We start from the raw sequence: 288358 nt of genomic DNA, 5'->3' as shown, positions 1-288358 counted from the left end.
AACACTAGGAAACACCCAGAACCATAGTATAATATCTGTTCCAACACCTCGCTCCCTCCTCAGTCAGTGGAGGAGAAACCCCTCATGACTGAAACAACTATCATCCCTTCTATCATCCCCCTCCTATACCTATGCCCCCTCCAATGCCCCCCTCTGGGGAACAAAATATTCCCCACACTAGGAACCGATCCTGGGTCTGGCCATACCCACATGGGGAGACAAATAGATAGAAACATTAAAAAAAATCCCCTATTTTAAATACACCCCTCTTTCTAAACAAACACAATATAAGGAATACCCGAAAAGACTAAAACGAAAAATCACAATACTAAAATCCAAGAATCCAAAAAATGAATATCAAAATAGAATGAAAGCACCCCTACCCTTATTTCAGAAGAGCTAGTCCCCCCTCCCCACACATACACGTTAGTAACGACCTCGGACCACAGCCGCCTTCCTAAGCAAGCAAATAACCCCAAACTACTATAAAACAATATACACATTCCCAAACCAATAAAAGTAAACACACACACGCACACACACGCGCACGCACACACAAACACGCACACACACACACACACCCTACCCCACCCTAAAGGAAAAGAAAAAAACATTAGGAGAAAGAGATAGCGACTACAGCCAGGTTAACGGTCTCCCTCACAAGCCCAATAAAAGAGCAATAAAAATTGGGCATGCCAATGAATAATAAACACTTACAAGCCCCCACCCCTTGGAAAAATTTCAAATTAACTACGAAAATCGCCATTTTTACATCTCCAACACATTTCAAAACAATTTCTGACGAGGACGCATCACAGAACGTCTGAAACGCGCATAAAAACGATTTCAATGACTTAAAAGCATTATTACAATGATCCAAACATAATTCTCAATGAAAAACCAAGACACGGAATAATAAAATAATGTTAAAAAATACACATTGTTGGTGACTACTCCCTTATTTAAATATATATATATATATATATATATATATATATATATATATATATATATATATCATAAAGAAAGAGTGAAACGGAGAGATAAAGAGAGATAGAAAGATACATAAATAGATAGAGATACACAGAGAGAGACAGAGAGAGAGAGACAGAGAGAGAGAATCAATTAACCAATATTTAAAAAACATAATTGCGACTCTACGATTTCAAACACATTCTAATACCACAAAAAAAAATTCTGAAACTAATATTTAAATAAACTGAAAACTAACTTAACGAAACATTTTATTAGTCCGATTTGCTCTAATCTGTACGTGCATTAATTCCAAAACAGACGCCGTATTTGACTTAACCAGAAAAAAAAGCAACACATAATTGTCTCCCTTTTGTACCTCGGCAGTTAACACAAGAATTGTGAAAAATTAAGTGCTTATAAATGCCGATTCAACCGGCATACTCGGTAAATAGTCAGAGAGTATTCAACGACCAAAAGTCGGAATGTAACATGTGTGTGTGTGTGTGTGTGTGTGTGTGTGTGTGTGTGTGTGTGTGTGTGTGTGTGTGTGTGTGTGTCGTTTGGCTAATCAAGACTGTTTTCCTATGTTTAAATGTAAAGCGACATCTGCTATGTTGTGTATGTATCTGTTTGCTAAGCACCTGTCTCGATTTCGATCCGTTAACTTGACACTCTGTAATTCCGTTTGCATCTGGCTGTGTGTGTGTCTGCATGAAAGTGAGAGTGTGTGTTAGGAAAAATCGTTGGTTTGAAGAGAAGTATCTGTTCAGAAAACAATTAGAAAAAAAAATAGTTTGACAAAAAAGAAACGCCCAGCAAATATCATTATAAAAAATTAATCTATAACATAAATCTCACCTCTCTGTTTACATGTATGTATGTATGTATGTATGTATGTATGTATGTATGTATGTATGTGTGCCTAAAACTTTCAACAGAGGCGACGGGTTTTCACGAGATCGATATCGTTTATAAGCTCGACCCTTCGGACGACAAATATCGAAAAATTGGCTAAATACATTAATTTCTTTACCCTCAACTAAGCACTTTTCTACAGGGAGGGATCACTTTTTTCGCCGATATTTTCGAAAGTCATCCCGTCTTTTCGTTTGTCTAACCTTAATTTAAACCTAAGTCAATTCTGGTTTGGCGATGGGTGCAACAGCAAAGACGCCACGTCTCTTTCCACGTTCTTTTCCTCCTCCGCAGTACGGGTTCGAGTCTGCCTGCCTACTACCACTTTTTTTTTTTTTTTGCTCAACACACACCTCCAAACACCCGGGAAACGCCGAGCACCCAGGCTAGTATATATATAAAGGAAAAATCATTTTTTTTCCCTTGGAATCGAAACAGATTCAACTACTGGCAGCAGATCTTGCACACATAATGTGCACGATAACCTTTCAGGCAGAACTTTGCATATAACATTAAATAATTAAAAACTCCTTTCCATTATTTTCATTATAAAGGGCGCACATAGACAGTGCGAAAAAAGATTCACGGCCAGCTACTATAATATGACTCTGACATATAAAAAGTACAATTCTATCTAAATGTGTATTAGATAAAAAAGCAAAGCATTCTTACTAGCAAAAAATGAGAATCATAAAGGTAGCATCTGTTTGGAGCAAAAACAACTAAAACAGTCGATCTACTGAGGAAAATATAAATTAATATGCCCAAAACAAAAGTATAAATTACTCACAAAAGAAATGAATGCATAACGAAAAGTAAACATTTAAACAGATAATTCTTTTTCCATATGAAGCACAATCAAATTACAGAACATCAAACAAAAAACACATCGTCAGATATAAAAGTACAAAAAGGATTTGATAAGTGTGGCCAGATTTTGAAAATAAATAATTACAAAATTAAAAGAAACTGTTCTAATCAGAAACAGTGTACTACCACGCATAAACTTCGTATTTAACAAAAGTAAGAAATAGTTTGGGCTAGGAACAAAGTGCAGTATCTGTTCTAATGCTACACTTCGCCTTTTCTATCCTCGATCAGTGGAGGAGAAATCCTTCTAGACTTGTGAAATTTTTATTTTTGTTCATATCCAGAGTACCCCTCTCCGGGGAGCTGGATTTTCCCCACATTAAAAACCGGCCTTGTGCCTAACATTGCGCTCGTAGGGAGGCAAATAAATAAGAACAGTCATTCCTGCTTACCTTGCAAAATATAAAGAAAGAGACGTACCCTAATAAAAATACGTTATGATCGAAATAGTCTTTGTTTGTGATAACCAATAAAACATATAAAATATTATATATATATATATATATATATATATATATATAGCTACTTCATTTACTCACATAAAATTAATATACGAAAGTATAAATTCATGCGTAAACTTTAAAGCGCTCAATACGTAGGTAGAGCGGTTAGTAAGTTATAAAATATATATGGCGATTACGCTACACTAAATATTCCGCGTTTAATCCACTCTAGGACTCTTCAGGCTTAGAGTGGATGAAACGCGGAATATTCAGTGTAGCTTAATCGCCATATATATTTTATAACTTACTATATATATATATATATATATACATATATATATATATATATATATATATAAGAGCAAATAGGTAATAAAACATGTTAAAAAGCAGTTTGAAAAACAGTTAAAAACATATTTAATCTGAAAAGGAAACACTAGATAAGTGTATAGTCCTTAATCCGCAGAGTTTCGAAGAAATACTTTCCTTCTCATCAGAGGGTAGGAATTAGCAAAATGCGGGATCGGATTTTGCATACAAAAGTATTTGATGAAACTGCAAGTAAGTCAAAGATCTTACTTGATAACAAAAAGTGAATCAGAGGGAATATGGTGAAGAAAAAGGTGATTTCACGTGAATGGATAGTCTGGTAGAAGGTAAAGTATCCAATGACGGTAAAATCCAAAAATGTAAATCCAAGAAAGTTAATTAAATTTCCATTCGCACAAGTAAAATCCAAGGAAATCGCATGATTGGAAGATGGTCCAAAATAATCCAGAAGGCCGAAATCTGTGGAATAATTCACAAATATGTACAAGGAAAAGGGGGAAAATCCAATAATATTAATAAAAGAAAAATAAGATATGCGTTTAACATGGCTGCCGAGACCAAGTGTAATTAAGAAAAATCAGTGAAGAAGATGAAGAGGAAAAAGAGGGAAAAAAGATTAAATGGTGATAGAATTAAATATAAAATAGAAAAGCAAATGTCAAAATGATCCAGACAAGATGACGTTAAAGGAGCGAAAAATATAGGTCAAAAAAGAGGTCAACTGAAATGTACAGGTTATTACTTAAGAAAATGTCAGCAACAGTTATTAAAAGGCACTAAATGGAATAAATAAATTAATTAAAAATAAATAAAATAAATGAAAAATAACATATAAAATAAAAAATAAAAAATTTTAAGGGGAGAGGATGGCCGGTATCTGTATATTCCAGATAAAGAAAGTAAGTAAATGCATATAGTAAAATATAAGTAAATATACATACAGGATATGAATGTGTAGGTAGATTGATATATTTGATAGATAGGAATATTTAAAGACTAAAACGGAAACTGCAGATAAAAAAAATTAATTAAAAATATTTTTTTAAGTTATATATATATATATATATATATATATATATATATATATATATATATATATATATATATATAACACATGCAACCATATATATACGAAGGGCTTGCCATAAGTAATGCTCCTGGCCCACTTCCCATAGCAGTAGAGCAACGAACCTTGGCAGAGTTATTAGTCTTTCTCTACATAGGAACCACATAGAGTCATACATTTCTCCCATCGTTTGATGCAGCTCTGGAAACCGTTTTTGTAGAACACCCCAGGTTGGTCCTCCAACCACGACGTGACTTCAGAAATCAAGGCTGCATCATCTGGGAAACGCTTTCCTTTCAAAAACAACTTCATGGCTGGGAAGAGGTGAAAGTCAGAGGGTGAAAAGTCAGGAGAGTAGGGAGGATAGGGAAGGATTTCATAACCACACGGCCGTGCTTCTGATCTGGCGACATGCGAGTTGTAGACGGGAGCGTTGTCCTGCAGGAGAAGGGTACCTTTGCTGATCTTGCCCCGCCTCTTGATTTTGATAGCTTCCCTTAATTTCCTCAAAAGTGAAGTATAATAGGCTCCTGTAATTTGGTACCCTTTTCCAGGAAATCTGTCATCACTACTCCGTCCTGGTCCCAGAAGCATGACCTTGCCAGCGAAGGGCTGCACCCTGGCCTTCTTTTTAGGTGGTGAGTTCAAATGCTTTTACTGCATTGACTGGTCTCTAGTCTCTGGACCATAGTGATGGACCCAAATTTCATCCTGTGTAATCAGTCTTTTGAAAAACTTTGACATCTTCTTGGCACATCTCTAAATTAATCCTCAAGCACTCGACGCGTTCTCGCTTCTGGAATGGTGTGAGCAACCTGGAAATCAATCTGGCAGACACCTTATGCATATACAAATGGTCATGAATGATACTTTCCACAGACCCTGTACTAATCTTGACATTTTGGGCTATTTGGCGAATAGTAATGCGCCGATCTTCTAAAATATAATCTTATATATATATATATATATATATATATATATATATATATATATATATATATATATATAATCGTATATATATAAATATATATATGCATATATATATGCATCTATATGCACATATATACACATATATACACATATATATGCATATATATATATGTAAGAGAATGGATCGAGAGAGATAGAGATAGAGAGAGAGAGAAAGAGAGAGAGAGAGAGGAGATGTGTAAATTATTTTGAGACACGTTGACCAGAAGTCAAGATCAGCTGATCGGATTGCGTGTGTCACGTGATCAGGTTAGCTGAATCGTGGAAATTTGGTTTGGACGTAGAAGGCGACGGACAGCTTTAGGCGTCTCTTCCCCTTCACTTGGAGAGGGACACTGCCGTGTGTAGAAACGAGACCAAGAGAAACTACACAAGCCAGAGATTCACTTTCCATCCTCTGCGAGACATCTGGAAAGGGAAATAAAAACTATAAAGCAAATTCATCGTGTTGAAGTGAATGAACCTTCGTCCAAAACAGGTACCGTCTCCCCTCCAAGACACTAGATGTTTCCAGATGGACCAACATTCGAGACGCAGAAGGTATGTTGAAAAATACATGTAGCACACACACACACACACACACACAACGGCATATGCACCTATCATTTAATAGAAAGAACAGCTAGACGATCACACGATATTAACTCTAATTAGACGATCACACACACGATCCCCCTTATTAGAGATAACCACGCAATATATACACACACATACATATGTATATATATATAACACATGCAACCATATATATATATACATATATATAATCTTATATATAATCGTATATATACATATACATGCATATATACGCATATATACACATATATACGCATATGTACACATATATATATATACAACCATACATACATATATATACACACACATACACACACACACACACACACACACATATATATATATATATATATATATATATAAGATTTTATATGTTTTATTGATTATCTCAAAACAAAGACGTTGGTACATTTTAGTTCAAAGATAAAACATTCGATTATGCCAATACTGGATCTTTCATCTATCGACTCCTCTAAAACCATTGGGGTATTGAGATTTAGAAAAATCTTTTTATTCTGTTTTCAGTCAGAAATTAGGCTGTGAAGGGGTCAAAGTTCAACGATTTGACCTTTGAAAATTCTACCAAACTCCTCTGCCAATTTTGGGTCTAAACACTTAAAATTTTAGATATAGGTTACTTCGACAGAGTTCAAACTTTTTATTTTGATTTGAGCCCAAAGCAATGAATGTTAAAGGGTCAAAATTAGTGTCAAAGTTTTTAAAAATTTGATCTCTGCGGTATTTACCAAATTACTCAGCCAATTTTTGGTCTAAACAATTGAAATTTTACATAAAGTGTATTCAGACATAGGACAAGCTTTTTAATCGTTTTTTGGCCGCAAATTTGGCTGTCCAGGGGTCAAGGTTCAAACGATTTTATCTTTGCGATCTCTAGCAAACTATTCAGCCAATTTTGGGTCTAAACATTTGAAATTTTACGTTAAGGGTATTAAGACATGCAGTAAGTTTTTTAATCAGTTTTTGGGCGAAAATTTGGCTGCCAAGAAGCTAAAGTTGAAAGAGTTGACCTTTGTAGACTCTACTAAACTCCTCCACCACTTTTGGGTCCAAACACTTGAAATTTTAGATGTAGGTTACCTGGACATGAGTCAAACCTTTATATATATATATATATATATATATATATATATATATATATATATATATATATATATATATATGCACATAAAGTTATGAATAGTACATAGGGCCCGAGCAAAGCCAGACTGAACTGCTACTGTTATACTAAATGCAAGATAAGTTACTCTTCTATCTACATGGATAAGTTTTTAGTTTGTTTGTTTGTTTGTTTGTTTGTTTTTTCGTTCGTTCGTTTGGACATATTTTAACCGTTTAAAAAAAAAAGAAAAAGCATTTATCCACTCAGTTGATTTAAAAGGAAAATAAAATGCTAGTAGAACATTACATCATCATAATCGGTAACATTGAATATGCTTGTTTAATTTTCGATTTTTGAGCCATTATCAAGAGTCCTTGCTAATGCTTCCGGTAACCATATTGTTTCTTTTTCTTTGCTTGTTGTTTGTTTGTTTGTTTGTTTTTTTCTGACTGAACAGAATGGATACCAGATTTTTTTGAATAAAAAAAAAACGATTATTTATTTTACACCTTGTTCTTTTTTTAGTGGATTTGGTCGATTGTTAGAAATTAAAACGAAAACCTAAAATCAAAATATTGAATTACAATTAAAACTAATAGTATCTATTTAATTGTCATGTCGAAATTAGTACAACATCCAAAAATTACGAAAAATGATAAAGTAGAAAATTAATTAGTAACTAGCGGGGCCTGTGGAAATTCCACAGGGAACTCTTTCATATGTAATATATTGATGTTGGTATTCTGTAGATGTTCAGCGTAAATGGAAACGCTCTAATATTATTGTAGCTCTTTTTTTTTTTAACTGCAAAAGTATTTATCTAAGCTAGCACGGACGCCCAGCGTAGCCCGATCGTAACGCTTAAATAATATATTTTAATTCTTACAGATTTCGTATATATTATTACAGAGTTAATGTGCTATCGATTTTTATCTATTATAGAGTTGTGATCTCACAAATAAAAAAAATATTCATAAGACTTGGGGGCATCAGCTTGAATTGAAACCGAAACCAAAACTTATGAAGAATTCTTGATAAAATTATTTATTTAAAAAAATATATCTTACTGTGGTGCCATCAGCTATTATCGAAGCTGAAAACAAAACTTATGAAAAATTCTTGGTAAAACTATTTATTATAAGAAATGGAAGTCCATAACAATTAAACGACAGTCACTCGGATGTAAGCGTGACACACAAAATAAATAACGCACACGCTATCATATTAATGTATGGATGAAAATGGTTTTCCAAGAAATTGCAAGTTATACTTAAATAATATACAGATTCCAAAATAATAATTGCGGATCAATGGATCGTGAAAGTACATATTTTAGGCACTGCTGTTGAATAGCAGGGGTATATATTTAAAGATGACGGGAGTTCATATTAGGAAAAGACACATATGACGATAGTGATGAGGGAGACATTTATACAGACTGGGATGATTCTTGGAGGTTTCATATTAACACAGTCTGTGAGATGTATGCAACAACAGAGATACTTCACTTATGATGGAGGATGGGGACTCATAATACTTGGAAAGATTTACACAAGAGTTACAAGATGATAAAGCACACTTACGTTTTTGTTGGAAGGAATGACGAGACGATCAGTTACAAACATAAAGGGTGATTTCTTTATTTATCTGATCGGCCGGTCGATGACGTCAGGAATTAAAACTTGGATCTACATAGGCTAATCTTTTGACCTTCGCTTCTAGGGAGCTCTCCTCTTCAATTGACTATCTCTCATCAACTGTTGACTTTCAACTCTGTCTGATCAACTGACTGACAACTGACCCTAACTCCGAACCCTCAGATTCCTATATTGAGAAATCTTCTTTGTTTATGGCGTCAGAAGTGTGTTTTTCAAACGTGACTAATTTTCATGTGGCTTTACATATGTTTGTCCAACCACACTTTTGGCAAACAAAAGAATCCTCAATTCTAATTCTAACCTATTTTTAAACAATATATTTTTTAATTTGCATTGTCCATTCTTTAACTGGCATATTTAATATCTAGATTTCTAAAAGAATGGACAATCGACTCTTTTTCCGATATAAACACTATTTAACAATTTCTAATAGAATCAATAATAGACTGAATCTCTAACATTCCATTTTCCCATTATCTTTAACACTTGCCTACAGGGTTCGATTCTAACCTTATCCTAATATCATTTTCACTTATCTAGTATGTCTTACTTACATGATAAGGGGACAACCCTTTTATGTAACACTAATACAGCAATATATATCACTAAATGCGACATGACAATTAAGTAAATAACATTGGTTTTACTTTTTTTTTATTCCATTTTAACCCCAAACAAGGCACAGTGCCACTTTGATGTAGGGGACATAAGTTGCAGGGATACTATGTAGGGAGTTGTGCAGCGAGATATCTGTTTACATTACACTTGAACTTCTGAATGTCAGTACAGTTGGGAAAGCAGGAACTCAAAAGGGAGTTCCAAAGTCTAGTAGTTCTGAGGAAGAAACTCTTAGAGTAGAGGGCTTTCTTACATCCAGGGATCTCCACTGTGTAGGGGTGGGATTTTGCTGCTTGTCGGGTTTGTCGGGGTATTTTCGTCAAGGGGTTACAAGGGCTTGCAGCTCGTCGAAGCATTCACCATTAAAATACTTATAGAACAGGCAGAGAGATGCAACATTACGTCGATGGGACAGAGGCTGAAGCTTAGATGACAGTTCAGGACCTATCAGGTTGGCGACTCTCTTCTGAACCCTGTCCAAGAGCGAGAGATTAGTAGCAGATGCTGCACCAGCCCAAATGTGACAACAGTACTCCATTTGAAACTGACATAAAAAAAATTAAGTAGATAAGATTGGTTTTGAATGGAAATTCAATTTTACAGCTTTCGATTTTCGTTCTTATTCTGAACATGCACCTGGGGTTTTTTTTAAGAAAATAATGAGACTGATTGCGTTGCCTACTTAACCTGTGTAATAAGTTTGGGTTACTCGGTTGAGCGTGAATTTAAAAAGGCCGAATCTTTTTACACACGTTACAAATTATTAAAGTAAATTTTAAAAAATATAACATATATATATATATATATATATATATATATATATATATATATATATATATATATATATATATATATATATATATATATTAAGTATGGTTTCTTTTTGAACACACCTCGTCGATTGCTGCCCACCTTTACCACTATAAATCAGAAAATCTACGAATGTTTACTGCGATTGGGCTGGGATTGGGTATGTGTTAAATAAGTACGAACAGCTGGTTGTCTTTTTTCTCTCGTCTTATTCTTCTTCCATTGTTTGCCCTATTGTCCATCCATACAATAAATAATCTGCAAAAAAAAAAAAAAAAAAAAAAGCGATCTTTGGCGTTTGTTTTATTTGCGGACTCTCGGAGCTATTATTGTCAGGAAAAAAACGGAAAAGAAAAAAGGAAAGAGAACAGAGAAAGAAAATAAAAGAGGGTGAAAAACAAACAAAGAAAAGCAGAAAGAAAGAAAGAATAAAGAAAATAAAGAAATAAACAGAAATAAATGAAATGTCAGTTACGATATAGCAGCCAGCTTGACTCCATACAATTTTCTTTTCTTCTTTTTTTATTGTTACTTAACTTTCAACAGAACGGATAGACGAATTGACGTCACGGATAATAAACACGATACTGGATTCTGCGAAGGCTTCTTTTTTCCTTGCACAAAAAAAAAAGAAGTTTTATTTTACAAAGATAATCCCCCTCCATTTATTAGGATTTTTATTTTTATTTTAACCTATGTTATTTATTGATTGATTTGTTATCGTTTAATATACAATCCCCCTTTTTTTATTCTTTTTTTTTTGTTTGTTTTTTGTTTGTTTGTTTTTTGTTTTTTGTTTTGTTTTTTTTTTTCAACAGTTGCCGGATTATTGACACGCGAGCGTTTTCATTTATTCATAATTTTGTATATATAAAATAGAGAGAGCGTACGACGATACCTTCCGTCAACTACAATTACCGGTGATAACACTGTTTTCGGCTTTCGAGCCAAGATCATAGTGAAGTATCTGTTCTGGTGCTACACCTAACCTTTTCTGTCCTTGGTCAGTGGAGGAGAAATCCTTCATGACTGAGACAATTTTCATTTTTGTTCCTATTCAGAGTGCCCCTTTTTTGTGAGCTCGATTTTCCCCACATCAAAAAACCGACTCTCGTGGGGAGGCAAGTAAATAGGAACACTGTTTAGTGTTTCGGTAGGTAAAACGGTACTACCACCCCTTTCCGCCACCAGCAGCTTTTGCCACCGGACAGAGTATAAAAACTATATATCTCTAAATATATATATATATATATATATATATATATATATATATATATATATATATATATATATATATATAGAGAGAGAGAGAGAGAGAGAGAGAGAGAGAGAGAGAGAGAGAGAGAGAGATTGGATTTTATAATTTCCCTTATTTTCATGGGGGAGGTAAACAGCGTACTAGTAAGCTCAGTGATTACTGTATAAAGATCGGATATCGATTATCGGTTTGAGACAACCGATATATATATATATATATATATATATATATATATATATATATATATATATATATATATATATATATATATATATATACACACACACACACACGCACGCATGGTCTGTTATTGGGGGAAAGGCACTATATTTTCAATTGCAAAGATGCGCCTGCGTCAGAGGATCTTCAGCTTAATGTAAACGGACACTTACCTGGAGCTACTTTTTCTAAATTTTCCTCTTTGCTTTTTATTTTGTTTTTTGTTTTTCCTTTTTTCTTTTTTCTAAGTTCGCAAACAATCTCTCTCTCTCTCTCGCTCGCTCTCTCTCTCTCTCTCTCTCTCTCTCTCTCTCTCTCTCTCTCTCTCTCTCTCTCTCTCTCTCTCTCTCTCTCCAATCATGACATGATTGATTTTTTTTCACACATATAGATATTTAGGCTGAAAACATTTATTAATAATATTTTTATGATCCGGTGACCTTCATTTTTACGTTTTTAGAAGTGACTTTTTAAAAAAAGAAATAAAATCAAACCATGCGCCGAATTGAAAGAATGGAAGAAATAAAAAAGATAGAAGAAAAAAGCTCAAAGAAAACCTAATCTGTATTTCAGCTCGGATTAAAAAAAAAAAGTGTTTTAAATTTTTTTTACCTGGATGTCTTTACCAAGCAACTCGGATAGAAAGTGAAAAACGTGGTAATTACTTTTTTTTTATTTTTCTCTTTTCAATCTTTGCGTATGTTTTCCTTTTTGTTGTTGTTGTTGTTGTTGTTGTTGTTGTTGTTTGTTTAGTTTTGTTTTGTTTGTTCTTTTGCTGATTATCGGTATCGTGCTAATTTTGCTACTACTACTATTACTACTACTACACAAGTCTACACACCTGTATTAACTGATATTTTCTTTGACATGTATAAATATACGAGATCTCCCGTTTCAGGCTGACCCATGTCAGCGGTAAAAATATACGTCCCACGCTGTAGTTGGTATAAAAAAAAAGTTTCGTTAAATTGCCAAGTAGGAAAAATAATTTGCATTATTTTGATTATTCGGACCATCCTAATCTCTAAGGCCTGAACATATCAATACCTATTAATACATATTAATAAAAATTCTGAAATTTGAAATTATAGATTTTATTGGATCAAGAATCATAAACAAAAAAATGAATTCATTTAAAAACTTGAAAGTTATGAAATGTGCCATATCAGTTCCCTTGAGCTCTAATCTTCCTGATTAGGATCGTGTCATGTATGGCACGAGCGGCCCTAGAGGGTTAATATGTATCTTATCGAACTCAGGAATCTTTTAGCCAAGATCGGGAATCGCCATGGAATTTCGAATGAAACCCTTTTTTTAATTCACGGAGGTAGCTTGCTCTCGTTCCGTCAGCCATAATCGGATAAAAGTCTAAACCAATTCGCAATTGTATTCTTAGCGTCACCCCTGAAGATTGAATCTTCAACCTTCAGAAGACTGTCATTTAGAACTGAATGTACATCCTTGGCGTAATGGATAAAGTACTAAGGGAAATGAAGTTGTAAGCGACACTCTTCTGGGGGTTGAAGGTTCAATCCTCACAACGGGCGATACGAAAAATACAATTACTTAATACTTCGACCTGACGGAACGAAAACATGCTATTCCCGTGAATAGTGGATTCCGTGCGAAATTCTGTGCAAAGTTCGGCAGAATGATTCCCGAGTTCAACCAGATATAGTAGTCTGAATAATCCAAATAATGCAAATTATCGAACCTCATCGCAAACATGTTGAAACTTAATAGAAAAGGCGGATCTCGATAATTACTTATGTTTTTTTAATTTTTATTTATTTTTGTTATTACTTTTACCAAGCCAGCCATGTTGCTACTGAATCGTAATGGACTACCGTGATTGTGATAAGGGCCAGATTTATAAGTGATATGAACCTGGATGGGTGTGAAGCAGGAAGAGGTTTGTTCACATTACATGTTAATTTCCACATAGTCGTACAGTCGGTAAGCAATCCGAGAAAAGAACGTATACGAGTAAAAAATCTTCCGTCATCTAGGGGTCTCAACAGTGAAGAGGTGGGATTTTGCTGTAAGTCGTGTGGGTCGGATATTTTCGTTACAAATGCATCGGAACACATTCTGTGCATTCCGTATTGTTTGCGTATGAAGATATAGTTCAACCAAACTGAGAAATTAAATACATTAATTTTAAATCAAGTGAAATAGCTTCATCAGATTGATAAATAGATAAAAACGGTAAATTAAAAAAATATAATTTTTAGCGTAAAAATTTATAACAAAGCTCCGTCAGATTGATACATATAAGTTTGTGTAAAACAATAGAGCTCTATTGAATTTATAATGCCTGGACATCTGGGCTGGTGCTCCAACCACTAGTCTCTCCCTCTTAGTCATGATCTAAAAATGAGCCTCTATTCTAATAGTCCCCGCACTCCCTCAGTCCCAGTCCTTGTTGCATCACCGTAATGTTGCATCCCTACGCTTGTTTTACAAGCACTCCAATGGCATGTGCTCCGACGAACTTGCTGCACAACGTAAATATATCCGACCAACCCAACAATCAGCAAAATCTCACCTCTTCACTCTATAAGTTCCCAAATGCCAGAAAGCTTTCTAATCTAATCGTTTATTCCCCCTGATCAGCTTGCATTTGGAATTCACTTTCTATTCCCTCTTTTTCCAGAATATGCCAACATGGAGAAATTTAAATATAATATGAACAAATAAATCGCTGCGCAAATCCCCACTTAGGATAAGCCTATAAATTTGGCGCCTAATTCTCGGTAACCCCTCACATCTCAGTGGCAATCTGCCTTGTTTTGGAGTGAATAAAATTAAATAACAATAATATAGTTCTATCAGAACGATAATGTGAATAGAATAATACTTTTAAACGTATATAATTTCGTCAGAGAACTTAATATAAAGACAAAATATGTTTGCATAAAAAAATTTGAGCTCAATAGGAGTTCTATTAAACTGAATTAAAAAAAATAATAAAATAAAAAATAAAAACTTTACGGAAAACAAAGAGCCCATCGTAGAGATAGATGAGGTAAATTTTCAAAAAAAAAGTACTTTTCTTAAAAGACGTAACTCCACTAGATTTATAAATAAGCAAAATTAAAAATAATAATAATAAATATAAGATATGTTTCTGATTTTTTTAGATGATGATTGATAATTTGGATTATTTAGATAATTCGGACTATTGTTCTCATCTTGAGTGTTATTTTCATAACGTTTCTGGCGATATAACCGTTTCAGGTGTATTTTGTAGAAATCGGGAATCCTTTTGCGAGCTCGAGAATCTTTTTGTCGAACTCGGGAATCGGTACGGAATTTCGAACGAACCCCTTTTTATTTAAACACGAGTGTAGGATGCTCTCGTTTCGTCAGCCATAACTGGGTAGACATCTTTAGTAATTCGGAATTGTATACAATTCTCAGTGCAGACGATACTAAGGATACAATGTACGTAAGGACCTGGGTGTGACGGATAAAGTACTGAGTAATAATCCGTTTTAAGAAACACTCTTTTGGAAAGTATTTATATATATATATATATATATATATATATATATATATATGTGTGTGTGTGTGTGTGTGTGCGTGTGTGTGTGTGTGTGTGTGTAAATACACTTTTTGTATGTGTGTTCGTTTCTTATAGACTCCGAAACAGCTGGGCCGATATTTTCATTTTTTTTTTTTTTTGCAATTTTATACAAAAAGAACTTTATATATCTAGGGGTGTTCTTGGACAGCTTTTGTATCGAAATTTCTTCAATAAGCATTAAAAATCGATAATCGAAAAAATACGATTAAAGTCCGATTTAAATTGAAATCCATGGAATAATTCCCAAATAGGTACAAGGAAATGGGAAAGAATTCCAATATATTATTAAAAGAAAGATAAAATGTGCGTAAAAAAGAAATGGAACAAATATACAGCTCGATTGTCGAGGCAAGATTGAATTAAAGATATATATATATATATATATATATATATATATATATATATATATATATATATATATACTTAATTTACTCACATAAAATTAATATACGAAAGTATAGATTTATGCGTAAACTTTAAGTATTTACTTCAAAAGTGCTCAATACGTAGGTAGAGCTAGTTAGTAATTTATATATATATTTTATAAATTACTATATATATATATATATATATATATATATATATATATATATATATACTAGTACATTTGATTATAGTATATATATATATATATATATATATATATACACTACTGTATTCGATTATCGATTTTTGATGCTTATCGAAGGAGTTTCGATACATTTTCGATAGATACCATACGTATCGTTATTTTAGACATATAGTGTATCCCGTTTTTGTTCTTCTTTTTCGTTTTTTTTTTAATACACTCTATCGCTATCTTTTTTTAAACTTATCGTTTTCCATTTCACTTTTTTTAATTAAAAAAAAAGAAATTCCTCTATCCAACTTACGAAAAGTGAGGGCGAAACCGATCAGCTGGCCTCCTCCATTAATTTTTATTTTCATTTCTCACTTTAAATTATGAACATCGAAACAAGTCTTCCTGTCATGATTGCAATAATGAAATTTTGCACCTCGCATAAAATTATTATATATATATATATATATATATATATATATATATATATATATATATATATATATATATATATATATATAAAGCTGAATTTGTGTGGGTGTGTGGTCACGAATAGGCTCCTATATGGTTGACTATTTTAAAAAACTGATTTCATATAATGATAGAAGATGTATCGAGACACAGGAATGGGTATGTTTGATCTGGCAGAATGGTGGTTCATTAAAATTGTACGCGCCTGGTCCACAAAGTATGGAAATAAAAAAAATTTAAATTTTAAAAAACGTTTACAAGTGTTTTTGATATAGATGTACATAAGAATACTTGGATAAGTATGTTTTAACTTAAATAGGGATGGTATAATAAAATTGTGGGGTCTGCGTTCGCGCCTGGCCTCCATAGAATGGAAATGGGCACAAACTTTAATTAAGACTTTTCATATCTATCTGCGTAAGTAGACTTTGATAATTATGCTTCAGTTTGAAGAAATATGGTATAATAAAATTATGGGGTGTTCGTTCGCACCTGACCTCCATTGAATGGAAATATGTCACAAAGTTTAACAAGGTTTTTTAATATAGATCCACAAAATATTGTGATAAGTGTTTCAGTGTGAACAGATATGGTATAATAAATTATGGGTTTTATCTATTTTATTTTTACTTTCATCATATTTTGCTTCGGTTTTTATACCCGCAAATTCAACCCAAATTTACAACCCTTCCTTTCCATAATCTATTATACTTACATAAATCAGAGTCCATTTTCTGTAGGTTGTTTTTTAACCCAGTCAACGACGGGTACTTTCGCTAGTATATATATATAACTGGAAAATCAAAAGACTTACTTAAAATGCAAATGGACAAGTAGTTAACCAAACCTTTAAAAAAATCGGTGAAGTCAAATCTATAACATTCTGTATACTCAAAAATACTGCAGGAATTAAAGTAGCTCAATATAAGAACTATCGGGTCAAACAGGGCTATTGTAGAGTAAATATTTTCATGAGAACATTTTAAGAATGAATAATGTTGATGTTTTGTAAGACTTTTAGTTGTAATGTTATTGGATCAGTATTGATGAAGAGACATATTAGAATGAATAAAAAATGATTTCGTTTTAGAAATGATCGTATACCAGGTTATTTTGCAGATATTGAAGTTCTGCAAGTTATATAAATAATATGCTATAAATATACTTATTTACATTTATTCTCTCTCTCTCTCTCTCTCTCTCTCTCTCTATCTATCTATCTATCTATCTATCTATCTATCTATCTATCTATCTATTTATCTATCTATCCATATATATATATATATATATATATATATATATATATATATATATATATTCTCCACACTGACTCCTCAAAAGAATTAGAACACATTAACTTGAAAAAGAAAATTAAAAAATAGAGGCACGATCACATAAATCCGGAAAAAAAAAACGAAGAGTAGTTGTAATTATGTTTTATGATATTTACGCCATCTTTGATTTTTAAAAATCAAAGATGGCGTATATATCATTAAACACAATTGCAACTACTCTTTGAATTTTTTCGGATTTATCTAGTCATTGGTAATAAACGCTAATAACGGCATGTAACCGCTTGAAAAGAGCAGTAACTGACTCCAAAGCAGTGTCCACCTGTACCCGCCAGTGCTCGTCCGTCATAAAGTGACAGAACCATTGCCCGCCTCTGTTAAGAAGTGACAGTAACTATCTTTAAAAAACAATAATTACAGTTACCATCAATTATTGTCGTAACCGTCAGTGACCAACAGTGCCCGCCACTGTGTGACTGTGTCCGCAACTAGATGATAGTGCCCGTCACTGGAAGACAATACTCGACAATTAAAGACAGACGATTTCATTTCATAGCAGTCCAATAAGTAATGATCAACAGTGACCGAAAATGACCAATAGTTGCAGAAAAAGTCAGTGCTCGTTAATAAACGCAAGTAACTGCCTCAAACGCCAATGCCTATCAGTGTTCGCCATTGCAAACAAACAATTTCATTTTGAAGTAGTCTAATGGAGACTGATACTAGCCATGGTCATCAATGGCCGACAGTGAATGCCGGGAATCGATAGTGACCGTTGTAAAGCCAGTCAGTGCCCACCAGTAAACACAAGTAACCACCTCAGAACAGCCAGTAACCATCAGTGCCTACCACCGGCATCTAGTGACAACCAGTGGATGTTAGTTAATGCCAGTGTCTAACAATGCCCGAGAGTTGAATACAGACGAGTTCAGTTTGGAGCAATCAAATAGATGTCGACATTGGTCATGGCTGCTAGTGACTATAAGTGCCCACAGGTAAACACCGGTACTCGCAAGTAATCGCCTCAAACCAACACTAATCACAAATAACCACCACTACTGACAATAACTGCCAATGGCTTCCACTAGATGTGTCATATTTCCACCGGCCATCGTGGTACACGAGTCCTGCTAGTTATAAATATTTTATAAATAATGACTCTTAAGATTTTTTTTTTAATTTGAACTCAAATACCATTTTTTTTAAATACTATAGCATTTTTCAATAATCAAGTATGGCGGCAGAGGGAGATTTTTTTTAATTGAATTCGCTTTTCTATGTGGTAAGTGAACAATGCGATAAGTATTTTCTATTCTATGGTTATGCGAACTTTAATTATTTTCATTTCCTATTATCAATATATATATATTTTTTTTTTTTTTTTTTTTTTTTTCTTTTGCTAAATCATTTTCTTCCAACGAAAAAACAACTTTCCAACTGGTTTCTAAGGAATATACATATGGCTCTGATTAGTTGGTTAGTGGATTTCCGCTATTCAACGAAGTGCGTGTAAGACGTACTTCATAAAAATTAGAATAAAATAGTATGAGTTTGAATTAAATATGTGTTCTGGTTTTGGGATGTTGACTAACGATATATATATATATATATATATATATATATATATATATATATATATATATATATATATATATATATATATATATATATATATAAATGTAACTCTTGGTTCGTTCGCAATTAAAAGTCTAAAAAACCACTGGACGGATGGCTTCCAAGTTTTGGTATAACATGTTTATGTTTTATTTTGTTTAAACAAAAAATACCTTTACTAAAGTTATGGTTTTCAGTAGTAAATAAAAAACGCAAGCATTTATTTTTGCTTTTTTATATAAATAAAGCATCGTAATTTGTAAGAATAAAAAATAATTTTTACAGTAACATTACGAAAAAATCCCCTAAAGTCCATATTAATGAATTCGATATAACTCGAAGAAAAATGAATTCTCGCATACTATTCAGGAAATTAAAGATTCAATTAGATTCCTATTTCAGTCACCTAAATTATTTAAGGTGAAATGAGTTTAGGAATTTATAGCCAAACCTAAATTTTTTTTTGTTGTTGTTTTTTTGCTTAAAAAAAAGCATTAATACAGTAAGTTAGGTAAAATTTGGGTAAATATCCAGATCCGCTACTACAGAACACCGACCACTCTAATTTGTTTTTTATAGGTAATTGAGGTCGCTGACAACTATCTGATAGTCAAACTTGGGGCAAATTTACCGTTTGCATGGTATTTACCCCTGAACCCACGAACTACTTTCCCCCATTTTGCAGCTTCCGTTTACACTACGCGCATGCACGTTGTAGCATAAACGACGGCTTCACCAAGCAAACTACGTTGGGGGGGGGGTGATTTTTTTTTTCCAGGACATAGAATTTTCTAATTTTCAAAAATACATTATAGCACTTTTTGGGTGGAAAATTTAAAATTAGCTGAAAAAGAAATAAAACAAGAAAAGGAAAGCACTCCAAGTTGGAGTAGGGGGGGGGGTAATTTATCTGGGTTTTTTTTACCTGGAACATAGAATTTTCAAATTTTCAAAAAGTAACGCACCGACATTTACCAATTAGAACACCATTTAACATTTTCCGAAGATTTTACTGTTTACATTGGGGGCGCGAGCGAGGGGGGCGGATGTGATGTTGGGGCGCGTGATCTTCGGAAAATGTTAAATGGTGTTCTAATTGGTAAATGTCGGTGCGTTACTTACGGAAAAACGTTTAACTAAACTGCAAAAGCACCTATTAAGTCACATAAGTTCTATAATTGAATCCCCCTCCCGCAAAAAAAGAATGAAAAACATAAAGATGTTTGGTGCTTATGTTTTTGTAAACCACATTTAAAACTACGTGAGACAAAAAAAAAGTCCCCCAATTTGTTGTACTTTTCTTTAACTGTAAATCATTAAAAAAAATGTCAGTCCGTAATTTTTTGATTGGTACACCATGTGAGAAGGCAGTTTGCTAGGTGAAGCAAGCCGTCGTTCATGCTGCAGCGCACGCGCGTAGCGTAAACGGAAGCTGCAAAATGGTGGAAAGTTATTCGTGGGTTCGGGGGTTAATACCATGCAAACGGTAAATTTGACCCAAGTTTGATTATCAGATTCGTTGTCAGCGACCTCAATTACCTATAAAAAAAACAAATTAGAATGGTCGGTGTTCTGTAGTAGCGGATCTGGATATTTTGCATAGAATGCTCTGCTTTACGGTTGTAAAAATGGAACGGAAATTTGAATTTCGTTCCCTTTTAAATTCGGTACATTTTTACATTACGTCCAACTCATCGTTCACATTCGACACGTCAACTTTTATAGCTTTTCAGGTATTCTGGCAAGGTTAGGGGTGTCTATTCCGAAAGCCGTTCTTAACATGGGTAGATTAGTAGGTGTGTCAGAAATTTCATGAAAAATAGTGAATAAGTCCACCCCGTCCTTCCAAGCTTATAACTCCTCGAAAAATGTAACTCAAGCCCTAATTTTTTTCCAATTAAAAGGAGCAAGGACCAAGGTATCATTAAAAAAAAAAAAAAAAAAACGACATGTTTTTAAAAAAAAAAAGGTTTTAACTTCAGACTTTACAGGTAAATTTCTAAAAAACACTACTTTTTTGTTTTAAATTTGAATATATTATTTATTGACCTTTTCTCTTCAATTTGTGATATATAACACTTTGGTGAATAAATTATTTACTTCTTAATAGACATTTCAAAATGGGAGGCGTGAATTATTCTACCCCCTGTCTTTCCAAGCTTATAACTACTCGAAAAATGTAATTGAAGCCCTAATTTTTTTTTCAATTAAAGGAGCAAGGACCAAGGTTTCATAAAAAAAAACAAATAACGTGGTTTTAAAAAAAAAGGTTTTAAACTTCGAACTTTACAGGTAAATTTCTAAAAAAAAACACTACTTTTTTTGTTTTAAATTTGAATATATTACTTATTGACCTTTTCTCTTCAATTTGTGATATATAAAACTTTGGTGAGTAAATTAATTATTTACTTTTTAATAGACACTTGAAAATGGGGGGCGTGGATTTAAAAAAAAACGTTTGTCTAAAATATTATATTCGGTTTATTCGAAAGAGCATAAAATTTCACATTGACCCTGAAAATATCGTAAAAATAGAATCAATAGAAAAATTTTGATAGATATTTAAAGTTTAAAAATTGGAAAATATTGAGTTCGTAAAATTCATTACTGTTTTTTTTTTAAATAAAAAAAATATTTCTATTACTTTTAAAACAACTTTAATAGTTTATTTTGGAAGTATAATCCATAAAGAAAATAAACAACCCACTTTTAAAAGAAAATTACGAGATTTTTATATTTTATTCGTAGTTTCGTGATAGGGGTGTAAAAAATTCCTAGAAAAATTCTGATACATCTACTAGATTGGAGTGTTTATTCGTTGTAAACATACCCGACAACCTATAAATGTCGACATTTCCAATGTGAATGGTAAGCTGGACTTATGTAAAAAATAACAAAAAGATATACCAAACTGACTTTTTCGTTTAAAAATGGAATTATTTCCCTTTCGTTATTAACTTTTGTTTTTTAATTTTTTTCTTTTTTAATAAATATTTTGTGTTTTATATACACAAAGTACAATTGTTGAATGTTACTGTTTTGATTATATTCGTTTAGGGGGGCACAATTAAAAAATTAAGAAAGATTAAAACGAAGCGAAATTTATGTTTTCGTTCCATTTTTGCAACAACCGTAAAACAGCGCATACTCAGCAAGTTTTATCGTAATTTATAAGCATAATATTGAAACACTAAATAAACATTTTATTTATTTTTTTGCATAATTAATGATGGAAGTATTTTTCTGTTTATTTTCTTAACATCTGTTAAAAAAAAATAATTTGTACATTCTCTTCAAAAAAAGAATCAAACTTTTCTCTACTTTCACATGTGTTCCATTTTAACAAACTGAGCCACAGCAACGCGTGGCCGGGTACAGCTAGTATATATATATATATATATATATATATATATATATATATATATATATATATGTGTGTGTGTGTGTGTGTGTGTGTGTGTGTGTGTGTGTGTGTGTGTGTGTGTGTGTGTGTTATACGCGTAGATCATCATTTAATGGCTAGATAACTCTGACTGACATTAAAAACATTTAATGAAATAAATGTTTAAAAGTCAACAACATCTCTCCCGGTTAATGCTCGCTGAATGGATATGGTCCTTGCTAATGGAGTTTGAGATGGCTTCTATCGCTGGGTTCAAATCTATCGACTGGTGTTAATCGTGACATCCTGTACTGAAATTCCAGAAAGGATGAACCACTAGTGTTTGTAGGTATTTAATAATTATTATAGTAAATAATTATGTCAGCCCCATTAGGAAACTCGTTTCTTATCGTTGAGCACTTTCAGTGGAATTAAAAGTCGGTCAAATTAGCGCTTACGCGCAGATCGTCATATAATGACTAGATCACGCTGACTTACGCTAAAAGCATTTAATGAAATAAATGTTTAAAATTCAACAGCATCTCTTCCGGTTAATGGTAGCCGAATGGATATGGTCCTTGCTAATGGAGCCGGAGATGGCTCTGTCGTCGGGTTCAAATCTATTGAGTAGTGTTAATCGTGACATTCTGCACTGAAGATTGCCAAAAGGATGAAACACTAGTGTCTGTAGGTATTTAATAATTATTATAGTAAATAATTATATATATATATATATATATATATATATAGAGAGAGAGAGAGAGAGAGAGAGAGAGAGAGAGAGAGAGAGAGCGAGGGGATAAAAGATCGATAATTGTGAAATTATAAATCAGCTTCAAAAGGAGAAACAAAACAAAATCAGTGTAAGTTTCGGAAACGATATCCATTTATTTATGTAATATTAACAACTAAAATATTTTGGATACTGTTTCATCATCAGCACAAAAGAGGAAGGAGACAAAACATCAAAATTAAACTATTGGAGTGTGTATGGCGGGTGAACCACTATAGAAAAGCGGTCACAGTGTGGTTTCTTTATAGTCGGTAAGTAGATTTATATTCCATGTTAATTTTATCTTTGAGTACAAAAGTTCAAAGACATATAATTTACAAGGAATATTCCTTGTTGTTAACGACGATAAGCCTTTGAAATATATATATATATATATATATATATATATATATATATATATATATATATATATATATATATATATATATATACTAGCATGGGTGCCCGGCGTTGCTCGGGTGTTTGGAGGTATATGCTGAGCAAAAAAAAACGGTCAATTTTTTTTTAACTTATGACCCATTAAAATTATTTGTTTGGGGCTCAAATCAAGTTATTAAGTTAGATCCATGTCCAATGAATATATGTCTAAAATTTCAAGTGTTTAGACCCAAAATTGTCGGAGGGGTTTAGTAGAGTTCTCAAAAGTTAAATCGTTGAACTTTGACCCCTTAACAGCCAAATTTCCGGCCGAAAACCGATCACATAGATCTTCCCAAATTTCTGTACCCTGTATATCAAATTTCGAGTCTGTAGAGTAAAAATTGGCAGAGTTCTTTAGTAGGGAAATGTACACACAGACACACACACACACACATTCACTTTTACAGATATACGTTACGTTGCCCGGGTATTTAGAGGTGTATGTTGAGCAAAAAAAAAAAAAAAAATGAGCGGTCAATTTTTTAAAACTTTGACCCCTATTATGACCCCTTAAAATTTATTGTTTGGGCTCAACTCAAGTTATTAAGTTAGATCAATGTCCAAGGAACCTATATCTGAATTTTCAAGTGTGTAGACCCAAAATTGTCGGAGGAGTTTGATAGAGTTCTCAAAAGTCAAATCGTTGAACTTTGACCCCTTAATCGCCAAATTTCTGGCCAAAATCCGGTCACATCGATTTTCCCAAATCTCAGTACGCTGTATATCAAATTTCGAGTCTGTAGACTAAAAATTGACAGAGCTATTGCGTAGGAAAATATACACAGACACACACAATGCTCACACGCACTCACACACACAGACAGACACTTTCACTTTTATAGATATATAGATAGACTAGCATGGGTGCCCGGCGTTGCCCGGGTGTTTGGAGATATATGCTGAGCAAAAAAAAAAACGGTCAATTTTTTTTACTTTGACCCTATTATGACCCCTTCACATTTATTTTTTTGGGGGCTTAAATCAAGTTATTAAGTTAGATCCATGTCCAAGGAACCTTTAACTAAAACTTCAAGTTTGTAGACCCAAAATTGTCAGAGGAGTTTCGTAGAGTTCTCAAAGGTCGAATCGTTGAACTTTGACCCCTTAATCGCCAAATTTCTGGCCGAAATCCGGTCACATAGATTTTCCCAAATGTATATAAAATTTCGAGTCTGTAGACTGAAAATTGACAGAGTTATTGCGTAGGGAAATGTATACAGACACAGATACACGGATACACAGATACACTTTCAATTATATATATATATATATATATATATATATATATACTAGCATTTCAGCCCGGCATTCCCCCGGGTGTTTGAATGTGTATGTTGAGCAAAAAAAAACTGGTAGTAGGAAGGCAGGCTCGAACCCGTACCGCAAAGGAGGAAAAGAACGGGGTAAAACCTAACGTTTATGCTGTCATGACCACCGCCAAACCGGAATCGCCGTTTTTTAAAAGTAAGGCTAGGCAATCTAAAGGAGAGGATAACTTTAAAAAACATCGGCGAAAAAAGTGAACCCCCCCTTGTAGAAAAGTGCCCAGTTGAAGGGGAAGATCTTAATGTTTTTAGCCAAGTTTTCGATATTTGTCGTATGAAAGGTCGAATTTAAAACGATACTTATATTGGTAAAATCCGTCACCTCTATTGAAAGTTTAAGGCAGACATGCAAACAGACATACATACATACATACATTTATATATTGGTAACTAAATATTTTCGACCCAAACTGATGAAAAAGTTTGCCCTATCTCGGAATACCCTTTATGTAAAATTTCAAATATTTAGACCAGAAATTGTCTGAGTAATTTCAAAGAGACCGCAGAGATCAATTTTTTTTTAACTTTGACCTCTATTATGACCCTTAAAATTTATTGTTTTGGGCTGAAATCAAGTTAAGTTAGATCCATGTCCAAGGAACCTATATATAAAATATTCAAGTGCGTAGACCCAAAATTGTCGGAGGAGTTTGGTAGAGTTCTTAAAGGTTAAATCGTTGAACTTTGACCACTTAATCGCCAAATTTATTGCCAAAAACCGATCACATCGATTTTCCCAAATCTCAGTACCCTGTATATCAAATTTCGAGTCTTTAGACTAAAAATTGACAGAGTTATTGCGTAGAGAAATGTACACAGACACATAGACACACAGATACACAGATACGTTCACTTTTATAGATAGATAGATAGATAGATAGATAGATAGATAGATAGATAGATAGATAGATAGATAGATAGACAAAAATATATACGTATAGATAAATATATATATATGGAAGCAATTTTGTGTTTACTGCACACTTTTTACGCAAATATTATGCAAGTATAAATCATGTATAATATCTGCATGAATATAATTACATGTAATAGTTAACTAAAGATGACCATTCCATAAGAAAACCGAAAAAACTAATAGGGAATTAATTAAAATGAATGTTTAAAAGAATATGCAAATTAGCTAGATCTTTTGCTAGTGAATGCAATTCTACGACCAATATATAAGAACATTCTATTTTCTTTTTAAGTAAATAGAAAAGAGGGTTTTTAATATGAATATCAATACACACAAAAGAAAAACGAATATATAGGAGTAAAGCTAGAAGAATAGATAGATAGATATCACATAAATGAGTGCAGAGTTATCTTCTTATATATATGTAGGCAATTAATTAAGTCACGGATAATATTTACATATTACTGCGTGTCATATATCAAGCAAGACAGGATTATATATTTTTCAGTTACGTCTATTATTTAAATGCTATTTCACAGTTGATATGCTTCGTTTAACTACCACATAGTCTGCTCGGTGTATTATATTCGAGTTCTGTTTAATCTATTACCCCATTTCCACTGTAGTTGTTTGCAACCTCTGCGTGGTCTCTCTTGTGGGTATATGATTCTAAAAATAAAAATAAATAAATAAACGAATCGTGAAAATTGATGCCAACACCGAAATTGGCAAGGGAAAACAAAAGTGCAATGGAATGCTTATTTTATGAACATAATAATGTACAGAATTTGTATAGCGATGTGATACTGGTTAGATGATGTTATCTTTAGAATAATACGTTATCTATAGAATAATACGTTATCTATATAGTAATACGTTAAAGTAATATCAAGTGCGAACGTTATTCATTCCGTTTTTGTTTGTTTGTTTGTTTGTTTGTTTGTTTGTTTGTTTTTTGAAGACAGGGTGCTGAAAAATGCAACGCAAGAAATGTTTTAATTTCATCTGATGGTGCTGTTGAGTCGATTGTGAAACTCAAATTAAAATAAACTTTCTTAGTTTTCGGGCTAGGATCAAAGTTTAGTACTTGTTCTGTTCAAAAATAATGCACTAATATTGTAAGGTCTACGTTCGCGTCGATCGTTTATAGAATGGAAATGTGTGACAAACTCTTATAAAGATTTAAGGGACAGACCCCTATAATTATGTATATTCTTAAGCTACATCAACAGAATTACTTAGATAAGTATGTCTTGTTTGAATAAAGTTGGTGCAATAATATCGTGGGGTCTACATACGCGCCGGACATTTATAGATTGGAAATGTGTAATAAAATATTAGAAAGCTTATGGCGATAGACCCTCATAATCATATATATTCTAAAACTAGATTAATCAGAGTGCTTAGGTAATAATGTTTCAGTTACAATGATATCGTGGCGCCCTCGTTCGCGCCGGAATGGAAGCACGGCAGCAATATACAACAGACGAATGAAACAACTGTGGAATTTCCGCAGGTCTCGATAATTTATATACTATGCTAAGGCGTTTAAGTTTTGTGCACATTATCAAGATGATTAATGTGTAGTCAGCAGGGTGAAAAATTTCGACTTTACCCATTTTAAAATGAATTATTTAAAATTATGCCCGGTTGACTAACACAGTACAATTTTGAATAAATACATTTCAAAAAGTGACGTTTGTTTTATTGATTTGTGTATGTGTGTACATTTCCCCACGCAATAACTTTGTTAATTTTAAGTCTAAAAACTCGAAATTTGATATACAGGGTACTGAGATTTGGGAAAATCTTTGTGGTCGGTTTTCGGCCAGAAATTAGGCTGTTACTGGGTCAAAGTTCAACAATTTGACTTTTGAGAACTCTCCCAAACTCCTCCAACAATTTTGGGTCTAAACACTTGAAATTTTAGATATAGGTTCATTGGACATTTAAAAAATTTGATCTCTGCGGTCTCTACCAAATTACTCAGACAATTTCTGGTCTAAACATTTGAAATTTTGCATAAAGGTTATTCAGAGATAGGGCAAGCTTTTTAATCGGTTTGGGTCGAAAATTTGAGCTACCAATATATAAATGTATGTATGTATGTATGTATGTTTGCATGTCTGCCTAAAACTTTCGACAGAGGCGACGAATTTCACAAGATCAGTATTGTTTTGAAGCTCGACCATCCAGATGACAAATACCGAAAAATTGCCTAGAAACATTAATTTCTTCACCCTCAACTCTGCACTTTTCTACAGGGAGGGATCGCTTTTTTCGCCGATATTTTCGAAAATCATCCCCTCTTTTCGATTGTCTAGTCTTAATTTAAACCTACGCCAGTTCCAGTTTCACGATAGTCGTAAGAGCAAAGACGTCAGGTTTTTTTCCCCCGTCCTTTTCCTCCTTCGCGGTTCGGGTTCGAGCCTGCCTTTCTACTACCATTTTTTTTTCTCAACATACACCTCGCAACACCCGGGCAACGCCGGGCTGAAATGCTAGTATCTATAATAGTGAAAATGTCTGTCTATCTGTTTGTGTATATTCCCTAAAAAATAAACCTGTCAATTTTCGGTCTACAAACTCGAGATTTAACATTATATTGAGATTAGGGCAAATCTTTTTAATCAGTTTTCGGCCAGAAATTTGGCTGACAAGGGGTCAAAGTTTAACGATTTGACCTTTGAGAACTCTACCAAACTCCTCCGCCAATTTTGGGTCTAAATACTTGAAATTTTAGATATAAATTACTTGGGCATGGATCCAACTTTATAATTTGATTTGAGCCCAAAATGATAACTGTTAAGGGGTCATAATTAGGGTCAAAGTTTTAAAAAAATTGACTCCTGCCGTCTCTACCAAATTACTAAGCCAATTTTTTATCTAAACATTTGAAATTTTACATAAATTGTATTCAGACATAGGGAAGATTTTTAATCGGTTTTTGCTGAGAATTTGTCTTCCAAGGGGTCAAATTTTAAAAGATTTGACCTTTGCGGTCTCTAGCAAACTATTCAGCCAATTTTGAGTCTAAACATTTGAAATTTTACATAAAGGGTATTCAGACATGCAGCAAGCTTTTTGACTAGTTTTTGAACAAAAAATTGGCTGACAAGAGTTGAAAGAGTTGACCCTTGCACACTCTACCAAACTCCTCCGCCAATTTTGGGTCTAACACTTGAAATTTTAGATGTAGGTTACCTGGACATGAATCAAACTTTTTGATAAGTATATACATATACACATAAAGCTATGAACAGTACATAGGGCCCGAGCAAAGCCAGGTTGAACTTCTAGTATATATATATATATATATATATATATATATATATATATATATATATATATATATATATATAATACAAACATTATTGGTTACATATGTGCATACATGATTCGGTGAAATCTTAATTTAGAGAGATCCACTTCATCAGACCGAATAAAAAGAGCGACACTGAAACGAAAATCAAGGTTCATTCATTTTGTATATATGTTATGATGAGGTGGGTATCTCTAAATTGAGATTCCACCGAAACATGTATGCACATATGTAGCCAATAATGCTTGTATAATAAACATACTATATACCAGTTCTATCCTCCATTGAGCACTTTTTAATAATCACAGTGCAGTTGCAGTAAGTTTAACTTTGACCTCTTAACAGCAAAATTTCTTGGTGAAAACGGATTACAAATATTTTCCCAAATCTCAGTGCACTGTATATCAAATTGCGAGTCTGTAGACTGAAAATTGACAGAGTTATGAGAAATGTACACTCACAGACACATAGACAGACAGATAGACAGACAGACAGACATTTTTATTTTTATAAAAAAACACAAATTTAAGCTAATTTTCATTTTCATTTTTCAAAAATTTTCATTTTTATTTTTCAAAAATTTTCATTTTTTATTTTTCAAAAAATTTTTCATTTTTCATTTTTCATTTTTCAAAAATTTTCATTTTCATTTTTCAAAAATGTTCATTTTCATTTTTCAAAAACGACAAATTTAAGCTAAATTGAATGTTACTGTTTAAATGAACTATGCCTCATTTTGATTCGCCTTAAATTCCTCTATAATTTTACCTGTTTATATTTGACTTTTAATTGAAGTACCCTCGTGGTCACGTCAATTAAAAAAAAAAATTAGCTTCCGCAACAACAAATGAACTTCAAACCAGATTAAAATATCCACCTTTTAGCATTTCTAATCGTAAAATATCTACCCTTTAGCATCTATAATCATAATTGTTGTTGTTCCTAGGTTATACGTAACATTTAGTCCTTATACCTCGAGTCTCTCTTAGTGATCGTCAGGAGCTCATTAATCTTCACCTTTTTTGCTTATCCAATCGAGAAATCTGCCGCAGATTGAAATGTGATGAAAAAACAGTACGAATGACTGTGCAAAAACACCAAAACACCGGCAGTATTCGTGATGCCACTAAATCTGGTTGTTCTAGAGTTACTTCTAGAGACAATGCTATCAAGATCCGAAGCCTAAGAAACAGATTTGAAACGGCTTGTTAAAAAGTTTCTTTCTACAGTTAGGAACATACTGAAGGAATTTAATTTGTGAAGCTGTGTTCCAAGACGCAAGTCAATGATTTCTGTAAAGAACAGAAAACGCCGTCTGGACTTCGTCACATGCATTGAAAATCATGACTCTTCATATTGGTCGAAAGTGACTTTTAACAACAAAAGCAAATTCAATAGGCTAGGCAGTAATAGTAGACATTACGTCCGTTGAAGGAAGGACGAAAAATTTAATCCCAGGTGTTTCAACGCTGCAATATGGTAGAGGTTCAGTTTTGGTGTGGGGCGTTAATAGGGCCAATGGTTCAGGGCATATAGGTTGCTTGCAAGGTCGAATGGATTCGACCAAGTACGTTAATATATTGACTGAGCATTTTTGACCCTACTTTAGCCGGAATTTGGATGATGATCCCATCTTCATGCAGGATAATGCTCCAATTTACACAGCTGGCAATGTCAAGATGTTCCTTGAAGAGCATGATATTCCGTGTTTGGATTGGCCTGCATAATCTCCGGACCTCAATCTTAACGAAAACGTATGGCATTACATCAAACAATAATTACTCAACGCTAAAATTTCAAATCTGGAAGTACATTGGACAAAAATTAAAGAGAATTGGGATGACCTTTCACCGGAGTATTGCCGCAGACTAATTCAAGAGAATGCCCCAAAATGTGCAGGCTGTCAAATTGCAGAAGGGCCATGCTACTTAAATAATAAGTTCAGTGTGTTCCTGCTGTATTTTTGTTGCAATAATGTTCTGAAGTTACATTTAAATAACAATTTTCCATTGTTCGGACTTTCTTTTTTGCCTTCTCGATTTGGAGTTTGTTTTTTGTTTTTTTTAATTGACGTGAACGCTAGGATACTTTAATTAAAAGTCAAATATGAACAAGTAAAATTATAGAGGAATAAAAAGCGAATCATCTGAGGTAAATTTAAGCAGTTACATTCAATTTAGCTTAAATTTGTGTTTTTAGAAAAAAAAAATGATAAGTGCGGATTTTTTATTTTATTTTATTTTTTTTTTTGTTTTTATTTTATTTTTTCGCAGCACTGTATACATCATACCCCTTCACTGTGAACAGAAACTCATTTTTAAGCTTATTCAAAAAAAGCTCCAGATTATTTACTAGACAAGCCTACAATAGTTTCGACCCTAACTGATATTTCCATATACAGTTCTTTGTATATATGTTGTTTTTTTTTTATTATTATTAAATAAGTAGGGCATTCATCAACGCTAAAAATATACATAAAGCTAAACGAAAAAATGTCACATTGACCTAGAGAGAACTCTAATAGTGAGTTTAATTTGTAAGTTTTTTTTTTTTATTTACATGCTCATCATATGTTACGCGCCACCTATATAATACAAAATTATCGGTACAAATGGTTTATAAATTTTACAGTACAATTATATATAATAGCAATTATAAACAAGACAAAGCTATATATTAGTTTACATAGATTTATTTGTCGATGTAATAAGGAAAAACCAATAATTGTGTGGGGTGTTATATGCTTATAATGCCTCCTCCCAATCATTGGTTTTTACTTATTACATCGACAAATACATCTATGTGAACCAATATATAGCTTTGTCTTGTTTTATAATCGATATTATTATATTTAAGCTCCACCATACCTGTTGAACTTTACATATCTTGATAGGTCCACTTTTGAAGCAGCTTTCAATACTTCTTTAACCCTTTTCTATTATATATATATATATATATATATATATATATATATATATATATATATATAGGATGTCCCAAAAAGATGTATATACACTCCTAAACAGTCTTTGCACTTCAACGGCGTTTTCATGCATCCAGTAGCATTTTAGAATGAATAATTTACTTCAAAGGTTAGCCTGGCTGCCATCATAAGGATCGATGAGTTTAATCTGTGAAGAGAAAACATCTGGTTATAAATTATTTAAAGTGTGTATAGATCTTTTCGTGGCACCCTGTATATATATATATATATATATATATATATATATATATATATATATATATATATATAGTAATTTATAAAATATATATGGCGATTAAGCTACACTGAATATTCTGCGTTTCATCCAACTATAGGATTCGTCAGGCTTATGCGCGAATTCTGTCGTTGCTTCTTGTTTTTATATATGTTGAGGATTTCTAGTTGAGCAATCAGCTTTCTAGTCTCCACCGCGCCCCTTCCTATCAGCCAATGGGCATGCATTTTATCAAACAAAGGATCTGTTTTAGAACTAGGTTAGTGGTTTTAGGTGGCCGTTCTCCTTTTTATATATATATACATATAAATATACCTATGTGTACACAATAATGCACATATATATATACATATATACATATATATATATATATATATATATATACATATATGTGTGTGATCGTTTATGTATATTCATGTTATTTAATTTATTTATTTGTTTGTTTTCTATTGTTATTGTTAGTTTTAGAGCTATTTTGTATCGCTATCCTAGAGTAAGTTTTATTTTGTGAACACAGTTGTTTGCTATTTCCCGCATACAGTTTAATAGATTTTGAGGTTCTTTAAAGTACATGATAGAAAATTTTTCATGGGGGCATAATTTACATGGGTCGTCTAAATGTCTGCATGTGGTAGCTTGTCTTATTATTTTCCATTCGACTACCGGCGAATGTCCGCTTTCTTTGAGTTCCCAGTATTTATTCGCTAGTGTTGTTTTTATACGGTGTTTTTTTATTTTTGAATGTGCTTTTGTGGTCATAGTATCGGGTTTTGAAATCTAAGGAAGTCATGCCTATGTAATATTTCTTGTTATTCGGGTTTTCTTTTGCAAATATTGTTGCTTGACAAACTACGCTTTTTGTTAGGCATTTATTTTGGACTGGGCAAAGTGTGCGGTGTCTACAATTGCATTTATCTTGTTCATTATTAGTATTTTTATTTATGGTATGGTTGTTCTTGTCCGGGGTTGGTTTGTTATTATTATTATTATTATTATTATTATTATTATTATTATTATTATTATTATTATTTCTGCTAGTGTTGGTTTTATTTCTGTCATGGTGTCTACTTTTTTATTGTTTATTTTGTTGTTGTTTACATTGTTTTCATTTAGTATTTTGTTATTATGTGCCTTAATTATCATCTCTAAATTTTCGCAACAACTGTAAGATAACTTCAAGGTATTTTTATTGAAGATTTTGTGTAAGGGGTTGGTTGCGGGAAAGTGTTTTTCGATAAGATCTAGAAATTTCTTGCCAAGTTTTGTTTTTAACATTTGATTGAATGGGGCCGTATACCAAATTATAGTTCTTTTTCTTCTGTTTTTAATTTTATTATAGTTGTTGGTGTTTTGTTGCTTATATTTGATATCGATATTTTTGTATCCACTATTTTTAGGGCTGTTTCGTAAATATTGGATGACCTGTTAAATGCATTTTCATCGCTTGAGTTATTACTGAGTCTACTTACGATCGAGTTAGGAATATGTTTTATAATTGATGGTGGGTGGTTGGACTTAGGGTTTACGTAAATTGGAGTAGCGTTATCTTTTAAGTATGGTTCATATGTGTTTTTATCTAAGTTTAACGTGACGTCCAGGAAGTTTGTTATTTTTATGTTAGCTGATATGTCCGCTTTTAGGCCTAATTTTTTCATTTCTTTGTGTATGATTTCTTAAAATTTTCTCCCTTGACTTTGTTGGAGTTTTTTATTATAGCTAGTCCGTCATCTCTATATAGGCCGATATCCGTAGTATCGAATATGCTTGTGAGGGTATATAGAATGAATAATCCCACAAGATCTGATGCCTCTGCAGAGTCTCTGGCACCCATCGCCAAATCGAATGAATTTTTCATTTTAGTTTTTATCCATTGGTTATTGTTATTTATTAGAACTGATTTTCTACATTTTTTAATTATGTTGATTTCTTCTGAGGGTATATCAGTGTATACCTCGGCAAATTCTAGGGCAATGTTAAACAGTTCTTCGGATATCGAGGGATAAAAGTCTATGATGTCAAACTGTATGAACGTACATTTATCTTTGTTTTCTATATTTTTAAACCAGGTGATTGCTTCGGTAGTATTTGCCCACTGGTTTAGTTCTAAGTCCTGTTTGATTTGTTTGTTTACTCTAGAAAGTGTAGTTTTGCTAATTCTACCTATTTCTGGTTTAGTTGGGTTTATCAGGCGGGTGCTGGGATTATTATTAAAGTCCCATTTGTGGTCTTTAAGCAGAATGTATGACTCTCTAGGTTTCAATTTGCCAACTTTATCGCTAATTTTTAGTTTATCGGTAATTTGTTTACTTTCAGTATTTATTATATCTATGTAATCGCATTTGTTTGTGTCTAGTTTTTTGTAGTTTTTTGTAATGTTTTCTGTGATTAGTTTGTTATATTCTTGCTTATCTATTTTATAAAAGTTTCTTGTTTTATCTGCTTTTACAAAGATTTTATTAGAGTTGTTTATGTTTCTAACTATTTTGTGTAGTTTCCGTTGAAAATTGTTAGGTTGATTGTGGAATTCTAGGTTTTTAATTACGTTTAAAAGGTCATTTTCAAAGTTTATCAAAAGGTCTACTGTTTTCGCATTTTTAAGGGTTTTAAAACCATAGGATTCTTTTTTGTTTACATTTTCATTTTTAAGGAAGAAATTTGCTCGCCATCGCATTCGGCGAATTAGTTCATCTGTTTTTTTGATTAATTTAATAATATAGCTATGCTTGCTGGGTGTGGGGATGTTTTTTTAGCGATGTTTCGAAATTAACTCTTTCCATATCTATTTTTAATATGGTGAAATAAATTCTTTTGAAAGTGCTCGACTGTTTTAGGAGCTAAGTATAACTACATTTATTCACATAAATTTAATATACGAAAGTATAGATTTATGCGTAAACTTTAAGTATTTACTTCAAAAGTGCTCAATACGTAGGTAGAGCTAGTTAGTAATGTATAAAATACATATGGCGATAAAGCTACACTGAATATTCTGCGTTTCATCCAACTATAGGATTCGTCAGGCTTATGCGCGAATTCTGTCGTTGCTTCTTGTTTTTATATATGTTGAGGATTTCTAGTTGGCCAATCATCCACTCTAGGACGGTAGTCGAATGGAAAATAATGAGACAAGCTACCACATGCAGACATTTAGACGACCCATGTAAATTATGCCTCCATGAAAAATTTTCTATCCTGTACTTTAAAGAACCTCAAAATCTATTAAACTGTAGGCGGGAAATAGCAAACAATTGTGTTCACAAAATAAAACTTACTCTAGGATAGCGATACAAAATAGCTCTAAAACTAACAATAACAATAGAAAACAAACAAATAAATAAATTAAATTAACATGAATATACATAAACGATCACACACATATATGTATATATATATGTATATATGTATATATATGTGCATTATTGTGTACACATAGGTATATTTATATGTATAAAAAAAATGGAGAACGGCCACCTAAAACCACTAACCTAGTTCTAAAACAGATCCTTTGTTTGATAAAATGCATGCCCATTGGCTGATAGGAAGAGGCGCGGTGGAGACTAGAGTGGATGATTGGCCAACTAGAAATCCTCAACATATATAAAAACAAGAAGCAACGACAGAATTCGCGCATAAGCCTGACGAATCCTATAGTTGGATGACACGCAGAATATTCAGTGTAGCTTAACCGCCATATATATTTTATAAATTACTAACTAGCTCTACCTACGTATTGAGCACTTTTGAAGTAAATACTTAAAGTTTACGCATAAATCTATACTTTCGTATATTAAATTTGTGTGAATAAATGAAGTAGTTATATAAGTATATATATATATATATATATATATATATATATATAGTAATTTATAAAATATATATGGCGATTAAGCTACACTGAATATTCCGCGTTTCATCCACTCTAGGACTCTTCAGGCTTATGCGCATAAGCCTGAAGAGTCCTAGAGTGGATGAAACGCGGAATATTCAGTGTAGCTTAATCGCCATATATATTTTATAAATTACTATATATATATAGAATTTGTTTCAATTAAAATTCAATATACAACACATTGTTTTGTTTTGTTTTTTGTGAATATATTTTAATAAATTATAAAGGATCACGTGTCAATTCACTTGCACGTTTTTTTTTAATTTTTAAAAGAAACTGTAATCAAAAAATACTTTGAGTCTCCTCGCAATATGATTTTTTAATCTATATATAAAAATTCGTATTCCTGTCTGTTTGTTTATTTGTTTGTTTGTTCACAATTTGATTAACATATACAAAAGGTCCATTACTTTAATACTTCATTCATTCCTATATATAGTATTATTCTTGCAAAATATACGATTAAGAGATTACCTCATTTGCACATCACATTAAGGGAAATCGATTTATTAAATAGCGATGTGTTAGTTATTGTTTATAGTGAGAGGATTGTTTTAAGTGTTCTATTTAAGTTTATTATTTAAATTTGATTTATATTGAGAACATATTTAATTTAATTTATTTTTACCAACATCGACTTTTTTATAAACCGATTTTAGTTATTTGAGTTTGGAGTTATTTCCCTTGGACGCTAACTTTCTTCTTTTTGTTTTTGTTTTCTTCTTCGGCGGATAATCAAACTAAAAATAATTCACACAAACTTTCAAGCATTATTTTTGGAATCAGTTCAAATAAAATAATTTCCGTGATTTCGCAATCCAGTGGATATTTATTTTAAAATAAGCAAACAATCCAATTCAACTACGATTCTTTATTTAAAACAAAAACAAATCTTTCATTTACGTTTTTTTTTTACCAGTTTTTTCTTCACATTTTTTGACATCGTAACTGCTATTTTTTTTTCTTTTAATAACACATTATGTCAAAACTCATCATTTTATAGCATAAAAAACGTGTATTTCGGTTAACACAAATTCTATTTTGGTATTTTTGAAACTGAATTATATACAGTTTGTTTTCGTTGCAACAAACCGTAATAACAATTTTTTCTAGACTGAGGTAGCATAAAAGAATTTCGCTTAAACTGGAATATAGTCATAAAAAGGTGCTCAGTATGCGGAGAATAGCTTCTCTTCGTATCCCTTCTGCCGAAATATCTGGTGGAGAGTTTGTCACGTACTTCTTTTTTCGGGGGGGGGGGTACATTTTCGTATTTTCATTCGTTCTTTTATTTTTTTAATTTTTGTTGAGGTAACGATGGAGTTGACATATAATAATGAAAAACTGGTCAATATTCTTAGCATAGCAGGTGTGGCGAAACCGAACTTCATTTCGACCCTGGCAATGCTGGGTATCCATGCTAGTTATGAAATAAAATAATAAATAATAAATAATAATTTGAAATCGTAAACAGGTAGCCATGTTTTTTTCTTTTTGAAAATTTTTAGAAAGGAAATGGTTTTAAAGATTTTTAACTAATAAATGACTATAAATGGAGGTACTTCGTTTCTCATTTTTTTAATTTTTGTTGAGGTAACGATGGAGTTGACATATAATAATGAAAAACTGGTCAATATTCTTAGCATAGCAGGTGTGGCGAAACCGAACTTCATTTCGACCCTGGCAATGCTGGGTATCCATGCTAGTTATGAAATAAAATAATAAATAATAAATAATAATTTGAAATCGTAAACAGGTAGCCATGTTTTTTTCTTTTTGAAAATTTTTAGAAAGGAAATGGTTTTAAAGATTTTTAACTAATAAATGACTATAAATGGAGGTACTTCGTTTCTCATTAATTAATGTTTGTGATGATGATGTTTTTGTGACACTGGACGTACGGACAAGTAAAATAATATTTATATCATTAAATGAATAACCCAGTAATTAACAATTTTATTGTAGGAAGGTGTAGTTGCGTATATTGAGAATGGATCATAGTCATATTAGTTAATACTAGCAGGACCTGTGGAAATTCAACGGAATTAGAAATTTATTTAATTAACAAATGCTTGTATAAAATTGATATATTTTTCTGGATAGTGCAAAAATACTTTTGGGGGCATAAAAATAAAAAGCACGCAGCAAATATGAATTTATTAACATTTTTATGAAAATCATGTCCATCGTATTTTAAATATAGAACTAACCCAAAATGAGATAAATTAATGTGTTCTAATAAATGCCCAGAAAGTAATATTATGTTAGATAGTTCAATACAAATAATGAAACCACATTGTAAGAGACAATCTTTAATTTATTCCAGCACCTCTTGGCAGACAATGTTTTCCCCTGTTTCTTTCGAATGTCCCTTTTTACGTAACGTTTCGCTGACTTTTTTTCTATACGTCGAAATTACAATGAGTTTCTTTCTCGCGCTATTACAACAGTGATCATGTATTATCATCTCAATGATATTCGAAAACGAGGCTGTATCAAAGAGGTGTTACTCTCATACTCTAGTCCAGGGCCCTGTCGGTGGGGCATTAGAATACGCCGACTGACCCCCCCCCCCCCTTCAGAGGGTAAAAGTCCCTCAATGGGGGTCCTGAATATGACCTTAAACTATATCCAGTGGTGAGGACCCAGCTTGTGGGTTTTGGGGAGTGTGGAGCCACCCTTTAATTACCATTGCTCCCAGGTCCACTCTGACCCGGAGTGGTAGTACCTGTTACGGTCCCAACTATGGGTTGAATAGAAACCGACGTGAAAACAACAAATATATTCTATTAAAAAAAAATTCTTCAAAATCTTTGGATTCGGCATTAAATAACCCGAAAAGGGTTGATATGCCGTAAAACAAAAACAACCAACCAACCAACATACTCTTGTCCAAACTTGCCAGATTGGCCATTTTTAAAGCAGTTGGGCCTTCAAAAATTGTATTAGGTCTTTTGCAAAGTGTAACGTACGGACTAACCCAGAAAGGAGCAAACAGAATATTATGTAGATTAACTTATTTGGAGATTATTTGATATATTTTTTTAATGAAAATAGTGTGCATGGTATTCTTTTTTTAATTCAAATTTACTTGGCAAAAAAAAATATAAAACTACAACTTCTTTGGAAAAAAAAATACACTAACGTAAAACAAGCCATGTAAAGGGATAGGTAGGACTATTTACATCAACACAAAGTCTGAATGTTTGTTCAAAAATACTTTAAACGTGGATATAGTTGCTATCGTCACGACTGCCTCTAGCAGACCGTTCCATAGAGCAGAAACACGAATAGAGAATGCAGGCTTTCTTCAGAGCGATGATAGTATCAGGTTGACAAGAAAGTTATTGCGTTTTTTAACCTTTAACTTTAGATGAACTCAAACAACTCGGTTCAAATAAAGCATTATTGATCGATTTAAGCACCATCAGATTCAACACAATCTTGCCAACACAAAACAAGTGTATACTTGCTAGTAATGTAAAAATATTGCGTTCTGCTGGCGATGAAGTCGTTAAAGGCGTTTTTGATATCGATTAGGTTTTTGAAGCATTTCTCACGCAGAAAATTATTGAGATGTTTGAAAAGTGGTAGTCAGTAGGTGAGAGGTCTGAAGAGTATGGCGGATGGGGTAGAGTTTCGTAGCCTAATTCGTTCAATTTCTGCAGGGGCGGTTTAACAACGTGCGATCGGGCATTGTTGTAGAGAAGAATTTTTTTTCTGTTGAATATTCTGTGTGATCTTGTTGATGTTTGATGTCTTTCATCCATTCGTTGACAGCACTTCTCCACCGTAATTGTTTCGCCTGGATTCAAAAAACTGCAATGGATGAAACCGGTCGCAGACCATCAAACATTCAGCATGACCTTCTTTTGGTACACCTCTGGATTTTTGGAGCTACATCGGTGTCTAACCACTGAGCTTAGCATCGCCGGTTGTCGTAAAGAAACCACTTTTCATTGCAAGTTACAACCCGGTCGAGAAACGGGTTGTTTCTGTTGCGTAAATAAAGGAAAGAAGACACTTCATAACAGCATTTCTTTTGGTTATCGTTCATTTATCAAGTTTTTGTCTTTCCAATGTCTCTCAAATGGTTGGAAATAATCGTGTATGTTACGTCAAATTCAGAAGAAAGTTCTCGCGTGGATTAGCTTCAACTAAGGTTCTTAATTAATTGTTGTTGACATCCAATGGCCGATCACTACGCTAATCATCTTCAAGACTCTTGTCGCCGCCATGAAATTTCTTAAACCACCATTGTGCTGTGCGTTCAGTAGTGTCTTTCCTTGGCCAAACGCTTCGTTGATATCGCGAGCTGTTTCAGCAGCTTTTCGGCATATCTTTAATTTTTTAATCAAAAAAAGAAAAATGTGCGAATTTTCATTTTTTTTTTCGGCTTGTATTTAATGTTCTGAAAAGAATTCATAATTGTAATTTAAACGATTAGGTAGAACGAAAAACGTTATTTAAAATGATATATAGAGTGCTTGTATTATAACGAAAGCTTATTTGAAAATGCATCGTTTGAAACCACAATTACAAATTCCGCAACGAACCGGTTTGGCGGTGATCGTAACAGCAAAGGCGTCACGTTTTCCCCCCGTTCTTTTCCTCCTTCGCGGTACGGGTTCGAATCTGCCTTTCTACTACCACTTTTTTTTTTTTTTTTGCTCAACACATACCTCCAAACACCCGGGCAACGCCGGGCTGAAATGCTAGTATATATATATATATATATATATATATATATATATATATATATATATATATATATATATTACGCTCTTATTTTGATTTTTCTTGATTGAGTACGCTGTTGCTCTTTTCTACTGACCTTGTAGAACACACACACATACATACATACATGCATACATGCATATATACAGATATATATATATATATATATATATATATATATATATATATATATCAATAAAAAACGGCAATAGCACCAGCAAAAACTGAAAATTAAAGAGAACCATTGTATTCGTAATGCGATACATCGAGTAAACAAACATATGTTCGGTCAGGTCCAAAGCTTAATTTATTATCAAGAGCATTAATTTCACTCATTAATAATGGAATCTATAGGCTTTCACCGGCTGACTTGACGTGGACAGACCTTTTTGTCGATTAGCGCAGCCTTTTAGTATTCAAAGCATCAGAAAAGACACGTAACCATATCTGCTTTGGATGGACAGAGTGACGATGGCGTAATAGTGACAGACATCAACTGCGAAATCAGTACTTTGAGTTCAAATTCATGTGCTGCATATTATGTTCATTTAATTAAGGAATCATCTCTTACTGTGCGCTAAAAATATAAATACAAAAGCCAACCTTTTTACAACATTGACGCGCGTGCAAAACGCTTGCTTTCTAAAATAAGCATACTATTTGGATTTGGGCCTTTAAATTTCGATAAGTGTTGTGACCCGGAAAGGTCACTAAGAAACACTCGGACGCAGATATAGTTTCGAAAAGGTATTTGTATTTACAAGACAGAATACACGAAAAACGAGATTTGTAGCACTTACATGTAGCATATATGGCGTAATACGAGCGACTCTCTAGAGTGGTATATCTCGATATATTTATGTCATTAGGAGAATTCATATATTGTGTATATGGGCGATTCCCACAACACCCCCTCCCAAGCCTTTTTGCATCGTAAAAAGCTATTAATATATTTTCCGCTTCGGTCAATAGTTAGTAGTAGGTCGCTAAATTTTCTCTTTTTTTCGCCCGGCTATCGCTGTTCTGGTGTTTGTTGTGATGGGTCGAAATCTAATGTCTCAAAAATTGCATCGATCGGCTCTTTTTCTACAGGTAATATCTCTTGTCGATCGTATCTAATTCCCAAATTTAAGTATTGTTTTTAAAACTTAACAAAAACTTTCTCTTCATGATTAAAATGTATTTTGTGTACGTACGCGGTCTTACGCAATTTTTATTGTTTCGGACGGATTTCATCACAAACCGATCTCGCCTTCCATGCGAACATGGCTTCAGCAGGTGAGACTGCTGTCGGAATGTTTGAATTCGGCATAATTTTATACACTTGTCAAAACTGTTGTAAGGCTTCGTTCGTTAGTGTATCTTGTGCTCTTTTAAAAATGCCCATAAATCTCTCGGCTTGTCCGTTTGACCTAGAGTGATACTTATTAGTTGTGATATGCTTAATTTGGAAAATACTGCAAAACTCCTTGAAGTCTGCAGATGTGAACTGAGTTCTGTTATCACTAGGACTGTGACAATAGCATATTCTTTTCATTGTTTTGGCTCTCGAGTGTGTATCCGTTGATCTCTTATATGTTTTTATATAGAGTGATGTGGTTCTCGGTTGATTGACTGTGTTTAACTATGTCGGATATATACTCGAGAGTCAAATCAATGAAAAGAATATGCTGTTGTCACAGCCCTAGTTATCATTCAACATACAGTCTAACACGTCGAAATGAGCGAATAGTTTATGTAAAAGACTGATTGTTGTGCCTGTAGTAGGTTTTCTACGCCTTAGTACCTTAGGTCACTTGGTGTAGCTATCAACTACGATTTAGTAGTAATGATCTTCGAGAGGACCCACAAAGTCGATGTGGATTCTTGATCTCGGTTGGTCAGTTTTTAACCAGGGTTTGAATACGGTAGGCGATACTTTTGCCACGAGAGCGCAACTTTTGCCAAGGTCAATTATCTCCGAGATATTTTTATCCATGTTATGTCAGTCCACATAGCTTCTCATTAAGCTTTCCATTCGATTTTTCCCAGGTTTTGTGTGAAAATTCGGCAGAATCATTTCATGAAGGCTTTTACGAATCAAGACCCTTTCATTCTATAACAGAACATCGTCCCATGATGAGAACACCTGTAAAATATTTCTGTCCTCCGCAACGATCTTATTTTTAATATCGCAAATAAAATCATCGTTTTACACTTCTCTTTTGATTTCTTGCAATGTTATCTTCAACGGTGTTCGATATCATTGTTTTAATTTCGCAGGCGGTGCAAACTGCAACTATTATAGAATCCTGGAAATGTCAACTTTCCTTAGGTGTTAATCTTCATGGTTCATCTGCGTGGTTAATTTGTTTCGATGAGAGGTATTCCAATTTAAAGTTGTAATTTATAAGAATGGTATCTGTTATCTGAAATGCTACCGAAGCTACCAGAGCTACATAAGTTGCTCTTCTGTGATTAAAATCTTTTTAACAATTAGTACAAACCTGTTTGTGTGCAGTCTTCGTGAAGACAAAACAGAATGAAGCAAAAAAAATAAAAAATAGCCGCCTTTTCTGTTTATATGCTTGTGATATCGTCATCCTTATATGCAAATGAGATGCTTCTGGTTGGATATAAAAAGTCTGATTTTTCAGAAACTGGGGATATTTTGGAATTGCATATGAGAGCAGCAAATGTCAACAGTGTGTTGTGCTCCAGAGCTGAGTTAGTGTCGTTGAGTTAAGTTTTGGCAGCAGAATGCCGAGATTTGGAGTGGCGATTTGGGGGCAGCAGTGTGTCAAATTTAACACTTAATTGTGTTGATTGATTTAACACTTGATTGTGATTGTGTTAACCAGAGTATCCTATCTTAGTAATTTGTGTACACCAGTAATCATTTCATTGATCCAAAAATCCTCAGTAAAGGCTTATGGTCGGTTTGTAGCGTGAGTGGTCAGCTATGTATATACGTATGAAATTTAGTTATAGCGAAAATAATACCTAAAGCTTCTTTTTCAATTTGTGAATATTGTCTCTTGGTGGATAACACCGTTATTGAAGCATGTGCGATCGGCTTTGTCGTGCCATAGAGCACGGACAATTATATGCAATATATATGCTCCAATGTCGTATGAGCTAACGTCGCTCGCTATGATTATATCCAACTTTGGATGAGTGTCAGAAAAAGATCTGATGTTAGTGTATCTTTGATCTGGCAATCAGGAGTTCAGTCACAGGCTTTTTTTTTCTTTAGTAATTCCTTGATCTTAAATCCGTATTCTTAGATTCTTAAAAAAAAAACTCTGCGTATGTTTCCGGTGTTGTTCTGAGGATTTACTGGTTATTATGATGTCGTCCAAGTAGGCCGTTGCAAAATCAATCCGTCCAACATGGTGTTCATAATTTATTGGAAAATGTCGGGCGCGACTTTCTTTCCGAACGCAAGCCTTTCGAATTCATATAAACCCGTGTATGTTTGAGCTTTCGTCTTCAGCTTCTGTAAAGAATGGATTTGTAAATACGCATCGCTTAAGTAAACTTGTGAGAATATTTTTTATCCGTTCAGCTTTGTAAATACCTGTTCCGAGGCGTTAATCTCTTGATGCTGCATTTAACCATGTAGAAAAATGACACTGTTTCGTTTGATTTTTCCTGTGCATAGACAGTTGGCGCTTTTTATTTGCTACTAAACTCAAACATCAACTAGATGCCCGTATTTTCTAATCTGTTTAATTCTGTGATTATTTTGTCCAATGTCGTGAATTAAACGTTTCTCTCTTTTTTCTTCTTTTTTTCTTTTTTTTTCTTTTCAAAATAGGTCGTGCGTTTTCTTTTGCGTCGAATTTGACTATCATTTTAGTGCATCGCGTAATCTAGCGGAAAAATACTTCAGGAAAGTTTTGCTTTAATTCAGCTTTTAAATCCTCAACATCCAATGTCACATTCTTGACTTTCTGCCAGACAGTATTTGTTGAATAATACCAAAAGTTAAAGCTGTTCATTCATTCCAACCCAAGTACATTCTCGTAAACTTTTAATTCTACCGTTCAAGTTCAGTGGTAAAAATAATTATGTTACATATATGTCTTGCTGGTGATCATCTCGCTATTAAAATGGACAGTTATTTTATTCATCAATGAATACGAGACCCTTTGTTTATAAAAAAAGACTTTGTTTATTTTACGATATATTTAATATACACACTTCAACACAATGACGGCGGTGAGGGTTAGGACAGAGGTGGGTCGCAAACTGTGTCAATTTGTGTCTCGCTTCTGTTAGTCTCTCTGGCTGTCTGCCTGTTGCTTTGTTTCTCTCCTCTTTCTATTGATATCTCTTCGACCTGTTAACCTATTTCCGTGCCAGCTTGTTAATACACTTTTGTTGGTTTTCGGTCTGACCCATGACCGATTGACGTCATGGATACAAGTCGCTACAAATCCCGGGATTCCATTGTTTATTTTCGTTTGCCTGGATGTAGATTAGGTCACATTTTCATGGGACCGATCGTTCCTTTGATCGCCTGGAATTTCCATTGTTTATTTTCCTGCTTGCCTGGACACAGTTCGCCCGCATCCCTCCTTAACACTTTTGCCCTTGCCATCAAAAATATTTTATATATACATATAATAATTTTTTTCTAATAATTCTAGAATTTATGTATGTTTCTTTTTCTTTTTAATTTATATATTATTATTTTTTCAAAGACGTTTTCCGTTCAACAATAAGTCATTTTGACTTTTTTCTTTCTTGTCCACTACTGTCAATGCATTTTAGTTATTTATTTTTCTATTTTTTTTTTCTATTTTTTTTCCCCCGTGAACATAATTTAACATTAACACAAATCCATTATCTCACACATGTTTTTTTTTTCCATTTCTTTTTCTCGGGGTATCTCTTAATGTATGTTTTTGTTTCTTTCTCAAATAACATCGGTGGTATTTTCACCTGAATTTTAAAATTGACATTGAGGCAGCCGACGTCCGATAGACTATACTTGCTGCTTAAGTTACTTAATTTTTTACTTTACCATTCCGATGACTTTGTTGAAACGGAAAGCAGCTCTATCTTTTACTAAGACGTCAATTGCTTGAACCATGGAGATAATGGATCTTTTATTTTCTCTTATTGAATAGGACGGTGTTCGCAGTTTACTTAATTTGCGTAAATACAGAGTATTTTTCTCACCCATCCTAAACAATTCCCTCTCTCCTGTTCTTCCTCCCGCTACAAAACCTCGTACTAACTCTATTTATGATAGGTTGGTTCCTATTCCTACTCTCGTGCACTGCATACGACGTAAACGGGCGGCTGATTTCGTCTATATTGGTTGCACGTTCCGCCGTCATGCTCCATTTCACGATTTTTCATTCTATCAACGGTACGTCAGATTCCTCATCCGACCCCTCCCGTTGATGACGACTCCTCTGTATTGGATAATCAGCTTCGTCTGTAGCTGATTCGCTGTCTGAATCACTAGATTCCTTTGGAACAGACAATGTAGCTTTTCTTAATGGCCTCTCTGTAGTGGAAATCTCCCACTCCTCGATAGACGCTGCCCTGAGATATTCTGCATGCGCCTTCGTTACATAGCCCGTTAATTGATCCTTAATTCTATATATGAGTCTTTTCTATCACTACGTAGTACGGTTTCCATCGTACGTCTAGTTTTCCTCGCTTTTGGTGGTTTTTATAATACACCAAATCACCATCCTTAAATTTGACGGCTTTTGTTTTCTTCTTTGATCTTTCTATCATTTTTTCCTAGCATTCTTTACATTATTCCTTACTAAAGTGAAGGTTCGATGCATTTCCTATAGAGAGATTTCGTGATTCTCATCCCCATAGTATACTCTACTAGGTCTTAGAATATTGTCCAACGGCAGGACAACATCTCTATTGCAGAGTAAATAATAGGGTGAAAATTTCGTCGTTTCGCTTACATGGAACCTGACAGCCACTAACATTTGATTCATGTATATGTCTCACGACTGTTCATTGTCCCCTATTTTCTTCGCAAGGACGTCATGCATCGTTCTTTCGACTTTGCCGTTACTCTGTGGGTGATAGAACGATGTGGTCACATGATGCACGTTGAGGTCCTCTAATGCCTTTTTCATTATTTTGTTTATGTTCTCAGGCCCATTATCCGTTAAAAGCTGCAGTGGTTCCCCGAATCTGGGAAAAATCTCATCAATCAACAGATGCACTACTGTTTCTGCCTTCTTATTTGGAACCGCAAAAGCCTCTGGCCAATCACTGTACATATTTATAAAATTCGCTATGTATTGGTTGCCTGATAGAGTTTTTGGGTAAAGCCCGGAAACATCTAACGCTAGTTTAGCGAAAGGAAAAGGAGACAAATCGCTCTCCTGCATTTGAGGTTGCTGTTTCCTCAAATTTCTGGTTTGGCACGGAATACATTTACCTGTGTATTCGTTTACTTTTTTAAATAAAACCAGACCAGAAATATTTTTGCTTAATAGCGTGAAACGTTTTTTCCACGCCCATGTGACCATTATCATCGTGGTATTGAACTAACACCCTTTTTCTTAGATGCCACGGAATATATAGCCTAATTATTGGTTCGTCATCGGGTTGTGACAAGTAATATACTATATCGTCCATTACTATGTACTTCTTCTGTTCCATCTTGGACGCTTTACAGTTTTTCATTTGCATCTTTAATTCTACAATCTCCCTATCTGCTTCCTGTTCCTTACATACATCTAAACCCGATGATGTAGGACGCTCGTGTTCTACTGATGAGTCTTCAGCATCCTTATGTGATGCAAACTCTTTTGGCTCAAAATGATTTCAGTTTATTGCACTCACCGTGTAATTCCTACTGTCTATTTCTACTGGGGGATCATCATTGTCCACAGCGTGACAAGAGATTCGCACAGACGTTGTCTTTCCCCTTTAGCTACTGTATGGTGCAATTATAACCAACCATACCTAAAACCCACGTCTGTAATTTCCTATTTTGTATTGGCGAGTTTAGTAAGTATTCCAATGGTCTATGATCTGTATAGATGGTGAACGTTGCACTATGCAAATAGTGATTTAATTTATTCAGTGTATCGCATATGCATCTTTCTCTATCGTTGGCCATTTGGTTTGAGTATTTCTCAACTTATTACTCAACTTAAGTATTACTCAACTTAAGTATTACTCAACTTCAGTAAATAGGTTTTTCTACTTCTTTACCTTCCCTTGGGTCATAGACCATTTGTGACAGACATGCCTAAATCGAATGATCAGGGGCATCTGTATACAGTTGGTAATCCTTATTCGGATCGGGATAAGCCAGTGTTATTATATCTGCAAGCTTCGCTTTTTAGGCTAACAAAGGCGGCTTGACACGCATCGTCCCAATAAAATCGTGTATGCTTCCTCGTTAATCGGACTAACGGCTCGGAAAATTTTTTATATAATTTTTTATAAATCGCCGATAGTACGATGTCTTACCAATGAAAGCTTTTACTTGCTTTACAGTGGTTGGAGTCGAAATCATTTTTATAGACTTGACTTTATCCATGTCTGGCTGTATTCCCTTCTCACTAACTTTGAACCCCAGATACTGTATTTCTTTACTAAAAAAAACTCACACTTCGTTGTCTTTAACCTAAGATTGTGCTTGCGCAAACGACCTAAGACCTTATCTATGTGTTTTATATGGTCTTCCTTTTTATTGGAGAATATTAGAATGTCATCCAAATATGGTACAGCGAATTCTTCCTGTCCTTGTAAAACTACGGACATCAATTCCTGGAAGACCCTGGGGGCGTTTGCAAGTCCGAACGGCATTACATTAAAATGGAACAACCCCTTGTGGCAGGTGAACGCAGTTTTTTCCTTATCGTTCTCATTCAATTAAACCTGCCAGGATGCTGACATCAAATCTAACTTTGAGAAGCATTTTCCCGACCCCAGCAAGGCTAAAATATCATCAATAACTGATAACGCTCGGGCATACTTCTTCGTTATTTTATTTAACGCTCTAAAATCTACACAGAACCTTTTAGTTCCGTCTTTCTTCTCTACTAAAACTATCGGAAAACTCTACGGGCTGTTTGATCCTTCGATTACTCCAGCCTACATCATTTCCCCTATTGCAGACTCTACTTCTTTTCTTTGCTTAAGCGGTGTCTGGTACGGGCATTTTCACATGGGCTCATGCGTTCCAGTATCAATACGCATCTCTACGTTATAGGTACTGCCCATGTTTTTATCTTTCGTAACGAACAAGTCCTTGTTGCGATTTAGCACCTTATTGATCTCTAACTTGAATTCATCGGGCCCTTTTATGCCTTTCAAGTTTTCTTCAGAGATCTTATCATTATGTTTCTTTTGCATGGTAATCTCCATTATCTTGCCAGTTACCCTACACCTAGCTATTTTACAACCTCTTCTTAAGGTAACCGTCTGATTGGTGCTGTTCATAAATAAAAGCGGGAAACTTTTTGATCCTTTAATTTTTAGTACGATATTTGCTACTGAAATACCATTAAGATCATTAAGAAATCCTCTATTTGCTCTACCTCATACTCCAGTCCTTGACCGTTTTTAATATCCGCACTATCCGTTCACGTATGCAGGTGCTGGGGTTTTAATAGTCTTACTATTGCTGTGATATGAGCATCTTCTTCTAATGCTATGTATTCATCGCCTATTTTTATCGCCCCTTAGTCGAAGTACACCCTCATCCCATTTTGCCGAAGCCCAGGTGAGTTGAACTTATGTAAAAAAAAAAAAAAATACCAAAATTAAATTATTTCGTTTTTTTTTAATAAATTTTATTAAAAAAATCTTTCGTTTATATATATATATATATATATATATATATATATATATATATATATGTGTATAATGTACGATTGTTAAATGATATTCTTTCGATTACTTTCGATTTTTTGGCGCATGCGCAATTACAAAAAGAATTTAAACGGAAAAAAAATTTAATTTCCGTTCCATTTTTAAAACAACCGTAAAACAGAGTGTTCTCCGCAAGTTTTACTTCCTTTTCTTTTTTCTTTCCTTTTTTTTTCTTTTTATTCGGAAATGAGTTTGTTGGTGGTGGTAATGCTATGTTGTAGGTATCCTTTTTATGAATTCGAATTCCTCATCCCCAGATTTGTTGTAGTTCGGAAAGGCCACTAAGAAAGAATCGAACAGCTATTTGTATTTACAAGAAAGAATACATAGAGAACGAGCGACTTTCTAGAGCGATATTTACATTTATACCGTTAGGAGAGTTCATATATTGTGTACGGATAAGTCCCCACATCAATAAAATATAGATCATGTTCTGATCAACAATTTTTATCAGCAGAAGCAAATTCAGTTCTTGAACTACTTGAAGGTAAACGTTGAAAGTAAAATTGGGAGCGACAGCTTAGGAACAACAACAGTGTATATTAATTGAACCATTTTAAGTAATAAAGAATGTTGTACAAAACAATAAAGGATGAATATACAAGAAGAGAATTTGCGAACTCGTAAATCGTGAAAGATATCTCTTTTGAAGACATGATAAAAGAAAAACACTGTACTTGATGACGACTTCCGGTTTTAAATTCGGAAATAGACGAGCGGTTTTTCTCAGATGGTAGTCTTCATAGTTAGGTTTTATGCTCATAGATAAACAGGTGATAATAGTGAGTGATCTCTTGGCATAGTTTAAATAATATTTAGATATATTCCAACCGCGGGAATCAGTTAGGGGTTTAGCTGTTCTCAGAGCTTGATGGTTGGACTTGAGTTCTCCTTTTTGTTGCCGAGAAATATTTAGCTAAGAAATTAGTGTCTATTTAAGAAATGAGTTGAAGTAGTAATGTATTTTTTGGATACAAGGTTCCATAATGTTGTAACGTCGCAGAAACAAATAAAAGAAACATTAGAAAATATAAAAACCCAGGTCGGCATTTTCCTTTCTATCACAATACATTTATACAAACAATGCTTGTTTCTTGTTTTTTCTTACCGTTCATTTCGTCTGCCATGAGATTAACAAAACACCGCCGTCTCAACACCGGCTTAAAAGTCTCTCGCCTCCACTACGGTGCCACACGTCCATCTTACCCGATTTTTCTTTCTCTTCTCGACCACATGCCGACCGTAGCCAGCAATTTCTCATCTTCGACTTTACACATTCATATTTTCCGGGGCGGACGTTGCTTCTCCCCACCATGTGGTTCATTTTTCTCCTTTTTTTTCTTTTTCTTCTGACACAAGCCCGCACAAACTTGCTAATTTGCATACGCGCTCAAAACTGCTGCTAATATTTTCGCAAGCCAGCTATCCTACAGCACCTGATAATATTTTCACACGTGGCCACATGCGCTTAGTTACAATGTGACTGCCAGCCACTTCAGTCTTATAAAAATTAATGTCCCTCGAGATACGGGCATCCTGGGCAGTAAGCTTTTATGTCCATAAAATAAAATAATATGTTCAGTCCAGTCTTTTAAAATGAGCTGACTACCATTGTCATTTCTTGAAATAAAATATTGTTACTTTGTATTTTTTGTTAGGAATGAGAAAGTTTTTACTACAACAGTGACGGGGGATAAGATTAATGTTGAAATCACGCATTGAATTCGGACAAGTACAACAAGTAGGCAACCACGGCAACAAGTAGGGTGAACGTATGCAGACATAAGTTCACAAAGTGATAAATTCCTAATAAAGATGGCGAGTATTTAAAATATTCGACACTTTGGCTTTTCGGTTTGTCTCTCTTTCCACAAAGTGTACAGTGTATTTTTCAATGACCTTTTTGCTAAAGCGACATTTTCCGACCAAAACGTTCCTTATTTATATATTTCATCTGAGAATAAGTGAACCGAAAGTATAGTCACCCCCTCCAGTTCTGCCGTCATTCGAACTTCACGAAACGTTCACAAAACATAAAAGATATGTTTTTAATTTAAATTGACTCGATTTAAAGTAACTTTTTTATTCATTATAAAATTCGAAAATAACTTTTAATTACTCCTTAGAACAAATAAATAGCTAATATCAGTTTGTGTTCGCTTGGAAATTGAAAGAGAAAAGAAAGAGAATCATAGTAGGAATAGCAAAAAGGGAAGGAAGAAAAGAATGAACTGAGACGAAAATAAAGAAAGAGCAAATGAAAAAGGTTAATATGAGAGAAGGAAAGGAGAAAAGGGGAGATGGAAATGAAAAGAAAGAAAAAAGGAAAGGAAATAAATTGAAAACAAAAAGAAAATGTAAGAAGGAATAGAAAAATAAAGAAAAAATAAAGAACATAAAAACAAACAAAAAAGAAATGAAACGGGAGAAAAGGAAAGAAAACAGAAAAAAAGAAAGAAAAGAAAGGGGAGATAAATAAAACTGAACAGAAATTAAAGGAATTAAATTGAAGTAAAAAAAAAGAAAATTAATTTAAAAAATGTAAAAAGAAAGAAAAAAGAAAAAACTGATAAAAGAAAAAAAAGAAAATAAGAAAAAGAAAGAATTTTTATTTCAAAGAGTTTGTTCTTTTTTTTTTTCTCTCGGTGTTGAACGCATGCAGTTTTCAAGGACGTCTTTTCCTGGTTAAATTGTTTGCAGAAAATGAACTGCAAACATTTCTGAAAACAACACCAACAAAAAAGATGTCGAAAAATAAAAGAGGAAGCCACGTGCTAATGGCGGAACTCGGCAACAAAAGCCACGCACCACTGTACATCGAAACGACGCGTGTCTTTTACGTATTTCGTTTGCGCATTCGCTGAGTTTTTATACCAAAATAGCGATACGTCATCCACAATCGGCCGACAGGACCATTGTGGAGAATCTTCTTTGTTTTGTTGAAATGAGGAATGGTTTTATTCAGGACGTTCACATTCCCAGACTTTAACATATTTCTGAAAAGACTATTAGCAATAAACTATTGCAAATAGTCTGGGGCGCCTTTACCGGGAGAGCTGACGGGGCTGCTAGGGATTTTTGTTGGTCAGAGTGAACTAATTCTAGGGCGCTGACTTTTTGAACCCATATATGACCTTGGAATGGTAAATCAATTTGCAAGTCTATCAGTAATTGTTGAAATACGGTTCGTTATCGTGGAAGTAATAAGTGATGTGTCTGATAATACGACAATGATTAAAGTGTAGTATAGGCAATAAAACATAAAGCAATCCTATAATATAGTTAACAAACCATAAATCACAGAAAATATGCAACAAATAAATGTTAATAAGATTTACTTTTCTACTGGCCTGCAAGTTCAAATATATCCATAAAATGAATTTAAAACCAATATTTTTTCAAAAGAGCTCAATACTAGGTAGAGCTTTATGAACATTTATTGCATAAGCATTTAGTTTGATTTAGGTAACTGCGATCGCGTTTCAGCGATTACGCTTCATAATAGATATATGTATAAGTTCACAACTTGGAATACTTGAAACATGAATAAAAACAATATACATTAGCGGGACCTGTGGAAATTCCACAGGGGACTCATTCATATGTAATATATTGGTGTTAGCATTCTGGAGATGTTTAGCGTAAATGGAGACGCTCTGATATTATTGTAGCTCTTTTGTTAAAACTGCAAAAGTACTTATCTAAGCTAACGGGGACGCCCGGCGTAGTCCGGTCGTAAAGTGCGCTTAAATATGATATTTTAATTCTTGCAGATTTCGTATATATTATTATAGAGTTAATGTTCTATCGACTTTTATGTATCATAAAGTTGTGATTTCAAAATTTCAAAAATATATTCATATGACTTGGGTGCATCAGATTCAATCGAAACCGAAACTAAAACTTATGAAGAATTCTTGATAAAATTATTTATTAAAAAAAAAATAGATTACCGAAGTGCCATTAGCTATAAGCGAAATCGAAACCAAAACTTATAAAGAATTCTTGGTAAAATTATTTATTACAAGAAATGGAAGTCCATAACAATAAATCAAAAGCCACTAAATAAATAACTCCCACGTTATCCTATTAATATATAGATTTAATTCATAACTTTGTTGCAAACGTGAAACAAAATCTTTTTTCATTTGTTTATGCAGATAAACATTAGCATTTTGGTCATTTCGATACAAATCTCTCTTTTAAATGTGAACGTAAAGAAAAGAAAGAATTTAATTTGTCATTCAACTTGCAATTTAGAAATAGATTGCTACTTATTAAAAACCCGTTACGGGTTAAGCCTTGGATTCTTGAATACAATTCTGGTATGAATTTTAGGAGTCAGATTTCTGAGTTCGACAGAAAGCTACACCTAAAGAAGGTCGACCGAAACGTTGTGCGAATAAACCTCAAGAAGAGAACAATAGTCCGAACAAATTATCAATCGTCATCTCAAAAAATTCAGAAACACATAACTTGTTACTTCCGCGATAACAATTCATATTAATACAATTAATCTCGGAAACACACAAACCAGGCACACCATTATGTCTTATCATGAGTAGCATTGGCAGATTCTATCAAAACATCATCAAGACTACTAACCTCCTATTAATCCCATGATATTAATATGCAACGTACATAAAAAAAAATCCAAGACTTTTTCCATAAATTACAAAATATCAATTTACAAAATTACACCCTGAATAGTCTCGACATTACCTTCCTATATACGAGGGTCGTTCCAAAAGTAAAACCTCCTATTTTTTAACTCAAGAAATTAAAGCGTCGAAGAGCTACGAAGACGGAAGTGGTAATATTAAAATGTGCGACCTTTTGTGCTCCAGAATTCATTAGTCACTATCATTCTCAATTATTTGCCAGCCTCTTTTGGTGCCTTTTTTATGCCTCTTGTGATGCCTCGGTTGTAAAAGTCCGAAGCGTGCTTCGTCACTCGCATCTGTGTCACCACTCTGAAATCAACGAACCCATCTTCTTACTGTGTAGACATCTACTGCATCGATTTCGTAAACTTCAACAGGCGCCCGTGACTGTTGATCAGCTCATTTTTTATCCTGCGTGGGGGAATTCAATGACGTATGGGTCTTAAACAATATTTGGGTGATGCGGTACAAGAAACCATTGTTGTGTTAGAAAGAAGGGTGGTAGGGTTTATGGTGGGGAGAGATACTGTTTGTAGGTGCTATTTCTGACGGATGTCCATTAGAGGGGTTACTTTTTTAGAGTCTCACACCGTCAATATCTGCAACAGTTAATAAAAAGTTCAGGTCATAACAATGTAATTTGCTATCCTATTCTTATTCACTAGGGCGGAATTTTAAAAAAATAGGAAGCATTACTTTTGGAACATCCCTCGTATTTATATACAAGTTTTAAATGTCTTAAACTTTTTGCAAAGCACCAAACTAAAGCAAAATTAAGCTTTCTTCTTCCCTTATTACTAAAACCATTACCAGTATCGGCAAAAATATTATTTTACTTATTCTTTTTTCAAATTTAGCAATTGTTACAAAAAAAAACTGCCTGCTCATGGGAAATTCCTTAAACTGTGTACTAGGTTGCCTATTTTTAGAATCGCTCGAAACAGGGCTTTTTAAATCTAGAATCCCTACAAACAATGTAATCTTCAGATATATAAGTGCCATCCTGATTTTCCATTCCCAAACAAACGAAAATACAAAAGTTACGTCAAATAATAAGGTGGAACTCAAAATAAAAATTAACATTAAAAACTGACTGTAACCATTCTATAGCAAACATAGACTTTCTCATCGACAAAAACAATAACACTATTCTACGAAGTATACAAAAAAAACGGTATTTTTTTTTAGATTAGATCCACCTCCACAATTTTCTTTTAAATAACAACTTTAAAGGTTTTACGAAAATTGCATTGACATTTTGCAGAAATAATTAGTTATCGAGATATAAAAAGTTGTATTATGCATTGTATTTTTTGGCGGCCATCTTTTTTACGCGCGTGCAGTGTCAGTCATAAATGAGTAGGTTTGTTTATGGCGCACGCGCGTAAAAAATGGCCGACAAAGAATACAATGCATAATACAACTTTTTATATCTCGATAACTACTTATTTTTGCAAAATTTCATTGCGATTTTCGTATTCAACATAGCCGAAAACCTTTAAAAGTTGTCATTTAAAAGAAAATTGTTGAGGTGGACCTAATCTGAAAATTTACCCAAAAAACCTACATACATTACAAATGATATTCTTCCAGGTGTTAGAGGTTCAACCCTGGGCGATACTATTAATAAAAGTACGAATTTTTTAGACTTCTGCACGGTCGTTGAACGAGAGTAAACTATCTAAATGGATTAAATAACTGGTTTCGTTTAACAGAAAGATTTCCGAGCTCGACAAAAGGTTATGGAGTTCAATGCGAAGGTCGGAGATTACATCGGTTGAAACGTTATGAAAATAACATCTAGGATTAAAACAATAATCCAAATAATACAAACGCGACTACGTAGAGTACAATTTACACTACTCCAGCACGATCAAAACAGGCTCCATACTAGGTCTATATGTTGATTCAAGTAAATAACTGTTTAATAACATTTTTTTTTATTTATAGGCACCACCGAATGACATTCTATTACTTCAAAGTCTATATTTACACTCAAATTGATGGAGTTTTTTTTATAGGTTCGGATCCTCTATCGACTTTTTGCAAATACTCTACGAGTGGTCTTGGAAATTTGTAAAACTCTCTATTTACGTTTTATTAGAGCCAACAATAATGAGAAAATACGCAAACTTCAAGCCCTTATTTATTTTATTTTTTTTTTCAAAATAACTTTCGTTAATTTCGCCGTAAAACCAAAACGTAACTAATAAAATCCCATTCCTTGATATTCTTATCTCAACTTTCAATATGTGTAATCCTTTTAGTTATGAAAAAAAACAGCTAAAATTGTTGTTTTATAAATTTCAAGGGAGAATGCCTTCTTAGAATAGTTAGAATGTGTAGCTCTCAGTATCTAACAAACAAATACTACATAGTAGAATAAATCCTAATATCTTTCTAATAGACATTCTTAATGCAAGAATAAAAGACAATCTGCATCTTTCGCAACACAAAAAATAGCACTTACAAACAGTATTTCTCCCCACCATAAACCCTACCACCCTTCTTTTGAACACAACAACAGTTTCTTGTACCGCATCATCCAAATATTGTTTCAGGCCCATACATACCACCTCACTTACAATCAAAAATATGTTTAACAAGCATAAAAAAAAAACACTGGCACCATTCCAACGACACAAGCCGGTATTTACACAATCCTACATGAATCGGTAAAACTCAGCATCTCGTCAAGAAATTAATTTATGAACAAGCAGAGACATAAAATTTGGCAATACTAAGAATGAACTTGTCTCTTTTGTGACCCCCAATTAAAAAAAATATAGATAGATAGATAGATAGATAGATAGATAGATAGATAGATAGATATCATTCCATTGATTTGCCATTACGCGCCTGATACATATTTGCTTGTCGCATTCAGGGGCAGAGATGACCAGACTACGACGGCTCCTAATGGAGGTTTCTGGATTTTCACGAGAGGCCCGTTAACTGTGTAGCCTTGACACTATCACAGCAAGAAAAAGTTGGAATGAGTAGTAGTAGTAGTAGTAGTAGGAGGAGGAGGAGGAGGAGGAGGAGTGGGGAGGAGGAAGAGGAAGATTGATTTTATTCATATTATTTAGTTGTACAAATTTTAAAAATTAAACATAAAAACAGGTTATATTAGAGATGTAACTTTCGCGTTTCATGTTGGTCGGGTTTTTTTAAATAAATGGTTACGTTAGAGATTTTATACTTCTGCCAACATAACTCATATAGACACAAATGTTTCAGATTGCTTTCTACGGAAAATACCGGAAATTACCGGACAGTCAGTTAGTACGGACAACATATGAAACAACTTTTCTTTTTAATTTTTCCCCTTGACTTAATCCTAGCAATTACACTCTCTCCGCACACCCTGTATTAAAAATGGGTTTAATAATTTTCTTGCAAATCAGTAAGTGAATCAACTTTATTTATTTTTATTTTATTTTATTTTAATTTTTTGTGGATAATAATGTTTTAACCATAACTGTAACTCTTTTGGTTTTATATTTATTCCGTGCTGTCTGCCTTTTTACATTTCCTGTCGCGGCTTTCAAATAGTAAGCTTCATCAGCCGTTTCCGGTCTGTTTCGTAATCGTAATTGGTAACAATCGTGTTGATATGCGTCCTGTTATGTAGAAGCATTAAGCTTTTCTGTTTTGGTTATTTTTATGCACACGCACACATTTTGTTAAGGTATAAATTAAGAGGCGATCAGTGTTCAGGGTTTCGATCCCGATCCTAGCATTCGTTATTGTCACCCCAGACTTAGGGTTAGTGTTAGAGTTAATGAAGGACACATTTTCGTAATTTGTTGCATTTATTTTTACATTTGTTTTGCTAGTTATGAGTAGATATATGCGCACTCATTGCGGGTAAGTTATTCTTTATTGACTTGTCTCCCCACGAGGGCACAGGTAGATATAAATCGATTTTTAACTGGTTGAAATTCAGGTCCCCAAATAGGGGTAATCTAGATTTGAGCCATTTTTTATCCCTTAGTTTAAGACAATTTATTATCTGATTGAGAACACGAAAGATACTACACTTTGATCCTCCTCCAAGGGCAACAGTTTTTAAACAAACGGTTGTTCACCAAAAAAATATTTCTTACAGTAAACAATTTCTTAAATTTACAGTTGTCGAGACAGCTTAATTCGTTTTTGTACTGTGTCGCGTTTTATCGTCTGCATTGTTTCCATTTTCTTATCGTTTCTTTTCGACCTTCTTCATTCATCCAATTTTCTAATCGTCTCTTCACGACGCTTTCAGTAGAATGTTTGTGGAAAGTGTTGACTTGCTATAATTCTTTAACTGTATTACCATCAAAACATGACATGTTCGTTACGTAAGAGTATTTATATTAGTGATGAGACGATTCCAGTATTTTTCCCAATTCCGATACAATTACTGATTCTGATTCTTTATAAATTTCTAAATATTTAACTAGGAAGTAGTTATTTTTCTCAATTATTGTAAAAAAAACACATGTGCAGATATTTTCTTACAGGTAAAAAAAATACATTTGTGAGTGATAATTTAATTTAAAAAAGACAATTAAAATAATCGGAAAATAGAAACTAATTTTCCGATTCCGATACCCCTAAATTTCTCATTTTTCAGATTCCGATTAATTGTCCCTGCACTAATTTATATATATATATATATATATATATATATATATATATATATATATATATATATATATATATATATTCAGAAAAGTATTGTTAAATAGCACAGAGTTTGTTTTGTTTTTTGTTTTTTGCTTAATGAGCTTTTTTGTAATTTTTCGAATTGTCGTTCATATTTCTCGGTCATGTATGTGCAAGAAAGTTTCTTTTTTATAAGTACTTTAAATTGCCCACTCAATAATGATTGCATCCATAAAGATGTCATATATTCTTGCACTATTACTGAGGTCCCACGCAATCCTCCCATAACAGACACTAATATTTCGTCTTCAAGTTATTCTTCTTCCCATCCTCCATCTGATATAGTTACTAATACAATACACCACTCGAGCAGCCCCTCCATCTACAAACATACAACTAGTAATAAAAATAATAATAATAATAATAATAATAATAATGAGAATAATAATATTTCTCCTAACAGCCATCCTAACACTAACAACACTCATTATCTCCCTCCAAAATAGTCCTCATACAGACATTGTCCGACCATTTGTTGAACACTATGAACAAAATTCAAACCATTTAACTAATACAAATCAGCAAATTAATATTAATACCAGATTTTGAGATTTTAATAAAGTACATACATATATCAGCGTTAAGTCTTATACTCCAGGCTCTAAGTCATGTCGCCTCTGCACAACCGAAGCTATAACTATAATTACTTCCCCTCAAAGTAACAATATAATAAGTTTTAAAAATGAACTGATCTTTTTCTGTAAACATAAGTCCAAATTTAATTATGGCAATTTTGAAATTACATAGTTATTACTTTTACCCTTTATATAGATATATAAAAAATTTTCTTTAACTTTATCGTTTTTTCTACACACTTCTTAATACTTTATAATTTAATAATCCTTTATTTTAATTCTTTATTTCTTCTTTGCATGGCCGGTTTTTTATCTGCATTTTCTGCTTTATTCTTTAAACTTTCCTATTTATCTTGCATATATATTTACTAATATTTTACTATATGCATTTACTTACTATTTTTCTTGCTTTTTCCTGAATTTGCAGATACCGACCATCCTCCCCCTTAAATAATTTTTATTTTTTATTTTATATATATATATATATATATATATGCATATATATTTTTTAATTTATTTATTGTTTATTTATTATTTATTCTCTATTTATTTATTACTTTATTTATTTATTTTTCATTTAGTGTCTTCTAACAATTCTTGCTGACATTTTTTAAGTGATGACCTGTACATTTCAGTTGACCTATATTATTTTGCCCTATACATTTTTTCGCGCCTTTAACATTTCCTGTCTGGGTCATTTTTACATTTGTTTCTCTATTTTATATTTAACTCTATCACCATTTAATTTTTTTCTCCTCTTTTTCTTCCCTGATCTTTCTTATTTATATTTATGTCTCAGCAGTAGAGTGAAAAGAATATCTTATTTTTCTTTCATTAATATTATTGGAATTATTTCCTTTTTCCCCCTTGTACACATTTTTGTGAATTATTTCATGGATTTCTGCCTTTGGATTATTTTGGACCATCTTCCAATTACGGGATTTCCTTGGATTTTACTTGTGCAAATGGAAATTCAATTAACTTTCTTGAAGTTATATATTTGGATTTTACCGTCACTGGATTATTTATCTTCCACCAGACTATCCATTCACGGGTAATCACCTTTTCCTCACCATATTCTCTCTGCTTCACTTTTTTTGTTATCAAGTAAGATCTTTGACTTACTTGTTGTTTCATCAAATGCTTTTGCATGCAAAATCCGATCCCGCATTTTGATAATTCCTACCCTCTGATGAGAAGGAAAGTATTTCTTCGAAACTCTTCGACTATCCACTTATCTGGTGTTTCCTTTTAAGATTAAATATGTTTTTAACTCATTTCCAAGTGTTTTTTAACATGTTTTATTAACTGTTTGCTCGTATGTATATATATATATATATATATATATATATATACACATGTGTATGTGTGCGTACACACACACACACACACACACACATATATATATATATATATATATATATATATATATATATATATATATATATATATTGGATTGTTACGTACCCAGGCACTTTAAAATGTTATTACTATTTTTTAAATTTACATTTACAGGGCTTCCAGTATTTTTCGTCTTTCTACGTTTTAATCCATATGGATGGTTTTTGTGTTTTAAACTAGGATTTTTCTAAATTGGGAATGCGGACAGCCATGTTGGTTTAGGTGTTGGCAAACCGAGCTAGTATATGAAAGGTGTAAGGTCAATCGTCTCGCCAATGTATTGGTCGTGTGTCCAATGTAGCTACTGGTATTTCTATTGTTGGAGATGAATTCTTCAAAGAGGGCATTTTAATTTGTAGACTACATTGGTTTCATCAACTGATTTGTTGTCCGGGAAATGTTGTTTTTAATTATAAGGTTAGCAGTTGTTAATTTCTTGTAGTAGATAATAAATCTGATCTGATTATTATTGACTGGATATATATATATATGGATGTATTATATTCCTTGGTATATTTTCATCATACTAAGGAATATATATTTTTTCTTTTCTTCTGCGAAATATGTGTGTGTGTGCGCGCGTGTGTCCGTGTGTGGGCGTGTGCGCGCGCGTGTACGCGTGTGCGCGTGTGAGTGCGTCTGCGTGCGTGTGAGTGTATGTGTTAACCGAGAAACCGGGGTAATGCAGACTTAGTGAAATCTTTGAAGTTGAGCGCTTTAATGGGTTGATAAGTCGTAAAGCAGTTAATTTGAATCTTCATAAGAAAATATAAACGTCATTTAAACCTGTTCTCTTAAGAATCTTTAAGATTAAGCCTTAATTTTTACATACTTGCTAGAATCAAAATCGTGTAGTCTATTGTGATCCACAATCGGTGTTCTACTCATAATAACAATAATATATCACCACATCGATTTTAATCGTTGTAAAGGGACATAAAAGTGGTGCAAACTTATTTTGTTTGAGAAATTGATTTTATCGTCCAAGGCGGGTAGTTTTCTAGTTATTTAGAAATATGAACTTAAAACACAGTTATTTAAAAATATGAACTTAAAAACATAGTTATTTAGAAATATGAAATTAAAACATAGTTATTTAGAAATATAAACGTAAAACATAGTTATTTAGAAATATGAAATTAAAACATAGTTATTTAGAAATATGAACTTAAAACCATAGTTATTTAGAAATATGAACTTAAAAACATAGTTATTTAGAAATATGAACTTAAAAACATAGTTATTTAGAAATATGAACTTAAAAACATAGTTATTTAGAAATATGAAATTAAAACATAGTTATTTAGAAATATGAACTTAAAACCATAGTTATTTAGAAATATGAACTTAAAACCATAGTTATTTAGAAATATGAACTTAAAAACATAGTTATTTAGAAATATGAACTTAAAAACATAGTTATTTAGAAATATGAAATTAAAACATAGTTATTTAGAAATATAAACTTAAAACATAGTTATTTAAAAATATGAAATTAAAACATAGTTATTTAGAAATATGAACTTAAAAACATAGTTATTTAGAAATATGAACTTAAAACCATAGTTATTTAGAAATATGAACTTAAGACATAGTTATTTAGAAATATGAACTAAAAATATAGTTATTTAGAAATATGAACTAAAAATATAGTTATTTAGAAATATGAACTTAAAAACATAGTTATTTAGAAATATGAACTTAAAAACATAGTTATTTAGAAATATGAACTTAAGACATAGTTATTTAGAAATATGAACTAAAAATATAGTTATTTAGAAATATGAACTTAAAAACATAGTTATTTAGAAATATGAACTTAAAAACATAGTTATTTAGAAATATGAACTTAAAACATAGTTATTTAGAAATATGAAATTAAAACCATAGTTATTTAGAAATATGAACTTAAAACATAGTTATTTAGAAATATAAATTTAAAACATAGTTATTTAGAAATATGAACTTAAAACATAGTTATTTAGAAATATGAACTTTAAAACATAGTTATTTAGAAATATGAACTTAAAAACATAGTTATTTAGAAATATTAACTTAAAACATAGTTATTTAGAAATATGAACTTTAAAACATAGTTATTTAGAAATATGAACTTAAAAACATAGTTATTTAGAAATATGAACTTAAAACATAGTTATTTAGAAATATGAACTTAAAAATATAGTTATTTAGAAATAATGACTTCAAAACATAGTTATTTAGAAATATGAACTTGAAAACAAAGAAATAGTTATGCGATTTAAAACAGAACAAAAACGAAACAAAAATAAATGGTCTAATGAGTCCTGAGCAACATCAAGTATGTAAAAGTAGTTTATTACTTTTTTCATGGCAAAGCGGTTTAATGGGAAAGAATATCCTCTTTTTCTTCGCGAATTAAACATATTAAACCTAAAATGCATGACGATGTAAAAATCTTAAAAAATGATGCTTGCCTCAGATGCTGTACAGTTTTTATGCTCCACTCGATAATAAAGGGCAATGTGTATTTATATTGGATATCATATTTAGATATTCTTTAGGTGCATCTTGCCGAACTTTGGAATCTTTCTGTCGAACTCGGGAAGCTAGAACGTTTAACGTAATAGATATAAGTTCTAAGTAATCGGTAACAATTTTGGTGAGCTTGAATGCTCCATCTTCAGTGCAGACGATACTAAGAATACAATTACGAATTACTTAAAATTTCTATTTGGTCATGGCTGATGAAACGAAAGCAAGCTACCCTCGTAGATAAAATAAAAGATCCCGTTCGATATTCTGTACAGATTTCGAGTACGACAAGATGCATATAAATAATGTCGAAATTACATTAATATTTTGCATTGTTTAATTCCTTTGCGTACATTTGCTTAATTTAATGTCTTGATTTAATATTTTACAGATTATCTCCCTTGGACGTGAAGTGAACGAGCAGCAGATGAACTTGATGTTTTGTTTTCTCTGCGTCTATTAATATACTTCCATTAGTTTAATTGGGTGCTTTTGGCAGTATCACCGGTAACATTTGAATTTTAACCAGAATGTATTGTTTTGTTTTTTTTAATTATTCCGTGAATCACACACCTGTCAGTCGAAGTCGAACATTACGTACATTTTAAAACAAAAGAAAAAAAAAGATGACCACGAGCAAGAAGTTGTAAGTAAATGACATCTGATAGAAAACAAAGGAAATGGAAATAATTTAAATTTACGGATTTTGTTTGTAGTAGAAAGGTAAATCGGGGCAAAAGGCTTAATAAATAATAGTAACTGTGGATCATTTAATAAAAATAAAATCTTCTATAAACACAATGGACCCAGTAGCAGGAACCAAAATGCATTAGGAACTACTTCTCTTTTTTTACGTTTTGTTTCTGTCATCTCTTTCTTTTTTCTTTCTTTCTCTCTTTCTCTCTCTTTCTCACACACTCACACACACACACACACACTCACTCACTAACTCTCTCTCTCTCTCTCTCTCTCTCTCTCTCTCTCTCTCTCTCTCTCTCTCTCGATAATTATACTTTGAATTTTGTTCTTCATTATCAATCAAAAAACATTTTAATACTATTTTAAGATTCATTATTATTCACTCTCTTCTCTCCTTCCATTGCATAAAAGGCTGGCAATTTCCCCTTCCGCGCATTCGTCACATAATCAGTACTCTTGATCTCTCCTCCTCCTTCTCACTCTTTCTCTAATTCTCTCTTCCCCTCTCTCTCTCTCTCTCTCTCTCTCTCTCTCTATATATATATATATATATATATATATATATATATATATATATATATATATATATTGATTAATCTAAAAGTTGTGCTTTTTTTAATCGAAAGTATTTACTCGATTTAAAAAGAAAAACAAAAGCGAAACAAAAACGAAATTTAGAAAATAAAACTCCCGGATTACGCCGGGTATGTATAGCCAGTAAATCACAAAGTTGGATTCTATATATCCCTTTCCTCTTCTCTCTCTTTCTCTCTCTCTCTCTCTCTTTCTTTCTTTCTTTCTCTCTCTCTCCCTCTCTTATCGATCTATCTATCTATTTATCTATCTACAGCCTTTTTTTTTCTACATTTCTATATTTATGAATCAGCCTCATGTCAAAGACAATTTATTAAACATTTCTAATCTTTGTTCGTTCCATACGGTTCACCTCTATCTCGAGTTATCAGAAAGGCATTTTTAAAACATCAACCATAATTTCGCTTCACTACGCTTCATCTTTTATGTCGTGAATCAGTGTCGTCAATCCTTCTAAACTGAGCCAATCAAGAGTTGTCCTTTTAGCAGAACTGAATTTTCACGAATACTAAAAACCGACATTGTGAGGAGACAAGTAAATAGAGGCGCCATTTTGTGACGGAACTCCTTAACATTGGACATCCAATCACGTTCTTAACCACTTGAAGCATTACGGTTTGAACATTGCATACATATACTGCAACCAACCTACCTTTATATTGCCGGAAATCTTATCCGCTTCTTGCTTCCCACATTATCTTCGGTAACGGCCAATCACCATGCAGATGATCTACAGCGGAGGTTCGTCAACGCCGTGTCCCTCGCCGCGGAACCTCCGCAAGGATATGCACACCAGCGGCTACATCAGGCCGATTATGCCAGCCTATATCATGCACAGTCTACCGCCACCGTCATTCGCCAAATGTCAGTCCAGGGTGAAGCCATCGAGCAACAAGGACATGAACTTGAGGAACTTTATTCCGGCCATGTCAAAGCCAGTGGCCGTCACGTGTCTTATATGCAACATTGTTCTCCCGGGACTCGGTAAGTAATTAAACAGTTAACCTTCTCTTTTGCTGTTGTTTTTGCTATCATGACGAAGCCTTAACCAGGTCAGGATATAACAGTGAAATAAATTATGTTAGGAATGAACCTAATGAACTAATGGGAGGGGGCGGAAGAGTTAGAATAAGGAAACCATCCCATATTATCTTATATAATATGGCTATAGGCAGTCAGAGACATAAAAATTCTAAAAACAATATAATAAGAGCAAAAAGTTTTCAGATCGGAATAAAATAAGAATCCCACACAAACATTTCGGAACTAGAAATAATAAGATAAACAAGCGTAGAAATTGTATATGGTTCAATCCGCTTTACATTCTAAATAGCATGCCAAAGGAATTTTACTAGATTCTTGATAAGAGCTTCCCTCAAGGTAGTAGCATAGGTAAATTCATTAAAAAAACACAGGGGATTTATCCTTCTCGACATCTATTAATTAAGCTAAAACTATATGTTCAAATGATGCAAAAATAGGTAAAGTAATTTAGAAAGGTAAGGGAAATATCAGCCAGAATACTGATGAAGAATTACTTTGTAACCGTAGAAACACTAATGAATGATCTTAGAAGATTAATGTCTTATTTCAGCCATTGTATATAAATGCGAAATCAATGAAAAATAGAAGTAGAACATACTGCTGCAAGTTCAAGAAAAATTTGTGCAACTATACAAAGAAGAAACGGACAAGAAATTAATATCTCTAGCTAAGTGTGCAAGAGAATTACGTAGAAGTAATTCCGAGTATAAGTTGAAATGGTCAATATTAGAAGTGCAAGAAAATATACATCAAGTAAACCTAGTCGATACAACCATTGCACCGTATATTATAGTTATTAAATAAAAGGCAGGAAGTGGGCCAATATTGTTTGCATAGAATAAAATATGTATTCCCCCGTCTAAAATCAGATTAGTTAGTTCAAAGTAAATTAATAATTTATACACACTAATTGTTTATTTAAAAAAAGGGGTGAATTTAAAAGTACAAGGCATAAATATATGCAAATATTATAATTATAATAATAAAGGTCCACGAACGTTTTAGTACCTTAGTAGAATAGATAATTTAATAGCATAGTATATAAAAAATAATATATATATATATATATATATATATATATATAAACAGTATATCCGTTATATTATGACTAGTAAACCTGGTTAAAATATTTTATAATTAAAATATTCTATAAGTACAGTATAGATATGTGATAAAAAAAAGATACTTCTTATATTGACAACTTAATGAATAAAAATGGATTGACTTAATATTTTAATTGCAGACTAAATGGCTGAATAAATGGACGGTGAGTAATTAATATAATGATTCTGATATGAATTAACTTAAGCAGTCCTAACTTAATTATAATAGACAATATGTATTTATGGAATATGATAAAATTATATTTTGAAACCTTGTAACCAATACTCAACAATTTAAGATTATACGAATAATAAACGATACGATAGCGTCCTTTATAAAACAAAGATAGCTGCACCTAAATACGAAATAAATATTTTTTTTACACATTGATCACCACTTATCAAGGCCCGGAAGCCACTCAGTGATAAGGGTTATTGCAAGTACATTACCTTAGTGTGGAGATTTGATGAAGTGTTTACTTAAGGGGGCGGTTCATTAGGAATTTGTTTATGTTGGACTTGAAGACATCCAAGTTGTAGTCCGGAGGGAAGCAGGCAGACGGAACAGAGTTCCACAGGCGTGCAGTTCTAAGAAAGAAGCTTTGTTCATGGAATCCGCGTTTTGATTTAGGCACAGATATAGAGTGGGGGAAATTTTTCACAGTGGATTCAGCTAGACGGGTGCTTTTAGTGAAAGATTGGCGAGGGGGGACCAGAGGTTGGAGTTCAGACGAGCATCTGCCATGGAAATAACGATAAAACAAGGACAGGCTCGCAACGTCTCTTCTGTGGGAGAGAGGTTGCAGGGAAGAGAAAAGGGCATCCCCCACTAAGCCACGAAGTCTATTTTGTACTCTGTCAAGGCAGGATAGGCTGTTTTTTGCAGCTCCTGCCCAGATATGGCAACAGTATTCCATCCTTGGACGTACTTGGCTTTTATATAGATAGAGAATTGCATCAGTAGTGAGATATCTTCTGGAGCGGTAGAACGATCCCACCATCTTTCCAGCGACCTTGGCCACAGACTTGATGTACGTGTTCCATTTCAGATCAGGAGTAAAGGTCAAACCCAGAAGCTTGTCAAAACACGGGGCCTCACCCAGACGAGAGCCATCCATCACAATTGATGCCAGCTGGGGATCAGAGCGTTGATGATGTAAGGATAGGAGTTTGATTTTGGATGCATTAAAGGTAACCAGCCACATCTTCCCCCACTGAACCACGCGCTCAAGATCAGAGGAGAGAGAATCAGAGAGAACTTTGTCATTTACAGCCTTTGATGTGTTGCCGTAGATGGTCGTGTCATCAGCATAGATGTCAACGAATGATTTAAGTATGTGTTTAGGGAGGTCATTGATGTAGATCAGGAAGAGAGTTGGGCCCAGGATTGACCCCTGAGGGACTCCAGCATTTATATTGCAGGCCTCCGATTTTTGTCCATCTACCACTACTCTTATGAGCCTATCGGAGAGAAAAGATTTAATGATTGAGAAAACATTTCCAGTTATACCGTAGCTGGAAATCTTGTGAAGTAGACCCTTATGCCATACCTTGTCGAAGGCCTTTGATATGTCAAGAGCAATTGCCCTAGAAAGGAAGCCTTTGTCGAGAGATTCACTAATCCTGTGGGATATAACCGTCAGCACATCTGCGGTAGATCTTGCAGAGTGGAAACCATATTGTGTGTCACTAAGAAGGTTATTCCTGCTGAGGTGGTTGACTATTTCTCTATTTAATATGGATTCCATAAAATTTAAAACAACATTTAAAATGTACGGAATTAATTCTCTGTCTACAATCTAATTAAATATCTGATAGATATACCGCAAATAAACATACATAGTTTAATTAGAACCAAATTCATTTTATAAAAAAAAATATATTTTTGTATATTAAAACTAGTTCAAAATATATACTTTAAACCCATACGGGAACAAAGATATGAATAGCTTTACCCTTAAAACAAATACGCGTTGTGAATTCTTCTATATGCTTAATTTCCAACATTATATTGTTATGCTTATTTCTTTCTAAGGAAAATTTTTTTTTTTTTTCTGATGAGTATGGGGTAGGGAAAAATTCAATATTGACATAAAAATATTGATTGTTCTACATAAATGAAACAGGTCTGTAAAATGTACTGAAGTTTTAATAAGTTGTGAGAAGTGATTAAGATAAATAAAACCTTGGATCTTGGAATATAGATTTTTGTTCATTTATATATGCTTTGTTGTTATATTTTACAAAGCAAAAAATGATTAGTGTATACACAAAGAGTAAAATAAAATCGCAACAGAAGATTTTCCCAAAACATTATATATATATGTGTGTGTGTGTGTGTGTGTGTGTGTGTATATATATATATATATGTATATATATGTATATATATGTATATATATTTCCCAAAACATTATATATATATATACACACATATATATATACATATATGAATAAAATAAAGCAAGATATAAACGATGCTTTAGACGTTATGTGAATAAAAAGGAAAAACCTAAAAGAGTAAAAACAAAAATAAAAAAAAAAGGTTTCGTCCCTATTTCAGGGGGCATCATCAGGATTTCTAGGCGAGGATGTACAGGAAGACGGTCATAAATCACATGCGAAAGAGGAGAAGTTCAGTTCTCTTTCTATTCTGGAGAGAAAAAATTTCATGATAAAAAGAGAATTTATATCTAGTGTGTGTGGACGGGGGGTCGGTTTATATATGTATATGCATTTTTTTTTATCAACCAGGATCTAAATTAATGTTGTGTTCATTTATTATTATATTACCTATGATTGGGGCTACATTATAAAATCCTTTTCTTTGTTTGATGGTGTTAATGTTTGAAATTAAAGCAGATTCAATAAGTCTCCGTTTTGCTCTATCTGGGATGGATTTTAAGATTTTTGCAAGTCCAGTATATATATATATATATATATATATATATATATATATATATATATATATATATATATATATATATATATACAAGAATAAAAAAGCATTGGAAATGCAAAAGGATATAGGGATGGTATGCCAAAAAGTATACAAACAAGATAGCTATGAATGGCTAGGCACATGGAAATAGAATTGCATCCAAAGTATAGCCTTATAGCTTTTCTCCAATCTTCATTCCGTGTCACCATTACGGTTGTAAAAAGCTATAAGGCTATACTTTGGATGCAATTCTATTTCCATGTGCCTAGCCATTCATAGCTATCTTGTTTGTATACTTTTTGGCATACCATCCCAATATCCTTTTGCATTTCCAATGCTTTTTTATTCTTGTTAATTAGTATTTTTACTTACAGTCTTATTTTTAAACTTACATTCATGATAGTATTGTCTTTTTTAGGAGGCGGCTCATTGCCGCCTCCATTAGTAGCAGGTCGCTTCCTGCTGGGTTTTAGGTCTTTGGGTTTTGGGCCTTAGGAGTTGCCTCTTGGTCCTCCATTGGTACTATATTACATAGAGAGTGCTACCGCCTCTCTGATAAAACAGTTAGAGTATTATAAAGTTCTAAAATGTTCATACCTTCACTATTAAATTTTTCTTGGTTCATTCTTTGGCATTTTGGCAAAGATTTGGCAGTTTTTGATATTTATATTTATAATAGTTTGTGCATGAGGCAGCTTTTTTCCCCTCGGGATCCCTGTTATACCGTGCTTTTGAGTCAGCACGTGAGGCAGCCTTCTTTGCCTCAGGATTTGCATGATACTTAATTTTTATTATTTCAGCATTTTTCTGATAGTATTTTTTTTGCTCAGATAATACCTTGACTTTGTTTTTTTCATAGTCTATATTTCTCTGAGCTTTTTTACTACGTGCTGACTTTGGCATTTTTATTAAATGTAAACATATAACACTTATGTGTATCTTACTATAATATCACTTATCTTATAGCAAGACAACTCTCGTAGAATTGAGATACTGCCCCGTCACCAATAGTTAAAGTGTGGAACGGTATATACACCAATAGTGTAGTTGTTATCTTTATATGAAGTCCTAATCAGTGACAGTGTGAGGTTACTTGGTTAATTTATTGTAGTTTATTTTAGAAAACTTACTTGTTTTTATTAGAAGATTGTGTATAGTAGCCACAATATCTAGTTATTTTTGTGGCTAGGGCTTGGATTTTGATTCTTTTTGGTCAGCTTCCAGTGAGTTCTTAGAAGAGGACTTTCTTGCAGTTTCTTTTGCGGTTAATTTAACTTATTTCCTTTGGCGTTTGGTGAGTTCTTAGAAGAATTGGTCTGATCTACTTTTCTTAGCGAGCGAAGAGATTCAGCTGCATTTAACAATGGCTGCTATAGTGTATTTTTGCGCATACGTGAGAATTTCAAGTTTCCTCCTTATTTTTCAATAGTTTGACAGTAGTCATGTGTCTTTCTGCCAAGAGTGACAGACGTCAGTGTTAGCCGTGATCGTCTAGAGGTTAGGACCCCACGTTGTGGCCGTGCTAACCTAGGTTCGAATCCTGGTCACAGCATTGACATTTTGTACATATTTTACAGTCCAAAATCTGAAGAATTATTTGTTTTTATAACATTGTTTTTTGACGTCGTACTTGCTGATAGGTTACTCTTATAAGAATTTTGATCAACTGAGATAAAGATTTCGTGGTTTCATTAACGCTGGTGGGTTACTGTTTAAAGAAAAAACCTTAACGTTCACCTCAAATATTCAGCGCCAAGAAATATAGGCCACTGACAAACTGGAACGTCTGTGAGAATCCGGTGTATTATTTGGAGCTGTCCCTTTTGAGAGAAGTTCCGTATTCGAAGTGGTCTGTCTACATTGGGTATATAGTGTTTAAAACTTGTTATTACACATAATCTTATTTAATTATGGAGTTAGCTAAAAAGCGATGGGTCACTGCACTTCTCCGTGTAAAGAGCAGTCGATTGATGCTTGAACTGTTGTCAGAGACCGTTCGTACACCGAGATACATCGTCTCAAAAGAAAGAAGAAAGAAGAACAATTGGCCATTTTTGTACCCTTTCTTTTTTGCTCTCCTTTGACATTTTAACCGACTTCTGACACTCGCTGGAATCGTAAGACGCTTCTCTGTAAGAATATGTGCTTTTTGAAACTTATAAGTTGATTTTAGTTGAGATTTGGATAGTTTTGTTTTGTAGGCGTATATAGGCGTGTACAGGCCATCCCTATATAGAGAGTGCTACCGCCTCTCTGATATATATATATATATATATATATATATATATATATATATATATATATATATATATATATATATACTAGTTGGTCGCATCACAATTATCAGAGGAAAAGAGTTAGTCTACAATCATATTTTTTTATTTTTTATTTTTTATTTCAGCAAATCCATATATTTTATTCTTAACCGTCTTACGCCCGTTTCGCAACTCATAATGAAAAATATTTTCTTTGGTTTATTTAACCTCTCTTCAGAGACGATAAAAAATAAATTTCAAAACTAAGTGAAAAGGAAGAAAGGTGATTAAAAAAATGACAACGACGGCAAGTAAAACACATAAAAAAGCTCACTTTTAAAATGGCAATCATAAATCCCCTCTCCCTCAAAAAATCTCCTGCCATATTGGAAAGGTTTCATTCCGGCGTGTTACATTTGACTAGCAGAGCTAACATTGTCAATGATTTATATATATATATATATATATATATATATATATATATATATATATATATATATGTCTAGCCGCACTGATGAGCTGTGAAACAGCGAAACAGTACTGTATGTGGATTACTATAGTGCTCCTCACCTTGAGTTGAGCATATTGAGAAGTGAAACACGAATTACCATTAGCATATAAGCGACACTCTTTGTGTAAACAAATCGAGCGGAGGTATTTCGAACGATATCAAAACATCGTTAAACTCACTACTCGTTCAAGCAGCCGGCAATAGCGTAATGGTTAGGAGCCTTGACTGCCGTACAAACGGTCGGGTTTCAATCCTGGCTTGAGGTAGTTGCCTGTCTAGCCGCACTGATGAGCTGTGAAACAGCGAAACAGTACTGTATGTGGATGACTATATATATATATATATGTGTGTGTATATATATATATATATATATATATATATATAAAGAGAAAGAGGAGGAGAAGAGAGAGAGAATGCCAAATATTTTCCTATATATGTGTGTTTGTGTGTAAATGGTGAATGTATGTGCAATGCATGTAGATGACAGAGTAATAATATATATATTTTTAATACAGATAAAATGTTTTCAATGTTAGTAGTTCATTTTGGGTTGTTCATTTTCTGCTTTCGAGGTTTTTTGAAACTAAGGCTTTCTGAAGTGTTCATAATCGAAAGATTTGAAACTGATTTCGTTTATTCAGTCCCTTAAAAAGTATCGATTTGAAAAAAAATTAACAGTATAATGGATAAGATTCTTGCCACTGTAATGTATCCTAGTATTCTCCCCCACCTCTCTCTCTCTCTCTCTTTCTCTTTTTCTCTCTCTACATATGTATATATATATATATATAATATATATATATATATATATAGTGTGTGTGTGTGTGTGTGTGTGTGTGTGTGTGTGTGTGTGTGTGTGTGTGTGTGTGTGTGTGTGTAAAGATCCTGTAATTCCGGATACGTCACACAGCATGTCCTCTTGAGGATTATCAGCTATTTAATCACTGGACATAAAAACTAATTGTTCAAGAGGGAATTATCAGTTCCGATGAAAATAATTTCGTTATGATTTTAAGTGATTGGTAATCTTAACATTGAATCTCGTTCGTCTTTAATGATGATGTGATTACATTTTTCGAATGTCCTCCTATTTTCCGAGCGCTCAAATCTTGGGTCAGATATGTTATCCCTTCATGAATCTACAATTTACATGCATTGCACTCGCATTGAACGTGCATTGTTCTGAATGTTAATATTGCACCTTCCTTTACTTGTGAAAGAAATAATAAAAATCATTGAAGTTTTCGATCAATTTATTCATATCCATATATTCATATCCCTATGGGAGGAAACCATCACATTAACCAACGAGAAAAAAAGGGGAAAAATACAAAGAACTGATCGAATAATGCCAAGAAAGAAGATGAAAGATCTACTATGACTCTATTCGATGTGGTTGAAGGAGTTTTACGAGCGAGGCAATGTGCAAAGCATTGACAAAATAGGTATAGTGAGGGTCTGTGCTTTAAAAGAAATAAATAAAGCATTAACTGTGTCTAAATAGATTCGGCTAAAACGATCAGTCACCTGAAAAATAATTTAATAGGAAATGAGGCGAAGGACGAACTCAAAAATAACCTTAACTTTTTTCGCACCCTTAACGACTATACATTTATTTAGGCTCAATGGCGGATGCATGTTGACGTGGTGTTAAAAGAAAAGCCGAAGATTTCTCTTGCAATGCCAGCACACGTAGCTGATAGTGTTCAAGGAGACGATTTGGCGTGCCTGGGGTCAGGCCGACGTTTCTGTCTTGGCTGATATGATGCGAAACCCGAAATCGGTTATGAGGGCAGTGCATCACCGAAGATCTCTCCTAAAACATTTATAAAAATGTATTTTACGATATACATACACTTTAAGAAAGTAATGGGTTACATTCTAATCATCAAAAATACAGACAGTTCACAATCATGGCATTTGGGGTTTTTTTTTGTTTTTAGGGGTTTTTTATTATTTTACTAATGGGCAAATGCCCATATTTTATTCATAAGTAGATGATACGTGTTTCATCTGTTAGATAAGGTCCGTTGCGCCATCAAACAATTCATCAAAGGCAAATAGATATTACTGAAAATTGCACTAAACAGACGAAACAAAAACGATAGAAGTAAAGCCAAACTAAAATGTGATATGCATTGAGAAGATTTCCCGAAGTAATACCTGATCGGATTGAGAATGGTGTAAAGCGGTCATCTTTGATTTGTTATTATATAGCAGAGCTGGAGGCGTAGAATTACGACTTTTTATTTTAGAATCAGAGAAAAATCAGTACAGCTTAATCATAAGATATCTATTAGAAATATATTTTTATGCTGTTTACAAAAGAGAAGTTTTCTATAAAATCATGCCCATACGTTGTTAGAAACTATTGAGTATACTATTAACATTAGAAAACATATATCTGTATGTATACACACACACACACACACACACAGATATATATATATATATATATATATATATATATATATATATATATATATATACAGGAACACACATATATATAAGGAAATTTGTCTGTGTGAGCCTTCGTTCCCTATGGACTCCTAAACGGTTGAGCCGATTTTTTTTGGAAATCTTATAGGAATATACTTTATGTGTCTCACAGTGTTCTTAGAAAGGTTTTGTATCGGAATGTCTTCGATAGGTATCGATAACTGATAATCATAAAACTCGATGGAATAAGGAACAGACGATTTAGACTGAAGTTAACGCCTTATACAGCTTAACATCACAAGTGAATTTGATAAGTTTTATTACCGCATAAGCAGAAAGGATCGACATATAAAATCAATAGTAAGTTCTTTGATATGACAGGGGCACGTTCAAAATGAATGTTTCTCTTTAGACCATAATTGAACCATGATTCTTGACATTTACATTTTAAACTTTAATTCAAGCCATTATCACCGCAAAATTAGAAAGACCCGCCGTATAAAATCAACAGTAGTTTTTTTATGTAATGAGGTGCGTTTGAAATTAATGTTTCTGTTCAGAACACAACTGAACCATGATATTTGACTTTTGCATTTTAAACTTTAATCCAAGTCATAATATAATGATAATTTTATAAAATCAGCAGTAGGTTCTCTACAGAGCAATGTAAACTACAGTGTATTGTGGACTAAGTCACTATGTTCCCAACTAGAGCAGGCAATTAATCGATTTGATTGAAAAATAGGCGATTTCACCGATTTCAATGACAATAAAAATATGGGAGGGTGAAAGATTCGTTAATCCGCATTAAGCAATCCCGGGCAAGGTCGGGTCTCTCTCTTAGTATATATATATATATATATATATATATATATATATATATATATATATATATATATATATATATATAGAGAGAGAGAGAGAGAGAGAGAGAGAGAGAGAGAGAGATGATTATTACTGACATGTTCAGCTATTCATTTCCTAATAACCCCCCTCTCTCTCTCTCTCTTTCCCTTTCCTTGCCACATACAACTGCATTCATTAGGTGTGTGATCGATAGTTGCTCATAAAATCAGTAATCGATCTGAATTCCCTGTCACATATACAGCATATGAAACCGCCTCCACCTGGTGGAAAGTGTCTTTGATCATTATTTTCTTTCTAATGTAACTTTTAATATCCATTGCAAAGACAGAACTGGATCAACACATCCTACCGCAGTAATGGCAACAGATTCAGGTTCTGACACACAGATGTGGAAAGTGTGAGCCATCTGGTATCAAGTTGCAAGGTTCTTTTTGGGGGACGGCTACTACACAGCGAGACATGATGGAGTATGTAAGTACTTCCACTGAACCATCTGTAAAAAAATAAACGTATAACAGCAAATCCTGAAAGAAGTGTTGGAAATTACCTATATACCATGCATTACGACCATGTAATCTTTACAGCCATCCCCCTTGAAAATGTTGCTGTCAAACCTGACATAGTTATATGGAATAAGTCAGAGACAGTGATAACCTTGGTTGAAGTGAGTGACCTTATCTGCGTGTGTGCGAAATTCCTCTCTGAATGTTTGAAGAAAAAGTTAACATTGGAAGAAGTAAATCGACTTCTGTACATTTCTACCTTAAAGTCGCTTAATTTTTAGCCTTTTCCTCCATTTAGCAATAGCTCAGACGGTAATGGCGAAAGCTGAACCACTAAATAACGACTATGGCTGGAGCACTGAATGTCTTGGTTTCGATTCCAGATGATTGAACCGGAGTTATTTTTTAAAACTTTTGAAATAACTCCGATTCAATCAGCTGATTACTTCTTCCAATGATAACGTTTTCTTCAATGTTTACCGCTTAGTATCGATTTTGTACAGCTGAAAACCAAATCGAAAGTATTATCGAAGTCCATATCGAAGTCTATATGCCAAGTTTCAAGTCTGTAGACCAAACATTTCGCACACACGCAAATAGGGTCACTTTATATATATATATATATATATATATATATATATATATATATATATATACTCTACATATATATATATATAAATACTATATATATATATATAAATACTCTCTCTCTATATATATATATATACTATATATATACTCTCTCTCTCTCTCTCTCTCTATATATATATATATATATACTCTATATATATACTCTATATATACTCTAACGTGTCCGAGTGCAAGAATGTTTTCAACCTGAACTCAAGGCAATTATACAACTATACATATATAAAATTCAGCGTAATAGTTTAATGAAACCAGTCATCTTATAAGAAACCAGAAAAAAATGAATAATTAATTAATGAACACTCATTTTTCAAAAACAATATGCAAATCAGTACACCTTTATTTAGTAGCTCGCATGCCCATGACTGAGTATATTAAGAATGTCGTATATATATATATATATATATATATATATATATATATATATATATATATATCACAATTTTTTAAAGAAATCCAGATCAATATGGGCACAAAAAGAGTCCAGGTCGGCCAAAACAAATAACCTCATCACTGGATCGTCGTATCAGAAGAAGTTTAAAAAAAACTCCAGTATGAGCCAAAACAGCAGCAGAATGTAGTCCTAAAACCATCAGAAGGCATCTGAAAATGAAGGGTTTCAATCATTTAAAGCGTCTGCAGAAACTACGTCTTCTTGAACAGCACAAAACTAACCGACTTAAATATGCCGCCAAATACCAGACTTGAGATGAAGAGAAGTGGGAAAATGTAATTTTCTCCGATGAGAAAAAGTTTACTCTAGATGGTCCAGATGGATTTCAACACTATTGGTATGATAAAAATTTGCCCAAAGAGACTTTTTCAACTCGGCATAGTAGAGGAGGGTCTTTAATGATCTGGGGTGCTTTCTCGTCAGTTGGGACCCTAAAGTTGCAAGTAATGAAAGGCCGGCAAACATCATTGAAGTACATTTCAATGCTTGAAAATGCTTCTATCAGGACTAAAGGTCCACGTCTGTGTGGAAGAAATTGAATTTTCCAGCAAGACAACGCTGCGATACAGACTTCTCGACAAGCACAAGAATACTTTTCTTCAAATAATATAGAATTGTTAGATCATCCAGCATGTTCTTCGGACCTCAATCCCATTGAAAATCTTTTGGGGACGGATGGCAAAAGAAGTGTTCAAGGATGGAACCCAGTGTGATTCGATAAAGGAACTTTCTGATTCATGTGATAAAATTCCTTCGCAACTGATAAAAAACTTAGTCGCAAGCATGCCGAAGAGAATTTTTGAAGTAATTCGTAATAATGGAGGCTATACTAAATACTGAGACCCTTTTTAGCAATTTATAATTGCCTTTTGTTAGATAAATTATCAGTGGTCTTATCATTTTGACCAGGTGAAAATGTTTGTTTTTTAAAAAATAATTATTAGATCAGGGTTAAGGTTTCGAATGAAGCAGATTTCATTTTTTTTTTTTTCATCATATTTTCCCTTTTGGCAATGGTTTCAACCATTTTTTTTATTAAAAATTCGATAATATGCGTAAACGCTTACTTTCTTAAGTGGTCTTATGATTTTGACCAGGACAATATATATATATATATATATATATATATATATATATATATATATATATATATATATATATATATATATATATACTGGCAGAAGTACCCGTCGTTGACTGGGTTCAAAAACAGCCTACAGAAAATGGACTGTGGTTGATGAAAGTATGATAGGTTATGAAAAGGGTGGGGTTGTAAAGAGATATATTTGGAAACTCAAAAATTTTACCCTAAGCAAAATATGATGAAAGTAACGATAATTTTCGCGAAAATATATATATTTTTTTTTATTCAATTTTCACCCCAAACAAGGCACAGTGCCACTTTGAAGCAGGGTGCTACTATTAGGGAATTAATTAGCGGGGTCATTATGAAGGGAGAAGAGTAGAAAGATGTTTGTTAACATTACACTTGAACTTCTGCATATCATTGCATTTGGGAAAGCAGAATCCCGGAAGGGAGTTCCAAAGACCCGCAGTTCTGGGGAAGAAACTATTGGAGTAAAAGGCTTTCTTGCACCTAGGGATCTCCACTGTAAAGGGATGAGACTTAGTAGCTTGTCGGGTTTGTCGGGGGTAGTTACGTCGGGGAGGTACAAGTGTTTGCAGTTCGTCAGAGCATTCACCATTAAAGTATTTGTAGAACAGGCAGAGGGATGCAACATCTCGTCGATGGGACAGAGGTTGAAGCCTAGATGACAGTTCAGGACCTATCAGGTTGGCGACTCTTTTTTTAACCCTGTCCAGGAGCGAGAGACAAGAAGCAGATGCACCAGCCCAGATGTGACAACAGTACTCCATACATGGGCGAATGGTTGCCTTATAGAGGTATAGGATACTGGCAGGCGTAAGTAGTTTTCTAGCACGGTAGAGGGAGCCAACCTTCCTTGCAGCAGCCTTGGCAATGCTCTCAATGTATCTATTCCAGTTCATATTCCCTGTAAACGTTAGGCCGAGGAGTTTAAAAGAAGTACTTTCAGGCAATGTGCTCTTGGCCATTGCTATTGGTGGTAGAGAAGGTTTCTTGTAGTTATTGAAGGAAACAAGCTTAGTCTTAGCAGCATTGAATGAGACCAACCATTTTTGTCCCCATTCCACTACGGATTGGAGGTCATCCTCTAGTGTTTCTGCCATTTTCTTGGATATGTGTTCATTTGTTTTCCCCTCATATCTGTTATAGAGAGTGGTGTCATCGGCAAATATACCCATCTCCGAAACAATATTATCAGGGAGGTCGTTTATGAATATCAGGAACAATAGAGGTCCAAGGATAGACCCCTGAGGCACTCCCGCATTTATGTCATATTGTTTGGATGTACGTCCGTCGAGGACAACTTTGATTTTCCTATTACTTAAGAAGGATTTAATTACGTTATGAATTCTTCCAGTGATTCCATATGATCTAATTTTCCTTAGAAGACCATCGGGCCATACCCTGTCAAAAGCCTTAGATATATCAAGGGCCACCGCTCTACCCTCCCCTGTTTTATCCAATGAACGTTCAGAAACTACAGTTAAGATATCTGCTGTTGAACGAGCTTGCCTGAATCCATATTGCTTGTCAGTCAGGAGTTTAGCAGCTGTTAGGTGCTGGACTAGGACTTGATTAACTAAGGACTCAAATATTTTGGCGAAAAGCGGGAGGAGGCTAATGGGGCGATAATTTAGTGGGTCAGTTCTTTCACCAGAATTCTTGAAGATTGATACCACAGAGGCGGTTTTCCAACAGTCGGGAAAACAAGATTCGTTAAGGCATTTATTGTTAGGATGGATGAGTGAGGGGGTGCTGGACAAGTAGTTGTGCAGAATACCAGACATGCAATACAAGTAGACCATCAGCTGTCCTCACCCACAGGATTGTGGCCTCAGGAAAGCCCACCGGGGATGAGTGCAGGGTCCCTTTCCATGCGCGACATGGCACTACAAACACCCCGATATTTTACAACTGTTGATGGAGCAGCCGCTCTAAGCGCTACCAAAGAGTTAGGGCTCCTGTACTATCAGTCGGAAACAGCAGCCAGGAACTGTCAATCCGGTACCCTCAATCCATTAGGCAAAGCCAGCCCAGTCCAACTGCACCGACATATATGGCACTGAAGCACCCCACTGTGTCCAGTTTAGGGGGATGGGATGTGGCGGGAGTGGGGAAAAGCGGCGTTCATTGCCCTAGTCAGGAAACAAGGTCAACCACTGGTGATTCAGACGAGTCCCTGTGATAGTACCTCTACGCCTGGCCAATAGGCAAAGAAGGAGTATGAAAGCCGGGCGATAGACAGAGTCTATCTCCTCCTTAAGCAGTTTAGGTTTGCCAACCGGTGATTTGTTTGAGTCACCAGCTCTAGGAAGGTTGTCGTCCAGGACTGAAGAGACCTCCCTCCCCTAGGTTTAGTTTCAGAGTTTTCCTTCTCCTAGACGGATGGCCTGGGAAGACCTACGGGTCCATCAGCTCCGAGGGGTTCGCCCCGCGCCTGGGTCCTAATCCAGGTTTTTTATTTTTTATTTAAACTTTGTTTCCATTGGTAGCCAAGAGTGACCAACAAAATGATGTTTCCTAACAAAGAGAAAATGTTATATATATATATATATATATATATATATATATATATATATATATATATATATATATATATATATATACTAGCATGGGTGCCCGGCGTTGCCCGGGTGTTTGGAGGTGTATGCTGAGCAAAAAAAAGGGGGTAATTTTTTAAACTTTGACCCCTATTATGACCCCTGAAAATTTATTGTTTTGGGCTCAAATCAAGTTATTAAGTTAGATCCATGTCCACGGAAGCTATATCTAAAATTTCAAGTGTGTAGACCCAAAATTGTCGGAGAAGTTTGGTAGAGTTCTCAAAGCTCAAATCGTTGAACTTTGACCCCTTAATCGCAAAATTTCTGGCTAAAAACCGATCACATAGATTTTTCCAAATCTCAGTACCCTGTATATCAAATTTCGAGTCTGTAGACTAAAAATTGACAGAGTTATTTCGTAGGGAAATGTACACAGACACACACACACACACACTTTCACAGATATATAGATTTAAAATTTGAGTCTGACAGAATGACAAAATTATATTGCAAACCGATATATTAAACAAACGAACTTCAAAGAGACAAATGAACACATAAGTAAAAACAATTTGTATTAGAAAACATTTATTATTCCACGTCTTTTTTTTACAGACCTGACGACTGAGGTTCGCTCTTAATAAAAATTGTTTTTTATAGTCTTAATTTTGACTTCCTTTTTCATAAAAAGCTAAAAAAAATCAAGAAAGAAAAGAAATTTAATTTTATTTTTTCATTAATTTCTTTCTGTGCAAAGCAATTCTTTCAAACTTACTCTGTTTCCAAAATGTTTTTATTTTATTCCCCTCCACCTTCATTCATTTTCCTCCGCATCCTGGCAAGTATTAAAATAAACCATTTATAATATTTATTTATGGATTTATTTACTAATCATTTGTTTTGTATCGGTAAATGAATTCCATTTAAAAAAAACTGTAAAAGTCACGTTAAAGGTGATTAAGTTGGAAAGTAAGTAAAAATTTACCCTTTTTACTTTTATACGATTTCTGATCACTTTGAAAAAGGTGTGTGTGTGTGTGTTTTAAAAATGTTTTTTAACTGCTATAATCTCATTTATATATATATATATATATATATATATATATATATATATATATATATATATATATATATATATATAACAACGTGAGTATTCATATCGTGGGTTTGTATTACTGTACACATAGATTCGAAAAAATAGTCAAAAACAAATATATAAATAAATGTTATCAAAGGCAAGATAAGTTACTTTTCTACCTAACTGGATATATTTTTTGTGTTTTTATTCAATGTAATATATTTATTCAGCTCGAAAAACATACAATGTTTACCGATGTGTTGAAAAATTCAAGATGGCGTCTTACACCCTCTTTAACACCGTAAGTTTGGGAAAAGGTGTTATAAATAAAAAACTATACAAAATACTATTAAAAACCCGCCGAATATATGTCAACCTATGTCACGGTAACATATATTAAGCGAGTTTTTAACAGTATTTTAACAGGGCACATCGTAAAAACTGACCCATTAATTTTTCCTGAAGTAAAAACTATATAGTTTTTAAACTTTTAAAACTGTACATTATAAAAAAAAAAACTGTTCGAGTGATTTTTTGTTTACATGGGTGTCACCACTTATCAAGGCCCAGAGGCCACTCAAGGATAAGGGTTAATAGGTATACATTAGTCATTGTGATTTTAGCATAGTAAACAGTGGGAATTTTGTAACTTGGATTACTTGAAAAAGAAAACTGTTCGAATGATTGAAAATGAAAACAAAATAACAATGTAAATATATTGATAAGAAAAAAACAAAAACAAACGAAGTTTCCGTTTCAGGAACCCGAGTTTAATTTTATGTCGTAATCATTCAACTCGTTAGCGGTTTTATTCAGCGATTAGGGATAACCATACGACATATCTAAATACCAAAGCGATTTTTTTTAAATGTTTTTTTTATTAAAACTAAACCTGTTTAGTTTTAATGAACCAATTTTTTTAAAGCCAACAATTTAGTTATTTTGAGAGCGTGCAACTGCACCCGAAAGGTTGATTAGGAAACTCCAAATCCTTTTATGACTCGAAAAAAAAAGGGCTTTTTATCGGCTTAAATGATAAACTAATGTTAAATATTAGTATTTAATATAATGAGATATCAATCTACACAATTTGCCATCGATTCTGAAATAAAATGAAATCCTGACATTGTGATCATTTTTGCAGGTGTTATGTGCCAAATATTGAAATAAGAATGTTTAAATTCAATTATTGTAATTTAAGTCTTTCATTTTAAAGTCGATTTTATTTATAAAATATCTTTTTGAAATCAATCTCAAAAACAATAAATCTCTTTTGTTATGGCTAAGTTTTTGTCAAGGGTAGAAATTATAATAGACAAGTATTCATCCATGATGACATTTTACCGATTTCTTGGTTTACAGGTATTCTTGCTAAATTTCTTCGAAAGAATTGACATAAACAATACTTCAACTAAATACGTATATTTCATGCAATAATGACTTTTGTTTCTTCTGACTTTTCCTAAACTAAACATAAAACATCGGTTAGGGTTAGTTTAACATTCTGTAAAAGTACCTTCCGTTTTTTTTGTTTTTGTACTTCTGCAGAGAAGGTAAAAAACCGATAAAAACTGGATATATTTTTCGTGTTTTTATTCAATTTAACATGTTTATTCAGCTCGAAAAGAATACAGTGTTTACCGATGTGTTGGAAAATTCAAGATGGCGTCTCACACATTCTTTAACACCGTAAGTTTGGGAAAAGGTGTTATAAATAAAAAACTATACAAAATACTATTAAAAACCCGCCGAATATATGTCAACCTATGTCACGGTAACATATATTGAGCGAGTTTTTAACAGTATTTTAACCGGTTTTTTATTTATTACACCTTTTTCCAAACTTACCGTGTTAAAGAGAGAATCGGCCGCCATCTTGAATTTTCCAATACATACATCGGTAAACACTGTATGCTTTTCGAGCTGAATAAACATGTTAAATTGAATAAAAACATGAAAAATATATCCAGTTTGGTAGAAAAGTAATTTATCTTGCCTTTGATAACATTTATTTGTTATATATTTGTTTTTTTGGCAACTTATTCGAATCTATGTGTACAGTAATACAAACCCGAGATGAATTTAAGACCACGAGTGAAATGAGAAAATGAAGAAAATCACATTTACTGTGTGTGTTGTAAGTCAGCGGGTTTGGTTGCCATAACAACGTGACGGTAGTGAACGTGTGTATGTGCGTGTGTGCGCGTTTCGTGTAGTTTAGTTTCGTATAATAGTTTCGTATTTTTTTAATTTGTAAATAACAAGTTATTAAAAAATTAAACCCTTCCAAGATGGACAATAAATAAAGCCATAATATTTTATGGTAAAGGTAAGAGCGTAGAAACGATTGTTTTTTAGGAGATGTGATTATTGGATTAACCAATCAGAAATCGTCTGTGGCACACACATCTCTGTTTTTATAGATATAATATAGGTCGAGGTAATTAGTTAAAGAGATTTAATATAATGTGATATATAGATAGATAGATTAAATGTTAAATAGATTTTGTAAATAGTACAGTTGAAATGATTAGAATATTTCCAATATGTAATAAGGTCGAGGTAATTAGTTAAAGAGATTTAATATAATGTGATATGCAAATGAGCATAAGTCATTCGATATGGGGGTGGTTTGTAGACTAGTATATAAAGAAATTAGGCAAAGATTCTTATGTCTCCTATAACAGAAACATCCTAAAATGGGTTCTAATGTTTCTCTACCAGGAGAGATCTACCCTCTTACCTCCTTTATATTTCGTTGATGATGGAGAGCTGTACACACAGACAGAAACACACGAACCCTATTACTTTATAAATATATATATATATATATATATATATATATATATATATATATATATATATATATAAGAAATAAATGTTACCATAGTCAATAAAAGTTACTTTTATGGTAGAAAAGTTCATTGGTTTTTATTTTTAAGTAGTTTGTAAAAAGAATTTTTTTTTTAATTCACGAACCGGTTTTTAAAAAATCAAAATGGCAGCGACTTTTAAATGGAGAACCCCGTTTTGAATTTCAAGGAGAGTCACCTGAGCATTCTGTGTTAACAATTTAAGAGAGTTCTGTCAACGTAAGGAATATTTATAAACCTATTTTAATGTTTTCCGTTATTTTGTGCTTGATTCGAATATTCGATTATGGCATGTGTAATTTATATAAAAATTCCTTTAAGTAGTTATCGCCTCAAATTTCGTTTTAATTTCAGTTCGCTGAAATTATTTCAAGTAAAGAGCATTAAAAACTATTTCAAAACAAAAAAAAACATGAACTGAACTTTTATTGACTATGGTAACATTTATTTCTTGTATATTTATTTTTCGGATAGTCGTTTGTTGGCTTTTGTGCTAAACAATATTACTAAATAATATCGACGAAACAAAGAAACAAAAACAGTTTTAAAAAATAATGAAGCTTTACTTACTTTAGTAAAATAATCCGAAACAGCAAAATGGGATATTAAAAAAGTAAACACGTAATTACTTTAGTTTTTTAAAGCAAAGAATCGATATAAATATGAATAAGAAGAAAATGGTGCCCTTTTAAAGCAGAACAGCTTCGTTTCAGTTTTACAGTATTGAACGGTGTAGTGTTGTGCCGTCGGATTCAGGGTTGTACTATTGTAGTGTAAAGAACACGTAGAAAGGGTTGTAATCAACTGAATTCCTTCTAGTACACTGACAATAAAAGTGTAAACAGGTATATAAATAAAAATAAAAAGGTTATGTAAATGTTTTTAAAAAGACACGTAATCATGTGAGCAGGATTTTTTCCATCTTTTGACACGATAACAAGTAACGTTCTTATTTTTTTTATTATTTATCTATTTTCGAAAGAGTTCTCCGTGCAAGTGGAGAAGGAAAAAAACAGTTATACAAAATTTGTGTCGAGAATTGTCTAAAGTTCCAACTTTTGTTTTTTGTTTTTTGTTTTTTTTTTTTGCTTTCACTTTAATAAGAACGTGAATTTATGCGGTGAATTTATTCGATGCAATATGATTCAATTAAAAAAATAAATAAAAGCTAACGTGACTTAAGATTAAAGTGAAGGTGTTATTGTGGATCCTCACCCGTTTTAAAAAACCTTGTTAAACTTTGTGACATATTTACATTCTATGGAGTTCAGGCGCGAATGAACACCCAATAATTTTATTATACCATATTTCTTCAAACTGAAACATAATTATCAAAGTATACTTACGCAGATAGATATGAAAAGTCTTTGTTAATGTTTGTTCCATATTTCCATGGAGTACAGGCGGGAACGTAGACCCCACAATTTTATTATACCATACCTATTTAAGTTGAAACATACTTATCAAAGTATTCTTATGTACATCTATATCAAAACCCTTTGTATACGTTTTTTTTTTTTTTCATTTTTTTATTTCCATACTGTGGGGGCCAGGCGTGAACGCAGACTCCACAATTTTTATGAACAACCGTTCTGCCAGATCAAACATACCCATTCCTGATTTTCGATACATCTTCTATTATTATATGTAATCAGATTTTTAAAATAGTCAACCATGTAGGAGCCTATTCGTGACCAGACACACACACAGACGTTTTGCGTTATATATATATATATATATTTATATATATATATATATATATATATATAAAGAAGGAGAGAGAGAGATAAAGAAAAAGGCGGTTACATATTCTACTGAATTAAAGGAAGATACTCCGTTAAAGATTACATTCTTCCTTGTCTAGCTTATTTTTAACGATCTGTTTTGGACAACTGCCGACGGTAAAGTCGAGGTTTAGTTTCGGTTTGGTTCTGCAATTGGTAATTAGTAAGTCCGATGCCAACTATTTTGCGAGAATCTTATCAGGTTGGATAGTGTTAGATTTATGTAGTTTGCTCCATGAACAAAAAATAATCATATTAATAAAAGATTTGCTGACCCGATACTCCGCCATTACAAAAACGATATGCAGTTTTAAAAGACAGTGCCAATATACGGTGACCAGAAGCGAGTATCTATCGCCCACCCTCCTACCGTGAGAAGGTCAGAAGGTAACAAAAAAAAACAAGCGCATAAGAGGATATGCGCTTTGGTCTTACAAAATATTCCTGAGCGGAATTTCCCGGTAACGGCGCCTAAGGTGATTATAAATGAACGTCTTAAAAAATCAGGCCGTGCATTTTGCTATCTAATTAAATTCAAGAAAACTTGTTGCTGTGCCAGAAAAAGGAGTTCTATGAGATATATAAAGGAAAGAGAGCTAGCATAAAGAAGTGAGAAATCAGTTGGGCCAGGACTGCTGGTGAGAATGCATGAAGAGTCGTGAAAACAAAGCTACCTAATTTTACTGTCAACACCCGGAAAAAGTCAAGCATAAACATCCTTTTCGCCAGAGATAGAATCCATAATTCATCGGACAAGCATTACACAAAATGATTTTTACCGCTGTCAAACCGAGCAACTACATGAATAAATTTTCGATTAAAAATGTAACTGTCAAAGATAAGTTCCACGGATTATTTACCAAATAAGGAAGTCGACATTTTCTCCCAAAATCTGAATTTACACACCTCGAACATGTTCGTCAAGTTTAACAAGTCGAACAGCGGAATCTGAAAATTCCAAAGTGTTCTCCTCCACGGAGCCACATTAAACTATTTATCGATCCGAATCCGGAAGAATCATCGAGACTTATATTCGCACTCCGAGCAACGCTGCATGTGGCATCAACGCAAATTAGGTATTTACTTCCTTCCCACTGCAGGAAGATGTGACACAAAATCGAAATGTGGGGAAAGTCAAAACAGCGCTTATAATGGAGGAGCACTCAAGCAACTCAAGAAGTAAACAATAAACTTATTCCACGTGAAAGACGGAAAGCAACAACCTGGGAGGATGGGGCTCCTAGGACCACGCAAAAATATACCTTAGCTCGACAGATGCAAGATGACCCAAACTTTGTCAAACTATCTCGAGGACGTACCCTCGATTAGTACGAATATAGTCTACTCAGGCTGTGCCAGGTAAAAAAAAAAGACAAAATGCTTCCCGCTTGCAGGTAACCTTTGTAGATGCCCTTCACATATGTCTCTCCATCAAATCACGAGAGATTTATTTTCCCAATAGATGAGTCTTCGTGTCAATCAACTAATATTTGTTTCTTCCGGCCTGGTGCACGTCTGTGTTAAACAGGTTTATTTTATTTATTCCTGCCCTGTGCTATTTCTGTTATACCAGACTCGATATTCAACGTGCATAGTCTAGGGACATATCATCGGCTACATAAATACATGCAAGAAAATAATATAATCATAATTTATTTAAAAAATAATAATTTTATCCTAATAATTTGTGCGTCATTTCAAAGAAATAAGATTGAAGAAAGCTACAATATTTCAACTAATTAAATTAAATTATACTCTTTCCAGAGAGCTTCGTCCCCCGATTGAGGACAGAACTAATATCCAGGTCTGATGTTTTGTTGTGCCAACACATATGTAGATTAGCAAGTACTTGATAAAGGCATCTTCATGGTTAAATTTTCTTCTTTTTTTTTTAGACCTCCTTCCACGTGCACAGTCTGACATTCCTAAACGATCACCTATTTGCTACCGTACAAATTACGCAGAAGCAACATTGCCACTTTTATTCTGTTGCATTGCGCTTTCGTACCTGCCACAAGTAGAGACAGAGACAACCAGTCCACGTTTCACTTCGGTGGTTTAAAGATAACTGGTGTGCTATGGTGATAATGCAGTATTAAATATTAGGGGGGGGCGTCCGACTTTGCGCGGTTGTAAAAATACGCTTAAATATGATATTTTAATTTGTCCAAATTCCGTATATATTATCATAGAGTCGTGATTTCAAAAGTAAAAAAAGTATTATTCTGCCATCAGCTAGAATCGAAACCGAAAGCAAAACTGTAGGATTCAAAGCTGGTGACGTTACCACTGTACCAACGTGACCCGCATATGAACTAATCAAACATTTATAATTAAAAATGAACTAAGATGAATGTACAAAATTTATAACGACTTTTGCAATTTGGACTCCTTTTTTTGGCCCCTTAAAAACTATTTTAACCGGCTAAAAAAACATAAAAGAATGGTCCATAAAAAATCCAATCATTGGGAACCCTCGCGCCGCTCTGCGGCTTTTAGTTTCGCAGGAGATAGAGTTTGAAAATATTGAGACGGACAGACAGACATATAACCTTTTATACATTAGATTCTTTAATATAATAACATCCAAAGCATCATGTTCTGTAAAAAAAAAAAAAAAAAAAAAAAACGAAGGAGTTTTAGTCATTACAATTTTTTAAAGCATCGTAAGCTGGGGTGACTCTGGCCACCCGAAGTGGCTTTAAGCCATTAAAATATTGGATTGGTGTAAAAACAATATCGTTTTCTCACATATGTTACTTTTATATATGATTTCTGAATTAATTCATTAATATATATAGCCATGTTATATATCATTTTGAAGCGCGTTTTTCGCTCTATCTAATTGTGTTATTCGTTACCGTTCTCAATCTCTTCATTCATTTTTTGCAGGCTTTTCGACAGCATGGACAAAATTAAAATCCGCACGATTTTCTTGTTTCAGTTCAAACTAGGCCTAAAACTGCGGAGACAGCTCGTGGCACTAGAACCACTAACGAATATGTGGCACAACGATGGTTCAGGAAACCACTAACGAATATGTGGCACAACGATGGTTCAGGAAATTTCTCAATGGTGCCGAGAGCCTCGAAGATGAAGACGGTCGCGGCCGGCCGACTACGATTGATAACAAATATTTAAAAGCTTAAATTGAAGCCGATCCTCGCAAAACCACACGAGAAGTTGTTGTTGAATTCGAGGTTGACTACTCAACAATCGTTCGCTATTTAAAGAAGTCAAAAGTTGAATAAATGGGTGCCGCATGAATTGAGCGATATTAAAAAAAATCGTCGTTTTGCTGAGTCTTCTACGCTCCTTCTGCACAACATTTTTCGATCGTATTGTGACGTGGGATGAAAAATGGATACTTTATGACAGCTGGCGACTTTCGGCTCAGTGGTTGTATGGCGGAGAAGTTCCACAACACTTCCCGAAGCTGAAAATGCAACAAAAAAATAGGTTATGGTCATTGTTTAGTGGTCTGCGGCCGATTTCATTCCATCACAACTTCTTTAATCCGGACGAAATGATTACGGCGGAGAAGTACTGCCGACAAAATGACAAAATGCACCAGAAGCTCCAGCGTATGTGCCCGAGATTGGTCAATATGAAGGGACCAATTCTCCTCCATGACAACGCTCGCCCGCATGTTGCTCAACTGACCCTGCAGAAGCTGAACGAATTGGGCTACGAGACTCTGCCTCATTCGCCATACTCACCGGATCTCTCGCCCACCACTTATCACTTTTTCAAGCATCTCGAAAACTTCATACGCGAAAAATGCTTCAAAAGCCGAGATGATGCCGAATCGACCTTCAATGACTTCATCGCGTCCAGAACTCTGGATTTCTATGCTAATAGGAAAAAAACTTCTTTCTCGTTGGCAAAAACGTGTCGATTCTAATGGTTCTTATTTCGATTAATAAAGTTTATCATGAAAGGGGCTTTGATCTTTTGAAGTTGAATGTCAAAAACGACATTATTTTTTTTTCACCAACTTAATAATAATGTGTAAATAATATATGATCTCTACATTTTAAACATAATTTCCAGGTCCTCTACGATTTGATAATTTTACAGACACATTTGTGGTACAGCAGCAAATATTTACTGCGGAGTCATTTACGCATTATTTTTACTTTCATTAATGGCTTAGGGTCGCCCCAGCTTAATGCATATAACTTTTCATTAAATGTGCGATGTTTTTCATTTAAAATTGAGTAATCGTTTAATTTTAATCAATTTTTTTTACTCCCTATTCATTTATAAATACATTTTAAATAGATTTTCTGTAAAAAAAAAAATATTAATAAAAATATTTTTTGATATAAATAATCTTTATATTTTTCATTAGATATTTTTTATTAGATATTAAAAAAAAATGGACATTTTTTCCATAAAATTAATTTTGCCAGTTTCATTCATCGTTTTCAAGCCCGAGTGTTGTTATTCATCATTTAACTAATAATTTTATTAACGTTTATCCTCCGGTAGCTTTTGGCCTCGGTAAGCGATAATTCTTTAGAATTAAAAAAATAAATAAATATACGCAAATATATCTTTATATCTATTAGCAAAGATTCATCAAAGAATTTCCACGGGTTCCATTTGTACATATAGAACGCAGTCTTGGGGGTGTCCTTTACGTCCCACATTGTGTTCACTTCGTTGGCAGAACCTACTGGTCATATTTATGTAGTCGCAGTGATGATGGAGGTTAAAGTTTTTATTTTCCTCTTTCTGCCGTTCGGAACGTTTTCTACTTCTTCTTCTGGATCAATTATATCCGAGGCACCCCAAAATTAGGAACGATTAAAAGAACGCATGTGTCTAATTCTGGGGAAATAAGTAAATATGTTTTTTTTTTAATATTTGTTTCGTTTGTTTGTTTGTTTTTGTTTTTTGTTTTTTGTTTGTTTGAATAAAATTATGTACCTTTTTAACGCTATTTCGTTTGCTCATAAATTTTACATAAAAAGTTGTTTTTCTTAATTCTTATTCACCCCAACCACAGCATAGTGCCGCTTGGGCGTAAGGGGCTACTATTTGGGATCATGTCTACATGTGACTATGCAGGGAGTTGAGCAGCGAGGTCTGTTCAAATTATATTTAAACTTCTTCATGTTAGTACAATGCAGGAAACAGGGTGGAAATTCAAAAGTCTAGCAATCTGAGGGAAGAGATTATTAAACTGTTTTCCGGCATCTAGGGACCTCAACAGTGAAGGGGTGGGATTTTGCTGCTTATCGGGTTAGTCGGAAGTATGTATCAGGCATAAGTTCCGCCGTTTCATAAAAAAAAATTTTGTTCTAAAAAATGTTTTGATATTTGGCAAAGTGTTATATATCGTTAGAATGCACATATTATGTTGTACAAGATAATTATCATCGTTTCTTGCTTATATAATTTTTTCTCGTCTTTCAGAACCGTCAAATGGATTGTCAAGTAGATTTTTAATAAATCACATTTTCGACACCTCCTTCTTTTCGCCTTTAATGGCGAAAACGCTATAGCTGAGAGAATTGTTCGAAATTGGTTTACCAGATTCAAACACAATATTTTGACGTCAATGACACTCCTCGTTCCGGAAGACCAATCAAAATAGACGATGGCCAACTCAGGGTTCTTTTGAAGGAAGATGGCTATCAGACATGTAGAGAATTGGGTGAAAAGATGAAGTGTGATTTTGCCACAATTTCACGCCACCTTCAGTCGATGGGATTCACACAAAAACTTGGAGCTTGGGTCCCACATGAACTTACTTTTGCTGTTAAAATTCTTTGATTTTCTTTTTAAAAACCCCGCGGGAACTTATGCAATAATCTGATACATCAAGAAGGCACAAGTGCTATGAGTTAGAGCATGTTTCATTAAAGTACTTCCAAAACACGTACAAGAGTGCAACATTGCAGCGCTGCAATAAGGCTTACAGCTTGATTAATGGTGTGGGACCGTGTTTGAAATCTGTCTATAGAAGAGAGGCTAGTGATAGATGCCCAGATGTGGCAACAATACTCCATGCATTGGCGAATAGTGGCTTTGTAGAAATATAAGTGATTTTCTAGCACGATAATTTTTCCCTTTAATTATTTTTTCTTTCTCTAAAGATTACGAAACGTTTTGTTCAGAAAGTTGCAACCGTATGTAAAAGTAAAAGAAACCGGTGTTTACCATACCTGTGTCCTTTTGGTTGTTTCCGATTTGATATAATTGATCCCTACTTCCGTAACGTTGTACACGTTTACAGACGGGACCCACACGTTGTGTGTAGTCTACGCCTTAAAGGAGGCAAAGACAAAGAATAACTCAAACTCGCTTTTTCGTTTTGTAGCAATGATATTTATTTCCGGGTACTTTCCGGATTAAACCGTGATCGTTCTCTTTCTCTCTGACCTCTATCCTCTCGAACGTGTCTAACGTTCTTCTCTAACGCCCCTCTCTCCTTTTTATTCTCTGTCTTTTTTCTTACCGTGACGTCATTTAGCACACAAGTCGGCATTTAGATACTCGCGCCCGCGCTCTGTTACATTTCTTCTTCTATTTTTCTTCTTCTTTTTTCTTTTCAATAACAGTGTGTATGCATTATAAAAAAGGGAAAAGGGGCAGTCTGATTGGGTCCAAAAATAGTAATTGTCCCAGTATAGAGGGTTTCCTCTCCATCAACTTGGACAAATTACCTTAAGTGCAGCATCTGCAGAACAGGGTGTTTATTTGCTCCCCCACTGAGCCAATTAGGAACAAGGCCGATTTTTAATTTGGAGAGTGAAGAGGAAATGGGGACCAGCTCCCCGGGGAATAGGGGAGCTGGATAGTGACAATTGGTATGAAGGGTTTTCCCTACATTGACCAATGACTTATATGTGTGGTTGGTATTTATTTGCTCCCCACCAAGCAAATTAGGCACAAGGCCGATTTTTAATGTGAGGAGTGAAGGGGAAGTGGGGACCAACTCCCCGAGGAGTAGGGGAGCTGGATAGTGACAATTGGTATGAAGGGTTGCCTCTATATTGATCAAGGTCTTATCTGTGGGGTTGCCCCCACATAGGGTCTTTGCTTGCAGTATCTACCGGAACAGATGTTATTTATTTGCTCCCCCACCGAGCAAATTAGGCACAAGGCCGATTTTTAATGTGAGGAGTGAAGGGAGGGGGAAGGGAAAAAGGGGACCAGCTCCCGAGAGGTGGGAAATGGGAGCTGGTTAAAGGTCAGGCATGTGGGGTTGCCCCCACATCTGGTCTTTGCTAGTCATAGCTAGTCATAGCTAGTCATAGCTTGCAACATCTACCGGAACAGATGGTATTTATTTGCTTCCCCACCGAGCAAATTAGGCCAAGGCCGATTTTTAATGTGAGGAGTGAAGGGAGGGGGAAGGGAAAAAGGGGACCAGCTCCCGAGAGGTGGGAAATGGGAGCTGGTTAATGGTCAGGCATGTGAGGTTGCCCCCACATCTGGTCTTTGCTAGTCATAGCTAGTCATAGCTAGTCATAGCTTGCAGCATCTGCCGGAACAGATGGTATTTATTTGCTCCCCCACCAAGCAAATTAGGCACAAGGCCGATTTTTAATGTGAGGAGTGAAGGGAGGGGGAAGGGAAAAAGGGGACCAGCTCCCGAGAGGTGGGAAATGGGAGCTGGTTAAAGGTCAGGCATGTGGGGTTACCCCCACATCTGGTCCTTGCTAGTCATAGCTAGTCATAGCTAGTCATAGCTTGCAGTATCTGCCGGAACAGATACTACACTTTGAGATATTAAATCTTTTATTCATGTTAAAAAAATACAGTAAAATTAACGGTGAACAAAAAACTTAGGCACATGGCCAACTCAAAAGGGGGGATTTTGGGGGTCGTTGGTCATCCTTGTCACTCCAGAACTAAACAAAGTCAAAAGTTTCTCCCAGCTAGTATCTTCTTTCACCATAATACCGCATTCACCCTTTCATATTGTGGGACGTCCTAGTAACTCCTAATTTTTAAAACATTTTTTATTGACGAGTAAAAACAAAAAAGATAACAATACAATGGTACAATAATTCATTTGTGTCGAGGGCGGGGGAAGAAAAAACAAAAAGGTGATTAGTAGGACCCTCCCAACCCCGTCTAGTTGATAGACTGCCCGTTCCACTAGGTTTGTAAAAGGAACCTCGCTTCTGTGGGTCAGTCTCTAGGTGGGGATGCCCTCTAGATGGGGGTGAATGGAGAAAAGAAAATTTTTGTGGGTAAGGGATGGAGGTTAGTTTGTATTTCTTTTTCTCCAAGATGGGTAAAATGTAGAGGAAGGGGTGAAAACAAAAATTGCAAGTAAGAGGGGATGGGGATCTTGGAGGCTTCCTAATCGGGGAGGGATGGAACACACACTCAGCTAGCTGAGAGACTACCTGTTTAATTTTACTTTACAGAACTGCGCGTTCCACACCTAGGCGGGGAACACATATTCAAATTTGGCTCCTCTTCGTACACACAGACTTGCCACATGTATCCATCTTCTGTCAAATGCCGCGCGATGCAGCCTTCTTCTATCACATCTGATCTTCACCCGTAGTTGGTGTTTAAAGAACGCGATCAGATCTTGATCAGAAAAAGACAACACCCCACGGCAACCTTGCAGACGTGACGTCCAAATCACCATTCTCGCCACGGCCAGGATCGTAACGTAGACCATTTGTCTTTCCCGGTCCCACGGCGGCCTCACGTTGTCCACAACATTGGATACAGTAATTGGGCGAGGATGCTCAGGATCGATGCGAGCCGTCACTCCGCTGACATACGACCAGTACTGGCGGAGTTCGCGGCAATCGAAGAAAGCGTGATCTGTAGTTTCTACGGCCGTTGTCCCACAACGGGGACAATCAGGCGACTCCAAAAACCCGGAACTGCATAGTATGTTGTTGAGTGGAAGTGCATTTCGGGCCAATCGCCAGGTCAGAGAGAACTCCGAATTGTTCAGATGACTCGAACCTGGCTCCCAGCTCCACGCGGAGCGGATCTCACTCTGCTGCCACCCCAAACGCGCGCATAGCGGGTCGTCAGCGGCCCCCTTCACTAGATCCCTGTGGAGTTCCCTACGGGTAGCAGTCACAAGGTCACTGGACCTTGGTAGTCGTTTTAGCGCGGCTCGGCACTCTTTCATGTAGGCAGATTCTCCCCGCGGCCTGCGACGGCTCTCGATGGAAGGGTCGAGAACGAGGTCGGGGAAGGCGGCAGTAACCACGGGGTGCCACGGTTGGTCATCCTGCATATAGTGGCTCAGGAAGGCCAGCCTCTCAGCATCTCGATGACACTTCAAGTCAGGCATTCCCAAGCCTCCCTCACACGGACGTTGAATACAGACCTGTCTGCTCACCCAGTGTCTTCCTCTGTCCCAAAGGAGCGAGGACAAGAGTTCGACAAGAGCTTTTAGGTGTTGTGCAGGCAGGGGAAGTACGGCCAGTCGGTAAAGGATGAGAGGAAAGACGTAAGTGGCGCACGCCTCAGCTCTACCCTTTAAGGAAAGTTTCCTAGGAAGCCACGAATTGACTGCAGCCTCCACCTTTGACCGTACCTCCAACCAATTCTTGTCAAGCTGGAGACCCGGTCCGAACCACACGCCGAGGATCCGGACCGGGCCATCTTTCCAGCTGAAGGGCGCAGGGAGGTTTTCGTTGCCACTCCATGCGCCCAACCGCAGTCCTACCGACTTGTTGCGGTTTATCTTGGTCCCCGTGATTCTTTCGTACAATGTGAGTGCCTCCGACACGACCTCAATGTCTCTGAAGCCCGACACGAAGACCGTGACATCATCGGCGAACGCGGATACCTTGGCAGCTGAGCCGCCAGGCAGAGCCATTCCGCGCAGGGCCGAATTTGCCTCCCCATGTCTCAGCTTGCGGAGAAGAGGCTCCAAAGCCAGGACATAAAGCAGGGGCGACAGTGGACAACCCTGACGAACCGACCGAGAGATAACAAAGGGTTTCGAGCGCTTTCCGTTGACTTGCACGACAGCCATGGGCTGTCGATACATTATGGAGATCCACTTGCAAAAGTCCGGTTTAAAACCGGCGGCCTCTAAGACAGATGCCAGGAAACGATGGTCGACCCTATCGAAAGTTTGATCCCGCCGAAGGCCGAGAACAACATTTTGGTTATATTATTGATACAGATAAGTTGTTTTCCGGGGTTTGCCTGGCTAAGGTATGTTGCATATCCGTATGGAAGTTTCGATCTCTCTGCTTTCATGTACGTCGTTATAGCTTCGTAGTCTCCAGTTTCCATTAGGCCCTTTTTCAACCCCTTAAATGCATATTTAGACACATGTGTCGAGCAACCTTTTACGGCAGACAACCAGACACGAACACTGGTTGCTACTGATTCTATATTTGTGCAGTCTCAGGACGTAAATAATAAAGCGGATTTAGTTACAATATAGACCCATAAATATTATATGAAATTGTAATGTATTTTTGACAAAACCTCGAAAGATTTGTGCCAAAAATAAACTTCCAATGTTTTTAAATCTGAGAAAAATATTTTTCACAATAATAAGTTTATAAAAAAAATAAATAGGAATCGTATTTACAGTAATTATCTGGCATTTTTATGTCAAGAACTCGAAGGAATTGATTTTAATGTAGAAGGACTGGCTTGTTGTTTGTTTTTGTTGTTGTTGTTGTTGTTGTTTGTTTGTTTGTTTGTTTTTGTTTTTATTTTTTGTTTTGTTTTGCTTGTTTGTTTGTTTTTTTCGCTAAATTTTTTTTTTTTTGCCTTAATTTACCGTACACAAATACGTAGAATTCCATCAACATTATTAATAAAAAAATATTACAAATGAATTTTGCTTTTAAAACTCCTGTTAGTGGATATTTTTCTTTATTATATACATGGTGTGTCTAAATCTAAACGAGGATTCCACCTAAAACTACGCGCCCTTGAAACACAGTTCCATTGTCCTGCTTTCCAGCCGACTACAATATGGTAGTGTTCAAGTCTAATGTAAACAAGTTCTTATTGAACCGTCATCTTCAATAATCAAATTGTACCCAATTTACACCATTAACGATTAGCACACTACTACCTTACATTCATTAACCCTTATCCTCGAGTGGCCTTCGGCCCTTGATAATTGGTGCCTCCATCGTTAACAAAAAATGCATGCTCATAAAATACTCTTACTCCTTTTACCATGGAAGATGAAAGTACTACCCAAAACTTTAATTGCTGTCTTTCTCTTGATTTACTGAAAAAGAAAAGATCATCCCTGCCTATTCGCCATGTCAGATTTTTTTTTATTTCCTGTTTGTGACGTCACTGCCGGGATACGTAACTCTGACTCGACTTCTAATTAGAAAATTCCGCTCTGCTTAATTTTAACCTTACGTGGACAGTTACCATCTTTTGTTAAACACCTGCATTTCAACAGTGCGACACATAGCAATGCACGAAGGCAATTATTATGTAGCATTTTAGCGATAAATTAGCTATCAGTATGAGACTTGAAAATCGCTAATGAAATTGCTTACAGAATAGCAGGCGTAAACAGTCTTGTTGATTGTATTTGTATGGATATTTTTCCGAGTGGGCGGTGTCATCTTTGCATTCACATTTGTTCAATATCCGTATAACAAATGTGTTATGTGTGATAAGGTTCGGTTATTATAACTAAAAGCTGAGTTAATCAACGTTTTGTTTTTTGTTTTTTTTTTTTCCTGAAGGCTTTTTTCTATATATTTTAATCACATAAAATACGTGTCAAATATTCTTCAGTTTTGGATATTGAATTATGTTTTTTTACGTATTTTAACTGTTCTAAATAGCCATAATTTGTGATCCATAAGTAACTATTTATCCTTTTCACCCTCTCTTATTCTATGTAAAAAAAGCATTAAATGTTGATGTTATTGTCTTTTTCTTTTCCTTTGCAAAGTCAATCATGTTCTGCAGAGCCAAAAACAAAAGCAAAAATTTTGCTCGATAAAACAACCAAACTAAACACCATGAATAAATATTTAAAGATACAAAGAACTTAAACATCTTCAAAAATTACTGGATTCTGCATTAAATAACCGAAAAGGATTGATATGCCGTAAAACGAAACAACCAAACGACCAAATCATTGTATGTCATTTGAACCCCGTTCTTATTTCATGTGGTATAAATAAGTTCGATCCTCACTACCCTCTCTCCCCCTCTCTCTCTCTCTCTCTCTCTCTCTCTCGCTCACTCTTACACACACTGAGAGAGAGAGAGAAAGAGAGAGAGTATATATGGGTGTGTATGTGTATTTATCAACAGTCGAAGGTAATAAAAATCTAATATATAAACAGCTATATGTCGGTCTGTCTGTCTGTCTGTCTGTCTGTCTGTCTCCATATTTTCAAACTCTATCTACCGAAACTGAAAGTCGTTAATTGACTAGTAAAATGCTATAGCATATTTTTCTTGTGGTCTCTTGATCTTACTGGATCCCAGGTAAGGAATCCATCTAGTCTGGTAGAGTATCAAGATAAGTGTTGGCACTTGGGGGGGGGTAACATTACTGGGAGGAACTACGCCATTACTCGTATTAGCCAGTGTCGAGGGGATATTATTTGAGCTTTGAATACTACGTACTTTAAATAAGGGAAATAACCTCATGTAATGGTTGTCCTGACAACCCCTTGTATGGAGTGACTGCAGATACTCGAGGATGGTGTCTAGTAAGTAATTCAAATGCTTTTAGGCAATTCAAAATCTCACTGTTACCCGTCTCTGTCTATGCATGTGTATAATGGAAGGTAAATGATAATTGAAAAAACAAAATGCCTTCATGAAACGAAACCCACGTAAGATGAATGCAGGGTATACGATAGCATAAGTTCAATTAACCAAAAAGACATACGTTATATTCAGCGCATGGTTGGATAATGAGTGTTTCGTTTTTATCGCATGTGCTAAGAATTTACAGTGGAAATTAATAACACAATATTTTCATTTTATTCGTCTTGTTTCAAACGATAATCACGTTGACACACCGGTTCCCGTCAGATCACTGAAGTTAAGCAAAGTGAAGCCTGGTCATTACTAAAATGGGTGACCATTTGGGAAATCCAGGTGCTGTATTTGTCCTCAGCTTCTGCTTATCTTGGCTTTGTTTCTAGTCAGTCTTGCGCCTCTCTTTACCACTGAACCCAAACTGTCGATTCAGGAGAGGTGTGGTTGGTGATTGCGCAAAACTTGTCTCACAATTACACGCGCAGTTACCCTTACAGGAATGTCCATTGTCTCTTGAGACTGAACGGAGACATCATTTTATATATATATATATATATATATATATATATATATATATATATATATAGAGAGAGAGAGAGAGAGAGAGAGAGAGAGAGGGAGAAAGATATATCTATACATATATAAATGTAATTTTTGGTTCGTTATAAGTGAATAAAACCATATTTCTACGTTACCAATTTATTTGAAATTTTCAGACAACTCATCTTTAGAGTCGAGGGATGTTTTTATGTTATTAAAATAAATTTACCTCGCGAATTATTAAAATATTAAATAAAATAAATATATTTTCGTGCGAACCTGTTTTGTTGATAAAACTGAACTTCCGGTTCGATTCATTTCACAGCCACGAATTGACGAAACGAAGTAGATTTCATTTTCTGTTTACTCGATAAGTAAAAAAAACAAAAAAAACAATTCATTTGTTTATCTGCCAAATTTTTTAATTTAAACATTTTTTCTTTATTATATAAGGCAAAAAGAAAGTTTGTCGCTTGCTTTTGGAGTTGTTTTTTTGTTTTGTTTTGTTTTTTCTTTTTCGATATAAGATTGGTTGGTAAAAGTACAGTTTTTTTTTTACGGATTGGTAACTTGCTTAAATAATATTTGGTGCTAATGCAAAGAGTGGTCCGCGCTATTTTTTAAATCGTATTTCCAGGTTTAATTAAAGTTTTATTATATGTTTTTATTCAATTGTAAGGTTAAAATACAGATTAGGTACAAAACACCCTCCCCTCCCCATGTTAAGAATGGCTTTCTAAATAATAACGTTATTATTTCAACACGGATCACTCTCTGCATGAGTACTGTACTTTCACCTAACAATTTAATAAACAAAACATGGTATTTATGCAGAGAAAGTACCATAATAATAGAATAATAGAATAATAACGTTATTTAGAAAGCCATTCTTAACATGAGGAGGACGTTTTCTTACTATTCTATACTTTCACCTAACAATTTAATAAACAAAAGATGGTACTTATGCAGAGAAGGTACCGTGCTGAAATAACGCTATTAAGAAAGCCATTCTTAACATGGGAAAGGGAGAGTGTTCTGTAACTATTTTATATTTTCACCTAACAATTTAATAAACAAAAGATAGTACTTATGCAGAGAAGGTACCGTGCTGAAATAATACCGTTATTTAGAAAGATATTCTTAACATGGGGAGGGAGTTTTGCATCTATTCTATACTTTCACCTAACAATTTAATAAACAAAAATAGATAGTACGTATGCATAGAAAATACCGTGCTGAAATAATGTTATTTAGAAAGACATTCTTAACATGGGGATGGTATTTTGTAACTATTCTGTCCTTTCACCTAACAATTTAAAAACAAAACATGGTACTTATGCAGAGAAGCTACCCCGCTGAAATAATGACGTTATTATTTAGAAAGCCATCCTTAACATGGGGATAGGGGTGTTTTGTAACTATTCTGGACTTTCGCCTAACAATTTAATAAACAAAAGTTAAACTTAAGTAGACAAGGAACAGTACTGAATCATTAACATTATTTAGAAAGCCATTCTTAACATGGAAAGGGAGGATGTTTTCTACTATTCTGTACTTTCGGTGCTAATGCAGAGAGTGATCTGCGCTATTTTTTAAATCGCATTTCCACGTTTAATTAAAGTTTTATGATATGTTTTTTATTCAATTGTAAGGTTAAAGTACAGATTAGGTACAAACCCCCTCCTCTCGCCATGTTAAGAATGGCTTTTTAAATAATAACGTTATTATTTCAGCACGGATCACTCTCTGCATGAATACCGATTAACGTTTTGTTCTTTTGGTTTTTTTTTAACAAAACCTTTTTTAACAAAGATTGAAAGTGCACGTTTTTTCTTTTTTTTTACAGAAGTTGTTTTTATATAAGAAAATATGAATGCTTTTAAAGAAATTGGGTACTCGTGCACTTATTGATCCGTGCTGAAATAATAACGTTATTATTTAAAAAGCCATTCTTAACATTGGGAGAAGAGGGTGTTTTGTACCTATTCTGTACTTACAATTGAATGAAAAAAACGGTAAATTTTTAGATTAGGTCCACCTCCACAATTTTCTTTTAAATGACGCCTTTTGTATGTTTTCGAATATGCTGAATACGGAAATCGCATTGAAATTTTGCAGAAATAAGTAGTTATCGAGATATTAAAAGTTTGTATAATGCATTGTAATCTCTGGCAGCCGTCTTTTTTACACGCTTGCGCGCGTCATAAACAAAGCTACGCGCGTAACAAAGATGGCCGCCAAAGAATATAAGGCATAAAACAACTATCTATATCTCGATAACTACTTATTTTTGCAAAATTTCCATGCGATTTCTGTATTCAGCATAGTCGGAAACCTTTAAAAGTCGTCATTTAAAAGAAAATTGTGGAGGTGGACCTAATCTAAAAAAAAATACCAAAAAAAAACATAAACCTTTAAATAAGCTTGGAAATACGATTTAAAAAAATAGCGCGGATCAGTAAGTACATTAGCACCCATTAATCGACTCATTATTGCCAAATAAGGTCCGGCTACAATGTTTTTTTGTTTGTTTGGGTTTTTTTTTTCAAGTTAAATTCAACTTTCACAATATCTTTTTATTTTTTTATAATTTCACAATATCTTTTTTAATAATAAATTGTTAGTTAAAAAAGCACAGAATAGTTACAAAACACCATCCCCTCTCTATGGTAAGAATGACTGAAAAAAAAATATTAGGTACTCATGTAGAGAGTGATCCGTGCTGAAATAATAACGTTATTATTTAAAAAGCCATTCTTAACATGGGGAGGGGAGGGTGTTTTGTATCTATTCGGTACTTTAACCTTACAATTGAATAAAAAAACATATCATAAAACTTTAATTAAACTTGGAAATTTGAAAAATACAAACGGTGATGGACACTGTTGATGATGTTAAGTTTAAGAAAATGATTTAAAACTAAAAAACTATACAAAATACTATGAGAAACCCACCGAATATGTCAGCCTATGTCACAATAACATATAATCAGTAGGTGTCTGACATTGTTTTGTATAGTTTTTAACTGATTTTCCCAAACTTAACGTATTCAACAGAGTCCACGACGATTCGTCTTTTTCAAATACATAGATGAACACTGCGTTTTTTAAGCCGATTAAACATTTTACACAAAATAAAAACACTAAAAAATTATCCAGTTAGATAGAAACGTAATTTACCTTACCTTTGCTTTCATTTATTCGTTTTTGAACAACTTTTTCGAATCTGCGTATAGTAACACCCCCTTACCCAAATATTAATTAAAAACTCACATTTTTAATACAATAAAAAAGAAAACTATTTAGCGTTTCAATGGTTTAGCAACTTTCGGCTTAATCCACTGAATGTTGAAGCCATAATTGATGGTAACTCCCGAGGATCCGGATCCAATTCTGCAAGAGTACCATATTTTTTTCATTTTCGCCTTTTTTTTTTTACTTTTTGGAGTGGATTGCTGTACTAAGAATATAAGAAACATGCATTTTCTCTTTTTATTAGCAGGGTACAGCTAGTATATATATATATATATATATATATATATATAAATTCCACAGCCAAACAACGTCGTAGCCAACAAGAGTAGACTCCTCTTGTGAGACACATCAGCTTGCAGTTATTAGCTGGTTGGATGACTGCGTCCCTTGTTGAGACGAAGTAGGTCCATTTCACAGTCGAATTTCGGCGCGGTGTGTTTGATCTGTGTTGGTTAATTGAAATTCTTGTGTGCAGGGCGTTTGCTCAGTTGGTAAAATACTTGCCTCCCATGCAAGAGGCTCGGATTTCGAATCCTGAGTTCGGATGTGTCTAGCTGATGAGCCCAAATGAGAGCGAAACTCGAGTCTTGGACTGTGGAATTAATGATATATAATCTCTCACATTCTGTAAATCATATATATATATATATATATATATATATATATATTACTTATAAAACAGTAATCTGCGCACACATGTTTCGCTGTACCTCAGCTCATCAGTGTAGCTTAACTGTATTAGGGATCGAACCTCGAACTTTAGTATACAGTTCAGTTACGCTAATGAGCTGAAGTAAAGCGAAATACGTGTACGTACATTATTGATTCATAAGTAAAATAAAAATGAATAATATATATATATATATATATATATATATATATATATATATATTTGTTTGCGTCTAAAACAGGTGGGCGATCGTTTTCAGTGAAAACTACTTCCTTTTTTATGTCATAATCACCCCAAACAAAAAATGTAGCTCACTACATCAAAGTAGCACTGTGCTACTTTGATGTAGTGAGCTACTATCTGGGAGATAATTTGAAGTGATATTGTAGAGAGTTCAGCAGCAAGATGTCTGTTTACATTACACTTGAACTTCTGCATGCCAGTACAGGCAGGGAAGTAGGGACCTAGAAAGAAATTCCAAAATATAATAGTCATAGAGAAGAAACAGCGTAAAAGGCTTTCTGGCATCTGGGGATTTCTACTGTGTAGGGATGGAATTATACTGCTTGTCGAGTTTGTCGAGGATATATACGTCGAGAGAGTACAAGGGCTTATAGTTCGTCGGAGCACCTACCATTAAGAGACTCATGCCTAGCGGACACTGCGGGACCTATTAGGTTGGCAACTCTCTTTTTAATCCTGTCTAATAGTGAGAGAATTGTAGCAGATGCACCAGCTCCAGTGTGGCAAAAATACTACATACATGGGCGAATGGTATCGTTGTAGAGGTACAGAATACTCTCAGGCGTAAGTGACTTTCTAGCACGGTAGAGAGAGCCCATCTTATTTGCAGCAGCCTTGGCAATGCCCTCAATATATCTGTTCCAACTTATGTTCTTTGTGAACGTTAAGCCGAGGAGTTTGAACGAAGTACTATCAGGCAATGTATCATTAGCCATGGCTATTAGCAGTCGAGACGGTTTCTTGTAATTATTAAAGGAAACGAAGCTTAGTCTTTGCAGCATTGAATTATACCCATCTTGGCACCCATTTTTGTCCCCATTCCACAACAGAGTGGATGTCTCCCTCTGCCTTCGATATGTGTTTATTCGTTTTCCCCTTGTGCCTGTTATAAAGCGCGGTGTCGTCAGCAAATATACTCATCTCAGAGGCAATTTTATCAGGGAGATCATTTATGAATATTAAAAATAATAAAATCCAAGGATCGACCCCTGAGGCACACCCGCGTGTATATACTATTATTTTGACGTACGTCCATTGAGAACAACTTGGATTCTTCTTTTATTTAAGGATTTACAATGTTAAGTATTCGTCCAGTAATACCATATGATCTGATTTCCATGAATACCATCATGCCATACCCTGTCAAAGGTCTTAGATATATCTAGGGCTACTGCACTAGCCTCTTCTGGCATCCAGTGCGCCGTATATACGTTCAGAGATTACTGTTAGGATATATGCAGTAGAACGAGCTTGCCTAAATCCATACATTTTGTTGGATAGTTTAGGTGGTGGACTAGAGCTTGATTAATTAAGGACTCAAATATTTTGGCGAAAAGCGGGAGGAGGCTAATGGGGCGATAATTGAATGTGTCAATTCTTTCGCCAAAATTCTTGTAAACTGGTACCACAGAAGCAGTGTTCCAACAGTCAGTAAAAAAAAATAAGAGATGCTAATACCGAATATTTCATTATTGCTAAAAACAACCATCAACAATAAAATGTCTCTGTTAAATGATTTTTGATTCAAATATGATCAATTTCATAATGTTTGTTTCTTCTAATGCACTGACCTGCAAAATTGATTATATATTTTGCAACCTTCTTCCCTTTGATGAGAAGAATTGCATTCTTCGAAAGTATATAGAATACGGTTTTTCTTGTTTATCTGTATTCCTTGTCGAATAATTAAAATTGTGTATATCTTCCTTACAGGTTTATAAGGGTTTTTGAAAATTTATTAAAATTTTCAATAACAAGATTTTTATTTTATACACACACACACACACACACAGACACACACACATTCATACATACATACATATATATATATAATATATATATTTATATATATATACATACATATATATATTTATATATACATACATATATATATATATATATATATATATATATATATATATATATATATATATATATATATATATATATATATATATATATATATATATACGGTAAGCTACTTCATGTTCTTACTTAGGTACATTTTTAAAAAAATGTGACTGTTTTGTGATTAATCTTGTGTCACTAAGGTAAAAAAAATTCAGACTTTACCTATTCCAGAATTGTATCTTCATGATGATTAAACAGTACACATTTCAAAAAGTGACATTTGTTTTATTAATTTGAGAAATATTTACTTGGCAGCTATTTCTACGCTAAAAAAAGGCAGAATATTTTTAAAGAATTGATTTGATACAATTTTAAATTAATAAAGTTATTCGTTTTATTTAGTTAAAGAATATTTAGCTAACAACGACAAATTCTTCTTCTTTTTTTTTTTACGGAAAAAGAGAAAAAAGAGTTATTTTTTTCTCAATAGTATTTACCATAACAGACATTTATTCTTGCAAAAGGAATATTAATTATTAAAAGTAAACTATAGATATTGATGTAGAAACACCGTGGAATTTCGACAAGGTTCCGCTCGTTTACTTTAATATTATTACGCACTAATAACGTTGTAAAAGGATGTGGACCCATAATTTCGCCTCGGGCTATAGTTAAAATAGTTACTTCCATTCAACCAGTTGAAGAGCGGCACTCTCAAAAGATTCGGCGCCATTTTGAATCGTTCTAATAAAGCTTAAGTAGCGTTCGCGCGGCCAAGAGAGAAAAGTAATTAACTTTCTCATCTAGCCGAGAGTTACGCGTTAATTAGCCCCGGTCGTTATTGACGCCAACAATAGCCAGTTGCCTGAGGTACTGATGATGGCGACATAAAATCTTCAACCCACGCAGAACGGAAAACTTAAATGGCGCGCCTGCTGAGCCGTACGAGCTTGTCACGTGTGGGTTGTACGGATGGAGTAGTTGCAGAGACTTTTGGTTCTTCTCCGGTTCTTTTTGTTTGACAAAGGCTTTGGAGGTGTTATGCTTAAAACGTGGGTGGGTTAAGTAAGATTTGAGAGGAAAACCTTACGTGAGAGAGCGAACTTTTTCCAACCAACAGTACACACGGGTGCCAGAACATACATGTTCAAATTTACACAGCAGAAAAAGGGCCATCACACGAACACCGATCGAATCAGAAAAAGACTTGAATTCCAACTGACTTACAAAACTATCTCTTTTCATGCCACCTTCTCATGCCTCAGTTTCGCATGATAGCGTAAGTCTTGCTTTGCTTGATGATTACAACGGAATTCGTCTCGCATGTGTTTGTAATCCACAACCAATGCACAAAAACTGTTTTAATTTTCTTGCTTCGCCGAGGCATGTTTCCGTTTCAGTGGGGAGTGGTTAGAGTTAGGTTTATGGAAGGATATTAAATAGTTAGAATATAATGACTAGTAATCATTTGGGGGATTTCGGTTTGCAGAGAACCGTTGGCGGGTAAACAGGATGTAAGGATTAGTAGGATCATGTGACTAACATTTAGGCCGCAGTAGTTGGAAGAAATGACGTCAGATGAAATAGGTGAAACTGCGAAGAGTAGAAGTCTAAGATGGGGCAGTTACTCGATCGGCCGCAGGTGAAAAAACGATTTACCTCCTCGTCAGAAAGTTAGATACAAGGCCAGATGAGATTTTTAAAAAGCCAGTACATTAGAGGAGGTGCACTCTGGCCTATAAAAAGCAGCTTTCCATTACTCTCAGCTTCTTGTGATTGCGATTACAAATCATTTTGCGTTCTCGCAATAGCCGTTCACTATTGAATTCTTTTTGATAACGACGGTCATCGTTCTCTGAATTTAGATTGGCATTAAGCCTCTTCAGGATTCCAGTACTCTACGTGCCCGTCTAATTTGATCAAGATGATGCTATTCAGCAACAAACCAACCCCTTCTCATAATTGTACATTTGTCCATAAGAATTCATAACTGGGCTGAGTTCCATTTCTGCAGTAGCAGCACCACCACGTTTTTTCTTACCTCTAGTAATTGTAGTAAAACGCCTAAATAAAAATTGATTTTCCAAATTTATTAATGTGCTCCGGGTTGCCTTTTTATGGCTGACTAAAGCTAACTCTGGTTCCAGAACGAGAAGTATTTAATTCGGGAGAACCGCTGTGGGTGAGCGTTTAAAGTCACCGGGTATGATTTTGTAATTTGACCCAGAACACCGAAAGGAATGGCGTATAAGCAACAGTGCCATTTCACTCTATTGATTGTGGTTTCACACCTGACACGTCTTGGTTTGCCGCAGTCAGGGGCAGAGACAACTAGTAGACGACGGATTTTCACCAGAATCATGGATGACAGATAACTCTAATAGTTACCACTGCCCCCATTACAGTGAGGAAGAATTCGACTTTAGAAAGAGAACTCTTATTGCTTGTAAATTAAGTTCGTCTTAAGGTTGTTCACTTCTGAAGAAGTTGGTGGTAAATTATACGCCCCAAACAATTTATATATATATATATATATATATATATATATATATATGTGTGTGTGTGTGTGTGTGTGTGTGTGTGTGTGTGTGTGTGTGTGTGCGTGCGTATATATATATATATATATATATATTTAGTGGAAATTGTAATTAATAAAAACTGAAGAAAGTGCTCAATACTGATGTAGAGCAAATATGCGTTTTATTTTTTATTACCGTATCTTTCTGTTTTTTTTTTTTTTTTTTGGTTTTTTTTTTGCCGTCTGTAACTTACTCAGACTTTTACAGAAATGTTCGTTATTATTTCATCTCATAATAACGAACATTTCTGTAAAAGTCTGACGAAGCTACAGATGGCCAAAAAACGGCCGGGTAGCTGAAACAATAATGTAACTTAACAGAAAGATACGGTAATAAAAAATAAAACGTATATATATATATATATATATATATATATATATATATATATATATATATATATATATATGCGTGTGTGTATGTATATAATATATATATACATATATATATATGTATATGTATATATGCATATATATATATGTATATGTATATATGCATATATATATATATATATATATATATATATATATATATATATATACATATATATCGTTAGTTATCATTCTAAAACCAGAAGATGTATTTATTTCACACTCATAGTATTTTATTTATATGATTAGGTAGTAAGTCTCACGCGTGTATCGTTGAATAGTGGAAGATCATCAAACAAATCATTAAAGACAGATTTGCCCTTCTCGGGAAAAGAAAACAGTTGAAGAGTTTTTATCATTTTTTTCTCTAAGAATAAAAAAGATATGGCGAATGAAAAATGATGATAAAAGAAAATGGAAATCTTTTAAAGTTCAAAAAATCATAAGAATAAAAAATCTCTTACTTATTTTAGAGTATGTAGGCAATCTTCCAAAATACGTTATTTTATAGCGCCATATTTGTTTTATCAGATGTGATTCTAAAGTTTCTATACTTAGGTTCAAAATTAAAATAAAAGCAAGTCGTTATTCACAAACTCTAGATGTTATTCGCAAAGTATTAATAATTAATTTAAATTTAATCAGATTTATTAGTCCATCAAAAGTTAATTTTCGAAACTAAGCTTACTTACATAACATTCACAACCTGCAACAATGCAAATAGTCCTATAAATCTCTCATCCTTATATCAAAATATGTATTATTTAATTAATTAGCACTAAACAAAACCAGTAAACCGGTAAATTATGTCATCCCATTAAAACAACAAAACAAATTGGATAACTGCCTGCTTCCTGGAGTTGTCGCCCTTGCATTTGAAATTCTATTCAAAACACTTGTATAACAAATATAAACTAACCGGTTCAAAATTTAAATTATACCGTTCCATTTAATGTAAAATCACATTACTAATGCAATAGGAAAAATTGATCAACATCCGATAAAGAATAATTATTACTGCTTAAAATTTCAACATCCTAATCCCCATCTAACGCGAAAATTTTGTATATTTTTACGAACACCATTGCCATATCAAAAGTATAATCATTTCCTCCTATTTAAGTTTATTTTTAATTATTGTGTTTTATTTATATTTATTTTTACTTCATTTATTTATTTTATTTCATTTATATATATATATATATATATATATATATATATATATATATATATATATATATATATATATATATATATATATATATATATAATTTGTGGATGTTATTTTGCCACGGAAAACTTCGGAGCTATCTTTTGCCGGTACAGTGAAGCCCCTTACCAAACTTTTCAGCCCGAAGTCCGAGGTTGAAATACTTAAATCTTGTTAAAAACGATGAATATGGATGCGGATGTGGTCAATAAACACTGCAACGAATTTAAATTATCAATTTTAAATATCTAATGTTCACACAAAGACTTACATCAAGTCGAGATGCAGAAATCAAAAGACGTGTTGTAACAAAATCAGAAAACGAACTACTTTTAAAAAGTAACAGAAAACTGCCAGAAAAAAGAAATAATTAAAAAGGACTCTAAATATATCGAATTTATCGAACTTAAAAAAAAAAGTACTCGAACAACCTAAAACGCACGTAACAAATAAAACCCATGATAAGAGAAATTATTACGCATATTCCCACTCATCTGAGAAAGAATTTTCAAAAACAAAAACGCCTTACCCTCGTAACAGATGTGAAGGCTTGCATTGGGTTGGAGACTGCCCATACCTGTCTCAAATATTTGGTATGTTAAAAAATGGACACAAAAGATCCCCTCGTACGAATAAAAATAGAATTAAAAATCGGGTACGCCTAACAAAAACCGTTGAAAACCACGAAGAAAGTTTACGAAAATATGTAACATTAAAAATTCTTTACAAAGATATTAAATTACAATTAGATTCAGGCTCGGACTTAACAATACTAAATTTAAATACATGGGAAAAAAATTGAATAGACCCACAATGTTGAGATCTCACAAAACAGCGAAGGCTGTTAATAGCACATAAATCAACTTTGAGGGAGAATTTCTGATTAACGTTACACTGCTGGGGAAAACTAGAATTTTAATGTCTACGTTCTAAAGAATACCGAGAATATCCGCAGGTCAAACTGGATGCATGAATTTAAAATATAGAACCAGCCAGTCAATAATTTAAAATAGGGCAACAGATGCCCAAGACTTGAATGATGAATTCACTATTCCAGAATACACAAGGCCAAACAAAAGCCGAAAACAAACCGATCCTGTTCCAGATCGATCAAAACTAACTTTCCTCTACTGAAAACAGCGCCTGACCACAAATGGAGAAAGCAACAACAAGCAGAATACTCTATCGTTAGCTCTAAAGTGATGACATCCCCGTCCACTGACCCAATTGTAAGTGGCCATGCAACTATGGCATTTTCACCATGTACGAAGAGTTCAGTTACACTGCAACATATACTGGTTGCAAATTTATTTCTCCCAGTATTGGGACATTATCTATCTATAGCAAACGTCACTCAAGAATATTACAAATTAATAGTTCCCAAAATGTTTTTCCACGATATGGAAGCACTCTCGGACCGGTTTATCCAGTGTCTCTTCAAAATAGACAGTTCATCAGGTTAACGGCTTTAGTTGAAAGACACTGAGGTAGTAACACCTCTTGTATGATGGATTATTACAATCAGGATCCTAGGTGGGCTTATTGACCCCGAAGTACTTATGTCTGAGTCTGCCAATCCAAAGTAATCGCTTTTTTACAAGATTCTTGCAATTAATACGCGAAAAAATGGTACTAAAATGTTTTATGACAGGTTAGAAACTATTTTTTTAAATTCGCACTTAACAATAATTATCCAAAAATTAGAAAGAGAATTTATTGAAAGCGTTTACGAGACATTTGATATTGAGCCCCCCCCCCAAACCACACCAGAAAAACGGTGCAGAAAAAGGAAAATCACAGAGCCATTCATGGGCTACCCAAAGAGAAAGAAATGCTGATATACTTTACAGTGTAATCTGCTCGGGATGGGATCGTGGCGGAATTACCTACGAATGAAATAATCCATATACAATAAATACTGAAAGACAAGTCATTAATGCGAAGTCTAGATCCGGAGAACTAGCAGTGTTTTTTTCGTTGGCTAGACAAACAACTCATACTTTTGCGTATTCTTAATACATTATTAATACTATTTCCGTGTTCCTTTTTTTTTTACTTGTAAGCCTTTAACTAGTGTTATAACAAATAGTATAGTTTCTGCTTCAAAAGTAATAGTTTCAAATAATAGTATAGTTTCGAATGAAGATATAGAAATGATAGTATAGTGTCGAATTAAGAAATAGTGGTATTGTTTCGAAATAAGATAGAGAAATAATAGTATAGTTTCGAATTAAGATATAGAAATAATAGTATAATTTAGAATTAAGATATAGAAATAATAGAATAGTTTCGAATTAAGATATACAGATAATAGTATAGTTTCGAATTAAGATATACAGATAATAGTATAGTTTCGAATTAAGATATACAAATAATAGTATAGTTTCGAATTAAGATATACAAATAATAGTATAGTTTCGAATTAAGATACAAAAGTACTAGCATAGTTTCGACTTTAGATAGATACCAAATCTCCATTAGTAGTAGATCTGTTATCTTACGTGTTTCAATAAGTATTTACCGTCACATATCTTATGTACATATCTTCAGGCGTGACTTAATGCATGGGCAAGCTTAGCCCTGGGGATGTTTGTGTTGAACACTTGGTTAATAATATATAATTCATAGTAATTTTATACTGTATGGTTTACCATGTTATTATCATTGATAGATTAGCTTTCTTGTGTTTTTCAATGCTTATGTCAGATTGTTCAAGCGTTTCCTTTGATTAATCCTCACAGTGCAGCATGTTTTTTTTAATCTTTAAACATTGATTTTGTTTAGCGTCCCAATACAATAAACGTGAGTTATTGAGTACGTAGTGTCCCTATTGTATTGTTTTTTTCCAAGCGGCCATAATAATAGTAATAATTGTAATAGTAATAATAATTATAATAACTATAATAATAGTAATAATAATTATAATAACTATAATAATAGTAATAATAATTATAATAACTATAATAATAGTAATAATAATTATAATAACTATAATAATAGTAATAATAATAGTAATAATAATTATAATAACTATAATAATAGTAATAATAATTATAATAACTATAATAATAGTAATAATAATAGTAATAACTATAATAATAGTAATAATAATTATAATAACTATAATAATAGTAATAATAATAATAGTAATAATAATTATAATAACTATAATAATAGTAATAATAATAATAGTAATAATAATAATAGTAATAATAATTATAATAACTATAATAATAGTAATAATAATTATAATAACTATAATAATAGTAATAATAATTACGAGCAAGAACTAAAAGAATCGACTAATCAAAGAAGCGCATAGTTTAAATGGGTGATTGGAATGCTATTTTGTGCCGAAGAATTATTAAAAAATTGCACGCGACTGTTCCTTCTTCCCTTTTCTTTCCTTAAGCTGATGTCACGTCTGTTTTCAGTCCATGGCAGAGTTGAGATGACACCCGAACGTAATCGCCGGCCTGGTAACCTGTGTATATATCAACATTAGCCGTAAATTAAAATCACGAAATGAACACTAGCAATCACATTCATTTACTGTTTAACACACTCACAAAGCTCAAATAGAGTGATACAATGCGTGCGCCATTAGCTAAAACCAGGTTCCCGTTTTTCAGTCGAGAGAGAAAGGGGGGGGGAGGTATAAAAAAAGAACTCGGTTCCGGTTAAGAGTCAGTTTGTCTCTCGAGCTGCTGAAGACAAAATCGTCGTTTACAAAAAGATGAAAAAAAGATAAAAGTAAAAACAAAGACGAAGATATATCTCGATTTTTTTTTTTTACAACTTACACACCTTTGATCCCATAAGAGCCGGAGATACAATGTCAGTCTCTCGCAGAATTGCCTTTCTTGAAGGTCAAGGGCCAAAATTTCTATAACAGTGTCGTAGGATCGAGTTATGGGTAGCTTGCACTTGGTTTGGGGTGAAGGAAAACTTGCTTTTAAATTGATCATTAGAATTGATGGGTCAAGATAAAAGAAGGGGTCTTGGTTATTTCACTTTAAATTGGAAAAGAAGAAATGTGAATCTGATAATGAAAAAAGAGTCTTCTTAATTTCATTTTTTCTTAGGAAATAAGTGGAAATAATTGTGGACGTCATGATAAAGAGCAATGGCATTTATTAAGGCCTGTTGTTTCAACAGGGTCTCTACAACGGCTGGTCATAAGTAAGTGAATTGGGCCATCTGCCTTGCGTAGGACACAAAGCAAATGTCAACTTTTGCGATAATCGAAATGAATAAGCAGTAAAAAGTTAATATTTAAACGACTTTATGAACAAGGAGGAAATATGGTAGATCAAATTCAACACTGGTCACTGGGGTGAATCGTTGATACAAACAATAAATGAGCTTTTGAAATGTGCCAACTGATAATATTGCTTACCTTAACTAATAAAATCAGAAGCAAGTGGGTAGAAGGATCAAAAAGCCGCTGTGGGTAGGGGATGAGACGGGGATTTTATGATTAACTGCCAAAAGATACTTCCCCGTTGTTAACGATTATTTAAAGAGGACATGTGCTTTACGCAAATTTAGAAAACTCATTCATTATTATGAAATCTGTCACCAGGGGGAGGAGAAACCTTCGCCCTGTCAGAGTAACAGTGAGAGATTGGGACCGATGAAGAAGAAAAGGTGAGCAGGCTTAAATGATCTGTTGACCACTCAAATCAAATTCCCGCAGAATTGAGAATTGTAATTATTACTCGTAACTTAAAATGATAATGTATTATCGATAATTATTAATTAAATTTTATTAGAAGTGCGTTGGAGTTATGCCCATCTGGTTCTAAATATAAGGCGAAGCATAGTGAGCTTTACCGACTCCGTTCTGTTTTCCCACCGAATCAATGCTGATCATGTTCTGATACTGATAGATATCACCCTAAATTCTCGCCTCCAAGTTGAAAAGCCATTGCTCAAAACGACAGTAAGCCATCAGGGATTACATCAGAGATGTTCCATGTGGTAATATCTTTTCTCTTCCTGTGGAACAGTGTGCAAATGAGGTTAGTGAATGGTTTCAAGCAGCAATTGAAGCGCATGTTCTCACACGGAAGTCCTATAAAAATAAATCCCACTCTCCCCAATGGTTCACTTCTACTTACGCAGCTACCGTTTTTCAAAGGCATGCATGCCTTAGATTTATCCGACATAAGATCAGTAAAAATAGACAAACGTATATAGAAGTTTAAAATCATTGTAACCGAGAAACAGCCGCAGCCAAAAGAAGACATGCTGAAACTACCAAAAAAATGTATCGAGTCGGAGAAATGAGAGACTCGAAATTTCTGGAAATTTTACGACAGTGTAGTAAACAATAGATAACAATTCCTTCACTGTCCAACAATCTTGAGGTTGTTTACACGACAACCTAAAAACCTAACCTGCTTGCCAGACGGTTCGCCCTCAACTCCACTTTGGACCCAGCAAACCACTTCGTTCCAGATTTTCCTTTGCAGACATAAACTATATTCGGTGATCTGAAAATCACCCCATCCTAAGTTCGTAATATTATAAAACACCTAGAAACCTCAAAAACATATGAGCCTGCTCTCATCCCTGTTATACTATTTTTAAAGGAATGCTCCGCTGAGGTTGCCTCAATTCTCTCTGCATAACTTTCTATCTAGTGTCTCTGCATAATTGATCCCAAATAGGTGCCATTTGCGTCAAAGTGGCACTGTGCCTTGTTTGGGGTGAAAAAGCAGTTGAAAATAATTTTCAAAAAAAAAAAAAACGAAAATCGCCCAAACTTACACGAATATTAGGATCTTAAGTCAGAGATCTGTGAATGATCATAGTTGCGTAATCTTTCAACAAATAATTATTTTGCTTTATACAAAAGGATCAGTTATCGATTTGTTATTCTTTTCTTCTTTTGCTTTGAAATGACCTTTGCTCCCCAATGACACAGACCTTGGTGACAAGTGCCGGACGGGTTGCCCTCTTGATCTTTTACAACATGGAGAGAGTGGTAATCAGTGGTCGGATTAGGACCTTTCAACATTTAGGATCTTCGCCAGAGTAACTGCCAAGTGGCAAGTGATCAACCAGGACTCAGAATGGCCTAATTTAGTGACATCGTCCACAGGACATCATTGCGGAAGTAAGGGTATATTTTTACGTTCGTGTACGTAAGCCATCGATATGCTGAAAGATTGTATTTTCTTGACAGGAGAGTCTGCATTAGGTTTTGCAGTCGGGGCCGACTTTCCAATACATTTCTTTTAACAAAAAAAGGGATCGAGAGACATGGCGAATAAAAATACTAATTTAGGATTTTGCCGATTTATTTTAATTTTAACTGTCTTTGAAAACTCACTTTTTCAGAGCTCAATGGTTGACCCAACGGTTCACGAGTCTTTATATAAATTCAAGAAATTACTTTCACTTGGCATTTTTGTTTATCGATTTGTTTTTTAAAGTATTCTTTTCCGTTTCAGGGACTTTCATTTCCGGATTGACTCTGATGTGCGGGTCGCAAGCGCGTCCACCCGAGAAGACTCGTTCTAGTATTATCTGGACCACAACTTATGTAGCCGGTCTCCAGTTCATCACAACCTTCCTATTCCTGCTCGGTTGGATTTGGAGTATTTCTTGGGGTATAGCATTCCTTACGATTTCAAGTAAGTTAATTTTTCATTGAATTTACATTTAAAACCAAATTATAGCAGATCGGTCAGATTCGACTTAGTAAATATCAACTGCTATGTCTTATATGCTTGTCATAATAGATGAGTACTTGATAATGGTGTAGTATCTGTTCTATGGGTGATGTTTGTATAGGCTGGTTTTCGCTTTAGCATCATACTAGTATTTAGGAGTATGACTGGCATGGCTCTAGTTCTCGTTCTTGTTGTGATGGCGTATGGTTCAGTTTGATCCTAGTGTGTGCATTATCACAGGTATTACCACGTATTTCAAGGAGAATGTTAATCGTCGATTAAATTGAAAACGTCTATTTGTTGGCGTCTGCTGATATTGAAATAGGAACTTGACAAGTTGCGTTTATCCAAAAAAAATAGTTCCTCATAATTTTAGGTCGTTTAGAGTTGTGCAGAATTTTTCGATTAACTAGTTTGTCAATATTTCGATAAGAGAGTTAATCAAAAATTTTTACGACTCTCATGAAAAAATTTTTATTACTTTCATAAAAAATTTTTACTACTCTCATAAAAAATTTTTGCTACTCTCATAAAAATTTTTACTACTCTTATAAAAGATTTTACTACTCTCATAAAAAAATTTTACTACTCTCATAAAAAATTTTTACTACTCTCATAAAAGATTTTTACTACTCTCATAAAAAATTTTTACTACTCTCATAAAAATTTTTTACTACTCTCATAAAAAATTTTTTACTACTCTCATATAAAAATTTTTTACTACTCTCATAAAAAAATTTTTACTACTCTCATAAAAATTTTTTACTACTCTCATAAAAAAATTTTTACTACTCTCATAAAAAATTTTTACTACTCTCATAAAAAAATTTTTTACTACTCTCATAAAAAAATTTTTTACTATTCTCATAAAAATTTTTTACTACTCTCATAAAAGATTGTTACTACTCTCATAAAAAAGTTTTACTACTCTCATAAAAAATTTTTTACTACTCTCATATAAAAATTTTTACTACTCTCATAAAAAAATTTTTACTACTCTCATAAAAAATTTTTTACTACTCTCATATAAAAATTTTTTACTACTCTCATATAAAAATTTTTTACTACTCTCATAAAAAAATTTTTACTACTCTCATAAAAAAATTTTTACTACTCTCATAAAAAAATTTTTTACTACTCTCATAAAAAAATTTTTACTGCTCTCATAAAAAAATTTTTACTATTCTCATAAAAAATTTTTACTGCTCTCATAAAAAAAGTTTTTACTACTCTCATAAAAAATTTTACTACTCTCATAAAAAATTTTTACTATTCTCATAAAAGATTGTTTACTACTCTCATAAAAAATTCTTCGACTCTCATAAAAAATTTTTCGACTCTCATAAAAAATGCTTGATTTGATTATTTATAATAATAAAAAATAAAATGTTCCAACTATAAAAATCAGTTTGATTTTTTTATTTGTTAATAATTAAAAGAAATACTGAAAAGAAATTCTTAATTCTCCCCGAAAATATATCTTGCCTAAAATATAATAGTTAACTGCTTTGGTAAACACCGCTTGTTAATTTTCGATTTAAAAACAGGAAGCCAACACCAAGTAGATTTTTTTCTCTTTAACTTAATTGACAGTAGAAATATAGAGAGCAAGTACCTACTTTCTTTCAGTGTTGGAGCGATTAATCGGAATTGGGAATCGGAAAAATCGGAACATTTGAGGGTATTGGAATTGGTATTGGAATTGTGCCATTTTTTCGATACCAAAAACGATTCCTTTAATTATTTTTATATTTGATTTTGTTTAAAACAAAATCTTCCATAGCGAGTACTATTTATAAAATAATTAATATTTATTGATTTTAAACTACTAGTAAGACTAAAATCGATAGATCATTCTCCCACATGTGTATTTCTACGTTTAAGAAAATATCTACATATACAACTGTGAAAAATAACAATGCTATAGTTGAATATTTAGAGATTTATAAAGAATCGGAATCGTTCATTGTATCGAAATCGGAAATTTAGTAGAGAATTGGTAATTGTATCGGAATCGGGAAAAATACTGGAATCGTCCCATCACTACTTTCTGTTATGGGAAAAAATTGGTTTTACGACTAAATAAGCAGGCAGGTAAACATGTTGACTAACGTGTTTAGGATATCGAATATTACACCTGACCAGAAGAAATAACACTCAATCAGTCGAAATACATCAATTCTCTACATAAAGAATAGACGGCTGGAAGACACACTCCGTAAAGGATGTGATTACATTGACTACGGAGGCGAAATCCCGGAATGGTCGTTCTATTTTCTGGATGCGTTAGTATATAAAAATGTTATATTAACTAGTCGAATTGAGATAGGAGAAAAAGTGACTGGCTACAAAATTCGAGAGATTAATTTCCGTCAACTCTGTGCACTCTGTGCTCTCTCTCTCTCTCTCTCTCTCTCTCTCTCTCTTTTTTTTTTCTTTCTCTCTTTCTCTCTTTCTTTCTTTCTCTCTCTTACTCTATTCGTTCACCGCAACAATATACTACTGCATTTATATACACCAATGTTTGTTGTCAGTTTCTTTTAAGCATAGGTGAATTATACAACAAATATGGGTAAAACTCGAATAGGGTTTAATAATGATTTTTTTTCTTTTCATTCCATTCATGCCCATTTTTTATTTATTTATTTTTAATTGATTGGCTTAGTGGAAGATAATACAAAAATATGGTTTATTGATAAATGGCGATTATAGAGAGATGAAACAATGCGATGTGGTTTAATTTTTTAACTTGGAAATTTCCGGCGATGTACGACATCTTCGGAAATTAAAAAAGATTTCAAACTTTTTTCCTCGTCTTTTTTAAATTACATTTTAATAAAATATAATAATCAAATTTGTTAAAAGTTGCTAATCGGTGTGTTGTTGATACAAATTCAGGATAGAATATCTGACCGAAGGAAATACGGGCTCGTGTAGTTTAATAAAAGCGGGAATATCTCTTATTGAAGCATTATTGATTCCCAACATATCGCATTGTTTTTTCTCTCTCTCTCTCTCTCTCTCTCTCTCTCTCTCTCTCTCTCTCTCTCTCTCTCTTTGGTGTCCATCTGTTGGTATCCAGAGAGGTAGCTATCTATCTATCTATCTATCTCTAGGATTCATTTATTCAAATTTAATCGTGTTTTTATGGATATTTATGCTTTATAAATTTATAGAGTCCCAACATATCGCACTATTTTCTCTCTCTCTCTCTCTCTCTCTCTCTCTCTCTCTATATATATATATATATATATATATATATATATATATATATATATATATAAATAAAAGTTATATATTTGGATTTTACCGTCACTGGATTATTTATCTTCCACCAGACTATCCATTCATGTGTAATCACCTTTTCCTTCCCCACATTCCCTCTGCTTCACTTTTTTTGTTATCAAGTAAGATCTTTGACTTACTTGTTGTTTCATCAAATACTTTTGCATGCAAAATCCGATCCCGCATTTTGCTAATTCCTACCCTCTGATGGGAAGGAAAGTATTTCTTCGAAACTCCGCGGATTAAGGACTATCCACTTATCTAGTGTTTCCTTTTCAGATTAAATATATTTTTAACTCATTTCAAAGTGCTTTTTAAACATGTTTTATTAACTGTTTGCTCGTATATATATATATATATATATATATATATATATATATATATATATATATATATATATATATATATTTAAGGTTCATTTATTCAAATTCGACAATGCTTCAACAAGAGACATTCCAAATTTTATTCTAATGGATATCTGTTTTATAATTTTATGATTGCTACAATTTCCCATGCAAGCTATATAGTTCTGCTACACAATCAATAAACTAATTGGTCACGATTAAACAGGGGAAAAGGCGCTTTTATTTTCTTGTGTGCTTAATAAGAATTGGAACCGGAGTTCCTAACAATGAAGTCATATTATTTTCATAATTTGAACATTTTGTATCATTTATACATCAAGAATCAACATTTTTCTATGATGTTATTGAGTAAGAACCGGGGTTTTAGGAAGACAAAAAACTAAGAAACAATTATTTCATCATCATAAGTGAATAAAACTAAAACAGTTCTTGTTCATATTGTTTACTTGCTTGCAAAGAGGCTACACGTAAGGTCAGTGAGGTTTTGAGAAGTCAGCGAATCAGGATAAATGCACTCTAGCATAGAAAAAAATGCCTAAACAATTCTATCGGTATTCCCCTTGCAGGGATACAAGAGGTGATTAGTAATAAACTAACCCCCTTCTCAGAGAGAAATTAAAGCCTTGGAAGGTGGATTTCTTAGTGCTGAACAAAATCACAATCGAACAACAACAAATCCACTGTTTAACAAATTTGTAACACTTTTTGTTCATAGCTTACGAATCGAATCGCAACTTTTTACTTCAGAATTTGCGTCGAATGACGTAAATAAAAGTTATTTAACATGTGCAATATTGATGATAAGAACAGAGATCGATTGGTAGAAAAGAGGAGATCGTTGTTCCCAAACAACTCAAGTCCAAACATTGTGTTCGTTTGTAAATGAATTTAAGTAAGAAATAAAATTAATTTGTCAGGACATCAATAAAAAAAAAATGAGTCCATCATATTACATTTCTAAACCCATCACTTCAATCTTGTAGATTTTATTTTCACACATTTTTCCCATAGAAATAGTTTTATTGCTTTGGAGAATTTGGAGGTCCGAAACCTTGCATTTATTAAATAGTCCGCAAGTGTTTCAGTATTATTAATCCAATTTGGGACGAGTATTCCAACCAGGTACTACTTTATTTATAAAACTTTATTATAAAAATGTAACAGATACACCACTTTTATCAATGATGGTGATCAGAGACAGTAACCTTTGTAGAAACTTGAACATATGCAATTTAATAAAAAAAAAATTTTTTTTAAATGTGGTTGACCTTTTTGTTAGGGTCTGGACACGAAGTCACTGAATGTACGAGACGAAAAAAAAAAAAGAAAGAATCTCATCATCTCATCTCCAGATGTCTTTCAGGACGCTTCACCACCGAATCTACACGACTTCTCCAGTTCTCTCGATCTCGCATGACATTTTGCAGGTCTCAAACACTTTCTAGTCCTATGTTCTGTAGCAGGTTGTCAATGTAGGTCATTTTTCTTCTACCACGGTGTGGGTGTCCATCTGTTGGTATCAAGAGAACTAGCTTGCTGGCTTTCTCTTCGCTGTATCTCATGCAGTGACCGGCTACTTTCATCCTTCTCTGCTGTACTTTCAGTGATACTGGTGGTAGGTCGCTATAAAGCTGTTGGTTTGCTGTGTGGCTCCTCCATGATGTACTAAGGGGCATCCTGAGCATCCGTGTGTAACAGCCATCCAGTGTCTTCTTCAGTGCATTTGTAAGAGCCAATGCTTCAGCACCATAGAGAAGGGCCGTTTCTACTGTGGCAACAAAGAGTCTTACAATAATACAATAAACGAAGTTAAAAATCAGGCGTTCAGAATAGAAAAGAAACAAAATGAAAATCGATCGTTATTCTCTTTATGTTACGATTGTGTATAGAAATCCATCTTTGAGCTTTTTCGGTTTTAGTTTAGTTCGAATGCAGATAAAAAGAAATAGAATTTAAGGATGTAATAAAAAGGTATGCAAATGTAAAGTAAAACATGAGATTGGCCCTTAAAAAAGGATACGAACAAAAAGTCACAACGTATACGAGCGAAAATAAAACGAATGCAATTAAAAGTTATGTGATAAGAATTAGTGCGCATTTATGGAAAAAAAATAAATAAATAAAATCGATCTCTTTTCTCCCCGACACTAGAGTGACTGAAGATCGAAATTCATCTTATCTCGCATTTTCCTCGAACAGGTACCAACTATTACAGACTTTGATGGCGCAATAAAAAAAAAATATAAGTTTATTTCCGTAATTCAATAAGGGGAACTTTTTTAAATATCAAATAACAATCAAATAACAATCATCGGAAAATAATACAGCAAAGTACAGCGATAATCATGTCATATAAGAGCTGCATCGAGTATAGGGCTCAGAATGATATCCTTATGTCAGACTGGTGAGAGTACAAACGTAAATTCAAGTAACATAAGATTCACTTTTAAATCAAAATACGAACACAAAAGTCACAGCGAACACAAGTTAAACAGTGAATAAAATCAAAGTTCATGTGGTCAGAGTTGGACATATTCGTGAAAAAAAAAATAGAAAATAATTAGAATCAGTCTTTTGTCTTTTGTTTTTTCTCCAAGGCAACAAAGATCGGGTATCAAAAGCTATGTTTTTGTTTGTTTGTTTTTTTTTTTTTGCTTTTTTACAAAAGAGTCACCACTTATCAAGGCCCAGTGGCCACTCGAGGATAAGAGTTAAAGAGTGTATAGTAGTCAATGTGACAATATCGTAGTAGTCGTTAGTAGTTTAAATTTAGTAAATTGGACTACTTAAGGGAAACGGCTCATCAAAAACTTGTTTACATTGGACTTGAAAACGACCATATTATAGTCAACTGGAAAGCAAATAAACAGAAGAGAGTTCCACAGATGTGCAACTAAACGAGTGTTTTTCGTGAATGTTTCGCGAGGGAGACCATAGATTGGGGCTCAGACGAGCACTTGCCACAAAAATAACGATGAAGCAGAGACAGACTCGCAACGTCTATTCTGTGAGAAAGAGGTTGTAGGGAAGAGAAAAGAGCATCCCCTACTAGGCTACGAAGTCTATTTTGAACTCTGTCGAGGCACGATAAGTCCTTTCTAGCAGCTTCTGTCCAAATGTGGCAACAATACTCCATTCTTGAACGTACCTGGCTCATATAGGTAGAAAATTGCATCAGCAGTGAGATATCTACTGGATCGATAGAAGGGTCCCACCATTTTTCCAGCCACCTTGGCAACGGATTTGATATGCGTGTTCCATTTTAGATCAGGAGTAAAGGTAAAGCCCAGTGTTCTCTTGCCCTTTAGTCGAACATAGACTCAACGATTATGCTACCAAGTTCGAGTGATTTTTTTTATTCACTCTATCCTACGGAGGACGAGTGTCCAACACCAAGAAATCCGTTTGCCTGGAAATTCTATCACCTGGGGTAGTCTAACTTGTGGGAGAATACCAAGGAAACCTAAAGGTTATTTTGCAACAGAGCCTGAGTTTCTTTTGTGCACTGGATCTATTCTCCCACATTAACGACCTTGTGTAACACGTTGTCCTTGTAGAGAGGTAGGTAAATATTTTTGACACCTGACAATTATTTGCCATTGGTTGGTAATCGTATTGCCGCGACATCCGGTCAGTTGATCGAATGGTTGCTTCGATGACTGATATCATGAAATAATATTTTCATAGGCCGTAATAAATCGATTGGATCTCTCTCTCTCTCTCTCTCTCTCTCTCTCTCTCTCTCTCTCTCTCTCTCTCTCTCATATATATATATATATATATATATATACATATATATATATATATATATATATATATATATATATATATATATATATCAAAAAAGTTAATGCCATTTATTTACTCTCCTTTTTTTCGTTTTTCTTTTACCAAGCTACATGATAGAAATAAAAGCAAGGCGAATAAACTCTGATAGGTTTTCTTGTCTGCGAATTGATTTAACTGAGCGTATTTGGATTTTCGCTATTATTTATACTACTCTCTCTGTCTCTGTCTCTGTCTCTGTCTCTGTCTCTGTCTCTCTCTCTCTCTCTCTCTCTCTCTCTCTCTCTCTCTCTCTCTCTCTCTCTCTCTCTCTATGGGGTGGCCCAGAAGTAGTGACCTATTTTAACCTTAGTTTTAATTTCAAAATAGGTCACTACTTCTGGGCCACACTATGTGTGTGTGTGTGTGTGTGTGTGTGTGTGTGTGTGTTGCAGAAAAATTCGACACTATATACATATATATTTATTAATATATTAAATTATTACCTACGGACGCGTGTTTCGCAGTTACTACGGTTCACAAGTTAGCTGACTATGATATGATCCGAAGCCGCGATCACAGTGGATGTAGTTGAGTGCTTATGATGAGTTTCTCTAAATTGATTTTACTGAGCTTAGTTGTTTTTTCGCCATAATCTTTTATTATGAGTTCGTCTATCTATCTATCTATCTATCTATCTATCTACCTTCCTACCTATATATGTAAATATATAGAGAGAGAGAGTGTTGCAGCAAATTCAGACGATATATATGTATGCATGTGCAATGTGCATATGTGTGTGTATTTTTCTTATAGATAAATAGTTACTTGGGTTCATGAGCGTGCCTGACTATCATAGGATTTGAAATCTTGGTGTCAGGCAATGTAATCGACTTCTCTATCATCGAGCAAGGAGGCTTATCTGGAATTACGTGGTAAATTTATTGCTTATAAATATATTTCGTTATGTGTTGTTATAAAGCATGGTGAGCGGAAATCGAAGCGTATTTGAAACGTTTGAGTATTCATTAATATCACCGATTGTGGGCAATTACCCGTGACAGTTTTCACGTTGTTTTTTTTTGTTCATTTTATTTTTTTAGTTTTTTAGCGATCGTTATTTGCTAAGACCCTAATGCTGGGATAGACTAGAGAAAGAGAGAGAGAGAGAGAGAGAGAGAGAGAGGGAGAGAGAGAGAGAGATAATATCATATAATATGGATGATAGAATAAAACTAGTTTGATCACGTACTGATTAACTCATTATTATTTCAATTTTCAGGTAAATATTTGAAAAGACAGTGGGGAATAAATATAGGAATGAACGGATACATAGATAGATATGTAGATATGAAAAGATATATATATATATATATATATATATATATATATATATATATATATATATATATATATATATATATATATATATACTAGCATGGGTGCCCGGTGTTGCCCGGGTATTTGGAGGTGTATGTTGAGAAAAAAAAAGCGGTCAATTTTTTTTTTAGCTTTGACCCCTATTATGACCCCTTGAAATTTATTGTTTTGGGCTCAACTCAAGTTATTAAGTTAGATCCATGTCCAAGGAACCTATATCTAAAATTTCATGTGTTTATACCCTAAATTGTCGGAAGATTTGGTAGAGTTCTCAAAGGTCAAATCGTTGAATTTTGACCCCTTAACAGCTACATTTCTGTCCGAAAACGGATTACAAAGATTTTTCCAAATCTCAGTACCCTGTGTATCAAATTTCGAGTCTGTAGGCTGAAAATTGACAGTGTTATTGCGTAGGGAAATGTACACAGACACACACACAGACACGTTGACTTTTATATATATATATATATATATATATATATATATATATATATATATAACAACAACAATCACTCTTGGTGACGATCGAAAGTACCAATAGAAAACGCTTGAGAAAAATATGGTTTCTTCAACGTTTGAGCGCCATAATATTCAACATGCTAGCTGAAATAAAAAGACCGCTCGGCGAATTGAAAAGACACCCAGAAAAAATGAAAAAAAAAATAACTCTGTCGTGTTCAATCAGTTATATATATACATATATATGTGTGTGTGTGTGTGTGTGTGTGTGTGTGTGTGTGTGTGTGTGTGTGTGTGTGTGTGTCTGTGTGTGTGTGTGTGTGTGTGTGTCTGTGTATCTAGTAAGATATAAAAATATATGTCAATTAAATTACGCGTAAGATTCTATGTAGCTTTATTGCTTTGTAATTTCATAACTTACTACCTCTACTACTAACTGTACTCATATATTGGGCACTGTTGAAGTATATTTATGTACATGGTGTAATCGATAAATTGGCAGTTTAAAATCTCAAACTTTAAACTCTAAAAAAAAAAGGGTCAGTAAAAGACTTGTGTGTGTTTATTTAACCGATTTATTAAATACAAACAAATACAAACATTTTATTCTATGCGTCCACCTTCTGCGCTCACAACTTCCTGGGCCTTAAAGACACGACAGACCTTGACAGCTGACTTTTTCTTGATAGCGCGGAATGAGATTAGAGACCTTCATAACATCGCCTCATAACCAATTCGCAAGGAGTTCAAATCTGGCGAGCAAGAGGCCCAGATATTTGAGGACACAAAATGCGACTATATATTCAAGAATGTCTCACTGTATTTGACCCATGTGCATGTGCAGAGTCCTGGATGAACATTACTTTCTTAGGATCATAGTTCTTTTTAATCCAGGGTCAAAGATCAATACGCCGGAATATCTGAAGATTTTGGATCTTCATATATTCTGCCGTATTGATATTCAGGTCACTTCAATGAAATGAGCAAGCATGACTTCCCCATCGTAGGCAACAGCTCCAAACACCATGACAGAGGAAGGGTGTTTACTCTGCACGACTGGAGGAACACCAGAAGTGTCATGGGCGATAACTCTCGAGTTTCTGCGTTTGGAGACCTCGTCAACCACAGATTTTTTTTTTCTCGTCCACATAAATCGTACGGTACCACCATGATATTTCAGGTGATTGAGTTGCGAGGGGCTTCTCTCTTTACGAATGGTTTTAGATTTCGCTATAAAAATGTTACGATCTCGTCTGTAATATCCCATTCATCCAAAGATCTTTCCATGCTGCATTAGAAATGGTCTTTTTTCTTTCTTTTTTTTTTTTTTTTTTGTCACATTCCGCCTTTTCGCCATTTCAGCCATTGACTGTGATGGATTTGCTACAATGGACTGTTTGACGCCACTGTGAAACTTTCTAGTGCAGATTTTACCACTTCTCGGGCTGTGAGCCTTCCTTTGGGTGTCTTTACCTTCCATGAAGTTCGTCTTATGCCCGGCGCGAAACAATTCAGCAATAACAATTCTATGGTTAAATTTTACACTAGCACTTCTGTTTTTTTGGGGTTTTTTTTTTTTTTTTTTTTTTTTAGTATTTTTAGGTGCTAATCTGAAACATAAAACTCTAAAGAGTAGAGTAACTAACATTTCAGATTGATAATGCCACTTTAAAAAAAAAAACTAAATTGCAGATTGAAATTACTGCCAATTTATCGTTTACACCCTCTATATGTATATATAGCAAGAGAGAGAAAGAGATACATGAAATAATTTTATATATATTTATTAAGAATGGGACGATTCCAATATTTTGCCCTATTCCGTACTAAATTTCCGATTCCGATACAATTGCCGAATCCGATTCTTTATACATCTCTCAATATTTAACTATATAGTTATTTTTCACGACTGCCGTTAAAACTCGTGTTAAATGTGCGGATATTTTCACGAATATAAAAATACGTTTGTGAGGAATGATCTATCCTTTTTGAAGTTTTACTGGAAGTTTAAAATCAATAGATTTTCAGTATTTTATCATTACTGTTAGCAGAAGATTTAGCTTTTAAAAAATCAAATTTTAAAAAAAGCCCATTAAAGGAATTGTTTTTTGGTATCGGGAAATAGACAAAATATTTTCCGATTCCGATACCCTCAAAAGTTCGATTTATTTTTATATATATATATATATATATATATATATATATATATATATATATATATATATAGAGAGAGAGAGAGAGAGAGAGAGAGAGAGAGAGAGAGAGAGAGGGGAGAGAGAAAGAGAGACAGTGAAGGGGTAAGATTTTGCTGTTAATCCGATGTTCGGGGGTATTCATGTTAATAGGTACAAGGGCATTACTTTCATTTTCCATGAAAATACTTATAAAACAATCACATGGATGCAAAACTGCGGCGATGGGACAGGGGATAGTGTTAGGAAGGCAGTGGTGTACCTATCGTAACTCTCACTTCCCTTATTTTGTCCTTTAGTCATCATATTCAAAGAACGCTGTTTCTGGCAGGGAGGGGGAGAATTGCTATTTCCTTTGTTCGAATCTATCTATATACTATGTAATGTTGGTAAGTTTTGTTCGAATCTATCTATATGCTATGCAATGTTGGTAAGTTTTTGACCTTGAAGTGGTATTTACTTGAGCTCCTTACATCAAGTGGCTTCATACTTTGCCTTCATGCCATTCATTCATTCAAGTGGCTTCATACCATTCATTCATAACTTTTAAAAAATTCATACCATTCATTCATAACTTTTAACATCTTTATACCATTCATTCATAACTTTTAAAAAATTCTTACCATTCATTCATAACTTTAAAAAAAAATTCATACCATTCATTCATAACTTTTAACATCTTCATACAATTCATTCATAACTTTTAACAACTTCATACCATTCATTCATAACTTTTTAAAAATTCATACCATTCATTCATAACTTTTACCATTCATTCATAACTTTTAACATCTTTATACAATTCATTCATAACTTTTAACATTCATTCATAACTTTTAACATCTTCATACCATTCATTCATAACTTTTAACATTCATTCATAACTTTTAACATCTCCATACCAGTCAGTCATAACTTTTAAAAAAATCATAGCATTCAGTCATAACTTTTAACATTCATTCATAACTCTTAGCATCTTTATACCATTCATTCATAACTTTTAACATTCATTCATGACTTTTAACAACTTCATACCATTCATTCATAACTTTTAAAAATTCATACCATTCATTCATAACTTTTACCATTCATTCATAACTTTTAACATCTTTATACCATTCATTCATAACTTTTAACATACCAAATAACTATTAAGATACAAAAGTATTTCGGTTTGAACGACAAAATGTGTTTGCGCGTATTTATTAGGGTGGGTACAAAAATAATGCCGGTTTTTTGACATGAAGTTAAACGTCAAAAGAACTTTATTTTTGTACCAACTTAATACGTGCGTTTGTTTGCAACTGCTTGCGCCAATGCGTGACAATAGCCCATCTGGCAGTCAAAATAAAAATATATAAATTAAATTAACGAACTTCCTGGGGACATCGAGGTGTATCATTTTAACTGCAATTTGTAAAATACATTTACATCCAGAGTCACCAATGGATTGTTATTATATTCCAATAAACATAATTTGTCTCATTCATCCATTATGACTATCCAATTTCTACAGCTACGTACGTAGAAAATGAAGCCATAAAACCTGGCATAATAATAAGGGGCAAAAAGGATAAAGAAGCAACCTTAGTAGAAGTTAGTGTATTCAATAATACTGGGTTGAACAGAGCTGAATGTGAAAAGATAATGAAATACTAAGGTCTTATGTATTACATGAAAAGAACCTGGAATCTTAAAAAGCTCGCGATTTGTCCAGTTATTATAGGAGCAACTGAACTCATGGGAAGAATTTTCAAAACTCCCTGGCAAATATACAACTGCAACGTTTAGCTAAGTAATCGCCGACCATTTCGCATTTTCTACTATACTATGATTGGTCAGTAACTGAAAGCCTTCATTTTACGCACGTAAAAAGGAGCCTCCGTTCAAGTTCCGTTCGATATTGAAGTTTGGTTTATAATGACAATAGCACGCCTAATTGTTGGGGGTTTACTACATTTATATTATAAGAGGCAAGCGTACTCAGTGATCTTTTTAAATTTTAAACACGATTCTATCACCTTATCGATTATTTTGACTTTTTAAATCTATAATATCAATCTCACCTGTCTGTTTAAATGTATGTATGTATGTATGTATGGATGTATGTATGCGTAAAACTTTCGACAGAGGCGACGGATTTTCACTAGATCGGTATCATTTTGAAGATCGGCGCTTCGGATGACAAATATCGAAAAATTGGCTAAAAACATTAATTCCTTCGCCTGGGCACCTTTTTACAAGGATGAGTCACTTTTTTTCGCCGATATTTTCGAAAGTCATGCCTCTTTTCGATTGACTAGCCTTAATTTAAACCTTCGCTATTTCCGGTTTGGCGATGGACGCAACTGCAAAGACGTCGCATTTTTTGTTTCACTTTCTTTTCCTCCTTCATGGTACGGGTTCGAGCCTGCCCACCTGCCTACTACCACTTTTTTTTTTTACATTAGCAATTTTCATTTTTTTTTTTTTTTTTGCCTTTTGCCTTTTGCTCAACCAACACCCTTACACATACCTCCACTTTCTTTTCCGCCTTCGCGTCACGGGTTCGAGCCTGCTTGCCTACTACCACTTTTTTTTTTCAACACACACTTCCAAACACCCGGGCAACGCCGGGCACTCAGACTAGTTTATATTATAAGAGGCAAGCGTACTCAGTAATCTCTTTAAATCTTAAACACGATTTGATCACCTTATCGATTATTTTGACTTTTTAAAACTGTAAAATAAACTTTGACGTTTCAAATGTATTGTTTTGATCATCTAACCTACATTAGAAAATATGAGACCGGTGAACGCAGCAACTATTTTTAATTGTAAATCCGATTTAATCATCTGAGTCAGTCTTAAAAAATTAGTTTGCAATTGGCATGACCTTTTACTAGGTTGACAAAGAGGTTTTTGCGGAAACTTTTAATTTGATTTCAAATTAAGTTTTCGTTAGAATACCTTTACTTTATATATCATTTTAAAGAGTGTTTTTTGCTCTATCTAATCGTTTTAAAACAACTATCTCTTCTTTTCAAAACGTTAAATGCAAGATGGGAAAAAGCAAATTCACACAATTTTCTTATTTCAATTCAAGCTATGCCGAAACGCTGCTGAAACAGCTCGCGATATCAACGAAGCGTTTGGTCCAGGAACCACTAACTGAACGAACAGCACAATGGTGTTTTAAGAAATTTTATGGCGGCGTCGAGAGTCTTGAAGATGATGAACGTATAGTTCATCGGATGTTGACAACGATCAATTAAGAGCTTTAGTCGAAGCCAATCCACGCACAACTGTTCGAGAACTTGCTTCTGAATTAGACATAACGTATACGACGATTTCTAACCACTTGAGAGAAATGGAAAAGACAAAATAGCTTGATAAATAGATGCCTCGCGAATTGAACGATAACCAAAAGAAACGTCGTTATGATTGGCATCTTCTCTTCTTTTACGCAACAAGAACGCCCGTTTCTCGACCGGCTTGTGACTTGCGATCAAAAATGGGTTCTTTACAACAACCGGCGACACTCAGCTCAGTGGTTTCACACCGACGAAGCTCCACAACACTTCCTGAAGCAGAGTTGCACCAAGAGAAGGTCATGCTGACTGTTTGGTAGTCTGCGGCCGGTCTCATCCCTTACAGTTTTTTGAATTAGTCAAGAGAAAATGTCCAATTCTACTCCACGACAATGCTCGACCGCACGTTGCTAAACTGACCCTGCTGAAGTTGAACGAATTGGGCTACGAAACTCTGCCTCATCTTCCATACTCTCCAGACCTCTCATCAACCGACTACTACTTTTTCAAGCATCTCGACAATTTTCTGCGTGAGAAATGCTTCAAAATCCTAAGTGATATCAAAAACGCCTTCATCGACTTCATCGTCACCAGAACGCAAGATTTTTACGTTACTAACATAAATACACTTGTTTTGCGTTGGCAAATAATATTACGATGATCTTCCTGAGATTCCAGTTTCTTTTTATGTCATACATAAGACATGGATGTTTAATTATCTCCCCCCCCCTCTCTCTCTCTCTCTCTCTCTCTCTCTCTCTCTCTCTCTCTCTCTCTCTCTCAGCAGCATTAGAGACACTGACGTCAGCTAAGGTCGTTACTCTCTCCCTCTTTTTCCATGTCCCTATGTCAAGTTTAATAGCTTCGTTTTATAGTTGTATGGATTGCATAGTCGTACTATTGTCCTATTTTTCAATGCTCAATTCAGGGAGGTAGTGTAGTATCTGTTCTGTTGTCATGGGACCATCACCTCAGATATTACCTCCTCTTATGGGAGTAGGTATAGTGTAATATATGCCCACTTTTCGTAATACTATCCTTCCAGGTATTCTTGTTGGTGGTAAGGTAGTGTAATATCCGCTATATGCTCATGATGCCATCCTCGTAGTCGTGATATAAGAGGAAAAATATGTTCCCCTCATTTTTATTTAATTAAAATAAATTAGACATTAATAAAACGGAAAGTAAAATAAAATGAAAATTTAAACATTCAAAACAACATGATTTTACGGGAAGTGAGCGATACATTTTTTTTTTTCGAAAGTTTCTTTCTTTCAAACCCAAAAAACACTGACATTGGCTGTATCTGCTATTTTTTCTCCTTTCAATAAATTAAAAAAAAATTATTACATTTTTCCTATTTGAAATGTTTTTTTTTCGAACAGTGTTATTTTTATTTATTTTTTTTATTTATTTATTTTTTATTTATTTTTTTTTTTTAACAAATCGTCTTTTTTATTCTTTCTTTTTTTCTTCTTTTTGGCCAATTTAGATGATTATAGTTCAAAGTTGAAGGCGAAAAACGACATAATTGCCGAGGTGAAAAACAGTTGCGATGGAAACGGTGCGACCAGCGACAGCATCACGACAGTCACAACGACGAGCACGGCTAAAAAAACGGTGGATGACATCATGATCCCACTTAGGGACACTCCAACCATGCCTGCTGGAAGCCATCTTGTAGGAATCCATTGATTAAAGAAAGAAAGAAAAACGGAATAAAAAAAAGGGAAATAGAAAAAAATAACTTGATGCATCTGACCTTTCTTTAAAAGAAAAAGAAGCATGAAGTACTTAGGAGATGTTTATTTAATTTGCTGCCCACTCACTTTCATTATTACCAACGTTACTCAGAAACTCGTTAACCTAATCTGTCGAGAAAAAACAAACAATTTTCAAATTCATGTATTTGAAAATCACGTTTAAGACGTGGATTCGCAGTAAAGGTTAATTGTTACCGTATATAGTCGCGTATATTGCGACATTCTGAAATCTATTTTTAAAATTTTTAAATGATATATCAATTAAAACAAAAACAAAAATTTAAGTTATATATTTAAAATTCTTTCTAACATTTTCACAAACATGCATGAGCCGTAACGTCACCTGCCAAAAATGAAACTCGCATCAAACAAGAGATATAATAAAATTATCATTGTAGACAGAAATGTGTGGCATTGCACGAGACGTAATATCGACTGATATGCGAATATTGCGGTATTATCCCCTCCTTTTTATAATATACTTCATACCCATCTCCCGCTTTCCATAGTTTTGTTTGTTGATTGGATTGTGAGGAGAATTGCACAAAAACCTTGATTAGTTTCCACAAAATCGCGTACAATAATCGGCTTTAACCCAGAATAGACTGCGTTAGATTTTTGATGATGATCTGAATAAATATATGAATTTAATAACAACAAAATGGCTTCACCCTCTTTAATATTGTTTTTGTTTGTTTGTTTTTTGTTTGTTTGTTTTTTGTTTTGTTTTTTGTTTCTTTTTTTTGTTTTTTTTGCTTTTTGTTTTTTCGATCACATTTCTGTTGGAATAATGTGTTGGGTCGTGAATAGTGATTATTCCTAATCTGTTATGTAAAGGTTAGTGCTCTTGAAGGATACAACAGACTCTCCCTAAACATGTATTGGCAACTAAAGACTACTGCGTATTCAGATCAAGTCGGGGTCACCAATGTCCATTCTATCAAGATAGAATAGTTATGGTATACAAGAAAATCTCTTCTAAACACGTGGGTACCAGTAAATGCACGTCGGCAACTATTCATTGTGTATTTATACGTATGAACGAGAAACACAACTACATACATATCAGAAATTTTCTCACAATTTTGCGGATACAGAGATTATGTCTCTTTGGAGATTTCTTATTGTTATCAGTAATCTTATCTCAATTTTAATAAAGATATTTTTAATTCTTTTTAGACGCCGTCAAGTGCACAATCATAATGAAACATGTAAAATGGCACAGGTAAAAAGGCATAGGTAAAATGGCACAGGTAAAATGGTACAAATAAATAAAAAGGAAAAAAAATGACAAAAATCAAGAACATAAAGCAGTTCTTCCCAACCTTCTTTTTTCAGGTGACTTCAATCATGCAAATCAAGACATGACCACAACATCACTGGTTTTAATTGTTTTTGGTGCATGTAGTACTAGTTGTTGGAAATGGTGAATAATTAATTCAAAATTTAAAAAAAAATATTTATACTTTTGAATGTAGATTAATTTTTTTTTTAATTTGACAATTTTTACACACGTGACCATCTAACACCAATAAAAGCATTCTACATGTAAAATATTATATATATATATATATATATATATATATATATATATATATATATATATATATATACTAGCAAAAGTACCCGTCGTTGACTGGGTTCAAAAACAGCCTACAGAAAATGGACTCTGATTTATGAAAGTATGATAGGTTATGAAAAGGATGGGTTGTAAATTTAGGTTGAATTTGGGGGTATCAAAACCAAAGCAAAATATGATGAAAGTAAAAATAAAATAGATAAACCCCATAATTTATTATATCATACCTGTTCGCACTGAAACACTTATCACAATATTCTGTGGATCTATATTAAAAAAAAACTTGTTAAACTTTGTGACATATTTCTATTCTATGGATGTCAGGTGCGAACGAACACCCCATAATTTTATCATACCATATTTCTTCAAACTGAAATATAATTATCAAAGTATACTTACGCAGATAGATATGAAAAGTCTTTATTAAAGTGTATGCCTATTTCCATTCTATGGAAGCCAGGCGTGAACGCAGACTCCACAATTTTATTATACCATCCCTATTTAACTTAAAACATACTTATCAAAGTATTATTATGTACATCTATATCAAAAACACTTGTAAAGTTTTTTTTTTTTTAATTTTTTATTTCCATACTTTGTGGACCAGGCGCGAACGCAGACCCCACAATTTTAATGAACCACCGTTTTGCCAGATCAAAATACCCATTCCTGTGTCTCGATACATCTTCTATCATTATATGTAATCAGTTTTTTTTTAAATAGTCAACCATATAGGAGCTTATTCGTGACCAGACACACACATTCAGCTATATATATATATATATATATATATATACATATATATATATATATATATAAAATTTATTTATTTTTATTTTTTTAAGTTCTTTATTAACTTCTTATCCACTTTTTTTGAAGAGCTCCATTTTTTTCTTTAATTTCTCTCTAATCTATCCCATTTTCCATTTTTTTCTTTTGCGTCGTGAGGTTCCAGGTCGCCTGATGAAGTCTCTTTGACTGAAATAGATGGCTATTTGTAGCGACCATATGTAACTGTTTACGCCTAATAAAAGAAATAATATATATATATATATTATATATATATATATATATATATATATATATATATATATATATATATACACAGTGATGATCATATTTATTGGCACGGTAAAATAAAAGTTAAATTTTGTCTAATAAATTCTAAAAAAGGGATTAAATTAAAGAAAATAACAAAGTATATTATGTATTTTTTAACTGGCCTTTCCGATGCAGCAATCGGATTTTAGAAAAAAATAAATAACAAAGGAACAACAAACATAATTGCAAAAAAACCCTTGTTCAAAATTATTGGCACGGCTTTGTTTTTCTTTTAGTATCAGTATAATATCAATCAATTTCCGGTTTACGTGCTTTCTGAACTTTTTTATAGCCATATTATGCTTGTTTAACGCTAATTCAGTGAATAATTTTTTTTCAGATAATTTTTAGATAGCGATTTATTTAAACTATTATAAGTGACTAAATTATAATTTTCAATCGCCATGGTTAAAACTAAGGAACACAGCGAAGACGTCAGGAAGCTTGTTGTAGCATGCCATACCAATGGGGAGGGCTATGATAAGATTTCAAAGAAGCTAAACCTTCCCAAATCCACTGTTAGAGCCATAATAAACAAGTTCAAATCGCAAGGCCACGTTATGAGTTTAGAGGGTAGAGGGAGAAAAAGGATTCTTTCCCCAAGAGATGAACGGAAAATTGTTCGACAAGTAAAACAAAACCCAAGGATCTCTGTTGGGGAGATTGTTGATGAACAGAGCACCTCTGGAGTGAATGTATCTCGACATACAGTTGGTAGAGTTTTGAAGAGAGCTGGTTTAAAAGCATGTCGTCCGAGAAAGACTCCTTTATTGAAGCCTATGCACCTGAAAGCAAGGCTAGCCTTTGCAAAACGTCATATTGATAAAGATGTTGCATTCTGGAAACGTGTTCTATGGACTGACGAAACGAAAATAGAGTTATTTGGCCATAATAAAGTGTCTTATATTTACAGAAAATCTGGCGAAGATTTCCTGCCTAAGAACACCATACCCACAGTGAAGCACGGTGGAGGCAGTTTGATGTTTTGGGGATCCTTTGCTGCCTCTGGACCAGGGCGACTTGTTAAGGTCACAGGTAGCATAAAAAAGGAAGATTATGTTAAAATATTGGATGAAAACCTGAAAGACTCTGCTAAAGAGCTCTCACTTGGTCGTCGTTGGTGGTTCATGCAAGATAATGACTCAAAGCATTCGGCTAAACTGACTAAGAAATGGCTTGAGGACAATCATATTAATGTTTTGGAGTGGCCATCACAAAGCCCAGACCTTAATCCAATTGAAAATTTATGGAGAACATTAAAATTGAGGGTAATGCAAAGGAAGCCTAAGAATCTTATTCAATTGGAGGATTATTGCCAGGAAGAGTGGGCTAAAATTACTACTGAAGAGTGCAACAACTTGGTTGTAAACTATGAAAAGCGACTGAGGAAGGTAATCAAGGCCAAAGGCTATACAATTGATTATTAAATAAATCGTGCCAATAATTTTGAACAAGGGTTTTTTTGCAATTATGTTTGTTGTTCCTTTGTTATTTATTTTTTCTAAAATCCGATTGCTGCATCGGAAAGGCCAGTTAAAAATACATAATATACTTTGTTATTTTCTTTAATTTAATCCCTTTTTTAGAATTTAAAAGACAAAATTTAACTTTTATTTTACCGTGCCAATAAATATTATCATCACTGTATATATATATATATATATATATATATATATATATATATATATATATATATATATATATATATATATATATATATATATATATATAAGGATTAAAAACCCCCGACGATATCAATTTAAAATGGAAAGGTATAAACAAAATACTCGACGATTTGTCTGTTTAGTGGGTTTTATTCAAACGACTGTTTTCAAATGTGAAATATGTCCCTTCAGCTTCCAGTTACTCAGATATTCAGGATAGAAATATTGACCGTTTTTTTTTTCACCTTATTTCTATAGTTATTCCATTCGTAAATTGTTGTAGGCTGTTTTTAATTGTGAGGTATCACACTTCGGTTTATATTCAAATTTAATACAAAATTTAAAAATGTTATTAATAATGCTTTTGGCATTTATTTTTGCCTGAAATAGTACTTTCAAAAAAATTTTCCTGATTAAATAAACCAATGAAAACCTTTTGCGTATGCGCTTTTTAGGGAGCAATGATTAAATTAAACCTGTTTACGCGTGAAGTATTTTTTTATGATTGTAGTTATTATAATAATAATAATAATAATAATAATAATAATAATAATAATAATAGTGCTTGTGCAGTGTATGCACCGTGCTATATTTTAAATGGGATTTTTAAGTAAAATTATGGTATCTTTTTTTATTAAATTGTTAGGTGAAAGTAAGGAATAGTTAGAACGCCTCCCCATCCTGTTAAAAATGGCTTTCTAAATAACGTTATTATTTCAGCACGGTGCGTACAACATTTATTTATAAGATAAAACACAAGAAAATATGTTAACTAAAATTTAATGTACTCTTTATTTTTAGTTCATATCAAAACTTTAATTAAAACTGATTAATTAATTATTTTTTTAGATGAATTTGTGTTTCCGATTTCAATCATGTAAATTATTTACAGATAAAATGTTATAAAACAAACAAACAAACAAAACTTTTAAGTTTTAAATATATTCCAAAGTAATAAATTACGCCCGATCGTTTTAGTTTTAAAAAAAGCGACAAAAAATAAAACAAAAATCTGTTGTGAAAAATATTTCTAAATTTAAAATATTTGAAAATACTCAATGAAAAATTTTATTTATTATTAAAAGAACTGACTGAAAAATATTCTCATGTAAAAATTGTTTGTTTTGCAGTTTAAAAAAAATAATAATAAAATTTAGGCACCTTTACCTACATGTTGATCTGTTAATGACGTCACGCTGTCATGTTCACTGGCCTACTCTCTCGGTAGCCGTGAATCAGAGCACTTATATATAATATTACAGATTTAATGTGAATTCTCGATAAGGAGCACCTTGATCAATATGATCTGGTGTTCAATGGTAAAACAACTTATGGTCCTCAAATCGTCTTGTTGAGTAGTTTATCTCAATATATATATTACAAAGGAGTCGCCACACGTAAAGGCCCCGAAGCCACTCGAGGATAAGGGTCACTGTATGTACGGTAGTAACATAATAATCGTTAGTAGTGGAAATGAGTATAATTAGATTATTTAAGAGGACGGTTCAACAATAAATTGTTTACATTGGACTTGAAGACGACATTATTATAGTCAGCTGAAAAGCAGACCAGTAGAACAGAGTTCCACAGGCGAGCAGTTCTAGGAAAGAAGTTTTGTTCATGGAATCCACCGTTAGGTTTAGGCGCCGATAGAGAGTGGGGGGGATGTTTTTATAGTGTGTGTGTGTGTGTGTGTGTGTGTGTGTGTGTGTGTACTAATTAATTTTTACTAACTAGTGGTTTAATGCTTACTCGATCATCAGCGTAGGAATAATAATTACTACCGATTGAAGGAGTAGGACAGAATTACAAAGTTACCTTTGGTCTTTAACGATTTTTGTCCATTTAATACTCCACTCATGTCGGTATATTAACTTTGATGACTGCATATATTTATGGTTTAGTACTTTCGTAAATATATCTCACCCGCTACTTAAATAGCCATAAAGCGAGGCTCGCTGTTTGTTTGTAATAGAACTTATATACCAGTCACTGGACAAAGCGGGAGGGGGTAGAGCGGTAGCTCTAGATATATCTAAGGCTTTTGACAGGGTATGGCATGAAGGTCTTCTCAGGAAAATCAGATCATATGGTATCACTGGAAGAATACATGACATAATTAAATCCTTCTTAGATAAGAGAAAAATCTAGGTTGTCATCGATGGTCGTACATCTAAACAATATGATATAAATTCGGGAGTGCCTCAGGGGTTTATCCTTGGACCTCTGTTATTCCTAATATTCATAAATGAACTCCCTGAAAAAATTACCTGTGAGATGGGTATATATGCTGACGACACCACGCTCTATAACAGATACGACAGGAAAACAAATGAACACATATCTAAAGAAATGGCAGAAACAATCTGTAGTGGAATGGGGATATAAATGTATGGTCACATTCAATGCTGCCAAGACTAAACTCGTTTCCTTCAGTAATTACAAGGCCAAACACTCTTTATCTGAAAGTACATCTTTTAAACTCCTCGGCCTAACGCTCTCAGGAAACATGTTGGAACAATTATATTGAGAATATCGCCAGGACCACTGCGAAGAAGGTAGGTTCTCTCTACCGTGCTAGAAAGATACCAACGCCCGAAAGTATCCTATATCTCTATAAGGCCACCATTCGCCCATGTATGGAGTATTGTTGTCATATTTGGGCTGGTGCATCTGCCACTAGTCTCTCGCTCTTAGACAAGGTTCAAAAGAGAGTGGCCAATCTGATAGGTCCTGAACTGTCATCTATGTGCCTAGTTTGGAGTGAAAATGTAATTTTTAAAAAAAACAAAAAAAAAAAAACAAACATCTCGATCACTATAAAAATGGTAGGCCAGTATTTATTTAAAATAGACATTTGTTGATGTCATTTACTATCGCCGCTCCCATGAACCGATGCCGACTATTAACGCGATGGTTATAGATATAATCCTCGCCTAGGGAAAGGTACTAGTCTAGCCGCACTGATGTGTTGTGATACCACGAAACAGTACTGCATATGGATGACATATATATATATATATATATATATATATATATCAACAATCTTTCGGTCTGTGTCTTTCATAGTTTGTGTGAGCTCCGGCGTTGCTTGTTGAAATCAATATAAATAAAAATGCAATCGTTCGTATGTTACTAATAAACTTATTTACTGATTGACTTGAAATTTTGCTATAGAATTTTAATCGGATACATGTGTATTTTTATATATTTCTTTTTAATTTGCTTTCTTCACTAGACATTTTCCACAAATTTGCTGTTTACCATGGAGTTCATTTTAGGTCTCCATATTTCTTGGGGGTATTTACCCTTAAACAAAAAGGTATTGGGATAAACAAACAAAACAAGACTTCGAAGGGACGCCGTAATTATTTTATATGTGTAAAATAAAGGATTTTATAATACCGAAAATAAATAACTCGTTTTGCTGAAATATTAAATGTTGGAATTTTGGGGCGTTTGCATGTGTGAAACCATCGGAGATAATGTCACAATTGCGGGTCTTGTGTGTCCGTTCTTGATTTGGGAACAAAGAGAGAGAGAGTGCTGCCGGTTTAACATTTCATAGACCCGGTCACGTCACTAAGAGCTGGCTTTTGATTGGACATACCATGAAGGAAATGTATTTCAAAATCTCCCGTTACTTTTTTTGAATTTTGCGCTGGTCAGTCCTCGAATCTGATTGCCTGATGAACTCCAGAGGAAAAGGTAAGATAGTAACGGTGATTACCGAATGTAGTTCCTTATACTCTGTTGTGTCTGCACAAATAATTAACAAGAACACGGAAAGTAAAGATATACAATAATATATTAGGAAGAAAATTTATATACATATTTACATGTCTTCAGATATACTTCAGTTGGAGATATTCCGGCAGGTGGCGCGTTGCATGTCTTACTGGAGGCAGCATAGGCGTCTTGCCTATTTGGCGGTCGTTGCCGAACTCCCCCGGTATTGGTGATCGATACCTTTATATATCTCACTCACCTGCCTATGTTAATTAGTGGGCGTCTCCACAACACCCCCCTCCCAAGATTTGAAGTCGTGTAGATTTCAATATCTTTTCCTCTTGTGGTTCATTATAATTGGCTCTGTAAACTTTCTTTTCCTTCCCGATCTTCTCGGTTCGAACATAGTTTGTGGTGGTTCGATATCAAACGCTTCGTATAGTATATCAATTGGATTTTCCTTTTCATCAGGTTTGTCATGTTCGTTGTCTTTTATATGACGTTTTCTCAATTGATTTTGATGTCTTTTGTGTATCCCTTTTGGACCTTTTATCATGGAGACCAAGTTGCCGATACGTTTATCTACCGTACCAAACTCCCAATATGAAATATTATTTTTCATATATTTAAAATATACGCGATCACCAGGTTTAAACCTTTTACGTAATGTGTGCGTAGTTTTATTACACGATTGCTTGCTTTGGTATTAATTTATCAAATGGTGATTTTATTTTTCTAGCAAACATTAATTCTGCTGGCGATAATTTCGACGGTGTATTTGGGTTCTTAGTTATCCTGTATATTTGCAGGAATTGTTGCAATGCTTTCTCCGTCGGGGTCCCTATTGATTTTCTAAGTGCACGTTTTATTGTGTCTACGAACCTTTCCGCTAATCCATTTGATCAAGGGTGGAATGGTTGTGTAGTTATATGTTTTACCTGAAAAGTGTCACAAAAGTCCTTGAAATCACTTGATGTAAATTGTGTTCCGTTATCTGAGACTATAATGTCTGGCACACCAAGACGTGCAAATATTTCATGCAGAAAACTTATTGTGTTATTTGTCGTCGGGTTCTTGAAACTCTTTACTTCAGGCCATCTGGAAAAATTATCTACTAAGATTAGGTAGTATTTTCATTCGGTCGGTCCAGCAAAGTCTATATGAATGCGTGACCATGGATGGTCAGTGTTTTTTTTCAAAGGTTAATGGATTATCGGTGGTGCCTTAGCGGCTAATGCACAACCTTTACACTTGTTTACTATTAGTGCAATATCCACATCCATGTTACGCCAGTAAACGTAACTCCGCATAAGTGCCTTCATCCTATTTATACCCGGGTGCCCTGTATGAAAATCACGTAAGATCTTTTTCTGCAAGGTTTTCGGTACAACCACTCTTTCACTATATAATACTTCATTGCATAAGGAAAATATACTTTGCGTTTTTCCGTCATTTTCCCTTAATTTTTTCGTGATAACAACTCTTTCACTATATAATAAAACAACATTGCATACGGAAAATATGCTTTGCGTTTTTTCATCATTTTCCCTTATTTTTTCTTTATGTCTGTGATGACATCGTCATTTTCAGCCTCCCTTTTTATATCGGTTAACGTGACTGGTAATTCTTTTATTATATTCGCCAGCATGTATTTTTTCCTCATAATTGGAACGTATAGCTGCAATTACTGACTCTTCAAGGGTTTCCTCCATTTTCAGTATAAGCCTTGACAGGCCATCCGCATGACCTATTTTTTTTCGAATCCAGATGTTTTATTTGAAAGTCAGAATTTACCAAGATCGTACCCCAACGGAGTAGGCGATTTGCCGCATATACTGGCAAGCCCTTTTTTGAGCCGAAGATTGTCACTAGGAGCTTGTGATCTGTTTCCAATATAAAGTGTCTCCCGTACAGGTAACGGTGGAATTTCGTCACCGCAAAAATAATGCTTAACCCCTCTTTTTCTATTTGAGAGTGAGCCTTTTCTGCCGGAAGTAGTGTCCTTGAGGCGTGAGCTATAGGTTTCTTCAATCCATCTGGCAGGATATGCTGTATACATGCTCCTATACCATACGAGCTCGCGTTGCTCGCAACACTTATTTCTAATTTTGGGTCGTAATAGGTTAAAAATACATCGGACGTCAGCGTCTTTTTAATTTTCTCAAATGCGTCTTGACATTCTTTTGTCCATATCCATGGTGTTTCTTTCTTTAATAACTCGTTAAGCGGAGCTCTTAGGTCGTGCATTCCTTTGATAAATACTTGGTAGTACTTTGCGAGACCTAAGAAGCTCTGTATAGTCGTCACGTTATGTGGTGCCGGCATGTTTTTAATTGCTCTCGATCTTTCCGGGTCTGGGCGTCGACCGTCTTTATTTATTATTTGCCCTAAATATTTGATTTTGTCTAAACAAAATTCGCATTTGTTTTCTTTCACCTTGAATCCGTATTCGTTTATTCTTGTGAATACTTCTTTTAGATGCTCTTGGTGTTCATTTATGGACGCGCTCCTGATGATTATGTTATCCAGGTATGCACAAACACAATCTATTCCGTTCAGCATTGTATCCATTGCTTGTTGGAAAATCGCCGGCGCGACTTTGATCCCGAAGGGTAGACGGTTGTATTTGAACAACCTTTTGTGTATGTTAATGCATAATATCTTTGAGCATTCTTCTTCCATCGGAATTTATAAATAGGCGTCAGACAAATCTATTTTTGAAAAAAAAAATTGCCACCATTTAGTCTGGCAAATATCTTCTCATGGCTTGGTAAAGGGTAGTGGTGGTCTTTTAATTTATCGTTTAGGCCCGTAGAAAAGTCTGTACGGACTCGAATTTGTTCCGACTTTTTTTTTGCGTACACCGTAGGGGTTGTCCAGACGCTAGTTTCAATTTTCGAGTCTATCTAGCTGGCTATTTATTTTGTCTAACCCCGTGAACGGTACATTCCGTTTTTCTTAAACACCGGTGTTGCATCCTTTTTTAGCTCGAACGATGCCTTAAATTTATTGCATCTTCCCAGTCCAGTAGTAAATATTTCTGGGAATTTCTTTTTTAAATCGTTTTTAATATTTTCTGATGTTGGGGTGCAACTGGTTATTTTTCTACAAAAAGCGTTCATTGGTTTATCCCAAAGATTGAATTTTTCAATCCAGTCAATTCCCAGTAAGTTCTCGCTTTCTTTAATTACGAAGATTTTCAATTTCTTCGTCGTGCCATTTAAATTAATGGGCAGTATGAATTCTCCTTCGAATTTATTTCGTCTCCTGTCACTGTTCGTGCACCTTTACTTGATTTTTGAAGAGTCGGTTTACCCAGCTTTTTCCAAGTGTTGACGTTTATTAACGACAAATCCGATACAGAGTCAAGCTGAAATTTCACCTGTTTGTCGAAAATATTTACTGATACATATTTTCGTAAATTATTTTTCCCTTTGTCGTTTGTTGTCATTTGGTGTACTCTATTTTTTGTTCTGCAGCAAACACTGTTATGTCCAACTTTATTGCAATTGTAGCACCTGATATTTTTATAAGGACAATCCTTTTCAAAACATCTTCTGCAATTATTACCTGATACTGTCTTTTTTATAACTCCTTTGATTATTATCGTAATTTCGTTTTCTGTAGTTATTATAATTTCAGTATTTATAATTTGAGTATTTTTTGAATTTTGCCTAGTCTGAAAATTTCTTTGTCCTGAGTTTCTGAAAGGTGTATTAATCTTCCTAATGTACGCCACTCCTGCTTCTTCTATATCCCTGGAATCTTTTTTTAGTGATACTGCCCTTTGGCAGTCTTCTGCTAATTTCTGCAATGTCAGGCCTTGTTCTGTCTCTAATTTTGAGAGAACGCGTCTTCGGATCTCTGGATTTTTTGTGGATACTAGACCCTATGCAAAGATTAAGCATTTGAAATCGTCCACCGTGAGTTCCGATAATTTAAAGTTGTCGCAGTTTTTGTTTACTACTGACGCGTATGTCAGGTAGTCCTGCTCCTCAGTTTTCTTAAGATTCATATGCGACCATCTCTTGTGGAAAAGAGACATGTTCTGTCCGAATAACTCCTTAAGAAGCTTTACGGTCTCAACGAAATCTAACTGATTCGTTCTACTTGGTAATATGAAATCAACAAATTTGCAATGTTCACTGGTACCAAGCTTTCGAAATAATAAACTTACTTTCTTTCCATTTGGCCAGTTTTCGCAGTCTGTTTCGGAAATATCTTCATACCTCTTGAAGTATACATCAAAAGTTTTATCCTCTTCCGGTACGTATGTGAACACATCTATGCTGTTAACAATTATTGTGTTGGAGAAGGTTGTATTACTTCTTGTATGGAATTAGCTGTTAATCTTTCTAATAGTTCTTTCTGTTCAAGTTGCATCTGCACGAACCTTTCTTCCTGCCTTTCTAGGCAATTTATGAGTCGTTCATTTTGTCTTTCGTCTCTTTCTGCATATAGCGTTTGCTGTTCTTTTTGTAAGATCTACTGATTCTGCATGAACTGTGTAATTATTTTAGCAAATTCCTCCATCTTGCTTTTTTTTGGGGGGGTCAAAGATTAGAAAAAAGCAGTCTATTTTACTAATTCACTTTTTACAATAACTACGAACAACCGTTTTTAGGTTCCCTTCTTTTTTTTCTTTTTTTTTTTGTATCAACCGAATTCTATCGATATATTATTTTTTGCGCTGACCCTTTCTTTTTCCCTTTTTCTATTGAGGGATAAAAAAAATGTATTTTATTTTTTTTCTCTTAATCCGTTAAGTTTTGATTACGTACAAGAAAAAAATCCTTTCTTGGTACAGCTGAAAAAAAATATCATTTTTCTCCTTCAAGACAATTTGCATAAATTAGTTCACGATGTACTAGCGAAAACACCTTTTTTTTCTTTGACTTTCGTAGTCACTTTGAAATGGTTATTGGTATTTTGCTTTCAAGTATCCAGTGTTTGAATAACTCGCTCGACAATTTTAGTTACTTTCGTTTGTTTTTCTTTTGTTTTGAGTAAATCTTCGCTCGACAAATTTTTGTAGTTACTTTCGTTTGTTTTTCTTTTGTTTTGTTTTTTCCGACCGTGATAACTTTCCGCGTAAACTATTTTTCGAATACTGTGGTTGTGTCTAACGGTGAATTCTCGAGTAAATCTTTTTCAAAATCCTCGATGTTACTGTTGTGTTCAAACAGTAGATTTTTTTTCTTCGAGTACGTTTTTTTTTTTTTTTAATCTTTCCTGAGTACGTATTTTTAGTACACCACTGTTGACTTTAGTAGTAGATTTTTTTATACCGTAAGTCTTTTTTCGAATTCTCGAGGCCACTGTTGTGTTTAATAGTGGATTTTATCCTGCGTAACTCTTTTTTTTTTTTTTTAATTCTCGACGCCGCTGTTGTGTTTTAATTATGGATTTTATCCCGCATAAGTCTTTTTTCGAATTCCCGTCGCCACTGTTGTGTCTGCACAAATAATTAACAAGAACACGGAAAGTAAAGGTATACAATAATATATTAGGAAGAAAAGTTATATACATATTTACATGTCTTCAGATATACTTCAGTTGGAGATATTCCGGCAGGTGGCGTGTTGCATGTCTTACTGGAGGCAGCATAGGCGTCTTGCCTATTTGGCGATCGTTGCCGAACTCCCCCGGTATTGGTGATTGATACCTTTATATATCTTACTCACCCGCCTATGTTAATTAGTAGGCGTCTCCACAACATACTCGATATAAGGTTCGAGAGTATTTGTATAACCAGACGGCAAACGACCTGCCACATTTTCTTCCCTTTCTTAAAAAAAAAAAATCTTTCTGGGTGTGCTTCAACGATAAAACACTAAACATTCATATAAATAAAAAGAAATGGCTTGGTTTGTTGGATTATGGTATAAAGATGGGGTCCAAAAATCTGGCCTCGTTCTGAGTTCGGGGAAAGGCGAGTCTGTCACCGGTGTCGATGGAGAACCTACCCCCTTTGAATAAACGCGACAAAAAAGTACAGAGATACTGTTTTGAAGTTTATCAGTTTGGGTTTGGGTTTGATTGATATGCGTTTCTTTCAACTTATTTTTCAAAACAAATTGTACATATTCAAAAGAAAATTCTGTTTTATATATAGAAATAGGTTTGTGTTTACTATAATGTTTTACGTAAATATTTCACAAGTATAAATCACGTAGAATATCTGCATGAATATAATTATGTGTGATAGTTAACTAGGAAAAATATCTTCACAAACATAGTTTATAAATTTCTGAATTTCCGTAATCGTCATCAAACGGGTCACGAATAATCTTATAATCTAATGTAAATTCTTAGTAAAATTGTTTATAAAAAAATTAAATGACTTGAGTGCCATCAGCTATAATCAAAACCGAAACCAAAACTTATGAAAAATTCTTGGTAAAAAGAAAATTAACATCATTCGTATGACTTCTTCAATTCGGTTCGTTCCCTTTTGCTGCCAAAACACTCGACTCTTTCTTCTCCCGAATTCGTTCTTCTTAACGTAGCTAATTCATTCATACACTAATTAATGTATTTCAAACATGCCCCTTAAAGATTATTTCATATATAAACCCGTGACTCGCTCGGCACTTTAGCTTCTTACACAGCCAGACACAGCTGGCCCATTCCACATCACCAGACACAGCTAGCCCTTCGTACACAGCTAGACTAAATAGCTCTTCACATTTTTGCTGACTTTCAAACATAAAAAGAGGTTAGGAGTCGAACCGTAATTATCTTCTTGACGGCGACGACGATTTTTAAAAAGTCTGGCTTGAATCATAATTTAATATGACGACTCCAATTTTTAAAAAAAAGTTTGACTCCAGTCGCAATTTAATCTCTCCATTTCACGACTCGAATGTTTACTTCAAATTCTCCATAGCACGACGACAATTTTCAAAATCCGACGATGGAATGCATATTTAACATTTTCCATACCATGACAATTTTCACAACGTCCGACTTTCGAATGCTTATCAAAAATTCGTCATAACATGCCAATTTTTAAAAAGGCTGGTTCTCGAATGCGTATTCAAAATTATCCGTAACACACTAGCAATTTTCAAAAAACAAAATACTCTCGAATGCTTTTCCAAAATTCTCCTTAGCATGCCGCCCGGCCCGCCCGCTGCCATCTCAAAAATAAAATAAAAAAAAGACTCTTGTTTCGATCGTATCAACTTTACTTTTCTTCACGCCGAACATAATCAAATAAAATCTAATTTTTAAAAAAAAATGACAGCATTCGCACGACTTAAATTCAACGCGTTTCCTTTGTTTCCGAAACACACTCCCAAATTCGTTCGTCTTAGCTGATTGGTTATAGTCAGTTAATGTACTTTCTAACTTCTGACGTAGCGCTACCGGAAGCGGTGACAAGGCAAAACAATTCTTTAACTTTTATTGTTCTTCAGTATTTCTATTGTGAAGCGATTTTTGAAACGATATAAGAAAAGGACAAAAATGAACAAAATTATACGGATAAAAATAACACAATTAGTCTTTATTAAATAATTCGTTACTTAAAAATTTTGAAAAATGTTTTCAATAAATCTTTTTAAAAAGAGCACAAAAAAGTGTATTCAATAATTCTTTAAAAGAAAAAGAAAACTGATTCATATGTAATGTATTGATGTTGGCATTCTGTAGATATTCAGTGTAAATTGACTCTGATATTATTTTAGCTATTCTGTTAAAACTGCAAAAGTACTTATCCAAGCTAGCAGGGACGCGCGGCGTAGCCAGGTCGTAAAATACGTTTAAATATGATATTTTAATTCTTGCAGATTTCGTATATATTATTATAGAGTTAATGTTCTATCGATTTTTATATATTATAAGGTTGCAATTTCAAAACTAAAACATATATTTATATGACTTGGGTTCATCAGCTTGAATCGAAACCGAATTCCAACCGTATATATATATATATATATATATATATATATATATATATATATATATATATAACTTTAGTTCCTTCAGCTATAATCGAAACAGAAACAAAAACTTATGAAGAATTCTTGATAAAATCATTTTTAAAAAACTAGATTACTAAGGTGTCATTAGTTAAAATCGAAACCGAAACCAAGACTTATGTAAAATTCTTGATAAAATCATTTTTTTTTTTTAATAGATTATTGGAGTGCTATTAGCTATAATAGAAACCGAAGCCAAAACTTATGAGGAATTCTTGGTAAAATTATTTATAAAAAAAATAGATGACTTAAGTGTCATCAGCTATACTCGAAACCGAAACCAAAACTTATGAAGAATTCTTAGTAGAATTATTTATAAAAAATTAAATGACTTGAGTGCCATTAGCTATAATCAAAACCGCAACCAAAACTTATGAAGAATTCTTGGTAAAATTATTTATTACAAAGAAATGGAAGTACATAACGACCCGGATATAAGCGTGACACAAAAAATAACACACACGCTATCGTAATAATACGAATAATATTTAATAGATAGATTAAAATAAGACCGAAAAACCTTTTAATTATTATTAAAAAAAAAAGAAAGAAAGAAAGAAAGAAAAAAAGAAAGATCGTAAATTCTTAGGGGAGATATAGACATGAGAGAAAAAACGAAGGGACTGATTTGCCTTGTCACCGCTTCCAGTAGCGCTACGCCGGAGGTTAGGAAGTACGTTAGCTCACTATAAACAGCTAATTCATTTATATAAATCAATCAATACATTTAAAACCACAAATCTTTCATACAAAGAGCAGTTGTCTCTTTACGTGTGTGTGTGTGTGTGTGTGTGTGTGTGTGTGTGTGTGTGTGTGTGTGTGTGTGTGTGTGTCCACCTAAAAGTCGGAAACACACAAGACATCCTCACAAAACTGATATATTCATTTGGGGGGAGGGGTAATAGGAATTAAATACATAATGGGGATTGATATACAAAGTGATTTTACCATCGACCTTTGGTATGAATTTTTTTTTTCTTTTACACAGGAATCACCACTTATCAAAGCCCGGAGGCCACTCAAGGATAAGGGTTAATGGGTATACATTAGCCAATGTGATTATAGCGTAGTAAACAAAGGTAGTGGAATTTTGTAAATTTGATTACTTAGAGGGACGGTTCATCAATAACTTGTTTACGTTGGACTTGAAGACAATCAGATAGTCAGATGGAAAGAAATGGAACATAATAAAGATATAAGGTTATATATATATACAGAAAGAGGTGTGATAGACGGGATAGATAGATAGATAGATAGATAGATAGATAGATAGATAGATAGATAGATGGAGAGCGAGAGAGAGAGGGGGGAGAGAGAGGTAGAGAGGCAAAGAGAGGTTTTCAAAGAAAGATGTTACACACACTTTTTATCTCTTCTATTATATTGGCCATGCTAACCTCCCCCAGACACCTTAAGGTAACCATGCTAGTCATATATAAGACTTTAATAGCGTTTAAGAATTATGATGTAAACGAAGGCCTAGTTTTTGATTGCCGACATATGATCTCCACTTAATTATTTTTGAGAGAAGGGCATACGTTTCGGAATGTTTATGAAAAAAAAAAAATCATATAAAACGGGAATAAAAATGGCGGCAGATTGAGAAGACTTTTAGTAGATGACGCATTGCTCTTTTAACTAAGACTCGAATTTGTGCCAATTTTATCGAAAAGGTGAGTTGAAAGGCACATTTTTCACCTACAAACACGACATGTCGACCAACATGCGTCATTAACGCTGAAAATAATTTGGCTACAGTTAATAATCTTTTCTATTATTGTATTTTCACCCCAAACAAGGCACGGTGCCACTTTGATATAGGGGAGGCTACTATCTGGAACATAATTTGCAGGGATACTATGTAGGGAGTTGAGGAGCAAGATGTCTATAATTTAATTTATTAGAATTCTTATTGAGATAAGTAATTTGTTTTATTTATCCATTTATTTATTGCGGATTATTATCTTCATCTTTTAGTAGTTGTTTCACGACGCAGGGAATCACCTGATGAAGACCATAGGAATAATTGACCGAAACGTCGTGAAACAACAACTAGAACATGAAGATAATAGTTCGCAATAAATAAGTGGATAAATAGTAAGATGTCTGTTTGCATTACACTTGAACTTCTGCATGTCAGTACAGAAGCAGGAACCTGGAAGGGAATTCCAAAGACTAGCAGTCCTAGGGAAGAAGCTATTAGAGTAGAAATCTTTCTGGCACCTCGGGATCTCTACTATGTAGGGGTGGGATTTAGCTGCTTCTCAGGTTTGTCGGGGTTATTTACATCAAGGGGGTAAAAGGGCTTGTAGTTCGTCAGAGCACCTACCATTAAAATACGAGTAAAACAGGCAGAGGGATGCAAGATTTTATCGATGAGACTGAGGTTGAAGCTTAGATGACAGTTTAGTACTTATTAGGTTAGCGACTCTCTTTTGAACCCTGTCTACGAGTGAGAGACTAGTAACAGATGCACCAACCCAAATGTGACAACAATACTCCATACATGGGCGAATGGTGGCCTTGTAAAGGTATAGCATACTCTCAGGCGTAAGTAACTTTCTAGCACAGTAGAGAGAGCCCACCTTCTTCGCAGCAGCCTTGGCAATGCTCTAAATGTATCTGTTCCAACTTATGTTGCTTGTAAAGCCGAGGAGTTTGAACGAAGGACTTTCAGGTAATGTGTCATTAGCCATGGCTATTAGTGGTTGGGAAGGTTACCCCATGCTGTCTGGACGAAAAAGAGATTGAGAAAAGGAAGGGAATTGTGGGATTGCATTCTGGTTCCTTATTTCTGTGTATCCCTCCGCTTACGGCCAAATCACCTCCTGGCCATGCTGGGGGGGGGGTAACAACCACCACAACCGGGGCACTAACATATAGTGCCACATAGTGGCCTTGTAGAGTTACAGGGTACTTTAAGGCGTAAGTAACTTTCTAGCACGGTAGAGAGAGCCCATCTTCTTTGCAGCAGCTTTGGCAATGCCGTCAGTATATCTTTTCCAACTCATGTTCCCTGTTAAGCTAAGGAGTTTGAACGAAATACTTTCAGGTAATATATCAGTCATGGTTATTAATGGTTGGGAAGGTTTCTTGTAATTATTAAAGGAAAGAAGCTTAGTCTTGGCAGCGTTGAATATTACCATCCATTTTTTGCCCTCATTCTATTACAGACTGGAGGTCTTAGACTTACAATAAGGCACACACACACACATACACACACACACACATGCACACATATACACACAAACACGCACACATACATATACACACGCACACACACATTAGAAAAGTACTCCTCACGTAACGAGTAAAATTTATTATTCGACTTGTTTTGCATCACTTCAATGGTCTTATGACGATTAAAATCAAGATCTGATACTAAAGTTTAAAGAATTTGTTTGATCGTTATTTACATGGCAAGTGCTCGTCTGAGCTCCAATCTCTAGTCCCCCCCTCGCCAATCTTTCACGAAAAACACCCGTCTAGCTGAAGCCACTGTCAATAATTTTCCCCACTTTTTATCTGTGCCTAAATCAAAACAGACTCCATGAACAAAGCTTCTCTTTCTTAGAACTGCACGCCTATGTTTGCCTGTTTCCCATCTGACTACAAATTGGTTGTCTTCAAGTCTAACATAAACAAATTATTGATGAACTGCCCTCTTAACTAATCCAATTTACCAAATTTCCATTACTAACAATTACTACAATATTATGGCATTGACTACTGTACACTCAATAACCTTATCCTCGAGTGGCCTCCGGGCCTTGATAAGTGGTGATTCCTATGTAAAAAAAAAATTCTTATTCTAATTTTGATTAAAATCTATTACATAATTTCGATTTAACTAAAAAAAAAAAAGAAAAAGTACTAAAGTTTAAGGCTCAAACTTGAGCACTCTTAAGAATAAATTGAACTTCAAGAAATCTTCCTTAACTGGCTATTAATCTTCTCTCTTCTATATATATAAACTAGCGGGGGTACCCGGCGTTGCCCGGGTGTTTGGAGGTGTGTGTGGTGTTAAATGAAAAAGAAACGTGGGGGGGGGTAGGATCGAACCCGAAGCCCTGAGGCGAAGTTTGAAAATAAAATCGGCCAGTAAGAATGAGTTACTGAAAGATGTTTGAATTTATTTAAGTAAGAACCAAATTGACAGGTGTGCGCATGGAAGTCGTCGAGCGTTACGACGACGATGAGGAAGCTATTCAGCAAATGAGGTCAATGACCAGGTTTGTTTGTTATAAGCGAAGTAAAAAAAGAAAACATAAAAACGAACGTTAAAACTTAAATGGGGGAGGGGGTAATCAAAACATCGAAAAAAAACACAAAAAAACTAACGTAAGGAACAAAAAAGAAAACAGAAAAACGAACGTTACGTGAAAAATGGCTTAAATAAACCTGTTTTGATATTAAAATTTTAAAAATCGGTGGGTACCCGGGTGTTTTTGAGCGTGCGGTCGGGGGTGGATAAGCGAAGTAAAAAAAAAAAAAAACAGAAAAACGAACGTTACGTGAAAAATGGCTTAAATAACACTGGTTCAATATTTAAATTTAAAAAATCGAAAAAAAAAAAAAAGACATCTTACACCACGATTCGAACTCAAAACGTTTAGATAATGAACCAACGCACTAACCAACTGAGCTAACAATACGTACATGAAATTTAATCAGTTTTTCAACTATTTAAAGTAAATCAGGTCGTGACGTCATCTGACGCATGCGTAGAACCGGTCGTCGTCATGAGAGAACCGATTTTGTTGACCCCCCCCTGTCGAAAATTGTAGATTTCGGGCTGAAAAAAATTAACGTTTTCCGTCAATTTTTCGATATTTTTCGAACGAAGGATGGAGCTTCAATATGATTCCAAGTTTGTGAATTTTTGTTCTGTCTGTCAGAAGTTTTTAGTGGACACACAAACACACATACATACATACAAACATACATACATACACACATTTTCGCTTTTATATATAGAGAAGGCAAAATGTGTGTGACCATTTTGTGTATGTCTCACAAAGGCTTTTCTCGCACACGCTCCCAGGGGGGTTACGATTGCTTAGAAGTATTTACATAGGCCGTAGATAATGATATCTAGGATTTGAGAACACATGTAGCGTATAGATTTATTTACGTCGATTTTTACAAAATTATTGCTATTTTGGCTTCTCGCGTATTGATTTGACTTTTTCGTATAAAAAGCGAAATTAATTCAAAGCTGTTCTTGGCATCACACCGGGGAATGTCCAGAAATCAGCTTTGATCAATATTGTATATCAGACAATTGCTATTCAATCTGGACAATTGGGAGCTAGTTTCCCCCTCCCCAACATCTGTTGGGAAAAAAAACAGTCAAATTTAGATAAACAAATCCAAACGCTGGGTCGCAGCAAAAGTTAACTGCATGACTTCTATTTGACCTTAATTAGGTCAAATGGAAACTTTTTTCGAACACCTGTTTTTAAGAGTTAAATAAATAAATTCAAACGTGTCTCCATTGAATGTCGCGGTGGCCCAATGGTTAACATCGTATGGTTTTTTTTTCACACTTTAATTTCCAACTTTGCCTCAAGGGTTCGGGTTCGATCCTCATACTCACCTACCAAAACATTTTTTTTTATTTTAAACCCCACCCCCACCCCAGAGTTTTTATTTACCTCAAAACACCCGGGCATCGCCGGGTACCCCCCGCTAGTCAAGTATAAATCTAAAAATATTAGAATTTTCAAATAAAAGGATCTGCTCATATTATTTCTCCTTAAAACCCTTTAAATACTTTTAAGTAACCGAAAATCGGGGAAATATTTTGTTTCTGAAATTTTTAGATGAAGATTGATTATTTGTATTATTTGGATTCTTCGGACTACTGTTCTCATCTGTTGTGTCATTTGCGCAACGTTTCCGTTGATGTAACCTCCGACCTTCTTCAGATGTATCTTATCGAATTTGGGAATTTGGACACAATTTCAAACTGAACCTTTTATTCACTTTACGGGGGTAGCATTCGCTGGTTTTGTCAGCATGACTGGATAGAGGTCCTAAGTAATTTCGCAATTGCATTTTTCAGTTGTTCATACTGAGAATCAGACCTTCAACTTATAGGAGGTCACTTTTACAATCGATTTTTCCGTGGCGCAGTGATTAGAGTATCCAGAAAAATCATTTGTAAAAGTGACATGCTCCTGAAGAAGCAATGAGAGATAGAAAATATTTATTTTATGAATTAAGTATCAGTAATTCTAAAACCCCAGTCGACAGGTTCAATTTCTTGTGCCACATTTCCCTAATATTCAACATCAGAGTGTTACATTTTGATACTTCCGTTTTTGAGGTAATAGAGAGAGGGAGTTTGGAAAGGACCGGACAATGCCGGATTGACTTGCTGAATTCTCAACACAATATAATTAACTGCATTTTTGTAGTCATGATACTCCATTTTGCTTGCTACCAAACTCCATGCCGTTTTAAAACAAACCTGGAAGTTAAGATTTGAAGACACAAAATTGAAAATCACTCAGAATTGATAATTGAGCCAATCCAAAAACACTTTAATTAAAAAGTGCATTTAGAATATTTGTAATATTTATTCAGAATAACAATTAAAAAAAAAAAAAAAACGTCGAATTACTTATTTTTCTTGCTTAAAAATGACCTCTGCTCTCCAATGGCACAACTCTGATGACCAATGCTGGACAATTACTCTTGCGATTCTTGACAACGTGAAGTGATTGGTAATCTGACACAATGGAACCCTTCAACAACTGTGATTTTTATAAGGTAAGTGAACTTTTTTGCAAGCAGATACCAAGTGACCACCTGGAAACCAAAGTTGAGGACGTCTCTGAACGAAAGTTGGAAAGGAAAATGCATCACATGTATCCGTAAAAGGGAAACCAAATTCCAGAGCAAATAATGGAATTATCCATTATTCTTTTGATTGCTTCAATTATTCCAGCCACAAGAAAAAGAAAATAACAGCTGCTATTATCACCACTTCTGAGATACACCAAATATTTGCATTTCAACAAGTGGGACTCAGGCTTTTCTTTTATTTTAGAGCCCCCCCCCTCTTTTTTTTTTTTTTTTTTTTTTTTTTAAAAGAAGATCTTCACTAATTACTATCGGATTCCCATAAGATCAAATATGGTTGAAAAAAGTCAGGGAGAAGTTTATAATTCAAACTCAAGAAAATCCAGTATTTTTTTTTTTAACCTAGGCCTAATAGGCCTAATCTTTCAGCCTGAAACTTAAGATTACATGTTGATCTGAACTTCTGTAATATCTATATATTAGGTTGGTGCAAAAACAATATCATTTTCTCACTTAACTTTTATATATGACTAGCAGTTCAGCCCGGCTTTGCTCAGGCCCTATGTATTGTTCATAACTTGCCTTAAGTGTGAATACACTTTATGTAAAATTTCAAATGTTTAGACCAAAAATTGTCTGAGTAATTTAGTAGAGACTGCAGAGGTAATTTTTTTTTAAGTTTGACTCCAATCTTGACCACTTAACATTTATTGTGTTGGTCTCAAATCAAAATAAAAAGTTTGACCCATGTCCAAGTTACCTACATCTAAAATTTCAGGTGATTAGACCCCAAATTGGCAGAGGAGTTTGGTAGAGTTTTCAAAGGTCAAATCATTGAACTTTGACAGCCAAATTTCTGGCTGAAAACCAATTAAAAAAATTTTCCCAAATCTCAATACCCTTTATGTCAAATCTCGAGTCCATTGACCAAAAATTGAGAGTAGTTTGGTAGGAAAATATACACATACAAACACACACACACAATTTCACTTTTATAGATATATATAGGTTTCTGAATTAATTCATTGATATACACAGGCGGCAAAAAGTTATTTTTTTAAAGTGACGTGAACACTAGAATATTTCAATTAAATGTCAAATATGAACCCGTAAAATTATAGAGGAATAAAAGGCAAATCAAGTGAGGTATAGGTTGTTTAAACAGTTACATTCAATTTAGCTTAAGTTTGCAATTTTGGAAAAAAATTACAAGTGCGGACTTTCTTTTTGCCGGCACAGTATATAGGCATGGTATGTATGATTTTGAAGCACGTTTTTTGCTCTTTCGAATCGTGTTATTTGTTACCGTTCTCAATCTATTCATTCATTTCTTGCAAGCTTTTCGACAGCATGGACAAAATTCAAATTTTCATGATTTTCTTGTTCCAGTTCAAACTAGGCGGAATAGCTGCCGTGATATCAATGATGTGTTTAGCCCAGGAACCACTAATGAACGTGTGGTATAATGGTGGTTCAAGAAATTTTGCAATGGTGACGAGAGCTGAGAAGATGAAGACAGTCGTGATTGGCCGCCTGCAGTTTGAAAGCCTTAATTGAAGCCAATACTTGCAAAACCACACGAGAAGTTGCTGTTGAACTCGAGGTTGACCACCCAACAGTTGTTCGCAATTTAAAGCAAGTAGGGAAGTCAAAAAAAGTTTGATAAATGGATGCTGCATGAATTTAATGATGATCAAAAAAATTGTCGTTTTGAAGTGTCTTGTGTGCTCCTTTTGCGCACCAAAAACGACCCATTTCTCGAGCGGATTGTTACGTGTGATGAGAAGTGGATCCTCTACAACAACCGGCAATGTTCAGCACAGTGGTTAGATGCCGGAGAAGATTGGTCAATATGAAGGGACCAATTCTCCTCCATGACAATGCTTTCTCGCATGTTGCTTACCTGATCCTGCAGAAGCTGAATGAATCTGGCTACGAGACTCTGCCTCATCTGCCATATTCATCGGCTCTCTCGCCCACTGATTATCATTTTTTTAAGCAGCGCGACAACTTCTTGCGCAAAAAATGCTTCAAAAGCCAAGATGATGCCGAATTGGCCTTCAATGATTTCATCACTTCCAGAACTCCGGATTTCTATGTAATGGGATGAATATGGGATAAATAAACTTATTTCTTGTTGGCAAAAATGTGTCGATTCTAATGGTTGTTATTTCGATTAATAAAGTTTATTATGAAAGGAGTTATGATTATGTTTGCACCAGCCTAATAATAAAGTTAAGTGCATTCAAATATAATAGGTTAACCAAAACCTTAATACGTGAATTTGTTCTTCCAATTGAATTGTCCAAACCTCTCATGCATGTTTCGTTCCTTCTTTATTCAAAAAATTCATATGAATTACCAACTTCAACCAAAGATGATTTCCAAAGAGGTTGGCTGCTATTTTTACTGACATTTTATCTACTTCTCCTAATACCAGATTCACTGTATGCTAATTTTTCACGGCATAATAATAAGAAGAACACCGCTTATTTTAGAAGACTAGTATACTCACCTTATTATGAATGAAGACTTCACATTCCTGAAAAACAACAAATATTCACTAAGAGGCAGTACTTTTCATATTCAGCACTGTTTGCCTTTAACTCTGCCCTCGATTTAAATATGTCAGTTTTACAATTTTTTTTCTTTTTCAGATTATTTTATCTTTACTTTTTTAAATCTTTAAAAACAGAATTAATGTAGCATCTTTTCTGTCCTCAGACAGTGAATAGAAATCCTTCTAGATCTCTAAAACAGGTTTAAATAACAATGTGTTGAATATATTAGAATTATTTAAAAAATCAAATGTGAAAACAGGTTACCTTAATACTCTGATATTTAGTCGTTTTTTTTTTAAGTTATATTGCTCCCACGCAATGACGGGACACAGACCATTCTAGTCATATATATAATATTCTGCTTGCTCCTTCCTTAGTTAGTCTACATTATGCTTTGAACAAGGCCAAATAAAAATTTTTAAGGCCAAACTGATTAAAAAAAAAAATCGTCCAAATTCACAAATTTGGTTTTAAAAAGGCCAATCTTACAACACCGGAAAAGAATATAAAAGTGATCTCCTTTTGATGCAGCCTCGTTTTCGAATATCATTATAATATATGATCATTGTTGTAATGGTGTGAGAAAGGAACTTATAATTTCAATGTGCAAAGGTTCTTCAAAAAAGGAAGTCAGCAAAACATTATGTAAAAAGGGAACATTCGAAAGAAACAGGGAAAAAAACCTTGTCTGCCAAGAGGTATATGTTATTAGGTCATATGGTAGCAAATACCATTAGAGCGCTGTTTTGGTTTCGATTCTGGCTAATAGCAACCAAGTCATATTTCTTTCTTTTTTTTTCTTTTTTTAACTTTTGAAATCATTACTGTATATTGGGTACAATATAATAATCAATAGAGAATTGACTCTATAATAATAAATATGAAGTCTGCAGGAATTAAAATATATGTAAATGTATTTTACCACTGATGCATGTATGTATGTATAAATATATACATGTGTGTGTGTGTGTGTGCGTGTGCGTGTGTGTGTGTGTGACAGATTAAAAAAAAAAAAATAATTGAAAGCATATTAATTATAACTAGCGGGACCTGTGGAATTTCCACAAGGGACTCATTCATATGTAATACGCTGATGTTGGCATTCTACAGATAGTCAATATAAATGGAGACGTTCTGATATTATTGTAGCTTTTTTTGTTAAAACTGCAAACGTATTTATCTAAGCTAGCACGAACGACCGGCAAAGCCCGCTCATAAAGTACGCTTAAATATGATATTTTAATTCTTGCAGATTTTGTATATATTATCATAGAGTTAATGTTCTATTGATACTTATATATTATAAAATTGCGATTTCAAAAATAAAAAAAAATATATCCATATGACTTGGATGCATTAGCTGGAATCGAAACCGAAATAAAATCTTATGAAAAAAATATATGTATTTATATATAACTTTAGTTTCTTCTGACATAATCGAAACCGAAACCAAAACTTATAAAGAATAAAATTATTTATATAAAAAAAATAGATTACTGGAGTGACATCAGTTAGAATCGAAACTGGAACCAAAACTTATGAAGAATTCTTGGTAGAATTATTTATGACAAGAAATGGAAGTACATAAAAATTAAACGACCCGGATGTAAGAGTGACAGAAAATAACACACACGCTATCATATTAATATATAGATCTCAAATTTTAATCCAGAAATAAATTTTCAATAATGTTCATTTTTTTTTTTTTTCTACATGGGGGTCACCACTTATCAAGGCCCAAAGGCCACTCAGGGATAAGGGTTATTGTGTGTACAGTAATCAATGAGATAGTATTGTAGTAATCATTAGTATTAGGGGTTTTGATAGAGTGTCTTACTTAAGGGGGCGGTTTGTCAGGAGTTTGTTTATGTTGGACTTGAAGACGTCCAAGTTGTAGTCACGTGGGAAACAGGCAAGCGGCAGAGAGTTCCACTGGCGTGCAGTTCTAAGAAAGAAGCTTTGCTCATGGAATCTACGTTTGGATTTAGGCACAGATAAAAAGTGGGGAAAATTATTGACAGTAGTTTCAGCCAGACGGGTGTTTCTCATGAAAGATTGGTGAGAGGGGACAAGGGATTGGAGCTCAGACGAGCACCTGCCATGGAAATTTTTCTGAAAATCACTTATTAGTAAAAATGACATTTGAGTAAAGTTTCGAAATATGATTGAATAATTTAGGCACTTCTACACTATTAGGACAAAATTTCGGAAACAGTAAAATTGAATTTCACATGAAAACAATGGTATCTATGTATTCCTCCGATTTTTAAGATGATTATATCCAAAAATTACAAACATCGATAAGGTAGAAAATTATTAAAGAAATTTGATGAAAACGATTGTAAGACACAGGAGAGTTAAAAAGGGAGGTAATTTCTTGTTTCGATTTAAACAATACGGCCGCAATTTTTCACCTGCTAACACGATTAAAGTTGTTTTTTAATAATTCAGTAATATTCAGGTAATTCCAACTGCATAATTCGGAAACTACCATTGTAATTTATTAGAATTGACAAAAAATTAGCTGAAACCATTGTTTTTTTTTTATCTGAAAACTCCATTTATCAGCTACAAAATTTTGTCCTCATAGTGTGGAAACGCCATAATTTATATATGTTTCATTAAACAGAAGGGATAATTCCTGTTAGTTTCACTTGCAATCCATCGTAATTCAATTTAGTGGGCCAATGTTCAAACGTTCTGTTCAAGTATAAAAAGAAATTCTCCATAACTGCAAACGTTTTCAGCTTCCATGAGATGTCTTCAGGCGAGTGATAAATAAAAAAATTGCATTTAGTGAATTTATTGAAAAAGTCAATTAAAATCATTTAAAAGTACTTGAGCGTATCCTCTCCTTCATATTGAGCCTGATTGAAGCTTGGTTCGTTTATGCAAATGCGTAAAACTTCTATGATTGGAAGGCGCAGGTTACAATATGAGAAAGTTAGAATGGTGGCATTTTTCTATTAATATTTTTCTAAATTCGTTTTTGAGAGTGTCATGTGCTACTAGGTGTTGGTAGATGGAGCTGTTAGGGGGAAACAGGTGACATGTAAGCTGGCGAGAAATACTGGTCCTAGTCATGCTAATGTACAAATTGTTTTTGGAGACACATTCCTCTATAGGACATTTAAAAACATACACTTTACTAGTTTTTAGCAATGTCATCGGGTTATTGCGTATTAGGAAGTGATTTGTTTTAGATATTTTATAATAAATGATGGAATTTTTTTTCAATGGTAGAAATGTGTTTATGTACAATATTTCTTATTTTTTTGTCGATTTTATAATTAGTTTGCATCTGGTTACAGTAGAATATGTTAATATTATTATCATCATTATTCTTAGTGAATATTAGTGTTTTTTGTAGTGGCAGCTAAAGTGTGTTTGATTTGTTGATCGACGATAAAATGTGTGTAGTTATTAATAAGAGTTTGTTTTATGTCAAAGAGTGCCTTACAAAACATTTTGTTAAGAGATAGATTGCATTTGCCTTGGTAGATGAGATTTTTCACTACGGTCATTTTATACGTATAGGGACATTCACTTTTAAAATTAAGAAGACTTCATTCTTACTAGCAAACTTTTTGTACGGTTAGGTAATAAATTTAACAATGTCAGATTTATTTCTTTATCAAGGAAGGAAATTGTATTATTTATATTTATTTCATGTGTGAAGTTTAATACCAAATCATGTTTAAGTGCATTTTTGATTGTTAATTTATCTAAATTTTCTGTTAATAAGAGTATGACATCAACGTACATAAAACATATGGATAGTGTAAGAATGCTATTAAAGATTTTAGTTTACAGGTTGATCATATAAAATATGGAAAACAACGAGCCTAGAGCCGAACCATTGAAACTCTGTCGACTTCAATATATAAGGTTCCATTGGGGTCATAGAAAGGAACCTCAGTGGTGCAAGAGATTAATAATTTTGTAGCATGTTAAGGTTTTGTTTTAAGTGCGGGCATACCCGGCGTTGCCCAGGTGTGTTGCGGTGGTCTAGTAATGGTGGGATTAAAAAATAGCCCGGTGGGGGAAGGAGAAACAACAGGGGGAGAGAGGTGTTAAAAGAAAAGTGGTAGTAAGCTGGAACACGTAACGCGACGGTGAAAAAGGTGAGGTTAAAAAAAAGTGGTAGTAGGCAGGCATGCTCGATCCATGAAGGACAAAAAAAAAAAAAATGTAAAAAAAAAATGTAACGCGTTAGCCAATGTCGCCATTGTGCAAGCGGAAGCTGCGTGCGTCGAATTTAAGCATAGTTAATCGAACGTACGCTGATTAAAATGCTTGGTATTTATTTGCTTCCCCACAAAAACAAATTAGACACAAGGTCATTTTTAATGTGGGGCAGTATCCAAATAAATAATAATTGTCTCAGTGTGAAGGGTTTCCCCTACATTGACCAAGAACCATTAATTTAAGTAAAGCATCAATCCCATCCCGAAGGCCAAGATGATTTAAATGATTTACCGCTTTTTCAAACAGTTTTGCTTTATATGAAAAAGTCAAACACCCGAGGCTGAAGAATTTTATTAAACTCGACTAAAAAAACAAAAAAGGAAAGAAAGGATGTCTGTTTGCGAATACAAGATATTATGATCGGGGAAGTATGTGAAAATTTCTCGCAGAATTTAACTGACACAAGAACCTTGATCCAAAAAGCTTTTCGCGGACATACACAAACGCTCGCACCCATTTTGCCTTTTATTTATTAGACTAGCTGGGTTGCATAACGTTACACAGGTGTTTGCTTTTTTTTAGGGGGGAGGTAGTAGGCAGGCAGGCTCAAAACTGTGACATGAAGGCAGAAAAGAAAATAAAAGAAAAGCTGAGATCTTACCACTAAACTATGACATGAGAGGAAGTGAAAAACGTTCAAATTTAACAATGTCAATCAAAAAGTTGACTTGAAGTGAATAAGTTAAGAATCACGCAGGCGCAGATATGAAAGCTGGCTGCAGGCCAGTTTCTGCTGTATTTGGCTTCCCCACGATATGGAGGAAAACCAGCTCCCCCTTTTTGGGGAAGCTCTCCAAATGAATAGCAATTGTTTGATATAAAGGGTTTCCGCAACACTGATCAAAGCTAATTGCATTTCTGAAGGTCCTAGCTAGAAAGCCAGGCGGCCTACTTTGCTCCGATTAGTTTCGTAAAGGCGAACAAACACACAAAAGGACAGAATAGAGGGAATTTTATAAAAGTCGATCAAAATAAATGTAGAAACGGTGTCCGTTTGCAAATCGTAGATATTATAATCTAGGAAGTATAAGGAAACTTCTAAAAAAAATAGTAACATGGTCAAGAGCCCCCACCCCAAGCCTTTCACGACATACAATAATGTGCGCGGCACTTTTGCCTTTTATATATATAGATTAATAATTATATCTATTCTATGTCCCCAATGGAACTTTATATATCCAGGTCAAGGGCATGTCTGATAGATCTTGCACCATTTGAGTAACCAGTCTTTGAATTCTCTCCAGATGCTGGACATTACACAGTAGATGTAGAGTAGAGGCCTGAACAAATGTTATAGGAGGAGAAAGAAATTGCAAGTTCATATATTTCCAAACAATATTATTATTAAGTGCACAGGACTCAATAGATTGATTGAATTTAAACACAGCATAACCAATTCCATCATACATGTAACTCATTTGACATGAATTCAAGCGCATTCACTAAACTTAAACATTGATTCTTGAATCCAGTCGTAACGAATAAATATTCTAATAATTTTATTTTGGAGGTGGGAGAAGGAGGGTTAGAAAAAGAAATACACAAAAACGATTGAAAATTTGATTTTTCTTTTATTCAGAATGAGTTTTCCCTAGAAAGAAACACACAAAAAGCACAAGACATTCACATATGAATCTTAATTTCCTTTCAAATACTTTTAAAATATGTGTGTGTGCGTGTTGTGTGTGTGTGTGTGTATATATATGTATCTATGTATTATATACATGTATATGCAGTATATATGTACACATACATGCACAAAATACATATCTGCATATTCATATACATATGCAGGTGTACATATATATATATAGATAGATATAGATATAAATGTTAGCTGTGTCGGCGGCCTACAATGGAGGATATATAGCAAGCTCTATGGAATGAAAGACAGCTGTCACATACTATGGCTTGCTATGGTCTGTGAGTGAGTCAAGGTCACTGTCATGGTTATTGACATCGTGGTGGTGGTATGGTGGTGTTGGTGAATGCTGGACAGCAGAATACAACATCCCCCCTCCCTAAAAAATTATTTTTTTCTGTTTTAAAAATGAACACGTAGAGAAGAGGATATGAGTGCCTTCTTTTTGTTCATGCAGATGATAGCATGCTGTTGCTGTCGCAACGACAACAGCAGAAATGAGTACAACACGCCCATTGTTGTTGAAAGAATTGTTAAACTAAGCAGCCAAAATTTACAAAAGGGGGCAAGGGGTGGGGCTCTGTAGAAAAAGAAACAAATAAGAGAAGATAAAGAGAAAAGATGTCTGAAAAAAAAAAAAAAAAAAGTCACACATATACTGGTTGTGTGTTCATGGCTGCTTCTTGTATTTCTTTCACTAATTGTATTCGATTCAGCATTTTTGTCATCAAGTCACTGGAGAGCGATTGAGTTGAATACCAAACAGGACTGTCAGGTACACAGGACCGTTCGGGGATTAAGTAAAATACATCATTACGATTTTTAATACTCTCTGGGCTGAAAAAAATAGAAGAAAAATTTATGTACAGCATGTTTTACGAGAAAAGATGGCATATATTTAACAATAATAAAACTGTCGAATATGATCTGATAGAAGAACATATGGGATAATGTAATACTTCTGATGAACAGCCTTATTGTATGACTGCAATAAAGGATTAAGATAATCACATTTTAATCTTCTATAAGTCTCACCTGTCTGTTTAAATGTATGTATGTAGTATGCATAAAACTTTCGACAGAAGCGACGGATTTTCACAACATTGGTATCATTTTGAAGCTCGACCCTTTGGACGACAAATGTAAAAAAATTGGTTAAAAACATTAATTCTTTCACCCTCAACTGGGCACTTTTCTACAGGGAGGGGTCGCTTTTTTTGCCAATTTTTTTAAGTTATTCCTTCTTTTCGATTACCTAGCCTTAATTTAAACCTACATCACTTCCGGTTTGGCGATGGGTGCAACAGCAAAGACATCAGGGGTTTTTTTTTTTTTTTTTTTTACTTTCTTTTCTTCCTTCGCGGTATGGGTTCGGGCCTGCTTGCCTACTTGCCTACTACCACTTTTTTTTCTGCTCAACACACACCTCCAAGCACCCAGGCTATTATATAAAGGGCAGTGGTCTATGTGTATGTTCAGCTAAAACTCTAAATCTCTAAAATAGTGATGGGACGATTCCAATATTTTTCCTCGATTCTAATACAATTACTGATTCCTTACTAAATTACAGATCCCAATTATTTATAGATCTCTTAATATTTAAGTAAAGAGTTGTGTTTTTCCCAATGACTGTAAAAACACATGTTAAATATATTTTCTCATGCGTAGAGATGATCTTAGTGGTAATTTCAATAAATAATTATTTTATCATTACTACCAACAGTGGAAGAGTTTGCTTTAAACAAAATAAGATTTTTTAAAAAGGCAATTAAAGGAATTGTTTTGGTCATCGGGAAATAGGCACAATTTTTTTCAGATTCCAATACCCCTAAAAGTCCAGATTTTTCCAATTAATCATCCCAAGAATACTCTAAAACAAACACCCACAAAGTTGATATATTCTTGATTGGTGTTGCCCTAGATGAATAATATCTAAAATTTACAAAAAATTATTCATTATATGACCTTAAACTGGCGAGGAAGGACGGGGGGGGGGTATTAAACTAACTTTTTTGAAGAGGTTATCTCCCTTACATCAACTCACTATTTTGTGTCTGTGTGGGTGTGTGTGGGGAGGGGGTCTTCAGCAATTTAAGTGAACATCTGCTTTTTCTGAATAAAAACAGTTGTGGAATACCATTAAAAATGGAAGTGCTTGTGCATTATCAAGAAAAGCATTTTAAGTAAAAAAACATGTAATTATATGCCATGTTGAAATTAATAAAAAAAATTCCAAAACTTACAAAATATAATAAGAGTAGAAGATATGCTTAAACTATTTTTTACAAATTAAAAAAAATCATGATAGCATATTCTCAATTTGCCATTTTTTTTTAAGGGAGATAAGTCAGTTTGTTATATGGAATTGGCCGCAATATAAGAAAGCAATAAAATTGCCTTGTTCGATAAATTTTATTTTTTTCTTGTATTTATTTTACTATTCAATCATTTTCCATAATTTTTGGAATTTTTACTTATTTCGACACAACACGTAATTACTAATAGCATTCTTATTCTAGATGTATTTTTTTTAATATGATACTGCACAAGCACCAAAGAAGAGAACTCAGATCTTTATCTAAAGGTATTTGTTGTCTAAATTTTGAGAAATGAAATTTCACTTTATTGATAAAGTTTGATACATTTATATCATTTCTATGTACGCGATTTACTCATAAACTAATTAACCAATCAATATGAATTTTAGACAAGCTGATAAGTGTAAAGGGTTGAAATGTGTGATATATTTTTTTTTTTTTAAAGGAAGGTGGAAACCTGTTGTGACAATTCAGATAGTTCAGATTTTTTTTTTGTTAATTTATACAATAGATATTCCTCAAATTTCAGTTTCTTTGAGTATTTTAAATGGTTTTTAGAAAGTATAATATGGCCACAACCTCGCATTGGAAAATTAAAAAATTCCAGATTTGCTTTAAATTTTATTTATAGTCATTAAGATACTAATTAAGAAAATGTTTGGAATTTCAATTTCTTTTTAGGACTCCTTAAATTAAATTTTAGAGATTTTCTAGATTCAAAATAATGCAATGGATTTTTTAGAATAAGGGTTCCAGACATAAAGTTTAGTAATACTATATGTTGATTTTAATCTTTGTCATAAGACATTAAAGGAATTAATTTTTGAGGAATTAATTTCTTCCAGTATTCATGTAGATATATATAAATTATTGGTACAAGAAAAGATCAAAATAAAAGATAAGGAAATTATACCAGTGTCCAATAAAATAGTCCTTCAATACAAGGGAGAAAATTCTATAAAACTGAAGCTTCTGTAGTCATTTTCAGCCAACACATCAGAAGGAAACAATTAGAAACGCACTGGATTAGACTTTTGAGGAGGTGGAAAAAAAAACTCAAATAACACGAAAAGCAAAAGAAAAGGTCAAAAAGGTCATTAGAAATCAAATTTATTTTTATCGAATTCTATCAAACTTTTATAGGCAGAAATTTACTTGTAAAAAGTTGACACACTTGCAAGGAGGCACGACGTTGCTCAGGATTAAATGAGGATCATTACTTTTTCAGTATGCTCATAGCACCATATTACTTTTATCATTGCTCCCTCCCCCCTCACCTCGCTTCCTGTTTTGCCGTTCAATATAGTCGAAAGAAAATGTTGGAAAACTCACTAATATGGTTTAAATTTCATTTAAATTAGATATATGTAAAGTTTTAAAGTTGTTCTGTTTTCACAGATTACGGAAAGGTGGCGGTACATGCACAGAGGGTAATGTAGAGATTCTGAACCAATTCCATTGTCTTGCACAGTAAATTTATTACATATAATTTAAATTTCATAAAAATAGGATACATTTGAAGCTTGAAAGAGGTTATGCCCTTATAGGAGGGTGTATATATTTCGGAATACTTCCATTGCAGTCTCTGATAAATTTTATATAAAAATACACTTTTAGATTTTATATACATTTATGTACCTTTCATTTTATAGGAAACACACACGCAAAATTCCTCAACTTAAATCTTGAAAGTCATATTTCTCACCTAGATAAACGGGTGTTGTTTTTTATTCTTAATCGTTCAGACTACATCATCAGAGTGTCTAATACTTCACAAGATAACCTATATAAAAGGCAAAATGGGTGTGAGCATTTGTGTGTATGTCTGTGAAAGGCTTTTCAGATTGGGGTTCGACTGTCGGTTAAATTCCGCAAGAAGTTTTCCTATACTTCTGAGATCATAATATCTTAGATTCGCAAACGGACACCATTTCTTTCCTTTTTTTGGGATCGAGTTAAAAAATCCCCACCATGCCGTCGTCTTGAGTGCTTGTATTTTTAATATAATAAAGCGAAACTATTCAAACACAAATGACAGAAAGAGGGAAGTTGAACTGACCAGGTTTTAAAGCAACGTTCATTTCTGCGCATGCGTGGCAACTCCTATGATTCTTAAGTTAATTACCAACTCAATGAATTCATTATTCTTTTTCGTCTAATGGTTAGCGAGGAAGACTAATTACCCACCTCTCTCTCTATCTTTTTTTTTTATTTTAACATCGCTTTGTCCTTGTGCCAATATCCTCCAGCCAGACAATGCCGGGTACTCCCTGCTAATCTTATATATAAACTCAATGTTTGTGTGTTTCCTAGAGAATCTAAAAGCATATCTTTATGTAAAATATATTTCAAAATTTAACCTTCGGAATTTTGCTGTTTTAAATCGGTTCTCTACCAAATAAAATTACTAGATTTAATTAGATTAGAGTTGTATTTAACTTTCGACCTAGGTCAACGAAATGTATGCGAAAAAAATGGTAAAATCTTCAGACATGAAAATATTAACCTTATTAACATGGTCGGGAGTGCTGACTTGGGTTTTTTTGGGGGTTTTTTTTTTTTTTTTTTTTACATAGGCATCACCATTTATCAAGGCCAAGAGGCCACTCGAGGATAAGGGTTAAAGAGTGTACAATAGAAATTGGACAATATAGTAATCATTAGTAATGGAAATTCAGTAAATTTGTTAACAAGTAGAACGGCTCGTCAAGAATTTGTTTACATTAGACTTGAAGACAACCATATTGTAGTCAGCTGGAAAGCAGGAAAACAGAAGATAATTCCACAGACGTGCAGTTCTAAGAAAGAAGCTTTGTTCATGGAATCTATGTTTAGATTTAGGTACAGATAACGAGTGGGGAGAATTATTGATAATGTTTTCAGATAGACGAGTGTTTCTTGTGAAAGTTTGGCGAGGGGGGACCATAGACTGAAGCTCAGTCGAACACTTTCCATGAAAATAACCATACAGCAAAGACAAACTCGCAACATCTCTTCTATGAGATAGAGGTTGCAGGGAAGAAAAAAGGATATCTCCTATGAGGCTACGAAGTCTATTTTGAACTCTATCAAGCCACTCCTTTCTCCATTGTACCATGCGCTCAAGATCAGAGGAGAGAGAATCGGAAAGAACTTGGTTGTTTACTGACTTAGATGTGCTACCATAGATGGTAGTGTCATCGGCAGAAATGTTTACAAATGATGTAAGGATGTGATTTGGAAGATCATTAATGTAGATCAGGAAAATAGTTGAGCCCAGAATGGACCCCTAAGGGACTCCAGCATTAATACTGTGAGCTTCTGATTTTTGCCCATTAACTACTACTCTTATGACCCTGTCAGAAAGAAATGATTTAATAATTGAGAAGACATTTCCAGCTATACCATAGCTAGATATCTTGTGAAGTAAATCTTCATGCTATACCCTATCAAAGGCCTTAGATATGTCGAGCAATTGCTCTAGAAAGGTTGCCTCCGTCGAGAGATTCACTAATCCTATGAGATATAACTGTAAGCACGTCTGCTGTAGATCTAGCAGAACGGAACCCATATTGTGTGTCACTAAGAAGGTTACTTTTGCTGAGATGGTTGATTATTTCTCTATTTAACACAGATTCCAGCAACTTACTCATGACGCACAGGAGACCTGTTGGCCTGTACTGAGAGGGGGATGAACAATCACCAGTTTAAAAAATATATCTACATGCCGCATATCAATCTCAAATGCTAAATTACAGCTTCAAACATATTTTTTGGTCATATTTTGTTTTTTTATTTGTAACTGTATTATTTGGATTATTCAGACTACTGTTCTTATCTGGAGAGTTATTTTTACGTTTCGGCTGATGTAATCTAACTCCCAACATGTATCTCTTGTCAAACTCTGGAATTTTTCTGTCACATCCAGGAATCTACATGGAATTTAGAACAGAACCCTTTATTTATATACTAGCGAGGGGTACCCGGCATTGCCCGGGTGTTTGGAGGTGTGTGTGGAAACTCCAGGGTTGGAGGTGTTAAAAAAAAAAAAAGTAAGTATGAGGATCGAACCCGAACCGTTGAGGCAAAGTTGTAAATTAGAGTGTGAAAAAAAAAACGTGCGACGTTAACCATTGCCCCACCGCGAGATACTAACGGAAACACGTTTGAATTTATTTAATTACTTGGATTTGGCAGGTGCCCGTTTTAATGAGTTAATGAGGTCAAGTTTGACTGCGGGATAGTATTCATTTACTGCTGAAGGCTTTCCCCCCCCCCCCAAGATGTTATAGGAAAAAGACTAACCCACATGCGGCGAGCAACAAATGTTGAATAATTATCTTCCCGAAATCAAGCAAAATTAAATAGACAGGCGAGTTTCGTTGTTAACTGTGAGATATTACGATTTATATGCAATATAAAAAGTTTTAAAAAGTTGTGAAGCAACCGACTGCTTCTCTGAAAAAAGCCTTTTGTAGACATACAGAAAAAGCGAACACACATACATACATACATTTTCGCTTTTATATTTATAGATGCAACACACATCTCAAAAAATTCAGAAACATTTGTAACATCATTTAGCATTTATAAAATGTTACATCAATTGGTAGCTCGGAATGTATCATACTCTTACCATTTCGACAAATAGAATTCATACAGTTTCACAGGACATCTCAATGGATTATCCAAATTTTCACACTGTTCATAGACAGGCAGTTCTTCGCGCCGCTTTTTTTGGTTAATAGCATCTGCATCTGCTTGGAAAATAGGAAATAGAAAAGTTGTTTCAGTCTTTTTTTTAGGAGAAAAAACAATAGATAAGTTATCAAGAGGAAAATCATTAACATTATTATTCTGGGATTCAGAGTCAAACGGTCACCCCTCTAAATGGTTTTATGCTTAGAAATTTTTTTTTCGTTTACTTACATTAACCCCAAACAAGACAATTTCCACTGAGACATTTAAGGGCTATCGTGAATTAGAGGTTGTACCTATAGAAACATTTTAAATCAAGAGTTGTGCAGCTAGATGTTTGTTTACAATACATTTAAATTTCTGCATGCTTCAGGAAAACATAGAGCAGGGAGGGAATTCCAAAGGCTAGTAGTTTGAGGAACGGCGCTATTAGAGTAGTAAATCTTTTGGCATTTGGACACCTCTACAGTGAATGGGGTGAGATTTTACTGAATGATGTCAGCAAGTTTTTTGGAGCACATTCCATTAAAGTACTTGGTAGTGTGGGTTCTATTAGATTAAAGACTCTTTTTTGAACCCTGTCTTACAGGAAAAGGCTAATGGTTGCTGCAATAGCTCAGACGTGACAACATATTGCATAGGCAAATAATGGCTTTGTAGAAATGCAAGATACTGGCAAATGGGAATAGTTTTCTAGTACATTAGAAAAAGCCAACATTCTTTGTAGCAGCCTTGGCAATATCTTCTTTGTATTTGTTCCAATTCATATTATCTGTGAATGTTAAGCTGAAGAGTTTAAAGGGCGGATACTATTACACGATAATTGATGGTTGAAAAGTGTCTTAAATTTTTTTTTATGAAGGAGTCATATATAACTTACCAAGGCCTGAAGGCAATTTGAGGATAAGGGTTAATTAGTGTAAGGTGATCTATGAAACAGACTGCTGATTAATAATGGTGTTTGATTATTTAAAGGGGTAGCTCAACAAGAATTTGTTTACATTGGATTTGAAAACGATTATGTTGTAGTCAGCTGGAAAGCAGACCAGTGATAAACAGTTCCATAGGCAGGCAGTTTTAGAAAAGAAGCTTTATTCATGGAATCTGTGTTTAGAATAGAGAAAATCGTTGACAGAGATTATAGCTAGACAAGTACTTGCTACGAAGGTCTTGCACTGAAGGAAATGGGCAGAGATTGAAGCTCAGTCGAGCACCCGTGATGAAAATAATAGAGTAGAGATAGACTCACAATGTCTCTTCTGTGAGAAAGGGACTGCAGGAAAGGAGCCTTGTCTTAGTAGAATTAAATAGACTGGAATCTATTTCAACCCAGAAGGATTCAACAAACATACATTTCGAGCAAAATTACATCAGGGAAGTCATTTATAAAAATCAGGGATATAATGGTCCAAGGATCGATCTCTGGGGCATACGCACATTAATCTCATATTGTATAGATGAATGGTCACCAGGGACAAACTCGGATTTTCTTTTTTCTAAGAAGAATCTGATTATATTAAGTATTCATCGAGTAATATGATAGAAATTCATTTTTATTGTTCAGTGTATAGTAAATATCTTCAGAGACAACAGTTACGATATTCACAATCGAGCGAGTTTGCTTAAAGACTGTTCGTCAGAAAGAAAGTGGTCAATTATCACTAGATTGATTATTGATTCAAAGATTTTAGCGAAGAGCAAGAGAAGACTGACATGGCAATAATTTTGTGGATCAGTTCTTCTGACAGAATTCTTGGATACTCATACAACAGAGACAATTTTCTAGTTAACAAGGAAGTAAGCTTCAGCAAAGTATTTGTTGTAGAGGAGCTAGGTCAGCTCAGAGTTCCAAATATCTTTAAATATTAATAAATTTGCTTTGCTTTGTAGGCCTATTTTTTTTCAAGTTAACAGTCTATATTAGTCTATATAGATAGATTATTCCATTTAACTCAATAGATGAGACCCTGAAGAGTAATACCATTCAGAGTCGAAGTAGGCATATGGCATTATATTTTTCTAAAACTCTTCCATACAGAAATGAACTAGTCGTCAATTGTACAACCTATGGTAATAACTTAGTATTTGTATCAAAATAAATGATAACTTTCTGATGAACAAAAAAAAAACTATGTCAGAAAATTTTTTTCTATTTTTATAGAAATATTTAAACAAAAAATATCATTTATTTTAATTATAAATAGATGAAAGGCTTTAAGGAGAAAAATCAATTATCTTTTCACTGCAGTGTCTTTCTGTGAAAGTTAGATGGGTAACAGGTTTTCTTTGTTACTATTCAATAAACATATATCCACCCACCGCCTCCAAGTATAAATGATCTATTAGTAATGGAGGTGTGATATCTGTCCAAAGCCGAAACTATTCTATTAATATATCTAATGTTCAATTGAGTTTAATATTCAACTTCAGCCTAATGTATTATCTTTTAATGCTGTATTCAGGGGAGAGTAGTGTAGTATCTGTCCTACTAACATGGTACCATTATTACATGTATTACTTTTTTTCATCTGGAGGCGGGAGGGAGGATAGTATACATTTATTCCACATATATAGTAGCAAAAATGTACTTCCTCTGGTCGCATATTCTTGCTAACAATAATCTATATATAAAGTATATAAAGGGGAATTGTCTGTGTGTCTGTCCAGCTGGAGAGGAATGAGTTGGGCGAAGGAGAAAGAGGAATTGAGAAGAGGGAGGAGGAAAACATTAAGGAGGAAAGATAGAGAGACAGAGAGAAGCAGAAGTTTTAATAGAAATAAGTTACACTTTTGTCTCGGGCAACACCAGATAGCTTCAGGACAAGATCAAAGTGTAGTATCTGTTCTTCAGATGCTGCACTTCAATTTCTTGTTCTCTGTCAGTGGAGGAGAAATCCTTCACGACCGAGACAATTTTTATTTTTGTTCCTTTTCTCCACATTAAAAAACGACCCTGGTGTCTAACTGTCCCGTGGGGGGGCATTGTAAATAGGAACACCAGATAGCTTTGTTAGTCTAGTATATAAAAGGCAGTTGTTTGTATGTATGTCTTGCTAAAATTCAAAAACATAAACTGAACCCCTACATAGTTAATCTTATTTTTTTCCATCGTTACAGATTAAAACATATCTAAAATTTCAAAAAAAGTTTCATTATTTGGGAATCAAATCATTTACTGTTATCAAAACATACACACATCTTTTAATGTTATCATGTAAAAGAACCCAATTTTTGTTAGTGTTATTTTCCTTACAACGAATCAAGTTGTGTGTGTCAAGAGATGAATGGGCTTAACAAAGAAGAGAGGGGGGTGAAAGAAGGAAAAAGAGAGAGAAATAGAAGTTACGTCACACTTGTCCTGGTAATAATATAAAATGTTGGCACTACGTGAAGTGGTTGTGAAGAGTCAAGGAGAGTGGAAAGACCGAGAATGGAGAGCACCACACAGACCTCCACTGCAAAAGTACAGAGAGTAATAAAATCTTTCGGCGCTTATTGTCACTCAAGTTATAGAGAAAGTCGATGGTTGGTCTGAGTAAGAAATCAATCGTAAATTTTTGTAGCCAAAGCACAAAGTGATTTGCAACAATTACTGAAATGATGCAGAGTACTGGAAATCTGGGGAGACAGTCCATTTTGTTGTTGCCAATGAGCAATCATAGATAATGACTTGCATGAAAACCAAGATTAGTAGAAGTTAGAGTCAGACTTATAAGAATGCTAGGAGTTAGTCAGATTTTTTTTATGTTAAAGGAATCAACAGATCCTTCTAAATATTGGATAAAAAGTTGGAGTAAAGAGTTTTTGGAATCCTAGGCGTCGGACTTTATGGTTTCTGACTTCACAACCCTGATGAAAACTAATGAGTAAATAATAAGTGTTTATTTACAATTACAATTTGTTGCAATATTTTGGAAGTATAATGGGGTATGATCCCACACAGTCAGACGATTCTATTTATAAACGATGCTGCTAGGAACTGACGAATCAAATTAATTCACGTTCTGCTACCAACCAATCAGAAACCAGAGTTGCTCCATAAATATTGAACCTTTTCTGTAACAATTTCACATGTTTTTTCCGTCTCAACACGGTAAGAATATTTTGCTCTGTAGAACTGTCTACTGCAAACAAGTCACCTCTCAGGACTTGTGTATAACAACGAACCATCGGAAACTATTCTGTCTACTGCAAACCAGTCACCTCTCAAAACTTGTTTAGAACAACGAACCATCTGAAACTGTTCTGAAACTAAACATGGCTGACACTAAAAATAAAAAAATCAAATTTTATGGCTAAACTACAAGCAAAAAACAGTCTGAAGGGACAAGGGAGATAAATACAAATTTCTAGGAGATTTTAGAAAGCTATTCTTAAAATGGGAGAAAAACTCAAATTCACTCAAAAAAAGAAGTTATAAAAATAAAACTACTTGATCAATTTCCGTGCTTTTCTGAGTACAATATTTCTCTTCCATCATGGTTACATGCATCATATAGATTTTTCTTTATTTTTTCTTGGGCTCTGGACAAACACCAAATGTTTTCTTTACTTCTAAAAGTAACTTTAAAAAATAATTAAATACCATCAAATAGAAATTCTATAGGTATTTTTAAAGAGCCAAGCATTTGGTTGGTTTGGTTTATATAAACCAGACACAAAACATGCCAAACAGTAAATTGCCATTCTTTAAGCAGAGCACCAATGTTTATTGCCAATTTGAATGCACAATAAAATATGACTTTCTGGATTCTTTAACAGGAATATGAGTAGACAAACATGTTGAAATCATGTTGAACTTTCCAACCTGCTTAACACCTCAGAAAGCAACAAAAGCAACTTGAATGCAATGCTAGTGATAAGAAGTAAAAACAGATTTAGAATCATTTGAAAAATGTTTAATGAAAACAAAAAACAGAAATATTTATAAAACAAAAAACAGAAATATTTATAAATAAGTTAATACACATATTAATTGAGCTGACATGTCGATTGTACAGAGGTTTCTTTTTCTTTTTTTTTTTGCTTAGTTTTCCTTAACTCTACATGTAGATAGAAGGAGATGAAGAATCATTTTATTTTTATTATGAAAAAAAAAACTACCAAATTCCTCTACACTATGTGAATTGTTTGAAATCTTAGTTTTCACAGTAAAATTAAACTTTTCAGTTTTCAAAGAACTGTCATAAAAATGTGGAGAAAAAGTTTTAGTGATTTGGTAGAAATTAGCTTTCCTTTATTTAAAAAAAAAAAAAATTTTCAACCTATAAAGAGGGAAGTCAATAATTTTAGCTAAGGTACACTTTATCTGAAATAAAAAAAAAAAAAGAAAACGGCAAAATTCGTAATTAGCAGAAAATTTACATCCCTGTAAAGATTAAACTTTCTGGATTCTAACAAAAGCTATTGAAATTAGATATTTTCAGAATACCCAAAAGATATATTTAAACAATAACAATAAAAAAAAAATACTGACAATAAAGTTCTGCAATAATTAAAAATGTCTGTTTCAGCATTTATAAATCCATAAATAAAAAGGCTTACTGCAGTAATATCTGAGGTAAACACAGCGCCCGGAACCTCCTTTTCCCGGTGTGCCTTTCTTCCAGTGTTTCATGATATGAGTGAAAGATAGCTTGACATGGTCGTCAGGTTTCCTTAGTAGAAAATGTTTTGTATTAAAGTAGATGAGAGTGTTGAGTAGGACATGCGGTGAGTGGGCACCCAATTGTTTACACTCCCACAAGTGCTCTTCTTCTATACGGCACACGAGTTGACCTGAATGTAAAAAAAAAAAAAAACAATTTTAAAAAAAGGGGTGGGAAACGAAAAAACAGACAACAGGGATCACAAAACAAATCTATAATAGTAGTAATTTTATATATCTTTATATAAGTCATGTTCACATTTTTATGAAGTTAGCAATGTGTATATTTTTATAAAGTTAGCTACCACTGTCAGGAGTAGGAGATCTCTATAATAAAGACCAATGTGTACATACACATTTGTATGTAGAGAAATATAAATCTGTTCAGTCATGCAATTGTTATAGAATATGAAAAGATGTCTTTTTCTAGTTCCTGACTGAGACCATTTCAAGCAGTGACAAGAAGCACGAAAACAAGAAAATAAGTCAAACACTGCAGCCCTCAACTCAAAAAAGGTGAGTTTGTATTGTTGGTTTCTTTAGGTTATCAGAAATGACAATTTACATAAGAAAAATTAAGTTACTCACATAATTCTATGATTATATATGAATATTAGTGCAATCACTGGTGAAGCATTTTTTTGTTCCTGATTTTTGAAAAAGGGTATAGGTATACACCAGTAAATATATGAACTATAAAACTAAGAAGTATATGATAAAAAGAAATGCCTCAAAATATATCCCTCTTATGGCAGGATGATGTGAGATGAGGGTCAGAAAGATAGAGAGTACCCTTGAAGAAGATCATTCTGGCCTGCAAAAAATGCCTGAGCAGCCCTGTCAGTATTCCCTTAGGCGATTATCAAGAAACTTACTCTCAAGAGGAAAAAACAAAGCTGCTTCGGAGGATGGACCTCCAGAACTGCACAGAACCAAAACTATAATTCAGTCGACAGAAAAAAGGCATCTCAACAATGATTTATACTCTTGACTTTAGTTATTATTTTAATACATAATAAAAATCATGAAAATAAAAAAATAAATTTTAATTTTATTTATTGCAGACTATTAGCCTCATCGTTTTTTTTCTTGGTTAAGGCTTAATAGTCCGCAATAAATAAAATTAATAAATAATACTCATTTCAATCAACTCCAATTAAAAATAATAAAAACAAAATAATTGCTTACCAAGTCCATTAACTCTGGGTTCATAACGCATCAAAATTTCATTTAAACATTCTGTAAATTTCTCATAATACATGTCTGTGAAAATGTTGTCAATTCTTCCATTTTCAAATAGATATTGTTGGATGCCTGGAATGAAAACATTTGTTCTTGTTAAAAATCTATTTTTAATAGAAAATTATGTTTCTTTATAAACAAAAAAAACAAGGCAGTACACTGACATTTTCATTTTGTATCGTTTCGATTATTCAGACTACTCTTCTTCTTACACCCATGGCATAAGACAAAATACTAGATAAAATTCAGTTGTAAGTTATACAATTGCGAATTATTGAAGATTTCTACGTGATCATGGCCGACAGAACCAGAACATGCTATTCCCATGGATTAAATAAAGGATTTTGTTCAAAATTTCATGTATCAGGTTGACAAGAAAGTTCTTGCAGTTTTTAACTTTTGAATTCAGATGAACATATCTCAGCTCAAATATAAATTTATTGATCGAAATAAGCACCGTCAGAATTAACACACTTTTGTCAACGCAAAATAAGTGTATTCATGCCATAACGTAAAAATATTGCTTTCTTATGGCAATGATATTGTTTAGGTTTCTGAAGCATTTCTGATGCAGAAAGTTGTCGAGATGCTTGAAAAAAATGGTAGCTTGTAGGTGAGAGGTCTGGAGAGTACGGCGGATGAGAAAGTTTCATAACCCAATTTATTCAACTTCTGCAAGGTCGGTTTAGCAACGTGCAGTTGGGTATTGTTGTGGAGGAGAATTGGGCCTTTTCTGTTTACTAATGCTGAGTGTTGTTGTCGAACTTGATCCTTTTGCTGATAGTACTTTGCTGTCATAATAGTTTCGCCTTAATTCAAATAACTGTAATTGATGAGACCAGTCACGCACCACCAAACAGTCAGCATGACCTTCTTTTGGTGCAACTCTGGCTTCGAGAAGTGTCATAGAGCTTTGTCGGCGTCTAACATCTGTTCTCAAACAGTTGTGTGTGGATTGGCTTCGACTAAGGCTCTTAATTGATTGTTGTCAACATCCAATAGCTGATCACTACACTCATCACCACCACAAAATTTCTTAAACCACTGTTGTGCTATGCATTCAGTAGTGGTTCCTGGGCCAAATGCTTCATTGATATTGCAAGCTGTTTCAGCAGCTTTTGGCCTAGCTTGAATTGAAAGGAGAAAATTGTGTGAATTTGCTTTTTGTCCATCCTGTATTCAACATTCTGAAAAGAAGACATAATTGTTTTAAAACGATTGTAATTTAAATGATTAGAGCAAAAACCACTATTTAAAATAATATATAAAGTAAAGGTATTTTAATGAAAATTTATTTGAAAATACATAATTTGAAATCAAAATTAAAAATTTTGCAAGAATTACCAAAATCAAGTTCAGTCCTGGATATGACCTAAAACTATATCTGATGGTGAGGCCCCAGATTGCGGGCTTTGGGGAGTGTGGAGCCACCCTTTAATTGCCATTGCTCCCAGGTCCACTCTGACCCAGAGTGATAGTACCTGTTAGGGTCCCAACTATGAGTTAAATAGAAATCGACTTAAAAACCAAATATACTCCATTAAAAAACTGTTCTTCAAAATCACTGGATTTGGTATTAAATAATCTGAAAAAGGTTGATATGCCGTAAAACAAAAACAAACAAACAATACAAAGTTCAACAAAGATTCCAGAGTTTGATAAGATATACATGAAGAAGGTCAGAAGTTACTTCAACCAAAACATTGTGCAAATAATTTAATTTATAAAACTCACTATGTCTGTTTGTCTGTCTGTCTGTCTCCATATTTTCAAACTCTATCTCTTCCGAAACTAAAATTTACAGAGCAGAGTTAGGGGCCTCAAATGATTGGATGTTTTATGGACCGTTTTTATGGGTCTTTAGTCTGTTTAGTCGGCGTTGCCCAGTTATAGAATACACATAAATATATTTTAATTCATGCAGATTTCTTTTTTTATCATTATAGAGCTAACTCTTTATTGATCATTATCAATAATAATGATTTCAAAAGTTATAAAAAAAATGTCTTGGTACCAACCACCAGAATTGAAACCAGAATGTTTAGCACTCCAGCTTCAGTCACTATTTAACTCTTGAGCATTGTTTACTGCCTGAGCTACCACCAGATAGGTATAAACGGTTAAGCAACTTTGAGTTATGAATGCTTAATGTTGCGCATGTGCAAATGTAATAGCAGGAGTAATGTTTTTTAGTCTACCCCAAGCAGTAAACTGTCAACAATTGTTCCAAACTGAAAACTCATAAATTTATTTAGTCAGGATCTCCTAAAAATCTTGTCAGTCTCAGAGTGATTGATAAGTGGAAATGACTCATCCACTTGACCATTCTGAGTTAATTACTCATCCTATATTTACAATCATCTTTGTGTGCCTTGTGAATAATTTTGACCATTTACTTCAACATCTTTTCCTCTTTTTTTTTTTTAGGAGTCATTTTCTAACGAGGAGGGGGTAAATTTGTGTTATTCACATTACTCTTCTCATTTTGAACTTTATTCTCAATGCTTCAATGGATAAAGTGTTACTTAATAATCAGTTCGAAGTGACAGTCTTCTGTGTAATCTTCAGTACACACAATACTAAGAATGTAATAAAAATTACTTAAAACTTTTAACTAGCCATGGTTGACTGAATGAGAACAATTTACTCCTGTGGATTAAATAAAGGGTTCAGTTCAAAATTTTATACAAATTCCCAAAATTCAGCAAGACACACCTGAAGGAGGTCAAAAGTTTTATAATCAGAAACATGAGAATCATATCTAAGATGAGAACAGCATCATCCAAATAATACAATATAATGTTTGTATCATCATATAAGAGATCCATATAAGCTATGCAGAATACATGTCTAAAAGTATAAAAACACCAACAAAATACAAGGTGACCAAAATTTGTCACATTTAATCTTTGAAATATCTTCGTCTACAATATAAACTCATCTCATTTGTGTTTCTCCAACCAATATTAACATTTACTTTTACCCGCAATATGCATATGTAAAACAAAAGTATTCAAACAATTGTTTATTTTTTATTTAAAAAGCTTTCATAGTAACACAAAAGCGTGCCTGAAATAAATTAGAAAAAAAAAAAACGAAAATGTGTGATTATAAAAAATTGCTAACTTCTGTTTACTAATGTGACATTTTGATATTCTAAACTATGGTGCATAGAAAGTAATTTCTCACTTGAATGGTTAAATGAAAAAAGTCAAGTAGAGGTGCAACCCTTAATTCCAAAACATTGCCAGATTAACCATTTTGCTGGACCATTCGATTACACCTAAATAATAATCCACAAATACATCATTAGCTGACTACACTTTCCATATCTCTAAACCAGCAGGGATCTCTATATAAAAAAATATATTAAATATAAGTGCATAAATAAAATTAATTGATAGAAACAGACCTGTGTTTACATTTAACAACGGCTGCCAATTGTATTTGCCTGTGAAGCCATAGTTAGGGTATTTATGCAAAACAAAATAGAATCTTAAAATAAAATGAAACTACAACAGCAGGTTCCGTGTAAACAAACAAATGGATACTGTGCTACACACACCTCCATCTATTGGGTGTCAGTGTATTATTCAAAAAGAGCAATAAATTTTTAGTGTTTGTTCATTATAATTGGATATCAAAAAAATACATTATAAGTAAAAACGCTATTACATAATTATGTCTTGTGTTAAAATTAGTAAAAAAAATGATCAAATACAAAAATAATTACAAGAAAAAATAGTTTAGGTTTAGTTTAGTGCTGTCGCTGTTGTATGACAAACTGACTTATCTCCCTTGTTTTTCTTAAATTTTGTACTATTTTAAATTAGAAAATAAGTTACTTAATGTTTTTAGCACCATAAAATATTGGTTTTCAGCTAAATTATGTATTTTGATGGATCACCTGTTCAACCCTTTTCTTATTCATGTAGCGTCTGGCTAATAGCCCTATCTTGATATCACGTACACAATTTCATTTTTGTAATATTATTCGGATAAATTTCTGTATTCATTATTAGCTTTATCCAGAATTTTTTTTTTTATTCACTTTCATTTTTTTTTCTTAACCCTATTTTCAATAAATCTCCCTTTCAGCTCTAACATAAAGTACCATAATATTTTTAGGGACCCTTGTTTTTTTTAAAACTTGTTCGGCATTAGTACATAGCTAGAGACCCACGTTTTCTAAAATTTTCTTTTGACTCCAGCACAAGCCACCATAATACCTTTAGGGATCCTCATTTTTTTTTTAACAATTGATACTTGAAACTTTTCATTGTAATACAAAAGATGTGTTTGTAATAAATCTCTAGAAAATCATAAGGGTTATGTGTTGGTTAATTCAATGATGCAGAAAAAAAGAAACATCTAGAAACACTTACCCAGACATAGATAGTGTATACTATCAGGAGAGTATTCTTCTTTGTTTGGTTTCCGTACCTCTTTAACAAAAAGGCAAAGGGAGTAATTCAACTCATCAGGAGTACACTGGAGAAGATCCGTTTTGAAAAGTTTTAATCGACCAGACCCAGATTTGGAAACTTTTTCAAGTTGAGCATTTTTCTGTACAACCCATTGTCGCCATGCGTAGACGCCATATGTGTATTTCAAATGCATGTTAGAGTCAGGTGACATATGCTGCCCATCAGCATTGTCACCTTCCAAAAGTGGAGAATCATCTTCAACAACGCGGATACGTTTGTTTCGTCGACCACCTCGTGCACTGGTTACCGCAGGGCGTTTAATACCCCCACGTCCCATTTGCTTCAATTTGAGGTCGCTTCGATTCTTTAGATCAGAAGTTGAATTGGCTGCAAACAAAAGACAAAAAAAAAGTATACATTGGCTGCAAACAAAAGACAAAAAAAAGTATACATTGGCTGCAAACAAAAGACAAAAAAAATGAAAGAAATTGAAATGCATTGAAAAATTATCACTTTAACAGTTATTAGGGAAAACAGGGTTTGGTGTTTGTTCAGAATTCCCCATATTTTGAGAATTGAAAATAAAGAAAAAGCTGTATTATGTACATATCTGCAATGGAAAGAAAATATTGTATCCCAAAATTCATGTAAATTGATCAAGTAGTTTTATTTTTATAAACAATGGGAATTCATAGACATTACAAGAAAAATCTTACAAGTTTAATTTACGTTTAGTTATCTCCCTTGTTTTTTTAGATTGTTTTCAAAATGATGTCACTAGCCATAAGATTTGATTTCCTTATTTACAAATAAAACTACTGGATTACATGATTTTTGAAATACGATGTTTTCTTTTCATCACAGGTACATACATCATACAAATTTTTTTTTTCTGTTTGTTTTTTTTAATATCGGGGAATCCTGGACAAACACTAGTATTTTTATAGAATCACTCCAATCTCTAAATGCTTTTTTGCCTGTGTATTTCAGGTTCTTAAAAATGAATATGCTATTTAAATGCATTACAAGCTTTTAGTTTGCAATGGATTTACATTTTGAAGTCCCTTCTCGTTTGTGTCTGTTTCAAACTATTTTCCCGATCCAAAACATGGAAATGTTGCAGAGGAACAAAAAAGAATGGATGAGATGGCTAGGTATTCAGTTAAAGTACCTTGCTAAGTACCTGTTTGCAACAGAACTAAAAGAAAGCCATCTTCTACATTAGTTTGTGTATGATTTTTCATGATTAGGATGTTTCAGGATGGTTTCTCTTCTGGCATTAATAACCAAGCTACCTATCTGCAATAGTTTTCAATGCCAAAATCAGTCTCAGTTTGTGTGTGTGAGTTTGTTCTCTAAGGACTCTTAAACAGCTGGGTCGATTATTATGAAATTTCACAAATAGATTTTGTGTAACTATTAGTGTTCTTAGTTTTGTATCAGAATGTCTCCGATAAGTATCGATAATTGAAAAAATGAATGAAAGAAGGACCAGAGGATTTTGACCAAAGTTAACACCTTATACAAACTAACATCACAAATGCATTTGAGAAATTTTATTACCACAAAAACAGAAAGGTTCGGCATATAAAATCAACAGGTATTTTGATATGACAGGTGTATCAGAAGTCTTCGTCTAACGCAAAGCAACAAAACTTTTTGGTTAAAACGCCAAGCAGAGGTTCGCTAGTCACAAGTTGAGTCAAGTAAAGTTTGTTGTTCACAACACAAGATACACGTCGATGTTCTCTACTCGCATGTCTTAAACGCTTTTTCCACTCCTCCCAGCGACTCGCCTTTTATAATGTTTCGAGTACATCCAATTTGCATATACCACACGAGACTGCTCGAGATCTACGTGTGACCGGAGGCTTTAAAAGACAACAGCCGCCATCTTGGCACCTCTTTTTTTCTTTTTCTATCTCACAGCCTGCTGCCAAGACAGATTTTCGCCCGTTTCTGAGGTAGGTTCTCTCTATGTCTACCACACTCCCTCCTGATCTCATGATCACAGAAATGGCAATGGGGTGGTGATCACAGTCGCCGGATGCTTCTCCGAAGGGGAACGATGCATGTCTCTTCTTTGCTTAAGCTCTCATGCACGGACTGGGGGTTGATGAATACCGCTTCTGCTGGGAGGCTACTGATATCAGTCACCTTCTGAGGGAGCTGCTGTGAACCAGAGCGATGTCTCACTGGTCTCTGACTCGGAGTCAGACTTACTCCCGTTGTTCATGGGTAGCCGCGATTGTGTTGTCGGTCATAAGTTCTTAATGTGACGGGGCACACCGTTGACACACTGCTTGCTTGCTGGTGACTTCAGTGATGTGTCCAAGTCCATACTGAGTCGTACATCATGGGTTCTTGATCCAGACAACATCCCCTTTTTCCAGCCTCCCTCCAGTTACTTTTGTCTCAGATACTGGGTTCGTTTCTACGGCTCTTCACCCTAACGTGATACCTGTACAATGTGTCTGCTGGCGCTGTAGAGGGTGATACAGCATCCTTTGGGGGTCACGTTGTATAAATAAACTGCTTCAAACGCCGCACAACCCGTTCTGGCGGTGATAGTTTTGACAGTCCTGTGATTCCGTTCAATAATCCCATTCCAACTCGGTAGGAAGATGCCATTTAGCTGACCGATAACTGCTGCCGTATCTTGCCGGCGGAGCGGCCGCCATATCACAAACCTAGATGGACCACAGTCAATAAGCGTTAGGAAATCCTCACCGTTGTGGTGAGTAACATCTATCGCCAGCCGGCTCCAGTGGCTCTTTATGTCCAGTTTTCCTTTTTCCCAGCAAACGGATGCCGGGTCGATGGATTAGCAAGCCATGCAGCTCTCAATCACTCTTAACGTCTGCTTTTCGTACTTCAGGGTCATCCAACTTAGCAAAATACAAGGTTCGCTTGATCCCTGGATGTCCACTTTGGTGGTGGACTTCCTTGATTCGATCAAACTGAGCAGAACACGCGGCTGCAGTGCAGGCCGGTTGTATGGGTTCAATGGTTTTTCTAGTGGCGTCAATCCATCTGCGGGGAACTCTTGTTAAACAATCGGCCTTGTTCAGGCTAGATCTGACCAGGAAGATTTCCATTGATCCTCATAATGGTATCGAGCTGCCGTCGGATGAACATCTTGCTCGTAGCTTCTGGCCCTCCCGGTATGAGTGGGCGAAATCCACTTGTGGACGCAGGCAGAATCTGTAAACAGCCGTAGAGTAGTTGACTTCCAGAGGATCGCAAAGTTTATACTCTTGATGACGGCATCAAGCTCTGCCAGGTTTATATGCTGGGAGTCCCGTTCTGGGCACAACCAGCAGGTATCTTCTACCACTGCCTATTGACACGCCCATGGCAAGAGAGCTCGCATCAACCCACACACTCAAGTCCCAGCTGTCGACACACCATCTGCCCCATGCAGGGTCCTCTTTGCGCACTCTGGTGAGGACTTCCTCCAGCATTGTGTTGAGAGAGGCATCGTGTACCACATCATCCCATCCAGTGGTGACCTCAGACGCTCTCCTCTTTATGAATGTCACCACAACACGAAGCCAGCCGCCAAAGGAAAGTGTCCAACCAATTTTCCACACCAAGAAAATATGTGACATCATGGGGCATGTCTGGGACTTCATTTCCCTGTTTTCAATGCAGGACGCCGTCTTCTCCCCAGACCTGTAAACCGAGCACCCGTGCGCCATTCTGTAGTCTCTCTGGTTCCTTACTGAGAAGTCCAAAGTTGCGGAGATGCTTCTCTACATGCGTCTCTACAACCCCTTCATTCACATACACGTCATCAATATATGCAGATGTTGCCTGCCTTATACGCTCATCCTGAGCCAGCCGTTTGCATAATTGATGGCGCCGCGTTGAGTTCGAACTCCATACGGGTAAAGCAGTATTTCTTCCCTTTAACCAGAACTGTCTGATAAGGCTATAGTGACTGGTGTACACGTACTTGAAGGTACTCCTTCCAAAGATCAAGCACGCACACATTAGACCCTGCTTGCCGCCATTCCCGTAATTTATCAGTACACACGTCTGTGCGGGCTGTAAAGGGATCCACGTGTTTGTTTAACTCTCTATAATTGAGCACCGACCTCACTTTTTGTTTGTTTGGCTGGACGACCACCATTAGTGGGATTAAACACTTTGGAGGCCCCAATGCCTTCTCAGGATAAAGAACCAGCTATCCATTGTTGATCCAGGTCTGCAGTTCCCTATTATACTCTATGCAAACTCTGGGAGAAATCTTATACTTTGGCACTCTGTTGAACAAATTCTCTGGTGGTTGTTCGTCTGACCACTTCTAAATCACAGTCCAGGACTTCGTGCACTGGTCAAACTCCGCACGGAAATCAGGGTGAGTGCTGCGCAAACGCACCCTTTGTGTTGGGAGAATGTCACGTTCCCGGCTCCATCTACTACGACTCCACCCAGTTGCACAATTGCGTCCATTCCTAAGAGTAAATCGTACTCAAGTAGCTTCCTGTCCATAATCAGAGCTTGCACGGCTACTTCAGTCCCGCTACCGATGCTTATGTGGATGACACCTTCTTCACAAGAGGACAACAAGCTCCCACCTAGAGTCAGCACCGGAGTTCTTGTCGTTTTCCAAGTGTAGCAACATTCTTTGCGCACAAGTGTCTGGGCGCAACCAGTGTCCACAAGCGCGTGACACTCACTCCCGTAAACGCGTATGCTCACCGCAGTTAGCGCCTTGTTTAATTATGATCTGGGGAGAAGACTGGCGCTGTAACTTCCTCCCCTAGTCCGTTTCTAGACAGGCGCGAGCCAGGTGTCCGTGGTTTTTGCATTTGTGACACCACGGTCCGCTAGGCTTCTGGGTCATTGACCGCGACGAAAGGAAATCACGGGCCCAATGGTTTGGGCCCCAACATCTGAAGCAGTTAACACTTCTGGTGTTCTCGCTAGCTGTAGGCAGCGGTGTAGGTGCACATGCGGTCTCTCGAGGTTGCACCGCAGCGACAACTTCCTCATCTCTGGTATCCATCAGCACGGCATGAGCCCTCTCAAGCAGCTCTTTCAATGACAGCTTGTCCAGTCGAGTTGAGGCTCGCAAAAGTCCCTTTGCATGGCATGGCAATCCATTCACGAAGGCTGCCTTTATCCCACATTCTGGTGTCATTTCACCTACCAGGCGTGCTAGCCGTTGCAAATCCGTCAAAAACTCATCCATGGTCTCCCTTGGCCAAAGGCGGCGGGCGGTGAACTGTTTCAATGCCATAAACGAATCCGTCCCGTAAACCTTTACAAGAGCACGCTTGATTTCCTCAAGGTTACTCCATTGGTCCTCAGAGAGTTGCCGATACGTCTCACGTATGCACCATTCAGCCGCAGCGACAGTACTCGCTCCACCTTGGTTACCTCGCACAGCTCACACGTTAACTCTACATCCTCTAGCCATTCTACTATTGGAACGTCTGTTGCTGCGCCACTGAACTCCGTGATGAGTCGGAGGTCAAACTGTCTTAGAATACAGCCAAAATAGTTTGTATCAGAAATCATCGTCTAACACAAAGCAACAAAACTTTTTGGTTAAAACGTCAAGCAGAAGTTCGCTAGTCACAAGTTGAGTCAAGTAAAGTTCATTGTTCACAACACAAGATACACGTCGATGTTCTCTACTCGCATGTCTTAAACGCTTTTTCTACTCCTCCCAGCGACTCGCCTTTTATAATGTTTCGAGTACATCCAATTTGCATATACCACACGAGACTGCTTGAGATCTACGTGTGACTGGAGGCTTTAAAAGACAACAGCCGCCATCTTGGCACCTCTTTTTTTCTCTTTTTCTGTCTTTCAGTCTGCTGCCGAGACAGATTCTCACCCGTTTCTGAGGTAGGTCCTGTCTATGTCTCTCACAACAGGGGCACATTTAAAATTAATGTTTGTGTTTAGAGCACAACTGAACCATGACATTTAACTTTTGCATTTCAAACCTTAATTCAAGCCATGATATATAAAAATAATTTTATAAAATCAACTGTAGGTTCTCTACAGTGCAATGTAACTACAATGTATCGTGAACTAAGTCACTGCAGGGAAGTATGTGAAGCTTTCTTCTGGCGCACCATGTTGGGTCCCCAACTAGAGCAAGCAATCAATCGATTAGATTGAAAAATGAGGTTTTTCACCGATTTCGATTACAATAAAATTATAAGAGTGTGAAATATTTGTTCATCATCATTCAATCCAAGGCAATGTCAGGTTTCCCTGCTGGTGTGTGTGTGTGTGTGTGTGTGTGTGTGTGTGTGTGTGTGTGTGTGTGTGTGTGTGTGTGTGTGTGTGTGTATCTATCTACTATCATATAAAAGTTACTTTGTGTGTGCATGTGTGAGTTCCTTCCTCATAGGTTCCGAAACAGCTGAGCTTATCTTTCGCAAATTTGACACTAATTTAATTTATATGTCTGGCAGTGTTCCTAGACATTTTTTGTACAGAAATTCATCCAATAAGTTTCGAAAACTGAAAAAAAACGATCTTAAAAATAGCTTTTCTTATAGATAAAAAACAATGATTTTTACAGGGGAATATTTTACATTACACCAGCCAAGGGTGATAAAATCTTAGCAAATCATTTCTTCTTAAAAACACAAATTTATTATAATCTCGAGATATAGTCCAGTGATAGATCATGCAGCTACAGATTGAACGATTCCCTGTTGAAATCCAGATGAACTTCATTATTTCATTTTAATTTTTTCTTATTAATGAGTTTAATCTATATATATAAAAGCGAAAATGTGTGTATGTATGTATGTTGGCTTTTTGTGTATGTCTTCAAAAGGCTTTTTTCCAGCGGATTCACGAGGCCATTGCTCATTTTTTTATATCACGTCTAAATGATAATATCTACAACAATGGGGGGGGGGCCCTCTCTATTTTATTTGCCCGACTTTGAAACGTTAAATATTCAACATTTTCGGATCGGCAAGTATTGCTTCCATTTTTCGGTATAAAAAAAAGCGAAACTCGATTCGAATCACTAACCCACGGCCAGTGGTCCCTAGAAAGTGATGTAACGTTTGGTCAATGTCGGCTTCGTCATATCAGACGGTTGCTTTCATTTCGAGACGAGACACTCCCCCTAATAAACAGGGAGCTGGTTTTCCCCAAATTTAGGTAAAAACAAACAAACCAGGTTATTGACCTCATTAAAAACTGTCCCACAGAAAATGTTAACTGCTGAATAGCTATTGCTTACGATCGCCGCATGTGCATTATTAAGCTTTTTTGTATAAAAAAAAGAAGCCAACAGACTCACAGCAAATAAAACACTGTCCCGCACTCAAAGTTCACGTCATTAACTCATCAAAAACGGGCATCTGTCAGGTCGCACTTTTTTTTCACACTTTATTATTTTCCAACTGTGCGTCAAGGCTTTATTTTTTTTTTAAAACAACCAACGATTTTTCTTTTCATTTACGCAAAAACACACACACCTACAAACACCCGGGCAACACCGGGTACCCTCTGCTAGTTTACAATAAAAGAAGAGGTACCATTTAAAATTGCCACAAATTATTTCTTTGTCTGCATATTTTAAAACTATGCATTAATCAGAAGTGGTTCTCCAGGACATTCATCGTCAAGTCCAATTACCAGCTGATGTGATATTCTAAACAAACATCGACAGATTTATCATTATTTTTTAAAATTTTTATTTATTTTATTTTTTTTTGCGAATTAGTCCACTGGGCAACGCCGGGCTGCAAGCTAGTATATATATATATATAATGTATTGTTTGAAACAAATTTTAAACTTTTTGGAAAGAAAGAATGTTATATTTCAGTTAATAATTGATGCATTCTCAAAATTTAAAGTGAAAATGCTTTGTCAAATTATTGCCGTGGATCTTCACCATAATGTCCAATAGGGAGCTGAACTTGGAGCTTGAAACCTTCCTATTGACAAATGCGTCAATACAAGTTTGACCTTGGCAATCAGCTCTTTAGTCTTGCAAAGCTGGTGTCTTTCTCCACTGCACCCCACATAATGGTTCATGGGATTACATGGGGTGAGGGTTCAAATTCACTTCTGGATTTTCTGGAAGTATGAAACAGTTGTGCCCTGTTGACAAATGTATTGCCTTCTGCCACTATCCAGTCGATGGCAACAGTGGACTGCAACTCAATAAAGACATCTGAATGAAGTCAGAGTGCATTTTGATTTTCAAAGAGGTGTACCAGCATGACACAACCTTTGCTGGAAACAAATCTAGCATGTATGGCATATTTATTGTTATATTTAGGTTGGTGAATCTCTGTCCCATTTGAGTGTTCTTTATAAGGTACAGAAATGTATTTGTCAATGGTTCCCACCCTTTCTTTCATATTGACTGTTTTCCTACTATTTATAATAAATAGCATTGATCTTTTCAAAATCAAGGTCAATCAGCATCTCCTCTCTTTGCAATGATTATCTTTTGTTCTTGTTAGCTCCTTACATCAAGTGGTTTCATGTCTTGTCTGGAGTGATTTCCATAAAGAACAAAAACACACCAAAATACCATAACTATTTGAGGAAATTTGGGGTTTTTACAATGCATGGACTGTAGGTTAGTGACCTGCTATTCTGGTGGAAGTTTATGCTATCCGAGCATCCCCAGCTCAACTAAATGATTTTATTGAGGAGTTTTTTGGGTTTCATTAGGCAGTTTTCTTGCAGTGAGTATTTAATCTTTGCAACTCTTTTATGAGAGTAGCAAAGAAACTTTATCAACACTTTCTCATCTCTCTTGGAAAGATATGCATTACCTTTCCACGCCCTTTTTCATTGCAGCTTAAATTTTATTGTGTGGATGCACAGTCAGAACACTTGCTATGACCCTTCCTGCTAATAAACATTTCTATATCTCAGTCGCAATTCTATATCTCACAATCTTTAAGGTAGTCAAGTAGCACTAAGCTTCAGCTAAGGTTTCCACATTTTTTAATCTGACACAAATCCTCATGTTTTCAAGTCGTCCATGGTCTCTATCTACAGTACATAGAGCTATCCATTGCAATTTAAGACTTAAATTAAACAATATAAAATATATCAAATTTGTCTCGAACACTCTGTATGTGTACTTCTAAAAAAAAATAAAAAATAACGAGTGCACAATGAAATGAAAAAAATGTTTTTAAATAGTCATATAAATTCAAAGGGAAAAAAACAAAGAAAAAAATTGGGTACTTATAGTTTTATTTTTAAATAATAAAATCAAATTTTATGGCTAACCAAGGAGAGACTGTTTCACAACATCATTTTAAAGTCTCAAGAAATGAGAGAGAAAGGACTCCAAATAATACAAACGTAAAAGATGTTTTTTTTTAAATAATACGGTAGAATTTCAGAAATACATTATTCAAAATAATTAAAGCTCTCTCTCTCTCTCTCTGTCTGTCTGTCTGTCTGTCTGTCTGTCTGTCTGTCTGTGTGTGTGTGTGTGTGTGTGTGTGTGTGTGTGTGTGTGTAATTAATGACATTATATTTTATTAAAACAAAAAAATTTTTGAAAAGATAATCCAAAAATAAAAATTAGCCTTATAATGCTTACAAATTGCTTCAAAATTATTTTATTTATAAAAATAAAACTAGTTCATGAATTTGCATGATTTTTTTTTTAAATACAATATTTTCTTTCCATTATGGGTACAGACATCATACAGATTTTTATTTAATGTACGAGGTATTCTGGATAAGCAACAAAAAATTTTTTAGCAAAAAGTGATGATGAGATGGAAAAAAAAAAAAAAAAAAACACTTTTTACCTGATCCAAGTGGAGGTGTAAATTCAAGGAAGGATTCTAAATCCAGAGAAGGTTCCGCGATTTCAGCAGCAGTGATATTCAGAGACATTTGGAGGACCTCATCATCAAAGTCCTTATTACAGTTGGTCACTGTATTTGGGGCTGTAGAGTTTTCACACTGAGGAGCAGCGACTGCAACCGCAGCAGCAGAAGATACCTGGTTGCTCGCATTGGTTAATTCTGGAAGACACAAACAAGAAAAACCAATTCATTTATCTCCTTCCTATAGCAGGATGATGCGACAAAAGAGTTGGAAAGTGAGATTGAAAAGCCAGCACTCTAGAGAAAGAGACCTGCAAAAAATGCCTAAGCAGCCCTGTCAGCATTCTCTGGTAATGGTTCCTCAGGCAATTCGCTATAAATTAACCCATTGCCAAAGGGAGATGGTAAAGTCTGGGAAGATAGACCTAAAACTGCATAGGACCAACAATGGCTTATATATTCTGTTGGCTTTGGTGCTACGGGAAGTTATTTATCTCCATCCCATGATGGATGATGAGGCATAAGAGTTGGAAAGTAGAATTTGAAGAGCCAGTGCCCAATAGTAAAAGCACTCTGGCCTGCAACTATCTAAGTAAAAAATATTAGCAAATTTAGAAATCAAAAATTTGGAAAACTTACCAATTTTTTTAAAAATTGGATTATGGTATATTAATAAAATTGTGTGATCACTTCTCTCATGTCTACAAGTTTCTCCTAACTTCATGGCTTACACATCATTTTTTTTTATTAATTATTTAATGAAATAAAAAAAAAAAAACAATTTACAGCAATAAAAAGAAACTTTTCAAAAATTCTATTTGCAAAAAAAATAATTTAACATTGAAATAAGGCGTGGTAAAAAGTTCAGTTACATGTGAGAACAAATGTCTACAAAGTATTCACTTTCTTCTCCCTTGTTACATTCCAGAGATTAAATACATGGCCAATTTTCTCATCTCTGCATTCACCATATTTAATCTGTGAAATAGTTTGTTTCCAGAGTTTTAGATCCATATAGATGTTTTATTAGGATTAGCATTGCAAGGGAAGTAACTGTACAATCTAAAAAGAAATGCTATCTAAAACATGTTTTTAAAAGTGACAAATTTAAATGTTATTTTTCTGTTATTAATAAGATTTCATATATTTCCTTATATAAGTACATTTCAAAATGAGATTTTAAGTGTGTGTATGTATATACGTATATATATATATATACACATATCCAGGGTGTCCCAATAAAATTTATACACTCTTTAAAGTATCTCAACTTGCTACATGATTATGCTATACCAGGTTCCCAAGAGATGTTTAGGAATAAAGAATGGCACTTCCAGCAGAATGGAGCACTTCCCTACTATCATCATGACGTAAGAGCATATCTTGATAGTCACCTGTGAAACAGAGAGTTAGGACGAAGAGGAAGTATCGAGTACTGTCCATGCTTACCGGATTTGAGCCCCTCCTGGACTTGGGGGGGGGGGGCATGTTAAATACAGAATTCACACCACAAAATGAGCTACAATGAATGAGCGGAAAGCAACCATTGAAAGAAGATGTGTCAAGATAACAATTGAACTGATTAGGAACGTTTTCAATTCAATTAGTGAGCGTTGTCTGTTGTTCATGGACCACAATGGTCAATAATTTGAACACTTTCGATAATTAGCTGGTTTCTATATTTGTTCACAGTATTTTGATGTATGAAACTTTTCTTTTTTATAATAAATGTTGGTTTTATGGTCATTTAAAGAGTGTATACATTTTATTGAGACAGCCTGTATATTAGGTATGCACATGTTTGTATATTTATATGTATAGGATTCAATAGATAGTAAATTCATTAACAATTGATTATTGTGCATTTTAAACACAAAGGGTTGGAAATGTGAATTATATTTAATTTAGTTTTGTGTGAGGAGGGCAAGGATTCCAATTCCTTTTTCAAAATTCAAATACATTTGATCTTTGTGAAATTTTAACAATAGATATTTATCAGACAGCAATTAATATTACCCCAATTAAAGAGGAGTATTTTAAAGGGTTTTCACAGGACATACGTGAATAATTTCTAATTGGAAAATTCAAATATATCAGATTTGTACTCAATTTGATCCAGAATCATTAGACACCTATTAAGCAAGATTCCCTAAATCAGACTTTCTTCTTATATCTCTTCTTTTTTTTTCAATAGAAAGTACTCTAGTCAAGATATGAAGACACTCGTTTTAAGGAATTATAAAAAAAAACTTCAAGGTTAAAAACTATCCCAAGCATTATATGGATAGATTCAGATTCAGAAAACAGCAATTCTTTCCTCTTTGTCAGAAACGTTAATAGAAAGTGAGGACTAAAGGACAAAATAAATTGGCAAAAATTACAAGACAGCCAAATGTATACCTAAATTTCATTTTAATCTTCATAAGGTGAATTAAGTGATGCAAAATTGTTCTGATCAAGGAATTCATTGTATTCTAGTTATATATATAGTGGTCTCAAAACTATTTGCTTATGAACATTTTCAACTAAAAAAAAAGTTTAAATGTGTATAATTTTCTAAACATTGGTGACCATTTTAAAACTGATTTGTAACAAGTAAATATTGTAAATAATATAAAAAATTTTAACTTACTATCATCTCCATCTATTATATCATTTGCAGGCTGGTCTATCTCTTCTTCATCTTCACTTGAACTTTGCTCAGCATTAGCTACAGCTTCAGCCATCATCAGTAACTCCGCTTCAAAGGGATCAGCTGGAATTTTTTCTTGTATCTCCTGTAATAAAATATGGTAATAGTCAATACTAGAAAAAAAGATTCCTTGATTGGAAGGAGCAGGAGGGTATCAATTTATGCACTGTGTCTTGAGCACCAGAGCTAGGTGAAGAAATCATGAAAAGGACTTTACATACAAATGACTGAGGCAAATGATATGTCTGATATTTCACATGGAACTAGTTGGAAAGTAACAAGTGTGCTCAACTCATTCCTATGTAGATGTACTAATACAGAGAACTATACACAGTGTGCACTTCATTCATCGCAATCTTACTTAAGAGATTAGTATTATATTATTAATCTCTGTCTATCCAATCTTTGTACTCTTTGTTGCAATAAACCTTTCATTCTTCATTCTACTATTATGCTAGTTGTTCTGTCCATTCAAGTAGAATCCTTGTCTATTGGCACACTTTGTAAGAATACAAGTTCTATAAGCAATACAAGGACAATTAGTTTACATGTAAATAATATTTTTTGGGGTCCAAAATTTGGAATATTCATAAAATGTTACGGAATCAAACATCGAAGGTCTAATGGAAATTTTGAACAATCCCAAAACTCTTTTGTGATTTATTTACTCAGTTAAATTTTTTTGTTTATATTTTGTTGAGAGAATATATTTTAGCATTATTTTTATTTCATTTGCAATATTTTTGGCATTATAATAGGGTAGATATGACACAAGGTCAAAAGGTGAGGAGAGTCAAGTCAGCACCCTTAGAAAGAGCACTCTGAATTAGCAACAATTGCCTGGACAGCCCTGTCAGCATTCTGCAATCAGGGTGCCTCAAGCAGTAAACAAACACAAAAGTCTGAGGCAAGCCTGGAAGGGTGGACCTCCTAGGCATTACCTAGATGGTATACCTCAGTCCCATAAATGATCCTCAAGAACGAATCCATGCCTAGATTTCTACCCAAGATTCCTCACAACTAAAGCAGCAAGAAAACCAACCTTTACTCAGTAAAAATAATGAGAAGGTAGGACTACAAAAGTTTGGACCATTATATTTATAATCAGGATTGATAAGAATAAATTTACTAAATACCAGAATCGCTTTATAAAATATACTGAATTTCTTGGAGTTCTCCAGTTAGAGCTTTTCACCTTGATATGAGACTGGAACTATGCTCTGCTGATCTTGATTAGATTAATACTATCAAATTTTTACCTGGAATTCTTTACAATTCAAAGCTTCCCTGATTGGATTGATGCTGGCAGTTTTTGCTTGGGACAACTACGTTTAATATTCGCAATTGGATAATTTTATTTTCTCCCAAAGTTATTCCTTTTTGTCATCTAGAATCTTTTTTTTTTCTATTACAAGAATGGTTCTCCACTCGTGTGCTCAGCTAATTTTATAGGTTGGATGTAAAACAGTATGAGTTTATGTGCAGCAACAATTCATTAATTTGTATTTTTTTCATTTTAATGTAATCATGTAATGATTACTTTCATTAAAACACAGTAATTACGCAAAGAGTCATTTTCCTCGATTTTTTAATGTTTAAGATTATCATGTGAATAATGGAAAATGTATCCAGCCTAAAAGTGTTTTTGCCATATTTCTTTTCATTAAAAAAAAATAAAAACTTGACATAATTATGCTCATGATCAATAATATAATGAATGAAAAAGGAACAAAATTTAAGCTAGTCCGAATCAATTATGAACATTTGAGTCTGATTGCTATTTGAGTTTGAATTTGAAAATCTGACAATTTTATATATTTATACTAGCAGGGCTACTTTACATTGCCAGAAACCATAAACAAGAGAGAAACAAGGTTAAAAAAAAAAGCGTGTGCAACATCGTTATGATAAAACTTCTATCTATCTCTCCTTCCTTACCCTTCCCCCTATTCTCCTCCTCTTCTTCCACTGCCTATTCTTCTCCCTTGTTTTCATGCACTGAAAAAAATAACACTGGGTGCTTATGCATTATTGTGTACATATGAAATATTTTCATCTTTAATTTAAAAGAGTCACATGAAAGGGAAAGATAATTAAAACTTATAGTGGAGTGGGTGTGATTAATTAAAACTTATCAAATCAAATTTCTCCAAATATGAACACAAACAACTATGAGCACAAACAAATATGAACACAAACAACTATGAACACAAACAACTATGAACACAAACAACTATGAACAAAACTATGAACACAAACAACTATGAACACAAACAACTATGAACACAAACAACTATGAACACAAACAACTATGAACACAAACAACTATGAACACAAACAACTATGAACACAAACAACTATGAACACAAACAAATATGAACACAAACAAATATGAACACAAACAACTATGAACACAAACAAATATGAACACAAACAAATATGAACATAGAAGAGTTGTTTTAATTAGAGAAAAGAACAAGTTAATTGATATTTTACAACCACACAGATTTATTTCAAGTGTCGAGACCTGTATCTGTGGTGCTTAGATGAGATTTATCCCAGACACAATTAGAAACGATAGATTTGTGTGGCAAATGCTCCAACTATACTTGTAGGATGAAGGTGTCCATTATGCAATTCAAGTTCGTTTATCATCCAGAATGCCACTCAAAAATTTAATAATGTTTAGGCTTGTGGTAAAGTTAACTACAGAACCATAGAAACAGTGCCTGATGATCTGATTTTGTATTTACACCCCCCCCTTAAAAAAAGTTTGAATTATCTCCCTCTTACTTCCATGTAACTCTTTAAAAGATAAAACTCATGCTAGCATAGTAATGGATGGTAAACAATGATTATGGAAATATTTCACATGTACACAATTCACAAGTACCTAAAAATATAAGAAATTCACCAGCGTTTTCAGTTTTAAAATTATTGCCCTTAATAATTAAATAAATGAAACCAATACTTGTTTTACACGCATTTCTAAGCAACACAAAGTTTCTTCTTTTACATTTTAACATAATTATTTTTTACATCATTTTTTTTTAAATGATCTTTTGGTACATTTGATAATTATTTTATGTTGTTTCTTGCATATTGTCGCCAGGTGCACGTCTTTGTTAAAATGATTTTTTCGTACACACGGCCTGGATATTTAACACAAGTTAAATAACATTCATCATAGAGAAGTGAAAAGAAGTAATCCACATTAATACAAAACTTGATTCAGCATTTTTTAGGACTTCCATTTAATGTGTACACATGTATAATCAATCAACATTTTATATGCATAGCAATAGACTACTATTATTTTATCAAGAAAAGCACACAACCGTGAAGTGAATATATTTAGCGATGATATAGAAATATAAACTTACTTTAATATGTTTCAGAATACTGGCAGATGATTTTTTTGTGGTCGGTATAAAACATGGGATAGGTACTGGAAGAGGTACAGGGAAAGGGATGGGTGTCATCGTATTGTACATGGGCATTGGCACTGGGACATATATGGGTACCGGCACGGGAACAAAGATATTTTTCGCCTCTGCTTCTCCATCTGAAAAACAAAAATATAACAATGAAATTACGTATAAGTGTTGGATTTCTGATGTGTTTAAAAGAATCATGACACAGTAATATATGAAAATATAAGGATACATCTTTATTGTCAGTGACAGTGATGGACGGTTGGCTGTTAGGAAGGAGATAAACGCATACGAATTCAACAGGTTGAGTCTTCAAATCATAATTAACCCTGATATCCTTTTCGGTTATTATGTAACGGTTTACGACAACCTGAAATGCTTCCTTGGGACAGCATTGTTACTGTAGCTATACCCCAAGGGCATTTTATTCAGCCATTGTCATTTCACTGAAGTTAGTTGATTTTTCCTATGCAAGTGCCTGGTGTCAGATTCATAATTTTTTAATCAAATTTTGGTACATTTAATAATTATATGTTGTTTTTTTGCATATTGACGCCAGGTGCACATTTTTGACAAAATAATTTCTTGGTACACACGGTTTGGATATCTAATATAAGTTAAATAACATTCATCATGGAGAAGCAAAAAGAAGTAAACTACATTTATACAAAATTTGATATAGCGTTTTTTTTTTATCTGTATGTTTATCAAGTTAGGTATGTGTACATGTTTACATACTTCTATGGATAGGATTCATTTCTGAAACTAATCAACTGAGCATTGTTAATTTTGCAAAAGAGCTGCTAGGCATAAGGGTGAGTACTGTGAGCTATATTTTATAGTGATGGGGCGATTCTAATATTTTTCCTAATTCCGTTACAATTACCGATGCCGTCTTAAATTCCCGATTCTGATTCTTTATAAATCTCTAAATATTTAACTATATAGCTGTATTTTGTCCCTGATTACCATAGAAACACACGTATTAAATGTGCAAATATTTTCCTAAACGTAAAAATATATTTGTGGGGGAAGATTTATCGATTTTAGCTTCACTGGTGGTTTAAAATAACTAAATATTTATTATTTTATCATTATTGGAAAATTTTGATTTAAACAAAATCAAATAAAAACAGACAATTAAAAGAATCGTTTCGGCTTCGGAAAATCGGTACTAATTTTTTCAATTCTGATACCCTCAAATATTCCGATTTTTCCGATTCTGATTAATCGTTCCAACACTAATATTTAGTTTAATTAAGTTTTATACAAAAGGGAAAAAGAGGAATGAAAACCCTCCATGAAAATTTAGATACCTTCGATTTGGGAGAAATTTTAATTCAATTAATAAATTTTTCCCAAATTTTTTTTTGTAGTTTAAAGAAATTTTAAGAGGCATGACATGGGCATCATAGTCAATAACAATTAAACAAGATTCCTTGAATTTCAATTTATTAAATTTTAGACATTTTCTAGAATCAAAATTAGCCAATTGACTTTGTTCAAAATTTGAATAAGGATTCTAAGCATAAGATTTATTATTGTTATGATTATCATATCTGACTTGTATCTTCATAGCAAGACATGAAAGTGGTACAAAACCGTTGTATTTGTGAAATCCATTTCACCCAACCTTTTACCTAGTTTCACTATAAAACAGCAACATTTCTAATATTAATCATCTGAAAAATATATCCGCTCAAGATATATGAATACATAAAATAGACATTGAACCAAATGTGACAACAACAAGCAATGATTTAGAAACGAATGCATCCAATAAGCAATCATAAATTTCAATAGACAGCATATAAAAACTGTTATAAGCTGATAAGGACTGACCCATCAAATTATTGCCCCATTAGCCTCCTCCCACTTTTTGCCAAAATATTTGAGACCTTAATTAACCATGCTCTAGTCCATCATCTTACAGATAAACAATATGGATTTAGACAAGCCCGTTCCACAGCAGACATCCTAACTGTGATCTCTGAACGTATATACCATTCACTGGACAAAGCGAGGGAGGGCTGAGCGGTAGTTTTAGATATATCTAAGGCTTTTGACAGGGTATGGCATGAGGGTCTCCTCAGGAAAATTAGATCATATGGTATCACTGGTAGAATACTTAACATAATTAAATCCTTCTTAGATAAGAGAAAAATCCAGGTTGTCCTCAACGGTCGTACATCTAAACAATATGATATAAATGCGGGGGTGCCCCAGGGTTCTATCCTTGGACCTCTACTGTTCCTGATATTCATAAATGACCTCCCCGACAAAATTGCCTCTGAGATGGGTATATATGCTGATGACACTACACTCTATGGCAGGCACGACAGGAAGACGAATGAACACATTTCTAAAGAAATGGCAGAAACACTAGAGGAAGACCTCCAATCTGTGGTGGAATGGGGACAAAAGTGGTTGGTCGCGTTCAATGCTGCCAAGACTAAACTAGTTTCATTCAATAATTACAAGAAACCCTCTCTACCACCTATAGCAATGGCCAACGACTCTTTATCTGAGAGTACATCTTTCAAACTCCTTGGCCTAACGTTCACAGGAAACATGAGTTGGAACAATTACATTGAAGGCATTGCCAGGGCCGCTGCAAGAAAGGTGGGCTCTCTCTACCGTGCTAGAAAACTACTAACACCCTAAAGTATCCTGTACCTCTATAAGGCCACCATTCGCCCATGTATGAAGTATTGCTGTCACATCTGGGCTGGTGCATCTGCTACTAGTCTCTCGCTCCTTGACAAGGTTCAAAAGAGTCGCAAACCTGATAGGCCCTGAACTGGCATCTAAGCTTCAGCCTCTGTCCCATCGACGAAATGTTGCATCCCTCTGCCTTTTCTACAAGTATTTTAGTGGTGAATGCTCTGACGAACTGCAATCACTTGTGCCCCCACGACGTGAGCACCCTCGACAAACCCGACAGGCTGCTAAATCCCACCCCCCACTGTAGAGACCCCTAGATGTAAAAGATCTTTTTACTCCAATAGTTTCTTCCCCAGAACCGCTAGACTCTGGAATTCCATTCCAAGTCCCTGCTTCCCCAACAGTACTGACGTGCAGAAGTTCAAGTGTAACGTGAACCAACATCTTGCTGCCCAAATCCCTACATAGTACCCCAGTAGTTGTTGCCCCTGATAGTAGTCCCCTACACCAAAGTGGCAATTTGCCTTGTTAGGGGTGAAAATGTAATAAAAAAAAAAATAAGTATTATTGTTACAGATATATATTTAAAAATGCAGTTGCTTCACTCTTTAAATGTGACCTCATAGACATCTACCAATCATTCTGAATAATCACACAGCCGTCGTATTTTCTTTTTGTCCTCTTCCCAACTGACAACAACTTCACATGTGTGAGTTAATATTGCTGCCATGAAAAATGTCTTTTTATCCTGCTACCTCGAACCCCATCAGCACCTAATTTTGCATAATCTGATGTTCGTATTATGTTTTGTATCAGACAGGTTTCAGGTTTGAGTGCAGCCAGGTCTTCTCTACAGAGGACACGTCAACCATCCCACCATTATTACATCCTGCTAATTTCTCAGGAATAAAACTTTAGAAACAGAAACAAAATGATGTTGACTTTTTATTGTATTAGATATGGAAATGGAATGACAGAGAGAAAGAGATGAATAAAAGTTCACGGTACTTGTACAGTTTAATCAAGACATTAAAAAATGAAAATATCGAGAAAAAAAAAAAAAAAAAAAGGTTATATTGCACGTATCCGTTATGGAACGAAGTCCTCAAAAAAAAAAAAAAAATGTCACTTAATTTCATCAAGTAGTTTGTTTTTTTTTACAGCGAAAAATTTGTTATGATACCGAGCAAAAGGTTTGATTTTTTAGGAAGAAAAGCTAGTATTAAACATGGGGAGGGAGTGTCAGCGCTTTAACTGGAGTTATCTCTCCGTGGTGTGTTTAACAAATTCCATAATGGCTGACTTCAACGTGCTCTCATAAGAACGTGTTTTTCTGCTGTAAAAAAAAAAAAAAAAAAAAACTACTCGGTCAAATTAAATGAATTTTTTTTCGGAGATCTTCAGTCTAAAACAGATACGTACAATATAACCTTTTTTCAATATTTTCATTTTTTAAATGTCTTGATTAAACTGTACAAATACCAAGTTCACAAATACACTTTAATAATTCACAGACTATCATTTTTGTTGCTTTTAGAAGTGTTTGGTGATAATTAAATATTTTCTTAAAGTATTTACTAAGAAAAGATGTTACAAATCGAGTAAAACTTACCTGTTTGTACTTCTTTGCTTTGTGTATGAGGACGGCATGATGTGGCTTTGGTCTGTACAAATGGTTTGCAGAGCAGAGATTTATTCTTTACTTGCTTTGGAGCAGGAGGTTGAACTATGACCTGTTGATTACCTAAACTGGAATTGCTGCTGCTACTGCTGCTACTAGCCACCACGGATGTACTCGTAGATACAGTCATGGGGCTGCTGCTGCTGCTGCTGCTGCTGGTAGTAGTGGTGGTGGTGGTGGTGGTGGTGCCAACGCTTGTGCTACTCACAGATGAACTCTAATAAAAGAACAAAATGACTAGTAAAAAGACATTAAATAACATTTTGAAGTTTTATGCCCCACAAAAAAAAGAATTTAAACATTCCCTTATAATAATCTAATAATAATATATTTAGAAGAATTTTTGAAAGGGAATGTTAAAATAGGTAGAAGACTGCATTGGGAGCAAAATAGTTTCTGGAGTAGTAGAATTATCCAAATAAGTATAACTCCTATTTCCTGCTTTTATTAACCAACAGAGCCTTGAGCCTTGTTAAGCTAGGGAAGTGTCTATTAAGCTTATGTATGCAGTGTCATCATCATCATCATCATCATGCAGTCCATCAGTCTTGATGATGACTAGTCGGGGCCTCAGTGCTCTATCCTTCAGTGTTGGCGTCGTCCTCTCTCTTTCTGTGTGAAATATCTGGTCACAGGCACTGCATATGTGGGTGCCAGGGTTGTGTCGTCTATAGTGTCTCACCTAAGGTTTCTCTAATCTTTCTCTCTATTTCATTCTTTCCTTTGTGGAGATTGTTCCGCCAACCACTCCTTTCTTTGGCTTGTTCCTCCCAACTCTCGACATTGATGTTCATTGTCTTTAGGTACCGCTTTGTTACATCTTTGTAGCGAAGCTTCTGACCTCCTACCTTGCAAGTTCCATTTTCCAGTTCCCCATAGAAGATCATCTTTGGAATTCGGTTGTCTTCCATTCTGGCAATATACCCAGTCCATTATAGTTGCATAGTAGCCAGGGTAGCTTCCACGCTGTCTAGGTTTGCTCTTCTTAGAACTTCCGTGTTTGGTACGTAGTCACTCCAATTGATCTTCATAATCCTTCTCAGGTGCCTCTGTTGGATGGCTTCCAGTCTCCTTATGTGTTCTCTATATAGACTATGCAGTGTGATGATGTATGGAAGCAAAATTTGATCAGTGAATGTTGAGGACATGCATTGCAAGGAGATGACACGAGACAGACATGATGGATGTGTAATGCGAGTCTTAAAGACAGTTCTGATGACTTAAGAGGAACTTTAAATCTCAACAATATAAGGAGATTTATAAAATGTATTGCTGAAAGTCCAGTTTAACCTAAATGAAAAAAGCAAAAGTACAGAAAAATCTTTATGACGTACGCAGCATATATGCAAAGAAAATCATTTTAAGCGATTTTAAGCAGTTAATGTGAAATTGTTAACATTACACGGCTGTTACATATTTTATAGTTGACAATGACAATTATTTTTATGGGAGAAAGTTGGGCGATTTTTATTTGTATTCTTTGAATAATTTAGACAAGCAGAGTTTTTTCAAAAAAAAATTAATTATTTGCAGAATAAAGTGGAATGCACATCATTCTACAATTTATAGTCATACTTATTGTTTTGCTTTTAATTTTGTTTTTTAAATAAAGCCGATTTTATTTTTTTTATGCTTGTACAGAATAGTGGATTTTGAAACAAATGCATTTCAAGTAAAAACACTATTACATACTTATGCGTCATATCGAAATTAGCATAAATTTCAAAAATTACAAAAAAAAAAAAAAAATGATCCAATCTGCTAGATTGAGTTTTTACAAAAAAATATCAGCCAAAGTAATGGTCCACCATTTTGTATTTTTATAAGGTGAATTTTAATTGAAAGCAGCTTCGTCTAAATGATCAATTACAGTTACCTCCCCTGAACTTTGAGAACTCTTTCATATTAAAAAATAAAGCTATAAATCGATAAACCATACAAATTTTATTTTTATATGTAATTATTTTTCTACATAATCATTTTTTATAATTCTGGGAATTTATGCTAATTTAAACAGGACACATGTATTTTCAACAGAAATGCAATTGTTTCAAAATCCACTAATCACCATAAACACCACCACCTTTGTGAAATTTTTTTTTTTTCTAGGTTCCAATCAAAGGTAAGTAACTTTGCATAGAGAAAATACAGAGTTATGTCCCTTTTTAAGATGGCAGCTATTTGAAAATAATTACAACCTTGACAAAGTATTTTTCTACAAGGAATTTATTAAATTATATTCTATTCTTCTTAACATGTTACGATTCACAAGAAAATCTGGCAAAAAAGAAGTATCTACTATTAATTTTGTAGAAAGAAAGTTATCAATCACAAAGAAATGATAAAGACACTGACTTTATATTTTGGATTAAATTTGCAATAACGTTGCTAACCATTTAACAGTTTCATATAAATAAATAAACCCATTTTAGATATAACCCAGTTAAAATATGACAGCTAGACAATAAATATTTGTTAAATTAAATAATATTATAATATAAATAATCTCATTGGGGATTAAAACCCTTATAGAACATATTTAACTTAAACGTTAACTAAGATTAGCTTTACCCTTAATAACAAGATGGGCATTTTGGTATTAAGTATAAAGGTAGTCTTTATATACCACAGAAGATTCATCATCGTATATTTATTTAAGTGGCCATTGATGGCTACTTAAATAAAAATGTGATGCTGGATCTTCTATGGAATTCCTTTTTTCCGACACCATATCATGCATATCTATTTCTAAGCAAAAGAAATTTCTATTTTTCTGAAGAGTATAGGGGTGAAAAGATTCGATATTGACATAATAATAATTGTTTCTGCATAACAAAACGTATTTGTAAAAAAAAATGTACCAAAGTCTTGACATGCTGAAAGAATTGTTTGATAAGAAAAATAAATATTTGGAACTTGAAATGTAGCTATACTGTATTTCTTGTGTTCGTACTTGCATCAGCATGGTCAGATAAAAGTTCCATAATATTTCGGGAAATTTGCCTCCGTCAGTTATGTATTTGACATTAGTTCAAATGTGCATACTGGTATTATTGCATCATGTTTTAATTTGCTTCAGTTGGTGTCTATCGATTACACCTCTACATTGTATTTCCTTCGATAAATTTTCCTTATATACATAAGAGATAATGCTTCAGGCAAACTACATTCACTTTCTATTGCTAACCATCTTGTGCTAATAGAAAAAATATACTAATACATTCCTTTATTTAATAATTACTGCTTTTGTTTTGTTTGGTTGGTTTTTGAAAGATTCAAATTAGTAAAGCATTACCTTCTGGGGTGGGGTTTGGGTAGAAGAGATGACGACTGGCAGTTGTGTGGTGGGTTTCAGGCTGACAGATGGCTGCCGCTGTCCACCTACAATAACAAACAACCAAATAAACAAAACATGAAAAAAACAAATTTTATCTATAAATAATTAGCAAAAAGGAACAAAAAGAATTTTAAGAAACTGTTACATAGGTCAACAAATCTACTTGCCTGAAAAACAGAAAATAAAAAGGAAAAGTTATCTGCTTTTTTTTTTCTTAATTAATAAAAAATAAATACAAAATGTGAAAAATAACATTTGATGAAATAGTGTCTCAAAAAATGTACTCACACTTCGAATGATGATAAAACCTTTATTTATGAATATAGAGTAAAATGGAATAGCTTTGAATAGAGAAGACAAATGTAATTGAAAAATCATGTTCACAAATATTCAAATCAATGTCCATTATTGTCTGTACAACATTGATAACAGCTAAAAGTGAGTACATTTTTTAGACATCCTGCATTTTAATATCATCCTTTAATGCATCCCATCAGCATCATTACTCAACACATACAGTACCATTTTGTAAACATGAAACATGAACAGAGCATACTTCAGTATCTGATATTGTTTATATAAACAGTAAGATTTCCTTTCCCTGATCTTGTGGAAATAGCATAGTAGATAAAAGTTCAAACTATCAAAACGTTATCAAATTTCAATTTCAGTCTGAAGCGTTTGCCTGTCTAACCATGTTGACAAACTGCAATACAGTGAAACAGTAACTGTGGATGACTAAAAATGCCCTCCCTCTACATGTATTGAGACTTGTGTTAAGGAAAATAGCTAGCTACCATTAGTAATAATGAAAAGTTCTTTCTAAAAATGTATAAAGCACTGTTTGGTAGTCAACATATTGTTTATATCAACAGTAAGATTTTCTTTCTTAATGGCTTGTGCAGATATCTCAGTGGATAGAAGCATGGACTGCCCAATAAATGATCTGGTTTTAATAACTTAGCTCCCAAGCTCAACAGCAAATCTTTATGATTTTATTTGTATAATTTCGACTTTCTCTGGATGTATGGCTTGTTAGTCAAATTGTCCAAGCCGATGTCAGGTGGTCCCTCTTTTGAGGAACAAGTTTGCATCCTGTGCAAGTCTCATTTTGGAGTTTGTTGTATTTCTTGCTTACTTCCTCGCAGACTGCTTGTTTAGTAATATTACCTGCACCAAAGCATCAAGAGAAGCAGCTTTATACATAATATATTGCCAATAGTACATTTCAAATATTGGGTAATTTCTTACATTAACAAAAAAAATCAAAATTACATATTTCAAATTAATTCAACTTTACACAATAAATATACAATCTTGTTTATATATATATATATATATATATATATATTGCTTATGTATATGCGAAATAAATCAAAAGTTTACATATTTGTTTTGAAAAAAAATACATATCATTAATTACTATTATTTGTTATTGCTTTTTTTTAATTCAGTGTTTTGATTTTAGTTTGTGTTCAAATTTAGATGGACTGACTTGAATTTCATTCAACAGGTCCCAATTTTTTAATAGCAAGTAAAAAAGGCGAATTGATTTCTTCTTTTGCCCCTTTTTTGTACAGTCACATTTAAAAAGATACATAAATTTCTTTACAAAATTACCAAAATATTAATTGTTATCCATCTGAAGAAATTAAAAAAACTTTAAATGACATGTTTATTATTTTGAAATAATGTTTTTAAGTACTTCTAAGAGCAAACGTTGCAAAGCAATAGCAAACCAAAAACACCAGCTAGTAACTTATTATCCTTATAAACAAAATAAAAGTTATTATTTGGATTATTAAAACTACTGTTCTCATCTTAAGTGTTATTCACATGTTTCAGTCGATGCAAGAATGTCAAAGGTTACATCATCCAAAACGCTGTGCGAATAACACTCAAGATAATAACAGTAGTACAAATAATTCAATATAGAATATCAATTTGCATCTCAAAAATTCGGAAACATAAAATAAAACAGTAATAAAAAAAAAAATGTTAGAAAGTATAACAAATTCAATATATTTTTGTTTAATCTAGCAACTTTCATCAAATTGGATAACATTAAAATAAAATCATATAAACATGTAATCAGTACAACATTAAAATGAAAAAGAAAACAAAAGCAGTGCAACAGCTAAGCAATACTAGACATAAAAAGGTGATATTTGTGAAAATTAAAACTGGTCTCAACAGTTGAGGGACAATATTGGAACATTAGATTTATCTGTAATGATTTATAACAGTGTTGTCGGCAGGTCTCCAATGGTAGGACTATTAGGAAGATAATGGGAGTTTTATGTGCAGTTTAAGCTGGGTTGCTATGGCAACAGCTGGTGTAACTTTTGTGGAAGGAATGAAGGAATGGCTACTAACCTTTGATGCTAGCATTACTCTTCGATTGTGTTGACGTCAAATCATTTGAGGACTTCTTCATGTGGACAGGGGATATGGCTTGTACTTGCACCAAAGCTGTCTTTCTGCTGACATCACCCACCCTACTAGGAGGAGGAGGAGGAGGAGGAGGAGGAGGTTGGGACTCTTAAAACAGAGATGGTTTCATAGTAAGGAGACTCAAATACAAGGTGGTGTGTGGCAGATGCAGCCGAAGAACTCGGATGCATACCACAAGGCTAAGAGGTCTGTTACCTTTGTGCTTGTACTGCCTTTGTTCTTTTTTTTTTTTTTTTTTTTTTAAGTTAGTGATGGAGAACAAGGTTAGAGTCAGTTTTATTAAAAATAAAATTAGATAAAATATGAATAAGTGGAAAACTCTACAAGAATGACAACACGTTATTCATTTATCTTTTGCTAAATTATCTAGAAAAATTAAAAAGGTGCTTGTCCAGAATTCTCCCTATATTAAAATACAAACAAAAAATTTTAAATTTGTATGATATATGTACCTGTGACAGAAAGAAAATATTGTATTCCAAAAATTATGTAAATTGTAGCAATAGTTTTAGTTTTTAATACAAAAAAAATCAAATTTTATGGCTAACTGAGGAGCGACTGCCTCATGACACTATCTTGAAAATAGTCTCAAAACATATGGGAGATAATTCAAACTTGCAAGATTTTTGGGATCAAGTAAAGATTAGATACCCCGTAGCAGACGACAAAAATAAGCGAACAATTCAAGGCGCACCATTTGTTCGACCTTGACATTGTCGTTAGTTGTCATAAAATTATTATTATTATTATTAATAGTTTTATTAAAAGTTCTGTAAATATATAAAAAAAAATGTACTTAGAAAGACACCCATTTATTTAAATATATTTTGTTTAAATACGTTCGTTTTATTACTTACATTAAAAAGTTTTGTGTAAATAGATAAAAGTTTTTTTTAATCCTTAAAAGTTTTGTAAATATTTAATATTAAAGAAAATGTTTTGTAAATATTTATTTTTTCTTTTAAATCTTTAAAAGTTTTGTAAATATATTTTTAAAAAATCTTGTTCACGAACATTCAAATATGTCTACTATTTGACGTGTTTACAAGTTTAGAAACACCTAACGACAATGTCAAGGTCGAACAAATGGTGCGCCTTGAATTGTTCGCTTATTTTTGTCGTCTGCTACGGGGTATCTAATCTTTACTTGATCCGATTTTTGTTGTAATACCCACAAATTCCCATTAATCACTTAAAAATTATTCTATTTATAAAAATAAAACTACTTGATCAAGTCACATGAGTTTTTAAATTTTTTTCTGTCACGGATGCATACATCATACTTATTTTATTTTTGTTTTGTAATAAAATATAGGGAGGATTCTGGACAAGCCCCAAGAAGAAAAAGACTAATCCTAAAGTTATTAAGTAGGCAATGTCTTAGTTGGGAATTGAGATTTTGTTGTCAAAAGTATATTTCAATATTTTTTTATAAATCTTAAAATGATACGTGTTATTTATACATTTAATATTGAAGCTGTATAAAATTATGCGCCTGAGAAATATTAAAATATGTGACATTGATTTTGCTGTTTAAATTTTCTTCCTCTTTATTTTGTTGTTTGTTTTGTATTTGTTCTGTCCAGTTACCTAACCAACTCTTGGATCTCTCGGGATCAAATTTTTGACATGGTTGCATTTCACCTTCGATCCCACCACACTATGGACTCTCTACCTTTTCTCATTGCAGATCAATCACAAAAGGCAGGAAAGAGTTGTACAAATTTAGTCTTCCAGCAGGTGATCTCTTTTTCAGACATATGGGTATAAATCCTGTACAAATTTTGTTATATAAGACATATACACCTCTTTCAGGTTATTTAGTGCAGAATCCAATAATTTTTAGAAAAGTTTTGTTTCAATTTCTTTATATCTTCAAATATTTATTCATGATACTTGGTTTGATTGTTCTGTAGAACATTGTTGTTTTTGTTATCATTGCAGAACATGATTGAGTTTTGCAAAGGGAAAGGAAAAAACAATAACATACATATTTTGTGCATTTTTGGTCAGGAAGCCAGTACCACCAGACAATCTGATCTGGTGCTACTAACTGCCCTAACACTCTGGGCTAACGTGGATCTGAGAGCAATGGTAACTACAGGGCGACTCCACATTCCCCACAGGCTCCAAATGGGGTCTCACTACTGGATGTTCCTATTTACTTGCCTCGTCACGAGGGCAGAGTTAGACACAAGTTCAGTTTTTAATGTGGGGAAAATCCAGCTCCCTAAAAGGGTCACTCTGGATAGGAACAAAAATAAAAATTGCCCCAATCTAGAAAGATTTCTCCTCCACTGATCAAGGTCAGAAAAGGTGAAGTATAGCATCAGAACAGATACTACACTTTGATCCACCACTAGATGTTAAGGTTATACCCAGTACTGCTAAGTTTATTGAGTCCTGTGAATCAAACAGACTATGTATTCAGCATAAAAGCAGATATATTATTTAGTATGTATATCCTTTTCACTTTAAAGATATTTGATGTTTTTCAAGGGTCTGAATCAATTAATTTTTATAAACGAAAATAAACTAAATTTAATTAACAAAACAAAAAAAAAAATATCAAAATATTATTTTTCATCCTCTATCACGTTTTTTATTACTGACTCCTAAACAATGAATTTACTCTGACTCCTGATAAATCTACCTAAAGAGCCTCACCTCCACTCTTCATAAATGTAAAAATTGAACAAAAACTTGTTATTTATATTCCTGAATTATATTAAGATTTTTTAATCATAAACTGTTTGAGAAAAAGTATAATTTAAACTGCTTAATAGAATATATTAAAATTATTATAACCAAAAAAAGTTAATACTTGTCTAGCATTCTCTCATATTAAAAAACAAATAAAAAAAACTAAATTGTATGCTGTATGTGCCGGTTATGAAAAGAAAATATTGTACACCAAAAATCACATAAATTGTTCAAGTAATTTTATTTTTAAATAAGAAAATCAAATTTTGTAGCAAAATGAATAGAAATGATATCATGACGCCATCTTGGAAACAGGGGAAATAACTCAAAATAATTCAAAGAAAATTTTAGAAAACTATTTTTAACATGGAATCATTGGGAAACAAAAAAACTCAAATCGCTTAAAAATGATTTATATATATATATATATATATATATATATATATATATATATATATATATAACTACTTAATCAATTTACGTGATTTTTGGTGTACAGTATTTTCTTTCCGTCACAGGTACATACATCATGTGTTTTTTTTTATTTTCGTTTTTCAATATAGGAAGAATTCTGGACAAGCACTAAAACCCTTTGTGAAAAGGATGCCGCGCTGCAAATGTTACAATTCATGGCTAGTCTTAAGCTCGGTTGATAATAAATGCACACTAGAAACGTGTAAGTACACATCCAAGGCAAGCAAAACAGCAACATCACCAACACACCAATAAAGGAAAAACAAAACACAAAAGAAAAAAAAAAAAACACATATAAAAAAAAGAACAGTAATAACAAATAATCAAAAAAAAATAAATGTACAAAACAAATATTTGTCGCAAACAAAAAAAAACTTGATTTTGAAAGAAAATATTTCAAATTTGCAGTTCTTTAGGATTTTACTACTATTTACAATTAGTAATGAATAATGGTTTAAGACCAATTTTTTTTTTTACTTAAAAAATAATATCTATATGAATAAAATATGCTTACACTTTTTGTGAATCTGCACGTGTTTATCTTTTATTTTTACTTTTGAGATTGAAGTTCAGTCAAGCATCTACCAATAATGACATAGCAGAAATAGACTCACAACGTCTCTTCTGTGAGACAGAGGTAGTAGGAAGGAGAATTGTGTAATGATTAGGACTATGACAACAGAATATTCTTATCATTGTTTTAACTCTCAAGTATATATCCGATACAGTTAGACATAATTAATAAACCGAGAACCACATCACTATATATAAAAGCATATAAGATATCAACGGATACACACTCGAAAGTCAAAACAATGAAAAGAATATTTTGTTGCCATAGCCCTAGTAATAATTGGCATTTCCTCTTCTCCCAAAAATTTCCCAACCTAAGGGGCGAAGGTGCTTATTCATAATTATCTAAAAAATAGTAGAATCTCATTTATGCAAAGAGTGTTAATCTATTTATCATACATTTTTTTTTTATACAGAAACTATCAATTGTTTTAAAAGGAGACAGGAAGACATTCATTGTGAAACAAAAGTCTTTCACCTACTTCTATCCATGGATCGTTTGAAGTATGGCAAGAATTCGCATTTTCAAAGAAAGAGGGAAACAAGGCAAAGCAATGCAAAACAAAACATGAAAGAGAGAGGAAGAAAGAATAATGCAGGAAAGGAAAAAGATAAAATGAGAAACGGAAAGAAAAAAAAGATATAAAAATCAAGCCAAGTGTGAACAAAAAATGAGGATGTTCCGATTCTAGCGATTTGACCATTTTTTTTTTTTTATTTAAAACTAGCGTTGCCTGGGTGTGTGTAGTAAGGAACCCCGGTGGTAAATAAAAAAAGTGGTAGTAGCGATGGAGGGGGGGGGTCAAAACAACAGTTGGCAGTTAAAGTGTTTAATAAAAAAAAAAGTGGTTGTATGTAGGCAGGCTCGAACCATAACGTGAAAGAGGAAAAACAAAAATCTGACGTCTTAGCCGATGTCTCCATGGCGCAAACAGAAGTCGAAAGTGTTGAAATTAAGTGGAGTCAATCCAACAGAGACGATGACTTGCGAAAATGTCGACGTAAAAGCGACCCCTCCTTGGAGAAAACAGGTGAATTGAGGGTGAAGGAATGAATGTTTTTGGCCAATTTTTCAGTAATTGTAAAATAGAAAATATGTTATTTATAATATAAATCTCACCTGTCTATTTAAATGTATGTATGTATGTTTGTCTCGACAGAGGTGACAAATTTTCACAAGATTGGTATCGTTTTGAAGCTCAACCCTTCAGACGACAAATATGGAAAAACTGGCCAAAACATTAATTCCTTCACCCTAAACTCGGCCGTTTTGTCCACGGAGGGATCAATTTTTCCCGCCAACATTTTTGCAAGTCATCGTCACCGTTGGATTGACTTTGGTTAATTTCAACGCCTTTGACTTTCGATCGCGTCATGGAGACATCGGCTAAGACATCAGATTTTCTTTTACTTTCTTTTTCGCCTTGGCGGCACGGTATCGAGTCTGCCTACCTTCTTTTTTTGTCAACACAAAAACCGACCCCTCCTTGTAAAAAACTGCCTAGTTGAGGGTGAAGGAATTAATAATTAATGTTTTGGCCAATTTTTCGATATTTGTATTTTATTTATTTATTTTTTAATATCGTTTAAAAAAAAAATCAACAAAAAAACTACATAAATATATAAACGATAAAAACTAAACAGTAAATCGTCTATAGCATCATAGCGTAATGGATTAAGACGCTGGACTGGAATACATAAGGTCCAGGGTTCGAGTCCTAATAATTGTCAAGCTATGTTGAAGAGGGGTAGGGCCCCGACACATGCATGTACATAGATTACTGTTTTAAAAATAAATATATATATATATATATATATATATATATATATATATTAGAGAAACACACATGTACCATAGACTTAATGTTTTTTATTATTAAACTTAGCTAAAGAAAAAGTTTTTGCAAAAACTGAATTTAGACATGTAGACTTTGCAAATATAATCTAATTTATAAAACACACTATGTCTGTCTGTCTTCATTTTTTCAAACAGCATCACAGAGCGGCATAAAGTGGGTCAAATGATTGCATTTTTGGGCGCCATTGTTTTATATATATATATATATATATATATATATATATATATATATATATATATATATAAATAAAAGCCAGTCAAAATTGAAAAAAATTGAAACTTGACAACCGTAAGTTAACCAAAAGTAATTTTGTACACATGCGCAAATATACATTTATATGTTAAAGTTGGTTCATTTTGAACTATTTTTTATCTTTCTGACGATGACTCAAATGGTAATGACTAAGGCTGGGGCGCTTAATGTTTTGGTTTTGATTCTAGTTGATGAAACCCAAGTCTTTTTTTTTTTTTACTTTTGAAATCATTACTACATGCCGGGCACACTGGTAGTTTTATATAAATAGAGATGAAAAACTAAACTGAAAAACGTTTGATACTTGCAAAGAATGGATATCCAAGGATTTCAATACTTAGGCAGGCAGTCTCAGAAATGGTCAAAGCAGTTTATCACGGAAGGGAGGGGAGGGGGATAACCTCGCTTCACCTCTTTCATATCAATTATTAAGAGAAAAGTCTTCAGATAGCACAGGTGATAAGATTACTGCCTCAAGTCATCAATAAGCAGTTTAGCTGGAATAGATACTTTCTGCATTTAACTACACTTTCTTTCAATAAACCTTTGTCTAAATGCTATCAATAGAGCATTACTTCTTACAGCAGTAATTCCCAAACGTAGCATTAAAGAAAGAGTCTAACAATTATCATGGCACTTTTTGAAAATCTCAAGTTTTCGGTATAATACTAGAAGATCTAACATATAGAACATTGCTCTGTAAGTGGTTTTATTTACAATATTGGCATATGTAAACACTTCATGCTACTAAGACTAAGTTTCTTTCCTTTAACAATTATAAAAAAACTTTTCAATCACTGATTGCCATGACTAATAACACCCTACTTGAAAGCTCATCATTCAAACTCCTCGGTTTAACATTCACAAGTAACATTAATTGGAACAAATAAATTGAGGATATTGCCAAGGCTGCTGCAAAGAAGGTGGGTTCCGTCTACCATGCTAGACAATTACTCACACCAGAGAGTATCCTATATCTTTACAAAGCCACCATTCGTCCATGCATATAGTATTATTGTCATATCTGGGCTGGTGTATCTATGTCTCTTAAACCAGATCCAAAAGAGTCTCCAATCTAATAAGCTCCGCACTATCAGCCAAGCTTCAGCCACTGTTTCATCACTATAGTGTTGCATCTCTGTGCCTGTTTTACAAGTGTTTAAATGGAATGTGTTCAAACGAACTCGCTGCACTTGTATTCCTCACTGACAAATCCATTTAGCAGCAAAATCCCACCTCTTCACTTTTGCGGTCCCTAGATGTTGGAAAGCCTTCTAGTTTAATAGCTTCTTCCCCAGGACTACTAGACTTTGAAATTGCTTTCCTGTTTCTGTGACTGTACTATCATGAAGAAGTTTAAATGCAATGTGAATAGACATTTCGCTCATCTCACAGTCCCCAGTAGACATGGTTCAAATGGCAATATGCCTTGTTTAGGGTGAGCAAGAGTTAAAAAAAATTTCATGAACTAATCAACAGGTTAGTGAGAAGGTTACACAAGGAAAAATTAAATATTGTTATATAATAAACAATATTATGTAAAATTAACAGCTGCAAAAGTTTGTTTTAAAAATTTAAATGCATTGAACAGAGAAAATAATGTTGGCCGGATTTTAAAAGTTGGATCTGAATAATAATTATGCTGACAAAACAAATATTGATTAGGACTATCCAATTTTCATTTGTTATTGTTGTACCATGTTATTTGCAGTAGAGTAATGTACTTTGCTTTAATTTAGTTTTTAAAATAGTTAATCTTATCCAGCAGTTTTCTAATATATAGGAATTCATTACAAGAAAAATCAGCTATGGGTAATAAGTTATTTTTTGAAGTCATTGTTCTTTACACGTTTTCTTCTTTATTCAATTTATTTTCTTTATAAATAAAAATAAATGTTCACTTGTAATTTACACATTGATGAATTATTGACATATTCATTCTTGTATCTCACTTGCAGCTTTGTTATTATGAAATCAAAATCAGGTTCACTAGGACTAGGATGAATTTCATTTCTCTTTTATTCGTAAACAAGTCAGCCATTTTAATCTTTTGCTAATAGTCAAAAAAAAAATTTGCCATTTTGCAATTTAAAAGAAAATTAAAAAATTTCAAACTGTTTGATAAAAAGTAATTTCTGGCATCAAAACTTTTAGCAAATCTTCACATTTTAAAATGCTTAAAAGGAATTTTGGACCTATTTACATCGAATGATTTAATAAATGGATTAAAACATTACCTTAAAATTAGTTATAGTTTTAGAACACTTTAGTTCAACTATTGAACCAAGCAATACATTCAATTTAATTTTCAAAATTCTGTTTAAAAATTTATATGATTTAGCAAAAATAAAAAAAAATTTTTTTAATTAAACCACACCGTTCATTCATTTGTTTCATATGATTCAAATGATTCTGTTGTAAGCATTGGTTAGAATTTTTTCTACAACAACATCAAGTACTAACAGGCAGGACCACGAGAAGGTTTCCAGTATCTGCAAGTGAAAATTTTTCTGTGTAATGGAATGGATTCGAACTTGGCGCATCCATAGAATTTATTACATTGAAATTTCTTTTGTAACTATTTTTTTGTTCTATACCCACACCTTTTATGGTTATGTTAAATAGGATAACTTCTAGAAATTTTCTTTTTTTAACTTCACCGATTCAAACGTTATTTTATATGAACATTATTGTGAACACTGGTGAAGAATAATAATTTTTTCTCTTGTTATTTTTTTATCGATTTTTTTTTTTTTAAATTTTCTTTCTTTGAAGATTGTAATGCTGGGTATGGGGCAGCCAAACCAGCTCCCAACATTGCCCTGCTTTTATTGAAACCAACCAAGAGCTCTTTTTAGTATCCTTACTGTTTCCTTAAGTGCAATTGTCTGGATCGCTTTTGCACTTGGTTCACCAGGAATATTAGTTAGGTAGGACTTCAGATTCTTCTTCATAAGCCCTGTGGTACCTATAATAACTGGTGTGATTGATATCTCCTTAAGATTCCAGTTTCTTTTCTTATCATACATGAGACCTTGGTATTTGGTTTGTTTCTCTCTTACACCTCTGTTCAGACCTCCATCATTTGGGACACTCACTTCAACCAAGGTTGCCACTCTTTCTGACTTATTCCATATAACTATGTCAGGTTTCACGGCAGAATTTTCATGGTAGGTGGCTGTAGGAATTACATGGTCGTAATGTATGGTATATAAGTCATTTCCAACTGTTCTTTCAGGTTGATGTTCCCAGGGCTTGCTGCTACATTCGATATTTAATTTTTCACAGATGGTCCAGTGGAGGTACTTACATACTCCATCATGACTCGCTGTGTAGTAGCCATCTCCTAAAAGAACCTTGCAACTTGATACTAACTGACTCACACTTTCCAATTCCATGTAGCAGAATCTACATTTGTTGTCATTAGTGAGACCTGCCATCTTCTTGAATGCATTGGTCATCAATCCCTGGTCTTGAGCAGCCATTATAATCCTTTCCTGATCGTGGTGGAGGGATCCCCTTTTGAGCCAGTCCAAGGAAACTTCTTTGTCTATGTATTCCTGGGAGAGTTCCCCCAGAAAATACTTTGCACGCTAATGTTGGTCCTACTCTTTAAGGTTCCTCTTTTGGAAGGTCTCAGTATATTTCTGCCGACTCTTTCTTACAATTTCCATGGCAGGCTTGTTTGGTGCTTCATCTTCATCTGAAAGACAGCCCTGACCAAAATGCTTGGCTAGCTGGGTGACTGATGTTGTTTTGCTGGCTCTTGTCTTGATGCTCATATACCATTAAGAGGGTGTGGTTCTGGGAGCTTCTCAGATACTGGCCTGTTCTCACTATTGTTGCCCTATGTTGGTGGTTGATCTCTGAGAGCTCCATTCCTCCTTCTTCTCTGGGCAAATAAAGTCTTGGTAGACATTAATTTCTATACATTGTTTTATGAAGCTTCCATGTCTTTACATATAGCCGGTTGATGTATTTTTGTGGCCAATCAATGATACGAAAACTATATGTTATTACTGGCAGGGCAAGCTGGTTGACGACAGTAATTTTATTTTTATTTGTTTATCGAAGATATATATACACTTCTACTTATTATAATTTTAAAACTTAGCTGAAATTGAATTAGTTTGTTTTAATAAAAATGCAACCATTTTACAAGTTAATTTTATGTATTACCAATGATTCAGGAATGATAAACTGACATTTTAGTAATAACTAGAGGGGTAGTAGGGGTTTCATACGTTTAGCGATGGAATTGAGAGACTGGAAAATAAGATAGGCAAAAGAAAAAATAAAGTTGTAGTAGGTAGATGTAGACATGTTTAATGATGTACCACAAACTAATAAAAAAAAATACATTCTGTATATATATTTACAGCCTGAATTACATGTACTTATGTGTCAAAATATTGAAATTGGATCCATGTTTTTTATACTTATAAACCAGCACTTATCAAGGCTAAAAGCCACTCGGGAACAAGGTTTAATGAAATGGAATGCTTGTTAGATTGAAAGATGAAGAATATTATAAGAGGATTGAAAATGATTAATAGAATGGACAAAGTAATTACTTATGAGAATAGTTTATAACAAGTATTTGCTGACATTGGATTTGAAGATGATCATGTTGTAATCTGTAGAGAAGGAGTACAATGGTAATGTGTTTCACAGATGGCAAGCTCTTAAGAAAGAAGGGGACAGAATTTTGATATGGTCTGACAATTTCATAATCTTCCATTTTTCTCATCACTTGTATGTTCCAAACATAAATGTGATAAATGAAAATGAAGAATTGTTTATCAGATTATATATAACAAATTCTTTGAACACACTGCTTTGAATTTTCTTGCAATAAATGTAGAATAACAAAGATCTAACAAGTATATAAGATCTGTGTGATGAGTGGTGGGTTATGGCATCAGTGATTTAAGTTGGAGTGGATTTACTGAATCTAACATTGCGATGTCTTTCTTCCGAAGAATCCAAATTCTTCATTTTGTACCATTTTATCATAACTGTCTGCTCAGACAACCTTTTTTTGCATGCATAGCAAAATACTAAATAAATATACAGTTCTACTATTGATCATGTCATTGTTATCTAACCTGCTTAAAAAAAACTATGCCTACAATATATATAATTCAAAGCTTTTTTTAAAGATGAACAGAGCACTATAACTGATATTGTTTAAAAACAGTAAGATTCTTTGTTTCATGTGAGCATGAAGCAATAGGTAGAAAACATGATTCAGTTTCAATCTCAATCTGAAGCAACTGCTTGTCTAGTTACACTAATGAGCTGTGATACAAACATCTAGATTATATATTATATATATACATACACCTCCTAGGACAATCCTGTGGATCTTATTTTGCTTGTCACACTGCAATTGTCAAGAAATACATATATTTACTTAAAATAATGATGTCAAAAGTTGCCATCATAAAGGACGAATGGTAGTTGAGAAAAGATTTTTTGATAATTATCCTGAAGAGCAAGCGGTCTTCATTTATATATATTTCAGCAATATGGCATCAAATCTTCGAAAATGTAGTCCTGTTCAATTCAGATATATTGAGTTGCTGTCTATTGAATAGAGAACACCTCCATGAAGGCAATACGTTTTATGCCACACTTCTAAGAAAACCCAAAAGTGGTAATCTAAGAATTTCCAGTTTCATTAGTCTCAACATCTGGTCCTCCCAACTGGCCTGACTGCAATTTGAAATTGCAGATGAGACAGACATCAGGTGTATTGCCTGCAACACTAAGGACAATGTGGTTGCCAGGATAGAAAATTGGTACTGAGACATTTCTCAAAAGATAACATGAAGACTGCCTGCTCCAGGTTCAAGTTCCACCTAAAGATCGTGATAGAAACCTAGAAGGCTTCCCTGAATGAGCTGTATTTGCTAAAAATCCTTCAAGAGATGCATTTTGAGTTTTGAGAATACATCAATTATTAGTCAAGATATGACATTTAAATTTTTACCAAAAACTATCAAATTTATCTCAAAACCCTGTAAATATTCAAGTTACTTTGGTTTCAGTTATATATTGCATATGCAAAGTCAAAATCATACATCAATTAAAAATTATACTAATCTTCTCTTTAGAAAGTTTGTAGTAGAAAATATTGGCACTACTGAATAACCGACTAAGAGTGCCTGATACTAATTTATAATGTCAGTTGGGCTTTCTAGCAAGTCATTATAAGGTTATTTTATGCTGAAACAACATTTTGTATTAATTTGTAGATTTTTTTTTATGGAACTTGCTCCAGACAACGCATGAAGCCACTTGATGTAAGGAGCTAACAAGAACTAAAGCTGATTATGCAAAGACAGGAGATGCCTATTAACCTTAGTCTGGAAAAGACCAAGGCTGTAGGTAGAAGGAAACAGTGAGCAGGAAGAAAGTTCCACAAGTTTGCAGTTCTTGGAAAGTAGGCACTGGAATAGGAAGCTGTATTACGATAAGGTATCAAAATAGTGAATTGAAGGAGGTCACTAGACTAACGAGTCAAACAAGCTGGAATAAAGGAAACTTAAAGATTGTTTTATAAGTGTATATTTTTTAGATGGATAGTCTGTAAATTAAACATTCTATTTAACCAATGAAAGGAATGCTGACAGGTACTACCACTACGCAGGGTTAAAATGAACCCGTGAATAATGATAATTAAGTAGTTACTCCACCCTCACCAAAACTCCCAAATTGGGATCTTACAACTTAATGCAGTTTAAGATAAGATTTATAATATAAACACTGATCCCTTACTAAGTTGACACTATAAACACCAATGACCATGACCATTTTCAAACTTTAAATATTTTTACAACAAAACTATGCAGATTCACATGATAAAATAAAAAAAAAAAAAAAATCATATATTTAGGCGGGTTTATTCAATTATAAAGCATATCAAGAAAATAGGATACTGTTTAAATTGATGCTGATATTAATGGTTAGAGTTAGGCACCTCAGTCAAGTAATAATAGTGGTTAAGGAAGGTTGGATTCAAGGCAATAAAAGACAATAAAATTTTCAAGATTTCAATATTTTTGTATTATTTGGATTCCTCAGATTACTTTTCTCATCTTGAGTGTTATTGTCAATGACACCTGATCTCCCTCAGGTTTATCTTTTTATCGAACTCCGGAATCTGCACGAAATTTCGAATAGAACTCTTTATTTAATTCATAGAGTAGCATGCTTTCGTTCCATCAGCCATGACTAGATAGAAATCCTAAGTAATTCGCATTTGTATCTTGAGTGTCATCTGCACTGATTCAACCTCCAGAAGAGTGTAACTAACAATTGTATTTTACAAGTACGTTATCTGCCACAGTAATATGAATTTTAATAACCTTAAACCTATTTTTGTTTTTAGATGTACAATCTTGCTACTTAGCACTATTTATTGCTAGATATAATTGCTATATATATATATATATATATACACACACACACACACACACACACACACACACACACATAGTTATTACTACATATTATTACTATATACAATTGCAAAGTACTTAGGACTTCTACCCAAGTTATGGCTGATGGAACAAGAGGATGCTAGTCCGTAGATAAAATATGGAGTTCTGTTCAGATTCCAAAGTTCAATAAGATACACCTGAAGAAAGTTGGAGATTACATCGACTGAAACATGAAAATAACATCAGTTCAAAAAATACAAATAATCCAGTTAATCAATCCTCATCTCAAAACTTCCGCAACACAATTTCAATATATTGTTTTGGAATTTTTTTAGATGAGAATTAATAATTTTGATTATTCGAACGATTGTTCTCATTAAGATATTATTCTCACAATGTTTCTGTTGATGTAATCTTCAATCTCCTTCAGTTTCATCTGGTGGAACTTTGGAATCTGTACAGAATTTCAAACAGAACTCTTTATTTAATCCACACGAGTAGATTGTTCTTATTGCATCAGCCAGGACCACAAAGATCCATGAAGTAACATATAAAAGTGGTAAAGAATAATCAGTTGTGAGTGACAATCTTCTGGAGGTTGAATGTTTAATCTTCAATGCAGGTGATACTACAAATTACTTAAGACGTGGTAATGGCTGACTGAGTGATAGTAATTTATGCTATGGATTAAATAAAGTGTTCCATTTTAAATTATGTAGAGAGTTCCACAGAAAAATTCTCACGTTAAATGAGACACGCCTGAAGGTCAGAGATTACATCAACCAAAATGTTGTAAGAATAGGATCTAAAATGAAGAATAGCCAAAATAATCCAAATTTGAAATATTTTTCAACAAAAATATATAGATCACATGATTCTGCTAAAAAATAAGAAAGTCACATACTTATTTTACAAGGGATGAAGAACTCTATAGACAAGTCATCTGTTAACATAGACTATAAGAACACTATCACTTAAGTCATAACTGTCCCCACCAAAACTAAGGACAAAATTTTTGCAGGTCTGGGTCTCTAATTTTAGGAATATGTTATTCCGACATGGCCATCTCTATAACAGGCCAGGCAATCATGCAACTTTGATCTTTTACTGGAGATGATACGAATCTTTTCAGATAGTTGATATAGCAGTTAAAAATAGAGAGAGAAAATTCCCTGTGAGATTAGTTTAATGCTTTTTTTTTGTATTTTACATACTAAATAAAAACCACAATGAGCCGAATAATAAATTTGACAATTATTGATAAATTCTTATAAATGAAGACACAGGTAACTTCAAAAAACAGAGGCAGATGCATATTTCAGTGGGAGATTTTTTTTTTTTTTCACAGGAATTTGTACTAACTTATGGTCATGATAGATATCTTTTTTCAGAATTAAATTTTCTAAGAGAAATGACAGAAGTGTTATCAGCTAAAAACATCTTTGCTGATTGTAAACCGTTCCTCTATTTCTAATCAGACCCAAAATGTTAAATTTCTCTGCCTGTTATAAAAATGGACATGCATTCAAGCAAAACTAAGCAAGTACGAGAGAAAATTCAAAATTAAAATCATTAAAATAACAAAAAAATAAAATACCAACTTGAAAGCAAAGTTTTGAAAAAAAAAAATAGAATTAAATTTAAAAAGAGCTTACTTCTAGTTGCTGGCCTCGAAGACTTCGATATCTGTCCAGAAGACTGACTTTTTGACTGCAATGAAGTCCCCGAGGCCCCTCCTGAAGAAGTGGACGAGAACTGTGATTGGAATCCCATTACACAATTATACGAACAAAAGTTTCTAACAGATGCATCACTCATCGTCAGGTGATACTGAGCCGGTACAAACTTGCGGCATTGATCACAGGTCACAGCCTGATTGGAAGTGGCTTGTAAATTCACTCGGTATAAAGAGAGGCAGTTGAGAGAACAGAACAACTGATATTTGTTGTTGGCATCTACACGTTCAATCATGTCAAAGTTGCCTTTCTTGGACCCACACCACGCGCAAGGCACCACCTTTTTGTTGAGGGCCCGGAACGTATTGACACACATGAAACTACAGAACCTCTTCTGGTTGCCTTCAAACTGGATGTACTGAGGTTGCATTCCTTCGTTGTAGCAGTACACACCACAGTTATCGCACGTATTCATTGTTAATTTATTTGCATACTGAAACGCAGAAAAGCAAGGATCACTACACATCTTGTGCACTTTGCCCTCAAATTTAATTTCGTGCTTCACCGCCAACACCTTGCCACAAACTGCACATGGCTGGGAAGTCTTCTTGCTCTGTTCAACACCAATGATTTCAACATCTTTGTTGTTTTTTTCATCATACTTTTGTAAACAAAGTTGACTACAAAAGTCTTTGAAAACACCTTGTTCCCAACCGACCGGCGCCATGAAAGAATCCGATACATTTGTCAGGTCTTTCTGACAGTAAGAACAAACTTTGAGACGTTTCTTGAATTGGGCATGACACTGGGTCCAACAGAATTGTTTAATTTCAGTGCCGAGCTTCAGGCAATATTTGGCTTTGGCTGATGGAGGAATCTGCAAAAAAAAAAAAAAAAAAGATATCAGATAAATTAAAAACAAAGACATGAATCTTATTTTAAAGAATGGAAAATTATTCTAAATTGACATGTGATACAATCAACATTCCCTCCCTCGGGTGTTAGGAAGAAAAAAAATAGGAGAGAAGAAAAAAATATAACCAAAAAAAGATTAAATAAATTTATCAGAACAAAAATATAAGAAATAAGGTTGGTGGATAGGAAGTTGTTCACCAATACAAAAGAAACGCTGAATTCTGGTTGTTAGTTAAGGGATGGACACAAAGGATCAGACAAGGGATTGGTCAATATATTTTAGTTTTAGGAGTGAGTGAATTTTTATGACAGTTCATGACAGTTGGTTGATGATAGTCCAGTAGAGGATAATTTGATCCGGTGAAATGCTGGCCATGGCTAATATTAGATGGGGAAGTGATTTGATCAACCGACAACAAAGAGGTCTTGGCAGACGACTACTAAGTTATGCACCATAGCATGTAGAGGGTCGATAGTGTCATACACCCAGAATGTTTTTTGTTTTTTTTTGCTTTGTTTTGTTTTTATACTTATGAGTCAGTGTACCCCCTTGGCAGTCGCCAATATGTGGAGGACGATGACATGGCTAGAACTAGAAGAGAAGATGAAGAAGACCACGATACACAATGTTGGGGTTGACGATGTTGTTGAGTAGGAGACTACATGGTTATCGCAGTCAAGAAAGCAATAAGCAAATATCAATTCCTTTAAGTAGGAATCTGAGTAGTCAATGACAAAAACAGCTGAAATTGAGATGATTCCCCAACCTTTATGTGTGTGAGACAAGGATGGGAGAGAGCAGCACAAATATTTTTTTTTTCTTAACTGTTGCAATATTTTTGCCATGCTGGAAAGGTATGACCACAAAAATTTGGGGATTCTTTTTCTAACCATATGTGGAACCGCTATATAAAATATACTGAATCTCTTTGAATACTTCAGGGATAACTTTCCGCATTGATAATGCAAGATGACCATTACGCTATCCTGACTGGGTTAAGTTTTTACCTGGAAAACTGGATTTATGCTGCCATTTTTTTTTTTGTTTCTTTCTGCTTGAAACAACTACATTTTTCTATTAGTAATTTAAGTAAAAATTCGGCTTTTCTAGATTCATAAAACAGTGGTATTTTTTTTTTGTATTACATTTTCACCCCAAACAAGGTACAGTGTCATATCAATGTAGGAGGATACTATCTGGGACATAAGTTGCAAAGATACTATGTAGAGAGTTGAGCAGCAAAATGTCTGTTTACATTACACTTGAACTTCTACATGTCAGTACTGTTGGGGAAACAGGAACCCAGAAGAGAATTCCAAAGTCTAGCAGTTCTGGGAAACAAACTATTAGAGTAGAAGACTTTCTCACATCTGGGGATGTCTGTGTAGGGGTGGGAATTTGCTGCTTGTCAGGTTTGTCGGGGTATTTACGTCGAGAGGGTTCAAAGGCTTGTATAATATTAAAATACTTGTAAAACAGGCAGAGGAATGCAACATTTTGTTGATTGTACAGAGGTTGAAGCTTAGATGACAGTTTGGGACCTATAAGCTTGGCGATTCTCTTTTGAACACTGTCCAGGAATGAGAGACTAGTAGCAGATGCATCAGCCCAAATGTGACGACAATACTCCATAAATGGGTGAATGGTGGCTTTGATACTTTCAGGCGTAAGTAACTTTCTAGCATGGCAGAGAGAGAGCCCACCTTCTTTGCTTTGGCAATGTCCTCGATGTATCTGCTCCAACTCATGTTCCCTGTGAACGTTAATAGATATTGGTGGTTTAGAAGGTTTCTTGTGATTATTAAAGGAAACGAGCTTAGTCTTAGCAGCACTGAATGTTACCATCCATTTTTGATCCCATTCCACTACAGACTGGAAGTCTTCCTCTAGGGTTTCTGCCATTGCCTTGTATATATGTTCATTCGCTTTCCCCTTGTGCCTGTTAGCCTGTTATAGAACGCAGTGTCGTCAGTAAATATGCCCATCTCAGAGACAATATTATAAGAGAGGTCATTTAGATTCCTGAAATACCCCCACATTTATATCATATTGTTTAGACATACGACCATCGAGGACAACCTGGATTCTTCTGGAAGGATTTAATTATGTTAAATATTCATCCAGTAATATCATAAGATCTGATTTTTATGCAAAGACCATCATGCCATACCCTGTCAAAAGCCTTAGATATATCTAGGGGTACTGTCTTCCCCTCCCCTGCCTTATCCAGTGCATGGTATACATTCAGAGATTACAGTTAAGATATCTGCTGTAGAACAGGCTTGCCTAAATCCATATTGATGGTCAGACAGAAGTTTAGCAACTAAGGTGGTGGACTAGAGCTTCATTAATTATGGTCTAAAATATTTTGGTGAAAAGAGGGAGGAGACTAATGGGGCGATAATTTAATGGGCCAGTTCTTTCGCCAGAATTTTTGTAAACTTGTACTACAGAAGCAGTTTTCCAACAGTTAGCGAAGCAAGATTTGTTAAGGTATTTCTTAAAAAGTTTGGAGCATTTTTTTAATAGTATAACTGGGATGAAATCAGGTCCACATGCTTTTGAGGTGTCTAGGTTTTTTATGATATCATGTACTCCAGAAGGGGTCATTTTCAGATCATCTAATGTGATTTCTGTCTGCAAAGGAAAATCCGGGAGGGAGTGGTTTGCTTGATCCAAAGTAGAGTTTGAGGCAAACTGATGGGCAAGTATGTTAGCTTTCCTGGTTGCCATGCAAACAACCTCATGATTGTTGGATAGTGGTGAAATTGTTGATTGTCCATTATTTACTACACTGTTGTAGATTTTCCAGAAATCACGAGTTCCTAATTTATGCACTTTAATGTGTTTTCTGGTGGTTCCAGTATATTCTCTCTTAGCTGTCGCTATTTCTTTCTTACAATTACTTCTAGCTTCTACAAACTTGACTGTTTGTACTCCACTTATGCTGGATAAATCTGCAGTATGCATGTTGCCTTTGAGCAATGGCAGCTGCACAAATAGAAGTAAACCATTGGAGAGAGTCGGATTTGCTATAAAACTTCCGTGTGTGAACATATGCTTCAATTGCCACTTTGAATCACTCGGTGGTCTGATTTGTGAACTGATCTGCAGGAAGAGAAAACATATTTCCCCATGGGGTATCTCTAATATGATCTCTGATGATATCACAGTCAGCTTTATTGTAATACCTTGTCATTTGGAGCAATGGCTCTTCAACTTAGGGTAAAGAGTTTAGAGTGATGTCTATCATATAGAGTGATGTTTATCACAGCATGATCAACATTCCCAAGTAGGCAATGGGCATTTATTACCATCCTCAGGAACTGTTGTCAGAAATAGGTTCAGAAGTGAGGCTTGCTGGTCCTGACAATATGGGAGACGGGTCGGGAACGTTACTGTCTGTGTCAAGGAATAAGATATAGAAAAGTTATGGATGATGCTACCAGCTGTGAGCTAAAAAGGAGAGAACTCTTATCTATATATATAAGATTCAGATACATTTTCTTTAACTATCTAAATGTGTTTTCCTAACAAATTTTTTAAAGGAATTCCCTTAATTAAAAAACAAAATAAAAGAAAAATCTGTATGATGTATGTACCTATGATGAAACGAAAAAATCATATTTCAAAAATCACGTAACTTGATCAAGTAGTTATATTTTTTTAAAGAAAATCATTTTTAAGCAATTAATGGGAATTCATAGGCATTACAACATAAATCTCATAAATTTGAATTATTGTTGAGTTATCTCTGTGTGTGTTTTGTTTTAAAGATCATTTAAAGACAGCCACACTTTGGCTACTCATAAAATCTGATTTTCTTATTTAAAAATAAAACTACTTGATCAATTTACATGGCTTTTGGAATATATTTTCAGTTTCTTACAGTACATACATCACAGAAATTTCTTTATTTTTGTTTTTTTTTAATCAAGAGAATTCTGGACAAGAACTCCCAAAATGAATCATAATTATTTTACTCTGTATTAATAACAGTTAACTGAGTCTATTATGCAAATATAAGATTATAGTTTTACTTTAATAGGAAATGGTTACGTGATGTGAAACAATACAAGTTTTGTTATGAATCAGACTTTTTTCCATAAAAATTTGAATTTTCACAATCCGGTGTGGAAATGAGCATGTTTAGTCTAGGCTAATATGGAGTAGCTGGTTGACTTTGTCAAGAAAATGATTGTTTCTAGCAAATAAAAAGAAGCGACCATTACTGACACCACTTGTCAATCAGAATACTATGAATGATTAAGGTCTCTCTCTCTCTCTCTCTATACCATTGTTTTGAGGCAGACAAAAGACATTACATATTATAGTAGGGAAAAACAAGCATTTTGACATTGTTTGATTAACACACGTAATTTGCACTAGCCTAAAATTAACTCTGTTCAATTTACTGATACGAGTTTGAAATAAACATGCTCCAAGACGCTACCTTATACAACTGCAAGAGATGTTAAGCCTAATTCAACATTTTACTTCAGCCAAGTGGATCAATTTTACCAGAGTTACTGAAATAATCGATTACTTAAACTGGCACTAATCTATCAACCAATTTCTGAAAGTGACAAATTTGATCCTGACAGCCATAAAGAGAAAACATCTATAAGAGACTAGACTATCCTTTACCCGTTGGGTCAGTATGTTATATTAGCTATGGAATTCATGTATGAGCGTGACACTTGTGACGTAAAGAAAATAGGTTTTTTTTAACATAACAGAAACATTTCTATGAAAGTATATTAAAATGAAAAAAGAATATAGATAGATTTGTATGAGTCGTTCTGTTTATTATAATTGATTATTTTTGAAAAAAAAAATTACTGAATTATAAGTGGTTGACCATACTTATAGGTAAATGTGCACTGAACAGATACCATAATACTTATTATAGTTAAATTCAAATTTTGATATACCTGCTTTTTTTTTTTTTTACATCATTCATTTCTGTATTACGTTTAAGTTATTTTAAACCCCACTCTCCCCATCTATAAATATAAAAGCGAAAATGTTTGTGTGTGTGTGCGTGTTTTCGTGTATGTTCAAGAAGGGCTTTTTTCCAAGAAGCGAATGGTCGCCTCACAACTTCTTAAAACTTTTTATATTGCACCTGTCTATTTAATTTGCCTGACTTTCAAAAGATAAATATTCAACAATTTTCGATCACCGCATGTGCATTAAGCTTTTTCGTATAAAAAAAAGAAGCCAACAGACTCGCGGTAAATAAAACACTGTCCGGCACTCAAAGTTGACGTCATTAACTTGTCAAAAACAGACACCTGCCGTTAAACGCCGCACATTTTTTTTTTCACACTATTATTTTCCAACTGCGCGTCAAGGCTTCGTTTTTTGTTTTTTTTTTAAACAAACACCCGGGACACCCGGCCAACGATTTTTCTTTTAATTTACCCAAAAACACACACACCTCCAAACACCTGAACAACGCCGGGTACCCCCCACTAGTGTTAAATAATTTCCAAATAATAACGTTAATATTTCAGCGTCCAAATTGTTCTTTTGGGTTTTTTTTTGCATTTAAATTATCCAAATAAACAATTGTTAATACTGTCTGCTTTTTTTTTTTTTTTTACATCATTCATTTCTTATTATGTTTAAGTTATTTTAAACCCCACTCTTCCCATGTTAAATAATAATTTCGAAATAATGTTAATATTTCAGTGCGCAGGTTATGCGTGCATGCATAACTGGATGTCGTAAACCGAAAAGTGGGTTACATACATCATTACAAGATCATTTGAGTTTTATAATTATATAGATAGAGTCTTAAGTGTTTTAAATGCACACAAAAAGATTATTTTTATTTTGAAAAACTAATTGATTTTGAAATGAAATCATTAAATATAAATCTAGTAAAAATCCTAAAACTATTCTGTTTATCAATATGACGCCTTCATCCCACCCTCAACCAAAGTCCCAGGGGTAATTAGAAAGGGACTCATAAAAAAATGAAAATGTCAAAAGTAAAAAAGATATGATAATGGTTAGAAATTCACCAAAATGCACAAAGGCGGTAGGATGAATAGTTAGCTGGGAGTAGTCAAGTAAGACAAAATATCGCACATAAGATTTCTAATCATGAAGTCAATCTTTTTCAGTTTGCAAAAGTTAACGACAGTTGACAGCTTGTGCAGAGTGTTTTAGCAGATGAGGAGATGAACTAATCAACCAATCAACAATGATGCCTTGACACACAGCTATCAACAATGTTTGAGGGTCCTTTATCACACACACACTCAGAGTGGAATTGGGTTTTCTCTTGTGAATTTGCATTTTTTTATTTGTTTTTTTTGTTTTTGTATACTCGTAAACCAGTGCTTGTGTTCTTGGAATAGAATATGATAGAGAAGAAAATCACAGTATACAGGTGTTGGGGTTGATGATTGGCAGGATGGACAGCACGGTTCTATATCAAGACCTTGTGTAAAACTAATTAAGAACAGAACTAATATATAATCAAACACTGTTAAATTATTAGTTAAATTAGACCTGACTGATACACACAAAGACAGTCTGCAACCCATCTTCCTCTCTTAATATAAATCTCTTGGACTAGTCCATTTTTTCAGGGGAGAAGGGGAGATTCCAAGTCAGATTAATAGCTTCATCAGTATTCTAGCATAAAAGATAAAACACAAAGCTTACCTGTGATCCACAAAATGAGCATGTCCCTCCAAGACTGCTCTGGAACTTTCCCAAACACTCCTCTCCACAAAAATCTAAGCCTTGCCAGTTAAGGAAGTTTTTATTGGTGTTGATGTTCATCAGTTGGCAAACACTACATGTCTTGTAGTGGGTTGGTGCTGCTGGCGTTGGTTCCACATGGGCTGTCACTGCCGATGCTGGTACAGGTGTGCTTGGGGAGGTGGTACGAAGATACACTGTAGGGTTCACTCGGAACTGTCGGAAGCATTCATCATCACATAAGTGCTTTATGTCTCCATTCCGAACAATGTTGTATTTGCATTTACCAATCTAGAACAGAAGATAAAAAAAATAGTGAGAGATTGTAAAGAAAATCAGCTTTAAAAAATATTAAACACAAAACAAAATCATTAAAATTGAAACTGGGGTTTTGAAAACCCAGGCACTAAATTTAAAGCAGAGGTGAGGAAGTGAAGTAAAAAATCAGTAGTTAGTCAGGTTTTTTTTTTTTTGGTTTTTTTTGTTTTTTGACTCTATCTTCAATTTACATTGAAAACTGTAAATTTAATGGAAAATGAGTGGATAAATTTAAAAGAAATATATACTACCTGGCATTCCCATGGAAGGGTAGAGGGGGAAAATGTTTTAATTTAATTCTAACAATTGATTTCTTACTGTCTTTACTGCAAGTGAAATGAGACTTAAAAAAATATTGAAAAAGCAAATATTGTCACTGCAGTGTGATTTAAATTTTATTGTAAAAAACAAAATTAAAATACTTTTTTAATTAAAAAAAAAAAAAAAAAAAAAAAAAAGGTGCTTGCAAAGAATAATAAATTTGGAAACCTTATGTACTTACAAAACACAAGTTATTATTTATAAAAGAAAGAAATGAAAGTACACAGTAAACAAACAACTGTTAATTTATATGGAATAAAATAAGAAACGTGAACCATTATCTCAGCACGAATTAAATCTTATAAATGAATTATAGAAAATTACGCCATCAAAGTCAATGAAAGTAAAAAAAAAAATGGCAGAGTTAAATCTTAAAGAAAGAAAAAATGTGCACCCACATACACACACACACACACACACACACACACACACACACAGCTCGCTTTTTTTCTTAATGTTTTCTTGTTCCAATCTACTTTAACAGGGTATAATTCCCAACGAAAATAATAAAAACACCATTTTCTCCCCGTTATGTAACCAGTTCAAGGTGAAAGTTTAGCTGGAATAAAGGTTTCCAAGACAACATCACAATGACAAACAGGAGGTAATCATGTGCAGAACAAAACACATACTTTTACTTCTTGATATGAAATGACAAAATATGAACAAAGTTGATTTTTTTTTTATCAATTTTGTTGTAATGTTTATCCGTATATTCAAATAGATTTGTCGGGTGAGCCTCTTTTTTTCTTTCTATAATGGTTAAAGTATTTAATGAACCGAAACATGTTTGATTTATTAATTCTGATTTCAGTTACATAAATTGTTTAAAGCTGAAACCACACAGAATGCCAGCTCTTAGTATTCCCATGGAGATGCCTGATTTTCTTCCTTTTCTTAACCAATAACAGTGAAGATGTTCATTAATACCAGCAGCAATAGTCAATCTTTCCCCTTTTCACCAACAAAAGATTTCCACTTAGTATTAGCAGTAGTTTTTTTCTGCTCTTCACGACAACAGTCCACAAACTAGAGATAACCCAACATCTGTCCAAAATACATGTAGATGATGAGGCATCTATAAAACTAATCTTTGAGTAAAAATCTCACTCTTTATTGAGCCATTCTGAACTGCTAACAGTATCTACTTTTCATAATCATGACTTTCATCTCGAAATCCAACAATTCCAGGTTTACACCTGTATGGTTTCCTTTCAGTGGGCGCATGCCAGTTGTGGTCACTTATCCTTTGGTCTATTCACATCATCGCAGGTTAGCAGAGTTTGCATTTTTTTTTTATACTAGAGTTTTTTAATTTACACTTTTAATATCTGCTGAGTGACAACAGACAATATTACAGGGTTCTCATCAAATTCACAAAAGTAAAAGTTATCACAATAAATGATTTTTAATGTAGTAATTTGAAAGGGATAGTAAGATTTCTATTTTAATTCTTCTAATTAATCGTAATTTGTAAAATAACTAAACAAGTCACCTATCCCTCACTTACCTTCCTATATATTTCTCGCACTCTCTCACTATATGTCGATTTAAGCATTCTCTAACATTTTTTAATGTCTCTGTGACTCAACAGAGGCACAGGTATATCTAGTTTCTGAACTAGAGATATTACTAGTTCTGAAAGTTTATATCTTCAAGCAACTTTTTGGAGATATCAAAACAAGTTTTCAGACTAGTTGTTAAATTTACAACTGGGGTAACTAATGTCTTCATTTATAAGAGAAACTGAAATTTACAAGAGACAACCCACTAGTCATTTCTTTATATATTAGCATGGCTATCTAGTACTGTCTGGCAACAAAATAGATGAGTTAAAAAAAAATGAGTATAACATCTTTCTTTTAAACTTCTCTCTCTATCTCCCCAATCAAGAGGGATTTCTCCTCAGCTGAGAACAGAGTGTATTTTAAGTTTCAGACGAAAGGGAATGGAGATATCTGAATGTCGAAATTCTCCCCACAACTAATTAATCTTGTTTCTGGTCCCCCCCCCCCCAAAAAAAAAAAAAAAGAATGTTATAAAAAAATGTTTATATTCTATCTAATGTAATACTGAAAAATATGAACTTTGTGGGTGTGTATTAATTTATTTTTATTTCGGACTACTAGTCTCATCTTTATTAGTTGTTGTTTTTCATCTTTTATTGGTTTGTTTATTCACTTGGTGAATAACAAACTAATAAAATAATAATAATGGTGAATTTGGTGAATAACAAACCAATAAAATAATAATAATGGTGAATAAACAAACCAATAAAAGATGAAAAACAACAACTAATAAAGATGAGACTAGTAGTCCGAAATAAAAATAAATTAATATATATAATGCTCATCTCAAAAATGAATTCCAATTAAGGAATAATATATATATTTGTGGATGTGTATTGTGTAGTTTGATTTTTAGCTGGGCACACACACAGCTGCTCTTTATATAATAAATTACTATACCCATTTAGGTTTCAATATACTCAACTATTTCTTTATTAAAAATTCTTTAGAAAGGAGAATTGTTGAGATCATTTGCCATAATTCTTGTGTAGCCAATGCTTTATAAGTTCCACTTTCAATCTATTTTTATGAGTGACTTTATGAAAAAAAAAAAGAAAAGCTAGTTCAACTTATTTTTTTATGATTAATAATTTAATAAAGTCATATAAACAAATGTAGGTTTTTAAGATTGTAACTCAAAACCAAACACTGACAAGTAGGTGCTTAATAGAAGTAGAAAGCTATCAGAAAAAGACAAATGTTTACGAGTTTTGTTGAATGGGACTATTTTTTTTTTTGTTTCAAACAAGAAAATGTTTTTTCAACTACTTTATTTAATGTAACAAATGTTTTTAAAAAAGTAAATATAATAGATAAATTTATTAAGATGCTACTATTTTTTTTCAAAAAGTTAAATTTCATGATTGCCAATTTTTCTGAAAAACATTTAAGTAAATATGAAAAATAAAATAAAATTATGCATTATATTTACTTTTTTTCTATTACATTAAATAAAGTAGTTGAAAAAATTTTTTTTCTTTGAAACAAAAACAGTCACATCGTTCTTTTCTTATAATTAGCATCCCAAATTATCGATAAAAAACTAATCTCTTAATAAGAGTTACGACCCTTAGATGAATCGGTGTTTCTTCCTGATTAAGGAGTTACATGTGAGTCGAGGAAGGGTATCTCTGCAAGAGGTTAGATACAAGGTCACATGTGGTTTTGAAAAGCAGATACACTCGGAGAAAATGCACCCTAACTTATAAAACATGCTTTCACAACCTTGTCAGCATTCTTCAATAGGCAATTAGTAATAAACCTCTTCTCAGAGAGAAACTGAAGACTGGAAAAGTGGACCTCCAAGGATTGAACATTACTATACATGAGCCTAAAAGTAACAATGTCACTATGGGGCTGAGTATACACATTCTAAACTATTATGAACCCACCCTCCTGAGTTCAAAACAATGGGAGAAAATATAAATTTCTGAAAAAATGATTTGTACAACATTCACTGTTTATAATATCGCAGGCGTTTTTAATGACAAAAAGTCATAAACGTTCCACAAAAAACTTGTAAATGTCTACAACTTTTGTAAATTTTATGCTTCCAAAAATATTGTGAACTTACCTTGTGACAGACAATACATTTTTGGATTGACTTAGATTTTGATCCCTTTACATCCGCTTTACCTAGAAATATAACAAAAACTTCTTATTTCCTTTAACAAATTCATTTTAACTAAAATTAAAATTGTTAAAAAATGCAGCGAAAGTTTACATAAAATAAATTTAAAATTAAGCTTCTGATATTGTAGAATTAACAGGTAAAAAAAGACAATAAAGTAAGAATAATTTTGGTAAAAATTTTAACTTTAGAAAAGAAGAAATTTTAAAAAATAAAATACAAAAATGAGTTACCTGCACGGGAAACAATGGATTTACCAGCCAACTGAAATGAGAAACAAAACAAGCTCATTCAGCAAATTCATTAAAGAATGATCAGTAAATATCAGTAAACTGAAACATTTATACATAAAAAGTTAACTGGTATACCTTAGTAGATAGTGATTCCCAGACTCTGTGGTCATTAACTACTACACTAAGATGTAGGGGAGAGCGCCACTTCATTTCCCGAGTTACAGCATTTAGCCTTGATCCTCACCTTATAAGGGTGTGCATTTAGCAAAGGGACATCAAGAACTATTTTTCTTTTTTAGCTTTTGTCATAATTCAACCAAGGATTGAATATCAGTCTCCTGGCCCATTAGCAAGCGCTCTAACCATTATGCCAAATGGGTCAGTAAACATTTATAAAGATTTGTAAAATTTGATAATTCACATAAATGACTACCAACCAGAACCATTTTGAATGTTATAGATTTTTATACAAGCTGAAATGTAGTGTGGAATTGGTTTTTGTTGTTATAAAACAAAAAATCCTAACAATTAGTTTCAGTTTTGAATTGAACTTGCCGAGATTCACAGAATTAAAAGCACTAGTCAGACTGAAGAGCTGTGACACAGCAAAACAGTATTTGTAGGTGAAGTACTCTTTAGCCTGGGTAGGCAATAACTTAGAAATGATGTCCTGATAAAAGCACTGGTTCCCATCACCTCACTGGGTTGGCATCAGAAAGAGCATCTGGCTTACAAAAAAACTCTTGCATCAAATAAGGAAATGATTTCCAAACAAAATTTGTTGCATTTCAGGATATGTAGTTTAAACAACGATTTTGTCAAAAATTAGTTTGGAAATCAATTTTTTTCATCATGTAAAACAAACATTAAACTGAATATGATGATGATGATTTTTTTTATTGATTCCATTTGTATCTAAATTTACATAATTTGCTTTGATTTACATTACTGCAATTAAATTGTATTATATTAATTGCAATCATGTCAATTTCTTCAACATTAAATGTTTTTCAACATTAAAATAAGTATATCTCCAGTTTCTAAATTTTATTTTCATACAAATTACATTTAATTGAACATAAATTGTATTTATACCTTTTGGGACACAACAATTTAAGTATTTGATTAATGATAAATTTGTATTATTTCGATTCTTTGGACTACTGTTTTCAGCTTGAGTGTTATTTTCACGTTTTGGTCGATATAACCTCCAACTTTGGAATCTGTCAAACTTAAAAATCTGCACGGAATTTAAAACAGAACACTTTATTTAACCAATGGGTAGCATGTTCTTGCTCCATCGGCCATGATTGGGGAGAAGTCTTAAGTAATTCACAATTGTATTTTGAGTGTCGTTAAATAGAGGTTTCCGTTTGAAATTCTGTGTAGATTCCCAATTTCCACAGAAAGCTTCCAGAGTTTGACAGAAAGAATCCAGACAAGATACACCTGAGCAAGGTTGGTGGTTACATCGACTGAAAGTGAAATAACACTTTTTAAGATGAGAACAGTAGTTATCAAGGTTAAGAGCCACTCAAGAATAAGAGTTAATGACTTATGAAGATGTTTATTGAAATTAGACTGAAAAAAGACCATGTTGCCAGGAAGCAATCTTGTAACAGTTTATTCTACAGGAAGTTGTTGGAAAGAAACATGAAATTCCATTTGACACTAGGCAGAAAAGAAAGTTCCTTCCAGTGGTGGTAGAAAGATGCATTCTTGCAATAAAAGTTTTACAAGGAGGAACAACAGATTGAATATTAGTCAAGCATTTTCTAGTGAAGAATGTTTTACAGCATATCAACCCTTTTCAGGTTATTTAATACCAAATTTGGTCATATTTTGTAAAAAATTTTATGCTTGAAGTTCTTTAAATCTTCAAATATTTATTCATGGTGTTTAGTTTGTTTTTGAGAAGAAAACTGGGTGCTTATTTACATTGGCACTTATAATGATAAACAAAAATAAACAAAAACTTTTATATTTTACCTATTTGTCACAGAATGAAGATTTTATATTCCAAAAATCATAAAAATTGATAAAGTAGTTTTTTTTTTATTTACGAAAAACAAATTTGCTGTTTTTTACCGATAAGTGACAGACAAGGCCAGGTTTTACAAAAGGGGAGGTAGAAGGTGATTGTTTTGACAGTTTCCATTTGCATTAGGTTTGTCTGCCCTTGACCACGAATTTGTTGGACGTTTTTTTTTTCAATCTCATGGAAAGACAGTAAAATTTGATTTTCTTGAATGAAAAAACTACTTGATTTTTGGAATTTTTCATCTACGTTCTGTAACTGATACGACATAATACAGACATTTCTGTATTTTCTTTAATTTTAAATGTCGCCATAAGTGTCAATCTAAATATGCAGCAATAACTGTTTTTGGCATCACAGAACATGATTGTTTTGCAAAGAGAAAAGGAAAAAAAATAACATCAATGTTTGGTGCATTTTAGATCAGGAAGCCAATATCTTCAGACATCCTGATCTAGTATCATCAGTGTCTTTCTATAAAAAGAATAAGATTCTGTGAGAAAGTGGTTATGGTGAACAGAACAGATTGTTACTTAGTAGATTGCAAAGTTGATTTTGAATTCTGTCAAGGTAAGAACCAGTACTCTAAGTGGCACATTCCACGATATGGCAGCAGTATTCTATCTTAAAATGAATCTGACTCTTATACTGGTGGAGGATTGCATCAATAGTCAAGTACTTTCTAGAGTGATAGATTTATCAGAAAGGATATGAGGATTGAGAAGACATCACCAGATATTATAGAGTTAGCAAGTTTAGGAAGAATCATTTGTGCCAGAAGGCTTTTAATATGCCAAGAGCTACTCCCTTAGAAGCAAAGTCCTCATCAAGACATTCACTGATCCTATGTAATATTACAGTCAGCACGTCAGCAGTTGATCTTGCAATACAAATTATTTGTCAGTAAGTAGGTTATTTTTACTGAAATGATTAAGGATTTCTTGGTATTTCACTGATTCAAACAAACTACTAATGAGGCAAGAGTACTACTTATAAGACAAACCTCAAGTATTTTTAAATACTGGGCAGGCTGACAAAATTTTCCAAAGAAAGCAGTTCTCCATTGAGCAACAATTGAATAGCTTTGTAAAAATAAGAGAAGATTCTGACACCAGATTCAGTGCAAATTCAGGGTTCAACCTAATTAAACAAAAGCAAGTGCACAAAAATCTTTATTATGCATATACTTGTCATGTAATGAAAATGTCATGTTCCAAAAATCATGTAAATTGATCGAATAATTTTTTTTTTTAAATCAAATTTTCCAATTTTAGCAATTAATAGTATTATTGTATCCTAATGGATACAATAATACTATTAATTGCTAAAGAATTACAGGAAGTAAATCAGTGCCTTATTTGGGTTGTCTCCTTTATTACATGGCAAGTTTTGCTTCCTCATAAAATTTGATTTTCTTGGGTAAAAAAAACTACTTGATCAACTTAGATAATTTTTGGAATATGACATCTTCATTCTGTGACAGGTACATGCATCGTAAAGATTTTTCTGTATTTTTGTACTTTTAATTAGGTTCAACCCTGGGCTTGCAGATTCTTATAGACAATGGAATGTTGTCAGAATCAACAACTGTGTTGGCATCAAGGATCTTGATAAGTTAGGCAACATACAAAACATGAATATTACTTAGAATAACAAATGAAATCATACAAGATTTTTCTATGTATTAAGCACGAAAATTTGCACTTTTATTGCCTATCATTGGGACAATATTTATTCATAGTATGTTGAGTGATGAAAGTGAAAAATTTATGGAGGTGTGAAAAGAATATTATTTTTGAAAATAAAAAGTTTGCTTTTTTTTTTATTGCTCTTACTGCTGTCTGACAAAACATGGTCATCAGCCAATCAAAACGCTAAGTTTCAACTTGCCACACATTCGTGTGCAAGCAGCAGGCGAGAATTTCGATATGGGTGTTCGAGATGGCGGCAACTAGGAATCTCCAGCGCTAATGTGGGTTGTGGTCACGCCACACAATTGTGGACTGGAAGAATTTCCTACGAGATATATGCTGGGATTACTTTCTCAGGAATCCCCTGCAGATAGGAGGCCCAGGTCATATGGTCGAAATCGACGAGTCTGTCTTCTTCAACCGCCGGAAACACAACGTCGGCAGCTTCTGGACACATATCGTTTAGAGTTTGTGTGGAAACAAAAGTTTGATTCTTTGGTAGACAGCCGTCTGACTCCATATTACCCCACATCACTGAAAGCTATCTAGTTGGTAAAGAGCTTCCTATCACATTTGCTATCTCATCTCCATGAACTTTGTCGTCTGATACCCTCCAAAAGTCTGAGGAAAATACATCCTCCTGAGAAAATGCTCCTGGCAAAAAAAAAAAAAAAAAATCTTGTGGGAATTCTGGTTTGAAAAAAAAAAAAATTTCCTTGTTTCTGGCAAAAAAAAAAAAAAAAAAAAAAAAAAAAAAAATCCTTGAAAAAGTTTTGTTCCTTTCCTTTTTCTTACGATTTTTTTTTTACGTAAATAATTGAAAAAAAAAAAAGTTTCATAAAAAATTTACTAACTATTATTTGTTTAAAAAATATATATCATACAAATATCATTTTTTGTTGGTTATTTTACGTAAATAGTTGAAAAAAAAAAAAAAAAAAAAAAAGTTTCATTAAAAAAAAAATAATAATAATTACTAACTATTATTTGTTTACAAAAAATGTTTTATATGTATTTATTTTGCAAACAGAAAACAATTTCAAACAATAATACTACATATAAAAAAAACATAAATGAACGGTAGGGTTTTGCTTTTTATTTATTTATATTTGGATGTTTCTACATTTACAATTTCATTTTACAGTTATTTTGTAGCGTCGTTTTTATTTTATCGGCAACGTTCGGTTATATCCGGCTGTTGACGTCATGCAAATGCTGAGTTACGTCTTCTGGTTCGTTAAATGTACAAGTACATAAAATTGGCTCACATTACTTCATATACTATACAAAAACAAAGGTCTTACTGAATGAAACACTGACTATATGAAGTTTTAACAATTTAAAGGGAGTAGAAAATGAATCCTGGGTTTACTTTCAGCAGACTTGTTAGTCTTGCTTCCTATTTTAACCTTTAGTTCTCACAGATGACTTTTTTTCATGTAAAAACATACATTGTTCTTTTTCTGTATCTAAATATTGTTTAAATTTGAATAAAATCTGTAATTTTAGAAAGATTAAAAAAAAATAAAAATAAACATTTTTATAATCATATTTTTGGTGATATAACACCTTCAGGAATAGAATCTGGTTGTGATTTTTCCTTGTTTCATCATTTCTTGCGGCAGGTAGTCAGTAACAGTGACACTTTCAAACATTCAATCAAACGTTTTAAAATCTCACCGTTCAAACAACATCTGCACTTTGATTTCTGCTGATTACATGTCACAAGAAATAATAAAGACAAAGAAAAATCACAAATGAATTCTAATTCTGAAGAAGGTGTTATATCACCGAAAATTTATTGAAAAAACAAATTCTGCATTGTATGGGCTTTCTAAAATTACTGCATTTATACAAGTAATGTTTTAAGTGTCCTTACCTGTGCTTCGATCCCTCCAGAAACTGATGTGATCTGAAGATCCAGGTCTTCATCCTCATCATCAAAATCATCATAATCGTCCTCTACGTATGTAGTAACTGGCGGTTTCGTTCTATTTTGGCTTCGAGTTCTCCGTGGAGAGATTCTACCAGAGTCAGGCACCTCCGCAGCCTTTTCCTTTGCAGATTTCTTTTTATCCTTTGTTTCCTCTTCAGACTTTCCTTTGCTTTTCTCCTTAACCGCATCATCATTTTCTTTCTTATTGTCAGCATCATTTTCACTCGGTTTCTCGTCCGTCGTTTCTACAGTTTTCTCATCCTTGCTCTCAGACTTTGATTCATTCTCTTCTTTCTTCGTGTGAACATCAGACATTGTTTCTTTATCTTTTTCCTCTGTTGCTGCAACTTCTTTCTCTACCTCTTCCTGATTACTTTGCGTTTCCATTTTGCTATCACTCTTAGAATCGCCATCATCCTGGTCTGCGGTTGCTGCCTTGCTACAAGAACTAGACTCCTGCGTTTTGTCATAGTTATCAAGAGAAGGAGGCTTGCCGTCTTTGTCAGAGTTTGGATTGTCTTTTTCAAGATGAGGATCCTGCAAATCTACTTCCATCTCGGCATCCTTATCTTCGACTTTTTGATTCTTTTTCTTCCCGTCTGCGTTATCCATTTCCTTTGTGAGGGTTGGAGGAGAAAGTGACTTCTCAGAAGTAACGTCCATCTTTTCAGGGCTTAGTGAATTTACAGACAACTTCTGTTCATCGGAACCATCATTTCCATTTTCAAGCCGAGAGGAACCACTTTTTTTTAATGACTGGAAAAGAAAATACAAAGAAGAAATTAGAAAACATAATAACTATTAGATAAAAAGAATAAAGCATGTATAAAAATTGTAAATATAAAGCTACCTAGACAAAATCTCCTTGTTCTATTATATAAGAGGCAAATGTCTGTTAGTGTGAATGTATGCATGTATGTATGTCTCGTTAAAACTTTTGAAATCCAAAGCAGATGTGAATGATTTTGGTACTGTCTTAAAGGGCAGGGACTCTGACGCATAATATGTGAAATCTAGAACAAAATATTCATTTTTTTCTACCTTAACGATTACAGAATCTGATGGGGAGGGAGGTCATGTAGAATCGCCTCTTTTTAAACGATTTCAGCATCTGTGCATTACATCACCTGTTGAATACGTTAACTACGTAAATTTGTAATGTCATGGTAGGACTGTCGCTGTGGTCGAATGGGTTAGGACATTGAGAAATATTTGATTTTGCATTCACATTCACCTTACAGTGGATGTTTCGTTTATTTAACACTAGCGAGGGGTACCCAGCATTGCCCGGGTGTTTGGAGGTGTGTGTGGAAACTCGGGGGGGGGGGGTTAAAAAAAAATGTTTTGGTAGGTAAGTATGAAGATCGAACCTGAACCGTTGAGGCAAAGTTGTAAATTAAAGTGTGAAAAAAAAAAAAACGTGCGACGTTAACAATTGCCCCCACCGCGAGATGCTAACGGAAACATGTTTGAATTTATTTAATTACTTGGATTTGGCAGGTGCCCGTTTTAATGAATTAATGAGGTCAAGTTTGACTGCGGGATTTTTATTTTCCCAAGATGTTATAGGAAAAAGACTAGCCCACATGCGGCGAGCAACAAATGTTGAATATTTATCTTCCCGAAATCGAGCAAATTAAATAGACAGGCGAGCTTCGTTGTTAACTCTGAGACATTACGATTTATATGTGATATAAAAAGTTTTAAAAACTTGTGAACCGACCGACCATTTCTCTGAAAAAAGCCTTTTGTAGACATAGAAAAAGCGAACACACATACAAACATACATACATACATTTTCGCTTTTATATTTATAGATTTAAATCACATATTTTTGAACACATTCATTTCAATAAACTTTTGCATTTAAACATGGTTAAAAGATTTATTTTTTTGCTTTGTAACTTTGTATTATTTCCTTATTTCAAAACAAATAATTAGAATTAATTTTCTTATTGGCAGTTGATTTAGATGAGGATTGATTTAAAGATCCGACTACTATTAAATGCATGAATATTACGTAAATAAATTTTTTTTTTTTTTTATCATAACCACTTAAAACTCTTTTTCTCACTCACATGCCCCTATTCCAAATTCGTTGCAGTGGGCCAACATCAGTGGATTTTTTTTTCAAACTCATAAATTATTGCGCAGTGAAAATTAAATTAATATAAAAATCATTTAGCAAGTGCAGTCAAACACAATTTTATTGTCTTTTTTTTATATACTAGCAGTTCAGCCAGGCTTTGTTCGGGCCCTATGTACTGTTCCATCACTTTATGTGCATATATATATATATATATATATATATATATATATATATATAAGGTTGATCCGTGTCCAGGTAACCAACATCTAAAATTTCATGTGTTTAGACCCAAAATTGGCGGAGGAGTTTGTGGTAGAGTCTGCAAAGGTCAACTCTTTCAGCTTTAACCTCTTGACAGCCAAATTTTTGCCCAAAAACTGATGAAAAAGCCTGCTGCATGTCTGAATACCCTTTATATAAACTTTCAAATGTTTAGACCTAGAATTGGCTGAATAGTTTGCTAGAGACCGCAAAAGTCAAATCTTTTGAACTTTGACTCCTTGGTAGACAAATTTTCATCCAAAAACCAATTAAAAAGCTTGTCCTACCTCTGAATATCCTTTACGTAAAATTTCAAATGTTTACACCAAAAATTGGCTACCTAATTTGGTAGAGACCGCAGAGGTCAAATTTTTTTTTAACTTTGACCCCAATTTTGATCCCTTAACATTTATTGTTTTGGACTCAAATCAAATTAAAACGTTTGATCCATGTCTAAGTAACCTACATCTAAAATTTCAAGTGTTTAGACTCAAAATTGGCAGGAGTTTGGTAAAGTTTTCAAAGGTCAAAATCATTGAACTTTGACTCCTTGACAGACAAATTTCTGATCGAAAACTGATTAAAAAGATTTTCCCAAATCGCAACACCCCTTATGTCAAATCTCGAGTGTAGACTGAAAATTGACAGAGTAGTTTGGTAGGGAAATGTATGCACACAGACAATTTCACTTATATATATGACCTGAGCAATGCCAGGTAGCTCTTCTAGTTTAATATATAAAAAAGAAACATTCCAATCTCCAAAATCAAATCTATTAAAGATTTCAGCTAATCTCTATATTAATAAAATTATAAGAAAATGTCATGAATCTGTATATCTTTTCCTTACGATTATATAACATTGGTAATTATATACTGAACTAACTTTTTTTACAATTAATTTATTATTAAAATCGAAATTGCAAAACAAAATTTTTGAAATCCTATTTTAAGAAATAATTGAAGTTAAATCCACTACAATGCATTTCAATTTCAAGTTAGCTATTTTAATCTTTTGTTAATTTAGAAGAAAATTTTTTAATTATTTTCTAACCTTTTAAAATTGAAAGGAATTTGTAACTATCAAATTTATTCAAATACAATGAACCTTGAAAATGATCAAATTAATCATTTTGTCTTTCTTAGAAGGTTGCATAAGTTTTTGCAAAGATAAAAGTCCACAATCACCATCTTTCATTTGCAAGTTTCTTCTCTCCCAAATAAACAAAACCAAAATAATTTTTTTGCTATGTGTCAAACAATTTTTTAATGTTTTCACATTGGTCATGCCTTTGCAGTGGGTACCGAGAGTAAAGAAGGCCGATGCACATGACAGCGTGACGTCATTATCACATTTACTTGTAGGTATATGGTCTAGGCTATCAGCAGCAGTTTTGTCTAGTTTTCAATTTGCTGTCTAACATGGTGTATTCTTGCGTTGTTCCAAATTGCTGGGGAAATTATCCAAAAGGCCCCAAAGTACATATATTTTCTTTTCCTAAATTTTCTCAATTTGGATACGTGCCATTAGAAGGAAAAGTTTTATTCCAACCAAATATAGTAAAGTAAGTAATGTTATTTGCTATTAATTTTTTATTTTTTTTACATAGGCATCACCACTTATCAAGGCCAAGAGGCCACTCGAGGATAAGGGTTAAAGAGTGTACAGTAGAAATTGGACAATATAGTAATCGTTAGTAAATGGAAATTCGGTAAATTTGTTAACAAGTGGAACGGCTAATCAAGAACTTGTTTACGTTAGACTTGAAAACAACCATATTGTAGTCAGCTGGAAAGCAGGAAAACGGAAGACAATTCCACAGGCGTGCAGTTCTAAGAAAGAAGCTTTGTTCATGGAATCTACATTTAGGTTTAGGCATAGATAAAGAGTGGGAGGAATTATTAATAGTGTTTTCAGCTAAACGAGTGTTTCTTGTGAAAGTTTGGGGAGGGGGGACCATAGACTGAAGCTCAGTCAAACACTTTCCATGAAAATAACGATACAGCAGAGAAAACTTGCAACATCTCTTCTGCAAGATAGAGTTTGCAGGGAAGAGAAAAGGACATCTCCTAAGAGGCTACAAAGTCTATTTTGAACTCTATCAAGGCAGGACAAGTCCTTTCTAGCAGCTCCTGCCCAGATGTGGCAACAGTATTCCATCCTAGGACGTACCTGGCTCTTATATAGATAGAGAATTGCATCAGCGGTGAGATATCTACTGGATCGATAGAAGGATCCACCATTTTTCCAGCGGCCTTGGCAACAGATTTTATGTAGGAGTTCCATTTAAGATCAGGAGTAAAAGTCAAGCCCAGAAGCTTGTCAAAACTTGAGGCCTCCTCAAGACGCAAGCCATTCATTTCAGTTGATGCCAGATGTGGATCAGAACGTTGATGACGTAAAGAGAGAAGCTTGGTTTTAGATGCATTAAAAGTAACCAGCCACTCCTTTCCCCATTGTACCACATGCTCAAGATCAGAGGAGAGAGAATCGGAGAGAACTTGGTCGTTTACTGTCTTAAACATGTATTTAAATTAGAACTGTATTCAAGTACTTTCATAATATTTGATAACATTGTTAATATAAATTAAAGTACTTTCATAACGTTTGATAGCATTGTTAATATAAATTAAAGAAACAATACTATTTATTGCTAATACAGCAAATATGTTGATATTTTTAACTGTTTATTTTCTTATAAGGCTATCATAAGTCTATCAGGAAGGTTGACAACTTAATTTAATTTTGTTTTAGTTTTGAAAATTATAAACAAAGAGTTTTTACATGAGAATAATTGTCAAAATGTCTTTTTAATAATAAATAAAACCTTTCGTTGAGTATTTCCAAATTATTTTGAAGTTCTATATTTTTTTCTAAAGTCAGTTTGAAAATTATTCACCACACGGCTATTAATGAAATTAGCTGTGACTAAACGTTATATATATTAAAATTGATTGTTTCTTTTTAGAATTATAAACAAATAATTTTTACATGAGAATAATTGTCAAAATGTCTTTTTAATAATAAATAAAACCTTTCGTTGAGTATTTCCAAATTATTTTGAAGTTCTATATTTTTTTCTAAAGTCAGTTTGAAAATTATTCACCACACGGCTATTAATGAAATTAGCTGTGACTAAACGTTATATATATTAAAATTGATTGTTTCTTTTTAGAATTATAAACAAATAATTTTTACATGAGAATAATTGTCAAAATGTCTTTTTAAAAAATTTATTTACTTGCCTCCCCACGACGGCACAGTTAGACAAAAGGGCAATTTTTAATGTGGGAACATCTAGCTCCCCAAAAAGGGGCATTTTGGATAGGAACAAAAATGAAATTAAAATTGTCTCAGTCATGAAGGATTTCTCCTCCACTGACTGAGGACAGGACAAATGAAGTGTAGCATCAGAACAGATACTACACTGTGATTATTATTCTTGTAAATGTTTCTTTACTATCTTTTCTTAGATTTTAACAATAGTTTATATTATGGTATGAATGTTTTCTTTATGTTTTTAGGTATGTGAACATCATTTTCGGCCTGAGGATGTAATAAACGAGAAGTCAAGATTCGATGATAAAACATTGTGAAATAAACACGCAAGATGAGAACATTAGTCCGAATAATCTCTAAAGTTCCAAAGAATAACATTTAACCCATGTGATTTTTCTCTAAATTAAATTAAAAACATATTTCTGCACTAGTAACTTTTATTGTTTGTATTTAAATTATTTGTTTGATTTCAATTTTTTGTATTTTATCGTTTTTCATTCTTAAAATTATTTATTGTTTGTTTTCACTTTTAAAATTATTCATCGTTGGTGTTTAATGTTTTTTAATTCTTTGTTTCCTAAATTCATAAATCAGTTTTATCAGTATTAAATTGTATATTGCTTTAAAATTACTTAATTTTACATAGATAATATTTATATTTTATATTGAATAAAGTTCAGTTTCAGTATTAATCGAACTGTGTTCCTTTTTCTTTTTAAAAATGTTTTATTGCTCTTTTTCAAATGGCCCTCATATAGTACTGACGGTCTGACAAATCTTATCTACATTGCCTGCAGGCATTTTTCAGTTAACAGGCCTTCTTCTTACTCTCGATGGCCGTGCTTTTACCCCTACATTCGAGAACCACCAGAAATGAATATCCAAAATCAATCCTGAGCGCACTTGTTTGCTCATGAAATAACCTGGTGTTGCTGTTTTTTTAATTTTTGTTTCACATTTTTTTCTTTTAATTAATATTTTTTAGTTTAAAAATAAAGAGAATAAATAAATTTAAAAAAATATTAATTAAATTAAAAGAAAAAAATGTGAAATAAAAATTAAAAAACAGCAACACCAGGTTGTGTGAAATTGTAGATATTATGTATATATACATATATAAGTTAAAAAAAAATTCCAATGGAAGTTGAAGTGATCACTCACTATCTAGATTTATCATCTATGCTCCCTTCGACAAGAGATTCGAGGCTGGCTGTCCTTATGCTAAGTCTCCAGTGATCATGATTGTGGAGATTGACTGCCTCAATCCATCACTGTTTATGGTTATGCCTGATGTTTGTTTACATGTCTTCTAAGAGCACCCAGCTTTCGTTTTCTTGTTTAATCTTGAAGTGCTGACATACCTCGTGCTTCTTTCAACATACTCGAATCAGCTAAGACGATTTGTCTTTATTATGACATCTAGTTTTGTGATGGCCAATTTCTCAAGTAAAGTTTCTGACCTTACCTTCTGGATTTGGTTTGGCATGATATTACATATCTATATAATCATTGCCATGTCATTTCTCTGAAGTTGGGAAAGTGATTCAACACTCTTTGGTGCCATCAGCTAGAATTGAAACCAAAACATTTAGAGCTCCAACCATGTTCACTACTGTTTGAGCTATCGACAGATAAGAAAGACTTTAATATTAAACCAATTCAAGCTATGAATGAATATGTGCAAAAGTAATAGAAATTATGATGGCAAATTGAAATGAACATTTTACATTTCAACTTGCCGACATTTCTGTACGCATTATAAACCATCCTTGGTGTATGATTACAATTTCCTGTTAATTTCAATGTTATGTGACCAGGAGTTTATTGGTTAAACATCTTCACACATACATGTATACATCTACTGTTTTATTTATATAGATTGATTCTAATATTGAAAAGAAAAAAAAAAAACATTTGCCATGTTTCTGCTTCAGAAAAATGAAGGCATTTGTGCAGAATAGTGGATTTTGAAAGAAACACATTTCATGCGAAAACATTACATACCATGTCAAAATCATTATAAATTACAAAAATTAGGAAAAATGGCAAAGTAGAAAATGTGCTGTAGATACAGTTTTTATAAAACTCATCCTTAATAATGGTCCAACATTGTGTATTCTGAAATGGCAGATTGTCAAATTGATCAATTGCAATTACCTCCCCTGAATTTTGAGAAGTTTCCCACATGAAACATACAGTAAAACTCTTCAAGTCGATAAACTTAATAAATTTTAATTTTTACCTGTAATTATTTTTCTACTGGATCATTTCTCATAATTTTTAGAAGTTATTCTTATTTCAACATGACTTGTAAGTAGGTAATAATTCTTTTCACCTGAAACGCACTTGTTTCAAAATCTGCTTTCTGCACAAACACCAAATTGAAATATGAAAGAGGTTAGATAATTGTAAGAAAAAGTATCATAAAAAAAATTAAACAAAAGATGAAGGGGGTGGGGGGATAAAGAAATTATTTGTATGCCTACGATTGTTAAAAATAATAATTTTTAAAATGAGATGTGATTGTGTAAAACCTACTTGGTGATAAGTGGATGTCTTAGACAGAGAAAAAAAATGAAGTTATATCTTTTTGAAGTTGATTAGAAGTTGAAAGTTTTATCTGTCAAATTATGATTTTATTGCAATATCAAAATGTATAGCAGAAAGCTATAAAAGTGACAGCTTGAACCACCGGGTCTAAAATAAAGGTAGTTGGTAAAGCCAATATGATCCAAAAGTACTCAAAATCGGCCTTGATATTAAAATTTGCTAGATAAAAACTCCAGTTAGCTTTGGCCAATGAAAATGCTACATTTAATCCTCTTTCTCCACCATATACTGAGAAACCTACTTTTAATTTCTTTGACTATCGAATTGCTTTGCCTATCTAATAAAATAAGAAATCATTTCGAGTGTAAAGCCATTTTCCTAATAAAAAAAATGTAGTTGTTCTAAGCAAAAAAAAAAAAAAAAAAAAAATGGCCATATAAATCTAATCAGGGAAACTTTTGAAGGTAAAGAATTAATCCAGCTAGGGTCAGGATAGTGTAGTTGTTTTCTAGTGTCAAGACGAAAAGTCATCACTGAAGAATTCAAAGAGATTCAGTATATTTTATAAAGTGATTCTGGCATATGACTGGTTCATTCTTATCACTAATGATTATTAATAGAATCACAGAAATCTTTGTGTTAATACCCTCCCATTATTTTTATTGGGTGAGAGTGGTCTCATCCTACTTCAATTGCTTGGAGATTTGAGTAGAAATATAGTCGAAGAACTGTTCTCATAATCAGCTAGACATGTGCTGGACCATTTATGAGACCCTGCACCTGTTGGACTGATGTATACCGCCTCCAGGTATACTTCATTCTAAGCAGGTCCATTCATCCAGGATTTGCCACACAGCTTTCAAGTGAAGTAAGTTCATTGCTTACTGCCTGCAGCATCTCTACAAAAATATTTTGAAAATATTTAATTTGAGAATTCGAATAACTTTATAAAAAAAAAAAAAAAAAAAAAAAGTAGAAAAAAAATGGCTAAAAATAACTAAAAACAAAAGCCTACATTTTTAGTTATACACCGAAATTTGCTTTCTCAGCCAATAGCACACAATATTCTAATTTCCAACAAACTTTGACTAATCATAATTCAGTAGCGAATAAATTTGATATCATCATTTATGTTTTGATAAAATTTACGGGCTCTTGGTCCAATGCTCCTTCTCCATGAAAACACAGAAACGAAGAAAAATGTTTATGATGTACATACACATGAGAAAATATCATACACTAAAAATCACATAAATTGATCAACGTAGTTTTATTTTTATAAAGAAAAACTTTTTTTTTAGTGAATTTAAGTTTTCCAATGACCCCCCCACTCCCCTAATGTTTTTTTTAAATGTTGAAGTTTGAATTATTTGTAATTATCTCCCTTATTCTGCAAAAATGGCATTGAAAGTTACTCGATAGTAATTTACCTACAAAATTTGATTTTTTCTTTTAAACAAAATTACTTGATCAATTTTCATGACTTTTAGTATATGGCATTTTCTTTCCGTCATGGATACGAACACTATGAAGATGGGGGGGGGGGGTATTTTTGTTTGTTCAGAGGAGGGTGATTATTAACTTGCACAGATTTATGTTACCACGTTTAAACTGTTAAGATATAATAAAAATACAGCTTGAAACACCTATGAATAAGTGCATTACCTTTAATGATCTAAAAAAAAAAGGGGGGGTAAATATATGCACATCTAGCTTTTGCTAAACTTGACATTAATGGGAAATTCTTACTAGAATTGTTAAAATGTTTTTTTGAATTTCCAAATTATAATCGAATGTTAACAATTTCGATAGGATAACTACCAAGATTAACATACACTATAACTACTGATTATAATTAATACATTTCTCAAGGACAAGAGGCATTAAAATGTTTCTTTTGATATAATTGTCAACATTTTGTTTACATACCTAACGGTATAGATTGTAGAAGATTATTGAAGCAGTTTTATAAATAAAATATCAATTTGCTGATTGTGCTATAAAAGAAAAGTAAAAAAGTAAAACGATTTGAGGAGGTTTAACTTAAAAATTTGAATAACGTAAAATTGACTGGAAATAACTACAACGAAAATGAATCTTACTTAGAGAAAGACGTTTTAAAAGAAAGACTACACATTTTTAACTCCTCTATTTTACTTTCTATGCCCCTGGATACCGAGTAACCATGCTAGTTTAATATTTTAAATGTTTCATATTTTTATTCTATCAGTTTCTTTGTGGATATTTACTTGCTACCCACTACAGCAAGATGTGACAAGATTGAAAGGTGGGGGTGTTCAAACCAGTGCCCCTAAAGGAAGGGCACTCTGGCCTAGCAAAAATTGCCTGAGCAACCCTGTCAGCATTTCCCAGTAGGAGCGTCTCAGGCAGCAAGTGATAAAAGCCAGTGGATCAGTTTCTTTTTATGTTTACAGCTTTGCTGTCTCACATATAAATATTTATATATAGATATGAGAGAGAGAGAGAGAGAGAGAGAGAGAGAGAGAGAGAGAGAGACCATAATTACAAAGGGATGAACTGTAAAATAAAATTAAATATTAGGATTCATCAACAGTTTTCATAAAACTTAACTTTTGTTTATGGTTAAATTATCTAAATGAATAAAGTATTTTTTTTATTTATCACTTTTATATTTTTAAAATGGCTTAGTGTTATTTAAATCAATGATACACTATATTATTTAGATACTGTATATATAGTATAGACAAAATGCCCAAATACAGCTATTTGATTGCCTAATTTGCATGACTATTTTTAAACAGTTCATACTGATTCTTTATTTGGTGTTATTCATTTGTAATTTTATTATCCTATTTTTGCTATATATGTATAATAGTTTGTCAATATTAAAAACAATTGAAGTGATTTATATATAGGAAAAATTACTAAAAACCTGTATTAAAATAGAGGAAATAGAGTATTGCACTAGAAAGAAAGATATTGACCATGTTAAGATATTGGTTTTCTGGAAAATGCTGTGCAGCCTGATCAGTGTTTAGTCAGTAGAAATATTTCGATAACAAAAAGGAATATTTGAATAACAGAAAGAATGTTATTGAAGCGGATTAGGTATTTAAAGGTTAAATATTCATGTTAAAATATGTACCAGGAATGTTAACTTGGTGAAAAGGAATTTTAGTTTTTATAACTAACATAACAAACAGGAAGCACGAAAGAAAACTTTGGAAAGGTATGTGTCTTTTGCGCCAATAATATTATCCATCCCTTTGGTAAAGACTGTCTGTGTAAGTTGTCATTGTCGATAGTTGTTATACACACTGTTATAATAAAATATTCACACACATGAACACTAGAGATGATTAATAGGCGTAATAATCACATGGCACAAAACTAGATCACATAATGTTAAAACATGTATATAGAGTAGAACCTCGGGATACAGCATTAAAAATTAGTAACAAAATACAGTACAGTATGAAATACACATGATGTATATAATAAAATGACATTATAAATAACACAGTATTATGGGGCAGGAAAAACATAATTGTTATACGCACAATCAAGAAATTAAACAATCACAAAATGTTAAAAGACATATATATATATATATATATATATATATATATATATATATATATATATATATATATATATTGCCATATCACAAAGTTAAAGACACACACGCACATATATAACAGACCAGACATAAAAATTTTCATAGAGGAGAAGGTGACTGACCTCTTTCTCTCTCTTTAGTGACACCACATTTTCTTTTTTTATAGTTTTTTAATTCAATGATTGTTTTCATCACACACTCTAATGTTCTGCATTTGTGTTTAAGAATGCATTTCTGCCTATTTCTAAATTACAGGTTAAAAATAAAAAAGAGCTCTTCTGTTCATACATAGGCAAATGAATTTCTTCTTTCTTTTCATTTCTTTACGGTCTTATTTAAATGAAAAATAAATTTATATGAAAATTACGAAAAGGTTGTATATCTATAAATGTAACATATTTTGTCTTATTTAAAGTTTGTATTTAAAGTGGCAAACTTTGCAAGTGATAACAAGCTGGCAAAGCTAATAATAAAGTAGTAACACCCACCAACCATAAAAAATGCTTTGGATATTTATAGATTTTAAGATAGTTCTATTAAAACATGACTATTTTAAAAACTAAAACAATTTAAGTCCTAAAAGTACCACCATTTTAATCAGAAATAAATATCCTTTCACATTTCTTAATAAATAATAAGCTACATGATATATTTAGAGAGTCTTTAAGAAAGTAATGATAAAAATGTTAACACTATGAAATGGCCATTTTGCTTAAAAGATTAGTACCATAAGAACTTTGTCATGAAGTTTTAAAAGCAATCAGAAAAAAAACATCAAAAAAGTAATGACAAAAATAAAACAACCATTTTGCATCAGATTTTCTTTTTTGAATCCCGTGATACTTAGGAGCTCAGTATCAAACCCCTATGAGGAATTTTGTCATGAAATTTGGAAAACAATAAAAACAACAAAAAAATCTCATATAACAAATATATATTCATCAGGTGAGGGTGATTTAGCAGGTGTTAACCTACCAAAGAAACCTTGCAATATATTCATTTCTAACAGCTGTAGTATAAGATTTCAGTTTCTTGTACATAAAATGCATTGCACTTCAACTTTGAGCTGTTTAACTACTTTTTTTATTTTTAATGTGTACCTACCATAGAAATATGGTATTGTAACGTGTGCATTTACTGCAGATTACTTAGAAACAATTTTTTGAGATTTTTAGTGCCATATTCAGATTCCTTGCACAAAAGTACACTTATATAGTCAATTTAATTGCTTTATCTTATATTTTAATAAAAGAGCATTTTTACTGAAAAAGTAGTGTAAAAAATGTGATGAAATGCATATGGTCTTAAAGAGGAAAAAAATATCCATATGTGAAAGACACAAAAATAGTCAAAACTTCTTTATTTTTGAATACTTTAAAAATTTTAAAAGATTCTTAAATCACCAAGCTCTCTTTATGTATGCCATTATTGAGATATCTTAAGCATTTTCAACTTTTTCATGTGTATTGCTAAATAAAGCTCATTATTTAGACAAGTTTGACATTAGTTTTACATCTTCTTTTACTTTCTACCTTTCTAAAATAGTGTCCTTTTGTCGCAGTTATATAAATTTCTGAATATTTTGGAATACACTATTTTAAAACTAACTGTATTCACCTGCAGAAAGCTTTAAGAAAAATAATTCTAAATATAGTCATGTTATAATTTTATTTTGATATGATCGTTAAAAATTTGCTTTAGTTTTCCTTATTTTAAATTTTATTTCTACAGATATTTCATTATTAACAATTTTTTTTTTTTTTTTAATCAAAGGTACATACAGTTGAGAAGAAACCCATACACACACAAGATCTTGTCTGCTAGTTTTATTGATATAAAAATTCTCAGCCAGTGCTTCTATATTATAATGAAAAAAATGTGGAATTTAAAGTAAAAAAAAAATGGCACTTACATAATTGTCAGGTCTCAAATAGTAACATACCCAAAAATTATGAAAAACGATAAGGTAGAAAATTAATTATTCATGAAAAACAGTTCCTATCAGGTTAAAAACAGTTCAATAAACTTACATGATGGGTCAGACATATTGGGTCGTGGGACATAAGCAAAAAGCAAAGTAACTCAGTTGATACAATTTGTAGCAGACAAAACTTATAAGATAAGTTACTTTTTTATCTAACTGGATATGTTTTTTGTGTTTTTATTTAATGTAACATGTTTATTCAGCTCGAAAAACATACAGTGTTTACCGATGTATTGGAAGATTTAAAATGGCACCCGACTCTCTCTGACCCGGTAAGTTTGGGAAAAGGAGTTAAAAATAAAAAACTAGACAAAATACTGTTAAAAATCCACCGAATATAATGTCAGCCTATGTCACAGTAACATATATTGAGCGAGTTTCTAACAGTATTTTGTCTAGTTTTTTTATTTTTAACTCCTTTTCCCAAACTTACTGAGTCAAACAGAGCCAGGCGCCATTTTAAACTTTCGAATACATTGGTAAACACTGTATTTTTTCGAGCTAAATAAACATGTTACATCAAATAAAAACACTAAACACATATCCAGTTAGGTAGAAAAATAACTTATCTTGCCTTTGATAACATTTATTTGTTATATATTTGTTGTTTACAACTTTTTCAAATCTATATGTACAGTAATACAAACCCAATTCCATGTATACCTTTAAAAAAAAAAAACAGAAGTTAGAACTTAAAGTTGAATTGTAATGCATTTTATGTACAAGCAACTGAAATCTAATACTAGGACTGTTTAAAACTGAATATGTTGCAAGATTTCTTTGATATTATTGTAGATTAACACCTGCTAAATCGCTCTCATCTGCTTTCCCAAAATATGTGATTCTCCCATTTTTAGGCAATTACATATCAACGTATGTTCATATGTAATTAATTATGAAAAACTTAACAGAAAAAAAAATATTAATATAAAAATTTAATGTAAAATAATCTTAGATTTCAAGGCAATTTTAACATTTTAGGGCAGTCAACCAATTTTTTTTTTACATGGAAAATTTCTGTGCATTTTATTAAGATGATTATGTGTGGTTTTAAAAGAGAGTCTTTGTGAGGAGGTTTGCTACTTGGATTTCAGGTTAGTGGTAGGGCTAACATCCTGAAAACTTAGCAGAAAGAAAAAAAACAAAAACAATTATTTTAGAGTTTCACATATAAATTTAATGTAAAATAATCCACCATTTCCAGGCCATTCTAGCATTTTAGGACAATTAATTTTTTTATGAAAGATAATTTTTGTACCTTTTTTTTTTGTTTAGACAATTATGTCTGGTTTTAAAGACAGTTTGTATGCTGGGGGCTGGCCATTTGCCATTAGGACTTAGGGTTGCTTGTAGAGTTATGTAACAGCTTTAACTTTGAATTGGGTATGGATTACGGCTAGTTGTAAGGTCAAATATGTTTTTCGAGGAGAAGGTGGTTGTTACTCAGGTTTAAGACTAATGGTATGACGCGTTCAAGGAAAGCACGTTTAGGAGGTGGGTTTGTTACTCGGACCTAGATTTAGTGGTAGTGTAATTTTTTTATGTATCAGGTTGACAAGAAAGTTCTTGTGGTTTTTAACTTTTAAATTCAGATGAACATATTTCGGCTCAAAAAACTTATTGATCAAAATAAGCACTATCAGACTCAATACACTTTTGCCAACACAAAACAAATGTATTTATGCCAATTACGTAAAAATATAGTGTTTTGAAGGTGCTTTGGATATAGCTTATATTTTTTAGGCATTTCTCACGCAGAAAGTTACTGAGATGCTTGAAAAAGTGGTAGTTGGTAGGTGAGAGGTCTGGAGAGTATAGAGGATAAAGCAGGGTTTTGTAGCCTAATTCATTCAACTTCTGCAGGGTCGGTTTAGCAACGTGCAGTTGGGCATTGTCGTGGAGGAGAACTGGGCCTTTTCTGTGGACTAATGTTGGGTGTTGTTGTCGAAGTTTCTGATGCATTTCACCCATTTATTGGTAGTACTTCTTTGCCGTAATGGTTTTGCCTGCATTCAAAAAACTGTAATGGATGAGACTGGTCACAGACCACCAATCAGCATGACCTTCTTTTGGTGTAACTCTGGCTTCAGAACGTGTCGTGGAGCTTTGTCGGTGTCTAACCACTGAGCTTAGCATTGCCAGTTGTCATGAAGAACCCACTTTTCCACCCAAGTCACAACCCAGTTGAGAAACGGGTCGTTCTTGTTGCATAAAAGGGAAGATGACACTTCATAATATTACGTCTAATCTTGAAGCAAGTTCTCAAATAGTTGTAGGTAGATTGGCTTCAACAAAGGCTCTTAACTGATCATTGTCAACATCTGACGGCTGACCAAAACACTCATCATCTTCACTGCTCTCGTCACTCCATTGTGCTTAAACCTCCATTGTGCTGTGTGTTCAGTAGGGATTCCTGGGCTAAATGCTTTGTTGATATTGCAAGCCATTTGAGCAGCTTTTCAGCCTAACTTGAACTGAAGCAAGAAAATTGTGCAAATTTGCTTTATTTCCATCTCGTATTCTACATTCTGAAAAGAATTGTTTTAAAACGATTATATCTTAAACGATTAGATAGAGCGAAAAGCACTCTTTAAAATGATACATAAAGTAAAGGTATTATAAACAAAAACTAATTTGAAAATACATCATTTGAAATCAAAATTTAAAATTCCACAAGAATCTTCTTGTCAACCTAATATATATTAACTTTTCAGCTTGAAAAAATATCAAAAGAATTTGGAGTACTAACTGCTCTAAAAGGCAGGAATGGCCACGAAATGAAGGATCATTATATATTAAATATATATGCAAAAATGATCCCCACTCTACTCTAAATTATTTTTGTAGACATTTTTTCTTTCTTTTCCACTAATATTTTTTAGGGTATTCACACATAGTCGCCTAAAAAAATAGAATCTTTTTTTAATTGGCAGCTAGAAAATCATTTCTGATTATAATTAAAGTTCAACAACCAATATTTCTTGAAGGAGCCACTATTTTATAAAAGGACCGCAAACTGCTTTCATTTTAAACAAAACCTGTAAACAGTTTACAAAACTGTCCTCGATAAACAGTAAACAACCAAATCGCTGCTGCTTATAACTGCGCAATCAAGTCCATTTGCTTACTTTCGTTGAGAAGGGGTTAATATTTGGAGGGGGGAGCTAATTACAAATTTCTGCTACCAAAAAAGGAATTAGCAAACAGAATTATTTTGACACAAAAATAATACCGTTCTGAATTATTAAGATGAGAAATGATTAATTGTATTCTTCAGACTACTGTTCTCATCTTGCAGGGGTTTTCTTGTTTGTTTTTTTTGTTTTTGTTTATTGCTTTGTTTTGTTTTTCCTGTTTCTTCATCCCACAATGTGACTTGGAAGTAAAGAGCTTCTATTTGGGACCAAATCTACAGGGATATTATGTAGGAAGTTGAGCAATGAGATGTCTGTTCACATTATACTCAAACTTCGGCATGTCATTACAGTCAGGGAAGCAGGTATCAGGGAAAGAATTCCAAAGTCTAGCAGTTCAAGGAAAGAAATTATTATAATAGAAGATTTTCCAGCATTTAGGGATCTCAATTGTAGGAGTGGGATTTTTCTGCTTGTCAGGTTAGTCTGAGGTATTTACGTCAAGAACATACAAGTGTTTGGAGTTTGTCTGAACACATTCTATTAAAATACTTGCAAAACAAGCACAGAGATACAACATTTCAGTGATGGGACAGAGGTTGGAGTTTGGTTGATAGTGCGAGGTCTATTAGGTTGGAGATACTTTATTGGACCCTAAGAACGAGAGATAGTGACACCAGCCCAGATGTGGCAACAATACTCCATGCATGGGTGAATGGCAGCTTTGTAGAGATATAGGATATTCTCAAATGTAAAAAGAAAGAATCCACCTTTTTCGCAGCAGCCTTGGCAATGTCCTCAATGTATTTATTTTAATTCATGTCACCTTTCAATGTTAAGCTGAGGAGATTGAACGAAGAGCATTCAGGTAGCGTATTATTAGTCATAGCAATCATTGTTTGAGAAGGTTTCTTGTAATTGATAAAGGAAAGAAACTTAGTCTTGGGACCATTGAATGTTACCATCTATTTACATTTTCATTCCACAAACGACTGAAGGTCTTCCTCTAAGGTTTCAGCCATATGCATTCATTTGTTTTCCCCTCGTGTCTGTTATAGAACATGGTATCATCAGCAAATATACTAATCTGGGAGATAATCTTACCAAGAAAGTCATTCATGAATATCAGTAATAATAAAGATTCAAGGATTCTGTGGCACAAACATATTTTCACCATGTTGTTTTGACATACAACCATCGAGGACAACCTGAATTTTTCTCTCATCCAAGAAAGATTTAATTCTATTAAGTATTCATCTAGTAATACCGTATGATGTAATTTTTATAAGACATCCATGCCAAACCCTGTTAAAGGCCTTAGATATATTTAGGGATACTATCTTAGCCTCCCCTGCCTCATTGCATGGTATATACATTCAAGAGATCTTACCTAAATCCACACTATTGGTTGAAAAGAAGTTTAGTATCTATGAGGATTAGTGCTTGATTGATTAAGGATTCAAAGATTTTGGCGAAGAGAGGGAGGAGGCTAATGGAGTGATAATTGAGTGGGTCAGTTGTTTCACCAGAATTCTTGTAAACTGGTACCACAGAAGCAATTTTCCAGCAGTAATAAAGCAAGATTCGATAAGATATTTGTTTGACAGTTTGGAGAGAACTGGGGCAACATCAGTGGAATATTTTTTTAGAAGTATAGTAGGGATGAAATCAGGCGTATGCACTTTTGAAGTGTCTAGGGTTTTTATGATATCACGAACATGAAAAGGGGTGATTTTCAGATTACTGAGTGCAGCTTTTGTCCACAAAGGGCAATTTAGGAGGGAGTGGTTTATTGGGTCTAAAATGGAGGCAAATTGTTGAGCAAGGTTAGCTTTTCTCAGTTGCCGTGAGTTCCTAATTTCTCAATGTGTTCTCTGGTGGTTTCAGTATGTTTTCTTTTAGCTGCAGCTATTTCACTTTTATAATTATTTCTAGCTTCCATATACTTTTCTCTATTTGTACTCGACTTATGGCGGATAAATCTGCAGAATGCATGCTGTCTTTGAGCAATAGCAGCTGCACAAGTACAAGTGAACCATTGGGGAATGTGGGGTTTGCTATAAAATTTCCATGAGGAAACGTACTTCAATTGCTGCTTTGAACCATTCAGTAAACTCATTTGCATACTGTTTCATAAGAACAATGTTTTAGTCGATGTAACCTTCGACGTTCTTCATGTTGTTGAATTCGGGAATCTTCACAGAATTTTGAACAGAATCTATTATTCAAAACCAACTGAGGCAGCACACCTTCAGTCCATCAGCCATGACTGGATAGAAGTCTCTAATCCGAATTTAGGAAACTTAAACTTATTTTTGTTTTCAAGTTTTAAATATCACTATTTTTACAGGCATCCACCTCCGAAACAAATTGAAATCAAAGCACACAAGCGGAGAGATGTTTTAAACTGCCATGTTTGATTTTAGTAAAATATTCTCAAAATCAAACATGGCGGCTTAATTTGCAAAAAAACTCTTCAAATATATCATGTTGATTATGATTCATGGCTATTTTAGTAGAACTACCTTGAAATCTGTAATTATCCAAAATGTTTTATCATTGATGGGTAAGTTTTTGGAAGGATTTCAGACTTTTTCATGGTTGGGTATTTTATCTCTCTCCCACATCAAGATGTGACACTATGCTCAGAAAGTGGGATTCAAGTGCCAGCGCCCTTGAGGAAAAGCATTCTGGCTTGCAAAAAATGACTGGGCAGCTCCGTCTGCATTTCCCACTAGAGACACCTCAGGCAATTAACAATAAGCTAACCCCTTCTCAAAGAGAGGAGGCAAAGCCTGGGAGGGTGGACCTCCTAGAACTGCACAGAACTAGTAACATACCACAGTTAACAGGGAAGAGACCGTTTTAGAAATTGCATAGAGTCTGTTCGTTTTGGTGACCATCTTAAATTAATTTTCAGGGCACCAGATACAGCTAAAAACAGAAGAAAAAGGTTGCTCCTGGCATTTAAATCATTTTATGGTTGTAATTATGTTGCTAGCTGGCATGGAAATCATGAGAGAAAGGAAAATAAAGTCGCTAGAAAGACAAAGAAAATTGGAACAGACGGGGAAAATGCTATTTCTGCCCAAAATCAACAAGTAATCTGAATATTGAAAGACTTAAAATAAGGAGTTAGAGTCTAAGATTTGGGAATTTAGATGTCTGAAATCAGAATTTTGGGAAACCTAGGAATCGAAGCTTATTGCCAGACTGCCTATATGTTTAAACAGTGTTATCTCAATGTTTATTTGACACATTATCGTCATCAGTATGCTTCATTTACAATTACACAATAACATACAAATATTTTAATAAAGAAATCAATGTCATTTTGCTTCAGATTTCTTAATACTGTTTGATTTTATTTCTTTATTGTTTTTTGCTTTTTGCTTGTTCTTATATAAGTAGACTCTAGGGTTTGCAAATTACCTTGTAGCTAAACTTTAATGATGTCATTAACTTCCTCATAACATAGTACTGTCATTATTTCTATAGCAATGCCCATCAACCCATAAAACGCTTTACATAATTACAGATTTCAAGGTAGTTCAACTAAAATGATTATATTTTAAAATCAGAATGCTAAGTCCTCAAAATACCACCATTTTTTTTTTCAGAAATCAATATCCTTTCACATGCCTTAATAAATAATAATCTACGATATATTTGAAGAGTTTTTTTTAAGAAAGTAATGATAAAAATATTAACACTATGAAATGGCCATTTTGCTTAAAAGATTAACACCACTCCCCTATGAGGAACTTTGTCATGAAATTTGAAAAACAATTAGAAAAAAAACATCAATCTCATTATCAGGGTACAAAATAAAATTGGTCCATTCATTTTTTTACGTTGTTTTTAGAATAAGAATTCAACATGACATGTATGTAAATATTTTTTAACACCAACTAGTAAGTAAATAAATTGTTTTATTATTTTTATGCGTTAAAAATGATAATTCTTTGTTGATTTTTCTTTTGGTACCAGCAGTTTTTAATCACCCCTTCCCCCCAAAAAAGTATCAAACCCTTTTTAGCAAAAGTAAATAATTTGACTAGTAGCGCTAATAATTATAAACTGATCAGCAGCCAAAGAAGCAGCAGCTGTCTACTTTAAAATCAATGAGTTTTGTAAAGTAAAAAAAAAAAAAAAAAAAAAAAAAAAACACTTTTTTTAAATTAATATAATTTGTGATTCCGTGATTAAACTTCTTTCAAGAAATATTAGTTTCCAAATATACTCAACTTTCGAACTTCAATTATAGTAATAAACTACTTTATAGCTGTCAAATAAAAAAAGATGCTATTTTTTAAGGCGACTATGTGTGAATAGACTAAAAAAAAAAATAGTGGAAAAAAAGCAACTAACAAAAAAAACTTTAAATTTAGAGTAGACAGGGTGGGGGATAATTTTCGCATATAAATTCAATGTTTAGTGATCTCTATTTGCTGGCCATTCTTGCCTTTTAGAGCAGTTAATACTCCAAATTCTTTTGAACTTTTTTCAATTTGAAAAGTTAATATATATAAAAAAAAAATTACTCTATCACTAAATTTAGGTCCAAGTGACATGCCCACCTCCTAAAAGTGCCTCTCTTGAACTGTGTCATATCATTAACCTTAAATCTGAGTAACCAGTCATACCCTAAAAAATTTTCATTAACTCTAATTCTGAATGGAACTTGCTTCAAAATACAAGCACTTCCATAAGCCTACCACTAAACCTCCCTAAGGCCGATTGGCAAGCCCCCCCCCCACTATACAAAATGTCTTAAAACCTCACATAATCGTCTAAAACAGACCTTGCACCCCCTAAAACACACAATATTTGCGTCTCATAGAAAAATAAATTAACTGCCATAAAACGTTACAATGACTTGGAAATGGTGGATTATTTTACATTAAATTTATGTTGTTTTTGTTTTCTCTTTTTACTAAGTTTCCAGCATGTTCACACATAATTACCCCTAGGCCTACAATTAACCTGAAGTCCGAATGGCAAGCCTTCTCCTCTTACAAAGGCCCTCTTAAAACCAAACATACAGTCATATCTTTTGAACTTTGGCAGCCAAAGTTTCTGCCAAAAGTGGTCAAAAAGTTTGCCCTATGTCTGAATACACTTTATGTAAAATTTCAAATGTTTAGAACAGAAATTGGCTGAGTAATTTGGTAGAGATCACAGAGGTCAAATTTTTTTACTTTGACCCTTTAACATTGTTTTGGGCTCAAATCAAATTATAAAGTTAGATCCATGTCCAAGTAAACTACATCTAAAATTTCAGGAGTTTAGACCCAAAATTGGCAGAGGAGTTTGGTAGAGTTTTCAAAAGTCAAATCGTTGAACTTTGACAGCCAAATTTCTGTCCGAAAACTGATTAAAAAGATTTTCCCAAATTTCAATAGCCCTAATGTCAAATCTCGAGTCTGTAGACTGAAAATTGACAGAGTAGTTTGGTAGGAAATGTACACAGACACACACACATTTTCACTTTTATAGATATATAGATAGCACCTCTTTTGGCAATTTTGAAAGTTCCAAATCTCAGCAACTACTGATCAGAATTTAACAAATGAAGTCTCGTTGGAAAGGTAATGGCCTGAATTGTGTAGTGGGCCATGTGACATTTGCCCTTAAGGCTGCACTTTAAGAGGATCATCTATCATCTAGAACCTATTTTTGGCACTTTTTTACAGTCATAAAATGTTTCAATCATAGTCATTTGTTTTCCTAGTTTTGCATATGAATTACAAAATATTTGATATTTCCCCAAAACCTCCGGCCTTGATGTAGGAAAGACTAAAACTTGCTGTTATGGTTTCAAATGATCTGAAATAGCAGCAAGGGAGATTTGATTCCAAATATTTCTCATATGTTATATCTCCCCTTTTGGGTTTCCATACATAAAGTAAATTTTACAGTGTATAAGGATTATTTGATACTGGAAATATTCATAATCGTACCCTATTTCCAAAAGAGGAGAGATATAACAGATGAGAAATATTTGGAATCAAATCTCCCTTGCTGCTATTTCAGATCATTTGAAACCATAACAGCAAGTTTTAGTCTCCTCTCTAAGACCAGAGGTTTTGGGGAAATATATATATATATATATATATATATATATATACACTAGCAAGATGACCTGTTGTCTGGGATTGAATGAAGATCAATAAATGTTCCACCTTCCCATTTTGTCATCGAAATCTGTGAAATCACCCATTTTTTAATCAAATCGATTGACTGCCTACTCTAGTTATGGACCCTCCCTCTCTGCAGTGTACTGGGAGGAAGCTTCCCAGCAGTGACAGTCCATAATACATTGTAGCCTGTATTACACTGTAGAGAATTTACTGTTGATTTTATGAAATTATCTGTAAATAATGGTTTCACTTAAAGTTTAAAATGCAAAAGTCAAGTATTATGGTTCAATTGTGCTCTAACCTGAAATATTCATTTCAAACATGCCACTGCCTTACCAAAAAACCAATTGTTTATTTTATGAAATTATTTTTACATAATCACTTGAATTAAAGTTAAAACATACAAAAGTCAAGTATCATGGTTCAATTGTGCTCTAAAAAAAAAAAATTCATTTTGAACATGTCTTCTGTCTTATAAAAAATCTACAGTTGATTTTATAGGCTGAACCTTTCTGCTTATGCGCTGATAAAACTTCTCAAATGCACTTGTGATGTTAGACTGTATAAAAGTGTTAACCTTGATCAAAATCAAACTTCCTTCAAATTCTTTTGATTATTGATTTTTCATAATTAGACGCATTTCGATACAAAATTACATGAGAACATTCGCAGACACATCAAGTACCTTCTGTTGAAATTTCAAAAGTAAAAATGGGCCCACCCGTGTCGGAGTGCATAGGGAACGGAACTCACACACACACAGACCAAGTTCTTTTTATATAATAATAGAGATTATATATATTAGTAATGGGACAATTCCACAATACAAGTATCAATTAAAGATTCAATGCTTTTTAAAAATTTTCAAATGACTGTACTCTCACACCCCCACACCCCCAATGTAACATCCGCATATATTTTGCAAAACGTAAAAATACATGGGGCCGGCGTGGGGGGGGGGGTTATATGACAAGAGTAAATCTTTCTAAACATTTTTCTGTTTTCCTCGTAATTGAGTCTTTTCGGTAGTCATCTGCATGAATTCCTGTGGTGGCAGAGAATCAAAGTCAACTATTTTGGGAATATTATGTATTGGATACGTTATTTTTATGATGTTTGAAATATTATTTTGATTTAAATAATTTTATTTTTATACTTTCATAAACATACATTTATTATATAAATTCAAATAAAAACTTATTTTTAAAATTCACAAAAAACTTCATAAACATATTTCTGATAAAATTTGGAATAAAATAAAAACTTCTTTTTTTTTTTAATTTTGTGATTAAAAATCCAAATAAAGACTAATTATGCTATTTTTATCTGTATAATTTTGTTAATTTGTATTGCATATTTTTCAATAATGTCCTTTTCTTATATTTTATTTCAATAAATCTCTTCACAATAGAAATACTAAAGAAAAATCAAAGTGAAGGAACTGATTTACCTTGTCACTACTTCCGGTAATGCTTTGCCAGAATCCAGGAAGTACATTATGACTATGATATACATATATATCATACCATTCTCATTATTTCTTTCCATGCAACACATGTCTTCAACCCTCACTAGTCAATTTTCACTCTCCATACATAATCACAATGTGTACAAATGTCTGTTAAACTCTTGGTCAACAATGATAACTCGTTGTTGGTTAATAAATAATTATATTTTGCTTCGACACTAAATAACCCAAAAAGGATTGGTATGTTGTAAAACAGATAAAAGAAGAGAAATTTTGTGCATAATTAATTATAAAGTCCCGTTTTACTACATCGACTTGTGTATTTTTCTTTTTTTATTATTCACAATTTTATAATTTAAGATTATCTACAAAATAATTTGGTAATCAAAGGAATACACAAAAACTAGTTCACCACATAATTGAGAACAGAAATTCTGTTTAGAGAGGGTCTGGTTGTTCTGTTCTGTCAAAACATGTGGATGTGCAGATTATACTTAAGTACTTACTAAAGCATCTTCAGGGTGGTATATATATATATATATTATTATATATATTTTTGTGGAGGAAGAGTTCACCGTTTTCTTGCATACAGCACTTGGTATTCCTAAATAGTTACCCATCTAATAGTAGCTAGGTTTAACTTAACTACTGAGAATCGCTGGGTCAATGTGACTGTAGCTGTATATTATCAAGACCGTCTTAAAAGACAAGATGGCCGGTGAGCAAAAATAATTTAATCTGCTGACGTCATCACGGATAGTCCATACCGGTGACACCGGTAGTCACCGGTAGGCATTCGTAACGTCTTGAAGTCAGTGTAATATTTCTTTTTTTATTAAAATGCCTTCACGGTGCATCGTTCCAACTTGCTGAGGAAATTATCGTAAAGGACCAAAAAGTGACAGTATTTTCATTTCCGAAAGATAAAGAATTATAATGCAGTAAAAAAAAAAAAAGATTTTACACCATCTCCATTCAGCAAAGTAAGTTTTAACGTGCTCCCCACCCCCTGTATTTAACACGATGTAACTATAATTTAATTCAATATTATCATCCTAAATGTTCTACCATTCAAAAGAAGCTTCAAATAAATTGCTAATATTAAAAAAAAATTTTTTACAGTATACAAAACTAATGAAAATGCGAGACAACATCGACTCTTTAAAACACGATTTTTTTTAAGCTGTTGACACACGTTTAAAAATCTAACAAAAATTAATTTTCCTGAAATTTTTCAATATTTAAAAATAAATTATGCCGGCTGATAAAATTTTTAAACTTTTTTTTAAAGCTAGAAAGATAAAATTTAAAAATACTTATTTTATATATATATATATATATATATATATATATATATAATGAAACTAAACTAAAAAAAACAAAAAAAAACGCGCGTTCACTCGTGGTCTTAAACAGTCTTGGCCTTCGGGACCAGATCAAAGTGTAGTATCTGTTCTCCAGATGCTGCATTCTATTTCTTGTTCTCTTTCGGTGGAGGAGAAATCGTTCACGACTGAGACAATTTTTATTTTTGTACCTTTTCTCCACGTTAAAAAACGACCCTGGTGTCTAACTCTGTCCCGTGGGGAGGCATAGTAAATAAGTACAATTCATTTCATTAACGTAATTGGGTTTGTATTACTGTACACATAGATTCGAAAAAGTTGTCAAAAACAAATATATAACAAATAAATGTTATCAAAGGCAAGATAAGTTACTTTTCTACCAAATATTTTTCGTGTTTTTATTCAATGTAACATGTTTATTCAGCTCGAAAAACATAGTGTTTACCGATGTATTCGAAAATTCAAGATGGCGTCTGATTCTCTCTTTAACACGGTAAGTTTGGGATAAGGTGTTATAAATAAAAAACTATACAACATACTATTAAAAACCCGCCGAATATATGTCAACCTATGTCACGGTAACATATATTGAGCGAGTTTTTAACAGTATTTTATCCGGTTTTGTATTTATAACACCTTTTCCCAAACTTACCGTGTTAAAGAGAGAATCAGACGCCATCTGGAATTTTCGAATACATCGGTAAACACTGTTTTTCGAGCTGAATAAACATGTTACATTGAATAAAAACACGAAAAATATATCCAGTTTGGTAGAAAAGTAACTTATCTTGCCTTTGATAACATTTATTTGTTATATATTTGTTTTTTGACAACTTTTTCGAATCTATGTGTACAGTAATACAAACCCACGTATTTTAACAAACTGAAAATATGGATATAAAAAAATGATTTTGCATGTTATTTTTGTTATGTGGTGAAATAATCTTAAATAAGAAACATGATTTTTTCTTTAGGTTAATTTTTTTACTGTGCAATATTTCATGAATTTATTAAAAATATTGTTTTTGATTTTGAAAAAAATATTGTGGTTCATTTTGATTAAAAAATATTCATTTTGATTTAAAAAAATATTCATTTTGATTTAAAAAAAAGTTTAATTTTAATATTTGTTTATTGTCTTAACTCATATCAAATGTTTTGCTTGTGTTCTGCTTCAAATATTCATAATCTTACATGCATAATTTTCATTTAATTATATTAAATAAACTTCAAGTTTATTTCAAATCAAATCGTGTTCCTTCACTTTTTTAAAATGTAATTTATAAGTAATTAAAGAACGCATTCTAATCTTTAAAATCTATAATACAACGAAATATTCAATTGCTTATAATATACTTAAACAAATAATTTGTGTTTTTTTTTATTATTTTTTTATTATTAATATTAGATGAGTTTCAGTATAAATCGTGTTCTTTCTTTATTTCTTTATTTTAATCCAATTTTGAAGTTTTGTAACGCTGTCTGTAAAAATTACTGTTCATTATTGACAGCCTAAGAGTTCCACATATCTTGCTTGTTGGGACCTCGGCGATGACGTCATTTTTTCAGCTGGCCGGCCATCTTTATAACGAAGGCCACGATATTATCAGTATTAATAAGTATTCCCTGCTAGGGGAACCTTAGGCAATTACCAATGAGCTAACCCCTTCTCAAAGTGAGAGATGGTAAAGCCTCGGAAGGTGGACTTCCTATAACTGCACAGAACCATGTCTCAGCCTGACAGATGCAAGGTCATCATTTACTTAAAAATGCTTATGATTCTATCGGACTGATTGTTGGGGACATATCTGTGACTGGTATGTAGAATTCATACTTAATAAATACAACCATAAAAACACAAATGATCAAAAGAACTCCAGAGTAGAATAAAAAAAAAAAACTATAGCATACTCTCTCTCTCTCTCTCTCTCTCTCTCTCTCTCTCTCTCTCTCTCTCTCTCTCTCTCTCTTTTTGGAGAGCTTCACCACATGATTGAAAACAGAACTTCCACCTAGAGAGAGTGCGGTTATTCTACTGTGTCATTAATCGATTATACTGAAGTGCTAAAAGCATCTTCAAAGCTGTGTGTTTTTCCTTTGCAAGTTTTACCATCATCCCATAAGTGTTCACTCTCCATCAAAGATGAAGAAAACAATGCTTCCCCAGTGTTGGCACTCTCTATGTAGATAGATTACTATAGTTAACATATAAAATCACAGAATTATGTCAATAAATTAATTTTTCACAGGATGTTTTTTCAATTACAATTCAGGCAACGAGGTTAGTCTGAAGCAGTTGTCAAACTTATTTATTATCTTATTTTCCTTCACCATTTGAACTGGTTTCATCCAGTGGCTAGAAAAAGGTATATGTTTTACTTACTAATTCTTATGTGTGGCTATGAAAGTATATTTATTTATAATTATATACAAAACAAATGCACATTTGTCTTATACAAGGCTCTACAGACAAATTTATCTTTAGTTGACCTTTGACAACTAAATATTTTTGTTTACTAGCCAAATAAAAAAGTTATAAACCCATATGATTTTTAGAATATGACATCTTCGTTCTGTGACGAGTACGTACATCATAAAGATTTGCTTGTATTTTTTTAATAAGTGTAATTCTAAATATACACTGAATATGTTGATACTTGAACGTGTAAACATTTGAATTTCCTCAGATGTTTTTTTATACAGCCTTTGTTAAAAAAAAAATATATTGTTTTGTTAAACCTTTTATTGTTTAAATAATTTGACTATTTTATTAAAAAAAACAGTTGAAAAGATACTTTTCATTCAGTAGTGAGCTTTGCAAGATTTTCAGTGAAAGAAAGGCAATCGCCAAAAGATAAGCGTTTCATTATTTCTAGTCACCACTTTGAAAAATCAGTCGCAATGGTAGAGTCCTGTTATAGAGTTGAGTACCAGAAATTTAAAAGAGAAAAAATTACTACAAGAAAAAATAAATCTTTGAAATGGAAGAATTTTTCCTGATTTTTATAGTTCTTCCTAATTCTAACGTGTTCATCTTCATAAAAATTCATAATTTTTATGTTCCTACTTACTGCTTCTCTACAATGGTTGCATGTCACATCATTCAAATATATCAATTAGTTTGTGTTTATCTTAAGTTGTTAGATTTTCAAAACTAAACAATAAATTTAAATTTATCCATTTTAGATTATATAGTAAAGAAAGGAGAAACAAACTGGCAATATAAATAACAAGAAAGCAATTACAGTGTTGTTTGCGGTCATTCGTATCAAAACAATGATCAGATTAATTGATTTTAAATTTCACCTTTTAAGAATCTTAAATAATCACTCTTTACATATAATTAGCATTTTATTTACTGTTTACTTTGAGATGATATACGGCATAATCACACATCGATTCTCATTAAAATCACTGAAGTTAAGCAACGTCAGGTCTGGTCAGTACCAGATAAGATATCCATTTGGGAATACCAGGCACTGTATATAAGATAACGTCAACACCTCCCTGCAAGAATTGCAAAAACACAATGTCATCATTCTCTCTAACTGGTATATATATGTAACTGGAGATCGCTTGTGAATTTGAAACGTTTCCTCCCTTGGAAGAAGCTAGTTCAACCCAACTCTGGAGTGACTGTTACGAGATGAGATAAGAATTTTCCATTTTGGGAGCTTTCCAACACTATGACTGATCATCACTTGGTGCCATTCACTCTCAAACATTTACTTTCCATAGCATTTCTCCAAGTTTGTAACTTAAAAAGTAGACCTTCCATTGTTTCACAGGCAAATACTTATTTATCAGCATACAGTATCTCTTCTGAGAAATCCATACAAAAGAAAGACAAATGGAAAGCAATGGATTCAGTATGGAATCATCAAATGCTATTACTTTAACATTAAAGCTGACATTAAATGTGCTGTTAATTCTAATACAACCTTTGAGTATTTATGTAGATTGCTTGAAAAACCTTTGCTAACAACTCTCCTGCCCTTAATGTTGGATATTGAGCCGAGGCAATGCCAATAAAATTGGAGGTGTGCACACACATGCACACATTCCAGATGGATTTGGATCTACATTCTTGTGTCCTATAAAAATGACCGGAATTGTAATTATCACCAAAAACAAAGAAAGGCTTACATTCTAGGTGGTAAGTTATAATTGCACAACGCAAAATAAAAAAGAACCAATTAAATATTTTTAATATTTACATTTCAGGGCTGAATAGCCAACATTAGTTTATGTCAAGCCCAACACACAACATTTCTTTGCACCCTATCAAAACCTTTCTCCAGATCCACAAAAGCAAAATACAAGTTCTTTCTTACCAAGGTACTTCTACATTTGTCTCAGGACAAATATAGCATCAATGGTACTTTTCTCAGGCATAAAACCAAATTATTTTTGTTTTATTTATGCTTATCCAACTTCTTATCTGCTGTTTAATAATTTTCTTAATCACTTTCAGAACTGGCTCCATTAATTTTAAACCTCCAATTACTTCTATCTAATGCTTCCACTTTCTCCTCGTAGCAATTTACGATTGCAGTAAGTTTCAAGTCTTATGATCCGATTTGTCACGTTTGATCATCTCAATGCCCATTTCATTCACAGTCTTCAGCATTTCTGCAACAACTGAGGGTCCTTCTTACCCTTCATCTTACAGCGTCTCATACCATATTGTTGTTCTTATAGTTGGACCAGATATGCTTGTGCAACTTCTAGCTTTTCTAACTTCCATGAAAATTCAGTATTTTATAATTTCTAACATTTCCATATCCATATTAGTCATTTCTTTAGCTCATCTAAATAATTAATTCTTTTGGTCATCCCTTATCTAGAAATCTGACTTGCTCAGCCTTAGCTTTGTATATTGCTCTTTTTGCTTCCCTCTGTTGCACCAGATATGTATTATTATTCACTCAATCTTTTATTCTATGATTCCTCATTTCACTTTTTTTATACACTTCTCAACTTCCTTATTCTAACATCATCTCATCCTGTACCCTGGGGGCTTTTCCATCCCTCCACAAGTCTGGTCTGTTACCACTAACAGTGTATTCTTCATCTTCCACATTTCTTGTATGTAGGGAATTTGATAGCCAAATATTCCATCAATTGGTCTCTAAACTTGTGCTTCACGTAGTGTTCATTTAATCTCCACACCTTTCTCCTGAAGGTAAACTTTCTCTTTAACTCATGAGTTTTCTTCAGCACAAAATTGTAAACAACAGTTTGTACTGAGTCACATTTTTTGCACCAGGTATTAATTTCACATCACTTTTTTTTGTATCATTTTTTCCTATCCAGCAAATAATCTAGTATTTACTGAACCAGATTAATACATATTGAGATGTAATTTTTTTTTTCTGAAAAATGTGTTTGCAACCAACATGCCATGACAAGAGGAAATTCTTTCTCCTGCATTCCCATCACCAGATCCATCTTAATATCACCGTAGGCTTTCCAACTCAATTCAAAGTTTCTGCCACAGCAACATTTTTCTCTCAACATGACTAATTACTGCAACAAGCTGGTTGTTAGAGGTTGACAAGGTTCTTGCAAAACTTAATTTTGATTTCAAATGATGTATTTTCAAACAAGTTATATACCTTTACTTTATATGTCACTAGCAGTTCAGTCCCGCTTTGCTTGGGCCCTATGTACTGTTCATAACTTGCCCTACGTGTGAATACACTTTATGTAAGATTTCAAATGTTTAAACCAAAAATTGTCTGAGTAATTTTGTAGAAACCGCAGAGGTAAATTTTTAAAAACTTTTACCCCAATTTTGATCCCTTAAAATTTATTATTTTGGTCTCAAATCCAAATAAAAAGTTTTACCCATGTCCGTTCTAAAATTTCAAGTGTTTAGACCCAAAATTGGTGGAGGAATTTGGTAGAATCTGCAATGATCAACTCTTTCAACTTTGACCTTTTGGCAGCCAAATTTTCACCTCAAAACTGATTAAAATGCTTGCTGCATGTCTGAATACCCATTATGTATAAATTTTAAATATTTAGACCCAAAATTGTCTGAGTAGTTTTGCTAGACACCACAAAGGTCAAATCCTTTGAACTATGACTCCTTGGCAACTCAAACCAATTAAAAAGCTTTCCCTATCTCTGAATACACTTTATGTAAAATTTCAAATGTTTAGAACAGAAATTGGCTGAGTAATTTCGTAGAGATGACAGAGGTTAATTTTATTTAACTTTGACCCCGATTCTGACCTTTAACATCTATTGTTTTGGGTTCAAATTAAATTAAAAAGTTTGATCCATGTCCAAGTAAACTACATTTAAAATTTCAAGTGTTTAGACCCAAAATTGGCAGAGAAGTTTGGTAGAGTTTTCAAAAGTCAAATCATTGAACTTTGACCCCTTGACAGCCAAATTTCTGTTTGAAAACTGATTAAAAAGATTTTCCTAAGTCTCAATACTCGTTATGTCAAGACTCAAGTCTGTTGACAGAGTAATTTGGTAGGGAAATGTACACACACAGACATTTTCACTTTTATAGATATACAAATTCTAAAGGGCATTTTTTGCTCCATCTAATAATTAAGTTACAATCGTCTTAAAACAATTACATCTTCTTTTTAGAACGTTAGATACAAGATGGAAAAAAGTAAATACGCATAATTTTTTTCAATTCAAGCTAGGCCGAAAAGCTGCTGAAACAGCTCGCAATATCAACAAAGCGTTTGGCCCAGGACCACTACTGAACGCAAAGCACAATGGTGGTTTAAGCATAATGTATACGACGATTTCCAACCATTTGAGGAAGATTGAAAAGACAAAAAAACTTAATAAATGGGTGCCTCAAGAATTAAATAACAACCAAAAGAAACACTGTTATGAAGTGTCATCTTTCCTTCTTTTATGCAAAAAGAACAACCAGTTTCTTGACCAAGTTGTGACTCAAAAAAAGGTTTCTTTATGACAACTGGTTACGCTCAGCTCATTGGTTAAATGCCGATAAGGCTCAACGACACTTCCCGAAGCCAGAGTTGCACCAAAAGGTCATGCTGACTGGTGGTCTGCAATTGGTCTCATCCATTAGATTTTTTAACAGTGGAAAATTACTGTCAATAAATGGATGAAATGCATCAGAAACTTCGACAACTACACTCAGCATTAGTCAACAGAAAAGGCCCATTTTTCCTCCACAACAATGCCCAATCACACATTAAACCAAGCCCGCAGAAATTGAACAAATTGGGCTATCGAACTCTGCCTTATCCACCACACTCTGCAAACCTCTCACCTACCGACTACCACTTCTTCAAGCATCTCAGCCACTTCCTGCATGAGCAATGCTTCAAAAACCTAAGCGATATCAAAAACATTTTCGACTTAATCACCATCAGAATGCAAGATTTTTATGTTACTGGCATTAATACACTTGTTTTGCATTGGCAAAAGTGTGTTGATTCTAATGGTGCTTATTTCAATCAATAAATTTTTGTTTGCGCCGAGATATGTTCATCTGAATTTAAAAGTTAAAAACCGCAAGAGCTTTCTTGTCAACCTGGTATAAAATTCATATTTCACATCATCACTTAAATCAAATTGTGATGCAAAAACAAATATAGTTGTGATAATTTTCTCACCAACCATCAAGTTCATTAGTATGATTTGCAACATATAAAGTGATTGAAATTATTGTGCTATGCAAAGAACACAGGTACATGAAGTTTTCTGAATTTTATCAATATAGACAATCGAGTGGGGATTACAGTCAACCAGGGATACTATATATTGTTTCTATTGTCTGACACTCCTTGTACAAAAACGACTATTTTCTGAATAACACTTCGGTTTTGAAAAAAATTGAAAAGTAATTATCTCAGCTTTTTACGCATCTTTTTTATAATGTGAAAAAATTATCAATTACACTGCCACACACATTTCTCAGAACAAAAGACACAGCTGCAATAATCAGTGGCACTCGGTCACCATCTTCTATAATATTTTTGACTAATCAAAAGTCACTGGTTTCCTGGCCTCATGGTATGTCATCAGACTTAACTTCAAGGCTACTAAATCTCACCTGTCTGTTTAAATGTATGTACGTTTGTATGTCTGCCTAAAACTTTCGACAGAGGCAACAGATTTTCATGAGATTGGTATCGTTTTGAAGCTCAACCCTTCAGACGACAAATATCGAAAAATTAGCTAAAAATATTAATTCCTTCACCTCCAACTGGTCGCTTTTTTTGCCGATATTTTCCAAAGTCATCTCGTCTTTTCCATTGACTAACCTTAATTTAAACCTTCGCCACTTCTTGGTGATAGACGGCAAAGACGTCTTTTTTTTTTCACATGCTTTTTCTCCTTCACGGTACGGGTTCGGGCCTGCCTGCATGCCTACTACCACTTTTCTTTTTTTTGTTTTTAGGTCTGGGGGAGATGGTTTGTCTATCTGATCCAAGCTGTGAAGTATCTCCCGCATATAGGGCACCTGTGGGGGGACTTTGTAACAGAGCTGCTGACTGCTCCATTTTTTTGAATAACACATTTCCTCTCACATTCCTCAATGCATGAAAATTCTACACTCATGTCCTGTTTGTGACTTGGAACATCTGTTTTGAACTAGGTTTTCCACGAGTCAGAATACGAACCAAGATGTTTGAGACTACTATTCTCATCTCGGTTATTATATTCACAATGTTTTGGCCAATGTAACCTTCAAGTGCATCTTTTTTAAAGAAGGTCATAGTTAAATTGGCCGACATATTGTGATTATAGCAAATTAAGATGAGAATAGTAGTCTGAATAATACAAACTATCAATCTTCATCTCAAAAATTCAGAAATTAAGAATAAAACGTTCTTTCTAGGTGCTTAGTAAAAAGTAGATATTAATATAAACATGGTACTTATTTACGTGGGAAAGTCATAATGTCATAGAATAAGTAAATGAAACAATGATGGTCTTTTCTGTTAAGTGGATCAGATAAAGAAAGCAGAGTTCTCAGTAATTATGGGAGAGTGATAGATTTTTTTTAACAGAGTGACTATTAACTCCTCTAGAACCGTTTTGGGAGAGTCAGTCTGTTTGGAATTAATGTAGAAAATTATAAAATTGAATGAAACGGACTGATAATTTCTAGAAAGTGCAGCAGGTTCTGACTGAAAGCGTGATCATATTGGAATTAAGAGTAGTTCCTCTGTATTAGTTCTGTGTTTAATTTGAGAGGGGGGAAAATTCAACTTCATTTCATAACATGGACAGAGTATATATATTACTCAGTTATTAACCAAACTTGTTTGTGAATTTAAAGGAATGTTATATATATATATATATATATATATATATATATATATATATATATATATATAAAACTAATCGACCCATATCCCTGCATTGGCCAGGAAAGTAGATTAACTCAAGAAATTCTATACCCAACCTTGATCGATTTGTGATTTTGGGTAAATGTTACTTAATAATAATATTATTTTAATGACTGCTAAGCAGACGAAATCAGTATCTTTGTTAGAACATTTTTTTTTTACATATACTGTACATGTGACCTGGAAATATTTAATATAATTTATATGTCTTATTTTTATGCAGTGCCTAAACGTAAATCCTATTTTAGTCTTGTAAAATAGTGAAATTGTATTTGTTTTATGAATTTCAATTTCTGAAGTCTTCTTACACTAAATGCAAAAACTGACATTGGCTGACAAAAAAAAACGGTTCGTCATGGTGAAGTTTGTTAACAGTTGTTATCGTCACTTTTACAAAGTCAAACATAGGAATTTTCCACCATGGGCTTGTATTACAATCCACAGAGGTAAGAAAAAGTTGTCAAAAAACAAATATATAACAAATAAACGCAATCAAAGGCAAGATAAATTACTTTTCTACCTAACTGAATAAGTTTTGTTTGTTTTTATTTAATGTACAATATTTATTTGGTTGGAAAAACAAGTAATGTTAAGTGCTACCGAAGAACAAGAAAAAAAAATGACCGCGATGTCTTTGAAGTCTCGACAAAGACTTCAAAAAGAAATACAAAAAATAAATGGTATAAATCCATCCAATAAATATTACCGTGACATTTATTGGGTAGGTTTCTACCATCAGTTTGTTATATTTCTTATTTTTAAGTGATTATCGAGACTTCAAAAGGTATAGAGAGACATCGCAGCCATTTTTTTCTTGCTCTCTGGGAGCGTTCAATGTTACTTGTTTTTCGAACGGAATAAAAAAAAAATTTACATAAAATAAAAATACTAAAAACTTATCCAGAGGTAGAAAGTTATCTTGTCTTTGATTACATTTATTTGCAATATATTTGCTTTTTTGACAACTATTTCGTACCTCTGTGAATTGTAATACAAACCTCAAATTAAATAAATTAATTCCCATTCAAAAAAAATACAAAAAAAAACGATCAGAAATTTAAGTTTGAGTTATTTAAATGAATTCTGTTCTGAAATTTGAATTTGAATAAAATGTCAAGGGGAAAAAAGTGGCAAATCAACAGTTGTGAGAAATGGAATCACTTTGCTTTTATGTATATATAAGTATTTTTTTTTTTTTTTGATAGATTACATCAAATTAAAAATACAAAAAAAAAGAAACATTAAAACAGTTTTTATAATTTTTGGCGCTCAAAAAAAAAAAAAAATTAAATGGCCAACATGGCTTTCACTACCGGTTTTGATGTGATTACCGGTTTGTTTTAGCACTACTTTACAAACAATAAAATAAAAATAAGTGAAAAAAAAAGAGAACTATAACAATTTAAAACAAATTCTGTTTTAATTTCATTTTGAAAATTACTATATATAGTACATTTAAGACTAATTTTAAACGTCATAGCTTAAAAATATTTAAAAAAGAAAAAAAAACGTGTTCAGAATATTTTTTCAGATAACTAGACATGTTATTACTTATTCTTATGTCTATGTTAGACTCTGAGCAAATTGTAGTATCTGATCTGATACTATACACTTCATCTGTTCTAGTATTGGTCAGTGAGGGAGCGTGACCCTTTTGGGGAGCTGGATTTCCCCCAGATTACGAACAGATCTTGTGGTTAGCTCCGCCCTCGTAGGGACGAAAGTAAATAGGGACTCGTGTTATTCAGATAAATTTTTTAAATTATATTGCCGGCATTCAATTGTTCAGCCGAGAATACCTATTTATTTTGTCTCCCCACGGGACGGGAGTTAGACACCAGGGTCGTTTTTTTTAACGTTGAGAAAGGAACAAAGATAAAAATTGTCTCAGTCGTGAAGGATTTCTTCTCCACTGACAGAACAAGAAATTAAAGTGCAGCATCTGAAGAACAGATACTACTCTTTGATCTTGGCCTGAAGGCCAAGAAGTCTTCTCTTATGGTATTAAGAGTTCAGCCGAGAATTAGTCACTGGGAAAAGATAACGGTTTTTTTTTAAAGAATGCTTGCATTAAGACCTGATAAATTGACATGTGAACATTATCTAATGTTATCTTATGTTTTAGGGAACATGTTGATTAAAATGTTTATTGAATTTTTTTTTTTTGAAATGATAATAAAAATTGACTACAAAAAAAAAAAATAAATATTTAGGAATTCATAAATTTTAAATAGGTTATATCTAATTTTTAGTAATGATTTTAAAATATATCTACTTCCAAGTTTTAAAATAATATCGAATATGATATTTAAAATATAAAAAAAATTATTTTAAAAAAATCTTTAAAAATAAATTTCATTTTTCTTTCATGAATTTCGAAGTTATTCTTCACACTTTCCATGCGTGCTACTGCTCACACAAATAGCAACAACTAGCCGTCACCACTATGAGAGAAGATTGTTAAAAAGCAATAATAGTCAAAAAAAGATGTATACCTAATAATACTCGAATTTAAAAAAAAAAAATGGTGCTTTTTTTTTTATTGGGTAAATTTATGCCGAATGAAAATAAATCTTTAACTCGTGCTCTAGAAATATGATTTTTTTTTTTTTTTTTTTTTTTTTTAAACATTTCTTTTCTTCCTTTAAGAATAAAAACAGGTGGCGCCCTCTTTCGAGAAAAACTTAATGATCATCTCCCCTTGAATCATGGCGGTAAAATGGATTTTTTTTCCAGCTATAAAATTTTTCCGTTAGAGATCATCATCTCTGCGCTGCAACGAAAACTATAACTAAAAGCATAGTAGCAGATTCTTATAAAACAAATCTTCTCATACATAAATGGAACTGGTCCTATTTTTTACCTGATAAATATTATTTGGCAAAACTTTCTCCATAGTAAATTATTTTATTTTTAAGAAAATGGAATAATTAAAGTTAGAAATAGTTTGAAATAAGTTATTAAATTCATAACGTGACATGACAGCCACTATTTAAAAAAGTAAACCGTTTTATTTATTTTTTTTTTTTACTGACGTTCAAAAACTTATCACTTTTTAAACAAAGATTAAACCAGCTATAAAGTGTCAATTTTACACTAATAGCAAACTAAAGCACTACAATTGTTTTTTTTAATTTGATATTAATTACTTTTTTTCTTTACATTAACCTTACAAATTATGAATTTATTGAAAAATAAATTGTTTTGAACTAATTCCAAGCTTTAATTTTATTTTTATTAATCTTAATGCGAATGTAACTTTACTGTAAACTATACACACTTGTAACTATGTACGATTTCAGTGTCGGGTTTGTATTACTGTACACAGATTCGAAAAAGTTGTCAAAAAACAAATATATAACAAATAAATGTTATCAAAAGCAAGATAAGTTACTTTTTTACCAAACTGGATATATTTTTCGTGTGTTTATTCAATGTAACATGTTTATTCAGCTCGAAAAGCATACAGTGTTTACCGATGTATTGGAAAATTCAAGATGGCGTCTGATTCTCTCTTTAACACGGTAAGTATAAGGAAAAGGTGTTATAAATAAAAACCAAGATAAAATACTGTTAAAAACTCGCTCAATATATGTTACCGTGACATAGGTTGACATATATTCGGCGGCTTTTTAATAGTATTTTGTCTAGTTTTTTTATTTATAACACCTTTTCCCAAACTTACCGTGTTATAGAGAGAATCAGACGCCATCTTGAATTTTCCAATACATCGGTAAACACTGTATGTTTTTCGAGCTGAATAAATATGTTACATTGAATAAAAACACGAAAAATATATCCAGTTTGGTAGAAAAGTAACTTATCTTGCCTTTGATAACATTTATTTGTTATATATTTGTTTTTTGACAACTTTTTCGAATCTATGTGTACAGTAATACAAACCCCAGATTCCATATATGCTTATAAATTGCCGGAGTTTGATTATGAGTTAACAAAAAACGCCACTTGTGCAATTTAACATTCCCAAGCACATTTAGAAAGCCATTATTAACATGGGGAGCAGAGGCTTCTACTCTTTCCTTGCGATGACGGAAGTCTCTAAAAAAGAAAACAATTTGGAAGTGCTAAACAGCACTAGTGCAAAAAAAAAATAGTTTGGTTCAAATTCTGTAGAAGTATGTATGTTTACTATGTCACGTACGTCACGTATTAAACTACAATGTAATTTAAAAAAAACTACAAATTGAAAATCGAATGGAAATTTAGAGACGTTGAAAACATACACCCGTAAACGTTTGCTTTTAGGAGGGGTAAGTAAAAAAAATAAACAAACATGGAAGATGTAAATAACACAAATAAAAACAAAAAAGATGATGTAAAATCTATTTCAATAGATCGTCACAATTATCGCATGTGGTTATTTGATCATTTAACAAAGTCTTTTTTTTTTTTTTTTTTAATTATTACTGAAATATAATAAAATAGGAAAATAATCAGATTTTTTTCTACCTCGGTATTTACCGGCTTGGAGGTTTCGTCGGTCATAGTTTCATCTGAGGATGCAGCAGTGGCGCTCGTTGTATCGCTTGAGACATCCATTTCCGATTAGTGTGTATATATATATATATATATATATATATATATATATATATATATTAATCTGTTTTAAATATCCTTCCACAAATATTTTTGAGGGGGTTAGGGGGAAAAATAAAATAAAAAAACAGGGGCTGATACTTGAAAGGAAATCAAAATCCTTAAATCTTTTCGGCTAAGTTTCTTTTTTCTCTCTCTCTCTCTCTCTCTCTCTCTCTCTCTCTCTCTCTCTCTCTCTCTCTTTCTGTTCCGTCGTTTGTTATTTTTAAACAAGAAAGGTTTAGGCTTATTAGCAGGTAATAAGTTTAGTATATATCCGATCGAATAGTCCTCGATGCTATAGAAGCGGTGTTCAATGATAGATTGGCTCTGAGGAGGTCGCACGATCCGAAACCTCGATTTGTCGATGTGAACCAAACAATCTAGAAATATGTAGATATTAATTAGAAACGTTGATGAATCGTTTTAAAAACAAAAAAAATATAAAAATATAATTGTTTCTGTTTTTTTTTGTTTTTGTTTTTGCATATATGCCTTCCTCTAAAGAGAAATCAGGCACAAACACAACACATTCTTAGACATAACCGCATGTAAACGTAGACGTGCGTCTTGAATTAACAAAACACGCTACTTCACATCTTTACGGTCACATTAAAAAAGATGCTTGTGTGCGCAGTTATTGCTTTTCCTTTTTGAAAAGATTATAAAAACAAAAAATCTCAAAAGGCCAACGAGACGGCCTCCAAAAATTTCGGAAATTTAGGAGCCTATATACAGAGACGTCCAAGCAAACTAGCCTCATGGCCGCCGAACTGTATTCTAACGAGCCGAGCCTCGTTTTCAGGAACATAAATAACAAAATCTTCATATTTTTATTTAAACAACATTTATTCAGCCAAATATTTACAATTCAAAATCAAATATCTAAACAAAAATTAAAAATAGCAATTATTTTAAAGCTGCAAATTCCGGTGAAACACATTTCTACATACAATATCACAAAAATGTCCGACATGCATTTCACTGAAATTATCTCCCTTGTACATAACGGATGAAAACAATTATAAACTTTGTTTAAATGGTTTATCTTTAAAAGTTTTTAAACTAATAAAAGTTAATCTTATGAATAGTGTTACTTATATAGCAGTCAAAATCATTTAAAGTGTGTTTTATATAAAAACTGGTACCACGTACCATAATACGAGTATAGCAGAGTCAGTTTTGAGTTTAAGCATTATAAAATTTAAATATAAAGAAAGTAATAAATAAATGGTAACTCTGGCGATATGTTTCTATTTAGAACTCAGAAATGTAGGAATACGTTATCAAATTGTAATCTTATAGCCACATGACTTCAATACAATGTGCATTCTGAGTGTTAAAGTTCCGACCAATATCTAACGAAAGCGGCCATCTTGAAAATTCTTGAAACGCCATTTTGAAATTTTTTTATAATTTTGTGTATTTTAAAGTCAATTTCAAAGAATGATTTTTTTACTTTATAGTATATTTTTAAATAATAAAACTTGAAATTATTAAAAATAAACGATTTATGGTTATTTATAATTTCTCACGGGGTGAAAGGTTAAAAAAAAATAGTTAAATCGGACAAGATGCAATACCATGTAGTAGTTCAATAGGCACAACTTTAGCTTATTTTATTTATTTATTTATTTTAGCAATATATTTTTGACCGTGATCACGGGATTTTACATGAATTTAAATATTAAAATCTCTCATATATTTTCTAAACATTCTTATGTGGCATTAATTTTAATTTATCAAAAGCTAATATTAATTGAAACTGTAGATACGAAAATGATTCCTTTCTGTCTTTAAAATATTTGACAACAAATTTAGATAATGACACAAATGGATGAATACGAAAAAATGGCACAAAGGAAAAAATATGGGAAAATGGCACATGAAAAATTGTAGACAAAAATCTTAGATAAAACATTAATAAATTTGTTAAATTTAAAAAGAAATTATATTTACAATTAGACATAAAAAATAACCTCTAATCTTAATGCTTTCCTCAATTCACTCCTGTGTTTATTTATAATGCTTGTCCCTTACTTATACAGCCAACAACTAGTAATAAAGGGCTTTTTTTCTTTTTCTTTTTTTGAGGTGGTGAACTTAAAATTAAAATAAATCACAAAAAATATTTTGGTACTTATGCATTTATGTTACCGTGCTGAAATAACATTATTATTTTGAAAGCCATTCTTAACATGCGGAATGGAGGATGTTTTGTAGCTATTCTGTACTTCCATCTAACAATTTAATAAATAATGCAAGATATTGTGAAACTTCAAAATACTATTTCAAAATCGCATGATAACATAAGTGCATAAACACCAATATTTTTATTTTAAAAATATGTAGTTTATTCCAAAGATTAATTTTTGGCATTCAAAATTTAAATACAATTTTGGCCATATGGTCCTGCGGCTCGCACGTATATGATGTAATCTAGAGGTTCAATGTTCAGAAACTCTACGCATTAAATTAGACTATTTCAGCAATAATGAGTGTTGTTTTTTCAAGTGGTCTACTGTGTTTGGTTTATTAGAATAGATATAGGACTTAACAAATCCCCCCAAAAAATAATCTAATGGGGTTAAATCGCACAAACGAAGTGGCCAGTTGACAAGTCCATTTTGTGAAATCATTCATTCATGAAATGTTTCTCTCAGTAAATTGATTGTATCATTAGCAATTTGCAAAGATTGCTCAGGTGTCAGTCTCTTCATGATGAATTGCCAAACCAATCTTAACTCAAAATAACCGATAGTTGCCAAATCTGCAATGAAAGAAAATAGAGTTGTCAATTTAAAAGTATAGCAACTCTTTAAAAAAAAAAAAAAAACACCCCTGCATAATTGGAGTCACTTAAAAAAAAAGGGTTGGGAACCATTGTTTTATGTACTTGCTTTGTGCCATTTTTACCTGTGCATCATCTCAGAATTCAATTGAAAATGATAAAAACATCTTAATACTAAAACGAAAAAAAAAAAAAAGATTATTGCATGATATGTATTCTTGGATTATACCATTGAAGCACAGGGGAGAGCAGGTACTAATGTGATTGCAGGAATTAGGAGTGGTGTGAGTAAGTTAAGGAATATTCTGTCATTACAAATCAGCAAAGCATTAATACGGTCAATAAATGGAAGAGTCTACCAGACATGTATATGCAGCGTGATGATTAGGGCTATGAAAAGAGAATATTCTTATCATTGTTTGGACTCTTGAGTATATATCGGACACAGTTAATCCATCGAGAACCATACAACTCTATCTAAGTACATATAAGATATTAACTGATATATACTCAAAAGTCAAAATAATGAAAAGAATATTCTCTTGTCATAGCCGTATGATGTATGGATGTGAAATCTGGCCAGTAATTGTTGAGTATATGCTTGCATTGATATGAGAGTGATACAATGAATATGTGAAATGAGACTTAAAGACTGATGACCTCAGAGGAAGATTAAACCCCAACAGCATAGGAAGATGTGTGCAAAGGAGTAGACTTCAATGACATGGCTGTGTTGAAAGAATTGGTGAGAGTTTTTGCATTTAGTAAACAAGGACATTTGAAGTAGCAAGGGCAGTTCAGAAGGGCAAGAACAATATGGGAGGAAGGGATAAAAATTGACTGGAGAGAAAGTGAGATGAATAAAGGCTTAGCCAGAGATAGGTTAGTTTGGAAGTCAATTTCTAAAAACCATCCAGCACATGCTAGGATGTCATTATCTTTCAATTCACACACTTATGCCAGATATCCTGATCCCATATGACTGTTCCCAGATCCCGCCTCTCAACATTGGTATACCTTGCAATGAAATGACATCTGGGTATGTAAGTATTCTACTTCTAGAGTGAGTAGTAGGGTTCCCTAGAAGTAAGGAAGGAATGACTTCATTTACTGCAATAGAACAATGACCTGCAAACTGAACACGTTTTGCTTTGACAACAGCTGATGCAAATGAAAGTTTGCAATAGATTTGTTGTTTAGTTGGATGAGTTTTCCATGAGAGATTTTGGGCTCTTATGAGAAGGCAGGTGGGTATATTTACTATTCAGGTATGTTTCCAACTTTTTGAAAATGTTCATGTTTTCAAACCATAGAGAAAGATGGGCTGTATTATAGATTTTAAAATTTTCAATTTGATGTTTTTGCTGAGATTTGATGTCCATATTTTGCTCAAATCATTAGAAGCAGACCATACCACCCCCTTTCTGATGTGAAAGTCTTTGCATGAGGATACTTAGGTACTTATAAGCATTGACCTGTTTTAGTAACGTTTGATTCAATGTTTTGATGCCATGATCCGAGTTGAAAGAAGAGCATTTGTTCAAATATTCAGTTTTTTGTCTCATTTGGGTACAAGCTATTGCCATCATCTAAAACAGTATAAATGTATAAATTTTCTGTTGTGTTGACAATCATTATTTCAAGTTTTAATTTCTTTTTTTTATTTAAGACTAATAGGATACAAAAGTGTACCGCATTTCTATTAAAACTATTCTACCCCTACTATCACTTTCTCTTTCTCCCTCCCTGTGTTTCTCTTCTCTTTCTCCAATCCCTTCTTTTTACTCCAAACAGCACACCTCTCTAGCTGAGCATACACATGTGCACAACTTTTATTTATATAATAGATTCCTTGACGAATGAGTTAGAATTTTCCTTATAAATTAATGCATAATATTGAAAATGGCTGAAGAAACCCAGTCCGGTTGATCTCCAAATAATGAATAATTTCTTTTAAACTTTATGTATTGTTCATTTGGTGTAATGCAAAGCAAGAATAGACAAACTTTGTGGGTGTTTGCTTCGTAATATTTTACTTTTAACTCGACATAAATATATAAAACTACCCTTTATATAGTAGACTAGTGGGGTTACCCGGCGTTGATCAGAACAAAAGTGTAACATATTTCTACTAAAACTTCTATATCTTCTCCCCAGCTTCCCCCTTCCCTCACCTCACCTAACTCTTTCTTCTCCACCCAACCCATGCCTCCCTTTGAACATGCACACATACTTTTATGGATTATTCAAGGAATGAGCCAGCATAAGGAAAATAACTCTGTAAAAAAATCCAGAATTACACCCCTTTAGTTAGTAAAGCAGATGGCTGGAAAACATACCCCTCCCACTTCTTGTACCAGTTTAGAGTTAAAGAATGGTTATTTTTTCCTTAATTTTAAATATTAATTGATCTGGGACAACACCAATCAAGAAAATACCAACTTTGTGGGTGTTTGTTTTGTAGTTTTAGCTGAACATACACACATACATACAGACAATTGTACTTTATATAATAGATTTTCACATTTTACTAACTTTCAGACATGAGTTCAGAAGACTGCCATTTTGATGATTATTTAATAAGTGATGGTAACTTGTGATATGACAAATTATAATTGATATAATTAATCAGAAATTTATTTGATTATGATGAGGACGAAAACATGTGATTCATTAACCCCAACATTAACCCTAAGTCCAGGGTGGTAATCAAAAATAACAAAAATAAGGCCCTAAATTCGATTGCATGTCTTTGCCTCATATACAGATTATCAAAATGTTGGGTTTGTAAATTCGTATACGAAAGGAATAAAATTTTAAAGTCTATATAATAAAGATGAATGCTTTTTTTTGTATTTTACTTCAGTAAGTTTTAAGAGATCAAGGAGCTCCCTCCTGGAGCTAACAGTTGATTCTGTTATGATTTAAATTTATATCTGAGGGCTCTTTTAAGAATAGATACTGTTCCCTTTATGGCTGCTATCTGTATTTCATTACAGCTTGGTCTTCCAGGGATCGCTTCTAAGTATTTATGGAGATTTTTTT

General features: G+C 33.5%; 2 protein-coding genes and 1 pseudogene across 6 annotated transcripts; 1 reads left to right on the top strand and 2 right to left on the bottom strand.

Moving 5' to 3' along the window:
* The first annotated feature begins 65383 nt into the window (after window positions 1–65383).
* LOC145291283 (uncharacterized) lies at window positions 65384–134818 on the top strand. Its single transcript, XM_080136934.1, has 3 exons — window positions 65384–66375; window positions 117436–117618; window positions 133886–134818. The coding sequence occupies exons 1-3, from the start codon at window positions 66111–66113 to the stop codon at window positions 134086–134088; spliced, it is 651 nt and encodes a 216-aa protein (XP_079993060.1). The 5' UTR covers window positions 65384–66110; the 3' UTR covers window positions 134089–134818.
* A 30566-nt stretch (window positions 134819–165384) lies between these two features.
* On the bottom strand, window positions 165385–282595 carry LOC145291282 (zinc finger MYM-type protein 4-like). 5 transcript variants are annotated; one of them, XM_080136929.1, is made up of 17 exons: window positions 282397–282595; window positions 242650–243462; window positions 237042–237072; window positions 236752–236813; window positions 232432–232761; window positions 224814–225711; window positions 209772–209936; window positions 207354–207439; window positions 203990–204275; window positions 199663–199844; window positions 196220–196364; window positions 193567–193785; window positions 183745–184173; window positions 179306–179431; window positions 178015–178248; window positions 172409–172532; window positions 165385–166312 (listed from the first exon to the last, which is right to left on the bottom strand). In XM_080136929.1, exons 1-17 carry the CDS (start codon window positions 282484–282486, stop codon window positions 166123–166125), a joined length of 4410 nt encoding a protein of 1469 aa, XP_079993055.1. In that variant the 5' UTR covers window positions 282487–282595; the 3' UTR covers window positions 165385–166122. The 5 variants fall into 5 exon arrangements, with proteins under 5 accessions (XP_079993055.1, XP_079993057.1, XP_079993056.1 ...); XM_080136931.1 differs by having other exon boundaries at window positions 282409–282595; XM_080136930.1 differs by having other exon boundaries at window positions 172409–172529; window positions 282397–282593.
* LOC145291818 (U2 spliceosomal RNA) lies at window positions 279768–279919 on the bottom strand (annotated as a pseudogene).
* Window positions 282596–288358: the final 5763 nt, after the last annotated feature.

This window comes from Euprymna scolopes, chromosome 12 (assembly GCF_053919585.1).
Source record: "Euprymna scolopes isolate OS-2025 chromosome 12, ASM5391958v1, whole genome shotgun sequence".
NCBI classification, from domain to species: domain Eukaryota; kingdom Metazoa; phylum Mollusca; class Cephalopoda; order Sepiida; family Sepiolidae; genus Euprymna; species Euprymna scolopes.
This window is presented reverse-complemented; position numbering and strand designations above follow the sequence as displayed.

What these genes read in the sequence shown, in the direction of transcription:
- LOC145291283 (XM_080136934.1), top strand. Translation starts at nt 66,111, where the DNA reads ATGCAGATGATCTACAGCGGAGGTTCGTCAACGCCGTGTCCCTCGCCG. An exon ending in CATTGTTCTCCCGGGACTCG is followed by an intron (nt 66,376 to 117,435) that starts GTAAGTAATTAA and finishes TTTCCGTTTCAG; the next exon opens with GGACTTTCATTTCCGGATTG. An exon ending in AGCATTCCTTACGATTTCAA is followed by an intron (nt 117,619 to 133,885) that starts GTAAGTTAATTT and finishes TGGCCAATTTAG; the next exon opens with ATGATTATAGTTCAAAGTTG.
- LOC145291282 (XM_080136929.1), bottom strand. Translation starts at nt 282,486, where the DNA reads ATGGATGTCTCAAGCGATACAACGAGCGCCACTGCTGCATCCTCAGAT. An exon ending in GCTCATTTTGTGGATCACAG is followed by an intron (nt 225,712 to 232,431) that starts GTAAGCTTTGTG and finishes TTTTTTTTGCAG; the next exon opens with ATTCCTCCATCAGCCAAAGC. An exon ending in AAGCAAAGAAGTACAAACAG is followed by an intron (nt 199,845 to 203,989) that starts GTAAGTTTTACT and finishes TTTGTTTTTCAG; the next exon opens with ATGGAGAAGCAGAGGCGAAA.